This window comes from Somniosus microcephalus, chromosome 3 (assembly GCF_052327205.1).
Source record: "Somniosus microcephalus isolate GS21.2 chromosome 3, FLI_Smic_1.0, whole genome shotgun sequence".
NCBI lineage: Eukaryota > Metazoa > Chordata > Chondrichthyes > Squaliformes > Somniosidae > Somniosus > Somniosus microcephalus.
Genome location: NC_140989.1, coordinates 311,444,092 through 311,732,449, shown reverse-complemented (window position 1 = coordinate 311,732,449; position 288,358 = coordinate 311,444,092). Strand labels below are relative to the sequence as shown.

General features: G+C 43.7%; 3 protein-coding genes across 9 annotated transcripts in view; all 3 read left to right on the top strand.

The window, feature by feature from the left end:
- LOC147122145 (calreticulin-like) overlaps window positions 1–12,487 on the top strand; it is a 22,319-nt gene extending 9,832 nt beyond the window's left edge. The window contains exons 3-9 of one of the 2 annotated variants that reach the window (XM_085982915.1): window positions 1–93; window positions 4,002–4,096; window positions 7,239–7,448; window positions 9,024–9,137; window positions 10,316–10,459; window positions 11,059–11,151; window positions 12,066–12,487. The exon at window positions 1–93 is cut by the window's left edge and continues 111 nt beyond it. In XM_085982915.1, coding sequence (XP_085839041.1) covers window positions 1–93; window positions 4,002–4,096; window positions 7,239–7,448; window positions 9,024–9,137; window positions 10,316–10,459; window positions 11,059–11,151; window positions 12,066–12,206 — 890 coding nt within the window. In that variant the 3' untranslated portion in view covers window positions 12,207–12,487. The remainder of the gene's footprint in view (window positions 94–4,001; window positions 4,097–7,238; window positions 7,449–9,023; window positions 9,138–10,315; window positions 10,460–11,058; window positions 11,152–12,065) is intronic. The other variant, XM_085982916.1, reaches the window with a different exon arrangement.
- Window positions 12,488–76,694: 64,207 nt separating this feature from the next.
- Window positions 76,695–253,436, top strand: eps15 (epidermal growth factor receptor pathway substrate 15). 6 transcript variants are annotated; one of them, XM_085982913.1, is made up of 26 exons: window positions 76,695–76,917; window positions 103,883–103,924; window positions 110,066–110,155; window positions 111,336–111,383; window positions 111,515–111,610; window positions 113,397–113,462; window positions 113,898–114,023; window positions 118,645–118,704; window positions 137,934–138,134; window positions 144,234–144,388; window positions 147,204–147,354; window positions 150,759–150,844; window positions 166,457–166,529; window positions 196,856–197,017; window positions 211,715–211,912; window positions 215,777–215,989; window positions 220,439–220,531; window positions 230,277–230,367; window positions 233,958–234,002; window positions 235,788–235,823; window positions 238,139–238,284; window positions 241,176–241,245; window positions 248,277–248,353; window positions 250,900–251,062; window positions 251,330–251,505; window positions 252,585–253,436. In XM_085982913.1, exons 1-26 carry the CDS (start codon window positions 76,891–76,893, stop codon window positions 252,627–252,629), a joined length of 2,736 nt encoding a protein of 911 aa, XP_085839039.1. In that variant the 5' UTR covers window positions 76,695–76,890; the 3' UTR covers window positions 252,630–253,436. The 6 variants fall into 6 exon arrangements, with proteins under 6 accessions (XP_085839039.1, XP_085839040.1, XP_085839035.1 ...); XM_085982909.1 differs by having other exon boundaries at window positions 76,704–76,917; window positions 252,605–253,436; XM_085982914.1 differs by lacking the exon at window positions 211,715–211,912 and having other exon boundaries at window positions 76,701–76,917; window positions 252,605–253,436.
- Window positions 253,437–283,892: 30,456 nt separating this feature from the next.
- Window positions 283,893–288,358, top strand: part of ttc39a (tetratricopeptide repeat domain 39A) — a 126,384-nt gene continuing 121,918 nt past the window's right edge. Inside the window, exon 1 of the mRNA XM_085982908.1 lies at window positions 283,893–284,182. Coding sequence (XP_085839034.1) covers window positions 284,124–284,182 — 59 coding nt within the window. The 5' untranslated portion in view covers window positions 283,893–284,123. The remainder of the gene's footprint in view (window positions 284,183–288,358) is intronic.

Sequence of the window (288,358 nt, the reverse complement as noted above, 5' to 3'; positions counted from 1 at the left end):
ATATTGACTGTGGTGGAGGATACATTAAGCTCTTTCCTGTTGATCTGAACCAACACGATATGTATGGAGATTCTCCTTATTATATAATGTTCGGTAAGAAGTGACATTAACTTTTTTTTAGTTAATATTGTTGATTTCTTGTGCTTAAAATTAGGGCAGACAGTGCTGGGGAGCCAAGATGCTTCTACTTTTTAGCATCCAGCGTCTGCATCAAGTGCTCCCAGAACAACTTTAGCACATGTGGAAGCAGAGTAAAATTCTCTTCCCTGACCCAACAATGTGGTTGAGCACCTCCTCGTTCTTTATTTTCCATAGCAGTGAACTCCATTTCCTGCCTTCCCACTTCACATGTGGTGCACGTAAAAGTTAAGGTCAATAGACAAAACTCGCCCCAATGTAGCAGGTGTCTTGGAGTCGCTAAGTTTGTATGGTCTGGTCTCAAAAAGACCTTAAGATGTATAAAAAATAACAACAGAAAATGCTGGAAAAACTCAGCAGGCCAGGCAACATCCGTGGAGAGAGACAGAGTCAACGTTTCAGGTCGAAACCCTTCCACAGAACTGAGGAAAAAAAGGCAGGAAATGAATCAGATTAAAAGGCAGTTTGGGGGCTGGGAAATGGGGGAGGGGGTGAAAGAAGAGACATTAAGAGATGTTCAAGGTGAGACGAGATAGTAATAGGACCGGTAAAGAAACAGACAATGGCTCTAGATGAAGTGTGAAATGCGCCGGCAGAGTGAGAGACAGCTGCCATGTGGGAGAGAGAGAGAAACAAGGAAAAGGCACAAACCAAAAGTGTGGATAAAAAATATAAAAATATATGATAGGGGCCGAGGTTATGATCTGAAATTGTTGAACTCGATATTGAGTCCGGAAGGCTGTAAAGTGCCTAATCGGAAGATGAGGTGCTGAGCTTCCGTGGAACAATGCAAGAGGCCGAGGATGGTGAGGTCGGAGTGGGAATGGAATGGTGAATTGAAATGACAGGTGACCGGAAGCTCGGGGTCACCCTTATGGACTAAACAGAGGTGTTCCGCAAAGCGGTCGCCCAATCTGCGTTTGGTCTCCCCAATTTCAGATCATAACCTCGGCCCCTATTATATATTTTTATATTTTTATCCACACTTTTAGTTTGTGCCTTTTCCTTGTTTCTTTCTCTCTCCCACATGACAGCTGTCTTTCACTCTGCCGGCGCATTTCACACTTCATCTAGAGCCATTGTCTGTTTCTTTACCGGTCCTATTACTATCTCGTCTCACCTTGAACATCTCTTAATGTCTCTTCTTTCAACCCCTCCCCCATTTCCCAGCCCCCAAACTGCCTTTTAATCTGTTTCATTTCCTGCCTTTTTTTCTCAGTTCTGTGGAAGGGTTTCGACCCGAAACGTTGACTCTGTTTCTCTCTCCACGGATGTTGCCTGGCCTGCTGAGTTTTTCCAGAGTTTTCTGTTGTTTCGGATTTCCAGCATCCGCAGTATTTTGCTATCCTTAAGATATATACTTAATTTCTCTTCTCGGGATTTCAGACCAGGCAAGATTAGTGGTATTACAAAGTATTTACAGCATAGAAAGAGGCCATTCGGCCCAACAGGTTCAAGCTGGTGTTTATGCTCCACACGAGCCTCCTCCCACCTTTCTTCATCTAACCCCATCAACATATCAAATACATCACTTTATAGCAGCAGCAACTGCCGCCCCACTGTGCGTCACAGACGCAAGACAATGTCTCCCTCAGAATCAATGCACCACCCATGTGAAAAACAATCTGTGATTGGTAACCGGGAAACTCTGCTGCAGGAATACACTGGAGGACGAGGTGGCACAACATGAAGAAAAACTTGCACTTGCAAACAACAAATCAACGAGTGATGTCTTCTGTATCCCTATCTTATGATTTTCCCTGAACATATATACTTTTTAAAAAACTGAAACCCGGATGATTTTTTAAAAATTCATCAGGAATATAAATGTGCTTTATTAAGATGCATCAACTGCACAGGACAGGCACATCCTATGAAGTTTTGAATGGTAATACCTTGGTTACTTATGCAATAATCTGTCAATGTGGAATATGCAAGGTAATAAGCATCTTATATCCTTTTTCATTAGATGCCAAAAGTAAGTTATGAAAAATGTTATGACTGGACTTGGGTTCACTGGAATCTAGGTTGAAGCTGCCCATTCATTCCATTTGGGATCCTTACATTTGGTAGAGAGGAGACTTCGATGAGTGAATTAAATTTGAATCCAACTCCCAGAGTAGAAAGGACAGATTACTAATCCACTGCATCTTTCAGTTTCCCTTCTGTTTTCCTGAATTTAAAACAAATCTTCACTTTCAACAACAGTTCACAACCCACTTTTGAAAGTTCTGTAGCTGTGTATAAACACTTTGTGCATTTAAAATGCTTATCTTTGTTTCCAAAGGAAAGTAAAATTCGAGGGTACAAGTACACTTCTGTAAAGGTTATTATTTTTACAAGTTGGAGAGTTTCAATTTGCTGTCTGCCCAAAAGGCAAGCCCCTGATGGTATGGTTGCTCCCTTGCCTGCGATTAGTTTGTAGTATCATTGGACCATAGAGTTAGAATCATACAGCACAGAAGGAGGTCATTCGGCCCATCGTGCCTGTGCCAGCTCTTTGAAACAGCTATCCAATTAGTCCCACTCCCCCACTCTTTTCCCTGTCTTTAAAATTGTACCATTTAGTATGTCACTTGATCTACCTTAAGTTCACCAAGCATGAGTGAAATTATGGAAATAGATTAGGTACCCTTCATCAGATCATTCCCTTTTAGGGAAGGTGAATGAGAAGAAAGAGGAAGAAAGGATTTTTTTAAGAGCAGGTTGGAAAATAGTACATGAGATTTTTTCACTACATTCAATTTTGTGTTTATCTAACTTAACCAAATCTGAGTCCATTTAGTTTAGAGAAGTTTGGTGGTGAGCGTTTATTGGTATTTTTATGATATTGGCCTTCTCTAAGACTTGGGCCTGGAATTTCCTGTGGCGGCTTAATCCAAAAGTTACGCTAACAATGTATGCAAAATTCACGCCCAATTTGCTGATGGTAATTGGTGCCAACATTTTCTGCCAATCATGAAGATATGCCAGAATGTTAAAAACAACGTAAACAATCAGGGCACAACTCGCATCCTGCATTCCTCCTTTAAGTATGAATTTCAAGTTTGATGCCATACAACCATCATTTATGCACATTAGGCAATTGCAATCATGGAAGCTTTTCAGTTTTTAATGCAACTCATTCTGGTGCATTAAAAACCCATTCCAAGAAGGAGAAAATACAATGCACATCCCTGAGGAGGAAACAAAAACCATAAATTTGATTTTGGGTCTTACTGCGCCTAAAAGTTTGGACTTAAATTTACACCCATTTTGGACCAATGTAATTGCAGGAAATTTGAAGGTACCACTTTCTACCATGGAGGGGTAGCGCCATAATAATGAGTTTTGATGTGCCCATGCGAAGATCTTTGTGAACCGGCATAAAATATTGGGGAAATTCGGGTGTATTATAAGTACGTCGGTCATGTACCTGTGCCTGAATTTCCTCGATCTATTACACTGGAAATTGGTTTTATGCCAAGATTGCACATGCCTTTGGGTGCAAATTCACAGGAAATCCTGGGCCTTGATCTTTGTCAACTCTTAACGTGTTCAGAGTTATTGTATAGAACTGTAATAAGTTAGTGTGCTGAAAAAATTATAATTTATCCTCCCAAACGGAAAGTTCTGTTAATGTTACTTAATGAACTAAACAGAGGGCTACAATGTGGTCCATGTTAAACTATCTTGGGAATTCAGGGTAGATGCCCAGTCTTTGGAAGCTGTTAATGGAGCAGATTTTTCTGTTGATCTTTTCCACAGTTCCAGTAAGGGCAATGGTAATGTTTAAATTAATAAAATTACCAGCCATACTTCTAAAGGTTTATAATTTGCTTAAGAACTCAATAGTAAACTCGTAATGTCATTACATTCCTCAGGTCCAGATATTTGTGGACCAGGAACCAAAAAAGTTCATGTGATCTTCAACTACAAAGGAAAAAATCACTTGATTAAGAAAGATATTAGATGCAAGGTAATTATTTTTCTCAAACTACGTTGAGCTTTGAGTTTTATAACACTTCTGATCTCGTTAGCTAACTGGTAAAATTAAATATGTAGAATGTATTGGGGGTGAAATGCATCTTTGGCATTAACGCAAAATGAATGATAGTGAATTGTCAGCCCGTTTGACACTCTGTCCGATTTGCATTTTCCATTGAATTCAGTGGGAAAGAAAATCGGGTGGCGTGTAAAACAAACAGACTGTCGATTCGCTACCACCAGTACAAATTTGACCCCCGTTGTGTTTTGCACAATTAGTGACTCAAGTGACTTGAGCCTTGTATTAGTGTGTTATTAATCAATTCGGGTTTTTTTTGTTTAACCGTTAACTTAAAATTGTGTGCTGAGATAGCTTCATATTGTAGGGTGAAGGTGTGTCAAAAATTGAATTTTTTTTTTGATTTTTGTTTAATATATAAATTGCAGTTTTAAATATCACAGCTTAAAATGAAGATTAAAAGTAAGCATATTTGTTTGTAGACAAGATATTTTGGCACACTAATATTTTGATTGATAAATTGTTAAGGATCATGTCCAGAAGAACATTTCTGTAATCCCAGTTGGAGGATAGCTGCTTGTTTCTAACTAGGAAAATCAATTATGTTTAAAAATATTGAAATCATCAAACTGTCCAAACCCAGAAGTCCTCTGTCAGACTGTATTTTGAAACAAGTGTTTGTTCTTTACTAATATTAAATTAATATTTTGGTTTCTCTTACCATGGTTGATAAACTTATGCTCATGTATTTCCTACAATGACTCTTCTGTTTTTGTTGAGAAAGAAGAAAGACAGACTTGCATTTATATAGCACCTTTCACGACCACTGGACGTCTCAAAGTGCTTTACAGCCAATTAAGTACTTTTGGAGTGTAGTCACTGTTGAGAAACAAGATTGCTTATTCGGAGAGTACTTCAGCTCCAGTGTCGCCCTGTTTCTAGCCTTCCACCACTGTACTGGACTGTTCAGTAACTTGCATATACTGTTATTGCTCAGTAATTCTTATAAACCTGCTTAATAATTTAGCCTGTTATTAAAAAGTGTCTGCCATGCTGATGTTGAGAGATGCTTCTCCAAAAAAAGATGGGTGAGTCACTTCACATTGCCCTTGTGCAGATCCCAGCAATTAATGCATCAGTGGTATATACTTTGGATCAATTTGCTCACCACCCTTTGACAGGAAATGTAGACCTAAAAGGGAGGGACTAGGATTTATTTTTGTTGACCAGAATAACTTTAGCTTTAAAACTGTTCTCAAGTTTGAGCATTTTTGCTATTTAAATATTTGGTAAATTATTTGCTTCTAAAATAACTTGGTATATGCAGATTTTTCTTGCAGTGCACTTCTACGTTCATGTTTGCAACTGGTATGGTTATAGTTTCTATTATGTAAGTGGGAGCCAGGTGACAGTGTCTTGGCATACTGTCTTCCATATCTGGGTTTGAATTTAGTCCAGACCAATAGGGTGAATTCAACCCTGCTGGCTAAAAGGGGGTTCTGTGTAAAACTAGATTTGGCCAAATTGCTACCCAATTGCAATTCAATAGAAGCCCACTGCTCTAAACTTGTAGTCTCTCTTGGGCAAAACAATAGCTACATTGGGGAAAAGGAAAATCTATTCTGGTAGAGTAGATGGTGCTCTTCTGAGATAGGGGAGAGAAGGAGCTTTGCTTGAAATTGACGATGCTCTATCTGATCAAGGAGTGCTTGGTGCTGATTCCAAATCGCCAGATGTAACAGTATTCCATTCCTGATCCTTCATTTTGAGCATAAAAGTCAATAAAGGAACAGAATTGATTTGCACAGAGAAGCTCTACTTGCCTTTTTAAGATGTCTCCAGAAATCTGGGTACACTAACAGTAGTTGTTTTTGTATCTTCACATTCTTGCCTTGGAGAACTGTGTGAAGCAGTGGAAGGATTTGCAGGCTGATAAACAGTCTGACAGGACGTGATGCGAATGCTGCTTTCATGGGCGTAACCATCTTTATACGAGTCAATGGGGTGGTTAGTCCTATATGGCAGGAGGGTGTTATGGGCTCCCACGACCCATACAATGAGGGGGACTATCCACATCCACCAGAAGCGAGTATCCTTCTGGTTGTCAACCCAGAATTCAGAGCTGGAGCTTCGATCTCCACATACCGGGATTGTCTGGGACAAGGTTCACACCCTGCACCTTCTGACTCGGGGGAAGGAATTGCTACCACTAAGCCAAAGGTTTGCTCTGCTAACAGTGGTAATATCAGTAAATGAAAGGAAACATTGGCCCAGATATTCCGATCCCTACGGGTGTGTACGCGCTGTGTACCCACCCGTAGGGACATCGGAAATGTCGGATTCAGGCATGCGCAGCGCATGTGCTGAAAACCGTCATTTCTGATCTGTTAAGAATGGTCTTCACAGATCCTCCTGGCTGCCCTAGAGAGGGGCCTCTGCGGGCGGAGAGTTCCGCTTTCTGGAGACCCTCCGCCCGCAGAAAACACTTACAATTCTCATACCTGGTAAAACCAGGCGTAAGGCCTGCTTTTACCACAATAAGAGTTGAACAAAGAAAAAGAGAATTTTTTTCCACTGATTTATCATTTAAAAATACTTTAAAAAAGGTAAGTTTATTTTTAGCCCCGTAAAAAACTTTAATTATTTTTTTCAAAAATTTAAATTTTTGTTTAAAATATTTAATTTATTGTAATTTCAAGTCATTTTAAAAATGTGTTTTAAAAAATTTTTATTTAAAGTTTGACTGTTTTTGGGGTGATCTCCATTCATATATTTGACAGGTGTTCCAGTCAAGTGTATGAAGGGAGATTCCCTTCTGTGATTGGCTCCCCATGGCCCACGTGATCCCAGGGACGCTGCAAACTACATGCGCCCCTGGGATACATGGGCCCTGCACACTTGGAGTTTGGAGAGGCCCAGGAGCCCTCAGGTAAATTTGTAGATTTTTCCAGATCGCAGGCCTCCGCACGCGGGAGGCCTGCGATCGGAAAATACGGGCCTATATGTCTGGTTGCCTTTGGATTTGCTTGAGTTGAGCTGATTATTTTGCAGTGGGGAGGTGGGGTTTGTTCATTGAAGAAGTCATGTCTTTTTTGAATTGAAATAACATTCTTAGGACGATGAGTACACGCATCTCTACACCCTAATACTTAATTCTGATAACACTTATGAAGTGAAGATTGATAACAAAAAAGCTGAATCTGGGACTCTGGAGGATGATTGGAACCTGCTGCCTGCTAAAACAACTAAGAACCCAAATGCTAAGAAACCTGAAGACTGGGACGATCGAGAGAAGATTAATGACCCTGATGATGTAAAACCAGAAGTAAGTGGGCATCACTAATTCCGAAAACTTTAAATAATTTAAAATTAGTGGCAAATTTTTAGTAATTGTATAAATTTAACAGCATTCTATTGAGTGGACCATTCAAATTGTGAATGCTACAACTGAGTTGTACTAAGGTTTCTCTAGGGACTGAACTTACAAGTTATGGATGGGCTGTGTGAGCAAGGACAGGACAATTTAATGAACCACTCGAGCCTGTCCACTTCCTGTCATCTCTATAGTAATGTGATTCTTTGTTCCACCTTTCAAAGTGGCTCTTGGTAACTTCCCAGCACCAAATGCAGTTTTAGATGTTACATCTGGCAATGCCTCGATTTTAAAATTTTCATCCTTGTTTTCAAATCCCTCCATGGCAAGGCCTTCCCTATCTTTGTAACCTCCTCCAGCCCTACAACCCCCTGAGATATCTGCGCTCTTCTAATTCTGGCATCCCCGATTTCCTTTGCTCCACCAATGGTGTCCGTGCCTTCAGCCGTCTAGTCCCTAAGCTCTGGGATTCCATCCCTAAACCTCTCTTCCTCTTTACCTCTCTCCTTTTTAAGTCGCTCCTTAAAACCTACCTCTTTGACTAAGCTTTTGGTCACCTATCCTAATGTCTTTTTAAGTGGCTCGGCGTCAAATTTTGTCTGATATGCTCCTGTGAGGCGCTTGGGACGTTAAAGGCGCTATATAAATGTAAGTTGTTGTTGGTTCTTTGTCCACATTTATTGTCTAATTGTGCCAGAGCTGAGGGGATGCATTTTCTTCAGTGTGTGTTAAATGGAGCCAGTCCTGGGGTTTACACTGCTAAATCTGGCTCCTTTAACCATGTGGTAGACTTGTATACCTAGTCATTTTATGGGTGTGTCCAGTTTTGGACCCCTTACATGGTGATATAAAGGCCCTGGAGAAAGTTCAGAAGTGGGCCACTAGATTGACACCTAGCTTAAAAGCCTATAGGTGTGGAGATTTTTACTTTAGAAAAACATAGACTTTTAGGGGATTTGATTTGTAGTATTTAAAAATAATGGAACTAGACTGTATCTGTGGATAGACTATTTGAATTAAATAGGTTGAGGAGAACCAGGGGACATGCATAAATCACATTAGCATAGAGCAAGGTTCGAGATCAGGAAGCTCTGTTTGCAGAGGGTCATTGGTTTCTGGAACAAGATGCTGGCTTGTGCAGTGAGTGCATATTTGCTGCAAGCTTTCAAAGGGGAGCTGAAAGAGTTCCTGGTTGAGGCTGATATTACTGATCACAGATAGTTAACAGTAGCAAGCCATATAATATTTGTTGATGGAGGGGTGCAGCTACAAAACCATTGTGGGCAGTGAGTGGCAAATATCCACTTCTGAAAAATGGTGATAATGAAATGTATTACCGGGAGGGAGCTAATTGAGAAATGCTTTGTAATCGAACAAAGGAAACAGGGATTTTGTTTATGTCTAAAATCCTTGTGCTCTGGAGGGCACTTTCAGAAAGTAGGGATACATTTTATTATTTTTTTTCCTTCTTTCCTATTTGCCCCCACCTCTTCCACCCCCACCCCCCACCGCCAAAAAAAAATTGAGGACTGGGACAAGCCAGAAAACATTCCAGATCCTGATGCCAAGAAACCAGATGACTGGGAAGATGAGATGGATGGTGAATGGGAGCCTCCTATGATTCGGAATCCAGAGTACAAGGTGAACATTGGAAATGTTGCGATTTATTTTTCATGGTGTACGATTCTTTCATGTTATACTATCTCTAAATTACTTCATTTTTGATAACTTGTTTTCCAGTTTAAGATGCATGTGTCACCAACAATTGAAACATTGCACAGAGAGAAATTGGCTGTTAACACAATCCTAGACCATAAAAGTATGGTGGTGTTTTCCAGGGAAATGGATTCATAACTGTATTAGTGAAGCTATGAAACATTTATCCCAGAAAGTCCACAAATGTAGACAGGGATGTATGAACTAAAAGGATAAAAGTGTATTCCTGTGGCAAGTTGAATGTATCTTTACCAACCCCATAACACTTACCAGAGAGTAAAATAGGTAATTTTGAAGGCCTCCAGGTTCACGGAGTTATCCGATCTCAGCTAGGCCGCAGTAGACGTGCTGTAGTTGGCTTGGTGCCCCACCCCTTTTTTTGCCAGATGTATGTATGTATGTATTGATGCTAAACAAGATCAAGATTGTTGTGATGATCTTGTGGTACCTTAATTCACAGTCTGGGCTTGTGCATGAAAAATGACCATTTGAATACGGCACCGGGGGCAACTGTTTGCTATGGAGCCAACAGGAAACAGCATCGTAAGAGAGGGAGGAGGACATCTGAGATGCTGGGAGAGTAGAAAATGCATTTAGAGCATCCTCTAGAGGAAGTCCATCTCTGAGCAAATGCTGCTCTTCTAACTCCATTTGGTGCAATTTGGGAGTCAGGCTTAATTAGCAGATGCTAATTAGCTTCCCAGAAAAATTCCAGCAATCTACTGTTTTCAGTAGAACAGCATGCATTGAGAAATTTGATTACTGTTTTTTTTCTATACATATATTTGTATATGCTGTTCTAACCTTGGAGCCGGCTGACTGGTGGGATTGCTTGATAATTGTTGATCAGTTAGCTGACTGGTTTTGCAACAATATATTGTCCAGCAAAATCTTTTTCCTTCTCAAAGAATCTGTTAAGGCGAGTGCTACCAGGTTTTTCTTTCTCGCTCTGCCTTTTGGATAAATATTCAGTTTGTTTGCAAACGATGCAGCACAATGCATTAATTGGAAATAATTTATTTTGTTGCAATTTGTACCTGCTGCAATTGTCTTAATGACCAAATGAACTTCAGAATAATAAAAATAAAAATTCTTATGCTCAGGGTGAATGGCAATCTCGTCAGATTAACAACCCTAACTTCAAAAGAAATTGGGTCCATCCAGAAATTGATAATCCCGAATACACACCAGATGCCAACTTGTACAAGTATGATAACATTGGTGTTCTTGGTCTTGATCTGTGGCAGGTATGTGCGATAAGAATCAAGGTACAGGTAGACTATCCTTTATCCGAACTTCCGAAAACCGAAACCCTCTAAAAACCGAAGGTTTTTTCGTTCAGCGTAAGTCGTGCGCACGACATGACCAGAGTGGCGCACGACTTACGCTGAGCAGAGCAGAGGGTCACTGAGTTCCCTCCTGGGTAGGAGATTGCAGGCCGAGCCGGGCAGTTGTGAAGGAGGTATACCGGGAGAGTGAACCCAACAATACAGCGGCCTGTCCGATATTCTTTTCTCCCCGCCGCCCCCTCCCACCCGACCGCCGACCCCCACCCTTTCGGATAAGGGATAGTGTATCCTTTATCCGCACTTCCGAAAACCGAAATCCTCTGAAAACCGAAAGTGTTTTCGTTCAGCGTAAGTCGTGCGCACGACCCCGACCCCCACCCCCGACAAATTTCCCAGTCTTATAAAATACCTTCTGAAATCCGAAATTTTCCGAAAACCGAAACACGGCTGGTCCCGAGGTTTTCGGATAAAGGATAGTCTACCTGTACTGTATTTTATTGAAGTGAACCAACTAGAAATTATACGTTGTACTTTTTCTAACCTTTTGTCTGTCATAGGTGAAATCTGGTACAATCTTTGACAACTTCCTCATAACAAATGATTTGAAATATGCAGAGGAATACGGCGATCAAACATGGGGAATAACCAAGGTAGCTGATTTATTGTATTTTTAAAAATCTGTTGCCAGTGCCTGATTGCCATCAAAAACAACAACAGCTTGCATTTACATAGCGCCTTTAACATTGTAAAACATCCCAAGGTACTTCACAGAAGCATAATTGGATAAAAATTGACACCGAGTCAAAGAAGGAGACAGAGGAAGGAGAAGTGGAGAGATTTTAGGCAGGGAATTCGAGAGCTTAGGGCCTAAAGGCATGGCCACCAATGGTGGGGCAAAGGAAGTTGGGGATGCACAAGAAGGCAGAATTGGAGTAATGCCGAATTCTTGGAAGGTTGTAGGGTTGGAGGATGTAGCATAATTATAACCCAGTATGATACTGGTACATAATGCTAATATGCTTCAGGTCAGATGCCATAATAAACATATATGGCCATGGTTCCATGTCACATCACCTCAATCCCTCAGCCTACACTGAGTAAGCCTTGCTGAAAATGTGATGAAAATATATTAACACATCTGAGTTGAAAGCTATAATTCAAGCAGATTAGATGATAAATCGCTGAACCCTTCAGTTTAACGTTAACTCAATTGCAGCATCTCCTGTTGCACTAATTCTTGACATCATTGTTTTAGCTGTTGTGTCTTACATATGTAAGGTGTTCATCACAGGACATAAGTTTGAATTTGTTGTACACTGTCCAGTACCATCCAGTCAACAGCCATTTTTAAACATCAAAGCATCTTTAGATTAATTGTGCAGGCAGACTCCTCCACTGTCCGATTTTTTTTTTCCAGCCTCCTGAACTTTGTGTGTGTGTGTGTGTGTTAAACTTGTAAACAGTGAAGCTGCATTGATTTTCTTTCATTATAACTAACATTTGTTTTAAAATGACATAATGCAAAGTGTTTTACAAGATAACACATTTAGCTGTTTCATAATAGGTTGCTGAGAAGAAAATGAAAGAAAAACAGGAAGAACAGAAGAAACAAAAAGAGGAAAAAACTAAAAAGGAAGAGGAAGAAGAAAAACAGGAAGAACAAGTAAAAGACGTGGAGATGGATACAGATAAAGATGAATTGTAAATCTTTAAATCGTTTTGAATGTTTAGCTAGACAGTTTGTCTACATTTAGAATGCTCATCCTGTTCCAAAAGGGTATCTCCAACAATTGCACTGTTGTACCTTCATAAACAAAATGTGTCTTAAAGATGGAAGGGTAGCGTTAATCTTTTAAAAATATATTTTGTACTATAATATTTGTGGGGATGGTGGAATTTAACCTTTTGCAGCAAATGCAATACCAAAAGATCTGGAACTTGTGATGTACAGTGTTAAATAAACCAGAGTTTTGATTTAAGATGTAATTTGGTATTAACTTGTGGTTATTGGACAGATTTTCAGAAGTTCATTGGAAAAGATAGTCCCTTTGTGGTCAATTGGCCGATGCAATACCTGTCAAAAGTGTTAACTTTGCTATTGCATTGCTGGCCAGTATGAAACTGACCCTAACGGTCCATAAAGTTCTAGGTTTGTCTGCACTGAGTTTGTACTCTCGGTAGAGGTGCTAGTATTGGGCTAGGGGCTAGAGAGTCAAATTAACAAGAACTGCTCATCAGCACTATCGAACCCCTACTAGAAAGTGTATGTTTTCAGGTGAAGACCAAATTTGGCTTTGCTGTGATGCTTCTTGTGGTTGAATAGTGTGATGCTGTACTAGGCTCATACATGAAAAAAACCACTTGGGCAAAGTAGCTGGTGTCTGCAGTACAGTACCCCAGCATGAGTTAGCACCTTCAGATTAGAATTTAACAAAAAAAACTTGCAATAAATTTGTTACCTTAGGCTTCCCCCCTTCCCCTGATGGCTGAGTTTACGCAGTGAATAGGTGAGCCATGTAGGCAAGTTATGTTCATACTCTTGCTGTACGGCAGTACTCTTGCTGTATGGCAATACTTTGCTAGAAGTCCACGTGTAAACATCAGATGAGGACAGGATTGACCTTCGTTGTGATGCCCCTGTGGTGAAATAGCCTAACATTTGCTGTTGAGTATTATACATGAATGTAGGAGAAATGCCCTAAGTATTGCCTTAAATGTGTCCTCAAAATGGAGTCAGTGGTTAGACTGAATGCTATGAAAGGAAAGGGCTAATGCTAACTAAACCTTGGAGGCTCATACAAATAAAACTTTCCTTACCAAGTCAAGCCATCAAGATCACATGCTTGGAGAAGATGTTTTATTTTCATTTACGGGATGTGAGCATCGCTGGCAAGGTCAGCATTTATTGCCCTTGAGAAGGTGGTAGTGAGCTGCCTTCTTGAATGCTGCAGTCCGTGTAGGTACTCCCTACACGTACTCCCACAGTGCTGTTCAGTAGGAGTTTCCAGGAATTTGACCCAGCGATTATATTTCCAAGTCAGGGTGGTGTGCGACTTGGAGGGGAACTTGGAGATGATGGTGTTCCCATGAGCCTGCTGCCCTTGTCCTTCTAGGTGATAGAGGTCGCGGGTTTGGGAGGTGCTGTCGAAGAAGCCTTGGCGAGTTGCTACAGTGCATCTTGTAGATGGTACACACTGCAGACATGGTGTGCTGGTGGTGGAGAGCGTGAATGATTAAGGTGGTGGATAGTGTGCCAATCCAATGGGCTGCTTTGTCCTGGATGGTGTTGAGCTTCTGAGTGTTGTTGGAGCTGCACTCATCCAGGCAAGTGGAGAGTACTCCATCACACTCCTGACTTGTGCCTTGTAGATGATGGGAAGGCTTTGGGGAGTCAGCAGGTGAGTCACTTGCCGCAGAATACCTAGCCTCTGACCTGCACTTGTAGCCAAAGTATTTATGTAGCTGGTCCAGTTATGTTTCTGGTCAGTGGTGACCTGCAGGATGTTGATAGTGGGGGATTCGGTGATGGTAATGCCATTGAATGTCAAGGGGAGGTGGTTAGACGTTCTCTTCTTGGAGATGGTCATTGCATGACGTGAATGTTACTTGCCACTTATCAGCCCAAGCCTGAATGTTGTCAGGTTTTGCTGCATGCAAGCATAGACTGCTTCATTATCTGAGGAGTTGCGAATGGAACTGAATAATGTGCAATCATCAGCGAACATTTGCACTTCTGACCTTATGGATGGAAGGTCATTGATGAAGCAGCTGAAGATGGTTGGGCCTAGGACACTGCCCTGAGGAACTCCTGCAGCGATGTCCTGGGGCTGAGATGATTGACCTCCAACAACCACAACCATCTTCCTTTGTGCTAGATATGACTCATGCCTTATCTGGACCTGTGTGAGACCCCTTGTTAACAAGGACCTGAAGAGCTAGGAAGTATTTGAGCGACTGGCATATCTAGGTACCAATTGTTCATTCATTTCACGTTCATCAGCTATACCAACATGGTTGTGTGAAGAGATTGACACCAAATGGGTTGAAATCTTCTGATGATTGTCAGCGATTTCTTAATAAGAATTAGGAGCAGGAGTAAGCTATATGGCCCCTTGAGCCTGCTCCGTCATTGAATAAGATCATGGCTGATCTTCGATCTCAACTCCACTTTCCTGCCCGATCTCCATATCCCTTGATTCCAAAAATCTATCTAATTTTATGTTTCAATGAGATTGAGCCTATACACTCTGGAGTGTACAATTGTAGCAAGACTTCCTTACTCTTATACTCCAACCCCCTTGCAATAAAGGCCAACATGCCATATGCCTTCCTAACTGCTTACTGTATCTGTATGCTAATACTGTGTTCCTTGTGCGAGTATACCTAAATCTTTCTGAACACCAACATTTAATAGTTTCTCACCATTTAAAAGTATTCTGTTTTTCTATTCTTCCTACCAACGTGAATAACCTCACATTTCTCCACATTATACTTCATCTGCCACCTTATTGCCCACTCAGGTAACCTGTCTATATCCTTTTGCAGGCTCTTTGTGTTCTCCTCACAGCTTACTTTCCCACCTAGCTTTGTATCGTCAGCAAACTTGGATACATTACACTGGGTGCCTTCATCTAAGTCATTAATATAAATTGTAAATAGCTGCGGCCCAAGCACTGATCATTGTGGCACCCCACTAGTTACAGACTGCCAACCTGAAAATGACCTGTTTATCCAGACTCTCTTTTCTGTCCATTAACCAATCCTCTATCCATGCTAATGTATTACCCCAACCCCACAAGCCCTATCTTGCACAACAACCTTTTAAGTGGCACCTTAACGAATGCCTTTTGTAAATCCAAATATACTACATCCACTGGTTCCCCTTTATCTACCCTGTTAGTTACATCCTCAAAAAACTCTAATAAATTTGTTAAACATGATTTCCCTTTCATATAACCATGATGACTCTGCCTGATCATATTATGATTTTCTAAATGCCCTCTTATCTCTTCCTTAATGATGGATTCCAGCATTTTCCCAACAACTGATGTCAGGCTAACTGGCCTGTAGTTCCCTGTTTTCTCTCTCCCTCCTTTCTTGAATAGCAGGCTTACATTTACCAACTTTCTAGAATCTAGGGAATGTTGGAAGATCACAACCAATGCATCCACTATCTCTGCAGCCACCTCTTAGAACTCTCAGATGTAGGCCATCAAGTCCAGGGGATTAAAAAAAAGAAAAAGAAAAGAAAATGCTGGAAATACTCAGCAGGTTAGGCAGCATCTATGCAGAGAGAAACAGAGTTAACGTTTCAGGTGGATGACCCTTCATCAGAACTGGAACTGGAACTTTTTCCAGTTCTGACGAAGGGCCATCGACCTGAAACGTTAACTCTGTTTCTCTCTCCACAGATGCTGCCTGACCTGCTGAGTATTTCCAACATTTTCTTTTTTTATTTCAGATTTCCAGCATCCGCAGTATTTTGCTTTTGTATAAGTCCAGGGGATTGCTTGGCTTTTAGTCCCATCTTTTTCTCGACTGATCTTAATTACTTTAAGTTCCTCACTCTCATTAGCCCCTTGCATTCCCCACTATTTTTGGTATGCTTTTTGTGTCTTCTACTGTGAAGACAGATACAAAATATTTGATTCAAGTCTCTTCCATTTCCTTATTCCCCATTATAATTTCTACTGCCTCAGCCTCTAAGGGACCAACACTTACTTTTGCTACTCTCTTCCTTTTTACATACTTGTAGAAGTGCTCACAATCTGTTTTTATATTTCTTGCTAGTTTACTTTAATTCTTTTTTCTCCCTTTTTTAATAGAATTGAGAAGGTTTCTTTGGAAATTACAGATATATAAGATGGTATTTTTGACACTAAAGTTCATTCTTTTGATCCTTAGTTTAGTTCTGATTCTTGTTCTTTTAGTCCCCCCGCCCCACCCGGCCGGCTTATAGCGGGCGGGTTGTGGGAGTGACCACCGCACAGTCCTTGCGGAGACAAAGTCCCGTCTTCACACTGAGGACCCCCCCCCCCCCATCGTGTTGTGTGGCACTACCACCGTGCTAAATTGGGATAGATTCAGAACAGATCTCGCAGCTCAAAACTGGGCATCCATGAGGCGCTGTGGGCCATCAGCAGCAGTAGAATTGTATTCCACCACAACCTGTAACTTCATGCCTGGCATATCCCTTACTCTATCACTACCATCAAGCCAAAGGACCAACCCTGGTTCAATGAGGAGTGTAGAAGAGCATGCCAGGAGCAGCACCAGGCATACCTAAAAATGAGGTGCCAATCTGGTGAAGCTACAACACAGGATTACATGCATGCTAAAAAGCAGAAAAAGCATGCTATAGACAGAGCTAAGCGATCTCACAACCAACAAATCAGATCAAAGCTCTGCAGTCCTACCACATTCAGTTGTGAATGGTGATGGACAATTAAACAACTACCGGGAGGAGGAGGCTCCATGCACATCCCCATCCTCAATGATGCAGAGCCCAGCACGTGAGTGCAAAAGACAAGGTTGAAGCGTTTGTAACCATCTTCAGCCAGAAGTGCTGAGTGGATGATCCATCTCAGCCTGGCAGCTATGTCCTTCAGGACTCAGCCAGCTCGGTCAGTAGTGGTGCTACTGAGCCACTCTTGGTGATGGACATTGAAGTCGCCTACCCAGAGTACATTCTGTGCCCTTGCTACTCTCGGTGCTTCTTCCAACTGGTGTTTAACATGGAGGAGTACTGATTCATCAGCTGAGGGAGGATGATAGGTGGTAATCAAGGAGGTTTACTTGCCCATGCTTGACATGAAGCCATGAGACTTCATAGGGTCTGGGGTCAGTGTTGAGTACTCCCAGGGCCACTCCTTCCCGACAGTATACCACTGTGCTGCCACCCCTGGTGGGTCTGTCCTGCCGGTGGGACAGGACATACCCAGGGATGGTGATGGAGGAGTTTGGGACATTGGCTGAAAGGTATCATTCTGTGAGTATGACTATGTCAGGCTGTTGCTTGACTAGTCTGTGGGACAGCTCTCCCAATTTTGGCACAAGTCCCCAGATGTTGGTGAGGAGGACTTTGCAGGGTCAACTGTGCTGGGTGTGCCGTTGTCGTGTCCGTAGCCAGTGCCAAGGTCGATGCCAGGTGGTCTGCCCGGTTTTGTTGTTATTATGTTTTGTAGCGGTCTGTTACAACTGAGTGGCTTGCCAGGCCATTTCAGAGGGCAGTTAAGAGTCAACCACATTGCTGTGGGTCTGGAGTCACATATAGGCCAAACCAGGTAAGGATGGCAGATTTTGTTCCCTAAAGGACATTAGTCCTTTATGTCCACCTGAGCGAGCAGACACGGCCTCAGTTTAACGTCTCATCCGAAAGACGGCACCTCCGACAATGCAGCCCTCCCTCAGTACTGCACTGGAGTGTCAGCCTAGATTTTTGTGCTCAAGTCTCCGGAGCAGGACTTGAACCCTCAACCTCCTGACTCAGAGGCGAGGGTGCTACCTACTGAGCCATGGCTGACACTGGTTCCACGCAGCTGGCTCGCCGGCTTTTAAATGGAAAAACCGGGCATGCGTGGTATTTTGAATTGGTCGCGCAGCCTGTTAAAGGAGCCACGTAGCCCCAAAATAAATTACAGAGAACAATGGTCCCCACCATCACAGAAACCAGTCTTCAGCCAATTCAATTCACTCCACGTAATATCAAGAAATGGCTGAGTGCACTGGATATGGGCCCTGACAACATCCCAGCTGTAGTGCTGAAGACATGCTCCAGAACTAGCCGCGCCTCCAGCCAAGCTGTTCCAGTACAGCTACAACACTGACATCTACTCGACAAAGTGAAAAATTGCTCAGGTATATCCTGTCCACAAAAAAGCAGAACAAATCCAGTCCGGCCAATTACCGCCCAATCAGCCCACTCTCAATCATCAGCAAAGTGATGGAAGGTGTTGTCGACAGTGCTATCAAGTGGCACTTACTCACCAATAACCTGCTCACTGATGCTCAGTTTAGGTTCCGCCAGGACCACTCAGCTCCAGACCTCATTACAACCTTGGTCCAAACATGGACAAAAAGCTGAATTCCAGAGGTGAGGTGAGAGTGACTGCCTTGACATCAAGGCAGCATTTGACTGAGTATGGCATCAAGGAGCCCTAGTAAAACTGAGGTCAATGGGAATCAGGGGGAAAACTCTCCACTGGCTGGAGTCATACCTAGCACGAAGGAAGATGGTTGTGGTTGTTGGAGGCCAATCATCTCAGCCCCAAAACATTGCTGCAGGGTCTCCTCAAGGCAAAGGTGTTCGCCGCTGGCCCTAAGAAAGCTGCCTAGAAAAATCTCGCGATCTCTGTGGCGAGAAGTTTGGCTTTTTTGACGTGCAATTGAGGTCAGTGCAGTGTAGTGATGTTAACAAGCTGTCTAAGCAGCCAATCACAATGCTGAATTCTCATAGACCAGGAACCAGGAAGTGAAGAAGCTCCTTTTATTCTGACGTTTTAAAAATGTTATAGAGAGCAAAACAAAGATTGAGGGTCTCACATGGGAAAAAGGTAAACCTGAAATAAATATGTTCCTTAAAAATTGTAATTTTTATTATAATGGAGAAATTTGGCACTCCACAAAATTAACATTTGTTTTTCAGGGCCATTAACAAAGGGGTAATGACAGCGAACGCAGATTCCGGGCCTATATTTCATTGTAGAATATGACCTTTAGCTGATTTTTGGTGCTGCTCCAGTCTCTGATTTGTAGTACAACCACAGTATTAATCCTTTGTCCTTCGGTGCTTCATATCTCCATGGACAGACAGCAAGCCTTTTTGATAATGTCCAATTGTAGTGTAATAGAATGCAAAGGAACCTCAAATCAAGTCAGATTTGTCCATAATAAGTTCCCTTTTTAAAGACATTAATTTACCAAATAAATGAACATTTTTCTCTATTTTAAATTATAATTTCGTCTATGTACTCTATTCACAAATCTATCTTTTGTTAATGCAAAATTAAAGGGGCATATCTTGTTCTTCGACAAACTGTAATTCATACTTCATTAGGTGGAAGGATATGTGATCCCTAGTATTCATGAAACCAACTTCATCCCCTGCAGCCTGAGAAAACAAACTCCAGGATCTGCTAGATAACTAACGACTTAAATTGTTGTTGAAATTAAAAGTGGAATAAAAAACATGTTGAACACTGTTTATAACAAATTGTAAGAGTTTGCTTATAGCAAATGATTTTGGTTTTATTTGTATCTTGTCTTCGTTTTTATTATGTTTGTGGATGTAGGAAAGAAGCAGTTCTCAAGGATAGTAAGATACACTGTAGGAATTGATGGGGGTTTGGGGTTATTGCCTCTGGCCAGTCAGAAGTCTCTGAGCTGCTCCAGAGCCTCGTGCGGTTTCGAATCACTCCCCTTTCCTGGTTCTGACCGCCGGACTTATTCAGCAGCAATGTAGACAAAAACGAGACTCGTGGTTGGGTGCAAAACAGACCAGTATTTATTGAAATAAAAGGAAAAAAATTGAAAATAATCAATACAGCACTCCTATGCTTAATACAACACTTATACTTAACACAGTACACTTTTTACTTACTACAGCACTCTTTGGCTTAGTACAACACTCTTTTACTTAAATACAGCACTTATAGTCTACTACAGCCCTCTTTTGCTTAAATACAGCACTTTTTACCTAGTGCAATACACTTTTGCTTAGTAGGGGAGGAGAAAACGGACACAACAAGGGAAAATTGACTAAAATCACAATTTAACAAAAATTCCCCTTAAATCCCACCCCTAAATACCTATCTAAGTTGCCTTGTAATGGGTCAGAAAATCTATGCTCACCAGAGAACGCCTGCTCCGTGCCCTTGCGGTCTTAGATTCTTCACCACCCTGAAATGGAGATACCCCAGTGTTTAAAAGTAACTGCTGGTATTCCACTCCTTTGGGCGGGCTGTTGAATTGTTCTTCCTTGCAGGCAGAGCACGGAGGCGAGGCGGCAGAGAGGGAGAGAGATGGCTTCCTGAGAAGCTATCTTTATACCCCATTTGGAGCCGAAATCTTCGTGCCCAAATCCGGATGTATCTGGGCTAAACAAAAGGGATCCAAACTGTCCCTATTGACTGTGATGGGGTTTGGATGAATTACCCATTTGTTTAAACTGGGTTGAATAAAGCTGTCTCAGTTTGAAAAAAAATTGTCTGTTTCCTTAATTGCTGGGTAAACAGCCCTTGGATGTTAGTGTAAACAAAGCCATTGTCCTGTGGTCAGTGCAACCGCAATTGATTGACAGCTTTAAGTGGTTAAGCCTTTGTGTCAACATTGTAGACTTCCTGTAAACAAACATCGATTGTCCTGCGGTGAAACTCCCAAAACTGCCTTTGATTGACAGTTTAAATACCTCATTGCTTCAGAGGCTGGGGTTTTTTCTAAATCCTTTGTCAGCCATCTTTGATTTTCCTTTCCATATGCACACAGGCTGTGTTGTGTCTTTTGCCACGAGGCCAGACAGCCATCTTTGATTTTCCTTTTTTTCACAGACACACAGGTTGCCTTTCAAGTCCTTTTTGTCAGCCCCTGCTTTGAAGAGAGACTGTCTTTTGTCTTCTGCCACGAGGTCTGACGGCCATTTTGATGCCCTGGATTTTTAAAAGTATATTCTACCCAGGTTATCTTTAATGAAAAATATAATCTTCGGGGCTGTAGAGATTTTTGAAATTCTTGCAAAATCCTACAGTCCCCCATCGGATACTAAAACTTGCTTGTAGTATCCTGTCCAAAGGTGAGCAATAATTTCTGACCCCCCACAAACAACCTTCCCTTATACTTATCTAAATCTATATTTGATCCCCCGACACCTCCATCTCCCCTACCCAGAGAGAATCGCAGTACACGGTAGGCATCTATTGACAGAAAAACAAGATTAGTTAAATAATCAATACACGGAGGGGACCAATGCCCCTGCACCACTTGTATTCACAATAATTCAAGCATGGAGGGGGTCCAATGCCCCTGCACCACTTGTATTCACAATAATTCAAGCATGGAGGGGGCAATGCCCCTGCACCACTTGTATTCACAATAATTCAAGCATGGAGGGGGTCCAATGCCCCTGCACCACTTGTATTCACAATAATTCAAGCATGGAGGGGGTCCAATGCCCCTGTACCACTTGTATTCACAATAATTCAAGCGTGGAGGGGTCCAATGCCCCTGCACCACTTGTGACATTTTTTTAACATGATACGACATCTTCAATGGGATTACCACCAAGCCAAAACATATCTGTTAAAAATATAAATGGAAGAAAACAAGTTTCCCTTTTTTTTATTAAAATGCAATTGCCTGACACTTTATTAAATGGCACTATTCTTCAGCCATAAATGTATTTTAAATTTTCACAATCTGCAAACACAACAATTCATAGGCATATGCAATTTGTTCCAATTAACTCCAAACAAGTAGTACAATCTTTCAGTTAGGAACTAAATTCACACATTATCTCCTTTGGAGTTGGGACCAGTACCTAATACAAGATATATATAATAATTAACAAGCTTTTGTAAACCATTAATCTTAATCGAATTTCCAAATAGCAGCTTAAATGTTGTGGGCATCTGCCTCCTGCAGACCCCTCCCATCGTGGGCTAGGAGTGCTCCTTCCTTGAGCATCCAAAGACACGCTGGTTCTCTGTACCTTCCGGAACTCTGAAAAAGACTTAAAGAAAAAACGTCTAGCCAGGTCCCCTGGCTCGGGGGAGTGTGATCAGGTCCCGCGACCTTGACTCACAGACACTCTGGAATGGTACTATACTTAAAACTTATACACTAGTTATTACCACTACTGAATTGCAATATAAAATTAAAATGAACACATTCTAACCTTAATCCTCTATACACATTACTTGAACAAGCTATATACAAGTGCTGCCCGTCTTCGGGCGGCCAGCCTAATCCCTGTTTGGGCTGCCACAGGCTGCTCCCTGCGGCGTGGCTGGACTGATTCCAACTTCTTGTCCCTCGCAGCTTATGGCTGCTGGTTGGGGACTTCTGCCTTTTGGCTTCCCCCTGTTGGCTTCTCCCTGACTCGGGAGCCTGCCGTATTCCATTGAAAAGCTGGTGACAATACTTTCTTGGGCTGGGGTACCCGAAGAGATCTCCTAGGGAGTGTCGCTGGTGGGGCTACCCCGGCGAGCAGACCCTTAGCTCGGGTCACACTCCTTGCTGGCTGGGGACCTCCTCCTTCGGGTCCCTCCCTTCCCAAACCTGGGCTGGGGACAGGCAATCCCTTGCCACCGGCTGCCGGCGGCTGAGAGCCCTCCCCTTCAGGTCTAAAACCTGGTTCAGGCTCCTCCCCAGAGTCCCACAAGAGAGGGGGAATCGCTCAGGCCAAGTGCTGGGGAACCTCTCCCCTCACGCACGCGACTGCGCCTGCGTGTGCAATCTGTGTGTGTGTACGCACCGCAGGCTGAGGCTTTCTAATCTCAGGTACAATCCCAGCTACCTGTTTCCCTGCCCCCGGCTCAACCAACCTGCATTGCTTAATATAACTGGCAGCCTGCCAGTAATCCTGTTCAAAATCCTTTTCCCTCACCAGGGCGGCCTTAAATGTGGAATCTTGGGCCTGGACCTGCTTTTGGTCCGGGGCCAAAGCTATCCTCTGTGTGCCTCCCTTGTCCCGGATTGTTGCTACCGGACCTGCTCTACAGGGGTCCCAGAACTTTCCTTCCCTGTCCCCCTGCTTGAACAACTTACACTGGTCATGAATGGCTCCTCCCCTTGCACAAGCCACAGCGCCTGCCTGTGCAGCCTGTGAGCTTGTACCCACTGTGGGCTGGGGATTTCTGACCTCAGGTTCACTCCCAGCTACCTGTTTCCCTGTGGGTCCCATTAAGCTAAATGGGACCTTGTTAGACCAGGGGGAATTGGTCAGGTCTTCCGAGTGGACCACCGTGCTGGAGGCTCCAGTGTCCACCGAATATCTCCCCTGCCCCATGTTCACCCCCATCTTATCATAGGGCCTGCTCCCCTCAGCTTTTTTGCGGGGACACAGGTCGACAGGCTGCGCTGGCTCTAGCCATTGCTGGGAGTGGGATGGGGCAGACGGGGTCAAAGCACCGGTGGTGGCTGCTACTCTCCCCTGGCCAGTCAGAAGAGACCGCACTGCCTCCAATAGTGACTCGACCGAGGCGAAGGAAATCCCTGTCTCTACCACCTCATCCTCCGCCCCCCTTTGCTGCCAGAGCTCCTGAAAGCTCAGAGCCGTGGGTGGCGGTCGTGGGACCTCTGATTCCCTGACCAACCTTTTCCTGGGTGTTGCCTGTGGGACGGTTTTATTTGGGTTGCCGGTAAAATCCGATTGACCTGCCTTCAGGCTGATCAGGCATATCATCCCCTTTGCCCTCTTTAAAGCCATATTCAAGCTTTCTATCTCTGCTCTGCAGGGACCATGATCTGCTTCCTCAAACCCTCGCTCGCAGGCCAGCTTATATGCTGCCTTTACCTCCCTAACCCTTTCCTCCTGCTCTTTTATTTCTTGTATGAGGCGGGCATTCTCCTCCCGCACCCTCATCTCATTGCTCTTGGCCTCTGCAACTAGGCACTTCAGGTACTCTGACTCGTGCCTCGTGTGGCTTTTGCCCTCACTAAACTGGATCACCAGGCACTCCATCTTGGCCTGGTATTCTTCAACCTCCCTTTCCCTATCCCAACTCTCTGCTCTAGATTCCCTAAGCCTGCGGGTAATTTCCCCAAGCCTGCAGGCACCTAACCACAAACAGATCAGTGGGGTGATAAAAAGAAAAACCAAACTGCTGCTCTCTCCAGACCCAAACCACCATCTGCTACATCGCACACCGTTGCCGATGGTCCTGCCGCAGTTGCCATTTTGTAGGAATTGATGGGGGTTTGGGGTTATTGCCTCTGGCCAGTCAGAAGTCTCTGAGCTGCTCCAGAGCCCCGTGCGGTTTCGAATCACTCCCCTTTCCTGGTTCTGACCGCCGGACTTATTCAGCAGCGATGTAGACAAAAACGAGACTCGTGGTTGGGTGCAAAACAGATCAGTATTTATTGAAATAAAAGGAAAAAATTGAAAATAATCAATACAGCACTCCTATGCTTAATACAACACTTATACTTAACACAGTACACATTTTACTTACTACAGCACTCTTTGGCTTAGTACAACACTCTTTTACTTAAATACAGCACTTTTAGTCTACTACAGCACTCTTTGGCTTAGTACAACACTCCTTTACTTAAATACAGCACTTATAGTCTACTACAGCCCTCTTTTGCTTAAATACAGCACTTTTTACCTAGTGCAATACACTTTTGCTTAGTAGGGGAGGAGAAAACAGACACGAGGGAAAATTGACTAAAATCACAATTTAACAAAAATTCCCCTTAATTCCCACCCCTAAATACCTATCTAAGTTGCCTTGTAATGGGTCAGAAAATCTATGCTCACCAGAGAACGCCTGCTCCGTGCCCTTGCGGTCTTAGATTCTTCACCACCCTGAAATGGAGATACCCCAGTGTTTAAAAGTAACTGCTGGTATTCCACTCCTTTGGGCGGGCTGTCGAGTTGTTCTTCCTTGCAGGCAGAGCACGGAAGCGAGGCGGCAGAGAGGGAGAGAGATGGCTTCCTGAGAAGCTATCTTTATACCCCATTTGGAGCCGAAATCTTCGCGCCCAAATCCGGATGTATCTGGGCTAAACAAAAGGGATCCAAACTGTCCCCATTGACTGTGATGGGGTTTGGATGAATTACCCATTTGTTTAAACTGGGTTGAATAAAGCTGTCTCAGTTTGAAAAAAATTGTCTGTTTCCTTAATTGCTGGGTAAACAGCCCTTGGATGTTAGTGTAAACAAAGCCATTGTCCTGTGGTCAGCGCAATCGCAATTGATTGACAGCTTTAAGTGGTTAAGCCTTTGTGTCAACATTGTAGACTTCCTGTAAACAAACATCGATTGTCCTGCGGTGAAGCTCCCTAAACTGCCTTTGATTGACAATTTAAATACCTCATTGCTTCAGAGGCTGGGGTTTTTTCTAAATCCTTTGTCAGCCATCTTTGATTTTCCTTTCCATATGCACACAGGCTGTGTTGTGTCTTTTGCCACGAGGCCGGACAGCCATCTTTGATTTTCCTTTTTTCACAGACACACAGGTTGCCTTTCAAGTCCTTTTTGTCAGCCCGTGCTTTGAAGAGAGATTGTCTTTTGTCTTCTGCCACGAGGTCTGACGGCCATTTTGATGCCCTGGATTTTTAAAGGTATATTCTACCCAGGTTATCTTTAATGAAAAATATAATCTTCGGGGCTGTAGAGATTTTTGAAATTCTTGCAAAATCCTACAACACCACGGTTATGTAAAAATGTGTCTGGTCTAAAAAAGAATAAAAAGTCTCGTGATGAAGCTTCTTTTTAATATCATAAATTCTTGCCACAGTTACGCAATAAACAACTATTTCTTTCACACAAACTGTTTGAAGTTATAATCTAGAAAGTAATCTTGTTTTTTCTTTGGCATAGTGGAATTATATTTATATTTATAAACCTTATTCACTTGCTGAGTTATTTTGCATTTAAATTTGGAAGAATAGGTTGATTTTCAATAGAAAGAAAAGAAAGATTTGCATTTATATAGCACCTTTCACGACCTCAGGACATCCCAAAGCACTTTACAGCCAATGAAGTACTTTTGAAGTGTAGTCACTGTTGTAATGTGGGAAACGCGGCACCCAATTTGCGCACAGCAAGCTCCCACAAACAGCAATGTGAAAATGACCAGATAATCTGTTTTTGTTATGTTGATTGAGGGATAAATATTGCCCAGGACACCAGGGATAACTCCCCTGCTCTTCTTTGAAATAGTGCCATGAGATCTTTTACGTCCACCTGAGAGCACAGATGGGGCCTCGGTTTGACTTCTCCTCCGAAAGACGGCACCTTCCACAGCGCAGCACTCCCTCAGCACTGCACTGGAGTGTCAGCCTAGATTTTTGTGCTCAAGTCTCTCGAGTGGGTTGACTTTCATTATCCAGACACGTCTGCAACTGCTTTCCTACAGAAATTATGTGCCCTTGTCTCCAGGTTTAAAAATTGGTTGCAAAACAAATTACAGCTGAAGTTCCTAATTACAGCAGCTGGACATTTCATAATAAAATGGTTCCGATGTACGTTTTGAAAATAAATATTACTGATTTACAAATAAGTAACTGTAATTTCCTTTTTTGCAAAGCTACACAATGTTCATAGTTTCCTGGAGGTGGGGGACATGGTCAGATTTTAATTCTGGAGCTTTATACTGTAGTTATAATTATAGACCTTATGCTGGTCCTTAACAATTAAATTAATCTATTATGAGACCCTTAATAAGAACTGAACAAAAAATAAGAGGGAGAAGGAAGATAATGGCATTAATAACTTTTATGGTCTTATAAGATCATCATTTTTGTGAGACATTAAACAAACAAAAGGGTGTGAAAATAGGTTATATAACAAACTGGAAATCTGAAGTAAAAACATACAAAGAAGCTGCCTCTGTACTGTTGCTTCTCCAAATTGGAACTGTTCACCAGCATCCATGCTGTCAAATTCATCCCCTGTAGCTATGGAAAACAAATTCCAGGAGTTGGCCCCCAGATCCTAAACCAAAAGTAGAACAACGCAAAAGCAACGAGAAAATACTAGAAACATGTAGCAGCTGGCCAGCACTCAAAAGAAAAAAGACAAGCCAGCACCTGGGTGAAGACCGCCCCAACCCCTGCCTTGAGAACAGTCTTATGACAAAGGACCAATTCCTGTAATGCTGGATGCTGTCTTCCCAGCACACCAATGGAACCTGGCATGAGGGGAGTCTCAGACAAACCTGCAGACAGGAAGGCCTTTAATAGGCCTGCATATATTAAAGATAAATTTTTCAGGTTTTTTAAAAGCCCTTATAATTTTCCCTGGTGGCACAGGCTTTCATAAGCCTTTGTGCCGGTTGTCATTACTTTTTTTTTTTGGTTTCCCCAACTTTCTTCATTGGCACCAATATTTGCTAATAGGGGTCCTATTGACTGACATATGTGGAGGAAGACGAGCTGTGAAGGGGTGCGAGGCAGGTCAGGCTGCCCTGAGAAATACTCCACACCCTCCCGCTGGCACCTCTATCTCTGTATCTGCAAAGAGAGGTATTACAACGTATTTACAGCACAGAAACAGGTCATCCAGTCCAACAGATCCATGCTGGTGTTTATGCTCCACACAAACCTCCTCCCACCCATCTTCATCTAACACCATCAATGTATCCTTCTATTCCTTTCTCCCTCCTGTGCTTATCTAGATTCCCCTTGAATGCATCTTTGCTACTCCCTGTGGTAGTGAGTTCCACATTCTAACCACTCTCTGGGTAAAGAAGTTTCTCCTGAATTGCCTATTGGATTTATTAGTGACTCTCTTATGTTTATGGACCCTAACGTACCTCACCTCAACAGACACAGTGTTAGTGGAGGTCCCTCTTTCCAAAGGAGGCTGTGCCAGCAGACCCCTAGTGGCATTACAATGAGATGTGAATGCCTGAATAAACATTTTGCTGGAAGGTTCTTCTGAAGCACAGTATATCATGCCTTGTATGATACAGCGAGAAATTGCACAAAAGAAGGCATGTCAGGGTGATCAGGACCCAGTGTTGCGTGTTTGGCTGTATCTGCCAAGACCAATTATTTCTCGGGCTCTGGCCAACCCACCTAGAGATTTCGGTGGAGATCTGTCTTTGTCAGGATCTGGGTCAGCTGTGAGGCAGATGCCAAGCTGTGCCAACTGCTGTAAGGACACGTGCTGCTACCTTGCAGCAGAGGGCTTGCAGATGCAAGGACACCAATGCTCAGCATGTGGCTTGAAAGGACACCAATGCTCAGCATGTGGCTTGAAACTTCTTGCAGGTACACTACTGTGCTGTCCTATGCGATGGATTAGCACAAAGGGTAATCCTTCTTGTAAGCAACTGATGCAGCACCACCTCAACTTCATTACCCATCAAACAAGGGGTCAGGTGCTTCTCTGCTCTATTATTTTTCTGCATCTTAGGCTGGTACTTCTTAATGTCCTGTCTTGTCAACAAAAGCTGAGATGCCTTTTAAAATCTTTCAGAAGTTGGCTGAATTTTTTGCTCCGATTGTGACCCTTTAAATTTCACTTCCACACAATTTTCCTTTCTAACTACTGGTGTCATCCCTAGAGATAAATGTGAGGTTATCCACTTTGGTGGCAAAAACAGGAAGGCAGATTATTATCTGAATGGCAATAGATTGGGAGAAGGGGAAGTGCAACGAGACCTGGGCGTCCTTGTGCACCAGTCACTGAAGGTAAGCATGCAGGTGCAGCAGGCGGTTAAGAAGGCAAATGGTATGTTGGCCTTCGTAGCGAGAGGGTTTGAGTACAGGAACAAGGATGTCTTGCTGCAGTTGTACAGGGCCTTGGTGAGACCACGTCTTGAGTATTGTGTGCAGTTTTGGTCGTCTTATCTGAGGAAGGATGTTCTTGCCATGGAAGGAGTTCAGCGAAGATTCACCAGGCTGATACCTGGGATGGCAGGAATGACGTATGAGGAGAGATTGGGTCGATTGGACTTATACTCGCTGGAGTTTAGAAGAATGAGAGGGGATCTCATTGAAACTTATAAAATTCTGACAGGACTGGACAGACTAGATGCAGGAAGGATGTTCCCGATGGTCGGGGAGTCCAGAACCAGGGGTCACAGTCTAAGGATAAGGGGTAGGCCATTTAGGACAGAAATGAGGAGGAATTTCTTCACCCAGAGAGTGGTGAACCTGTGGAATTCTCTACCAGAAAAGGCAGTAGAGGCAAATTCATTAAATATATTCAAGAAGGAGTTGGATATATTTCTTAAGGCTAAAGGGGTATGGGGAGAAGGCAGGGACCGGGTACTGAATTTGGATGATCAGCCATGATCGCATTGAATGGCGGAACAGGCTCGAGGGGCCGAATGGCCTACTCCTGCTCCTATCTTCTATGTTTCTATGTTTCTACCTGTCTTAGTTCAGACCTGGAGTTGCGAATAAGTATGCAAATGTACTTATCCTGAGCACAGACTTTACTCGAGCCTGCTTGAAGCCAGAACAATTGAAGTAGAAACAGGGACACAGAGTAGCACAGTTTTTTGATGTGCCAAAGTAGTGTGCCAGAGACGACTGGGATGTGGGTTCCTGCTTATGATTCTCTGCACATGAACTTCCTGTGTTCATCAAGGCAAGTTACTGGGTAAAAAGAGACAAAAATCAGAGGTACAGCACTTCCTAATGGCAGTTTTTTAGAGTTATGGGAGCAAATTGTTTATTTAATGGTTCAAGTAATTGGATATAACTCAAGGAGAGTTAAGCGGAAAGAAAAAAAAGTTTTAAAATGGGGGGCATGGGTGCAGGGGAGAACTGCAGTTTTTCCTGTAATATAACAAATAGCTTATGCTGTGTGCAGGTCAATACCGTATGCCCAGCTATTTTGGTCAAACACTAGGGGGCAGCCATTTGCTAAATATTAGAAATTTATGCCACTTCGCTTCACTATAGAAAAGTCGTAGAGATATGGATATATTTGGTCTTCCTGATAATATGGGAAGATTTTATGTTTCATTAAATCCTGCTAGGTTATCAGGATTACAGCCTTCATTAAACTGCTAGGGACATGGACACTTCCTTACACGAGCCTAAAACATCAAGGCCTAGAAATTCGGTGGAGCCCCAAACGGGGCGCCAAGCTCGCCTGGGCGCCGGAATTACCACTGCAAACGGAGCAGTTGCGCCCGCCGGAAATTCAGTTTGAGCGCCCCAAGAGGGACGCAGGGCACTGCTCGAGGCGCCCCGCGTCCCTCTTGGGTTGCTCAAACTGAATATCGCAGCGCAACGTGCCGCAGCGTCACATGCTGCGGCACGGTGCGCTGCAGTACTGCAGGCCTTCCTCCCCTTCTTAAGGGGGAGGGGCCTGCACCAGCGCGATGACCGATCGCGAGTGCCGGCAAAAGAGCCCGGCACCGAGGAGAAGTGCCGGGCTCTCGGGACACAGCCGGCACTGCCCGGGGGGGGGGGAATCAGGAGGCCGAGGACAGAGGTGCTGGCAGGCGGCCACCGAAAAAATGGCCACCCCGCACCTTCACCTTAATTTGCGCCACTACCGCCACAGGTAGGCCCCGTGAACCGGGCGCGATTTGCGATCAGCGTTACAGATGCGGGCGCGACTAAATATCGCGATCGGGGCGCTGCGCACACCGATGACGTCATCGGTGGCAGCGCAGCGCTACAGGCTAACGCCGACATTAGCACCCCACTAAATATCGCGGGAGGTGTGGCCAGTGGCGCTAAAGCCACTGAGTGCCCTCTTTAGGCGCTAACTGGTGGCGCAGCCCACCGAATTTCTAGGCCCAAGGGTTGAATGAGTGCGCCAAATCGATATTCCAACTACTAGATGACGAGGGATGAGATAAATATATCATAAGATCATCAGAGAAAATAGATCCAAAAAGCTCCTTTAAACCACTATAAAATTGGAGCAAATTACTTTTTAAAATTCGATTATGGGATGTGGGTGTCGCTGGCAAAGCCAGCATTTATTGCCCATGCCTAATTGCCCTGGAGAAGGTGGTGGTGAGCCGCCTTCTTGAACCGCTGCAGTCCGTGTGGTGAAGGTACTCCCACAGTGCTGTTACGGAGGGAGTTCCAGGATTTTGACCCAGCGACGATGAAGGAACAGCGATATACTTCCAAGTCAGGATGGTGTGTGACTTGGAAGGGAACTTGGAGGTGATGGTGTGTCTATGCGCCTGCTGCCCTTGTCCTTCTAGGTGGAAGAGATCACGGGTTTGGGAGGTGCTGCCGAAGAAGCCTTGACGATTGCTGCAGTTCATCTTGTAGATGGTACACACTGCAACCACGGTACGCCGGTGGTGGAGGGAGTGAATGTTTAAGGCGGTAGATGGGGTGCCAATCAAGCGGGCTGCTTTGTCCTGGATGGTGTCGAGCTTCTTGAGTGTTGGAGCTGCACTCATCCAGGCAAGTGGAGAGTATTCCATCACACTTCTTACTGTGCCTTGTAGATGGTGGAAAGGCTTTGGGGAGTCAGGAGGTGAGACACTTGCCACTGATCTAGCTCTTGTTGCCACAGTATTATGTGGCTGGTCCAGTTAAGTTTCTGGTCAATGGTGACCCCCAGTTTGTTGATGGTGGGGGATTTGGCGATGGTAATGTCGTTGAATGTCAAGGGGCAGTGGTTAGACTCTCGCTTGTTGGAGATCGTCATTGCCTGGCACTTCTGTAGCGCAGACACTTCTGTAGGTAGGACAAAGAAAGAGGTTCAGCTGAGAGAGTATGAGCAGCTAGGGCCTAAATTAAAAAGCAGAACCACAAAGGTAATAATGCCTGGATTACTACCTGAGCCACGAGCAAATTTGCATAGGGTAAATAAGATCAGAGAAATGAACGAGTGGCTCAAAGACTGGTGTGGGAGAAATGGGTTTCGATTTGTGGGGCACTGACACCAGTACTGGGATAAGAGGGAGCTGTTCCGTTTGGACGGGCTTCACATGAACGATGCTGGGGCTAGAGTCATGGCGAATTGAATAACTAGGGCTGTAGAGAGGGCTTTAAGATAGAAACATAGAAGATGGGAGCAGGAGTAGACCATTCGGCCCCTCGAGCCTGCTCCGCCATTTAATGAGATCATGGCTGATCATCCATATTCAGTACCCTGTCCCTGCTTTCTCTCCATATCCCTTGATCCCTTTAGCCTTAAGAAATATATCTAACTCCTTCTTGAATATATTTAATGAATTGGCCTCAACTGCCTTCTGTGGTAGAGAATTCCACAGGTTCACCACTCTCTGGGTGAAGAAACTCCTCCTCATCTCAGTCCTAAATGGCTTACCCCTTATCCTTAGCCTGTGACCCCTGGTTCTGGACTCCCCTGCCATCGGGAACATCCTTCCTGCATCTAGTCTGTCTAGTCCTGTTAGAATTTTATAAGTTTCAATGAGATCCCCTCTCATTCTTCTAAACTCTAGCGAATATAAGCCTAATCGACCCAATCTCTCTTCAAACGTCATTCCTGCCATCCCAGGTAGCAGTCTGGTGAATCTTTGCTACACTCCCTCCATGGCAAGAACATCCTTCCTCAGATAAGGCGACCAAAACTGCACACAATACTCAAGGTGTGGTCTCACCAAGGCCCTGTACAACTGCAGCAAGACATCCTTGCTCCTGTACTCGAATCCTCTCGCTATGAAGGCCAACATACCATTTGCCTTCTTAACCGCCTGCTGCACCTGTATGCTTACCTTCAGCGGCTGGTGCACAAGGACACCCAATCTTGTTACACTTCCCCTTTTCCCAATCTATTGCCATTCAGATAATAATTTGTCTTCCTGTTTTTGCCACCAAAGTGGATAACCTCGCATTTATCCACATTATACTGCATCTGCAATGCATCTGCTAAATCACCCAACCTGTCCAAATCATACTGGAGTTTCTCTGCATCCTCCTCACAGCACACACACCCACCCAGCTTTGTGTCATTTGCAAACTTGGAGATATTACATCTAGTTCCCTCATCTAGATCATTAATATATATTGTGAATAGCTGTGGTCCGAGCACCGCTCCCTGCGGTACCCCACTAGTCTCTGCCTGCCACTCGGAAAAAGACCCGTTTATTCCAACTCTTTGCTTCCTGTCTGCCAACCAGTTCTCTATCCAAGTCAGTACCTTACCCCCAATCCCATGTGCTTTAACTTTGCACGCTAGTCTCTTATGTGGGACCTTATCGAAAGCCTTCTGAAAGTTCAAAAACACCACATCCACTGGTTCTCCCTTATCTATTCTACCAGTTTCATCCTCAAAAAATTCCAGTAGATTAGTCAAGCATGATTTACCTTTTGTAAATCCATGTTGACTTTGTCCGATCCTGTCACTGTTTTCCAAGTGCTCTGCTATTACACCTTTTATAATGGACTCTAGCATTTTCCCCACTACCGATGTCAGGCTTACCGTTTTCTCTCTACCACCTTTTTAAATAGTGGGGTTACATTAGCTACCCTCCAATCCATGGGAACTGTTCCAGAGTTATACAATTTTGGAAGATGACCAGCAATGCATCTACTATTTCTAGAGCCACTTCCTTAAGTACCCTAGGATGTAGATTATCAGGCCCTGGGGATTTATCAGCCTTCAATCCCGTCAATTTCCCTAACACCATTTCCCTACAAATACTGATTTCATTCAGTTCCTCCTTCTCATTAGACCCTATGTTCCCCAACATCTCTGGGAAGTTATTTGTGTCCTCCTTTGTGAAGACAGAACCAAAGTGTGTATTTAATTGGTCTGCCATTTCTTTGTTCCCCATTATAAATTCCCCTGATTCTGACTGCAAGGGACCTACGCTTGACTTCACCAATCTTCTTCTCTTCACATATCTATAGAAGCTTTTACAGTCAGTTTTTATGTTCCCGGCAAGCTTACTCTCATACTCTAGTTTCCCCCTCTTAATTAATCCCTTTGTCCTCCTTTGCTGAATCCTAAACTGCTCCCAATCCTCAGGTTTGCTGCTTTTTCTGGCCAATTTATATGTCCTCTCCTTGGATCTTATGCTATCCCTAATTTCGCTTGTAAGCCACAGTTGAGTCACCTTTTTTGTTTTATTTTTATGCCAGACAGGGATGAACAAATTCTGTACTTCATTCATGCGATCTTTAAATGTTTGCCATTGCCTATCCACTGTCAACCCTTTAAATAAAGTTCCCCAATCCATCCTTACCAACTCGCGCCTCATACCATCGTAGTTTCCTTTATTTATATTCAAGACCCTAGTCTGAGTCAACTACTTCACTCTCCATCTTAATGAAGAATTCTATCATATTATGATCGCTCTTCCCCTATTTAAACTAAATAGTGGGGGGGGAAGGGTTCATAGAGTGCATCCGGGATGGTTTCCTGGAACAGTATGTAATGGAACCAACCAGGGAGCAGGCTATCTTGGATCTGGTATTGTGTAATGAGACAGAATTAATAAATGATCTCATAGTAAAGGATCCTCTAGGAAAGAGTGACCATAGCATGGTTGAATTTCAAATTCAGTTGGAGGGTGAGAAACTTGTATCTCAAACCAGTGTCCTGATCTTAAACAAAGGCAATTACAATGGCATGAGGGCAGAACAGGCTAAAGTGGACTGGAAAAATAAATTAAAGGGTAAGACAGTTGAAATGCAGTGGCGGACATTTAGGGAGATGTTTCATAACACTCAACAAAAATATATTCCAGCGAGAAAGAAAGATTTTAAGAGAAGGGAATACCATCCGTGGCTAACTAAGGAAGCAAAGAATGGTATCAAATTGAAAATGAAGGCATACAATGTTGCCAAGATTAGTGGGAGACCAGAGGAATGGGAAATTTTTAAAAACCAGCAAAGGATGACTAAAAAAGTAATAAAGAGAGAGAAGATCAATTATGAGAGTAAACTGGCAAGAAACATTAAAACAGATAGTAAGAGCTTCTACAGGTATATAAAAAGGAAGAATGTAGCTAAAGTAAATGTTGGTCCCTTAGAGGATGAGACTGAGGAATTAATAATGGGAAACGGGGAAATGGCAGAGACTCTGAACAAATATTTTGGGCAGGCTTTTCATTGGGCTGTGGAGGCGGGATTGGAGGTGTATGGGGGGTTAAAATTGCAAAAACTGGTGTGCGGGCCCAACCCCGCCTCCATCCCGCCTCCAAGCAATTTTCATTAATTCGTGTCTAATGGTCCCGTCTCCGTCCCGCCTCCAAGAGGTGGGATAGGCCGTTAAGGCCCTTAACAAGCACTAAATTGCCTCTATAATGCCATTTTGAAAGGCCTTTGCGATTTTAACCCTTTTCCCACATGAAACACGCCTGTTCCGAAACACGACGGTGAAACCTGGCGGGAGCACAATTGGATTGCTGACTATCAGCTGCAGCTCAACCATTAAAGAGGAGTTTTGATCAGCCATCATTTGCAGGTGGCAGGACTTTGTAGTCTCAGGTCGGGGGAACTTTTAGAAGGCATAACCACAGCTGTGGAAGTTTGGAGCCTGACACCCATCTCCAGTGTGACCTACTGGGAAACCCCTCTCGCCACCTTCACTGAGCGCTTCCTCAACTGAGGCATATACCAAGTAATCCTAAGCCCTCAATGTGGAAGTCCCATTTACGAAATGACACATGCCACAACTACAGCAGTAGCCATCAGATTTTTTATTTACATTATTCATCTGATGGCTTTTTCACAGAAAACATCAAATTTCACCAAAGTGACTACCCTTGTGACTATTTGTGCAGTATCTTTCTCTTATGCATGCTCCGACGTGGTGCTTCCCCTGTGGCTTCAGCAGATGTGGAGACCCCTTGCTCACTTTCCTGCTGCTCCTGTCTCAATACCTTTGGCGGGCGTCCTCTGGGGTTGCGAACCTGTGAGGGCTCGGCAACAGTCTGCTGCTGCTGCGGCTGTGCAGGGGTTGAGACGCCGCTCTCAGATGGGTGTAGACTCTGGTGGGGCTCTGACCGAGGGCTCTGCAGTGGCATGGAAGTGTGAGCACTTGGAGAGGAGCCCCCACTTCCTTGATGTCTGCCACCAACTTCCCTCTCATGGGTCAGGTCCCCCTCAGCGCTTGCAAGTGGCTTGAGAGCACCTTGCTGCACATCAGGGGGGCCATGGGGACCCGTATCTGCACTGGCAGTCCTACTCAGAAGGACTTCCATGAAGGTCTGCTTTCTCTGTTCAATAGATGACCATCGCTCCTCCAAAGATATCATTCTATTCTGAACACTCACCATGTTTTCTGCACTCTGGCGACTTATAACCTCCATGGAGGTTGCCATCCTTTCCAGGGTGATACGTTCATGTGCCAATGACTCCACAAAGGCTCTGCTCATGTTCGCTATGGACTCCTCCATTCGCTTCACACTCGGAGCGACCTTGGAGACAAAACCTGCCAGAGACTCCTGCATCTGTTCCTGGAGTTCCAGCACCACTGATCTTATATATGGACCCGGAGGCAGAGGGTCAACATGCTGCTGAGCCGAGCTGGCAGAGTCCTGCACCCTCTGACTAGGACTCTCCACTGTTGTCCCTGTCTCCACAATCTGCTGATGCTCACTTGTGAGCTGTGATACACCAGGTGACAACACTACTCTATGTCCCGAAGGTCCCACCGAGGTGTGAGTATCTGCGCTGGTGCTGGGTGCGCTGAATTCTGCTGACGCTGCGCCCTCAGAGGTTGCAGCTTCCTTTGAGGCTCATGCTGTTCCTCCTGGCTAGTGGGGACGGGTGCTTGCGATGGTCCTGTGGGGGAGTAAAGGAAAGAGTAAGAGATGTGATGCCAAACAAAGAAACATAGAAGATAGGAGCAGGAGTAGGCCATTCGGCCCCTCGAGCCTGCTCTGCCATTCAATGCGATCATGGCTGATCATCCAAATTCAGTACCCGGTCCCTGCTTTCTCCCCATACCCCTTGATTCCTTTAGCCTTGAGAAATATATCCAACTCCTTCTTGAATATATTTAATGAATTGGGCTCTACTGCCTTCTGTGGTAGAGAATTCCACAGGTTCACCACTCTCTGGGTGAAGAAATTCCTCCTCATTTCTGTCCTAAATGGCCTACCCCTTATCCTTAGACTGTGACCCCTGGTTCTGGACTCTCCGACCATCGGGAACATCCTTCCAGCATCCAGTCTGTCTAGTCCTGTTAGAATTTTATAAGTTTCGATGAGATCCCCTCTCATTCTTCTAAACTCCAGCGAGTACAAGCCCAATCGATCCAATCTCTCCTCATACATCATTCCTGCCATCCCAGGTATCAGCCTGGTGAATCTTCGCTGAATTCCTTCCATGGCAAGAACATCCTTCCTCAGATAAGGCGACCAAAACTGCACACAATACTCAAGATGTGGTCTCACCAAGGCCCTGTAAAACTGCAGCAAGACATCCTTGTTCCTGTACTCAAACCCTCTCGCTACGAAGAGCAGCATACCATTTGCCTTCTTAACCGCCTGCTGCACCTGCATGCTTACCTTCAGCGACTGATGCACAAGGACACCCAGGTCTCGTTGCACTTCCCCTTCTGCCAATCTATTGCCATTCAAATAATAATCTGCCTTCCTGTTTTTGCTACCAAAGTGGATAACCTCACATTTATCCACGTTATATTGCATCTGCCATGCTTCTGCCCAATCACCCAACCTGTCCAAATCATCCTGGAGTTTCTCGACATCCTCCTCACAGCACACACGCCCACCCAGCTTTGTGTCGTCTGCAAATTTGGAGATATTACATCTAGTTCCCTTGTCTAGATCATTAATATATATTGTGAATAGCTGGGGTCCAAGGACCGATCCCTGCGGTACCCCACTAGTCACTGCCTGCCACTCGGAAAAAGACCCGTTTATTCCAACTCTTTGCTTTCTGTCTGCCAACCAGTTCTCTATCCAAGTCAGTACCTTGCCCCCAATCCCATGTGCCTTAACTTTACAAGCTAATCTCTTATGTGGGACCTTATCGAAAGCCTTCTGAAAGTCCAAATACACCACATCTACTGGTTCTCCCTTATCTATTTTACCAGTTACATCCTCAAAAAATTCCAGTAGATTAGTCAAGCACGATTTACCCTTTGTAAATCCATGTTGACTTTGTCCAATCCTGTCACTGTTTTCCAAGTGTTCTGCGATTACATCTTTTATAATGGACTCTAGCATTTTCCCCACTACCGATGTCAGGCTTACCAGTCTATAATTCCCCGTTTTCTCTCTACCACCTTTTTTGAATAGTGGGGTAACATTAGCTACTCTCCAATCCATGGGTACTGTTCCAGATTCCATCGAATGTTGGAAGATGATCAGCAATGCATCTACTATTTCTAGGGCCACTTCCTTAAGTACCCTAGGATGTAGATTATCAGGCCCTGGGGATTTATCGGCCTTTAATCCCATCAATTTCCTTAACACCATTTCCTTACAAATACTGATTTCTTTCAGTTCCTCCCTTTCATCAGACCCTGTGTTCCCCGACATCTCTGGGAGATTATTTGTGTCCTCCTTTGTGAAGACAGAACCAAAATATATATTTAATTGGTCTGCCATTTCTTTGTTCCCCATTATAAATTCCCCTGATTCTGACTGTAAGGGACCTACGCTTGACTTCACCAATCTTTTTCTCTTCACATATCTATAAAAGCTTTTACAGTCAGTTTTTATGTTCCTTGCAAGCTTACTCTCATATTCTATTTTCCCCTTCTTAATTAATACCTTTGTCCTCCTTTGTTGAATACTAAACTGCTCCCAATCCTCAGGTTTACTGCTTTTTCTGGCCAATTTATATGTCCTCTCCTTGGATCTTATGCTATCCCTAATTTCCCTTGTTAGCCACGGTTGAGTCACCTTTTTTGTTTTATTTTTATGCCAAACTGGGATGAACAAATTCTGTAGTTCATCCATGCGGTCTTTGAATGTTTGCCATTGCCTATCCACCATCAATCCTTTGAGTGACATTCCCCAATCAATCCTACCCAACGTGCGCCTCAGACCATCGTAGTTTCCTTTATTTAAATTCAGGACCCTAGTCTCTGAGTCAACAACTTCATTCTCCATCTTAATGAAGAATTCTATCATATTATGATCGCTCCGACCCAAGGGGCCTCCTACAACAAGATTGTTAATTAATCCTTTCTCGTTACATAATACCCAGTCTAAGATGGCCTGATCTCTGGTTGGTTCCTCGACATATTGCTCCAGGAAACCATCCCGTAAACACTCCAAGAATTCCTCCTCCACAATATTGTTACTAATTTGGTTAGCCCAATTTATATGTCGTTTAAAGTCACCCATGATGACTACTGTGCCCTTATTGCACGCTTCTCTAATTTCCCTTTTAATGCCATCCCCAACCTCCGCATTACTGTTTGGAGGTCTATATACCACTCCCACTAACGTTTTCTGCCCCTTGGTATTTCTCAGTTCTGCCCATACAGATTCCACATCATCAGAGCTAATATCCTTCCTTACAATTGTGTTAATCCCTTCTTTAACCAGCAATGCTACCCAACCTCCCTTTCCTTTTTGCCTATCTTTCCTGAATATTGAATACCCCTGGATGTTGAGTTCCCAGCCTTGGCCACCCTGGAGCCATGATTCCGTAATCCCAATCAAATCATAATCGTTTACCTCTATTTGCCAAGGTTACATGCACATTGTATATTGCAGATGATCATTAGTCCATCTGTTAGAGCTTCCGAATCATTATCAGCGACTCATGCAATGTCAATGAGAGAGATGGAAAACTATTCTGTCGCCAGCTTGCTGTGGTGCACCCCTCTGTCCGCCCCCCACTTGCGCATCTTCTTCCACTCCTACGATCTCCAGGACCGCCTCCTCCCAGGGGGTGAGGTGGGCTACTGAGGGTGGCCCTCCTCCTGTCCTCGCTCTTTCTTGCTTATTGTGAGCTCTCTTTTCCTGCAATGAGGGAGACAAGTGGAGGTTGAGTGAGAATGAAGGAGTGAGTGTAGAGATTCCATAGCATAGATACTTAGAAGGAGACAAAGATGGAGTGAGGTGGCAAGACCAAGGGCCCTCCCTGTGTGTTGTCAGTTGTTTTCATAGCATCACAGTGATAGGGAGTGTGAGGGCTGCATAGTCGAATAGTTAGGTGAATGTGACCATAGAGAGAGAGGGAATGGGTAAGGGTGCAGGGATGTCAGTGTCAAGTGGGATGTGGAGGAAGAGATTGCTAAAGCTGAATGCTGGTGAGGAGAGGCAATGGGGATCAGATTGAGGGTGATGGGAAATTCATACTCACTTTTCCAGTGCACAGAGGGTCATGAAATCTCTTCCTGCATTGAATCCAGGTTCTGCGGGATACTGATAATGAGTTGACCTCCTCTGCCACCTGGATCCACACAGCCTTGGTCTGCTGGGGAGGCTTCTTCCTCTCTGAAGAAGGGAAGAGCACCTCTTTATGAGCTCTTGCTCCCTCAACTAAAGCCTGCAAGGCAACGTCATCAAACCTCAGAGCAGACCTAGGTCTCTGGCTGGCCATTCTTCCTCCAGGTCCCTGTAGCATGAAAGGCCAAAAGGTTGGCAGTCTGCAGAAGAAGCAAGGCTTGTTGCAGACCTTAAATGCAGCAGCAATGATGATGTCATCGGAGGCGACTTTCAGACTGGAAAAACTCATTTGCCATGGGTTCCCACACGTTGGAACTCAATTGGCCAATTAAGCTAAAATCGCATCATTCTCCCACATCGATTTAGATTCGGGTGGATAACACGAAATGCGGATTACACGACCCCAGCCCGCACCTGAATTAAAATCCAGCCCTTTGTATCTGTCTTCACGGTAGAAGACACTAACAACATCCCAATAAGGGATAATCAAGGGGCCACAGGGAGGGGGGAACTAAAGACAATCACTATCACTAAGGAAATAGTACTTGGTAAAATAATGGGACTAAAAGACGACAAGTCCCCTGGACCAGATGGCCTGCATCCCAGGGTCTTAAAAGAAGTGGCTGCAGAGATAGTGGATGCATTGGTTGCAATATACAAACATTCCCTGGACTCTGGAGAGGTCCCAGCGGATTGGAAAACAGCAAATGTAACACCCCTATTTAAGAAAGGAGGGAGACAGAAAGCAGGAAACTATAGACCAGTTAGCCTAACATCTGTCGTTGGGAAAATGCTGGAGTCCTTCATTAAGGAAGCAGTAGCAGGGCATTTGGAAAATCATAATGCAGTCAAGCAGAGTCAGCATGGTTTTATGAAAGGGAAATCATGTTTAACAAATTTGCTGAGTTCTTTGAGGAGGTAACGAGCAGGGTGGACAAAGGTGAACCAGTGGATGTGGTGTATTTGGATTTCCAGAAGGCATTCGATAAGGTGCCACATAAAAGGGTACTGCATAAGATAAGAGCTCACGGAATTGGGGGTAATATATTAGCATGGATAGAGAATTGGCTAACTAACAGAAAGCAGAGAGTCGGGATAAATGGGTCATTTTCCGGTTGGCAAAAGGTAACTAGTCGGGTGCCACAAGGATCGGTGCTTGGGCCTCACCTATTTACAATCTACATTAATGACTTGGATGAAGGGACCGAGTGTAATGTAGCCAAGTTTGCGGATGATACAAAGATGCGTGGGAAAGGAAGTTGTGCAGAGGACTCAAAGAACCTTCAAAGGGATATAGACAGGCTAAGTGAGTGGCAAACATTTGGCAGATGGAGTATAATGTGGGAAAGTGCGAGGTTATACACTTTGGCAGGAAAAATAAAAAAGCAAATTATTATTTAAATGGAGAGAGATTACAAAATGCTACAGTTCAGAGGGACCTGGGAGTCCTTGTGCATGAAACACAAAAAGTTAGCTTGAAGGTACAGCAAGTAATCACAAAGGCAAATGGAATGTTGGCCTTTATTTCAAAGGGGTTGGAGTATAAAAGCAGGGAAGTCCTGCTACAACTGTACATGGTATTGGTGAGACCACACCTTGAGTACTGCGTACAGTTTTGGTCTCCTTATTTAAGGAAGGATATACTTGCATTGGAGGCAGTTCAGAGACGATTCACTAGGTTAATTCCAGAGATGAGGGGGTTGACTTATGAGGAAAGGTTGAGCAGGCTGGGCCTATACTCATTGGAATTTAGAAGAATGAGAGGTGATCTTATTGAAACATATAAGATACTGAGGGGGCTCGACAAGGTAGATGCAGAGAGGATGTTTCCCCTCGTGGAGAAATCTAGAATGCGGGGGCACAGTTTTAGAATAAAGGGTCGCCCTTTTAGAACTGAGATGAGGAGGAATTTCTTCTCTCAGAGGGTCGTAAATCTGTCGAACTCTCTGCCCCAGAGAGCTGTGGAGGCTGGGTCATTAAATACATTTAAGGTGGAGATAAACAGATTTTTGCAAGATAAGGGAGTGAAGGGTTATGGGGAGCGGGCGGGGAAGTGGCTTTGAGCCCAAGATCAGCCATGATCTTATTGAATGGCGGAGCAGGCTCGAGGGGCCAAGTGGCGTATTCCTGCTCCTATTTCTTATGTTCTTATTTTCTTATGAATGTTACCTGCCACTTATCAGCCCAAGCCTGAACGATGTCCAGGTCTTGTTGCATGTGGGCATGGACTGCTTCATTATCTGAGGAGTTGTGAATGGCGCCGAACACTATGCAGTCATCAGTGAACATCCCCATTTCTGACCTTATGTTGGAGGGAAGGTCATTGATGAAGCAGCTGAAGATGGTTCGGCCTAGGACACTGCCCTGAGGAACTCCTGCAGCGATGTCCTGGGGCTGTGATGATTGACCTTCAACCACCACAACCATCTTCCTTTATGTTAAGTATGACTCCAGCCAGTGGAAAGTTTTCCCCCTGATTCCCATTGACTTCAGTTTCACTAGGGCTCCTTGATGCCACACCCGGTCAAATGCTGCCTTGATGTCAAGGGCAGTGAATCTCACCTCACCTCTGGAATTCAGCTCCTTTGTCCATGTTTGGACCAAGGCTCTAATGAGGTCGGGAGCCAAGTGGTCTTGGTGGAACCCAAACTGGGCATCTGTGAGCAGGTTATTGGTGATTAAATGCCACTTCATAGCACTGTTGATGACACCTTTCATCATTTTGCTGATGATTGAGAGTAGACTGATGGGGTGGTAGTTGGCCAGATTGGATTTGTCCTGCTTTTTGTGGACAGGACATACCTGGGCAGTTTTCCATTGTCGGATAGATGCCAGTGTTGTAGCTGTACTGGAATAGCTTGGCTAGAGGCGCGGCTAGTTCTGGAGCTCAAGTCTTCAGCGCGACAGCCGGGATGTTGTCGGGGCCCATTGCCTTTTCTGTATCCAGTGCGCTCAGCCATTTCTTGATATCACGTGGAGTGAATCGAGTTGGCTGAAGACCGGCTTCTGTGATGGTGGGGACCTCAGGAGTAGGCCGATATAAATCATCCACTCGGCACTTCTGGCTGAAGATGGTTGCAAATGCTTCAGCCTTGTTTTTTGCACTCGCGTGCTGGGCTCCACCATCATTGAGGATGGGGATATTCATGGAGCCTCCTCCTCCCGTTAGTTGTTTAATGGTCCATCACCATTCATGATTGGATGTGGCAGGACTGCAGAGCTTTGATCTGATCCGTTGATTGTGGGATTGCTTAGCCCTGTTTATAGCATGCTGCTTCCGCTTTTTAGCATGCATGTAGTCCTGTGTTGCAGCTTCCCCAGGTTGGCACCTCATTTTTAGGTATGCCTGGTGCTGCTCCTGGCATGCTCTTCTGCACTCCTCATTGAACCAGGGTTGGTCCCCTGGCTTGATAGTAATGGTAGAGGGAGGTATATGCTGGGCCATGAGGTTACAGATTGTGGTGGAATACTATTCTGCTGCTGCTGATGGCCCACAGCGCCTTATGGATGCCCAGTTTTGAGCTGCTAGATCTGTTCTGAATCTATCCCATTTAGCACGGTGGTACTGCCACCCAACACGATGGAGGGTGTCCTCAGTGTGAAGATGGGACTTCGTCTCCACAAGGACTGTGCGGTGGTCACAACTACCAATGCTGTCATGGACAGATGCATTTGCGACAGGTAGATTGGTGAGGACGAGGTCAAGTAGGTTTTTCCCTCGTGTTGGTTCCCTCACCACCTGTCATAGGCCCAGACTGGCAGCTATGTCCTTCAGGACTCAACCTTGCAAACGCGAGCAAATGAAAGCTCTGAAAATTAAGAATAAAAATCATCCAGCTTTAAAATTCACTTTCTTAGCAGTCAACATTACTCCCAAGTTTTGCACAACTTTTGATCCTGCTTTGCATTTATCTTATCCCGACTGGGAGCAACTGGCCTTGTCAATCTTCTTCTTAGGCAGTCCCTCGGAACCGAGGATGACTTGCTTCCACATTAAAAATGAGTTCTCAGGTGACTGATGAGTCCAATGCGGGACCTGCAGTCTCTGTCACAGGTGGGACAGACGGTGGTTGAAGGGGCAGGTGGGTGGGGTACTTGGGTTGACGTGCGCTCCTTGCGCTGCCTGCGCTTGGCTTCCGCTTGCTCATAGAAACATAGAAGATAGGAGCAGGAGTCGACCATTCGGCCCCTCGAGCCTGATCCGCCATTCAATGCAATCATGGCTGATCATCCAAATTCAGTACCCTGTCCCTGCTTTCTCCCCATATCTCTTGACCCCCTTAGCCTTAAGAAATATATCTAAATCCTTCTTGAATATATTTAATGAATTGGGCTCAACTGTCTTCTGTGGTAGAGAATTCCACAGGTTCACCACTCTCTGGGTGAAGAAATTCCTCCTCATCTCTGTCCTAAATGGCTTCCCCTTATCCTTAGACTGTGACCCCCTGGGTCTGGACTCCCCCGCCATCGAGAACATCCTTCCTGCATCTAGTCTGTCTAGTCCTGTTAGAATTTTATAAGTTTCAATGAGATCCCCTCTCATTCTTCTAAACGCTAGTGAATATAAGCCTAATCTCTCTTCATACGTCATTCCTGCCATCCCAGGTATCAGTCTGGTGAATCCTCGCTGCACTCCCTCCATGGCTACAACATCCTTCCTCAGCTAAGGCGACCAAAGCTGCACACAATACTCCAGGTATGGTCTCACTAAGGCCCTGTACAACTGCAGCAAGACATCCTTGCTCCTGTACTCGAACCCTCTCGCTATGAAGACCAGCATACCATTTGCCTTCTTAACCGCCTGCTGCACCTGCATGTTTACTTTCAGCGACTGGTGCACAAGGACGCCCAGGTCTCGTTGCACTTCCCCTTTTCCCAATCTATTGCCGTTCAGATAATAATCTGTCTTCCTGTCTTTGCCACCAAAGTGGATAACCTCGCATTTATTCACATTATACTACATCTGCCATGCATCTGCCCAATCGCCCAACCTGTCCAAATCGTACTGGAGTTTCTCTGCATCCTCCTCACAGCACACATGCCCACCCAACTTTGTGTCGTCTGCAAACTTGGAGATATTACATCTAGTTCCCTCATCTAGATCAATAATATATATTGTGAATAACTGGGGTCCTAGCAACGATCCCTGCGGTACCCCACTAGTCACTGCCTGCCACTCGGGAAAAGACCCGATTATTCCAACTCTTTGCTTCCAGTCTGCCAACCAGTTTTCTATCCAAGTCAGTACCTTACCCCCAATCCCATGTGCTTTAACTTTGCACGCTAGTCTCTTATGCGGGACCTTATCGAAAGCCTTCTGAAAGTCCAAATACACCACATCCACTAGTTCTCCCTTATCTATTCTACCAGTTACATCCTCAAAAAATTCCAGTAGATTAGTCAAGCATGATTTACCTTTTGTAAATCCATGTTGACTTTGTCCGATCCTGTCACTGTTTTCCAAGTGTTCTGCTATTACACCTTTTATAATGGATTCTAACATTTTCCCCACTACCGATGTCAGGTTTACCGGTCTATAATACCCCGTTTTTTCTCTACCACCTTTTTTAAATAGTGGGGTTACATTAGCTACCCTCCAATCCATGAGAACTGTTCCAGAGTCTATAGAATTTTAGAAGATGACCAGCAATGCATCTACTATTTCTAGGGCCACTTCCTTAAGTACCCTCGGATGTAGATTATCAGGCCCTGGGGATTTATCGGCCTTCAATCCCGTCAATTTTCCTAACACCATTTCCCTACAAATACTGATTTCATTCAGTTCCTCCCTCTCATTAGACCCTATGTTCCCCAACATCTCTGGGAGGTTATTTGTGTCCTCCTTTGTGAAGACAGAACCAAAGTATGTATTTAATTGGTCTGCCATGTCTTTGTTCCCCATTATAAATTCCCCTGATTCTGACTGCAAGGGACCTACGCTTGACTTTACCAATCTTTTTCTCTTCACATATCGGCTCCCGGCGAAGAGACTCGAGGTGTTCGGCGCCTTCCCGGATGCTTCTCCATCACTTTGTGTGGTCTTGGGCCAGGGATTCCCAGGTGTCGGTGGGGAGTGACACTTTTTCAAGGAGGCTTTGAGGGTGTCCTTGAAGCATTTCCTCTGCCCACCTAGGGCTCTCTTGCTGTGCCGGAGCTCCGAGTAGAGCGCTTGTTTTGGGAGTCTCGTATCGGGCATGCGGACAATGTGACTGTTGCGTTTGCAAAGATAATCCAGAGGCCGTATGCAGAGCTCAGTTCATGTTGCTTTTAATGGGTGCTCCAAACACACACTTACAGGCAAAAGCAATCGAATACCTATATCCAATGTCAGACACAATACAACGATAACAGCACTATCAAACTCCATGTGCTCAGGCCAAGGCAATCGAGTACCTGTCACCAATGTCAGACATAACATTTCCTCACCCCTCACAGAATTTCAAACATGGAATGTAGTGACAAAGTCCTGTCGGTGGCCAGGGCGAGAACGTGTACGAACAGGCCGAGGTGCGGACTGGTGGAGAGCAGGCCGAGGTGGAGACTGGTGAGGAGCAGGCTGAGGCACAATATCTGCTTGAGGGTTGGCTGGCTGAGCCACATGTGCATCCCGCCACTCTGTGGGGTAAGGCTTGGGGATTAGATCCGTATAATCCCGCATCAGTGGGTGCTGGCACCTTCCGAAGGCGGCTGGCATGCCACCGAGAGCCGTCAGTGAGGCAGAAAGGGGCTGGTCCAAGTTGGCGGCTGATTTGGAGAGGGGAGGACCAGAATAAGGCCATCTTATTGTTGCGGTGAGGCCTGCGGACTCTGACCCAATCAGAGACTGAGATGTTGGGTGCCTTGGCCCTCTTCGACTGGTCGAAGCGGAGTTTCATCTTCTCCTCCTGTCTAGCGACTGTGGCTTGAGCCCGTGGAGCAGGGCTCTGAGCTAGCGAGTGGCGGAGCCTGCCAAGGGGCAGCATGAGCTCACGGCCTAGCATGAGGGATGCGGGTGAGACCCCTGTAGTGGAATGCTGGGAGGCTCTGTAGTGCAGCAGTGTGTGGAGGAGGGCCTTGTCAAACGCATACCCCTGGGATAGGTGTGCTCTGAGGCCATTTTTCAGTGTCTGGTTAAAACACTCCACCCCCCCATTTGACTCGGGGTGGTAGTACGCTGTGCGTATGTGACGGATGCCCTTGCTCTCAAGGTAAGAGGAGAGTTCCGAAGAGACCATTTGGGGGCCATTGTCTGTGGTGATGGCCTTTGGATGCCCCCAGCGGGAGAAGAGGGACTCAAGGATATCGATGATGACCCGAGAGGTGACGGAGCCCACGGCAGTGACCTCTGGCCATTTTGAGTGCAGGTCATAGATCACCACTAGGAACCGTTGATGGAGGGGGACACCATGGATCTCCCTGCAGACGTCCAGCTGCAGGTGCTCCCAGGGCTGAGAGGGCCAGGCAAGGGGTTGCAGGGGTGGAGGAGCTTGGTGGCCAGTCTTGCCACTTACAAGGCAGGCTGCACAGTCCTTGACCAGGGCCTCGATTTCCCTGTCGATACCCGGCCACCACACTAGGTCTCGGCATCGTTGTTTGAACTTCACTATGCCCAAGTGGCCCTCGTGCGCCATGGATAAAACACGCGCACGAAGGGCACTTGGGACCACAGTGCAGAGCCCACGTGCAACACAGGAGTCATTCCAGCAGGAGAGCTCCTCTTTAACTCTGGAGTAGGCAGACAGTTCCTCAGTCACCTTGCGAGGCCAGCCATCTCTGATGAAGGTGCACAGCTGGGAGAGGGCCGGATCCTGTTCAGAGGCCTCTTTGAGCTCCTGGAGAGAGACTGTGGTTTGGAGAGGCGTGTGCAGCATCTGGACGATATCCTGTTCCACATGTTCAGACCCAACGAGTGGGGCTGGGGCAGAGACAGTGCGGGAGAGCAGATCTGCAAAAACATTGTCACGTCCTGGTGTGAACTGGAGACTGAAATTGTATTGGCGGAGGCGGTCAGACCAGCGGTGTAGATGCAGTGGTCTGTGGCCCGTGCCGGATGTCGACAGCAGGGCAGTGAGAGCCTGGTGATCGGTTCGCAGGGTGAAGGCACGGCCATACGTGTACAGGTGCCACCGCTCACATGCCCAGACGCACGCCAGCGCCTCACGCTCGCCTACTGAGTACTTCTGTTCAGTGGGGCTAAGGGCTCGGGAGGCAAAGGCGATTGGTTTCTCCACTCCATTCTGTATCTGCGATAACCCCGCCCCACAGCTGCAGCGGACGCATCGCAGGTGACGAGGGTGGGGCTGGCAACGTCAAAGTGAGCCAACACCGGAGGCAACGTGAGCTGCGATTTGAGGAGGCGAACAGCTTCCGTACAGGCTTGTGACCACACCCAGGGCTCATCCTTTCGCAGGAGCTGGCGCAGTGGGGCTGTGGTGGCTGAGTACTGGGGCAAAAACTTCAGGTAGTACCCAGTCATGCCAAGGAAGGAGGCAACCTGTGCTGCAGAGCTGGGTTCTGGGATGCTGTGAATGGCATCCACGTTTGACTGGAGTGGGGATATACCGTCAGCCGACAACCGAAACCCCACAAATTCGATCTCTGAAACAGCAAAGACACACTTTTCGCCATTCAGTGTGAGCTTGTGTTTTGCCAGAGCCGTGAAAACTCTGTGAAGGCGTTCGTCGTGAGTGGAGGTCGAGGGCCCGTGCACGACGATGTCATCCAGGTAGATGGCCACCCCAGGAATGCCCGTGAGCACAGAGGGCATCACCTTTTGGAAACAGCTGGGTGCAGAGCTAAGTCCAAATGGCATCCTGGTGTACCGAAAGACGCCAGCATGTGTCACAAAAGCAGTGAGGTCCCTGCTGCTGGGGTGGAGGGGAACCTCTAGATAGCCCTGTCGAAGGTCCAGTTTCGAGAACAGGATGGAACCATAGAACTGTGCTGTGAGTTCCTCTGACGTGGGCAGTGGATATTTTCAGGGATTACGGCCTTATTCACTGCTCGAAGATCGACACAGACGCGTAGACCACCTGACTTTTTCGTTGCGACCACCAGGTTGGAGACCCATGGGGAGGCATCAACTGGTTCGATGATGCCAGCTTCCAATAGCTGCTTTAGTTCAGCTGTGACCCCGTCACGGAGAGCAAGCGGGATGCGGCGCAGTGGCTGAATGACACGGGTAATGGTGGAGTCAACCATGGGCTGGTGGGTGAAGGCAGTCAGGCAGCCCAGACCCTCGAAGAGTGCTGGTCATGTTTGGTGCCACGGTGAGCCGACGTGCAGAATCGCAGACCCACCGGTGTCCAAGAGAGAAAAACCCAGGTCAGTGAAAAGATCCAGTCCCATCAGGTTAGCTCCTTGGCGTGCCACATGAAAACAAAAATCTGGCAAAACTTTTGTTCCATAGCGTACAGTGAGGTTGACTGAGCCCACTAGTCCAATTTTCGAATTACCATACCCGCAAAGGGCAGTGGAGGGTGCTGAGAGTGGCAGGGAGCTGAAAAAGCGTTTGAATGTGTCCACATTCAGCAGTGAGACGCTGGCACCGGTATCCAACAACAGAGGGATGCACACATCATTCAGGTTAATTGTGCATGACTTGAAAGCCACTGTTGTGTCTCCTTGTGTTCTTATTACTATATATATTACAGAAACTTTTAGTTCATTTTAGTTAGTGCTTTTACTAAGCTATATTCTTGCTTTTGTTACAGTGCTGCCGCATGGTGCGGAGTGATACAAGATGTCCGACGCTGCACTGTGCACTGCCCGTGCACAGTGTGCCACATAGCAATATAACTACACCATACCAAAGTAGTTCCATACCAAAGTAGTTCCATTTAACGATATGATACTATAACAATGTAACATCCCTCTTTCTCAAAAAACTAAAACATGAAATTTAACAATTTAAATTAACAAATATTATATCTAAACTATTATTATCAACTACAAAGAATCGTGAGTTTTTTTTATTCGCAATATCGCTCAGGTGGTTGGATGTTGTCCCTCCATCTTGTGGATTTGGTGGTGACCATTCCTCTCTGCGGTGTTTTGGTGTGTTCCGCTCTCGTTGTTGTTGTTGCTGTCGCCTTTGGAGTTGGAGTGTGCATGCTCGTGGTTGTTTGATTTGTAGCGCTTGTTTCTGGTGTTGTACTGCTTGTGGTAGCTGGTGTTGTCAATGTTGCTGATGTTGTCTGCTGCTTATCCAGTTCAGGTGAAGGTCTGATGTGGAGTCTGTTCCGTCTGTATTGGTTCCCTGGTTCAGTCTCTACGAAGTAGGATCTTGGAGTATCAGCTTTTCCAATGACCTTGGCTGGATTCCAGGTTTTCAACACCAGGTCTTGCACATGCACTGATTGTCCATTCAGCAATTCTGGTAGCGTCTTTGCATGTTTATCGTAATGTTTGCTCCCTACGATTTGTGCTTCTGCCAACTTTTGTCTGAAGTCCTCCTGGTCCTGGGGAGGATGTATTTTTGCTGGTAGTCTTAAACTTCCTCCCATTCAGCAATTCCGCAGGTGATTTCATGTCTGCTTTCAGTGGTGTTGATCTGAGTGATAGGAGGGCAAGGTCTTGGTCTTCCCCCATCTCACTACTTTTGATGAGAGTTCTCTTGACAGTCTGGATCTGTCTTTCGATGAACCCATGTCCCCTTGGGAAATGTGGGGATGAGGTTACTATTTTGAACCCATACTTTTCTGCCAGAGCTCTGAATTCACTCGATGTGAACTGGGTTCCATTGTCACAGATGACCTTTTCCGGGATTCCTTGTTCAGCAAACAAGCTCTTTGCAATCCTGGTGGTAGTTGTGGCTCTCAAGTCTTTCATCCTTCTCACAAAAGGAAACTTGGAATAGTAATCTGCCACTATGAGATACCATTCTTGATTGCACATGAAGAGATCTGCCCCAACAGTGTGCCATGGTCTTGACGGTATTTCACTAGGTATCATCTCCTCTTTCTGTTGTGCATTTCTGTATTTCTGGCATATACCACATGCAGAGACCATCTGTTCGATATTTTTGTACATGCCTATCCAGTTTACAGCTGATCTGGCTCTCAGCTTGCATTTCTCCATTCCCATGTGGCCTTCATGTATGAGATGGAGAAGTTGTGTCTGCATCATCTTTGGCACGATGATCCTCGATCCAGCAAGGAGAATACCGTCTTCTACTGCAATATCGTCTTTAATCGTCCAGTATTGATGAATTGTCGCCTGTACCTGCTGGATTCTCTCCGGCCACCCCTGTATTACTTGTTGTGTGAGTAGTTGCAATTCCTCATCTTTGCTAGTCTCATCCCTGATTTGACTGAGCTTTGTAGGGGTAACACTCACTAGGTGGTGGATTTTTACTGTTAGGCCCTCCACCTCGTGTTTCTCATATGGTGACAATTGAGACAATGCATCTGCTAGCACCATTTCCTTTCCTGGCTTATATTTAAGCGTGAAGTCATAGCTTTGGATCCTTAGAAGTAGTCTTTGCAGTCTTGCAGGCGCTTTGCACAGATTCTTCTTGTAGATCTGTTCTAGTGGACGATGGTCACTCTCTATTGTAAATCGCCTGCCATATAGGTATGTATGGAATTTCTCGCATCCGTACACTACTGCTAATAGTTCTCTTTCTATGTTGGCGTATCTCGTCTCGGCTGACGTCAAGGCCTTTGATGCGAAAGCTATCGGCTTTCCTTCCTGCACCAGAGCTGCCCCTAGTCCTCTGGTAGAAGCGTTTACTTGCAGAGTGACTGGTTTTCTTCTGTCATAATATGACAGACTTGTCACAATAGTTCTTGAAGTTGTTTGAAATTCCTTTCGTGTGATTCAGATCATTGGTATTCGGTGTCTTCTTTCAATAGCTCTCTGAGATTTGTTGTATGTTCCGACATGTGTGGGATGAAAGAACTCATGTATTGGACCAAGCCGAGGTAACTCCTCAGTTCTTTCTTATCTTTGGGTGGTTTCATTTCAGCAATCGCCGCAATCTTCTCTGGACTTGGCTTGACTCCCTCTGGTGTATAAATCATACCGAAGAATTGGCATTCCTTGACTTTAACTATGCACTTATCTGCATTTAACTTGATGCCAGCCTTCCTGGTACGCTCCATGGCCTCATGTAGGTGCATGTCATGGTCTCTTTCATCTGCTCCATAGATCTGAATATCATCAGCTATTCCTATAGCTCCTTCACAGCCTCTGTATGTCTCGTCTACTTTCTGTTGAAAGAAATCTTGACTGACCTTTAACCCGAATGGTAGCCTCAGGAATTTGTAACGCCCAAATGGTGTGTTGAATGTTGTCAGTGTTGTTGATTCCTCATCCAACTTCACGTTCCAATATCCATTTCTGGCATCTAGTTTTGAGAAAACCTTGGCTCCTGCCAGTGATGGCGTAATCTCCTCTAGCGTTGGGGTGGGATAGTGGTCCCTCTTTATCGCCTGGTTTAGATCTTTGGGGTCCAAACATATTCTGAGACGCCCATTTGGCTTTTCTCGTACCACAATTGAGTTTACCCAGTCTGTGGGTTCAGTGACCTTTACGATCACTCCCTTTTCTTCCATCTCCTTTAGCTCTCTTTCAAGCTTTGTCTTCAGCTCGATGGGTACTTTTCGTGGAGCATGGATAACGGGCTTTACCTCTGGGTCGATGGTGATGTGGTATTGGAAATCTCCGAAACATCCCACTGTATCATCGAAACATTCCAGATACATGTTTATCAAGTCTTTTTTACTCTAGATTTGTGGGCGGTTCTCCAGTGGGGTGTTGCTGTCTATCTTCAGTGACGTTTCCGTCAGCTCGTGATGCACTGAGATCAATCTCAACTTCTCGCAGCTGTTTAATCCCAGGATCGCTGGCCCCTCAGTGTCGGTGACATAGAACATGCAGTTGATGTTCTTTCTTTTAGGTGTCCCTTTGATAAAGGTTATTCCGAGTTGTTTAATCTCACTCCCCCCGTATGCTGTCAGCGTGACATTACTTACCTTTAAACAACCACTTTTCGGGTAGCCATCTTCTCTCAGGTTTTCGGGAAAGATCTGCTGGTACAGTCTCAATGGGAGAATGTTGCTCTGAGCCCCTGTGTCCAGCTTCAACTTTAAGTTGATGGTTGTGGGCCGACCTTTGACCTTTTTTTTTATTTGGATGATGGTGTGCAATTCTCTCCTCGGAGTATTTTCCGCTCTGGACATCTCGTGAAGCTGTATCTTTATGGTTTCGATGTTTAGTGCATTGTCGTGATCATCATCATCATCCTGCTCATCCATGGCATGGATATTGTGATAAAAATGCTAACTTCCGGGAAGTTATGTCATCACTTCCTGTGAACTATGAACTATGAACTATGAACTGTGTACATACCTCACTTCCTGTAAATGTCACTTCCTGTTGGACTGGTATAAATACTGGTCTGTTCAGTATTGTAAGAGGCTTCTACCAGAGGCATGGTAAAGACCTCTCTTGTATATAGTGTGTTTATAAGTTACTTAAAGCTTACTTTAAAGTTACTTGATGGTAAGTCTCCTTTTTCTTACATCAATTTAAGTAACTTAGTATTTACACTGACAAATACTAGACCTTCAGACAAACTCGGAAGTTAAGGATCCAGGGAACCACCCATCATGGAGAAAATCCTTAGACCTATTCGTCTGGACTTGGACCCGAATACACCAGCAGCTGGCAGGGTATGGAAGCATTGGTATCGTACTTTTGAGAATTTTCTGGATGAATGTAAAGTGGATGCTCCTGCTAAATTGAAGATACTTGTCAATTATGTGACCCCAAAAGTGTTCGAATATGTTGATGACTGGGATAATTACGAAGAGGTGATTCGGGCACTTAAGAAACTGTATGCGAAGACCCCAAATGAGGTCTATGCTAGACATCTACTGGCCACAGCCCGACAAGGGCCAGGGGAATCAATTGACGAATTCCTGCAAGAACTTCGCAGGCTCAGCGTAGATTGTAACTTTCAGGCAGCCTCAGCTGAGCTGTACCGCCAAGAAATGATTCGTGATGCTTTCATCTGCGGGGTTGCCTCTCCATTTATACGCCAGCGTCTACTAGAAAGTAAAACACTTGAGCTACAAAAAGCTTTTGAACTAGCTTGTTCACTGGATTTGGCAAAGAGAAATGCAGACCTCTATCAGCTGCCCAGATCTCGATCTGCTGCTGTAGCTGCAACCAGACAATTCAAGCGGTCTCAGGTGAACCCTATCATGGGGGAATCTAATTCTGATAATTCTGATGAAGAAGAGGAGGACGACCCCACTTTAGCAGCCTCTTGGCAATCTAGGAAGGAATGCTTCTTTTGTGGAGATGCTTTTCACCCTAGGAAAACCTGCCCTGCTCGCAATGCAATCTGCAGTTATTGCGGGAAAAAAGGACACTTTGCTAAAGTTTGCCTATCAAGGGCCTCTACGAGGGCCAATCCAGCTAAGGCCTACCGAACTGCCCCAATTAGGGCCTATCAAGATGCTCCAGCTAGGACCTATCAAGCTTCCTCTCGAGCTCTCTCCCGAAGAAGCACACCGAGAGTTTTAGCCACTCTCTGTGCAACGACACCAATTACAGCTGCTTGCCCACAGAACCTGTCTCAGGCAGCCACAAAAATTTCAATTAAAGGGCATACCTTAGATGCCTTAATTGACTCAGGAAGTACTGATAGTTTCATTAAGGAACAGATTGTTGCGAAATTGAAACTACATGTCTTCCCATCGGACCAGGCAATTGCGATGGCCCAGTCATCACTTAATACCAGAATCTTCGGCTTTTGTGTTGTTGATATGACACTTCATGGTCGTATGTATCCCTCCACCCGACTTTCAGTGCTCAAAGACTTATGTAGTGATCTCCTCTTAGGGCTGGACTTCCAAAAACAGCATAAGAAACTCACCATTGAGTTTGGTGGATCCAAACCCGGACTTACTATTTCTAATATACCATCTAAATTACCATTTTGTGCATTATCAGCAGCTTCACTTGATGAACCCTCATTATTTGCCAGTATTCCGCCTCAATGCCAACCGATAATAACGAAATCGCGGCGCTTTAATCAGGGAGACCAATCTTTTATTGCGGCTGAAATCTCTCGACTTCTAGCAGAGGATATCATTGAACCATGTTCGTCGCCCTGGCGGGCTCAAGTCGTCATTGTCAAGAACCCTCTAAAACCTCACAAACAGCGACTATGCATCGATTATTCGCAAACCATCAATCAATATACCGACTTGGACGCCTACCCATTACCACGCATTGATGATATGGTTAATAAACTGGCCGAATACAAAGTGTTCTCAACTTACGATTTAAAAAGTGCCTATCATCAGTTACCCTTGAAGGTCTCAGATAAGCAGTACACAGCCTTTGAGGCTAATGGACGGCTGTACCAATTTCGTCGCCTCCCATTCGGGGTTACTAATGGAGTGGCTGTCTTTCAACGGGCAATGGATGGCCTGGTTAAGCAGGAAAACCTAAGGGACACTTTTCCCTATCTTGATAACATTACCATTGCAGGTCACGATCAACAGGAACACGACTCCAACCTCCAAAAATTTCGGGATGCCCTCCATCGCCGTAATTTGACCCTGAATGAATCCAAATCTGTTGAGTCGCAACCTTGGCTACTGCGTAGGCAATGGTATCATTAAGCCAGACCCAGAAAGACTTCGCCCGCTCCAAGAGCTCCCGTCACCTAAGAATCCGGCTTCTTTACGTCGGGCTCTCGGTCTGTTTGCATACTACGCTAAATGGATTCCTCATTTTTCGGACAAAATCCAACCCTTGCTGCATGCTAGATCATTTCCACTGGGAACAGCGGCTGTTGCAGCCTTTAACCTTCTCAAAAAACAGTTGGAGAAAGCGGCTCTTCACTCCATCGATGAGAATCTCCCTTTCGTGGTTGAATGTGATGCCTCGGAGGTGGCGATCTCGGCTACTCTGAATCAGGAAGGTCGTCCTGTAGCATTTATGTCCAGGACCTTACAAGGTGCCGAGCTACATTATCCTCCGGTTGAGAAAGAAGCCACAGCCATCATAGAGGCAGTACGGAAGTGGAACCATTTTCTAGCTCGCCAGCACTTTACATTGATCACGGACCAACGATCAGTCGCCTTCATGCTCGATAATCGAAAACGAACCAAAATTAAGAATAATAAAATACAACTTTGGAGGATGGAACTGGCCTCTTTTGGTTATACCATTCTCTATCGGCCTGGCAAGGAGAATGTGGCCCCGGACACCCTCACACGGGCATTCTGCTCCACTATGTCATCCTCCACTCTCATGGATGTCCACAATGGTTTGTGTCATCCTGGCGTTACGCGCATGCTACATTTCGTACGATCACGGAATCTCCCTTTTTCCACTGGAGATGTAAAGAAAATATGCTCAGAATGCCGGCTTTGTGCGGAATTAAAACCTCAGTTCTTCCGCCCCTCAGATGGTATACTCATACATGCAACCCAACCGATGCAACGACTTAGCATCGATTTTAAGGGCCCAGTGCCCTCTTCAACTCGGAACACATATTTGCTCACCATGATCGATGAATATTCACGTTTTCCGTTTGCCTTCCCCTGCTCCAATATGCTGGCGTCCACAGTAATCTGCTGCCTTGAGCAGGTATTTTCTCTCTGTGGCATGCCGGCTTATATTCACTCAGATCGGGGTCCATCCTTTATGTCAAGGGAACTCAAGGACTACCTCTCAGAACGGGGAATTGCTACAAGCAAAACAACACCATACCATCCCATCGGAAATGGGCAGGTAGAGAGGTATAACGGTATCATCTGGAATTCCGTACGTCTCGCTTTAAGATCTCGGGGCCTACCAGACCAGCAATGGGAAACAGTGCTTCCGGATGCATTGCACTCTATACGGTCCCTGCTTTCTACAGCCACAAATACTACACCTCATGAGCGGTTCTTTGGATTCCAGCGTCGCTCATCTCATGGAACATCACTCCCGTCATGGCTAACTACTCCTGGACCTGTATTACTCCGAAGATACGTTCGGACGTCTAAAAATGACCCTCTTGTAGACGAGGTCGAACTAACCGATGCCAACCCCACCTATGCAAACATACGATATTCCGACGGCCGAGAATCTACCGTATCATTACGGGATCTGGCTCCCTGCCCACCAGGACCTAGTGGGACATCGGGTGATGGCATTTCACCAGGAAACTCTTGGGACCTATCGGGTACCCCTCTCCAGGATCCTGATCGGACACCAACTAGCTTGGTGCCGGTAGAACCCCGTGCTCAAGGTTGCGACCCTCCCAGTACCGCGCATGAAAGTACTGATCCGCCACAGACCAGCTCTGCACCTCCCTCTGAACAGAGGCAGTCCGACTTTGAACCTATTGGGGCTCGTACTCGAAGCCATGATCTCCCCAACCCTTCACAGGGCAGTCCAGGCCACACAGACTCTGACCAATGGCCAACCGCATGTAAGCGGACCAGCGACCCTCTACGACGGGAATCCAAACGGGTGCGACTCTTCCTTGTTCGGCGGCTGCGGACCAAAAGGTAGACCACAGCCTCCTAATCCTGCAGGAGGGAAGAATGTGATAAAAATGCTAACTTCCGGGAAGTTATGTCATCACTTCCTGTGAACTATGAACTATGAACTATGAACTGTGTACATACCTCACTTCCTGTAAATGTCACTTCCTGTTGGACTGGTATAAATACTGGTCTGTTCAGTATTGTAAGAGGCTTCTACCAGAGGCATGGTAAAGACCTCTCTTGTATATAGTGTGTTTATAAGTTACTTAAAGCTTACTTTAAAGTTACTTGATGGTAAGTCTCCTTTTTCTTACATCAGATATTGTGTTTCATTCTCTGGTTCTGCTGTCCGCCTTTGTTTTTGATGTATGTTCCTCCTTTCTTCGTTCTACACCTCTTTTCCCAGTGGTTTAGTTTGCCACATGCATTGCCGCTTGTTCCATATGCTGGACATTTCCTCTTGTCTGTGTAATCGTGCGGTCTTTCACAATTTCTGCACGTTTCCCCCGTTGTCATGTGCATGCCTTTGTGTGTTGCACTTTTCTCTCACTGCATCCACTCTGTTGTCCGTCTCAGAAGCCGTCCGCATGTCAGCCATTTGAGAAATCAGCGTTTTCATTTGCTGCTTCATGGCTTCATGAGCTCTCGCAGTATCTTTTGCCTCTGTTATTCCGAGCTTTTCTTTTCCTATCAGGGCTTTTTGTACCTCTACATGCGCTGACCCCCATATTAGCTGGTCCACAAGCCTTTCCTCCATTTCCTAAAATTTACACTTGCTGGCTTCATTTCTCAGCCTTGTCAGGAAATTGTCAGCTGTTTCACCGGGTTCCTGTCTTAGACTCTGGAATTTGTATCTGTGTATACGGTGATTGGATTTAGGCTCTAGATGGTTGCTGAATTTATCAAAAATTGTCGCTGGGTTTTCCTTTTCCTCTTCAGTCAAACTCCAGCTATTATACAAATCTAGGCCTTTTTCTCCTGTCCACAACAGAATGTAACTAACCTTTTCCTCGTTGGTAGTACCCTTCAGGAAGCTTTTGAATGTAAGCTCACATTTCTGTTTGAACTTGCGGAATGCTTCTACTATATCGTCGGCTTCCCAGTTCATGAGGGGTTGCATTTGCACAGTCAGTGCAGCGGCAGCCGTCATTTTAGTTTCCCGTACGATTCACTTTCAATCACTGCAGACACCGGCTCATAAAATCACTTTTCGTCTTATTCGTAGTTCGTATAGCAGAATTTGTACTCACTTATACCGCTGCCACCATGTTGTGTCTCCTTGTGTTCTTATACTATATATATATTACAGACACTTTTAGTTCATTTTAGTTAGTGCTTTTACTAAGCTGTATTCTTGCTTTTGTTACAGTGCCGCCGCATGGTGCGGAGTGATACAAGATGTCCGACGCTGCACTGTGCACTGCCCGTGCACAGTGTGCCACATAGCAATATAACTACACCATACCAAAGTAGTTCCATACCAAAGTAGTTCCATTTAACGATGTGATACTATAACAATGTAACAGCCACTACTGGCCCAGAGCTCACGTTGTGAATTATAGGCCAACTGCTTGAGGACTGAGAGTGTTCATTTGTAGCAACAGGGGCAGAGCGGCAGACATTGGCAAAGTGATTTTGTTTTCCACAATTGCGACAGGCTTGGCCGCGCGCGGGGCAATTCTGCGCTCTGGTAGTATGTGAACGAGATCCGCAGTTTCCACACTGTTGCCGCGGTAGCGCGCGTTGCTGCCGTCGCGCGAGCATTACCATGTCAGAGCTGTCGGGGCCGAGGGCGCTGTCACTGGGTGTGTGTGCTAGTTTCGCTGCACATTCAGCTGCAGAGTCCACTTGAAAGGCAATGTTGACTGCCTGTGACAACGGCAGATCGTCGGACTCGAGTGACAGTCTTTCACACACTCTCACATTGTTGGTGTGCTCGATTAGTTGATCACGCACCATCTCGTCTTGTAGTGCACCGAACTTGTACGAGCTAGCTAACCCCCTCAAATTAGCCACGTATTGATGCACCGACTCGCCGGGGAGTTGGTGACGCTGTCTAAAAATGAATCACTGCAGGAGGGCACTTTGTGGGGCAGAGAAGTGTGTGCTTAACAGAGCCACAGCCACATCATACGTTTGAATTGAGTCTGCTGCGCATAATGTCCCAAGAACATGCTGGCCCTCTGCTCCCAAGCAATGGGATAACAGTGCCTTTTTCCGTGCTGTACTCACATTTTCTAGTCCAAGAGCAATGAGGTAGGTTTCAAAGGACTGTAACCAGCGAACCCATGGGATCGGGGGCTCACCGGGTAGTGCAAGGAAGGGAGGAGGTGGTGGAAGAGAGATTTCAGCCATCCTCGTCGCCAAATGTTGTGTTTGCAAAGATAATCCAGAGGCCGTATGCAGAGCTCAGTTCATGTTGCTTTTAATGGCTGATCCAAACACACACTTACAGGCAAAAGCAATCGAATACCTATATCCAATGTCAGACACAATACAACGACAACAGCACTATCAAACTCCATGTGCTCAGGCCAAGGCAATCGAGTACCTATCACCAATGTCAGACATAACACTGACCCGTCCATTGGAGCTGATCGAGCGTGGTCAAAGCTTTGATGCTGGGGATGTTGGCCTGAGCAAGAACACTGACGTTGGTGCGCCTATCCTGCCAATGGATTTGCAGGATCTTGCGGAGGCAGCATTGGTGGTACCTCTCCAGTGCTTTGAGGTGCCTGCTATACATGGTCCATGTCTCTGAGGCATACAGCAGGGCGGGTATCACTGCTGCTCTGTAGACCATGAGCTTAGTGCTGGGTTTAAGGTCTTGGTCTTCAAACACTCTCTTCCTCAGGCGACTGAAGGCTGCACGGGCACACTGAAGGTGGTGTTGGACTGCGTCATCGACGTCTGCCCTTGTTGACAGTAGGCTCCCGAGGTATGGAAAGTGGTCCACGTTGTCCACGGCCTTATCATGGATTTTGATAATTGGGGGGCAGTACTGTGTGGCGGGGGCAGGTTGGTAGAGGACCTTTGTCTTACGGATGTTTAGTGTAAGGCCCATGCTCTCGTACGCTTCGGTGAAGGTGTTGACGATGGTTTGGAGTTCGACCTCCGAGTGAGCGCAGACGCAAGCGTCGTCTGAATACTGTTAATTCGACGACAGAGGATGGGACGACCTTGGATCTGGACTGGAGGCGACGGAGGTTGAACAGTTTCCCTTTTGTTCTGTAAATTAGCTCCACTCCAGTGGGGAGCTTACTGAGGGTGAGATGGAGCATTGCAGCAAGGAAGATTAAGAAGATCCTTGTCATTACCAATCTGTACTCAACAATTAAGAGAAGTTCACAAAAATACAAGTTTGATTTGCTTTCTGTTTTCTTTCCCTCTGAGACAGCATCTTGCTTGGCTGAGATTATAGAATATTCCATGTGAAAACTTGTAGGCTTACAACCTAGTCAGCCTATTCTTACCCTGTAGCACATTACATTGGCACATCAATGGGCTACGCCACAAAGGCAGATTTTTAAACCTTTATTTTTGTTCTTCCAATTCTTTTGCAGGCACTTATTTGTGCTGGAGTATGGTTCCTGGGCTCCAAATAGTATACCTCTAATTCATCAGGGCATTAACAATCTCCATTAAAATGTGCAGGCTGGTAACATTCAGCTGCATTGTCACTTTGCAAAACATTAGGCAATGGTTAGGTATTGTTAGCAGAGTAGGTTGACACTGTAGTGAATCTAAGCTCACTGGTACAAAACTAGCAATCTTCCTCCATATTCTTCTGCGATATTGCCATTTGGAGCTCTCTCATCTGAATACCTTTTCACAAGGGTTCTGGGCCAGTGCTAGGCCTCAATACCTCTGCTCCATTAAGATACAGCATCCAACGAAGGATCCTTTAATTGTCAGATCCTTCTAAAAGCTTTACACCTACGCTATGAGCAGGACAACGTTTCAGTACACCAGTCCATCTACTGTGGCATTACACACACGGGCCTAGAAATTCGGTATAGCCGCGTTTGGGGCGCTAGTCCTGGCGATGCGCAAAGTTTAGCGCCAGGCGCAATTTAGCGCCACCTAACGCGATATTGGGTTGCAGCGCCCCTAAAGGTGATTGCGGCGCTAAATCAGGCACTGCACGCTACTCTTAAGGCGCTAACCCGGCGGCGCAACCCAATTTCGGGGCGGCGGGGCGCAGCGAAGGTGCTGTCAATAATCACTTTCCCTGAGACACACTGGTGCCGGCCAGCACTTAAAGGGGCAGGTCAATTGGCATCACCAGACACACTCACTGCCTTGTAGGCCTTCAAAGTGGTGGGAGCCTACCTGTGGCGCACCAGCCTGGCAAGACATGGAAAGGGTGAGGCAGAGGGCAGAACGCCTCACTGATGGGGCATTGGATGCTTTGGTTGGCGCAGTGGAATCAAGGCCAAGGAAGATGGTTGGAATGTGATTTATGTTTGGGACAGTCTCCCGGGTGTGAGAGGCAGTTATGTGTCAGTGTATTAGTTTTGCTTTCTGTTGCCATAGCTTTCTCATGTTTGAAGGAACCACATTTTGTGTAATGAAACACTTTCTTCATTTACAATGGCCATGCCTGCTATTTACATGCATCTTGCCCTTCACAGGCTTGGGGGTATCAGACCGGTTCCATTCCTGTTCTTGGAATGGCAGCAAGCATTCCGTGAGAGGGGCCTAGAAGCTACTTCTGATCAGCCTCTGATGCGCAGCCTGAGAAGAGCCGCTCGCGTAGAAGTTCAGGCCAGCAGGCATCTTCTCAGCCACCAACAGAGATGTCCTGCACCTTATCTGAGGCTGCAGATCTGGCTGAAGCAGCTGGCACAGCTCAGTCACCACCTCCTTTCTAAATCGCAGCCTTCTGACACACTGCTCCTCTGGCATGTTCATGTTGGAAAACTGCTGTCGGAAAACCCTGCCAGCGTAAGGTCTGCTGTGGTGACGTCTGTTGGCCCTCCTCCGTCTGGCCATGCCCGCCCCCCTCTCCCAGCGTCTCAGTGACCTTTCCAGATGATTCAGCAGCAGGACGCTCCCCTCCAATGCAGCCCCCATAATAAGTGCCCACAGGAAGGTTCCCCGTTGTCAAGGCTCACCAACAGCAAGGTGATGGTCAGAAGGCTGAAGATCGTCTGCCTGCGCTGGCTCAGTGGTCAAATGGCTCTCAGTGTGCAGCTCAGCAACTCTTTGTAGCTCTCGAGGAAGTTGTGCTCCAAAAATGGCTGCCGCTTTTAAACCACACCAGTCCCCTTTAAATAACGCTCCTCCAGCCCGAGAGCGACTTGGTAAGGTCCAGGTAAGCTGTCACTATTAGCGCCAGGCGCTACGGAGGGGGGCGCCACTGAATTTCCGGTCCGGGGCGCCCAAAAGGCGTTGCACACTCAAATGACATCATAATCAGCCTGCGCCCATGAGCGGGCGTTAAGATTTAGCACCGGCGCTAAATGCATGCTCAATATGGGGTGAGGCGCTAGGCGCCTTGCGCCCGCCCGGAAATTGGCTAGCGCCCCACTTCTCGGTCTCTTTAGGCGTTAATCGGTGGCGCTACCAACCGAATTTCTCCCCCACAGTGTCAAGACCAAGTGCAGTGTTCGGTTCAAGCAGGGTTAGAGGGCGAGGCTTAGAGGGCAGAGAGATAAATGGATCAAGCTGGAGGAGGAGGAAGGGGAATGAGAAGGAAAGATAGGGACAGAAAGGGGAGAAAGAAATGGGAAGCAGGGAGGAGGGAGCTGAAGAAGTGGAAGGGGAGGTGGGAGGGGATCAATGGATACTCAAAAGAGCATGGAAAGAAGTAGGGACGGGGGATAGAGGGGGAAGGATGAGAGGAGAGGAGGATAGAGATTAAGAGAAAGGGAAAGGTTGGGAAGAGGAAGGGAGAGGGTTCTTTTTATTCATTCATGGGATGTGGGTGTCGCTGGCAAGGCCAGCATTTATTGCCCATCCCTATTTGCGCTTGAGGAGGTGGTGGTGAGCCACCTTCTTGAACTGCTGCAGCCTGTGAGGTGAAGCTACTCCCACAGGGCTGTTAGGGAGGCAGTTGCAAGATTTAGACTCAGCGACGATGAAGGAATAGCGATATATTTCCAAGTCAGGATGATGTGTGACTTGGAAGGGAACTTGGAGGTGATGGTGTTCCCATGCGCCTGCTGTCCTTGTCCTTCTAGGTGGTAGAGGTCACGGGTTTGGGAGATGCTGTCGAAGACACCTTGGTGAGTTGCTGCAGTACATCTTGTAGATGGTATACACTGCAGCCACAGTGCACCAGTGGTGGAGGGAGTGAATGTTTAAGGTGGTGCATGGGGTGCCAATCAAGTGGTCTGCTTTGTCCTGGATAGTGTTGAACTTCTTGAGTGTTGTTGGAGCTGCACTCATCCATGCAAGTGGAGAGTATTCCATCACATTCCTGACTTGCGCCTTGTAGATGGTGGAAAGGCTTTGGGAAGTCAGGAGGTGAGACACGCGCCACGGAATACCTAGCCTCTGACTTGCTCTTGTAGCCACAGTATTTATATGGTTGGTCCAGTTAAATTTCTGGTCAATGGTGACCTCCAGGATGTTGATAGTGGGGGATTCGGCGATGCTAATCCCATTGAATGTCAAGGGGCAGTGGTTAGACTCTCTTTTGTTGGAGATAGCTTTTGCCTGGCACGAATGTTACTGCCACTTATCAGCCCAAGCCTGAATATCGTCCAGGTCTTGCTGCATGCGGACATAGGCTGCTTCATTATCTGAGGAATTGCGAATAGCACTGAACACCATGCCATCATCAGCGAACCTTCCCACTTCTGACCCTATGATGGAGGGAAGATGGTTGGGCCTCGGACACTGCCTTGAGAAACTCCTGCAGCGATGACCTGGGTCTGAGGTGATTGACATCGAACAACCACAACCACCTTCCTTTGTGCTAGGTATGACTCCAGCCAGTGGAGAGTTTTCCCCTGATTCCCATTGAATTCAGGTTTATTAGGGCTCCTTGATGGCACACTCAGTCAAATGCTGCCTTGATGTCACTCTCACCTCACCTCTGGAATTCAGCTCTTTTGCCCATGTTTGGATAAAGGCACTAAGGTTGTAATGAGGTCAGGAGCCGAGTAGTCCTGGCGGAACCAAACTACTCTCCCAGTTTTGCAGGGTCGACTGGGCTGGGTTTGCCTTTGTCGTGTCCGACGCTTAGGTCGATGGCAGGTGGTCCATCCGGTTTTATTCTTATTATTGTTTTTTATAGCAGATTGGTACAATTGAGTGGCACATTGTCGTGTGTCTGGCTCACATATAGGCCAGGCAGATTTCCTTCCATAAGGGCATTAGTGAACCAGATGGGTTTTTACAACAATTAGGTAGTTTCATGGTCACCATTACTGATACTAGCTTGTTATTCCAGATTTATTTAATTAACTGAATTGAAATTCCCTAGCTGCCGTGGTGGGATTTGAACTCATGTCTCCAGATCATTAGGCCAAGCATTTGGATTACTAGCCCGGTAACATAACCACTATGCTACTGTAACCAGGTCAGAGCGATAGGAGGGGTGAGAAGGGGAGGAGTTAGAAGAGAGAGGTAGGGGATGTGGAGGAAGATGGGCAAAGATGTAGGGAGAGTAAGAGGGGATGATGAGGGGTCATTCTGCTACACAATGGCCTGTAATTTGCGGTCAGTGGCGAAGTAAGCTTCCCACAAAGATCTTGCGATCTCTGTGGCGAGAAGTTTGGCTTTTCCGATGTTCAATTCAGATCAGTGTAGTTTAGTGTGAATCCAATAGTGTGAGCTGCTGTGATGTCAACAAGCTGTCAGACAGAGAACCAGGAATTGAAGAAGCTTCTTTTATTCTGACTTATTAAAAATGTTACAGAGAGCAAAACAAAGATTGGGGCCCTCACATGGGGAAAAGGTAAACCTGAAATAAAGGTGAACAAAAAATTATAATTTTTATTAAAATGGCTAAATTTGACACTCCACAAAATTAAAATTCGTTTTTCATGGCCATTACGTTTGTTTAGCAGGCAATACGCTGTTACACTGATTGAAATTTTTGAGGAGGTAATGAGGAGGGTCGATGAGGGTAGTGTGTTTGATGTAGTCTACATGGATTTTAGCAAGGTTTTTGACATGGCCCACATAGGAGACTGGTCAGAAAAGTAAGGGAAAGTGACAAGTTGGATCCAAAATTGGCTCAGTGGCAGGAAGCAAATGGTAATGGTTGACGGGTGTTTTTTTAACTGGAAGGCTGTTTCCAGTGTGATTCCGCAGGGCTCAGTACTAGGTTCCTTGCTTTTTGTGGTATATATCAATGATTTAGACTTCAATGTAAAGGACATGATTAAAAAGTTTGTAGATGATACAAAAATTGGCCGTGTGGTTGATAGTGAGGAAGAAAGCTGTAGACTGCAGGAAGATAGCAATGGACTGGTCAGGTGGGCAGAAAAGTGTCAACTGGAATTCAATCCGAAGAAGTGTGAGGTAATGTATTTGGGGAGGGCTAACAAGGCAAGGGAATACACAATAAATGGTAGGATACTGAGAAGCATGGAGGAACAAAGGGACCTTGGAGTGCATATCCACAGATCCCTGAAGGTCGATGGACAGGCAGATAAGGTGATTAAGAAGGCATACGGAATACTTTCCTTTATTAGCCGAGGCATAGAATATAAGAGCAGGGAAGTTATGCTTGGATTGTACAAGACACTAGTTAGGCCACGGCTAGAGAACTGCGTACAGTTCTGGTCACCATATTATTGCACTAGAGAGGGTACAGAGGAGATTTACGAGGATGTTGCCAGGACTGGAGAATTTTAGCTATGAGAAAAGATTGGATAGGCTGGGGTTGTTTCTGTAGTGTATGTGCCTTTAAGAGCCCCATATGTGCTGTAATGCCGGTAATGGCCACTCGGGCTATATAAGCCTGTATATTGTGTTATATCTGTTAGTACCCCTCCAGACTTTGCTTAGTAAACACCTATGAACCAACTCCTGTCTTCAGTGTCTCTATCAACACACGGACACTACAGTGGCGACGAAGTGGAAACGGACTTACCTACAATTCGGCAGCACCTCAAGGACATCGATTCCTCTGGCGTCCAGAAGAATCAAGAAGTGAAAGAAGCTGTTGTTTCACCAGCTGGCCAAGCTGGTGGCAGGTACTGCGGTAATCCTTCCTGGGCGTCAGGCTGGGGCTCCAGCGGCTGGCTCTACAGCTGGGCCAAGCAGCGAAAGCGGAGGCAAGCAGTAACAGACGGGGAGGGAGCACTCGGGAGTCAGCCGCGGCTGCAAGCAGGTCGGCGTTCAGACCTACAGAGAGAGTCCGGCGGGAACGAGTCTCCAACTGTAAATAAATAAATAAATTAAAAAAAGAACGGAAACCGCGGGAAACAGCGTTGTCATCGGCAGCAGCGGCGGGAAAGCGCGGGAAGCGCCATATCTTTTCTGCAGAAAAGAAAGAAAAGTGCGGGAAGCGCCATATCTTTTCTAAGATGCCTAATTCTGGCAATATTGATGCTTTTGATAACGAGATAGAGAATTGGACCACATATGTGGAAAGAGTGGAGGTATATTGCACCGCAAATGGAATAGATGAGAAAAAAGCTTCAGTACTTCTGGATCTAATGGGCGCAAAGACACACAAGCTGTTACGAAACTTAATCACTCCAGCCGAACTGATGGACAAGAATTTTAAGGAGATTATTGATACCCTACAATGCCAATTCGAGGCAGGACTGGCAGATTCTCTGCGAGACAAATTCGTCTGCGGTCTCCTAAGTGTAGGAACACAAAAAAGGCTATTTTCTGAGTAAGATTTAACACTGGACAAGGCTTTCAGTGCAAGAGGAGCTGCAGAGATACAGCAAAGGCCACAGGACTTCGGCACCCATGAAATGACACGGGGTTTCGAGAGATGTTATCGCTGCGGCAGATCCACCCATGACCAGAGGGATTGCTGGTTCAAGGACAAAGCATGCAGGCAATGCGGAAAGATGGGACACATTACACGTGTGTGCCGATCTGGAAACAAAAAATCCACTAACAGGAAAAGAATCAATAAGGAAAAGCACAGAAAGGTACAAATGATGACGGACAGTAGCTCCGAAGATCAGAAGAGTGATAGCGACTCCGGGAACAAGAGACTAAGCTCTCTCAAATTACATAATGTAATTGCCAAAGAATACATGTTGGTACCAACGACGTAGCTAAAAAAAGGGAAGAGGTCCTACAAGTAGAATTTCGGGAGTTAGGAGCCAAGCTAAAAAGTAGGACCTCGAAGGTAGTAATCTCTGGATTACTACCAGTGCCACGTGCTAGTAAGAGTACAGAGAACAGGATAGTTAGGCTAAATACGTGGCTTGAGCAGTGGTGTAAGAGGGAGGGTTTTAAATTTTTGAGGCATTGGAACCAGTTTTGTGGTAGGTGTGACCTATACAAAAGGGACGGTCTACACCTGTGCAGAGATGGAACTGATGTTCTCGGGGTAATTTTTGATAAAGCAGTTCGGGAGCATTTAAACTAGTATGGCAGGGGGCTAGAAACCTATGTAGTGAAATAGAGGAAAGTGAAAGGCAGACAGAAATAAATGATAAAAGGGTGAGGAACAAAAAACAAAGGGCCAAACTAATTCATAAAAAATGTGAGCATAAAAAAAGCCTGAGGGTTTTATACCTTAATGCGAGAAGCATCAGGAACAAGGTAGATGAATTAGCTGTGGAAATAGAGGTTAATAATTATGACCTAATTGGGATTACGGAAACATGGTTGCAGGGTGAGCAGGGCTGGGAGCTTAACATACAGGGGTATTCAGTATTTAGGAAGGATCGACAAAAAAGAAAGGGAGGAGGGGTAGCATTGCTAGTAAAAGAGGGGATAAATGCAATTGAAAGGAAGGATATTAACTCAGTTAATACAGAATCTATATGGGTGGAGCTAAGAAATAGCGAGGGGCGAAAAACATTAATAGGAGTGGTATATAGGCCTCCAAATAGTAAAATAGAGGTTAGGGAGGGCATCACGAGGGAAATTAGAGAAGCGTGCAATAAGAGCACAGCTGTCATCATAGGTGACTTTAACTTACATATAGATTGGACTAGCCTAATCAGTAAAAATAATGAGGAGGAGGAATTCCTTGAGTGTTTGAGGGATGGTTATCTGGATCAATATGTCGAGGAACCAACTCGGGAACAGGCTATATTGGACTGGGTACTGTGCAATGAGAAGGGACTAATCAGTAATCTTGTTGTACGGGGACCCTTGGGTCAGAGCGATCATAACATGATCGATTTCTCACTCGAAATGGAGAGCGAAGAAATTGACTCAGAGACTAAGGTCCTGAATTTAAACAAGGGGAATTATGATGCCATGAGACGGGAACTGAGTAGGTCTGATTGGACAACGTTCCTGGGAGGACTGGAGGTAGATAAACAATGGCAAACATTTAAAGATAGAATGACAAAATTGCAAAAATTGTTTATACCAATCTGGCATAAAAGGAAATCTAAAAAGGTGACTCAACCGTGGATAACAGGGGAAATTAGAGACAGCATAAAATCCAAAGATAGGGCGTATAAAATAGCCAAAAAAAGCGCCAGAGCGGAAGATTGGGAACAGTTTAAGATAGAGCAAAGGAGGGCAAAGGGCATAATCAAGAGGGGCAAAATAGCTTACGAAAACAAGCTGGCGGAAAATATAAAAACTAACTCCAAAAGCTTTTATAAGTATATCAAAAGGAAAAGACTGGTGAAAACCAAAGTTGGTCCATTGCAGTCAGATACGGGGGAATATATAATGGGAAATAAGGAAATGGCAGATCAACTAAATGCATACTTTGGGTCAGTCTTTACGAAGGAAGACACAAAAAACCTCCCTGGGATATCGGGAAAAATAGGGACATTGGCAAAGGAGGAACTGACGCAAATCAATATCTCTAAGGATATGGTGTTAAGGAAGCTAAAGGGATTGAAGGTGGACAAATCCCCAGGGCCTGATAACATGCATCCTAGGGTACTGAAGGAGGTGGCCCTAGAGATAGCGGATGCACTAAGGATGATTTTTCAGAATTCATTAGACTCGGGAACAGTGCCGATGGATTGGAGGGTAGCTAACGTTACCCCACTATTCAAAAAGGGGGGTAGGGAAAAAGCAGGTAATTACAGACCTGTAAGCCTTACATCAGTTGTGGGCAAAATGCTGGAGTCCATCATTAAGGATGAAATAGCGGAGCACTTAGCAAATGGGGACAGGATAGGACAGAGTCAACATGGATTTACAAAGGGTAAATCGTGCTTGACTAATCTATTGGAATTTTTTGAGGGAGTAACTGGTAGAATAGATGGGGGAGAGCCAGTAGATGTGGTGTACCTGGACTTCCAAAAGGCCTTCGATAAGGTCCCACATAAAAGATTAGCATGGAAAATTGAGGCTCATGGGATAAAGGGGAAAGTTTTGGCGTGGATAGGGAACTGGCTGTCAGATAGAAAACAGAGAGTTGGAATAAACGGCTCATTTTCTGAATGGCAGGCAGTAACAAGTGGGGTACCACAGGGATCTGTCCTGGGCCCCCAGCTGTTCACAATTTACATTAATGACCTGGATCAGGGAGTCGGATGCAGCATTTCCAAATTTGCAGACGACACTAAACTAGGAGGGGGGGTGGGCTCAGAGGAAGAGACCAGGAAGCTCCAGAGCGATTTGGACAGACTGGGCGATTGGGCGGATAAATGGCAGATGCACTATAATGTGGACAAGTGCGAAGTTATCCACCTTGGGTGCAGGAACGGGAGGGCAAATTATTATTTAAATGGCAATAGATTGGGAGAGGGGGAAGTACAGAGAGACCTGGGTGTTCTTGTACACCAGTCACTGAAGGCGAGCATGCAGGTGCAACAGGCGGTCAAGAAGGCAAACGGTATGCTGGCCTTCATAGCAAAAGGGTTGGAGTACAGGAACAGGGATACCTTGCTGCAGCTGTACAGGGCACTGGTGAGACCACACCTCGAGTACTGTGTACAGTTTTGGTCGCCTCATCTGAGGAAGGATGTTCTTGCCATGGAGGGGGTGCAGCGGCGATTCACCAGGCTGATACCAGGAATGGCGGGAATGACCTATGAGGAGAGACTATGTAGTTTAGGGATGTACACACTGGAGTTTAGAAGATTGAGAGGGGACCTCATAGAAGTGTATAAAATTCTGACAGGTCTAGACAGACTGGATGCAGAAGGAATGTTTCCCTTGGCGGGTGAGAACAGAACTAGAGGACATAATTTGAGGATAAGGGCTAAACCATTTAGGACAGAGATGAGGGGGAATTTCTTCACTCAGAGAGTGGTGAACCTGTGGAACTCATTGCCACAGAGGGCAGTGTACGCCAGCTCATTAAATATATTTAAGAGGGAATTAGATATATTTCTACGGGCAAAAGGGGTTAAGGGTTACGGAGAGAAGGCGGGGACGGGATACTGAATTAAAAGATCAGCCATGATCTCATCGAATGGCGGAGCAGGCACGAAGGGCCGAATGGCCTACTCCTGCTCCTATCTTCTATGTATCTATGTATGTAAGATTACCAGACCATTTGGGTTACCCTCACAATAGCAGGGTCCCCAGTTAAAATGGAGCTAGATACAGGGTCAGCTCTGACCGTCATAAATCGACAGGATTACGAGCGGCTATTTCCGCATATACCTTTAAAAGACACATCCATTATCTTGAAAACATATACGGGGCAGAAAGTATACCCCAAAGGAAAAATAAGGGTGCCTGTTGCATACAACGGCAAGGAAATACAGAAGTTGTATTTATACGTTCTACAAGATGGTGGTCCACCGCTGTTGGGACGTGAATGGATCAGGAAAATACGTTTAGACTGGCACTCCATTCAGGCACTGACGGTGACCAGTAAGGAAAAAAATGATGATGACGTCATACCTGAACGATTAAAAGACATCTTGGCCAACGCCAAGGAAGTGTTTCAAGAGAAACTAGGAACCTTGAAAGGCATCACCGCCTCAATAAAAGTGGAAGATGCAGCAATTCCCAAGTTTTTTAAGGCAAGACCGGTGCCATACACAATTCGTCCAGCAGTCGAGGCAGAGCTGGAGAATTTGGAAAAGGCAGGCGTATTATCTAAAATAGATTGGAGCGAGTGGGCAACACCCATCGTCCCAGTCATGAAAAAAGCATTGAAGAATGATAAATCTGAAGAACAGAGAAAAATTCGCATCTGTGGAGACTTCAAGGTGACTGTAAACCCGGTCCTTCACACGGTACAGTATCCTCTTCCGAGGATAGAAGATATTTTCGCCTCACTATCCGGAGGGAAACGTTTCACCAAAATTGACTTGGCACAGGCATATCTACAGATGGAGGTTGAAGAGGCCTCTAAAAAATATCTCACGATAAATACACACAAAGGTCTGTACCAGTACAATCGACTGGTTTTCGGAGTAGCATCCGCTCCAGCTATCTGGCAAAGAGCTATGGAGCAAGTCCTCCAAGGGATTTCGGGGACTCAATGCTACCTAGACGACATCCTTGTAACATCCTTTTTCTAGGGGCACACCAATACAACATAGAATACAAAGGATCAAAACAGCATGGGAATGCTGACGGTTTATCGCGCCTACCGTTGCCAATGGTAGAAGAGGCACCTACAGTAGACCCAGTGGAGATGTTCCACTCTACCATAGTGGAATGTCTACCAGTAACAAATTCTGCCATTGAAAGGGAAACGAGAAATGACCCGACTCTCTCACGGGTCTACGATTTAACAGTGAAGGGATGGCCAGCACATGGCGAACCACTGTTGCCAGCATTCTCGCAAAGAAGAGAGCAGCTGTCAGTGTGCCGAGGAACCTTGATGTGTGGATCCAGAGTGGTGATTCCACCCAAACTCCAGGATAAAGTGCTAAAGGAGCTTCACGAGGGGCATCTGGGTGGAGTGAAAATGAAGAACCTAGCCAGGGCGTTTGTATGGTGGCCAGGTATCGATGGAGACAGCGAAGAAATGACCAAGAGCTGCCTAGGATGCCAGAAGGTCCAAAACGCTCCACCACAAGCCCCTCTACATCCATGGGAGTGGCCCTCATCTCCCTGGCAAAGGGTACACATCGACTTTGCTGGTCCATTTATAGACTCAATGTTCTTAATCGCGGTTGATGCACACTCCAAGTGGCCGGAGGTAATAAAGATGTCCTCCACCACCACGGAAAAAACCATCACAGTATTAAGGACCATATTTGCCAGGAATGGGCTGCCGGAACAGATCTGTTCTGATAATGGACCGCAATTTGTGTCCGAAGAATTCAGGAAGTTCTTAAAAAACAATGGGGTTAAGCACTACACGTCCGCCCCATACCATCCCACCACCAATGGATTGGCTGAAAGGTTTGTCCAGACCTTCAAGAAGGCCATAAAGGCCATGGGTAATGAAGACATAAAACTTCAGCACAAGGTGGATAACTTCTTGTTCGCATACAGGAATGCAACACATATGGTTACCAACCAAACTCCCGCCATGATGTTCTTCAATAGAAACCTAAGATGCCGGCTGGATTTGGTCAAGCCCAACATCAGAAGGGATGTGGAGAACCGGCAGTTTCAAGGCATGAATGAAAGGCCAACTAGAACCTTCCAGATAGGTCAACAAGTTTTGGCCCGGGACTACTGTACTGAGAAGTGGCAGCCTGGAACTATCTGCACACGACTAGGACCACTGATGTATACCATGGACATCGGAGAAAGCATAATAAGGCGCCATGCTGACCAAATCATAGAGTCATCCGAAAAGGGACAAACTACACCACCAGAAACTACTACACCACCGAGGCGTTATCCGGACCGAGTCAGGAAGCCTCCAGAGAGACGGACTTATAATTAATTAACTACAGCAATGTGTATATTATTTTTCTTATAACATGTAATTAATAATTACTTAAAATATGATGTACTGGTTAGCTAAAAGGGGAGGAATTGTAGTGTATGTGCCTTTAAGAGCCCCATATGTGCTGTAATGCCGGTAATGGCCACTTGGGCTATATAAGCCTGTATATTGTGTTATATCCGTTAGTACCCCTCCAGACTTTGCTTAGTAAACACCTATGAACCAACTCCTGTCTTCAGTGTCTCTATCAACACACGGACACTACAGTTTCCTTTGGAGCAGAGGAGGCTGAGGGGAGACTGGGGTGTATAAAATTATGAGGGGCCTAGATAGAGTGGATAGGAAGGCCTATTTTCCTTAGCAGAGAGGTCAATAACCAGGGGGCATAGATTTAAAGTAATTGGTAGAAGAATTAGAGGGGAGTTGAGAACTTTTTCACCCACAGGGTGCTGGGGGCCTGGAACTCACTGCCTGAAAGGGTGGTAGATGGAAAAACCCTCAATGCATTTAAAAAGTACTTGGATATGCACTTGAAGTGCTGTAACCAAGAGCTAGAAAGTAGGATTAGACTGGCTAGCTCCTTTTCAGCTGGCACAGACACAACAACTTGTATTTATATAGCACCTTTAACGTAGTAAAGCGTCCCAAGGCTCTTCACAGGAGTATTAAAAGGCAAAAAATTTGACACCGAGCCACATAAGGAGAAATTAGGGCAGGTGACCAAAAGCTTGGTCAAAGAGGTAGGTTTTAAGGAGCGTCTTAAAGGAGGAAAGAGAGGTAGCGAGGCTGAGAGGTTTAGGCAGGGAATTCCAGAACTTAGGGCCTAGGCAACAGAAGGCACGGCCACCAATGGTTGAGCGATTATAATCAGGGATGCTCAACAGCGAAGAATTAGAGGAGCGCAGAAATCTCAGGGGGTTTGTGTTATGTTCATAAATAAATAGACATTTTTATTATGAACAGCTAGCTTGAGCTAGTCACTTTATTCAGCCATGTGGACTTCTGTACAGCATCCATCTTGACTACTGCCTTGTGGGTAGCCTAGTGCATCGTGGGTAGCCCCACTCTTATATACATACAGCTCCACCTAGTGTACCATTCTAGAATGACATGTTACTGATCATTACAGTTTGTGGAGCTGGAGTTGATTACAGAGATAGGGAGGGGCGAGGCCATGGAGGGATTTGAAAACAAGGATGAGAATTTTGAAATCGAGGCGTTGCTTAACCGGGAGCCAATGTAGGTCAGCAAGCACAGGGTGAATGGGACTTGGTGCGAGTTGGGACACAGTGGGCCGAATGGCCTCCTTCTGTGCTGTAATTTTCTATGATTCCATGAAAACCCCAGTTATGCCTAATCCAACAAGGTCTAACTTTTAATGGGGTATTTGACCGTGATATTACCACAGTTTTCATCAGTTTCACTGATTACACTGATTTCTGGGGGGAGGGGGTGGTGGGGGGCCACAGCACAGCCAGTGTCAGAGCAGTGAATGACTGACTGCAACTGCAGGGTTTCTGCGTTAGGATGTGCAAGCGGTCAGTTTTAAAGAGGTAATAACAGCGAACACTGATCGTTTGCTGTTATTACCCACTGCAAATTCCGGGCCAATCATTATATGTTTTTTTTTTAAACACAATCAGGAATGAATTGTGACTCATAACATCTGCTTTTATTTTACTATTTTTTAAATGTATATAAAACCATTCCAAAGTAAATTATTTCTGACTTAAAATGTTGAATCACTGTACAATTCAATATGCACCAAATAGTGTAAAAAAAATCTAAATTTTCTGGAGGGGTGAGGGGTGGGGGGGTTGGAGAAATATGTCCCTTCTCTCCAAGGAGGTAGATTTTGCACTATCACTTTTTTTCTCCAAAATTGTACTTTTGTGTACTTTTTTAGTTTTCCCTTGTAATACAGCTAGCTGGGTATAGCTGTAGTTTAAGTCATTATTGTAATATATGTGGGTAGAACAAATGAAGTGCCTGCTTTACTAGGCCAGAGCGAACTGAGCATGCTCATACTAAACCATGTAACCAACCATGTGATAATAGATTACAATTACTAGTTCATAACTACTTCCTTTCAGATTTCATACATGTAGCCATTGGGATTCAATTTTTACACAATAAAACAAGCTGAGTTGCAGAATGTTATTTCAAAACATGAATAAAAATCCTGATATCCAATGTAATAAAAAAGAATTAAATTTATTTAGTCAGCTTGAAGCAGTTGCCTTGGTCATAGGGCTTTAATCATGATGAATGGTCATCGACCTGAAATGTTAACTCTGTTTCTCTCTCCACAGATGCTGCCCGACCTGCTGTGTATTTCCAGCATTTTCTGTTTTTATTTCAGATTTCCAGCTTATGCAATCATTTTCTTATAGCATTTATTCATGGCTGTTTTTCACTTACAAGTTAGCTTTTTTGGTGCTGCGTTAGCTATTCTGAGTTTGGTAGGTTGGCAGTTATGTTCAGGAGAGGAAAGAAAGAACTAGCATTTATGTAGCACTTTCCACATCCTCAGGACATCTCAGTGTCTCACAGCTTTTGACATTTAATTTCTGTTGTGCAGAGAAATGTGGCAGCAAGGTTGCATAAACAGCAGAGATAAATAACGAATTAATCTCTTTTGGTGATACTGGCTGAGAGATAAATGTCATCAGATGAACTTGCCTGCTCTTCTTCAAATACTGGCATGGGCTTTCTTACATCCACCTGAACAAGCCTTGGTGCAACAACTCATCCAAAAGACAACGCCTCCAACAAAGCAGCACTCTCAGTACTTCACTGAACTGTCAGCCTAGAGGATATGATCAAATTCGGGAGTGGGACTTGAACCCACAACCTTCTGACTCAGAGGTCAGAGTGCTGCCATTGTCAAGCTGGCACAAGAGAGAACTGGAGCGGGGGGTGGGTGAGAAACAGCTTTTCTTTATGCAGTTGTCAGCAAACTGCACTGGGATAAATTCCTGCAGGAAGTTTATTCCATCTGGAAAAATCCAGTGCCAGGTTTTATTTGTGGTCCTAAAGTTCACGAACTTTCTTCAGTGCATGATGGGCTAAAGTGAAGGAAACGGCATGGCGGGGCAGTTCACACTCACTCAGGTAAAAGCAGGGTGTTCTGGTTGCAATGATTAGGACTGTTGTAGCGTTTCGGACGATGTATATCTGAAAAAATAAATGAGCGCTGAAGAAATGTGGCTCCGGCTCTTGAGAGGAATTGAATTTTAGTCTGTAAAGTTGGCGTTGCATTGGGCCTGTGCGGCAGCAACAACCGGAGAAAAGGAAACCAACCTGTGGGCGAAGTTTGGGGGAGTTGTTGCGGTTTTAGCCTGGGTATTGCTGGGCCTACGTATCGCGGCCTCCTGGGCCTCAGCGCTCGGCCCACAGCTTGGCTGGGCCACAGCTGCGGATGGGTTGGGAGAGGAGGTTACTTCATTGCGACTGAGAGGGTGAAGCGAGCAGGATTTAAATTGTGGCAGGAACATGTTACACTGAAGCAACTTCTTGTGGCACTTACACTTGTAAATAAATCTCTCCAGTTTAGGGGAAACGGCATATGTTCGCATATAATTTAATCCCTTTTAAATTTTCTTCTGTCGCGGGTGATTCTAAATAAATCTGATCTCCAATTACAGTGATTTTTTTTTCTCTTCGCTATTTTCTCATTACATATGCACAGAGCTTCCTGCCCACCCTTTTTTCCATACAAGTAGTACATTACATAGTGTAATGCTTCTGTCCTAAAAGAAAGTGTTTTCTGGTGCGCAGTGCTTTGGGAACAGATTGCCTGAAATGTTACTCGCACTAAGTTAAGTGCTATACTTTACATTGTGCATTACATGATATACTGCTCCTATGTACGTTGTTGTGTTGTGTTCCTTTAGGGTCACAAAGTTTAATTGCTGTTAATTGAACATAGGGTGGAGTCAGAATGTAACGTTCAGACTGCTGATCAGAACCGTGTATTTCTTTCTGTTTTAAATGTGTGATTGGTAAAGACATTCAGGAGTTGCAGATATTCTGGTTCTGGTGTCAGTTAAGGTACTTTAAGGCATTTTCTTTTATTAATACATATAAAATGACCACCTTTTTTTTGTTGCACTTGTGACCTATATATTAGTGTATTGACCAAAACGATCCTGAATCCTGCATATGCCACACATGCTTTCTAGGTGTGAGTTTACAAGATTGTAAATTGTGAGAAGAGGACTTTGTGAAAATTGAAGGGGTTTACATAGCCATCAAATAGAGTTCATTTCCAACTGAATTGGTCAAGCAGTTACTGTAACATTTTGTTCTGTACACCTTTTTTGGGCTTTTTACTGTTTAGTTTGAATCTTCTGTTACTGTTGCCAAAATTGCCACCTTTGTCTTTTGAGCCTGCATTATGCTTATTCCAGTGTTTCACTGCATTAGAGCAAGTAGTGGTCCTAATGTAACCTGACAGGAAGAGCATCATTATGTTTTCTAGACTGATCACCTCTTTTAAAACTCAACTGTGATTATTAAATATCAGCATTATTCATCTGAGACCATTACGTCAGATTGTAAGTACCCATCTGCTGTCGGTACTTACAGTTTTAGGTATAAAATTGTGATGCAGTAGGATTGTAATGTGAAAGAGTAGGCAAGCAGTGTTCCATTATATAAGAATGTGCTTTTGCCTTTTTTTGTGATTTCACTCATCTAAACCTCCTATAATGTGCATCTATTAAGCCTGCACTAACAACTCATTCTTGTAGGCAAAAGTTGCTGGCCAGATCCTTGCTGTATAGTATGTTGCTATGTAGCCTTGACTCAGTATTCAGCAAACTGTGCAATCTTCTGCCTTAAATGCAGATTGACTGCTGGTATCTCGGTTAGCAAGGTGGCTGGGACAGTGTCATTACAGGGACAAGTGTTTCCCTATAGTCTTTATTGTCAAATCATCTGTTAACTCATCCCTCAAAATCTTATCCACAGATCTTAAGAAATGAGTTAATCCTAACTGATTTAGTGATTCTCAACAGAAAATAGCCAAATATTCTATTACAGTTGTTATTCATAGATTTCCCCTAGTTGATCTTGTGGTATTATTTGTACATGGGAGAAATATTTCTATCTGTATCTATGCTTTCCCACTCTTATTCACTCAATGATGCACAGAAGTGTCACCATCTGGAGCACACACTGTAATGTCAGAAAACAATGCAGATTTACATGAAAGTAGTATGGTCCCCTTGTCCTCACCAGAGTCTTTCCAGCAGTTTCTGTTTGTTTCTAAATAAATTGGGCCTTGTCCATATATTAAAAATTACCTGTTTAATATAACTTTGTAGCAGCTCCTGAGAATTTTCCTACGCAAAGGTTTGCAATCGGTAATCTTGAAATGTGAATAAACGCCAAATTAAGTAATGAAACAAATTTACCATCAGCTAGGAACTCTTAGCAGGTAATCTGTGCTGTACGTTCTGGAGCTGAAGTACAAAAGTAGGAGATGGTTGTCAGTCTTTGGTTAAATTGTAATAATTACAGATATATTTTGGATAAGGTTACAGAAATAGGGAGCAGCGAGGTCATGGAAGGATTAGAACATGCGGATGAGAATTTTAAAATCGAGGCATTGGTGGCTCAGAAGCCAATGTAGGTCAGTGATCACGGGGGTGATGGATGAATGGGACGGTACGGGTTAGGATGCAGGCAGTAGAGTTTTGGATGAGCTCCATTTATGGACAGTGGAAGATGAGGGGCTGGCCAGGAGTGCATTGGAAGAGTAGATTCTGGAGGTAAAAAAAAGTGGGGATTAGGCGTTCGGTTGCAGATAAGGTGAGACAAGGACGAATAGGCAATGCTACAGAGGTGGAAATTGGCGGCTTTTGTAATGGAGAGGATATAGGGTCAGAAGATCAGCTCAGGGTCAAATAGGACGCTGAGGTTGGAAACAGTCTGGCTCCGCCTGAGAGGGTGGCCAGGGAGGGGATTGGAATCGGTAACTGAGGAACAGCGTTTGTATTGGGGACGAAAGACAATGGCTTCAGTCTTCCCAATGTTTAATTTGAGGAAATTGCTGTTCATCCAGGACTGGATGTAGGACAAACAGTCTGACAACACAAGGCTGTGCAGGAGCCGAAAGAGATGGTGGTATGGTAGAGCTGGGTGTTGTCAGCGTACATGTGGAACCTGATATGTCTTTGGCTGCTGTTGCCAAGTCGCAGCAGGTAGATGAGAAATAGGAGGGGCCAAGGATAGATCCTTGGTAGATAATGGAGTGGAAAGAGAAGCCATTGCAGGAGATTCTCTGGTTAGGACTGGATAGGTAAGAGTGGGACAAGGAGAGAGCAGTTCCACTCAGCTGGACAACGGAGGAGAGGCATTGGAGGAGGATGATGAGATTACAGACAGTTCGAGGAGGGATAGTGTGCCATGGTCACAATCACATAGGATATCATTTTCAGTGCTGTGGCGGGGTGGAAACCTGATTGGAGAGGTTCAAAGTTCAAACGTAGTTAGGAAAGATGGGCATAGATTGGGAGGTGACAACAGGTTTAAGGACTTTGGAGAGGAAAGGGAGGTCGGAGGTGGATGGTAGTTTGCAAGGACAGAGTGGTCAAGGGTGTTTTTTTTTTTTGAGGAGTGGGGTGATGACGACAGATTTGATAGGGAGAGGGACAGTACCAGAGGCGAGGGAACTATTAACAATATTCGCTAACATGGGTGGCAGGAAGGGAAGTTGAGTGGTCAGCAGTTTAGTGGAAATAGGGTTGAGGGAGCAGGAGGTGGGTCTCATGGACAAAATGAGCTCTGAGAGGGCATGAGGGAAGAGAAACTGGAGAAAGATGCACATTCAGGGCTTGGGAAGGGCAATTGCATAAATACAAGTTGATATTGTTGAATAAGGTTGATTGATCCCATGATATTTATTCTTCAAGAAGTAGGCCACTCGGCCCATTGTGTCTGTGTTGTCCGAAAAAGAGCCGCCCAGCCCAATCCCACTTTCCAGCTCTTGGTCCGTAGCTTTGCAGTTTACGGCACTTCAGTTGCATATCCAAGTTCTTTTTAAATGCAATGAGCGTTCTGCCTCTACCACCCTTTTAGGCATGGACCTGATAGGCCAAATGGCCTTCTTTTGTGCCATAAACTTCTATGAATAAATCCAATAGGGAATTCAGGAGAAACTTCTTTTACGCAGAGAGTGGTTAGAATGTGAAACTCACTACTACATGTAGTTGAGGCGACTAGCATAGGTTAAGAGTCAACAAGAAGCAGTTCCAACAGAGCGACGGGCAAGCAGTGGAGAGCAGGGACAGGTCTGGCACGTCTCATCGTGTGAATCAGTATTCTCAGCAATCTGTGTGAAGTCAAAGTATCACTTGCAACTGCTGGACGAAAACCCAGTAACTGCCTAAGATGTGCTGCGTCTGATAAATTCATGCCAAAATTCCAAACATTGGTGAAAGAGAAAGACTGCAAAGTTTCGCACTGAATGATGGCAGTTGTTTCAGTAAATGTGCGCGTGAAGTACATTTACCTGTATTGTATCTAAAGCATTTTCCACTAAAATTAATTTATATGGGTAAAACAGTGTCGCTGCAGCCATGCCTTTGGCTAGTCAGCAATTTTTCTATTGGACAACACTGTTGTAAGTGGTACAGTTAACAGTCATAAACCTTTCAGCTGTACATACCTATTCATTTTACCATTTCATCTGTCACAGTGCCTCGACTGCACCTTTCATTTGTCTTTATAAGAAATAAAGTTGTATAACATAGCAAATGCAGTCTAATCCTTCTCTTAGTTCAAAGTCGCTTAATTCAAAAACCTGATGATTCACTTTGGTTAGTACAAAATTTTTGCTTTCCTGTGCTATTTATGCTGTTTAATTCAAATTGCTGGATAATTTTTTAGCACAAGAAACATCTTTGAATTATCAGGAGTAGACTGTAACTGGTTGTGAACCTTCAGGAGAAATTCATTTCTGGTGATTGCGCTATTATTTAAACTGTTCAAACTATTGAGAAGTGGACTGTCAGCATGTGTTATCCGGTACGGAATTGATCCAGTGTGCTTTCAGTGCATTGAACTTTCAAGCACTGCAGTGTTTCCTGAATAGTGTTCAGGAATTTCCCAACATTAAATATTTAGAGGTCAGAGATTTGCTGGTTTTATTTAAATATTAAAAAAGAATTGACTACAGTTTAGCTATGATTGGGAGACTTTTCTGTTAATATATCTGGTGCTGCGCTGTTTGTGAGCTATTCAAATGAAGTGTCGGATGGAGTTCAGTGAAGCAAATGCACACCTAACACTATCTGAAGGAGGCTAAGATCCTTGAATTAGAAATTGAATTTATCTTGGCTGGATTTGTGCTTGCATTAAAACCATAATTTTCTATGCTGCTATGTTTCTGCTATTGATTGGCCTGCCTCTCTCTTGTGAGACAGAGGAGTGAAGGAGATGAAGTGGGACAGAGAGGGGCACAGACAGGGAGCGAGGGGTGGGGTGGGGAGATGAATATAAAAGCCAAGAGTTAATGATGAGCTTGTGTAAAATCTTAATTGGATCTCCAAAAACTGCAGTTTTGGGCTCCACATTACAGGACGGTTATTGAGGCTGGAGAGGGGGGTACAACAAAGATTTATTAGGATAATGAAATAAAAACAGAAAATACTGGAAATACTCAGCAGTTCAGGCAGCATCTGTGGAGAGAGAGAAACAGAGTTAACGTTTCAGGTTGATGACCTTTCGTTACAATAGTTCTGACGAAGGGTCGTCGACCTGAAATGTTAACTCTGTTTCTCTCTCCACAGATGCTGCCTGACCTGCTGTGTATTTCCAACATTTTCTGTTACTAGTTCAGATTTCCAGTATTTTGCTTTTTTATTAGGATACTGCCTGGTATGAGGAAAATATAAACATGAAGAAGGACGTGAACAATTGAGGCATTTTGTTAAAATGACGCAAATGATGACAAGATAGAAGTGTTTAAAATTATGAAGAGGTGGGACAGAGTAGTGGTTGAGGCAGAAATTGTCAACATTCAAGATTAGATTGAATAGGTGGATGAAGGAAAAGGAGTTGAAGGGATATGGGAATGGGGTAGGTAAATGTAATTCGGGACTATTTGCTCGCATGGAAGGGTAAACTTCTCTCCACTTTAATCCTTTATTGATGATGACGTCCTGGATACAGTTCCATGGGCTACCCCAGCACCTTGTCCCAGCAGCTGTTCTTCTTATGAGCGCTCCGACAACCAAGTGGTGTTAGGCTATTCATAAGAACATAAGAAGTAGGAGCAAGAGTAGGCCATACGGCCCCTCGGGCCTGCTCCGCCATTCAATAGGATCATAGCTGATCCGAACCTAGACTCACGTCCACTTCCCTGCCTGCTCCCCGTAACCCCTAATTCCCTTATCTGCTAGGAAACTGTCTATCTCAGTTTTAAATTTATTTAATGTCGCAGCTTCCACAGCTCTGAGGTAGCAAATTCCATAGATTTACTACCCTCTGAGTGAAGAAGTTTCTCCTCATCTCAGTTTTGAAAGGGCAGCCCCTTATTCTAAGATTATGCCCCCTAGTTCTAGTCTCACCCATCAGTGGAAACATCCTCACCGCATCCACCCGATCAAGCCCCCTCACAATCTTATATGTTTCGATAAGATCGCATCTCATTCTTCTGAATTCCAATGAGTAGAGGCCCAACTTACTCAACCTTTCCTCATAAGTCAACCCCCTCATCTCCGGAATCAACTGAGTGAACCTTCTCTGAACTGCCTCGAGAGCAAGTATATCTTTTCTTAAATATGGAAACCAAAACTGTACGCAGTATTCCAGGTGTGGCCTCACCAGTACTCTGTATAACTGAAGCAAGACTTCCCTGCTTTTATACTCCATCCCCCTTGCAATAAAAGCCAAGATTCCATTGGCCTTCCTGATCACCTGCTGTACCTGCATTCAATCATAATGGGTGTCACAGCTCAGACTGGTGTCACAATATGTTTATCCAGTGAGTGCCTAAGCCATAGAACAAGGTGGCCAGGTTCACGTCCTGTTGTGGGCTCAGTTAGCTGCTCTCAGCCAGGGTGTTGGTAGATGAAATACAATTCGCTTCAATACTTCTGCATTAGGGAAGGGGAAAATTGGCTAGGGGGTCCTGCTGCTGATCAGTAATGATCCCAAGTTGAAACTGTGTGGAGGTTGGGTAAGGATAGGATTGGACTTCACTGATGGTCTCTTGAGTTGTGTTTGCAGGCACTCCCTGTCAAGACTTGCATATGAATAATCACAACTCCTCTGATAATGAAGCAGTCCATGCTCGCATGCAACAAGACCTGAACGACGTTCAGGCTTGGGCTGATGAGGGGCAGGTAACATTCGTGCCACAGAAGTTGCCAGGCAATGACTATCTCCAACAAGCGAGAATCTAACCACCTCCCCATGACACTCAACGGCATTACCACCACTGAAACACCCACCATCAACATCCTGGGGGTCACCATTGGCCAGAAACTTAACTGGACCAGCCACATAAATACTGTGGCAGCAAGAGCAGGTCAGAGGCTAGCTATTCCGCGGCGAGTGTCTCATCTCCTGACTCCCCAAAGCCTTTCCACCATCTACAAGGCTCAAGTAAGGAGTGTGATGGAATACTCTCCACTTGCCTGGATGAGTGCAGCTGCAACAACACAACAAGAAGCTTGACACCATCCAGGACAAAGCAGCCCGTTTGATTGGCACCCCATCCACCACCTTAAATATTCACTTCTTCCACCACCGGCGTACTGTGGCTGCAGTGTGTACCATGTACAAGATGCACTGCAGCAACTTGCCAAGGCTTCTTTGGCAGCACCTCCCAAACCCGTGACCTCTTCCACCTAGAAGGACAAGGACAAGGGCAGTGGGCGCATGGGAACACCACCACCTCCAAGTTCCCCTCCAAGTCACACACCATCCTGACTTAGAAGTATATCGCCGAACCTTCATTGTCGCTGGGTCAAAGTCCTGGAGCTCCCGACCTAACAGCATTGTGGGAGTACCTTCACCACACTGATTGCAGCAGTTCAAGAAGGTGGCTCACCACCACCTTCTCGAGGGCAACTAGGGATGGGCAATAAATGCTGGCCTTGCCAGCGACGCCCAGATCCCATAAGCGAATTAAAAAAAAAACATGTATGGGAGGGTGCCTGATCCCTGCAGAATCTTATCCCAAAAGGGGGAGAAGACTGGCAAGTAAAGGGAGAGTAAAGAAAGTGCTCTCCTGCAATGTGCCTCTTGCTTTTGTCAGCCATTCTTTATTTTATAATGATGTGGCTTGTGAGCAACTCCAAATGACTACCTTGTGTCTTTTGAGCGTGTGCTTGATAATTCCAGTGGATATAAAGCATATTCAAACTCCGCTTTTGCTTCAAAACAAATCAGCCAGAATGTAGTGATAGCGTTTCAGAGCAGTCAATCTAGTACACAGTAAATTTAAGCTAAATACAAGAGGGTATTAAAATGAGTTCTGTAATAACATTTCTTTAAAATTGGTATGTAGAACAATGGCCCTGAAATTACGGTCGCCAGCGTAGCTAAAGAGTACGTCACCAACATCCGCACAAGATCCGCACTTGGCTCATGCGAAGCCCCAAGTGAGAACTTGCTTTCCAAAAGCTGCGGAGTTGTGCGCAGCGTAGTGGCCCACGGATCCCAGGGCCACACCGTTGTGCATAGGCACACCTGGGATCATATGGGGCGGTGCTCCTTTCACTGCCTGACTCTTCGCCAGTCAGGAAACAGAGGAGATTGCTGATTTGCCCACAACTCATTTTAAATAATTTAGCAGCCAGAAATGCTATTTATTAATAAATTACGATTGTAATATTTAATGCACAAGCCAAGATTTCAACGCTAATCTAATTTGATCAAACACTGAAAAGTCTTGAGATACCCTTTGCTGACGGTGTCCTTAAAACCATGAAACTCGATTAGGATGCTTCTTATGAGCTGTAGCATAAACCTAGCTCAAAATTAATACAATTTTTTTCATTTCCCCCCACCTTACGCTGTGCAACAGGCTCCTGCGCCTGTTTGCACCAGCTGTATAAGTTATCATGGTTATTAATGTGCAGTAGGTGGGCAATTAGCCCAACCTTTCGCCAGCACGTTGATTTGAATGGGTAGGTGAAAAGTGTAGCCAAAGCGATGTGAAGTCAGGAAGTACGCTGTCATACCGACCGTGAATTCAGGGCCATTATATTTTAAAGCTTGTAATCTTTAGTATATAATTAGTGGAAGAATTGAGTATGGTAATTATGTACAGAAGCCAGGTATTCCTTTTTCCTATCCCCACCCCTGAGCAGCCTGATTGTCAGGTTCCAACTCCTGAAAGCATTCTTTTGCTAAATTGCCACTTATGCTGCCTGAATTTTGGTGCTAGTTTATTATGGGAATATTTCCAGTTCTGCCCCTCAAATGGCCTGAATGTCTGTCTGGTTCCAGCTCCTGAAATTATTCCCTTTAACTGTCCTGTAAGCAGCTTGGTCAGTTGTTTTAATCATCAACCCGTGACTATATTTATGTGTGTGTGTTTGTGGGTTGGGGTGGGTAGTTAGATCTCTTTGCAGTTGAGTTAGCTCCAAGATGACATGCCTGGCAGTGGAAGATTGATAATTAATCAATCCGCCTTGGTAGTCTGAGTAATCTGATAACTGAATCAGACAAGTCTGCAGGACTCTTGAGGTCCTGTTTATGATTGGACAGCCAGATTCATAGTGCAGGTCACCAACAAGGTTGAAAGAGAAATAGTCTGAAGTTGATTGTAGATTGAAATCATCAAGAAAGAAGTAGATAGGTTGAATAGGTATGAAGGAACTTTTTGTGAGAGACAGCAGAGTTGTTATGTCTTTGGGGCTCAGTGATGCATCATTGCTCTATAAACCATTGTTTCCTGTTTTCTGCCTGTCCTATTTAATGCAACCTTCATATTTCTACAAGAATATTCTTGGAAAAAATGCTTTTCAAATAACTTTACATCTCTCTCAACTCCACCAGAGTTGGTGAGAGGTAACATATCAAGGAAAGGGAACATTGTTTTTGACTGCCATTTGTAGAATGCAGTTGTCATTTGCTCCTTGTTAAGAGTCATGTCAAATGCAGGCCTGGTTAGATCTCTGACTCACCCCTTTTCTGTAGGGACAGTGAGTGAAAACGGGCGATGCTATTAGAGAAGAGGAGAAATTTAAACCGACTAAAATAATGGCCCGTAATTTGCGGTCAGTGGCGAAGCAAAGGTGTTTGCCGCTGGCCCCAAATAAGCTTCCCACAAAGATCTTGTAATCTCTGTGGCAAGAAGTTTGGCTTTTCTGATGCGTGATTGAAATCAACGCAAGTTAATGGGGAATCCCTAACGCGAGCTGCTGTGACATCAACACGCTGTCTGAGCAGCCAATCACAACGCAGAATTGTCACAGACCGAGAACCAGGAAGTGAGTAAGCTTAATAACAACAGAAAACGCTGGCAAAACTCAGCAGGCCGGGGCAGCATTCGTGGAGAGAGAACGTTTCAGGTCGATGACCTTTTGTCAGAACTGGAAAGAAGCAGGAAAAGGAATAGATTTTAAAGCAAGTTAGGGGTGGGGAAAAGGGGGGAGGGGATGAAAGAACAAAAGGGAAGGTCAGTGATAGGATAGAGAGCAGGAGAGATTGAGAGACATTAAGAGATATTCAAGGCAAGAGGAGGTGGTAATGGAACAGGTTAAGGAAGTGTGAATTGCGCTGGCAGAATGAAGGACAGCTGACATGTGGGAGGGGGAAAAAAAGGCCAAACAAAAGCGTGGATAAAAAAATTAAAAATGTGTGAAATTGTTGAACTCTGTTGAGTCCAGAGGGCTGTAGAGTGCCTAATTGAAAGATGAGGTGCTGTTCCTCGAGCTTACGCTGAGCTTCCGTGGAACAATGCAAGAGGCCGAGGACAGTGAGGTCTGAATGGAAATGGAGTGGTGAATTAAAGTGACAGGCCACCGGGAGCTCGGGGTCCCCCTTAAGGACTGAATGGAGGTGTTCCGCAAAGCGGGCACCCAATCTGCGTTTGGCCTCCCCAATGTAGAGGAGACCGCATCGTGAGCAGCAAATACAGTATACTAAATTGGACGAAGTACAAGGAAATCACTGTTTCACCTGGAAGGGGTGTTTGGGGCCCTGGACAGCGAGAAGGCGGGAGGTATAAGGACATGTGTTGCTTCTCCTGCGCTTGCTGCACGGGAAGGTGCCGGGGGAAGGGGTGCTGGGGGTGGTAGAGGAGTGGACTAGGGTGTCTCGGAGGGTGCGGTCCCTACGGAATGCTGAAAGGACACGGTCGAGGGCCGTGTCAACCACAGTAGAGGGGAATCCTCGGTTGAGCAAGAAGGAAGATATGTCGGAAGCACTGGTATGGAAGGTGGTATCGTCAGAGCAGATGCGGTGGAGAGGGAGAATCTGGGAGAATGGAATAGAGTCCTTACAGGAGGCAGGGTGGGAGGACGTGTAGTCCAGGTAGCTGTGGGAGTCAGTGCGCTTGTATTGAATGTTTCAGAGGTGGAGACGGAGAAGTCGAGGAAGGGAAGAGTCGGAGATGGACCATGTGAAGGTGAGGGAAGGGTGGAAATTGGAAGCAAAGTGAATGAAATTTTCTAGTTCAGGGCGAGAGCAGGAGACTGCACTGATACAGTCATCAATGTACCGGAAAAAGAGGTGAGGGAGTGAGTAAGCTTCTTTGATTCTAACTTTTAAAAAATGTTAGAGAGCAAAACAAAAATTGGGGCTCACGTATGGAGCAAAGGCAAACCTGAAATAAAGGTGAACAAACTTCCCCCAAAAAATTAATTTTTATTAAATGGATAAATGGTTTAGCAAACCATATGCTGTTTAAAACCCCAGTTACACCTAATCGAAAAGGGTCTAACTTTTAATGGAGAATTTAACAGCAATATTACCGCGGGGCGAGCCAAAGTTTTTGTTAGTTTCCATGATTTGACAGATTACACTGATTGCCAGCTATGCCGGGGGCGGGGGGGGGGGGGGGAACGTGCACAGCATAGCCAGTGTCAGAGCAGTGAATGACAGACTACAACTTCAGGATTTCCGCGTTAGGATGCGCATGCGCTACATCCTGAAGTTGCGGTCAGTTTCAAAAGGGTAATGACAGCGAACGCTTTTTTTCGATGTTATTACCCACTGTAATTTCCAGGCCAATAAATCTTCCCCATTTAGCCAAATTTGTACAGGGCATGCACTTTTCAGGGTGTTTTGAATTTCTTTGTAGTTATTTCTGCAATCTCTTCTATGTGTGGGGGAGATTTTTGGAAGCTTTGCTCTCAGGTTTTTATTTGTAAAGTTGAGGCTCTATTGATCAGAAAACCTGGCAGACTGGAATGGAATTTGCAACTTAGTGGATCAGGACTAAATGTAGTGAGAATGAAGTGCTTTGAAATTAGAAACTGTATTAACTACTGTAACTTTAAAATATTTGGGAAATTTCTCTTCTGATCTTTTAGGTTCTGTCTTGTTTTCTCCCCCCCCCCCCCCCCCCCCCCCCCCACCCCCCATACCCCACTCCAAGGTTATAGTCTGAAATAAAGAAGACTTGCGTTTTATATAGCACCTTTCACAACTTCAGAATCTCAAAGTGCTTTACAGCCAAAGGGGTACTTTTGAATTGTAGTTACTGTTGTAGGAAATGCAGCAGCCAGTTTGTACACAGCAAGTTCCCACAAACAGTAGTGTGATAAATAACCAGATCATCTGCTTTAGGTAATAACAAAAGAGAATGCTGGAAAAACTCAGCAGGTCAGGCAACATCCGTGGAGAGAAATTTGAGTTGACGTTTTGGGTTGAAACCCTTCTTCAAAAATCTGTTTTATCTGTTTTTAGGTGTTGGTTGAGGGATAAATGTTGGCCAGGACACTGGGAGAACTCCTTTTGCTCTTCTTTGAATGGTGCCATGGGATCTTTTACATCCACCTACCTGAGAGGGCAGATGGGGCCTCGGTGTAACTTCTCATCGAAAGCCAGCATCTCCAACAGTGCAGCACTCCCTCAATACTGCACTGGATTTTGGCTCAAGTCTCTGGAGTGGGGCTTGAACCCAGAACCTTCTGACTTGAAGTGAGAGTGCTACCACTGAGCCACAGCTGACAAGTTGCCCTGGGGCAGGTCGAGCCCATTTCATTCTTATTTATGTTTAATCGTTTCCTACAGAGAAGCTCGTTGTTTTCATTTGACATCTTCTCTTGTCCTTTTGCTCCTAGTTGCTGGTCCCCGTGATAAATTGACGGAGATAAACAACAACTTGTATTTATATAGTGCCTTTTAACATAGTAAACCGTCCCAAGGCGCTGCACAGGAGTATTTTAAGACAACAAATTTGACACCAATCCACATAAGGATAAATTAGGGCAGGTGACCAAAAGCTTGGTCAAAGTGATAGGTTTTAAGGAGTGTCTTTAAAGGAGGAAAGAGAGGTGGAGCGGGTTAGGGAGGGGATTCCAGAGCTTAGGGGCTAGGCAACAGAAGGCACAACCACCAAAGGTTGAGTGATTTATAATCAGGGATGCTCAAGAGGACAGAATTAGAGGAGCGCAGATATCTCTGGGGCAGCTTGATGGAGTCTATATCTGAAATCAATTATACTGGCAAATGATTAATGGAAAAAATTTGGATAATTCACTGCAACAATTCTAACAACTCCCAAGTACAATGCACGTTGTTCAGAACAATTCACATTTTAAAAACGGTGTAAATGGATGTATCCCTTTTTATCCTCGAAGTTGCTGTACTTGTTAAAATGAGCATCTGAATACACTATTGCTAAATTATGTACTGTATTAACAGTACCAGCAGACACTGGTACTAAAATAACAAGAAATCAAAAATGCTGGCAATACTCAGCAAGTCAGGCAGCATCTGGGGAGAGAGAAACAGAGTTAATGTTTTGAGTTGGTGACCTATCGTCAGAACTGAAAAAAGTTACAGGTTTAACAGGTTTTAAGCTAGTGCAGAGGCTGGGAAAGGGGGGCGAGGAGGAAAGAACAAAGGGAATGTCTGAGATAGGGTGGAAGGCAGGAGAGATTAAAAGACAAAAGGGATGATGGTGCGAGCCCAAAGGAGATGGTAATGGGACAAGTAAAGGAACAAAAGATGGGCCTAGAAGAGCTGGGAATGGTAGAATCATCATCAGCTGCCATCTGGAAAAAAAATGGGGGCAGAGGTTATGATCTGAAATTGTTGAACTCGATGTTGAGTCTGGAAGGCTGTCAAGTGCCTAATTGAAGGATGAGGTGCTGTTCCTCGAGCTTGGGTTGAGCTTCGTTGGAACGGTGTCAGAGGCCGAGGACAGATGTCATAGTGGGAGTGGAGCGGAGAATTGAAGTGACAGGCGACCAGAAGCTGGGGGGTCACGCTTGCGGACTGAATGGAGGTGTTCCGCAAAGCGGTCACCTAATCTGTGTTTGGTCTCCCCAATGTACCGGATTACATAGGATATACGGCACAGAAACAGGCCATTCGGCCCAAGCAGTCTGTGCGCCACTCGAGCCTCCTCCCGTCTTTCCTCATCTAACCCTATCAGAATAACCCTCTACAGGAAACTCTCTTTTAACCGGCACCTAAATATCCGGAAACCTCTCTTAACTGGCAAAATTCAGGAGTAGGTTCAGGTAAGTTTTTTACTATATATTAGTGGCCATGTAACCGGGGTTCCTGGATCTGTGGCCGTGTAACCGGGGTTCCTGCACTTGTGGCCGTGCAACAGGGACTCCTGGCTCTGTGGCCGTGTAACTGGGGTTCCTGCACCTGCGGCTGTGCAACGGGGACTCCTGGATCTGTGGCCGTGTAACCGGGGTTCCTGCACCTGTTGCCATGCAACGGGGACTCCTGGCTCTGTGGCCGTGTAACCGGGACTCCTGCACAAGTGCCGTGTAACCAGGGCCCCTGCAGCTGTGGCCGTGTACGGGGCTCTCGTACTGTGGTAAGTATACCTCTCTGTAATCCGGACTTTTTGATCAGCCAGCACCACGTCGGTGCCGGATAAAAAAAAGTTTCCTGTATTTCCTTCTCCCTCATATGCTTATCTAACCGCTCCTTAAATGCATCGATACTATTCGCTTCAACCACTCTCTGTGGTAGTGAGTTCCACATTCTCACAACTCTTCGGGTAAAGAAGTTTCTTCTGAATTCCCTATTGGATTTCTTGGTGACGATCTTATATTGTTGGCCTCTAGTTCTGCTCTTCCCCACAAGTGAAAATATTCTCTCTATCCACTCGATCAAATCCTTTTCATAATTTTATAGACCTCTATTAGGTCACTCCTCAGTCTTTTTTCAAGAGAAAAGAGACTCGGCCTGTTCATCCTTTCCTGATATGTATACCCTCACATTCCTGGTATTTTTTTTTATTCGTTTATGGGATGTGGGCATCACTGGCAAGGCCAGCATTTATTGCCCATCCCTAATTGCCCTCGAAGGTGGTGGTGAGCCACCTTCTTGAACCGCTGCAGTCCGTGTGGTGAAGGTACTCCCACAGTGCTATTGGGTAGGGAGTTCCAGGATTTTGACCCAGTGACTATGAAGGATCGGCGATATACTTCTAAGTTGGAATGGTATTTAACTTGGAGGTGGTGGTGTTCCAATGTGCCTGCTGCCCTTGTCCTTCTAGGTGGAAGAGGTCGCGGGTTTGGGAGGTGCTGCCAAAGAAGCCTTGGCGAGTTGCTGCCATGCATCTTGTAGATGGTACACGCTGCAACCACGGTATGCCAGTGGTGGAGGGAGTGAATGTTTAAGGTGGTAGATGGGGTGCCAATCGAGCGGGCTGCTTTATCCTGGATGGTGTCGAGCTTCTTGAGTGTTGGAGCTGCACTTATCCAGGCAAGGGGAGAGTATTCCATCACACTCCTTACTTGTGCCTTGTAGATGGTAGAAAGGTTTTGGGGACTCCGGAGGTGAGAGACTCACCACAGAATACCTAGCCTCTGACCTCTTGTTGCCACAGTATTTATCATCCTTGTAAATCTTCTCTGCACCTTCTCCAGTGCCTCTACATCCTTTTAATATTATGGCGACCAGAACTGTATGCAGTACTCTTAAGTGTGGCCTAACCAAGGTTCGATACAGGTTTAGCATAACTTCCCTACTTTTCAATTTTGTCCCTCTAGAAATAAACCCTAGTGCTTGGTTTGCATTTATAATGGCCTTGCTAACCTTGGGCGCAACTTTTAGTGTTTTGTGTATTTGTACTCCGAGATCCCTTTGTTCCTCTACCCCACCTAGACTCCCACCCTCCAAGTGATAAGTGACCTCTATTATTCCTTCCAAAATGTAATATCTCACATTTGTCTGTGTTGAGCTTCATTTGCCCATTCTGCAAGTTTATTAATGTTCTCCTGTAATTTTTTGCAGTCCTCCTCAGTATTGACTCCCCACCCCCCCCGCCCCCTCCTCCAATTTGGTATCATCTGCAAATTTAGAAATTGTGTTTTTGATTCCAAATTCTAAATCGTTAATGTAAATTGTGAACAGCAGTGGTTCCAGCACTGATCCTTGTGGCCACTACCCACCTTCTGCCACTGTGAATAGCTAGCCTTTACTCCCACTCTCTGCTTTCTGTCTTGAAGCCAGCCAGCAATCCATTCTGCTACTTGTCCCCTGACTCCGCATTTTCTGACCTTATTCATTGGTTTATTATGGGGTACCTTATTGAAGGCCTTTTGAAAATCTAGATAAATTAAATTACTGCATTACCATTTGCCTTCTCTCTCTGTTACCTCTTCAAAAAATTCAATAAGGTTGGTCAAGCAAGATTTTCTCTTTTGAAATCCCTGCTGACTGTTCATCATTATACTTTTCATTTCTAGATGTTCTATTCTCTCCTTTAGTAGGGATTTCATTAGATTTCCTACCACCGTTGTTAAGCTGACGGGTCTATAATTCCCTGGACATGTTCTATCCCCCTTCTTAAATACAGGAAACTCTCGTTTAAACGGCACCTAAATATCCGGAATTCTCTATTAACCGGCAAATTTCATACTCCGAAAACAACACCTCAATAACCGGAAATGTTGCCGAGTCTGAGTCTCCCACGGTGACCGAGTTAGTCAGTGGGGGTAGTTCTCCAAACTGCCACTACTCGGCTTCTTGGCGTTGTCAGAAGTCATTAAAGAGTTATGGATTACCCTCAACTGGCAGTACTGTACTTAATCAAGCATTTTCCACCATCCATTTAACACATTCTGTAGGTGAGTACCCAATTGCTGTATACTGCACATTTACTGATATTTTTTAATTTTTGTTTGTTAAAAATAGCCTCGGTAGATAACCCTCTCCGTCAACCGGCACCATCCTGGTCCCGTCGGTGCCGGACACCAGAGAGTTTCCTGTATAGGTATTATACATTAGCTATCTGCCAGTCCTCTGGCACTACACCTTTTTTCTAACAAATTATTACTGCATCGTGAGCAGCGAATACAGTATACTAAATTGAAAGAAGTACAAGTGAATCACTGTTTCACTTGGAAGGAATGTTTGGGGCCCTGGACAATGAGAAGGGAGGAAGTAAAAGGGCAGGTGTTGCATCTCCTGCACTTGCATAGGAAGGGGAGGGGTGATTGAGGAGTGGACCACTGTGTCGCGGAGGGAACGGTCCCTTCGGAATGCTGAAATGGGAGGGGTGGGGAAGATGTGTTTGGTGGTGGGATCACGCTGGAGGTGGTGGGAATCACAGAGGATAATCTGTTGAATGTGGAGGCTGGTGGGATGAAACTGAGGACAAGGGGCACCCTATCGTGATTCTGGGAGGGAGGGGAAGGGGTGAGAATAGAAGTGCTGGAAATGGAGCAGACACGGTCGAGGGCCCTGTGAACCACGGTAAAAGGGAATCCTTGGTTGAGGAAAAAGGAAGACATATAGGAAGCACTGGTGTGGAAGGTGGTATTGTCAGAACAGATGAGACGGAGAAACTGGGAGAATGGAATTAAGAGTCCTTGCAGGAAGCAAGATGGGAGGAAGTGTAGTCCAAGTAGCTGTGGGAGTCGGTGGGCTTATCTTAGAATCATAGAAATTTATGGCACAAAAAGATCTAACCAGCCTAACCCCACTGTCCAGCTCTTGGTCCGTAGCCCTGCAGGTTGCGGCACTTCAAGTGCATATCCAAGTACTTTTTAAATGCGATGAGGGTTTCTGCCTCTACCACCCTGTCAGGCAGTGAGTTCCAGACCCCCATCACCCTCTGGCTGAAAAAAGTTTTCCTCAACTCCCCTCATATCCTTCTACCAATTACTTTAAATCGATGCCCCCTGATTATTGACCTCTCTGCTAGGGGAAATAGGTCCTTCCTATCCACTATAGGCCCTTCAAAATTTGATATACCTCAATCAAGTCTCCCCTTGGCCTCCTCTGTTCCAAAGAAAACAACCCCAGGAAATCCAATCTTTCCTCATAGCTAATATTCTCCAGTCCTGGCAACATCCTTGTAAATCTCTGTACCCTCTCCAGTGCAATCACATCTTTCCTGTAATGTCACGGCACTAAGAATAGCTGACGTGTCCCTACGGGGAGTAAGCATTCCATTGTACTTGTACTAGTACTGGTTACATATGGCAAATAAAATTGAATTGAAATGAATGTGGTGACCAGAACTATACACCGTACTCTAGCTGTGACCTAACTAGTGTTTTATACAGTTCAAGCATAACCTTCCTGCTCTTGTATTCTATGCCTCAGCTAATAAAGGAAAGTATCCCGTATGCCTTCTTAACCACCTTATCACAGAATCACAGAAACCCCACAGTGCAGATAGAGGCCATTTCGGCCCATCGAGCCTGCACCGACACATATCCCACCCGATCCCCATAACCCCTACACAACACATATCCCACCCTATCCCTGTAACCCCACGTATTTAATCCCCCTAACACTAAGGGTCAATTTATCATAGCCAATCAACCTAACCTGCACATCTTTAGACTGTGGGAGGAAACCGGAGCACCCGGAGGAAACCCACGCAAACACGGGGAGAATGTGCAAACTCCACACAGACAGTCTACCTGTCCGTCTACCTTCAGGGATCTGTGGACATGGATTCCAAGGTCTCTCTCTTCCTCTACACTTCTCAGTATCCTACCATTTTTTGTTTATTTCCTTGGCTTGTTAGCCCTGCCCAAATGCATTATCTTGCACTTCTCCAGATTGAATGCCATTTGCCACTTTTCTGCCCACCTGACCAGTCCATTGATATCTTCCTGCAGTCTACAGCTTTCTTCCTCACTATCAACCACGCGGCCAATTTTTGTATCATCTGCAAACTTCTTAATCATGCCCCCTACATTGAAGTCTAAATCACAAAAAGCAAGAAACCTAGTATTGAGCCCTGCGGTATCCCACTGGAAGTAACTTTCCAGTCACAAAAACATCTGTCGACCCTTTGCTTCCTGTCACTGAGCCAATTTTGGATCCAACTTGCCACTTTCCCATGGATCCCATGGGCTTTTACTTTTCTGACCAGTCTGCCATGTGGGACCTTGTCAAAAGCCTTGCTAAAATCCTTGTAGACTACATGCAGCACGTCGGCCGGCAGCTCCATGGCGGGTAACTCGCAGTCCGGCTGGGAGGAGGGGAGCCGGTCATGGCGGCCAGAGCGGGAGAAGCAGGCCACCACACGTGGAGCTGGCAACAGTGAGGAGGAGGCCGTGGTGAAGAGGAGGACGGAGCGGCTGAGGGACATCGTGCTCCCACTGCCACGGGAAGCCATTGTATTGACTCTGAACGCGGCGCTGTATGTATAGCTGACACGTCCCTACGGGGAACAAGCATTCCATTGTACTGGTTACATATGGCAAATAAAGCTGAACTGAACTGATCAAATGCACTACCCTCATCAACCCTCCTTGTTACCGCCTCTCAAAATTCAATCAAGTTAGTCAGACACGACCTTCCTTAACTAATCCATGCTGACTGTCCTTGTTTAATTTCTAAATGACGATTAATACTGTCCCTCAGAATTTTTTCCAACAAGTTGCCCACCACCGAGGTTAGGCTGACTGGCCTGTAATTACTTATAGTGGATGTTTGTTGATAGCCTAGCCCCAGAAATGAAGACGGAGAAGTCGAGGAAGGGAAGGAAAGAGTCCGCCATTTCGGATCATAACCTCTGCCCCAATTTTTTCGGGTGGCAGCTGATGATGATTCTGCTATTCCCATTTACACCTCTTCTCGACCTATCTTTTATCCCTTTACTTGTCCCATTACCATCTCCGTTTGTCTCGCTCCATCATCCCTTTTGACTTTGAACCACTCCTGCCTTCCACCCTATCACACACCATGTTCTTTTCTCCCCCTCCCCCTCTCCCTGCCTCTACACTTGCTTAAAACCTGTTATATCTCTAACTTTTTTCATTTCTGACGAAAAGTCACCGACTTGAAACGTTAACTCTGTTTCTCTCTCCACAGATGCTGCCTGACCTATGAGTATTTCCAGCATTTTCTGTTTTTATTTCAGATTTCCAGCATCTGCAGTATTTTGCTTTTGTAACGAGAAATCAAGATGGATAAGGCTCCATGCAATATTTTGAATTAACCCCACTCTTTGTTCAGCTTGGCTTTTTATTTCAACTCGGGATGATCCAAGTTCAACTCCCAAGTTTTTATGAACTCATACATCATTGACAACTTTTGGTCACTTGTGCTATTGTGGCTCGGTGACAAATTTTGTTTGATAATGCTCCTGTGAATTGCCCTGGGATGTTTTACTGTGTTAAAAGCGCTATATAAATGCAAGTTGTTGTTGTAATGACTTCTGTTATTGCATTGTGATTCCCTTCCGCCCTTGTAGATCATGCCTATAGATGTGACTATGAGTATGGGACTGCATATAATAAAGAAAATGCATGTAACTGGACTGAAGTTCTGTTGAGATGTGCTTAATGCTGTAATTATACTGCCTTTGGGTGTAGGTAATTCAGAATGAGACCGATTATCACATACTCAGGACATTGCCTCAGGAGTTCTTCAGGGAACTGTCTTCACCCTAGCCATCTTCACCTATTTCATCGATGGCATTCCCTCTGCCATGTCAGGAGTGGGGCTGTTTGTTGTTGATTCCATAGTGTTAAGCTCTTTTCACCACTCCTCTGATAATGAAGCATCCCATGGCAGCCTATAGCAGGACATGAATAACATCCAAACTTGGGCTGACGAGCTGCAGGTAATATTTGAGCTGCATAAGTTTCACGTAATTAACATTTCATGCAAGAGAAAACCCAGCCATCTTCCCTGACCCTTAACGGCATCATGATGGCCGAATCCCCCACAACCATCGGTTTGCTGGTACCATTGAGAAACTTAACTGGACCAGCCATATCAGCAACATAATTACAAGAATAGGGCAGAGGTTTCGAACTTCCGGAGTGTTGCGACTTCATCACTCATCTGGATGGGTGAAGTCACAGTAGTACTTGAAGCCCAACGCCATCCAGGTCCGAGCAGTTCACTTGATCAGCGCCTCCACTGGATTCCATATCCATGCCCTCCATACTGTGGCTGCACTATGTACATGCTGCTGGAGGCACTGCACTTACTCATGAAGGTAGCTTGAACAACACCATCCTCCCCTGCGACCTATATCAACAAGAGCAGCAATATTCGGATTTCCAACATCTGCAGTATTTTGCTATCGTCAGAGCAGCAATATGGTTCAAGTTCATCTCCAAGTTCTCCTCCAGGTGACACACCATCCTGACTTGGACATATAGCACCGTCTCATCATTGATGTTTGGTCAGTTTCCTGGAATTCACTACCAGTTTTTTCATTCTCGTTATTGTCTGCTTTTCATGCGGACATTTTGGCTTTTCCAGTCACTGTTTGTGCTGGTAAACAGCTGATTTTTGGGCTCTGAAGTCTTTCCTTAAGCCACCATGGCTGACCTCTTCTACGCACATGCTGAAACAGTATGCATGCACAGAAGGGGTAAACCTTCTTAGCTTATATAAGGCAACTTCATGGACTGTTATTGTAGATATGTGATTTGCGAATCATAGAAACATAGAAGATAGGAGCAGGAGTAGGCCATTCAGCCCCTCGAGCCTGCTCCGCCATTCAATGCGATCATGGCTGATCGTCCAAATTCAGTGCCCTGTCCCTGCTTTCTCCCCATATCCCTTGATCCCATTAGCCTTAAGAAATATATCCAACTCCTTCTTGAATATATTTAATGAATTGGCCTCGACTGCCTTCTGTGGTAGAGAATTCCACAGGTTCACCACTCTCTGGGTGAAGAAATTCCTCCTCATCTCTGTCCTAAATGGCTTACCCCTTATCCTTAGACTGTGACCCCTGGTTCTGGACTCCCCGACCATCAGGAACATCCTTCCTGCATCTAGTCTGTCTAGTCCTGTCAGAATTTTATAAGTTTCAATGAGATCCCCTCTCATTCTTCTAAACTCCAGCGAGTACAAGCCCAATCGACCCAATCTCTCCTCATACGTCATTCCTGCCATCCCAGGTATCAGCCTGGTGAATCTTCGCTGCACTCCTTCCGTGGCAAGAACATCCTTCCTCAGATAAGGCGACCAAAACTGCACACAATACTCAAGACTTGGTCTCACCAAGGCCCTGTACAACTGCAGCAAGACATCCTTGTTCCTGTACTCAAACCCTCTCGCTACGAAGGCCAACATACCATTTGCCTTCTTAACCGCCTGCTGCACCTGCATGCTTACCTTCAGCGACTGGTGCACAAGGACGCCCAGGTCTCGTTGCACGTCCCCTTCTCCCAATCTATTGCCATTCAGATAATCTGCCGCCTTGTTTTTGACACCAAAGTGGATAACCTCGCATTTATCCACGTTCTGTTGCCCAATCACCCAACCTGTCCAAATCATACTGGAGTTTCTCGGCATCCTCCTCACAGCACACACGCCCACCCAGCTTTGTGTCGTCTGCAAACTTGGAGATATTACATCTAGTTCCCTCGTCCAGATCATTAATATATATTGTGAATAGCTGGGGTCCAAGGACCGATCCCTGCGGTACCCCACTAGTCCACTGCTTGCCATTCGGGAAAAGAGCCGTTTATTCCAACTCTCTGCTTTCTGTCTGCCAACCAGTTCTCTATCCAAGTCCATACCTTGCCCCCAATCCCATGTGCCTTAACTTTACACGCTAATCTCTTATGTGGGACCTTATCTAAAGCCTTTTGAAAGTCCAAATACACCACATCCACTGGGTCTCTCTTGGTCCGTTTCTCCTACTGATACTATTGAAACCTTTGAAGACAGTCGGCGCATTAGATTGAATGTGAAGGTTACCCTGCCTGGGCCAAGATTGTTTTTATTATCCTTTTACACCCTCATTGCTAGTCAACCTAATTCCACTATTAGCAACAATCCCTCCAAAAAATCCGTACAAAATATTAGTTTTGACTTCATCCACTATAGTCACCATTTTGTCAATCTCTCAATTAAACAATTAATTTTGATGACTTTGTCCACATCTCTTTGCCATCAATCCGCCTTTGAAACTGACCGCAACTTTGGGATTTGGCACATGTGCAGGCGCCTGCAGAAACCCTGAAGTTGCGGTCTGTCAATGACTGCTCTAAAACCGGCTGCGCTGTGCCCCACACCCCCACAGAGCCGGCAATCTGTGTAATCAGCTGACGAAAACATTGGCTCTTCCGCAGTAATTACGCTGGTAAATTCCCCACTAAAAGTTAGACCCAAAGGGATTGGGTGTAACTGGAGTTTTAACAGCGTATTGACTGCTAAACAAATGTTAAGGGCCTGGAAAATGAAGTTTAATTTTGTGCAGTGTGAAGTTTGTCCATTTTAATAAAAATTAAATTTTTAAGCAACTTTTCAAATTAAAAATTTGTTTTTTTTAATGTTTGTCCATTTTTATTTTAGGTTTTCCTTTTCCCCATGTGAGAGCCCCAATCTTTGTTTTTTGCGCTCTCTAACATTTTTTAAAAGTTAGAATTTTAAGAGCTTACTCACTTCCTTGTTCACTGTCTGTGAGAATTCTGCCTTTTTGATTGGTTGCTTAGACAGCCCGTTGCCATCACAGCAGTTCGCACAAGGGGATCCCCACTACAGTTCGTTGATTTGAATTGAAGGTTGGAAAACCCGAAGTTCTCAACACAGGGATTGCGAGACCCTTGTGCAAAGTGTACTTTGTGGCCAGCAGCAAACGCCTTCGCTGCTGACTGCAAATTCCGGGTCATTATCTCAACCACTCCGTAGATGTGGAATTGGGTCATATAATTTAGAATTGAGCTGGCACTTCCCATTTATATACAGGACATGTGATATACAATGCAAGGGAAAACATCCATTGAATTTAGAAGATGAGGTTCTGAAAACAGTTTAAATGAAAGTTTACATTACTGTATAATTGTTACAATAAAACTGCCATGAGTTTCATTTAATATGTAAAGAAAGAGCATGCTGCGAAAGCTAGTTTTTGCAGTATATCATGTGTCCATTGTAATGCAAAACCTTCCCGTACTCTTCTAACTCAGGCCAAAATTCCCATCGCTGTACCCACATACTTGTCTTCCATCAGCGATTAGTGCATGACAAGGTTTTGGGAATCTGGTTAGCATATCTGCATTTGCTAACCCAAATCCGTGCAAGCATGCTCCCTTTGCACTCTTGTCAAGCACCTCATGAGCCCTGTGGTTAATGCACTAGATAGGTTCCACTCAGCAGGCGCCCAACGCGAATGGCCTGGATTGCTGCCTCTGTATATTGGAGTTGTGAACTCTCATGAGAACAGTTGTTAATCAGGGCCATTTGCGCTGGGAATGTCCAAAGATGGGGAGTGGGGACTTTCCTGTGCATTAGCCACTGAACATGAGTGAGAATGGGCAGGGGTGGGAGGGCTGTTTGGGGGTTAACTGGGCGGGAAATAAGGCTGAGGCAAGGAAAGGGAAAGAAGAGAATATGAGGGGATGGGACAAAGTGCATGGTAGTGAGAGGGGAGGGGGCATAATACATGGTGGGTGAGGGAGAGGAGGCCAATACTTGTTTTAGATGTTGGTTGAGGGATAAATGTTGGCCAGGACACCAGGAGAACTCCCCTGCTCCTCTTCGAATAGTGCCATGGATCTTTTATGTCCACCTGAGAGTAAAATGTCTCATCTGAAAGACAGCACTGCCAACAGTGCAGCACTTCCCCAGTACTCCTCTGAAGTGCTAGCCTAGATTATGCGCTAAAATCTCTGGATTGGGGCTTGACCACACTGCCATCTGACTCAAAGATGAGAGTGCTATCTCTGAGCCAAGGCTGACACCTGAAATGGGGAAAAGTGCACGGATGAATTGATGAGGGAAAGGAATGCCAATGTGAACGGGGAGGTTTGGTGAGGTGAGTGTCTCTGTGAAAGAGTTGGGTGGGGCGCATTGTTTCTTGAACTGCGTCTAAAAGGGTTGTAATGCCTTTGTGAACTGGGACAGTGGGGTGGGGGTTGGATATGGGAGAGTGACTATTGAGGTAACTTTTGGTGAGTGACAGTCTGGTTGGCTTGTTGAAAAGCTAAATGTCAGTGTTTTGCATTTTTTGAATTTAAAACCTATTAATTGCAAAGCATATTGGTGTTTAAAATTAACCAGAGCGTATTTTTTTTCCAGGACAGCATGCCATTAGACTTCCTAAAAGTACACCAATTTTGTACCTTCAGCTTTCCCCTTCAGGCTTTCATGCTCTTATGTTTAGTATTCCTCCAGTATAAGCATGGAATATTCTGTGTATCTACCAATTAAGCTACAAAACCTCTAACTACTTGTTTTCACATGTTGGGGCCTTTTTTGATGTCAGCTGTTTGGGTCTCGTGCCAGCTATTTTGAAGCTGTGTCTCCGCTTTTGCTAGTTTTCTAGGTTACCGTGTATGACACATTAAAGTCATTAAATGATGTATAAATTGAACAGTTATATAATCCTCCTGGTGTTTTCCAAAACTGAAAAGGAAAAGAAATCCACCGAGGCAATCAAAGCTGCATCCTGTGTAAGTGACTCCAGTTCCAAAGGGGAGGGCATTCCCATGATAATACCAGTTTCAAAAATGCTTGAAATTCTGTAATTATAGTGGAAGACCGCAAAAATTTCAAATTGAAATGTTTATTGATTGCATGCAGAACTCCTAATCAGGTCCATGGGGAAACAGCGGGGGGAGTGAGACGAATTGGATTGCTCTCTTAAAGAGTTGGCACAGGCGTGATCGACCAAATGACCACCTTTTGTGCTGTATGATTCTATGATTGAGAGTAGTTTTGAGTCAGCAGAGTGTTAATGACAGAGTGGCTAACTAAGGTCAGTGATGCAAAATACTGCAGATGCTGGAAATCTGAAATAGAAGCATAAAATGCTGGGAACCGTCAGCAGGTCAGACAGCAACTGCAGAGAGAGGGAAGTAGGATTAACGCTTCAGTTCTTGCGACCTTTAGTCGGAACCATTTCTGACTGGAGGGTTCCATTTCTGGCCTGCATTGAGTTGGGGAATCTTGGCTGGACAGATGGTTTTGGCATACATTTGGCCTTGGTATCCCTACATCAGAGTTACTGGTTCTGGTGAGTATTCATTGGCCTTTGCTTGAAGTTTGTGCATGCATCCACAGTTGTTCATTTATAAGAGATTTGAGCATAGCTGTGATGGATCTCTGTAGGTTAAAAAGCCTGCCAGCACTAGTGAAAAATGGGCACTTGTGCAAATGGCACTAATCCAGTATAAGTTGTCACTTTCAGGATGGGAGGGACGAGGCAGGGAAAATTGGACTGGAAGTTTGCAAGAAAAGACGAACCTGTTGAATTCTTTGTCTTTTGGTATTAAATTTGTACTATTGTACTGTTGATGTATGTAATGTTTGGAAAGTTCAGTGGTTTCCCCCTACTGAGTAGGCATGTCTCGATTTATGGAAGATCAGATCTTTCAGGAATCAAGAATGCTAACTTTTGGCAGTAACAACTGATTGTATCAGCTCTTTCAGAACCTGCCTCCAGTATTTCTGAAAATGTTAGTGTTGATTATCATATGCTGTGTGTTTATCTTTTGTAACAAGATCAGAATACTTACTGCATTTTTTTCCTTTACAGCTTTCAAGTGGAAATCCTGTATATGAAAAGTATTATCGTCAGGTAAATTGAGCTTTACTTCGTGCTCTGTGCATGTGACAATAACCCTTGCAAATCTTAGAACAAATTCAATTGCGTAGCCTTTTTTAACAAATGATGTTACAATAAACATTTGAAAACTTTAAAAAAAAATCTTTTTACTCTAATGTGTACATTGAACCATAATTTTAGTAATGGGTTTCAAACTTATTGTAGCATTGATTGCTTAAAAACCACATTCTTCATACAGTTAGATTGGTTCAGAGATCTACACAGTCCTTCCCTTTTTATGTTTGTTTTTCTCTCAATTTTCTCTCGTCTGTAGGTGCTAATTCAAGCTGTGGTACATTTTCACAGTTGCTGTTTCTTTTGGTACCTTGCCCAAATGACTATATCATACACGAGTCTAGACTGTGAATAGCAGCAGACTATTCAACCATGGAAAACATCACAGCGGGGTCCAGCCCTGTCCTCGCTACATAGCCACACACATGCACTTTCTAGCAGGGGTCAATGGATAGCAGTAATGAATGGAAAATCTGGCTGACTACTTTTTACCTCCTAAGGAGTGCTAAGGTCAATTGAAGTGTCTCTACTGCACAGCATAGATTCACCAGGTGATGCCAGCGGTTGGAAACTTGTTATGAGGAGAGCTATGAGATACTGGGAACATTTTCGTTGGAGCAGAGAAGGCTAAGAGGAGATTTAAGAATGATTTTTAAAATTATGAAGTATTGTGATCGAGTGAAAAAGGAAAGACTATTTTGTCTGGTTGGGGAGTTGAAAGGAGGGGCCATCAATTTAAAACAGTCACTAGGAGAGTGAGGAGCAAGTTTAGGAGAGATTTACAGAAACATAGAAACATAGAAGATAAGAGCAGGAGTAGGCCATTCGGTCCCTCGAGCCTGCTCCGCCATTCAATGAGATCATGGCTGATTATCCAAATTCAGTACCCTGTCCCTGCTTTCTCCCCATATCCCTTGATCCCTTTAGCCTTAAGAAATATATCCAACTCCTTCTTGAATATATTTAATGAATTGGCCTCTACTGCCTTCTGTGGTAGAGAATTCCACAGGTTCACCACTCTCTGGGTGAAGAAATTCCTCCTCATCCCTGTCCTAAATGGCTTACCCCTTATCCTTAGACTGTGATCTTTCTTTATGGAGACAGTTGTTGGAACATGAAATACTTTGAGAGTAGTTGAGGCAGAGACCAACAGAGTTATGGGGAGAGACCGAGCAGTGGGATTAGTTTTAGATTGCTCTAGTGAAGAGCTGGCACAGACACACTGGGTCAAATGGCCCCCTTCTGGTCTGTAAACTGCTATGGTACGTCTGCCCCAGCTGAGATAGCTAATTCATATATCAGGTGCTCCTTTTATCAAATAGCCCTTGGGATAACTCTGCTATTCGGTTGCAGTTTTGGTCACCTTATCTGAGGAAGGATGTTCTTGCCATGGAAGGAGTTCAGCGAAGATTCACCAGGCTGATAGCTGGGATGGCAGGAATGACGTATGAGGAGAGATTGGGTCGATTGGGCTTGTACTCGCTGGAGTTTAGAAGAATGAGAGGGGATCTCATTGAAACTTATAAAATCCTAACAGGACTAGATGCAGGAAGGATGTTCCCGATGGCAGGGGAGTCCAGAATCAGGGGTCACAGTCTAAAGATAAGGGGTAAGCCATTTAGGACAGAGATGAGGAGGAATTTCTTCACCCAGAGAGTGGTGAACCTGTGGAATTCTCTACCACAAAAGGCAGTCGAGGCCAATTCATTAAATATATTCAAGAAGGAGTTGGATATATTTCTTAAGGCTAAAGGGATCAAGGGATATGGGGAGAAAGCAGGGACAGGGTACTGAATTTGGATGATCAGCCATGATCATTAAATGGCGGAGCAGGCTCGAGGGGCCGAATGGCCTACTCCTGCTCCTATCTTCTATGTTTCTATGCTATCCATTTTTGATGAATGATCTATCTCTCTCAGCTTAAATGCCACAACAACTTTGTCCTATGTGTTCTTCACAATGGAAACTCCCCACAAGAAGGTTATATTGATTTTAGATATGATTAATCTTTCTCTATTAAATGCCTGTAATAATTGAGAGGGTAAACAAGAGACAAAAAGTAATCAGGTAAGCAACTTCAGTGTGAAGCCCTTATTAAAAATCTGGAATTTTTTTATTATATGTTGGTGATGTATTTGAGATCTTTGATACTCATTATTCTGGTGACCTGCCTACTGCTGGCTGTGAATTTGCCATTGTCGTCTTAATCAAATAACCACCTCTGAACTTGTAGTAAGTATTTGATTATCTGCTGCACTTCCTTCTGTATGCATAGATACATTGAAGGAAAACCCAGTCACATTTGTTTGCTTTACCCTTACCTTCTGTTATTTTGACTGTTGATGTCCCTTAATACCCAAGCTTGATGCTCATCACATCTAATTTTAATCATAATGAAATTGTACACTTGAGTTCTCACATGCTTACTCAACCTATTAATTTGCATGTGGCGGTTATCTTCCAGATTTTGAAGGGGGGGGCAGCATGGAGGGAGCAGTTAGATACTGTTCTTTTATGAATTGTTAGAACAGATTTCCCTTGTATAGCACTACACTTTCTGCCATTTCCACTATTATTGTAGAACTAATGGTAATGTCACCATTGATTTTTCTTTCTGCAATTGAATACTTGGATTGTATCTAAAGAAATTGGAGTGTGTAGGGACTTTACACTGTTTTAAATTTAGTTTTATCAATTTACCAGCTCCTCTCTAGAATGTGTTGATTCTTTGCCTGGATATGTTTCCATGGGTACCGGGCATTATCCAGTACAAACCCAATTGCCCATTATTCTTGTGAGCCATGATGCTTGAGTATCAACAGGCTATTTGACTGCAGGATGCTTGATCTTGTTGTCATGCACAGTTGTCATGCACAGCTCCCATGCACAATTCAGCAGCAATCAGCAACCAGAATACTGGACAATTTTCTACTCCTTATCCTAGGGGCACTGAGGCTAATTGTAACAACCTTACTGTTGCCTTGGCTGATGTTAAATACCTGAGCACAGAGCTGAGATATGGCCCAGTTTCTTGGTAGATAAACTCACGGAGTTATAAGTTTTAAATCTAGTTAAAATACGAAAGTATATGGAGTAAAACTCCTCTGTTCTGTTTGTACAGCTTTACCAGTTAGGTTTCACTTCTCATTTGTGCGGTAACGTTTGGGGTTACATCCCATCTCGCCAGGATTCCTATGCATTCTTAGGGCTTTGTTTATATTGGGTACACAAATGATCAGATATTTAGGGTTTGCGTTTTTTTTAGGTTAACCTGATTACACCCGATTTTAAATCATTTGAGAAAAATTGAAATCGGCAACTAAATTTCTGCGTGCAAGGTTTGATTATTATATTCTTATCATAAACTTTTAATTTTGTTGTGAAGGATCAGCAGGAAAAAATTAGAGCACTGAACTCCAATCGAATTTGAGCTCACCCATCCCTAACTCTCGGCTCCTTATTTAAATGCTTGGTCCCCAGGCTGTACGTTTGAAGTTGACACACAGGGTTTGCTGTTTTTGACTGATTTTGCTGAGGTTTTCACTTGGCGGGCAGTGGGGGGGGGGGGGGGGGGGGTGAAGAATGAAAGTCCCAAATTTAGTGCAAATGAAAAATTATTAAAAGTAAAAATCAAAAGCCAGAAACCATCCAGATATTCACTGACCCCATCAGTTCTCTTGCAGAGATCTATTCAACTGTTCTATAGCTAACACACAAAATGTATTTTCCTTAGTATTCATAGCAGGTTAAACCAGGTCAACAGTTTATTTTTTTATTTTACCTGTACTGTAATCCTCCAATTATTACAAAGAAAATAATTCATCTTTTGGAACTACTTGTCACACTAAGCACTAACTTCTTGATTTTAACTAGATCACATGTTTTTCCTTCTCAAATCCATGGTTCCTTTTGGAGAGAAAAAGGCCATGCTTGTAATCACCCAGTAACCATTTGTCAACCTGTAAGGAAAGAATTGTTTCTTGTACATAAATATTTTTGGGATTGCCACCAAATTTAAATGATTTTCTTTGAATTTCATTCTAAAGTTAGCTACTTTGAAATGGATGGTACATTCAACTGTGCGCTTGTAAATCTTCTGTATATGGACAGCAACCTCTTGTCTCTGGTTCATTTATTTGGCTAATAACGGCTCCTCGTTGGCTCACCCAACCTGGTATGGTTACTGAGTCATACAGACCAAGAAAATCCAGGTTTACTTCTTGGTCTTTTCTAAGTTACTGGATGTCAGTCAGAACACCTGGATGCACACCACAATGGGCCTCGATGCCTTAGAATAGCCCGAGTGAGGGGGAGCAAACAAATTCAGTTAAGGTTCCCAATCTTAATCATTGTCAGTGACTTCTCTTGGAAAGTGTGTGTACATGTAGACATTGGGTGAGTACAGAGGATTCGGCTTGGGTGTGAGGCCTCCCCCAGTCAAATATCCTTGGAATATACACTCTCTAGGTTTGCAAATAAAGGATGGCTGCTTGGGTGCAATATTGGAGTGCTGATGCATTGAACTGTACCATTTATCTGGCACAAAAATAATTTAAAATAGTATTTGCAAGCACTAAAAATGATGTAAACTAATTTCTGCACCCCTTTTCCCCAAGAAAAATGCTTAAAGCATATTTATGATGGAGTCATAATTTGAAAATATTTGTTTTTAGTTTACAATGACTTCTGTGTAATTCTTTACACTATTTTGATTGCTTATTGGATGATCTCCGCAATACTTTCTCTATTTTCTGCCCCGTTTCTAGTTACTACAGGTAGACTACCCTTTATCTGAACTTCCGAAAACCGAAACCCTCTAAAAACCGAAGGTTTTTTCGTTCAGCGTAAGTCGTGCGCACGGCTTACGCTGAACGAAAAAACCTTCGGTTTTTAGAGGGTTTCGGTTTCGGAAGTTCGGATAAAGGGTAAGTCGTGCGCACGACCCCCACCGACTTACGCTGCGCGTCAGCGTAAGTCGTGCGCACGACCCCCCGCCGGCCCCGACCCCCGCCGACCCCCCCCCCCCCCCCCGCCGGCCCCGACCCCCCCCCCCCCCGCCGGCCCCGACCCCCCCCCCCGCGGACCCCCGCCGACTTACGCTGAGCGTCAGTGTAAGTCGTGTGCACGACCCCCCGCTGACCTCCCCCCGCGGACCCCCGCCGACCCACCTTCCGAAATCTGAAATTCTCCGAAAACCGAAACACGGCTGGTCCCGAGGTTTTCGGATAAAGGATAGTCTACCTGTACTTCGTATTGAGCTTTTCTTTTGTTTCTGTTCGAATGTCTCATTTGAATTCCATTCATTTTGGTGAGAGATTAGTTGGGGGTCTCCATTATGGATTTGAAACTGCACAGACAGACAAAGATTTTGTCATAAATCCTCACCAATCTTCCTAATAATGGATGACTTCTGGGTAAGAAGTTGACATTTATCTGTACACCGTGTAGTTTGGGTAGTCTCATGTAAGAAACAAGAAAGCCCTTTTTGTTTATGATTTCTAAGTTTTTCCTTTAAATTACTTTTGAATGATGTGTTTCAGTTGGCATTTATTTTACAGGAGCAGCTGGCCAATAGTAGCGTTGGGTATTAGTAAACTGTTGGCTTCCTACGATGGTGCAGTCTCCTTCGCTAACATTTGCAGATAAATGAAACCATGTGTATTTTGTTATGATCAAAAGGACCTTTTTCTTTCCTTTCCCTGCCAGTTTTTGTTTTCTCCTTCCCTTCCTAGCCTCATTATATGATTGAAAGGGTCGATAGGTGACTTACTCCAAGGCTGTAGCTATTCTGCAACTCTACTGGCAGTGGATGAGAGTGGGCTGGGGTGGCTCACCTTTATGAATTTTATTTTTCAGTTTTCTTTCAGTTTATTGACTGGAGACGAGTGCCCAGCCTCATTTTGGTGCTTCTTCCCAAAGCCCTGGCCAAGTTCAGGAGCTCTCCATATGGAGAATCACAAGGTGATTAGTTAGTACACCAATGTGCCCTGCCACCAGATGGTCTCCACAGGAAATTTTGTTTTTAAAATGCTTGTGGAATAGATCAGATCAATTTCATGCTTAAGACTTCCAATAATATCTTGTCTTTCATTTCTACAGATTGATGCAGCCAATGGTGGGAGAGTTGGAGCAGCTGAAGCTGCCTCATTTTTAAAAAGGTCTGGCCTATCTGACCTGGTGCTTGGAAAGGTACTGCTTTCTTTTCGTAATCATGTGTACTTTCTGCTTCCTGTGCTGAACTTAAATCATTGATGCATGAATTTCACAGTCTGTATGTCCTATAGTACTGCAACAAGTAAAGTATTCATTATAGTACATAATTGTATTAATGTAATAACCCTTTAAAAAAATGCTGTTTGCCCTTTTTCCCTCCAAATCTGTAAAACCTGGAGTATATGGCTACTGGCGATCCCCATTAACAAAAAACGAAGTTAAAGAACCACCTCCTGGGTGCTTAGGAAGAGTTCTTCAATCCCAACAGGTTTATAAACAGTTTTATAAACATGGCAGAGGGTTCTTCAGTTCCCTCGGCAACGCCGGGTACTCCAGCCAGTAGTACATAATTGTATTAATGTAATAACCCTTTTTATAAAAAAAAAAAAATGCTGTTTGCCCTTTTTCCCTCCAAATCTCTCTCGTTCCCTGTTTGTCACTGCCCTATTTTTATTCAGACTTATTTAATACTCTTCTACCTGCTCTACCTCCATTCAACCGATTGTAATTGCTTTAAAGTTGACAATCTGCTTTTCTTGTTGTCTTCCACTTGACTTGTTGCTTTTAATATGTTGTGAACCTGAACACCAACCCCCACTGCTCTTTCACATCACTGAGCTTTACCCCATTCAAAGGATAATTATTGCCTCAGATCTTCCTGTATTCTCTCTCCAGTTTTACATTTTGATGCTGTACTTTTCAAAAGAATAAAAATATGGGTTAAGAGGACTGCATAAATATTGTATGGAACCATGGACATTCACGTGAATTTTCCCCTCAAATTGCAATAGCGACCCATTATACTTTTTTAAACTGTCAATGTAACTGTCCTTTCATAATCCTCCTGAAGGTACCCCACCCTTTTGCTGTATTATTCTGGTTGTAGATTTATACAGATGACTAATGTAGATCTTAAAGATAAAGGCAATAAGAATAGCATGGCCCAGAGTTTGTTTAGTTTTAGGACACCTCTGATAACATGTCTTGGTAAAATTCAGTGACTGAACCTTATTTTTCTGAACTTGGCTGTAGTTTTCCAAAGGTTGCCGAATGCTGTTATAGTACTTGTGACTACTAATCAGTAGTATGTAGTAACATTTAAAAGATCCTAGTAAGATGCACAATGTTTTTAATCTGTCAAATGCATTTATTTCAGATATGGGATTTAGCTGATGCGGATGCAAAGGGCTTTTTAAACAAACAGGTAATTTTTTTAAATGTTAAATTCAGAAAAATTGCGACAGCTGCTGAATTTACTTAGTACTGTACAGTATTTTGTATTTTTAGAACTGTTGCAAATTAACTGCTGTTCATTGTTCATTTTACTTCCTTTAGGAATTTTTTGTTGCCTTAAGGCTTGTAGGATGTGCACAAAATGGACTTGAGGTCTCTCTGAACAGTTTAAACCTTGCAGTCCCAGCACCAAAATTTGTAAGTAAATTAATTTATTATTCTTTGTAAGTGAAATGGCAGCAGAATTTTGACCTTTTGGCTGCTGTTTGGGAACTCAGTCTGGAATTTGCATGTTTTCAGTAAACCCTATGAATGGGGGAGTGTAATACAGTAGATTTCTTCTGATATCTGGGTCCTGCATTTAAACTTGGCCCAGACTGATGTAATGAACATTTCATTTTTTTTCTTTGTCTTTTTCTCTCTCTCTCTTCTCTTTCTCCAAACCTCATTCTCCCCCTCGGACGTACTCTCCCCCTTTTTGTCTTCGCCCCGCCATTGTCTCTCTCCCCTCCCCAACCCCTTGTCGTCTCTAATCCTCCTTCCTCATTACTCTCTCTTCCCCTTTGTCTCCCCCCTCGTCACTCTCTCTCCCCTGCCCCCCCGCCATGGCTCTCTTTCTCTCCCCCCCCACGGCTCTCTTTTCCCCCCCCCTCCCCCCAATGGCTCTCCTTTTCCCTCCCCCCAAAAAGTGTGTGTGTGTGTGTGTGTGTGTGTGTGTGTGTGTGTGTGATGTCTTTCGCCCCCACTGTTGTTGGGTTCTCTCTCTCTCCTCCTGCGATATATTTATTTCCATCTTCCTGCACTCCCTCTGTCTCCCTTCTTTTTCTTTGTCTCTCTTTCCTTTCCTACATAAAATTAGGTTTGAAAGTGTCAATCCTGTTCCCAGTGGGGATAAGTTCCACAGCAAAAAAAATTGGCCACTATTGTTACAAATTTTTTCAGAATCAATGAGACCTTCTGGATGACTGGGGTGGAAGTGTCTCTCTGGCACATTTTATATATTAATGTCCAAACACACTTTTGGCAGTGTAGCAAGAACTTAAATCTGCATTTACCCTGTGATTGCTGAATGTTAACATTTGGTTCCAAGAGGGAAGAACTGTTTCATTCTGTAATCCAATTTACCAATAAAAAAAATGTACAAATGAGAATGATATGGAAAATTGTAGGAAATCCCTCAAGGCCATTTACTAGGGAGATTTAATTTTCTCTTCCCCCTCACCCTTTCAAGTATGTGCCAAGTATTGCTTAATTCACAGCAGATAGTTTCAGCAGTGGAGCTGAAACTGCCGTGACCAGTCTCTGCAATGCGACAAAGGAGATCCCAGTCTGTACAGTGGCTGCCTCCATCCCAGCACAGAATCGTCAAAATTAATGTTGAGAGTTCATGGAAGAGGCATGTAAATGATGATGATGAATGCTGTCAAAAAATATTTAGACCTGGGCGGTGCTCTGTGGTTAAGCATTTTCACCATGGGACTTAACCTGTATAACTACTACTTAACCTTTAAGAGGAACACACTATATATGCAATTTAATTTTTTTACAAAGCAAAATCCCAGTTGATTTATTGATGATATACCAAATACTGATGTGCATCTCTGGCTACTGTATTATCAGGTTTCTTTGTAGCACCCCTCTAGACGATTCCAATATATTTATTAGATGGCTTATTCTTTTTAATCTGGTACTAGTCGCTGAGGGTGAATGGCAGGCATGTGAAAAGACTCTTGTTTATTAATTTTGTTTGAATTACAACTTTTTTTGTAGAACATTTGAAATACATGCATTTTTTTTCCAAATCACCATGATTTTTGCTCTCTCTTCAAACTTCTAAACTAATTATGCATTAAGGAACTAAAGCTAGAGAGTCATGTGATTAGTTTATTTTTGAAGAACCAAATTAGGAAATCATTCACTTGACTTTTGTTCTACTAAGATCACTGCAATTCTTATTTATGAATATTGTTGTCACTTTTCTTAGAATGATAGAAACAGTCCATTGCCGGCTAGTGGATCTGCACCTGTTGATGTTCCCTGGGCTGTGAAGGTACAACATTTTAAATGTTGAGTTTTAACTTGGGCTCCTTTTGAGATTTTTAACTATCCAATAAAAGATCTGTGACTGAAAGTGGGATTTGGTTTGACAAATGATCTTTTAAAAAAACAATTTAAAAAAATGTAAATACTGCATGCATTAATGTATATATTACTTAAATGACAACTCATTGATTAGGTTTATAAACTTTTTTTCCTGGGAAGTCCATCAATATTCCATTCTTAATCGCTAGAAACTTGTAAACCAGCCAGTAAACTCTTGAACATTTTCCAATTAAATTGTTTTCTTTTAAAGGACTTCAATCATAAGATTGGAAATAATTTTAGTTGAGAATATGAATGTGTAAATTAACATTTGTAAAGCAATTTGCAAGAATTCCTGGTTTAAGGTCATTAACGTACATCTGTATTAATATATGAATTGCAGTTGGAAGAAAAGGCGAAGTATGATATAATTTTTGACAGCCTTATTCCTGTGAATGGTTTTCTGTCCGGTGATAAAGTGAAACCTGTGCTTCTCAACTCTAAGTTACCTGTGGATGTCCTGGGAAGGGTAAGAATAAAATTATACTTGGAAAAATGTACACTATGTAATACTCAAGGGAATGCAGGATGTATGCTATTTGTTACTGTAGAATCATAGAATAGTACAGCACAGAAGGAGGCCATTCGGCCTATTGAGTCTGCGCTGGCTCTTTCGAAGAGCAATCCAGTTAGTCCCACTCCCTTGCTTTTTCCCCGTATCCCTGTAATTTTTTCTCCAAGTATTTATCCAATTCCTTTTTGAAGGCTACTATTGAATCTGTATCCACCACCCAATCAGGCAGTGTATTCCAAATCCTGAACACTCGTTGGGTAAAAAAGTTTTTACTCATGTCGCCTCTGTTTCCTTTGCCAATCACCTCAAATCTGTGCCCTCTGGTTATCGACCCTTCAGCCATTGGAAACAGTTTCTCTTTATTTACTCTATCTTAAACCCTTTTGAACACCTCTATCAAATCTCCTCTTAGCCTTCTCTGCTCTGAGGAGAACAACCCCAGCCTCTCCAATCTATCCACGTAACTGTAATCCCTCATCCCTGGAACCATTTTAGTAAATCTCTTCTGTGCCCTCTCCAAAGCTTTCACGTCCTTCCTAAAGTGTGGTGCCCAGGGTTGGAAAAAATACTCCAGCTGTGGCCGAAATAGTGTTTTATATAGGTTTAGCATAACTCCCTGGCTTTTGTACTCTATGCCTCTATTTATAAAGCCCAGGATCCTAAATGCTTTGTTAACCTGTCCTGCACCTTCAAAGATTTGTGCACAAACTCCCCCAGGCCTCTCTTGCACCCCCTTTAAAATTGTTGTGTATCTCACAGCACATAGTGATCTGAGTCTAGTAGCTGCAGTATAACTGCAGCCTTAGAAACAGATTGAGAAAACCAACATAATGACCAAGAGGTATGGTTATCTAATTAAAAACGTCTTAAGTCGATTCCTTAAACCATGTTACAATGTGTGTTTTGTATTGGCATTTTACTATATTTATATGCATTTAAAAATAACTTGGACCTTGCTGCTGTGTATTAGTTACACAGTCTGGAATTTGGACTTGGCTTTAATCTTTCTGTGAGTCTGCAATAATGTGTAATGATTTCTTTAAAGGACCTTGGGAATGGTTTTGTCCCAAAATTAAGATGTGTAATGATGCTAGAAACATAGAAACATAGAAGATAGGAGCAGGAGTAGGCCATTCGGCCCCTCGAGCCTGCTCCGCCATTCAATGAGATCATGGCTGATCATCCAATTTCAGTACCCTGTCCCTGCCTTCTCCCCATATCCCTTGATCCCTTTAGCCTTAAGAAATATATCCAACTCTTTCTTGAATATATTTAATGAACTGGCCTCCACCGCCCTCTGTGGCAGAGAATTCCACAGGTTCACCACTCTCTGGGTGAAGAAATTCCTCCTCATCTCTGTCCTAAATGGCTTACTCCTTATCCTTAGACTGCGACCCCTGGTTCTGGACTCTCCCGCCATCGGGAACATCCTTCCTGCATCCAGTCTGTCTAGTCCTGTTAGAATTTTATAAGTTTCAATGAGATCCCCTCTCATCTAAACTCCAGCGAGTATAAGCCCAATCGACCCAATCTCTCCTCATACGTCATTCCTGCCATCCCAGGTATCAGTCTGGTGAATCTTCGCTGCACTCCCTCCATGGCAAGAACATCCTTCCTCAGATAAGGCGATCAAAACTGCACACAATACTCAAGGTGTGGTCTCACCAAGGCCCTGTACAACTGCAGAAAGACATCCTTGTTCTTGTACTCAAACCCTCTCGCTATGAAGGCCAACATACCATTTGCCTTCTTAACTGCCTGCTGCACCTGCATGCTTACCTTCAGCGACTGGTGCACAAGGACACTCAGGTCTCGTTGCACTTCCCCTTCTCCCAATCTATTGCCGTTCAGATAATAATCTGCCTTCCTGTTTTTGCCACCAAAGTGGATAACCTCGCATTTATCCACATTATACTGCACCCAACCTGTCCAAATCATACTGGAGTTTCTCGGCATCCTCCTCACAGCACACACGCCCACCCAGCTTTGTGTCGTCTGCAAACTTGGAGATATTACATCTAGTTCCCTCGTCTAGAGTGAATAGCTGGGTTCCTAGGACCGATCCCTGAGGTACCCCACTAGTCACTGCCTGCCACTCGGAAAAAGAGCCATTTATTCCAACTCTTTGCTTCCTGTCTGCCAACCAGTTCTTTATCCAAGTCAGTACCTTGCCCCCAATCCCATGTGCCTTAACTTTACACGCTAATCTCTTATGTGGGACCTTATCGAAAGCCTTCTGAAAGTCCAAATACACCACAGCCACTGGTTCTCCCTTATCTATTCTGCCAGTTACATCCTCAAAAAATTCCAGTAGATTAGTCCAGCACGATTTACCTTTTGTAAATCCATGTTGACTTTGTCCGATCCTGTCACTGTTTTTCAAGTGCTCTGCTATTCCATCTTTTATAATGGACTCTAGCATTTTCCCCACTACCGATGTCAGGCTTACCGATCTATAATTCCCCTGTTTTCTCTCTACCACCTTTTTTGAATAGTGGGGTAACATTAGCTACCCTCCAATCCATGGGAACTGTTCCAGAGTCTATAGAATTTTGGAAGATGACCAGCAATGCATCTACTATTTCTAGGGCCATTTCCTTAAGTACCCTAGGATGTAGATTATCAGGCCCTGGGGATTTACCGGCCTTCAATCCCGTCAATTTCCCTAACACCATTTCCCTACAAATACTGATTTCTTTCAGTTCCTCCCTCTCATTAGACCCTATGTTCCCCGACATCTCTGGGAGGTTATTTGTGTCCTCCTTTGTGAAGACAGAACCAAAGTATGTATTTAATTGGTCTGCCATTTCTTTGTTCCCCATTATAAATTCCCCTGATTCTGACTGCAAGGGACCTACGCTTGACTTCACCAATCTTTTTCTCTTCACATATCTATAGAAGCTTTTACAGTCAGTTTTTATATTCCCTGCAAGCTTACTCTCATACTCTATTTTCCTCCTCTGAATTAATCCCTTTGTCCTCCTTTGCTGAATCCTAAACTGCTCCCAGTCCTTGGGTTTACTGCTTTTTCTGGCCAATTTATATGTCTTCTCCTTGGATCTTATGCTGTGCCTAATTTCCCTTGTTAGCCACGGTTGAGTCACCTTTTTTGTTTTATTTTTATGCCATACAGGGATGAACAAATTCTGTAGTTCATCCATGCGATCTTTGAATGTTTGCCATTGCCTATCCACCGTCAACCCTTTGAGTAACATTCCCCAATCAATCCTACCCAACTCGCGCCTCATACCATCGTAGTTTCCTTTATTTAAATTCAGGACCCTAGTCTCTGAGTCAACTACTTCACTCTCCATCTTAATGAAGAATTCTATCATATTATGATCGCTCCGACCCAAGGGGCCTCGCACAACAAGATTGCTAATGAATCCTTTCTCATTACATAATACCCAGTCTAAGATGGCCTGATCTCTAGTTGGTTCCTCGACATATTGGTCCAGGAAACCATCTCGTATACACTCCAGTAATTCCTCCTCCACAGTATTGTATAGTTGTATAGAATGTATAGTTTATTCTGAGACTATATTGAGTATTTTTCTTGCTTTACAATATTTAACATTTGAGATCCACGTTCACTAATGCTTGCAAACATTACGGGCCATGTTTTGCTGTACAAGTAAAGGTGAGGCTAAAAGCACTCACCACTATTAAAGAGTAAATTGGACAGCAACTTCCGCCGACTGCACATGCGCAGTAAGTGCGGAAATCGGGAAGTTGTTGTCTGATTTGCCCTGCTCCTCCAGAAGCTGCGCTATAAAAATATCATACCGAGAGATTCGGCATTGAAATACATGGAACGGCTGTACTTGCATGATATATACCCACTAAACGTGCGAGAAATAGTTAGGGCTTGTCCATTCTAGTGAAAGTAAATTTTTAATGGCGAGATACATTTTAATTACTGCCAAACAACTTCTCTGGCACTGAAAATTAACTTTTATAAGTTATAACCCTTCAGATTTTAATTATTGAGAGTTTAAAAAAACATTTTTTTTATATTAAATAACTTTTTTACTTTTTCATTTTTTAAATCCCTCTTAACCCCATCTTTCTTTACCTCTCTATTTTGCTTTTTGTACCTGATTTGACAACAACAACAACTTTTATTTATATAGCACCTTTAACATAGTAAAATGTCACACGGTGCTTCACGGGAGTGTTATAAAACAACATTTAACACCACATAAGGAGATAGCCACATAAGATATTGGGGCAGAATTAGACACTGAATTAACTATTCTAACTGACACTTCCTGGTTCAGACTCTGCACTGCTTAGTAACAATTCTTCAATCTGATTAGTTAAGGAGATACACAGTTGCTTGCCCTGTTCACACAGGTCCCAGATCCCCTGTAGAGGGCACTGTGCCAAAATGGCTTTCTAATTACAGTACGTTCCAGTGTAAAATCCCATAGAAAGTCTGGACAAATGTAATAAACGGCTGGCACCATTTGTTCGCCGCAAACGGCAAATTCCGGCCCTAGATGATTTGAGTTAGAAAGAATGTTCAGTATTGAATGGGTTCAATCCTTAACTTTCTACTTTAATTACCTTTTAGGTCTGGGACCTGAGTGATACTGATCGTGATGGATTATTAGATCGCGATGAATTTGCTGTTGTAAGTTGCAAATGAGTTGTACAGATAACTTTTTATGCTACAGGCTGCCTGATGATTTTATTTACATTTCCTAATATGTATAATATGTAATGATGAGCAAACTGGATTGTACAACAAGGCAGTAGTGAGTTTTAAAATGCCCTCTGATATCTCGTTCAAATAACCAATATCCTAAAGGGGGCGCATGAACAGAGAGACCTGGGGGTATATGTGCACAAATCGTTGGAAGGTGGCAGGGCAGGTTGAGAAGGTTGACTTACGGGATACTGGGCTTCTTAAACAGAGGTATAGAGTACAAAAGCAAGGAAGTTATGATGAACCTTTATAAAACACTGGTTCGGCCTCAACTGGAGTATTGTATCCAATTCTGTGCCCCGCACTTTAGGAAGTATGTGAAGGCCTTGGAGGGGGCGCAGTTACGAGAATGATTTCCAGGGATGAGGGGCTCCAGTTATGCGGGTAGACTAGAGAAGCTGGGGTTGCTCTCCTTACAGCAGAGAAGGTTGAGAGGAGATTTGATAGAGGTGTTCAAAATCATGATGGGTCTAGACAGAGTAGATAGAGTGAAGATGTTCCCATTGGCAGGTGTCGAGAACCAGAGGACACAGGTTTAAGGTGATTGGCAAAAGAACCAAAGGCGACATGAGGAAAAACCTTTTTATGCAGCAAGTGGTTAGGATCTGGAATGTACTGCCTGAAAGGGTGGCGGAGGCAGACTCAATCGTGGCTTTCAAAAGGGAATTGGACAAGTACCTGAGGGAAAAAAATGTGTAGGCCTGTAGGGAAAGGGCGGGGGAGTGAGACTAGCTGAGGTGCTCTTGCAGAGAGCCGGCATGGGCTTGACGGGCCGAATGGCCTCCTTCTGCGCTGTAACCATTCTATGATTCTATGGCTGCGATTTCGCCAGTGGAGGTGGGATTGCGGCGGGCGAGGTGGTTGGCGAGTCCCGCTCCTGGCTCCAGCCCGCGCTCTCCAAGTGATTTTACGTAGATTGGGTTTGTTAAGCCCGTCCTGCGCGTTTCCCGGCTAATTAAACGGAAGCGGGTCTTGTGACGTCATTTGATTACGCGCCATCCGCCGGTTTCCTTAAAGGGACCATGCCCACATTCATTTTGACAGTTGTGCTGTCAGTGTTTGCAGCACCTCAATGCACTGCACTAAGGTAGACAGCTGCACCAAGGCTCTCGCATGATTCCCTACATATGCTTATGGAGGGTGTCGCAGCACGCAGGAAGGTTCTCTTCCCTTCCCATGGGTGGAAGAGACCTCCCCAGGACACCAACGCAGCCTGGTTGCACATTGCACAGGAGGACACAAGCAGGGATGTCGTCAGGAGGACCTGGGTGCAGTGGCACAAACGTTTCAATGATCTCAGTAGATCACGAAACGTTACTGCAAAGCCACACTCGACCTCATCCTGCTGTGCCACTCATCACATCCCCATCACTCTGCCTTCACTACCGAACTCCTGCACATTTTTACTCGCACCAACTTACCTTGCACCTCCACCCAACCATCTCTATCTACATTATCAGTTCCCCATCTCACTAGCCACCCCTCACACTCACCCTCACCCTACTGCAAGCATACCAACTAACAACACACAAGGGTAGGCATTTGGGTGGTTTAGCCAATGTTCATGTGAAGTTTCTGTTAATGTCTTGTCAAACATTGAAATCTATATTTTCAACACTTTACCTTATTGGACAGGCCTGTGCTCACCTTTAGAAGTGTCTTAGTGAGTTCCAGTGAATGTTGAGACATAACTTCGCCCCCCCCACCCCAATTGTGATGAGTGTGAAAGGAATGGCTTGGATGTTATAGGGATGCTTTATGGTGCTGGTGTGGGGTGGTGTCAACCTGGCGCATCATGTGGCAGCTAGGGTGTACAGTGTCAAGTGAAGTAAATCTGGCCATGGTGATGTCATTGCTGGCCTCCCGGGCAGCAATGTTGTCGGGTGCTGATGTCTTGTGCAGCATCAGGTGATTGCGGAGAAGGTTGCTGTTGGTGTTGGGGCTGATCGTGGAGGGATTCAGAGGACCAAGGTGAGATTTTTTTGAAGGGCACCAATGTTGCTGGAATAGATGGCAGCTGAAGTTGAGATGACCGAAGCGATCTGTCAGTGGTGAGAGAGCTTGCTCCAAGGAGGTGACAGTGGATAGAGAGTTTACTCCAAACACTTCCAAACTGCATAAAGCTCAAAAGTGTCTTCCAAGTCCTGAAGGCTCAAGCTTCTGACATTGGAAAGTGAACAGCTGTCAAATGGTAGCTCTCATACCACTTTTCCAGCTGTTACCTATTCACAGCAATGGGGAGAGTTGGAGAACCCGACATACTTAGCTGATGTGATCTCTGAATGATGTGAACCACGTTAAAAATGTGGTAATAGAAATAGGCTGGCAAAATAGTAGTTAACAAGCATTTAACTATCTTAAATGCCACCCCCGCTGCTTGATGTCCGGTCTGTTCTGAAATCACAGATCCGACAGTTTGGAAAGTTACTTGGAGGCGGGTTCCCAACCTGCTGTCAATCATTTTGATTTTGACAGTGGACCCGCCTCCAAACCAGCACTCTGAGTGCCGTCAAAATCGCGGCCTTTGATTCTATATTCTTGGGTCAGCTTTCACATGGAGTGCGGTGAAGGATATTTTACTGCAAGGAGCATCAAAGCCAAGGCCAATCCTGTCCACATGTGTTGCACTTCATTGGATTACATAGGATATACGGAACAGAAACAGGCCATTCGGTCCAACCAGTCCATGCTGGCGTTTATGCTCCACGAGAGCCTCCTCCCGTCTTTCCTCATCTAAATCTATCAGCATAACTCTCTATTCTCATCTCCCTGATATGCTTGTCTAGCCTCCCCTTAAATGCATCTATACTATTCGCTTCAACCACTCCCTGTGGTAGCGAGTTCCACATTCTCGCCACTCTTTGGGTAAAGAAGTTTCTTTTGAATTCCCTGACATGAATCGGTCATTCATGGAAAGAAAGACTTGTGAAGTGATGCTGAGCGGCCTGCGGGTGTTGCTGTCCAGGGAGAGTATAAATACTAGGACATGGGCCCAGCTTGCGCTGGGACATTCTTAACCGGAGCTAGTGAAGGACACAACTAGACCTCCATGTTGTAAAACAGTTGATTAAAGCTTTGTTTAACGCTTAGACCAAGTGCCTAGTAGTTTTCTTACATCATTCCCTATTGGATTTCTTGGTGACTATCTTATATTGATGGCCTCTAGTTATGCTCTTCCCCACAAGTGGAAACATTCTCTCTCTATCCACTCGATCAAAACCTGTCATAATTTTAAAGACCTCTATTAGGTCACCCCTCAGTTTTTTCAAGAGAAAAGAGACCCAGCCTGTTCATCCTTTCCTGATATGTATACCCTCACATTTCTGGTATCATCCTTGTAAATCTTCTCTGCACCCTCTCCAGTGCCTCTATATCCTTTTTATATTATGGCGACCAGAACTGTACACAGTACTCCAAGTGTGGTCTAACCAAGGTTCGATAAAGGTTTAGCATAACTTCCCTATTTTTCAATTCTGTCCCTCTAGAAATAAACCCTAGTGCTCGGTTTGCTTTTTTTTATGGCCTTGCTAGCCTGTGTCGCAACTTTTAGTGATTTGTGTATTTGTACTCCGAGATCCCTTTGTTCCTCTACCCTGCCTAGACCTGTACCCTCCAAGTAATAAGTGACCTCCCTTTTCTTCCTACCAAAATGTAATACCTCACATTTGTCTGTGTTGAACTTCATTTGCCAATTACATGCCCATTCTGCAAGTTTATTAATGTCCTCCTGTAATTTGTTGCAGTCCTCCTCAGTATTGACTATCTCCCCCAATTTGGTGTCGACCGCAAATTTAGAAATTGTATTTTTGATCCCAAAGTCTAAATCATGAATGTAAATTGTGAACAACAGTGGTCCCAGCACTGATGCTTGTGGAACGCCACTACCCACCTTCTGCCACTGTGGATAGCTCCCCTTTACCCCAGCTCTCTGCTTTCTGTCTTGAAGCCAGCTAGCTATCCATTCTGCTACAAAAAGAAAATACTGCAGATGCTGGAAGTCTGAAATAAAAACAGAAAATGCTGGAGATACTCGGCAGGTCAGGCAGCATCTGTGAAGAGAGAAACAGAGTTAACGTTTCCGGTCGATGACCTTTTCGTCAGAACTGGGAAAAAGCAGGAAATGGAACAGATTTTTAAGCAAGTGAAGAGGCTGGGAAAGGGGGGAGGGCATGAAAGAACAAAAGGGAAGGTCTGTGATAGGATAGAAGGCAGGAGAGGTTAAGAGACATTGAGATATTCATGGTAAAAGGAGATGGTAATGGGACAGGTTAAGAAACAAAGGATGGCTCTAGATGAAGTGTAAATTGTGCTGGCAGAATGAAAGACAGCTGCATTGTGGGAGAGAAGAAAAGAAGACACAAACAAAAAGGATGGATAAAAAATATATATATGATAGGGGCCGAGGTTATGATCTGAAATTGTTGAACTCTATGTTGAGTCCAGAGGGCTGTAGAGTGCCTAATCGAAAGATGAGGTGCTGTCCCTCGAGCTTACGCTGAGCTTCCATGGAACAATGCAAGAGGCTGAGGACGGTGAGGTCTGAGTGGGAGTGGAGCGGAGAATTAAAGTGACAGGCGACCGTAAGCTCGGGGTCCCCCTAACGGACTGAACGGAGATGTTCCGCAAAGCGGTCACCCAATCTGCGTTTGGTCTCCCCAGTGCAGAGGAGACCACACCGTAAGCAGCGAATACAGTATACTAAATTGCAGGAAATACAAGTAAATCGCTGTTTTACCTGGAAGGGGTGTTTGGGGCCCTGGACAGTGGGAAGGGGGGGAGATATAAGGGCATGTGTTGCATCTCCTACGTTTGCACAGGAAGGTGCCAGGGGAAGGAGTGATAGAGGAGTGGACCAGGCTGTCGCGGAGGGAGCAGTCCCTTCAGAATGCTGAAAGGGGAGGTGGTGGGATCACGCTGGAGGTGGCGGAAATGGCGGAGGACGATCTGTTGAATGTGGAGGCTGGTGGAGTGAAAGGTGACGACAAGGGGAACTCTATCGTGGTTCCGGGAGGGAGGGGCAGGGGTGAGGGCAGAAGTGCGGGAGATAGAACGGACACGGTCAAGGGCCGTGTCAACCACAGTAGAGGGGAATCCTCGGTTGAGGAAAAAGGCAGACATGTCGGAAGCACTGGTATGGAAGGTGGCATTGTCAGAGCAGATGCGGCGGAGACGGAGAACTGGGAGAATGGAATAGAGTCCTTACAGGAAGCGGGGTAGGAGAAAGTGTAGTCCAGGTAGCTGTGGGAGTCAGTGGGCTTGTAGTGAATGTTTGTCAATAACCTACCCCCAGAAATGGAGATGGAGAAGTCGAGGAAGGGAAGAATCGGAGATGGGCCACATGAAGGTGAGGGAAGGGTGGAAATTGGAAGCAAAGTGAATGTAATTATCTAGTTCAGGGCGAGAGCAGGAAACGGCAGTCATCAATGTACCAGAAAAAGAGGTGAGGGAGGGGACCTGAGTAGGACTGGAACAAAGAGTGTTCCACATATTCCATGAAAAGGCAGGCATAGCTAGGACCCATGCGGGTTCCCATAGCAACACCTTTGATTTGGAGGAAGTGAGTGGTGTCAAAGGAGAAGTTGTTCAATGTGAGAGCAAGTTCTCAACTTGTACCCTGCTCTCAATTTGTATTCTGCTACTTGTCCTCTGACTCCGCATTCTCTGACCTTGTTCATCAGTCGATTACGGGGTACCTTATCAAAGGCCTTTTGAAAATCTAAATAAATTACATCTATTGCATTACCATTGTCTACTCTCTTTGTTACCTCTTCAAAAAATTCAATGAGGTTGGTCAAGCAAGATTTTCCCTTTTTGAAATCCATGCTGACTATTCCTTTATTATATATTTGGTTTCTAGATGTTCTTCTGTTTTCTCCTTTACTAGGGATTCCATTATTTTTCCTACCACTGATGATAAGCTGACTGGTCTATAATTCCCTGGACATGTTCTATACCCCTTCTTGAATATAGGTATTATGTTAGCTATCCGCCAGTCCTCTGGCACTACACCTTTTTCTAACTAATTATTAAATGTGTTGTAATGCCTCTGCTATCTCTTCCCTTGATTCATTTAAAATGCGTGGATGCAATTCATCCGGACCAGGGGTTTTATCCTCCGAGTTTGATTTGTTTATTCAATATACCCCCTTTTTAAAAATTTTAAATGCACTTATCTCATTACTAATCACATCATCCCATGTCATGTCCACCTGTTCTATCTCCTTGGTAAATACTGAAGCGAAATAATGATTTAATATTTCTGCCATTTCTCGATCATTTCCTGTGGTATTATCGTGTCTATCTCTTAATGGCCCTATTCCCATTCCAGCCTTTTTTTAATTGATGTGCCTGTAAAATATTTAACTCTCTTGTTTCATGTTCCTTGATAATTTAATTTCATAGTTCCTCTTTGCCTTCCTAATTTTTTTTGACTTCTCTCCTAATCTCTTCATATTCTCCCTCATCATGCACGCCCCTGCTGTCTGTGTACTTAATGTATGCCTCTTTCCTTACCCTCAATTGTTCCCTTATGGCTTTATTCATCCATGGAGTCTCATTAGTGTTTAGTTTGTTCTTTCCTTTTAGCGGAATATATTGTTCCTGCACTCTGAACACCGTTTTAAATGTTTCCCATTGCTGTTCTACATCGTTGTTTGCCAATATTGTTGCCCATTTTATTTTCCCATGTTCTATTCCCACCCCCTCAAAATCAGCTTTTCTTCAATCTATTAACCTGGATTTAGTCAGCATTTTCTGTTATTTATTTCAGATTTCCAGCATCTGCAGTATTTTCTTTTTGTTTTAGTCATACTTATGTCCTTCTCAGTTATCGTCTTAAAGCATATTATATTATGGTTACTATTGCGTAGATGTTCCCCTACTTTTATTTATCTTATCTGCTCTGGTTTATTCCCCATTACTAGATCTAATGGTGAATCCTCCCTTGTTGGGCTTTTTACATATTGGGTTAGAAAGGAGTCCTGTACACATTGTAGGAACTCCATTCCCTTATCTCCTTTACCTACCTCTTCTGCCCTAATTAATATTGGAGTAGTTGAAATCCCCCATGATAATTATTCTATGATTTTTACTCATTTCCCTAATTTGGCTGTATATTTCTTCCTCCACCTCCCTTTCACTATTCGGTGGTCTGTAGACTATGCCTATTAATGTCATTGATTCTTTTATCTCTATCCATATGGATTCTATTTTTGTCTTGCTCATAGCTGCGTCCCTTTTTTCTACTGCCATTATGTTATCCCGAATAAATATTGCTACTCCACCTCCCCTTTTTCCCCCCTCTGTCTTTTCTAAACATGTTTATACCATGAATATCCCCATCCTCAATGATGGTGGAGCCCAACACATGTGTGCAAAAGACATAGCTGAAGCATTTGCAACCATCTTCAGCCAGAAGTGCCGAGTGGATGATGCATTGCGGCTTCCTCCTGAGGTCTCCATCACCACAGAAACCAGTCTTCAGCCAATTCGATTCACTCCATGTGATATCAAGAAACGGCTGAGTGCACAGGATACAGCAAAGGCTGTGGGCCCCGACAACATCCCGGCTGTCGTGCTGAAGACTTGTGCTCCAGAACTAGCCGCGCCTCTAGCCAAGCTGTTCCAGTACAGCTACAACACTGGCATCTATCCGACAATGTGGAAAACAGCCCAGGTACGCCCTGTCCATAAAAAACAGGACAAATCCAATCCGGCCAATTACTGTCCCATCAGTCTACTCTCAATCATCAGTAAAGTGATGGAAGGTGTCGTCGACAGTGCTATCAAGCAGCACTTAATCACCAATAACCTGCTCATTGATGCCTAGTTTGGGTTCCGCCAGGACCACTCAGCTCCAGAACTTATTACAGCCTTGGTCCAAACATGGACAAAGGAGCTGAATTCCAGAGGTGAGGGGAGAGTGACTGCTCTTGACATCAAGGCAGCATTTGACCGAGTGAGGCATCAAGGAGCCCTAGTAAAACTAAAGTCAATGGGAATCAGGGGGGAAAGTCTCCACTGGCTGGAGTCATACCTAGCACAAAGGAAGATGGTTGTGGTGGTTGAAGGTCAATCATCACAGCCCCCAGGACATCGCTGCAGGTGTTCCTCCGGGCAGTGTCCTAGGCCCAACCATCTTCAGCTGCTTCATCAATGCCCTTCCCTCCAACATAAGGTCAGAAATGGGGATGTTTGCTGATGACTGCACAGTGTTCAGTGCCATTCGCAACTCCTCAGATAATGAAGCAGTCCATGCCCGCATGCAGCAAGACCTGGACGACATTCAGGCTTGGGTTAAGTGGCAGATAACATTCTTGCCACACAAGTGCCAGACAATGACTATCTCCAACAAGCGAGCGTCCAACCACCGCACCTTGACATTCAATGGCATTACCATAACCGAATTCCCCACCATCAATATCCTGCGGGTCACCATTGACCAGAAACTTAACTGGACCAGCCACATAAATACTGTGGCAACAAGAGCAGGTCAGAGGCTGGGTATTCTGAGGTGACTGTCTCACTTCCTGACTCCTAAAGCCTTTCCACCATCTACAAGGCACAAGTCAGGAGTGTGATGGAATGCTCTCCACTTGCCTGGATGAGTGCAGCTCCAACACTCAAGAAGCTCGACACCATCCAGGACATAGCAGCCCGCTTGATTGGCACCCCATCCACCACCTTAAACACTCGCTCCCTCTACCACCGGTATACCATGGCTGCAGTGTGTACCATCTACAAGATGCACTGCAGCAACTTGCCAAGGCTTCTTCGGCAGCACTTCCCAAACACGCGACCTCTACCACCTAGAAGGACAAGAACAGCAGGCACATGGGCACACCACCACCTCCAAGTTCTCCTCCAAGTCACACACCATCCTCACTTGGAAGTATATCGCTGTTCCTAAATCCTGGAACTGCCTCTTAACAGCGCTGTGGAGTACTTTCACCACACGGACTGCAGCGGTTCAAGAAGATGGCTCACCAGCACCTTCTCAAGGGCAACTCGGGATGGGCAATAAATGCTGGCTTCACCAACGACGACCACATCCTATGAACAAATAAAAAAAATCCCTGCAATGTTTAATTCCCTGTCCTGATTTTTCTGTAGCCATGTCTCAGTAATCCCTACTAGGTCTGGCTCCTCGCAATGCATGATTGCCTCCAGCTCCCCTGTTTTATTACGGACACTGTATGCATTGCTGTACAGACAGTTTAACTCATTTTTAATACGATTTCCTCTCACTTTATGTTTAACCATCTTTTTAGACTCCCGTTCTGTAACTATTTATTCCCTTGCCATCAATGTCCTCCCTTTATTTTTTTTTTATGCTCTCTTTTCCTGTTTTGTTTATATTTAGGCAGGTTATATTTCTTGTAGATCTCTCCCCCCGTCTTACTAGTTTAAAGCCTTTTCAGCATGGGTCACTGATTAGCGACGGGAATGGGAACTCTGGCCGATCTGGGGTAGTGCGGCTAATTGTACCGCCCATAACTCTACCTCAACTGAGAGTAGCTAATGCAGCATAAAGCGGAATCGACCCTGGACCCCGGTGGTCCAGTTATATGTTGTTTTGAATCACTAAATCATGTGGGATGTTAGGAATTCTAATATCAAACAGCGAGAGTGACTCTTGCCAATTTATAGCGCCCCTTGATCCTGAGATGTATTATATCCTTGAAGTTTATTCTAGCGTCTGTGTTTTATAGCTAAAATTTATAGTCTGGTTCTGTTGTATTTTAAATGTTCTTTCTGGTGTCAGGTTATTGTGCACAGGAGGTGACAGCTCCTCATGAGTGAACCACATAATTTGAAATGCTGTTTTATCAGGTTTTAGTTTCATGAATGTTACAGGGGAATAGGATAACTTGATTATAGTTTTAGAATGAGGTTTAAAGACACCTACATACATTATATTAATCACATTACTCCTAGGTTGGAATACATTAAATGCAGAAGCATGTCTTAAGGGTTCAGATGCCTGAAATTATGAGATTGAAACTTGAACAGTACATCAGTATCACCTGAGAACCACAAGATGTTTTTTGCCTGAAAACTCAGCTGCCCCGATTTTTGCAGTCAGCGGCGAGTGAATGATGCTCGTAGTTCATTAAACTTAGACTTGCCCAGAGACTTTCTATTAGCTTTTGTACTGGAACTTGATGTTATTAGAAACAAATACAGTTCGGCGTCCTCTACAGGGGATCTGGGACCCGTGTAAACAGGGCAAGCAATGGTGTGTCTCCTTAATCAGTTAGGTTGAAGAATCCTTACTGAGACATGTAGTGTAAACCAGAAAATTAAAATATTTAATGCGGTGTCAAATCATGTACAGAAAGCAGAATAAAGAGAGGGATAGAAAGATGGGATTAAGAGAGAGAGTTAAAAGGGACAGAAAGAAAAAGTAAAAGAAAATCTCCAACAATGATTTAAATCGAAAGGAATGAGACTCCACACTTGTAAAAGTTAATTTCCAGTGCCAGAGAGGTTGTTTGGCAGTAATTAAGACTTATCACGCTGTTAAAAGTTCACTTACACTTGAATGGACAAGCTCTAACTTTTTCTGGCATGTTTAGTTGGTATCTAGTGGGTAAGTACTGCAACGTCACACCCTTCACATATGTGAATGCTGACTATCTTGGCGAGATGGTGTTTTCAGGAACCTTCTAGAGGAGCAGGGCAACTTGTACAGCAACTTCCTGATTTCTGTGTTTAACTGCGCATGTGTGGTTGCCGGATGTTGCTGTCCAATATGCTGCTTAATATTAATGACCGCTGATAGCCTCACCCTTATTTCTACTGTAAAATCAGGGCCAGCATTAATTTGCGCTAAGCATTCTAGAGAAAATAATGCATTCCCATTGCTTACCATTTTAACAAAATGAACATAAGAATTAGGAGCAGGAGTAGGCCATGTGGCCCCTCGAGCCTGCTCCGCCATAAGATCATGGCTGATCTTTGAACTCAACTCCACTTTCCTGCCCGATTGCTATATCCCTTGATTCGCCTAGAGTCCAAAAATCTATCTCTCTCAGTCTTGAATGTACTCAACGACTCAGCATTCACAGCCCTTTGGGGTACAGAATTCCAAAGATTCACAACCCCCCGAGTGAAGAAATTCCACTTCATCTCAGTCTTAAATGGCCGACCCCTTATCCTGAGACTATGCCCTCTAGTTCTAGACTCTCCAGCTAGGGGAAACAATTTCTCAGCATCTACCCTGTCAATCCCCCTCAGAATCGTATATGTTTCAATGAGATCACCTCTCATTCTTCTAAACTACAGAGAGTATATGCCCATTCTACACAATCTCTCATCATAGGACAGCCCTCTCATCCCAGGAATCAATCTAATTGCATTGCCTCTAAGGCAAGTATATCCTTCCTCAGATAAGGAGACCGAAACTGTGCACAGTACTCCAGGTGTGGTCTCACCAAAGCCCTGTACAATTGTAGTAAGACTTCCTTATTCTTGTATTCCCAACTCCCTTGCAACAAAGGCCAACATGGCATATGCCTTCCTAATTGCTTGCTGTACCTGCATGCTAACTGTGTTCCCTGTACGAGGACACCTAAATCTCTCTGACCACCAACATTTCATAGATTCTCAACATTTAAAAAATATTCTGTTTTCCTATTCTTCCTACCAAAGTGAATAACCTCACATTTCCCCACATTATACTCCATCTGCCACCTTATTGCCTACTCACTTAACCAGTCTATATCCCTTTGCAGACTCTGTGTCCTCCTCACAGCTTACTGTCCCACCTAACTTTGTATCATCAGCAAACTTGGATAAATTTCATTTGATCCCTTCATCTAAGTCATTAATATAGATTGTAAATAGCTGAGGCCCCAGCACTGATTCTTGCAGCACCCCACTAGTTACAGCCTGCTAACTTGAAAATGACCCATTTATCCCTACTCTCTGTTTTCTGTCGGTTAAATAATCCTCTATCCATGCTAATATATTCCCCCCCATCCCCTTATTTTGCGTAACAACCTTTTTATGTGGCACCTTATTGAATGCCTTTTGGAAATCCAAATGTACTACATCCACTGATTCCACTTTATCTACCCTGCTAGTTACATCCTCAAAAAACTCTAATAAATTTGTTAAACACGATTTCCCTTTCATAAAACCATGTTGACTCTGCTGAATTTTATTATGATTTTTTAAGTGTCCTGTTACCACTTCCTTAATAATGGATTCCAGCATTTTCCTGAAGACTGATGTCAGGCTAACTGGCCTGTAATTCCCTGTTTTCTCTCTCCCTACTTTCTGGAATAGTGGGGTTACATTTGCTACCTTCCAATCTGCTGGGACTGTTCTAGAATCTAGGGAATTTTGGAAGATCGCAACCAATGCATCCACAAACTTTGCAGCCACCTCTTTTAGAACCATAGGATGTAGGACGTCAGGTCCAGGGGATTTGTTGGCTTTTAGTCGCATTAAGTTTCTCAAGTGCTTTTTGTCTGCTGATCTTGCAGCTGGGATGTTGTCGGGTCCATAGCCTTTACTGTATCCCGTGCGGTCAGCCGTTTCCTGATACCATGTAGAGTGAATTGAATTAGCTGAATACTGGCTTCTGTGATGGTGGGGACCTCGGGAGGAGGCCGAGAGGGATCATCCACTTGGCACTTCTGGCTGAAGATGGTTGCAAATGGTTCAGCCTTTTTTGCACTAGTGTGCTGGGCTTTGCCATCATTAAGGACGGGGATGTTCATGGTCACTCCTACCAATACTGTCATGGACAGATGGCTCTGCGACAGATAGATTGGTGAGGACAAAATCAAGTAGATTTTTCCCTCGTGTTGATTCTCTCACCACCTGCCGCCGGCCCAGTCTTCCAGCTATGTCCTTCAGCACTCGGCCTGCTCGGCCTGTAGTGGTGCTACCGAGGCACTCTTGGTGATGGACATTGAAGACCCCAACCCAGAGTAGGTTCTGTGCCCTTGCTACCCTCAATGCTTCTTCCAAGTGGTGTTCAACGTGCTGAGGATTCATCAGCTGAGATAGGGCGGTAGGTAGTAATCATAGAATGGTTACAGCACAAAAGAGGCCATTTGGCCTGTCGAGCCCGTGCTGGCACTCTGCAAGAGCACTTCAGCTAGTCCCACCCCCCTGCCCTTTCCCCATAGCCCTGCAAATTTCTTTCCTTCAGGTACTTATCCAATTCCCTTTTGAAAACCACGATTGAGTCTGCCTCTGCCACCAGAGGCAGTGCATTCCAGATCCTAACCACTCGCTCTGTAAAAAAGTTTTTCCTCATGTCGCCTTTGGTTCTTTTGCCAATCACCTTAAATCTGTGTCCTCTGGTTCTCGAACCTTCCGCCAATGGGCATTTCTCTCTATCTACACCCATCATGATTTTGAACACATCTATCAAATCTCCTCTCAACCTTCTCTGCTCCAAGGAGTGCAAACTCCACACAGACAGTCGCCCGAGGCCGGATTCGAACCCGGGCCCCTGGTGCTGTGATGCAACAGTGCTAACCACTAGCACTGTTGCCTCACAGCACCAGGGACCCGGGTTCGAATCCGGCCTTGGGCGACTGTCTGTGTGGAGTTTGCACATTCTCCCCGTGTTTGCGTGGGTTTTCTCCGGGTGCTCCGGTTTCCTCCCACAGTCCAAAGATGTGCGGGTTAGGTTGATTGGCTCTGATAAATTGACCCTTCGTGTTAGGGGGATTAAATATGTGGGGTTACGGGGATAGGGTGGGATATGTGTTGGTGTAGGGGTTACGGGGATCGGGTGGGATATGTGTCGGTGCAGGCTCGATGGGCCGAAATGGCCTCTATCTGCACTGTGGGGTTTCTGTGATTCTGTGATAACAACCCCAGCTTCTCCAGTCTATCCACGTAGCTGAAGTCCCTCATCCCTGGAACCATTCTCGTAAATCTTTTCTGCACCCTCTCTAAGGCCTTCACATTCTTCCTAAAGTGCAGTGCCCAGAATTGGACACAATACTCCAGTTGGGGCCGAACTAGTGTTTTATAAAGGTGCATTATAACTTCCTTGCTTTTGTACTCTATGCCTCTATTAATGAAGCCCAGGATCCAGTATGCTTTTTTAACCGTTTTCTCAACCTGCCCTGCCACCTTCAACAATTTGTGCACATATACCCCCAGGTCTCTCTGGTCATGCACCCCCTTTACGATTGTACCCTTTAGTTTATATTGACTCTCCTCGATCTTCCTACCAAAATGCATCACTTTGCACTTTTCTGTGTTAAATTTCATCTGCCCATTCCACCAGCCTGTCTATGGCCTCTTGAAGTCTATCACTATCCTCCTCACTGTTCTTTATACTTCCAAGTTTTGTGTCATCTGCAAATTTTTAAATTGTGCTTTGTACATCCAAGTCCAAGTCATTAATATATATCAAGAAAAGCAGTGGTCCAGTACCGACCCCTGGGGAGCACCACTGTGTACCTTCCTCCGGTCCGATAAACAGCCACTCACCACTACTTTCTGTTTCCTGTCACTTGGCCAATTTCGTATCCATGCTGCCACTCTCCCTTTTATTCCATGGGCTTCAACTTTGCTGGCAAGCCTATTATGTGGCACTTTACATGGACTTCCAAAAGGCGATTGATACACATCAACCGCATTGCCCTCATCAACCCTCTCTGTTACTTCATCAAAAAACTCGATCAAGTTAGTTAAACACGATTTGCCTTTAACAAATCCGTGCTGGCTTTCTTTAATTAATCCACACTTGTCCAAGTGACTGTTAACTTTGTATCTGATTATCTTTTCTAAAAGCTTTCCCACTACCGACTGACTGGCCTGTTGTTGCTAGGTTTATCCTTACATCCTTTTTTGAACAAGGGTGTAACATTTGCAATTCTCCAGTCCTCTGGCACCACCCCCCTATCTAAGGAGGATTGGAAGATTATGGCCAGCACCTCTGAAATGTCCACCGTAACTTCCCTCAGCATCTTAGGATGCATCCCATCTGGTCCTGGTGACTTATCTACTTTAAATACAGCCAACCTTTCTAGTACCTCCTTATCAATTTTTATCCTATCCAGTATCTCCACTAACTCCTCTTTCACCATGACTTTGGCAGCATCTTCTTCCTTGGTGAAGACAGATGCAAAGTACTCATTTAGTACCTCAGCCATGCCCTCTGCCTCCATGCATAAGTCTCCTTTTGGGTCCCTAATCGGCCCCACACCTCCTCTTACTACACGTTTACTATATATGCCCATAGAAGACTTTTGAATTCTCTTTTATGTTAGCTGCCAATCTACTCTCATACTCTCTCTTTGCCCCTCTTATTTTCTTTTTCACTTCCCCTCTGAACTTTCTATATTCAACCTGATTCTCACTTGTATTGTGAACAGTGTGGTTCAGCCTCAGACAGATGTTTGGGAGAGGGATGGTGTCAGTGGCTAGGGAACGGAGTTTGTGGTGGGGACCAAAAACAATGGCTTCGGCCTTGCCAATATTTAATTGGAGAATATTTTTGCTCATCCAGAATTGCATGTTGGACAAGCAGTCTGATAATTTAGAGACCGTGGAGGGGTCGAGAGACCGTGGAGGGGTCGAGAGAAGAGGTAGTGAGATAGAGCTGGGTGTCGTCAACGTACATGTTAAAACTGAGGCTGTGTTTTCGGATGATGTCGCCAAGGGGCAACATGTAGATGAGAAATAGGAGGGGGCCAAGGATGGATCCTTGGGGGACACCAGAGCTAATGATGCGGGAGCAGGAAGAGAAGCCATTGCAGGTGATTCTCTGGCTACGATTAGATAGATAAGAATGGAACCAGGCGAGTGCAGTCCCACCCAGCTGGACAACGGTGGAGAGGCGTTGGAGAAGGATGGAGTGGTCAACCGTGTCAAAGGCTGCAGACAAGTCAAGAAGGACGAGGAGGAATAATGTACCTTTGCTACAGTCACAAAGGATGTCATTTGTGACTTTGAGAGCCGTTTCGGTACTGTGGCAAGGGCGGAAATCTGATTGGAGGAATTCAAACATGGAATTGTGCGAAAGACCTGATTACTGTATTAAAATACTTTAATCATAAAGACAGTTCCTAACATTGTAGCTGAGTATAGATGACTGAAAAAGAAAGACTTGTATTTATATAGCGCCTTTCACAACCTTGGACCATCTCAAAGCACTTTACAACCGATGAAGTACTTGTGAAGTGTAGTCGCTGTTGTAATGTAGGAAACGCGGCAGCCACTGAGCCAAGTCTGATGCCTCTCAATTGATTTATGCTTTGCGACTGTTGAGCTTGAACATTTTATTGTACAGAGAAAATGGCCTACTACCATTGTGATGCGTGTCGAATAGGACAATAAACAATCTGAGCAACACACCTAGAGATAATTCCTGAATTGGCAGGTCCTGCTTTATCACGGAGGCCATGACTGCCGATACTACAACTAAAAATAAATTGAATTGCATGGCAGGTTGAAAATTTGTGTGCGGTTCACTATATGATGAATTCTGGTCCCAAGCTGTGCTATGTGGAAGCTTGGTGCTTCCCCGCAGAGACGGACAAAAAATCAGAGGGTAAGACACCAGGGCGATTTCTGAGATTCCTGTACTCTCAGCGTGGAAGTGTTCCATTTCCCTGCTGGAAGCTCAGAATTAACCTTACCATTTCCAGACTAACACTGCGCACCTAATGCTCTGCTCAAAATCAGCACTGGCAGTGGCCTGGAGGCTGAGGAATAATGTTAAGTACTATGCATTTATTATATGTATTTACACTGTCTAGTAACCGACTCTTCCATTTTATGTAAGCTTATGGTGATTACATCATGAATCTTGTACCATTGTTGTAGATATTTTCTGCATCAAATACATAAAACTCACTGGTCATTGTTGTCCACCATGATGATGGTTGCGAAAACTGCCTCAAGATAGAATGCAGTATAATCAGCTCCTAAAATCTCCACAGTATACATTGATTGATTATAAAAGTTGTTATATGGGATAATTGTAAAGCTCTAAGCTTTGGATTTTTTTCTCTGTTTGATGATATGTAAGGCCCTTTATGTCGTTCTCCCTCAGGTTATTGTATTGTAGCTGCCACTTATTCAATTATCTTTGTGTACCTATATATAAATCTTATAAGAATATATTTCAGGTGTATCGAGACATGTGACGGGAAAAAGCCAAATATATTTCCTTCATTTGATGCAATCAAGTTTACAGTGTTAACAGTAAGAAGGTGCAAGAGAGACTCGAACTCTCATACTATTGCTGTTAAACACATTGAAATCTTTAATTTAATGTTGGGAATAGAATTGGCTTTTCCTAAAATTTTGTTGATCTGGTTAATGCCAGTGTGCAATTCCCATATATATATATTCCCTTGTGCAGATGTGTGAAAGCAGGCAAGATTCACGTTATATAAACCAGGGGTTCTTTGCTTCTGAGGTCCCCCTCCCATGTTCTAAAAATTCATGGACCCCCGTAACACAAAACAAGCATTTTATCTGTATAAAAATTAGTTATACAGTTATATGTATATATTTATTATTTTTGTTTTACTTACTTAATGTGAAACTTGGATGGTTGAATTAAGGTGGGCTGAATGGCCTACCTCATCTGTAATTATCATGATCTCGTGGCAAGTTCCTTGGGCCACATTTTGTTTGCACTAACTCAGTTTAGATAGACTTGTAAGTGGTGGTCCCATGTTATTCAATTGACGGGCTCCAGAGCAATTATGGTGCACTATGACCGGGAAATTTCTGACTTACGGCAGGGCGGGAATATGTCCCGAGGAATTTGTCGCAGCTTTCATCATAAAATTATAAATAACGTATCCCACAAAGCGCTGCATGTTTCTAAACCTACCCAGAACTTGGCATAAGTGGAGATAAAAATATGAATAAATACTCAACATAATTTTTTTAATAATTAGGGAAAAGTATCAAAATTTCCAAAGGGGTTTGTTAAGTTTTAATTGCTGGAAAGTTTGCGACCAACAGTCGAACGGGATCGTGCAGGTGGCCCAGATGCGGTACAAGATGATATCAGGCTGCTTTGCAGCAGCAAAATAAACACAGCTTCTACTGCAGTCACTTTTAAAGAAATATTTCAGTATTTATTCAGTTTGCTTTCCAATAGTTATTAAATTGAAATCCAGTTTCAATAATAGCAAGCTGAAAGTGATACAAGGGCACACAACATGTAGCCCAATATTAAGGTCACCCTGACAGTGCTCCCTCCGGCCCACCCCCATCAGTATTATTAATTTCCAGCAGCTGGATTGATGCCCACACTTTACACGCAGATTAATTCATTTTATTTTTTTATTTTTTTTACCTCTTGTTGCATTCTCCTGGCTCTAACGATTCCTGAGTCAGGGTCGGGGTCAGCACTTTACCCAGCACATCTGTGGCCATATTTGACGTGGCGGGTCTGTGCCGGCTTCTCCTCCACCTCAGTCAAGGTGAGCGGTCCCAACCACTCCTGCAAGTCTACGGGCATGTTGCGGCTGCATTGCGTACAACCTGGGCTCAGGCTGACGCATGAGCTACAATGCAGCAGGTTGAGATACTCCCGACTTCTGATAGGCACTGCGCTCTTCGCCCTCAATCCTCATTGGTTGCACTAAGTTGTTATCGCACAGCTCCGCCCTCCCGCTATAAATAAGGGCGCAAAGGGCATCGCTGCCAGTCAGTGACGAGAGGTGGTGCTGGGCAGAGTGCAGTGTCAGCTAGAATCTTATTTTTGGTGGACCCCTTGAAACCTTCTTGCGGACCCCAGATTGAGAACCCCTGACATAAACCACATTACTTGATGGCCACAATTACACTTTCTACAAAGAACTGTGAGATAAGTGTGGGCCATGATTGTCGAGCAGCCCTGCTGTAATCTGCAAAATGTATGGCGTCTAATTACTATTTTATAATGAATGTGTCTGATGAAAGTGCAACAATTTCTCTGGGGTTGATTTAATAAGGGGTGTAGTTCATGGCTACCATTGCAACATTTTTTGCCATTTCTGTCCCTGATATACTGGTTAGACATCATTGTATAAATATGGGCTGTTGGTACACTTGTCTCCTGATTATACCCATAACAAGGTTGCTTCATTAGTCTGTTTCATTTAGGATTTTTGTGAAATGTAATATAATTATTTTAATATAATGACTCAATATAATTTTTCTCTCATAAGGCCATGTACTTGGTTTACCGTGCTCTTGAGAAGGAGCCTGTGCCATTTTCCTTGCCACCTGCCTTAGTACCACCTTCAAAGAGGAAAAAAGCTCGTGTTCCAGCTTCGGTGCCACTCATTCCATCTCCACCTTCTGCTAAGGAAAGTCGACAGTCCTTACCTCCTGTGGGAATTCTACCGACTAAAACACCAGCAGTCCAGGTAGCACATTTAATAATGGTATTTTCTCTAACACAATCTTTCCTTTTATTGATTTAAACAATTTTCCATCCTGATGATGGCGAACTGGCAGCATTTGCCGTCATTTCGCCTTTGAAACTGACTGCAGCTTCACAATTTAGCACTTCTACAGGTATATAAAAAGGAAGAGGGTAAAGTAAACGTTGGTCCCTTAGAGGATGAGACTGGGGAATTAATAATGGGGAACAGGGAAATGGCAGAGACTCTGAACAAATATTTTGCATCTGTCTTCACAGTAGAAGTCACCAACAACATCCCAATAATAGATAATCAAGGGGCCACAGGGAGGGGGGAACTAAAGACTATCACTAAGGAAATAGTACTTGGTAAAATAATGGGACTAAAAGACGACAAGTCCCCTGGACCAGATGGCCTGCATCCCAGGGTCTTAAAAGAAGTGGCTGCAGAGATAGTGGATGCATTGGTTGCAATATACCAAAATTCTCTGGACTCTGGAGAGGTCCCAGTGGATTGGAAAACCGCAAATGTAACACCCCTATTTAAGAAAGGAGGGAGACAGAAAGCAGGAAACTATAGACCAGTTAGCCTAATATCTGTCGTTGGGAAAATGCTGGAGTCCTTCATTAAGGAAGCAGTAGCAGGGCATTTGGAAAATCATAATGCAGTCAAGCAGAGTCAGTATGGTTTTATGAAAGGGAAATCATGTTTAACAAATTTGCTGAGTTCTTTGAGGAGGTAACGAGCAGGGTGGACAAAGGTGAACCAGTGGATGTGGTGTATTTGGATTTCCAGAAGGCATTCGATAAGGTGCCACATAAAAGGTTACCGCATAAGATAAGAACTCACGGAATTGGGGGTAATATATTAGCATGGATAGAGAATTGGCTAACTAACAGAAAGCAGAGAGTCGGGATAAATGGGTCATTTTCCAGTTGGCAAATGGTAACTAGTGGGGTGCCACAGGGATCGGTGCTGGGGCCTCAACTATTTACAATCTACATTAATGACTTGGATGAAGGGACCGAGTGTAATGTAGCCAAGTTTGCGGATGATACAAAGATACGTGGGAAAGGAAGTCGTGCAGAGGACTCGAAGACTCTGCAAAGGGATATAGACAGGCTAAGTGAGTGGGCAAACATTTGGCAGATGGAGTACAAATGTGGGAAAGTGCGAGGTTATACACTTTGGCAGGAAAAATAAAAAAGCAAATTATTATTTAAATGGAGAGAGATTACAAAATGCTACAGTTCAGAGGGACCTGGGAGTCCTTGTGCATGAAACACAAAAAGTTAGCATGCAGGTACAGCAAGTAATCACAAAGGCAAATGGAATGTTGGCCTTTATTTCAAAGGGGTTGGAGTATAAACGCAGAGAAGTCCTGCTACAACTGTACAGGGTATTGGTGAGACCACACCTTGAGTACTGCGTACAGTTTTGGTCTCCTTATTTAAGGAAGGATATACTTGCATTGGAGGCGGTTCAGAGACGATTCACTAGGTTAATTCCAGAGATGAGGGGGTTGACTTATGAGAAAAGGTTGAGCAGGCTGGGCCTATACTCATTGGAATTTGGAAGAATGAGAGGTGATCTTATTGAAACATATAAGATACTGAGGGGGCACGACAAGGTAGATGCAAAGCGGATGTTTCCCCTCGTGGAAATCTAGAACCGGGTCACAGTTTTAGAATAAAGGGTCACCCTTTTAGAACTGAGATGAGGAGGAATTTGTTCAGAGGGTTGTAAATCTGTGGAATTCTCTGCCCCAGAGAGCTGTGGAGGCTGGGTCATTAAATACATTTAAGGTGGAGATAAACAAATTTTTGCAAGATAAGGGAGTGAAGGGTTATGGGGAGCGGGCGGGGAAGTGGCTTTGAGCCCAAGATCAGCCATGATCTTATTGAATGGCAGAGCAGGCTCGAGGGGCCAAGTGGCCTATTCCTGCTCCTATTTCTTATGTTCTTTATTTCTTATGTTATGTGCAACCTAATGTGGAAATCCTGAAGTTGCGGTCTGTCATTCACTGCTCTTCCACACACACAGCTGGCAATCGGTGTAATCTGTCAAATCATGGAATCTGACAAAACTTCAACTCTTCCGCGGTAATACTGCTGTTAAATACCCCATTAAAAGTTAGACCCTTTTGGTTTGGGTGTAACTGGGGTTTTAGCAGATGATTGACTGGTAAGCAAAGCCCTGAAAAGTAATTTCAATTTTGTGTTGTCAAATGTATCCATTTTAATAAAAAAAATTAAATGTTTTTAAAAGTTTTTTTAAAATGTTATTAATTAAAAAAAAAAAAAAAGTTTGTTCATCTTTATTTCAGGTTTGCCTTTTTCCATGTGAGAGCCCCAAACTTTGTTTTCCTCTCTAACATTTTTTAAAAGTTAGAATTTTAGGCGCTTTCCTACTTCCTAGTTCGCTGTCTGTGAGAATCCTGCGTTTTGATTGGCTGCTTAAACAACTGTTGACATCACAGCAGCTGTTCACTGGGATTCCCCATTAACTTCTGTTGATTTGAATTACGTGTTTAAAAAACCCAGAATTTTCGACGCAGAGATAGCGAGATATTTGTGCAAAGCTTACTTCGTGACCAGCAGTGAACACCTTTGCTTTGCTGCTGACCGCAAATTCCGGGCCAATACATTGTTGATTGTGCAGTTCACCAGAGATTCTGACGCGTCTCGCCTAAACCAGGTTAAAATTGTTGTCGGGCATATTTTGAGGGTGCTCATATATTCACACCATGCTTTAAAGGAGCTGATATAGAGATGTTCCGGGATGCAAATCCATTCTGACAGACTTTGATGTCCAGTGACTGCTAATGCGAGACTTCGAAATTAGCGGCAGTATCACTTCTGTTTTGCTTCATTGACGAACTTCTGGTGGTTTGTTAGTCTAACCCGTGTTAACGCCTTACTTTTATTTGGACTATTGACACCTGATTTACAGGAGACTTTGGTTTATCCGGAGGTTGTATGTCCGGAAACCTCGATCTACCGGCAGAAATCAGGAGCCGTTTTGTTAGGTTTTTCTTCTCGTGGCTTTTTTTTTTCAACAGTCAGGCTCTGGAAAGTCTCTCCTGAAGCTGTTGCTAAGCTACAGAGACGCTTCCAAGGTACGGGCCGACTGTTTAGAAGCTGTTGCTAAGCAACAGTGTTTGTTGTCAGATACGGAGATGAAAACCTCTGTATGCTTCAACATTAACGCTGGTATGTCCGGCAGTTTTGATGGGACGGCAACAGCTCGGTCCCGTCGGTGCCGGATATAACAAAGTTTCCTGTACTATCCTCATCACCCACTGTTTGCTTAAAAAAAACCACAGTTGAGGATGGTGCGAGTTTAAAAAAAACAATTGAGAAATCAGGCTGAACTTTGACAATGTTCGTAAGACACTGGCTATGTGTGATCTTAAATTCTTGGCATTTAAGAGGAATTGGTTTTAGCATATAAGATTAATGAACTTCTCTCGCATTCTCTGCTAAAGTCACAAATTTGTGCTGGAGTGTGGTTCCACAGGTCTCTAGTCCTCTAGTACCTTGCACAAGCATTCATTCTTCCTGAGTGGCCCTCGGCAGTTAGTGTCAACAGGCTATTCAAATGTGAAGCATATCAAATATCCTGTTGAGGCCAAGCATAATGCCCTCATTGCTGCCATGACTGGGATCAGCTAACTCAGCATAGACTGCAAAATCATCCTGAGACCTGGCATGTATGGCTTGGTACTGCATTGGCTGGTGCCTTTGATGACTTAGTGTGAAATGTTAGATGAAATAAACATATTGAGGTATTAAGGGGTTTAGCAGCTTTAAAAGTGGATAAATCCCCAGGCCCGGATAAAATGCATCCCAGGCTGTTAAGCAAAGCAAAAGAGGAAATAGCAGAGGTCCTGACCATCATTTTTCAATCCTCTCTGGCTTCAGGTGTGGTGCCCGAGGACTGGAGGACTGCTAATGTGGTACCCTTGTTAGAAAAGGATAGACCGAGTAATTACAGGCCAGTCAGCCTAACCTCGGTGGTGGGAAAATTATTGGAAAGAATTCTGAAGGACAGGATAAATCTTTATTTAGAAAGACACGGATTAATCAAGGATAGTCAGCACAGATCTTTTAAGGGAAGGTCGTGTCTGACAAACTTGATTGAATTTTTTGAGGAGGTAACAAGGAGGGTAGATGAGGGTAGTGCATTTGATGTAGTGTATATGGACTTTAGCAAGGCTTTTGATAAGGTTCCACGTGGCAGACTGGTCACGAAGTTAAAAGCCCATGCGATCCAGGGCAAAGTGTCAAGTTGGATTCAAAACTGGCTCGGAGACAGGAAGCAGAGGGTAATGGTTGATGGATGTTTTTGTGACTGGAAAGCTGTTTCCAGTGGGGTTCTGCAGGGCTCAGTACTAGGCCCCTTGCTTTTTGTGGTATATATCAATGATCTAGACTTGAATATAGGGGGAATGATTAAGAAGTTTGCAGATGATACTAAAATTGGCTGTGTGGTTGATACTGAAGAAGGAAGCTGTAGACTGCATGAAGATATCAATAAATTGGTCAGGTGGGCAGAACAGTGGTAAATAGAATTCAATCCGGTGAAGTGTGAGGTAATGCATTTGGGGAGGGCTAACAAGGAAAGGGAATACACATTAAATGGTAGGACACTGAGTAGTGTAGAGGAACAAAGGGACCTTGGAGTGCATGTCCACAGATCCCTGAAGGTAGCAGGCCAGGTAGATAAGGTGGTTAAGAAAGCATACGGAATGCTTGCCTTTATTAGCCGTGGCATAGAATACAAGAGCAGGGGGGTTATGCTTCAACTGTATAAAACACTAGTTAGGCCTCAGCTAGAGTACTGCATGCAGTTCTGGTCACCACATTACAGGAAAGATGTGATTGCACTAGAGAGGGTACAGAGGAGATTTACAAGGGTGTTGCCGGGAGTAGAGAATCTTAACTATGAGGAACGACTGGATAGGCTGGGTCTGTTTTCCGTGGAACAGAGGAGGCTAAAGGGAGATCTTATTGAGGTGTGTAAAATTATGAGGGGCATAGATAAAGTGGATAGAAAGGACCTATTCCCCTTAGCAGAGTGGTCAAAAACCAGGAGGCACAGATTTAAAGTAATTGGGGGAAGGTTTAGAGGGGATTTGAGGGGAAATTTCTTCAGCCAGAGGGTTGTGGGGGTCTGGAACTCACTGTCTGAAAGGGTGGTAGAGGCAGGAACTCTAACCACATTTAAAAAGCACTTGGATGTGCACTTGGGATGCTCTAACCTGCAGGGCTACGGACCAAGAGCTGGGAAGTGAGATTAGGCTGGATAGCTCTTTGTTGGCTGGCGCGGACACGATGGGCTGAAATGGCCTCCTTCCGTGCTGCAACTTTCTATGATTCTAGTCTCTGGGGAAGCTGAAATCAGTGAACTTGGTGTTAGTGGTTGATTCACCTTATCTTATTTATCAAGCGATCAGTGCAGTTAAAGAACGATGTGTTGTTTTTGTTTTAAATTCTCATTTTTGTCTCAAATTGTAAAATGCAAGGGTTTCTCCCCTCTGCATATGTTGTGGATTCCTGAGTCAGTTTGACTTGGTCTGGTTTTCTACCCAATTTAATTTGCTATCTTTTTGTAAGAAACGCAATCCCAACCCATGTGTTGCTGGTGGTCCACTGTCGGGGTTAGTGCAATATGTGGAGTGATTTGTCGTCTGAGTCTGGAGGTGAGATTATTTTCATTGTAATCATCTCCACTCAAATGTCATTTTTATCATGTTCCTATCATTTGAGTTTTAATAATTCAAAATAAGATTAATATGTTTGCAGTTGTCATGGCCAATATTGAGAACTAAAATAGCTCATTCAGTTGACCAATCATGGCATCTTGCTAAACAATTGCCTTTTGTGATCACAACCAGATAATAATCATCTGTGATGGATTACTGGAGGACAAATTGTTCCAGTCTACATTATTAAAAAAATATATAATCAACTTCTCTGCAAATGAGTTCTTGTATGGTGGAGACATACCAAACTTGTAAAAAGTATATCTTGTGATTTCTGAACTTCAGAAATGTTTGTGCAGTTGTTAATTTTAGTAATGTTTTCTGTTATTTTCCAGCCTGTTAAATGGGTTGTCACACCAGCTGACAAAACGAAATATGATGAAATCTTCGCGAAAACTGACAAAGACCTGGATGGTTTTGTCTCTGGAGTAGAGGTCAAAGATATCTTTCTCACCACGGGTTTGCCTCCAGCGACACTGGCTCATATCTGGTAACTATTCAGTATTTGTTTAGTAGTAATCATGATACCACTTTCATCCACTAATTAGAACTTGTCCTAAATGTCCATTTGAGTTGCTACAGTTTCAATTTATTTTTAAGTAGGTATTTTAGTCAATTATTTTTAGTGTTGTAATTAGCCTGGTCATTCTTGAGCTAAGGAGGGCAAAAAATCTTCTGTTCCTGATTGCTATTCAGCAAAGTTGCACATCATAAGATATATTCAACTCCAGGTGTTTCTTAAATGAGCTTATTGTCATCAACATTAGGTGAAGACAATATTTGGCCCCTACAGTGGAATAGTTTGCCAGCGCGCTCTATCTGGCTCATACATGAACAGTGAAAACAACTTCAAGATCTATGTGAAGATAAATGGGAGATTCATTGAGTGTATCTCACTCAGCAGGAAAAAAGAGTGCAGCAAGGTTGCCTGTTACTGCCTATATCTTTGATGTCTTTAACAATGAAGTGGTAGATGACATCATAAGGAATGCTCTCGGAAACGTCTGTTCCAGAATTGTGGTGTTCATTTTTGTAGATGATGTTACAGACTTACCTGATTTTAATGGATACCAATTTTAGCTTGGATGCAATTCTTCAGAATTCTGCCGGGAATAGAAAGAACTTGCATTTATATAGTACCTTTCATGTCCATAAGATGTCCCAAAGTGCTTCACAACTTATGGATAAATTTTGTAGTGCAGTCAGTATTGTTATGTAGGCTTGAACAGCAAATGATTTACCAGATAATCAGTTTTGCTGCTGGTGCTAGTAGAGGGAGGAATGTTGGAGAACTCCCTGCTCTTTCTCAAATAATGCCATGGGATCTTTATGTTCACCTGAGGTGGCAGACAGCCTCTGTTTAATCTGTCATCAGACAATACATCCATGGTGGGGGTAAAAGGCACTCTGGTCAAGCCTCCAACGACAGCGAAACGAGCTTTTGGCTTTGTGTTAGCATTTCCATTTCTGAGTAGGAATCCCGCTCCAGAAAGTCCTGGCGAGTAGAGACCGGCTTTGAAGTCTGGGTTGACATCCAGCGGGATACCCGCATTCCGTGGGTGATGGTGGCCCTCCCTTCATCGTATGGGTTTTGGGAGTCCATAAAACCTTCCAGCCATATAGAACTAACCACCCTATTGGCTGGTATAAAGATGGTTCTGGCCATGGAAACAGTGTTTACTTCACAGCCTGTCAGACTGTTAATCAGCCTGCGAATCCTTCCACTGCTTCACACTGTTCTCCAAGAGAAGAGTGTGAAGATATAAGATCATAAGAAACAGGAGTAGGTGTAGGTCTTTGAGCCTGCTCTGCCATTCAATAAGATCATGACTGATCTTCTATCTCATCTCCACTTTCTTGCACTATCCCTATATCCCTTGATTCCCTTAATATTCAAAAATCTATAGATCTCTGTCTTGAATATACTCAATGACTGAGCCTCCACAGCCCTCTGGGGTACAGAATTACAAAGATTCACAACCCTTTGAGTGAAGAAATTTCTCCTCGTCTCAGTCCTAAATGGCCGACCCTTTATTCTGAGACTGTGCCCCCTAGTTCTGGACTCCCCAGCCAGGGGAAACATCCTCCCTGCATCTACCCTGTCAAGCCCTGTATGAATTTTGTATGTTTCAATGAGATCACCTCTCATTCTTCTCAACTCTAGAGAATATAGGCCTAGTCTCCTCAATCTCTCATCATAGGACATTTCCCCCCCCCCCCCCCCCCCCCCAATCCCAGGAATCAGTCTCCTATGAAAACAACAACAGTAAAATCACAATGACGCTGAAATGGATAATAATTCTGTCCGAACAGTTTTTCTTTATGGGCCAGAGTCCTACACTTTCAATGGAAGAACTTCTTTTGGCTCATGTATGAGGTGCAAAACTATGGTGCGAGGGGTTTTTGCAGCAAAAAAGGGAAATGTTTGCAGCAAGTTAGGTAGTTTCTGCTGAAGCTCTACACCAACTTGTGAACCAGTTTTTGATGGGATATGGTGTGTGTCTCTCTTAGAGTCAGGGTGCTTCCTGTCTGCCTAACGAGAGCTCAAAACCAAACTTGTCAGTTTTCTGGTGACTAATTAATGAATACCCTTGCATGGAGAGGGAAGGAGCAAAGATAAAGTAAGTGATGTCCCGTTGGGGTAGAATTGCCTCTAGTATTATACTCCTGACAGGAAATTGCAACAGAATAAGTCATCTCTGGAAGACTTGGCCATCTGATATTTTAGCCATGCAGGTCTGAATGGTGGTGTTGATGAGTCTAGCTCATTGAGAGGACCTGGAGAATAGACCCGTTACTGATGTCTGGCATTCTTCCTACTCAGCCCTGCAAGCCAGTATCTTAACTGATAAGGTGGTCCTAGCTGGATGGGCAGTGGGAAGCTTACCAATGAGGAACTCTAGTTACAAGATTTCTCAGTAGTTTGGTTTGGAGAGTCTCAATCATGGTGAGCCAGTTTGGAAGGACCGAATCAGTAATTGTACTGCTGGGTATTTCTCCACAGTTCAAGTGGATTTAGTCTAAAATTTTCACAGGTCCATGATTAGTGACGGCACTGAATAGTATGTGGCACAGAGGGGGTTAAAAATGGGAAGAAATATATAAAATAATTCATATTTTGAAAACTCTGCAGTTAAACTACAATTTTTTGTTGCTGCAAGCTTAGTTTAAATGTGCACAATAACATGACAAAATATTATTGTAATTTCAATCTTGGGAAACTGACTCAAATCTAAGTTGGGTTAATTCTACCTGCTCTATACTAAGTGTAGCTGTTGAGCTGCCTTAATTTTCTGCCTTTACAGGGCACTCTGTGATACAAATGATTGTGGAAAGCTTTCAAAGGAGCAGTTTGCCGTGGCGCTACATTTAATAAACCAGAAGTTAACTAAAGGCATTGATCCACCTCAGGTTCTCACAGCAGAGATGATGCCTCCTTCTGACAGTGCACAAAAGGTAACAATTTTTTGTTAGCATGGCTTTAGCACTGCAGTGATGTGACCAGCTTTGAACAGTTCTTAGGAGGACGACATGTGGGCTAACCCACCTGTCCCAACAGTGGTCCTTAGCTTCATTTTCAGGAGAAATAAAACTATTTGCGCTGATTTGAGTAATGATTCAGACTTGGGTATGTCTATAACAATTGAAATAAAATTATTACTGAATCCTTATCATTATAATCATTAAAGCTTTTGGTATTTCTGTTGATTTAGGAAAGTGTGCGATAGCATGACGGGTATAAGAGTTAGTGAATGTATTAGTGAACAACATCTGTTACTTTCACTAAAATTGTCCCTTCCTGTCATATGATGGTTTCGCACATTCTTCTTGTAAATCCTCTGCCCTTATCATTTCCTTCCTGCCATCTGCTGCAAGGCTAAAGATGGAAACTCAGCAGCCATAATAGAAAATGGGCATTTCTGTTGAAATGGAAGATACAAGCTTCATTCAAAAATACATCAGTGGGAATATGAAATTGTAGCATGATATGTGCTGTAAAACTGATTTCAGCAATAAAATAAATGGCAAAATTCTCAACGAATAAGAATTTCAAAGCTGTGTTATGAGCTGTTGCATATTTTTTAGATTCTGACTATAAGCAGCTCAAGATGTTTTGTTCCCGTTTCTAATTTTCTGTACGTGTTTTGATTTGGTGGTTATTAAAGAAAGCTAACTGCTCTTGATTCTTTTAGTACTCTTGTGAATCATACAATATAGATTTTTGTTTGGTACAAATGATAGAAAAGATGAGTATTATGACACGAAAAAGAAACAGAAAATGCTGGGGACACACAAGCAAGCCAGCATCTGTAGAGAGAACAAGAGGAGATAGGTGAAGGGAGAAAAACACAAGAAAATGACGCTGCGGACTCGAAAGGAGAAGTTAACAAAAGCAGGAGACACTTTCAGACAAGAAATAGATGTTAACAGATACAATGAAACAAGCTAATGTAGTGAGTGCGCCACTGTTCAAAAAGGCAAGAAATGGTGGATTTAAAAAAAAAAAGGAAAACCCATAAAGACAAGTCTGAAATTATAATGGAAATGCTGGGATTCAGAGGATACAGCTGAGGTCTGAAGTTACTAAAGTCAGTGTTAAGTATCAGAATGCCCAGCAGAAATATCAGATCCTCCTTTTAATTCTACACCGAGATCGATTAGATTTTTGAATATTAAGGGAATCGAGGGATATGGGGATAGTGCAGGAAAGTGGAGATGAAGTAGAAGATCAGCCATGAATGACGGAGCAGGCTCGAAGGGCCAAATGGCCTACTCCTGCTCCTATTTCTTATGTTCTTATCCTGTTCCTGAAGCTTGTGTTAAACTTGGCCAGAAGAGTGTACATTTCCTGTGCTCGACTCTTGCCACTTCCTTTCACAACAAACGGGTTGCTCTTCACTTTGACTTCTCATTCCTGCTCTGACTTTTCTTTGGCCTTGTATGCTGTTCTGGTCATTCACTTTTAATTCCAGACCTGCATTTGAAGGTTGTTTTTTTTCAAGTTTCCATTTCTCGCGTTTTCCAGGGTTGGGTGTCTCATTGCCTTAATTAGTTACTACTTTCTGTTGTGTTTTAACATCTATCTGTTGTGTATTTAGGAGTATCCCTTGTATTATCTAACAATCTCCTGCTTTTATTAACTTCTCCATTTGTGATTGCGGTGTTATTTGTTTGTGTTTTCCTCCCATTGCCTTTCTCCCCTCCTTTTCCTCTGACTATTAAAGTTTTGTACATCTCGCCATCTTCAGAAGAAGGACACTGTCCAAAACATGAACATTAATCTGTCTTTTTCTCCCTTCAGATGTTAACTGCTGTGTTTCCATAATTTTCTGTTTTTGTTTGAGATTTGAGAGTTGCATTAAAAAAAAATGAATTTATTTGGAAATAACTTTGCTATTATGATAGCCTATAAATTAGGAACATTGCAGCATAGTAATTCTGTTATTTTGGCTGGTGATACAGCATTTTTCTCCAATCATTGCACATTGGTGTGGTGAGGTAGAGGTTTAATCCTCTTTCCCCTTGCTATTAGAGTAGAACCCAAGTGAGGGAAGAAAATAGTCAGGGGAGGGGAAGAATAATTTTAATTTTCTACGATTAAATAACAACTTCCACCACAAATTCTTCTAAAGGAGAAAAGTGTGTTGCTGACAGTCTAATGCTTCTTTTGTCTCTTGGATTTTTTTTTTTCCTTCTTGAATTTCAGGTCAGTATGGATATTAATGTATCTTACTGAAACAATATGATTGCGACTGGAAATTATGCATTTTCTGAGTGTGCCATATTAGTTCTTTTGAATAACTGTTTTTTGAGTATTCTGTGTTCTGGAAACACTGATTTTTATTTTGTTCAGATGCTGCTTGACCCATAGCAAATATTCACTAAGAATGTGGTTCTCAGAAGTTTGATTTTCCAAAATTAATCCAATTCTGTTTTGTAGCTTTACTAATTCTTGCTAAACCTTTCTTTCTTGCATTCTACTTGCCTCTGCTTTGCTACAGGCCCTATGCCTTTCTCACTGTGCCAGCCATCCTGGCTGCACTGCTTTGATGTCCATAATATGTGAATAACGTTGGAAGCCTAACGTAACACTTCTTCGTTAAAAACGCAAGGTTAGCATTATTATTTACTGTTTAATCTATCTCCTTCTGTTCACCCTCTTTTGCGCATGATAAGTACACGTTTCTTTTTCAGATTGCCTTTTTTTATTCACTTCGGATTTTTATAAAGCACAATTTTGAAAAAAAGTTATATAGTCTACCAAGAAAAGAATTCAAGTTTCACAATCTTCCATTGGAGTTGAATACTAAACTAAATAATCTGTTCTTTTGAGTTCACAAATGAACTAACAGAAGATTGAAGCAATGTGGAGGGGTGGGGAGGGAGGGGGAAGAACTGGCAGAGGACCGCATTAATCAACTATTGTTCATATGTATATTTTGCCTAGTTTTTCTCTGCTTGCAGTTAGTATTAGGGTCAGTTTGTGGGACATCTAACCTTATTACAATTGTCTCCGTTTACATCCAGTTGTTGTGCTGCACCTTAATCTGGTGCTCAGAATTAAACTTTTATGTGCCATTCGGTCGTTCATGCCTTTGCAGTTGATACCTGTTTGGTGTGGATTAGTCAGTTTTGTTTAGTTGTGTTTCAATAACATGTTGGAGCAGCAGAATGTTTGATGGGCGAGTTCAGGTCCAGAATTATGCTTCAGAAAGTTGAGTTCACATGTGTTCTGTTTAAACTACAAAATGATATTTAAGTCACGAAATAGAGTAAGCCAGTGAACTTTTAAACTGATTTTGAATTCACATGATTGTAACTGTTAGATGCTTAAATAACATAAAACATACTTTCCACAGAATGGAGCAACCCTGAACACTACAGCTGACTTTTCAGCCATCAAAGAACTTGATTCTATACACAATGAAATTGCTGATCTTCACAGGTAAACCAAATGTTTGTCACTGTGCTGTGCTCTGTACAAAAATACCTCCAACTGGGCAGAGCTATGTCAAACCATGTGATAACTTAACATTGTACTTGTTTGCCTTACCATAAAATAACTCTAAAAGAGATGGCAATTATTGTATTGAATAAATTAGGCTTGATATTGCAATTATTGTTAATTACAATTATTGTGTTTTTAGAAATACCTTGTTGTAATTGTGTGACTGAAGCAAAATGTCACTAAGAGGTGACGGGATCAGTGCAGGACATCCTTATAGGCTTACAAAACACCACATTCACTCTTTGCCTTCTTCCTTGCCCCACTCTTTACAAAAAATATAAGACATATTGAGGAGGTCAGAGCATTTTAATGAAGCAGCTGTTGTCTGACAGTTTTTGACACTGGAGCATTTTTAAAATCAGGTTTTATGCACACAATTTCTGAATAAATCTTGTATTGTAAAGCACATTTTTCTTTTAAAGTCTTGTTGAAGTAATTATACATTTTTTATAACTTGTCTCCTTCCCTGTCCCTATTTGTAGTTATTTTCTTTCTTGCTAGGTCCCAACTTGCCACAACTGAGAAAAGGGAAATGAACAATCTGTTCATATGGCTGTGACAGTAAGATTCTTTCATCAGTCACCAGGGGAACATGAGAGCAGTACAAGTTGTTTTAGCTACCAGTATATATTCACACTTTTTGTTGGGAAACATCTCATTTCCACTTGGCACTGATGACGACTTCCTCCCCAATGGCTCAGCTGAGATTAGGAAAAGAGTGCGTGGGATTGTAGACATAGACCAGTGGCCGACTATTGTGTTTCCTGGCCCCTGCAGGTGTTTAGTATCTTCTGCGTTCCTATGGTGCAAATTTAATTTGTTTTATGTTAAAGTACCAGTATACAGAAGAAATCATACAATGCTAAATTCTCCATTTTTGCATAAACATAGAGATATATTATTTTGGACTATTCAGATCTTTCCAGGCAGCTGGAATATAGTTTGTTTGTAAATCCAATCTGGTCAATGATTGTGTTTTGCAGATAGAAAATGAAAATGTATTAAAACCATTTCTGGGGATGTGCTGGATAATCTGTACTTATGGTTTTAAAAGAAGAAAGGAAGAACTTACATTTTTATAGAGCCTTTCATGTCCATGGGATGTCCCAAAGTGCTTCACTTTTGAAGTATAGTCATTGTTTTGTAAAGAAAGAGAAGACTTGCATTTATATAGCGCCTTTCACGACTGCCGGACGTCTCAAAGCCAATGAGGTACTTTTGAAGTGGAGTCACTGTTGTAATGTAGGCAAACATGGCAGCCAATTTGTGCACAGCAAGGTCCTTCAAACCGAAATAAGATAAATATCTAATCAACCTTTTTTGATGCTGTTGGTTAAGGGATAAATGTTGGCTGCAACACTGGGAGAACATCCAGCTCTTCGAAAAAGTTTTATGGGATCTTTTGTATCCATTTGAACATGGCAGATAGGGTCTCAATTTAACATCTCATCTGAAAGTATGCACCTCTGAAAATGCAGCCATTCACACAGGTGCTTAGATTATGTACTGAAGTTCTGGAATGGCGCTTGAACCTAGAACCTTTTAATCCAGAGGTAAATGAGCCAGCCTGACTCAGATTGTCAAACGTGAAACTGTAGGATTTTATCACCACTGCAGTACTTGGGATGGTGTTGCCTAGGTGAACTGTCTTGTAAAAGGCTGGTTGTATCACCTGGTTAATCATGTCTTACACTACAGTCATTTGTAATTTATTATCTTAATCAACTTGAAGATTCATTTTCAAACATAATGAACAGTTTTTGCTGCAGTGGATAGATATCTAACAGCATGAAATTCCATTAGCAGCAACAGTGGTTTTTATAGAGTGCTGTTCTGGCTCAGGTGCTTAGCTTGATCGAGTGCTCTACAATGACACAATAACATCTGGTTGGCACTTGTCAAGCTTTGTCCATCACTGTCTCATTAGTCCTCAAATACCGTAAACTTTTTTTTGTTCTCAGAAATTGGCGTGTTTCTCAGTGTGCTTAGACCCATTTTTTGATAGCTACTTGCTCTGGATGGCTTCAGCTGTGATTGTTTAACATAGTTAGTGTTATGGCATCTTTATGAAATCTATAAAAGCATTTTAAGTCACAGTAGCCCAAACCTTCCCCTGCAGCCCCTTTAGCACGAATGATAAGATTAATGCACTTTTTAGAATTGAGAAACTAAAGTGTAGGACCAAAGCCATAGTGCACGATAGTACAGACCCCACCACTTAAAACGTCCACATTTAAAATAGGCAGTTGCCAAAAAGTGATTACCTTTAGCCAGTTGCATTAACGTCAATTTCAAAATTACCAGCAAAGTGTTTTAATCGCTCCCATTTATTTCGGACAGAAACAGCTGTGCTTATGTACTAGTTCCCAACTCATTACACTGGGCTATTTTTTGTTACATTTCTCTTAGTTTTATTTATGTTTCAGCTACAGGTATCTTTAGCATTTTCTGTAGGGTGAATTTTAACTGCTCTCTCTCTCTGGAGGTACACCATCTCATTTACTGTGCACTTGTATGTGGATCAAGCCAGCATGTGTGCTCTGGTTACATTCCACTCCATGGCTCAACGTATTAATATACAGAAACTACTGTGCCAATGGGAAGTTTCCAGTGCTTGCACAGACCCATCCTTCAGGTGACCTCTGCCCACCTCTGAATGCTGGACACTAGGCCTAGCAGGCGGCCCCTGTGTCCAGCGTTCAAACAATACAAATAGCATGAAACATGATGGAGACACATGCCCATCCACATAAGGGCAGTGTCCCTGACCAGACTGGGCCCTGGAAAGCACAAGGGAGGCAGGAACAAGTGAAACATATCCCTGTGTTATGAATGATGTGGAAGAGGTCACTGATGTGAAGAAGGAACAGAGTGGGAGGTAAAACAGATCCCCAAGGGACCTCCTGAATTAATGGAAAATGAGTCAGAAGTTAACCAATTACAGCCCAGGTAGAGTGAGATGTGAAGAATAACTGAATAACCAGAAATATAGCTTGGGTGAGAGGCTGAATGCTGGTGACTTTTTAGAAATGCACTAGCAAGACCTTTTCAGAGACTGGCGATGTCAAAGGCAATGACTGACACAAAAGAATTTGAAAAACTCTAATTAAAAACAAGTAGATAGAAGACGAGGTTTGTTCAACTGATTATTCATCAGCAGAGGGATTCTTCTGCTTGATTGTGGCCCAAAAAATGTGGTCCGTGGCTTAGCTCTGGAGTATACCACGGACCTGCAAAAAGAATATGCCCTACCCAATGGCGGCCCTCCGCCATAAACTTGCTCTCTGACGCTGCGAGTCGGAGGGCAGAGTAATGGCCCACGGATCCCATGGACGCAGCCTGTGCGGAAGCATACCTGGGATCACGTGGGCATGGTCCTCCAATCAGGAAACAGATTGTCTTTCATTCATTTAAATTATTACATTACTTCATTACTACAGCCTTTAAAATACATACAGATTTAGCTTTTATTGTGGGAATTCCATTCATTATTCATAATTCCTACTTCTAAATAAATACTGTGCACTGTGCAGAAAGGTATGAAATGTAAACGTTAATTTAAAAAAAAAAAAACTGCAGCTTTAACATACACTAGGATTGCTTCTCATTTAAGCTTTTAATGTTCCTGGATGTCATTTGATTTTTTTTTTTTTTAAAAAGCATTTTTTTCATTTCGGGTATCCCCTTACGCCTGTGCCTTTTTTCACCAGGTGGTAAAATTTTCGTATGTAATTGCTGGGCAGTTGGTGGGCAACTCTGCACCAGCAATTAGGTTTTCGGTGGCGGTGTGAATGGTCTGTCAACATGTATGTTGACAGACTGCAAGTTTGGGATTTAGCGCATGCCATCATACCCACTGCAAAATCCGGCCAATGAGTCTCTCTGGACAAGATTTTTGTGCGTGCGCCTGCGAAAAAGATATTAGTCATACTGGCGCTTGTTTGTCTTCATATAGCTGCTACATTGAAATAAAATTAAATCTGGCACCTGCAAAATGCATCTCCTTAGAAAGCATTAAAGATCACCCATGACTTTTTTTCCTCAAGAATTTCCACACATGCCCCTCCAAAGTTGTCCATTCCTTCCATGGGGACCAGATTTCCACAGCCAAGTGCCCATTATCAAGTGTGACCCTGGGTAGTGAGGATCTGCAGGTTGTATGACGCTGGGGAGGTGGGCATTGCAGCCAAACCTGACCCAGTCCTCACTTGCCATTCAATTCACACACACTCTCACACTTCCCGCAGGGGTCACTGGATAACGATCAGGAGTGGGAGTTTTGTCCTGCATCTCCTTTACTCAGGCTATGCCAAGCCAATTTTAAGCACTTATATCACCACCCAGCTGGAATCTGTAGCTCAACACAGACTGGAGATGGAACCTGGTCTGAATGGTTGAGCCACACTTTGGGTAAGCTTGCAAAGCCATTAGGAGAGCCTTGTAACTAACATTTTAACATGTCTACAAGCTACTTATTATGCTTATTATCTTCGCCCAATGTGTGCGAAGATAATAAGCATAATGAGTAGCTTGTACTCGTTAAAATGTTAGTAAATAAATATAACTAATGAAGTACATAATTTATTTGCATTGAAACATAATCCCTGAGCTATTTTGCATATCTTTACCAAATCCAGCTGCATTGGTAATTCATTTAATGAATGGTATTCAAATTTTTCTATGTAAGGCACCCCTGCAAATATTGACACACTTCTCTGGACTCCGTGTTAACTTGAGAAAAACAAGGCTATCATTGTGGAATTTTTTTTTATCCGTATGCAGCAACAGAAATAATGGGCTGGATTTTCATTGAGGAGGCGGGTAGGAGGCGGGACTACAACTTTTGGGGTTGTAGTCTCGCCTCCATCGAGTTCTAGCCGGCCCACGCGATTTAGACTTGATTGACCTTGTTGAGCCCGCCCAGCGGGCTCAGCAGGCCAATTAAGGGCTACCCGGCAACAGGTGACGTCACCGATTGAAATTTCATCTGTCAAGACCTTTTGACAGATGAAATCTCAGTGTTTAACAGCTATTTGAAGCTGTCAAACACTGACGATCTGTACTCTAAGTTAATTCCTTCCTCTCGGGATGATTTAGAGATCTCCCCGGAACAGAAAGCAGAGGCTGCAGATTTTGACAGCCAGCGGCCATTCTGCTTTCTGTGCTGGTGAGATGAGGGACTCCCAAGACCTGAAGGAAGGAAGGCTGTAAAGGTTAGTAGAACGTCTTTAAACACTTTATTCAGACCAAACACACTTACCTCTGCACTCATGCACCCATCACTCACCTGAACACCGGACATCTCGACCCCTCCAAGCCCTTCAGCCTGACGGCCCGCCTCGCTAACTTGGAGTGGTTTGGAGCCGTCAGGAATCCCACATTTCAACAATGAAAATAGGGATTAGGCTAAAAACTGCCTGTTAATTGGCACTAATCCCCTTCCCGCCTCGGGGAGGCAGGTCACAGTGCGGGGCGGGTACCCACCTCCTTTGAAACTGGCATGGAGGCGGGATGGGGTGGGGACCCCCGATTTCGGGATTTTAAACCCCCACATGCCTCCAATCCCGATTCCACGGCCCAATGAAAATCCTGCCCAATGTGTGCATAAATGAACAAATCGAATGGGTGTAAAAAATTATGATTTAGTGGTAATGAAGTAATAAAAACTGGTCTATGTCTACACAGTTTATTAATGAGTTTCTTCAAGAATGATTTGTGTGTTTTTTATGAAAATAAGTATGAGTATGAAAATGTCTGTTTTGCCCAGTGAGTGATTGATTAATTATTTTGGTCACCTAGGTGTCTGACACAAGCAGAAAAGAATCACCATGCTTGAGTCTCCAAACCAAGCTACTGAACAATTTATACAAGTAGAGTTTCTGTTTGAATGATATGGAGTCTGCAAGGAGATCAAGTTCAGAGAGCTTAGGTACAGGTTGGCAAAGCCAAGACTTGGGAACCCTCAAATGTAGGCAAGAATACTGTTGGAGTTTAACCAGCTTAAAGCTTGCTGCTTGTCCAGCTATGACCTTTTGGATGTAAACTTGCAGGTTCATGTGGAACCAAGTGAAAAGAATCTTTTCCCCCAGTGACATTTAACCCTTTAGATCCTATTATTAAGCCAGGCTAGCTGGTTAGACATTACTAGTTTGAGCCCTCGCTAAGTGTACTGCAGCCAGCAGAAGTAACATGATATGTAGCGCAAGTGATCACTTAAATGTGACTGTTGCCGCCATCCTCCTGACCACTGCCTAAACACACAAACACAACAACCCCATATAGCTAATGAGTGGACTGAATCTTGACACAACAGTTATTGGAAAGCAATCCCTGAAGACTGGACAAGAGACCGTATATCCCAGGGTTCGATGCCGACAATTATTGGGTAACAGAGGTCACCAAAGTTTGACTATAATGTTTGTAAATGGGACTAGTTGGAAAGTAGCCTATAATACTGTTTTAATGATCTGTAAATAGAAGACTAGGGGTTCAAATCTCCATCGGCACTATTTGGGAGAATTTCTATCTATTTCACAGTTTAGACCATAAAAGAAAGAGACTTTGTGGTAATAGATGCTCCATCTCGGGCCGCCTGGAATAGGCGCAACCTCCACAGCTGAACTCTTGTCCATTGATTACAGAACAGTGATTGTGACAGAGATGATCCAGTGGTCTCGCACTCCTGGCAGAAAAGGTGCACGTGCAGATTAGTGGCAGTAGTTCGTATCTGTTAGGTGTTGTCATGTTTTCTGGTTTTTACACTGCGTATTTTCTTAGGTTCAGCATCACCTACCATTCCTATATGTGGACCTACATTCCCTACAAACCAGAACATGTCTTAACGTGCCTAATATACCTTACTCTGCACACTGGCTACTGGAAAGTTCCACATATTAAAATTCAACACCGACAGAAATGTGTTTTATTTTGTCACTGGTGTCAGAAGGCTTCTTGAGTGTCATGAGTTTGACCCACAAGTGAAATATTTGTAATTATTTATCGCAATTTCTTATATCCACATTTATGATGGGTTTTGCAAACCCTCAAAGCACCCTCTAATTAAGGTTCTGGATGGCTTTTCCCCAATTATCATTAGAATTGCTTTCTGAAAATTGTTCATCTGAAAATTTTTGATTTGCCACTTTTTTTCTCAGTAACTGAAATTTCCATTGTCCAAAATAAGGTTTTAAACAAAATTTGAATTTTGTTTTGCATATTTCACTATTTTATTAATTGAATTGTCTTTTAATGGCTTCATTAAACTTTTTACTTGAAGGCAGCAGCTTATCCAAAATGCATGGGCTTGGACTTTATATTTCTGCCCAGAGCTGTGGGGTGGGAGATGACTTTGGATTGCGCAGTCTGAGGTGTACAGTGTGCCTAATTTCCCAGGATGCTTCAGTATCCTTCCGTCAGCTGTACTTTTCTTTAGCTTCCAACAATTTTGGCTCGGTTGTTTTTCAAACTTACTGGAAGAAAAACTAGATGGCAAATTGCAGAAGCTTTATTTGGCTAACATTTATAGCAATGTACAATCGTGTGTATGCGAGAGAAACTGAGGGGGAAAAAATGACAGTTTACTGGTCATGTGTTGTAGCTTTTGTTTATTGTTCTATAAACTTCAGAAAGTGTATTATGCTGTTTCAATGACTAAAGTCAGCAAGAGAGGGGGAGAGAGAGTCTTCATTAACAGTAATAGTTCAACTAATTTTGAAACAAACAAATTATCTCACCTGTGTTTGGTTGATAATTAGAAAAGGTAAATGCTAATTGCTTATGACTAAGACATATTCTAATTACTGACACATATGTGTGTGGGAGAGACTGTCTTTGCTCATTCTTAGTTGATTGCAAAAATCAAGCAAGTCAAATTTTGAAATTAAATGAAGCCTCTTTGGAGGAAATAGGAAGGAAGTGGAGGAGGAAAATGTGTTGAACTGAAGGGGCATCTGAACTCTTGCCACCTGCTCTTGGAAGAAGCAGTGGAAATGGGAGGAAGCGGATAGAGGTTATGGGTGTGGTAAGTGACGGCAAAGCAAGGGAGAGGGGAGGAAACTGATTAGATGGGTAGTATGAAGGGGAAAGTAAAAGGTTGAATGGGTAGTGGGAAGGGATAATGGGAAGGTGAAGGGGCACAGTAGCAAGCAGGTGGGGAAGGATGAATGACTCTGGAGGAATCGGAAGGGAGACTCTGAGGGCCATATTTTCCCCATCCCAAATTTAGCCTGTACCAGTTGGTGGCCTCTTTCCCTGTCACACTATGTATGTCACCCACCTGAAAGAAAAGAAGACAAAGGAAGAGTTGGGGAAATAGAAGAGAAAGAGAGACAGCAGCAGAAAAGACAAAGAAACAGCTACACAAAGACATCAGACACCATTAAGAGAGAGATCATATTCTCTGGCTTACCATATAAAACTCCACAGTAGATCGACTTGTACCTTAATTAAAAATCTTGGCTAAGAGTTTCCACTTTGGGTGCAGTTGACGGTCCGGGTGCAAATTGCGCTCAAAATTGCGCTAGTTCCAAGAAGTTTTTTTTGCTGCAGTTTCCGCTCAAACTAATTTGCATATCAGCAAACATAAAATCTTCCATGAACTACCGCAATCGGACAGCGTTTTGGAACGTAATTTTAAAAATCTACATTAAAAATATTCTTGGATATATTGAAGTGTGGTAAACTGGTGCAGTTTTATTAATACAGCTGAAATGGATTTATCACAAATTAAGCATTTTTATCAGATTGTCTAGTCCACCACCTGTGAGTAACCCATTTTTAAATAACTGAAAATGACATACAAACAGAGAAAAATAGGAGCAGGAATAGGCCATTCGGCCCTTCGAACCTGCTCCGCCATTCAATATGATCATGGCTGAACCTCTATCTCAATACCATATTCCCGCTCTCTTCCCATACCCCTTGACGCCTTTTGCGTCTAGAAATCTATCGATCTCCTTCTTAAATATATTCAGTGACTTGGCCTCCACAGCCTTCTGTGGTATAGAATTCCACAGGTTCACCACCCTCCTGAGTGAAGAAATTTCTCCTCATCTCAGTCCTAAATGTCCTACCCCGTATCCTGAGACTGTGACCCCTCATTCTAGAACCTCCAGCCAGGGGAAACATCCTCCCTGCATCCAGTCTGTCTAGCCCTGTCAGAATTTTATACATTTCAATGAGATCCCCTCTCACTCTTCTAAACTCTAGTGAATACAGGCCTAGTCGACCCAATCTCTCCTCATACGACAGTCCTGCCATCCCAGGAATCAGCCTGGTGAACCTTCGCTGCACTCCCTCTATGGCAAGTATATCCTTTCTTAGGTAAGGAGACCAAAACTGCGCACACTACTCCAGGTGTGGTCTCACCAAGGCCCTGTATAACTGTAGTAAGACATCCTTGCTCCTGTACTCAAACCCTCTTGCAATGAAGGCCAACGTACCATTTGCCTTCCTAACTGCTTGCTGCACCTGCATGTTTGCTTTCAGTGACTGGTGTACAAGGACACCCAGGTCCTTTTGTACATCAACATTTCCCAATCTATCACCATTTAAATAATACTCTGCCTTTCTGTTTTTCCTACCGAAGTAGATAACTTCACATTTATCCACGTTATACTGCATCTGCCAGGTATTTGCCCACTCACTCAACTTGTCTAAATCGCCTTGAAGCCTCTTTGCATCCTCCTCACAGCCCCACCTAGTTTCGTGTCATCAGCAAACTTGGAAATATTACATTTGGTTCCCTCATCCAAATCATTGATATATATTGTGAATAGCTGGGGTCCAAGCACTGATCCCTGCAGTACTCAACTAGTCACCGCCTGCCACCCTGAAAAAGACCCATTTATTCCTACTCTCTGTTTCCTGTCTGTTAACCAATTTTCAATCCATGCCAGTATATTACCCCCAATCCCATGTGCTTTAATTTTGCACACTAACCTCTTATGTGGGATTTTATCAAAGGCTTTCTGAAAATCCAAATACCCCACATCCACTGGTTCTCCCTTATCTATTCTACCAGTTACATCCTCAAAAACTGCAGTCGGTTTGTCAAACACGAATTCCCTTTCATAAATCCATGTTGACTGTGTCTAATACCGTTGATATTTTCTAAGTGTCCTGTTATCACATCCTTTATAATAGACTCTAGCATTTTCCCTACTACTGATGTTAGGCTAACCGATCTGTAGTCCCTGTTTTCTCTCCTTTTTTAAATAGTGGGGTTACATTTGCCACCCTCCAATCTGCAGGAACTGTTCCATAATCTATAGAATTTTGGAAGATGACAACCACTATGGATCCACTATTTCCATGGCTACCTCTTTTAATACTCTGGGATGCAGATTATCTGGCCCTGGGGATTTATCGGCTTTCAGTCCCATTAATTTCTCCAGCAATATTTTTTTACTAATACTAATTTCCTTTAATTCCTCCTTCTCACTAGACCCTTGGTTCCCTAGCATTTCTGGGAAGTTATTTGTGTCCTCTTCCGTGAAGACAGACTTTAAAGAAAACTATACAGAAACATTTACTAGTTACATTGGTGTACAGTAGTCAGTTTCTTAGTAAATTAAAAAATATTTAAAAGCTTTAAAAATGTGCCTATTGGTGTCCTTGTGCCTGAAAAAAAAGCGCAAAATTTTAAGAGCCTCCTCGAAGGCCTGCTAACGGGCACAATTAGTGGAAACTTGCGTGATGATTAATGCGATCTGGGGGCGTGGCCAGTTTTGTGGTTGGGTGCGTGATGTTTTTTAAACTAGCGCAAAAAATCACAGAAACTCCTATTTGCACTGACATAATTTGGGCTTGAAATTCAAATTCCTCGATCTTTTGCATTGGCTTGCCGATTTCAGGTGAATTGCGCCAAAGAAACCAGCACAACCTAGCGGAAACTCCGGACCCTTGTGTTCACACACCTTGTCTACAAAATCTGACCCCTCATTTGTATCTGTTTTGTTTCTTTATAAATTCTTATGTCCTTATTTACAGTGGAAACTATCTATGTAACTTGTCATTCAGTAATGATTAAATGTATACATTAATTTGTCTTTTGTGTCTTTTTTTAATATCTATTCAAATTTTACTTGCAGGCCTCTGCCTTTCCTAAAAGCTTGGGCTTGTTGCCTTGTTAAGCTATGAGGCTTTGAGCTGAGTTTAGATTGTGAGTCTGAGCATCTGCAGTGCACTACCGATCAGTCAGCTATACTGATGGAATATTTTTCTTAAGTTTCTAGTGGTTTCTGGTCAGTTTTTTTCACTTCAATACTTAGCCAACTCGCACACAAATTCCAATTTGTCAAACTCTGCTGCACACATCCTATGACCTGCTCACCTATGACCTTCACTGGCTCTCCGTCCTCCAATGCTTTCATTTCAGAATCTTAACCTTATTTACAAATCCTTCTGTGGCCTTGCTGCACCCTACCTCTGTAATTCACTCCAGCCTTCAGTCCCATTTCTGCTCCTCTGACTCTAGTCTATTGTCAGTTCACATTCCTCCTGCACCACCATCAGTGGCAGAGCCTTCAGTTTTCACGTATCAGCACTCTGGAAATCTTCCCCCAAACCCCTCCAGCTTGCTACATGTCACCTAACTTTAAAAAGGTGTCTCGACTACATTTTCAGCTCCCTCTCCTAACTCTTGCTTTGTTCTGTTCCTGTTATAAATTGTGTTTGGGATGTTTTGCTATGTTAAAGGCTGTATATAAGGTACTAGCTGGGGGGGGCCCAGCGTTGCCAGGGCAGTTCAGAGGGCCGCGCAGTTGATGGCCGGCCGCTGCCACTCCCCCGCTCTGTGTCTCGGGCCGAGCGGTTGTCAGGCCCGGCCCGAGTGACCCCAACTCACCTCCTGCTCCGGCGGGCCGCCGCAGCTGGTAAAAGCAGGGGGAAAAATGGCGGCAACGTTTCGGGAGGCTGCAGGATTAGGTCCCGCCCATGACGCACCGATTGGTCAACCATTAGGTCACTGAACTGTAGGATTGGTCAACCATCACGTCACTCAACGCTAATGAGCAGTAGGATTGGTCAACCGCTAATGAGCGGATTTTTGAACGTTTTTTGTATACTGTCCGAACAACTTTTGTCTGACCAAAAAGTAAATATGCCTATGACACTCCCCTGATCATCAGCTTTCTTTTGATATAACATATGTGTAGGTACGCTCTATAACTTTTGAGTGTATAGCGGACAGACAGACGGACAGACACCACTATCCTTTTTTATACATATAATTTTTTTTATATATATGTTATTGTTGCTTTCTCAATATGTAACTGTTTGACTTCCACAAGCAAGGAGAATTTCCTTTGAGGTATTTTGATATGTCTTAGGCAGTAGCTCAGTGCATCATTACCAGAGACCAAACAGCTGATCACCTGCCTGCTCTCTTGACTGCAGGTTGTGTGGGGCTAAAGGAGCGAATAGAGGGAGGGAATTAGACTTGCCCCTAAAAAGAATTGTGTAAAGTAACTAAGTAAACCTTTGTGAGCCCTCCCTAAAGCATTTGTTTAACAGAATAAAATTAAATGCTGCAACAGTGAATAGTTGAGCTTTACCCACAGGGTAGGCACCAGGTTCAATCCGCAGTCTCTGCTGAAGTAGCTTATCTGTAAGGGTGATGCAATTTGTTTTCAGCTCTCATCAATTAGGGAGTGAAAAATCAACTGTGTTTCCTGTTTTTGATCATCGTCCATTCCGCCCTTGTTGAAGTGTGTGCATGGATGCTAGGTGACGACACGATTGGGCTTAACTATGATGCCTTCTGTGGTCAAATAGCCTGGTAATGCTCACTGTCGAGGCTCACACAATAAAAATGTCTTCTGGGACTGTGTGCCAGAGCGCACTCTACCCCAGCAAGAAGTTGGAGAACCTTCAGAAATGAAGTGGGAAAAAGATTTTTTTTTAATCAGAATGAAAAATTGCATTTTCTATGCTATGCTTCAGCTTCACTAATATTTCTAAATGTAGCTTCTTCATTTTCTCCATGCAAACAGAGAGTGCAGCTGTAGTCTGATTTTGCTTGAGCGTTTTTTCTAAACTTGATCTGATTTGCTCCAAAAATGCCTATCTAAATTTTCTGTGGTAAAGTTATGAACTTGCCAGGATAGTCACTGATACTTATTACAGAACTGACTAGAAATTATAAGAAAATTGTAATCTTGCCCCTTCTTCAAAATGTTAACCGTTAATGATTTACTCATTGTAAAATATTGAAGTTAGGCTGCAGTGCCCCTTTAAGAAAGGCATACATGATGACATGCTGTCAATGTAATGGTGTAAATTCCTTGTGGACTTGAAGAGGGAATTGTAAATAAAGGCCTCTGGAGCTGCAGCTGAAGCAAGAGTATATTGCTCTCCAGCTGACACATAGCCCTAGCAGCATTTATCTGTTTTGCTGAATTGATTCCTGTAAATTCGAGGAAAATTTTCCTGTTGTATATTGTGACTTATGATCTACCTAAAATACTTAAGTTGGTGATATTCTTTTATTACATTATTTTTTTTAATAAATTAAAATGTACTGTTCTTAACATATGACAGAAGGTTCATTTAAAGTCAACTCTGTAGGTCTTGGTTGTTTTATTGAATCACTAATAAATTGCATTTAAATTGTGAGGCACCTACATAATAAATATCCTCATCAGTTTGATTTGACAACTGATGGGTGAATTGTCCATTAAAGCTTCGATTACAATAGTCAATAATGCTAGGAACATCAATTGAAGCTTAACCCATCAGATCATGTTTACAACTTGGAGAAATTCTAAAGAGCTTTATCGAGTGCGCATCAGAGGCTGGAAACTAAAGATCAGTGGCTGTCTGAAGCCTTGTGGCAGCTTGTAAACCAGAGGCTTTAAGAGAGTCATAACTATAATTTGCATGTGGTACTCAACAAAGTTGTGAGTGAATGCTAATGCCTTGATTTAATGGTGCCTAAAAATGAGCCTGAGACCTTAATTTAATACCTGTACTTTCATTTCACTTCCTGTTCTTAACGGCCTTTAATTTATTCTTATTGACCCATAGCCTCCTTCAGTTGACCTGTTTGTTTCATCACTCTTCTGCTGCTGCCTTGGCCAGTGTAAGTCGCCCTCATACACTGTCACACAGCTTGGTAGCCTCCTGCTATTTATATATTCAGTTTCCTCAGCAAGCAGCAGTTGTAGTGTAATTAAACAGAGATTCACACCAGAGAATTGTCGATTTAAATTTAAATGCCCAATCAGGCATCTCGTGGGAAGATCAAGGAAACCATCCCCCAACATCTCCTCCTGCTTCCCCCCTCCCCATCAATAGTAAATGAAATGAAAGATTAAATCCAGTGTGGAGAGTCTCTCGGGCTGTGGTGTTTTCCACGTGACTGCTATTTCCTGGTGTCTGAACTGATTCTGTAGAATCTGAAGCCCTTGTCTGCGTATACGGTGCGAGAGGGCAGGCTTGCAGATGTTGGAGAACGTCAGCCTTTGCTGACTATATCATGCAGGTCTGCAGTCATAGGATTCACTCTCGACATTCAGTTGAACTGCATTTGATTTTGAATCCCACACTTGTAATGCTAAGCTCAGTGCCAAGTTAGAATGAAGCAGAATGTGCTGCAAAAATGATGCGAGTGGTAAGAGATTGTTTAAAATCTCCACGGCACCGCTCTCCACCCAACGAACGGTGAGTCTCAAAATTATCGGGCGGGGGGGGCTGCTGTGAGGAGAGGGAAAATGTGTTGCGGGGTAGAAAAGATAACTGACAGGTCAAAAAATAATTCTTCAGCAATGTCTGCACTGCCAGATGCTTTTTAATGGGGACTTATTTCGAGATGAAATCATGCAAGCATATTCCTGTTTGCTATTGATGCGATATTATGTGAAATTCTCACATAATGCACATAGGTGGAGGAATTAATATGTAGTGTAAGAAAGCCACATTGCCAATAATTCATGTATATGTTGTATAGTTTAATAGTATACCAACATTAAAGTGCTGATTTTATGCAGTCAAAATCCATTATTAAAAAGAAAACATACTGGAATTATATTATTGTCAGATTCTGAAGGCCATTGTTTTTTTTAAAACATAGGTTTATTGTAAAAAAGCAAGTTATTGTAAAACTTACCAGTTTACTGGCATCAGCAAAAGAGTGTGTGTAATGGTAGTTTAAAATTTAGTGTTTTAACACTGAATAATGTTGTTTAATGGTGGGATGATCTTTTTAGCTCCTCCTCTTCCTCTAGCCTCTAGTTTTGATTAGCTGACGGCTCCATAGCAACAGTGACATTTGTGGTGAGAAAACGTCTCATTGATTTTCGCTTCTCTATTTCACGAAACCCACTTCTGAGATCAGACATTTTCATTCCTCACTGAAATTGGTCTTTTCATTCGTAGTTTAAAAACATATCCGTACGAGGTATACGGAGAACCAACCCAGGCCCCATCTCAAGCACTAGATCACTGCCTGAAGATGCATTTGAAGGGCGAGTCAGGGTTTGGGAGTTGGTTGGCTGTTCCTGTTGTCGCCGATGTCCTTAAATATACCTGCCTTGTCTGCTGGTCTTCCAGGGAGAAAAGCAGTGTAGAAGTGGAAATCAAAGAAAAAGAGGAGGCTATCGAGCAGCGAACAAGTGAGGTCCAGGTAAGCGTTAACTGCACCAGTTTTATTTCTAAATTAAACGATCAGCATCTGCAAAGTCATGTTGCCCTTGCTGTATTTTTCTGGCTATTTTTCAGGAGCTGAGATTTTGCCAATTTTAATAACGGTGAATGATTTTAGTTACGGTATCGGTCGGTTACATGATGAAGAATTTTACTGAAGGCACGCAGTAGCTATTTTCATGGAGAAAATTGTACTACTGTTGGATAAAATATACTTGTCATGATTTTCTGTGACATTTATTGATAGACACATTAAAAATATATTAAGCAGTGTTTGAAAAATTGTGGATGAAAATAGGAAACTATTTTTAGCACATCCAAATTTTCTAATTGTTCGAGCACAGTGACGTTTTAGCTCGCACAAGATTAGTCTGAAGTAAAAAGCTTTTTCAGTTCAACATTATGTTGTGCATATTTTTACCTGAGACATTGATGTACAGATTTGATAATTAGTTTATTGTCAAACACTGCTAATCGGATTCCCTGTGATTTAGTTGCTTAGATTTCTCTAGTTCCACGGTGCTCGCAGCAGTGACTATAAATTGATCAGTAAACAATTTACACGGCAGTTTCTTCAGATTGCAAGTTTTATCTGCTCCAGTTGCTATGGCGGCTTTGATGGAGGAATTAGCTTGGCTGGATAGGGGATGGTAGAAGGTAAACTGTCCACTTTCTTTTTTGCTAGTTATTAATATAACCGTAGCAGACATTCATAACCATTATGAATAGCTCCAATATTTTGCTGTGAAATTCACTCCCTAAGTAATATAGACAGAATATTAAAATATCAGCATCATACCAGATTATAATTGCATGACACAGCACCATGGGTTGCTCAAAAAATGGTATCGGTATTCCTATTGTGCTGTGGGATTTAGTTCAAAATAAATTGGTACCTTCTACCTGTAATAGCATTTTAGGAGGTCAGTAAGCAAACATTCATTTTCTTTTTGCAACATACTAATCTTTTGAGGTTTGCAGCTTAGCATTTTTGGCTGCAGAAATTAGTACAGATTTTAATTAGCCATCCCCCTCTTCTGTGTTTCACTTTATCTTGTGTTATGATTTTTTTTGGCTGTTTTACCACACCAGCTTTGATATGCCTGCTCTTTACTTTTTTTAATATTGTGAATTAATTGTAATCCAGATATGTAGAAAAATATTTGATTGTAATTTTGATATTTTATTTTATTTTTTTAAAAAGAACAGAAGTGCTGGACAGGGTAAGCTGTAGAAAATAACACCACTTGCTAGTGCTACAAAGGCAACATTTTTCTTCAGCGGCTACTGTAGGTAATAGATACCAGGTGACACAGGGATAATTATTACATTTGATCGATGTTGGAATAATGTTCGGTCACTTAAGGAGCTTCCGTCTGTTCTGCTAAGTCAGTTGCCAAGGTGGTTTGAATGTATGTAACACTTCTGTTTTGGTCATACTATAATGGAAAGTTGTGAAACCGAGACCAGATATTTTCTCAAATTGGGAAAGAAAATTTACCCCCAGGTTACTCATGTGCCTGGTTTCAAAATGCATTTGGAAGAGGTCTGGAAATAGATTGATTACCCATCCTCTTAGTGGGGGACATGCATAGAGCAGGGAGATATGAGGAAGGGGAGAAATATATCCTTGTATGTGGATAGTCCACAGTGTTTCTCATGAATCGTTTAGAGTCCAGAGCATGGTTGTGATGTTCAGCTGCTAACGTAATTTGTTACCTTTTAAGGTAACTGCTTAAATATTCCTTGTGGGAATCCAGTTACTTGCAGCTGTCTGTAATTGTAGCTGAGATCAATTACAGGTTAGGAAATTGCTCGTACGTTTTAAGCTCCAGGTCAATGGCTTTTTTTTTTTCAAAAGGTTGTTTTGCATCTGAACTTTGTAGTGTGGTCTTGAGTGTAATGGATGTCAACTAGAGTTTCATTTATATAAATATCCAAGCGGGAAATGCTGTGCATAGTTGACAACTGTCTACTTCTGGTGCAGACATCATTGTTCCCATTCATGTGGTGACGTAGAAAACAACATTTTGCATAAACAGGAGCTGCAAATGATTGGCATATTTGCTAATAGATAGAAAAGAAAGATAGAGCTTGCATTTATTAGTGTTTTTCACTACCTCAAGACATACCAATGCACTTCGCAGCCAATGAAGTACTGTCACTGCTGTAACATCGGGAAACGCAATTTTCACAGTGCAAGGTCCCATGAACAGCAGCGACAGAAATGACAAGATTATTTGTTTTAAAGATGTTGGTTGAGGGATATATGTTGGCCAGGGTACTGGAAGAACTCTACTGCTCCTCTTCAGATAGTGCTATGAGATCTTTTACATTCACCAGAGAGGACAGATAAGATCTTGGATTAACATCTCAGTTGAAAGACAACACTTCCAATATTGCAGCATTTCCTCTGTATGGCACTGAAGTGTCAGCTTAGATTATGTGCTCAAGTCTTTGGCATGGGGCTTGCACCCAATACATTCTGAAACCAAGGTGATAGTACTACCACTGAGCCAAGGCTAACACCCATTACAAATTCTCATCCCAAAAGGCAACAAGGAGCCTGCAAGTCCCATTTCTTTGTGCAATTGCGCTTGGGCCAACAGCAACAAGATAGTAATGCTATAGAGTCATGGACTCAAAACAACCAATGCCAGTAAGAATGACAAAAGCTAAACTGATCCTCCAAACACTGAAAAGGGCACAAGTTAAAACCCAGCATAACTCATCACACACGCAAGTACCAGGGCAACTTAGTTTTCAAATTAATCCTTGTTCCATTACCAATATACATAGCGCACCAGCCCCATGCTTGTTACGTGGACAGTCAACTTTTGGAGCCCCCTATTTACACTGTCTGTGCCTGTGACCCAAAACTAGTGGATAGTGTGAACTTCTAGCACCCTCTTCCTGCTTTGCAGCACCATAGTTCCTTAGCCCTGCTACCCTTCAATGCACCTCTGCCAGCCCTTGCAGGCACCCCTGACCTAGAAAAGATCAGCCTCTCCAACCAGACATATGGCCAGAAGTGTTCTGTGTTAAAGATGTTGCATCTCTGACCCCCAGCATGGGATTCTCTTAGCTAGAGCACCATTTGACGTGTTTCCTCAGGTTCTTTTCAGCTTTCATCTACCTGAGCAAATTGTACATTGCTTACCAGAAATATTGTCTGCTGCCACTCATGGCTACCAACCAGGCAGCTTATCTTTGGTTCCCCTTGGCTGATTGCCACCCGTGGGGCATCGTCCAACATGCCTCTTTCAGGCCAGAAGAAATTGGATGCTTTTTCTTGGAGATATGGCCCCCTTGCCATTTCTATTACAGGGGTACCTTCACTTACCTGCAGAGGAGTGCCAAGTCTTGGACTCTTAGCTCTTCCCTTACCGTCCATTTCTGGAGCTGAACAGCTTGGTACTGGATCTCAGAAACTACTCTCTCCCAGGCTGCCTGACCAGGTTGTCCCGTTCCCTGTGTCGTCCTCAAAGCTATACAACTTCCAATAATCCAAAGCAGACATATTTCAAGAAGACCCTCCTGGTCACTGCACTCCAGTATACAATGCCGGTAATCTTTGCCATCAGTGCTAGAAGCATGTGAAGAGGAGTGTATTAGCCACTGGTCTGTGGTAGGAGCAGACAGGTGGGTAATAGATGGCAATGGGAGGGGGGAGAATTCTTGGAAGAGCAGTGGGCAGAATGCATGGCAAGGGGGCAGGAAGCAGAATGCATGAGAAGGGGGAGGTAATGAAGGGGAAAAAGAAAAACATAGTAGCTTGAAGAGCACTATAGAAATACAAGTTATGTTCTTTGCACCAATGCTTTTCACTCTGAAATTTTCAATAATTTTGTGATTTATTTAAGCCTATAGACTATAATTGTTTACATTATTATCTCATTCAGTTTTGGTAACTATACTGTACATGTAGGCTTGTTGTGATAGTGGGTATTACTTTCTGATGGTGTAAAAATCAAGAGTCAATTGTGCAGTAGCCAATGTTCCCTCTTCTTTCGTGTGCGGTCCTTTTAAATTTGCTGCGCAGTATTTCTTCCAGCGGCTGGTGAGTGGCCTGCGAGGGACCTCGCGATTGATGTGCAGCCGCACCTTAGGGGGAACATTGCTTGTAACTACTTTTAACCATTCCAGAATAAATTATATTTGACTTCAAATACAGAATCGCCATACAATTCAAAATGCTGGGAAATACACAGTGTCAAAAATCAAAATTTTATTGGAACCTGCCCAGACCCCCAAAAAACTAAACATTTCATCATCTGGAAAAAAATATTCAAATTCATTTCAAAAATTGCACTTGTGTACTTCATTTTTCCTAAAATACTGTTGATGAAATATTGGACATAGTTTAAGTCATAACAAGTTTATGTCCTATGAACTAACATTATATCTCCTTTTTGTATGTCTTATATGAAGCCTTTATGTTCCATTTTTCACAAAAAAAAACTGAATTGCTTACAGAATGTGATCCCAAAACATGAATAAAAATGCTAAAATCCAGTGTACTAAAAAGGAATTAAACTTATTTAATCCCCTTCATTACCTCTCCCTTCTTGGCCATGAGCCTTTATTCAGGACTGTGTTTCAGTTGCAATTTTTTTTTGAGTAGTTAGCTTTTTGGGATTGTACGCTCCCTATCTCAAGGGGTGTTGATTCCATTTGCCACAATATAATTACAGATGTAGATGGTAATTTGCTCCATTTTAGTTCATCATTCTGTTTTCAACTTATAATTTAATGTAAATGAAAAGAAAGTATTCAGCAACATAACATTGCAGCCATTGTTTAAAAATACTATCCCCTTACCCTCACTCTAGTTTTCTCATATCATGTGTTTTCCCTAGCCAAGAAGACAGGCAGATGATTTGTTCCCGGATTAGTAAGTGGTGCATGTAAACAGCCCAGGCTGACTCACTTTCGAATTTTCCCTTGCACGCTGAAGAAGCACTCAACAGCTCACCATCTTCATGCATGATGGATGGCACACCCGAGTTTGATATCTTTTGTCATGTAGGAAATCACAGGTGTGAATCCATATCTTGCATTCCAAGGTGCAGCACATTTTGAGCGTTAGGAAGTTGTGCCACCATGTGTTTAAATATACATTTTCTGGACTATTTATCACCATTGGAAAAAAAATTGCTTTATTCCTGTGTCAACTGGAGGAACGTAACATTTTTGGCTTTCACAATGAAAACATTGGAAATCTCTGAGGGCGTACAGTTGAGAAATCTGTGATGCTTTTAAATTCCAATAAATATTGCAGCAGTTTTTTTTTTGGATGTGCATGCACCTGGACGCTTGAAAAATTAATGGGAGCTTTATCAGGAGTTCAAGCTGTTAAGCATTTTATGGAAAATAGGTTCTGATGTCCAACAAGACTTTTGGGGAGAAAAATTCGGTACCTTAGCGCCTCCCATAGCACTAGCAGATGGCGCTAACGCGGCGCTGGAGCATTATTGCCGGGCGAGGTGAATCCAACACCGCACACCAAATCCCACCCCCCTCCCCGCAGTGCCGGCGCTAATAGTTATCGCTGGGAGCCTCAATGCCAGGTGGATCGTGGCGTCAGTGAGTGTGTAACGCTCACTGACCGTCCGATTGGCAAAATTGATTGTCGCCGCCTACTTCAGCACCTGGAGGAAACAGCGACAGGGAGAGCTGGTGTGAAGCAACAGGAAGCCGGCTCCAGGGACATTATTTAAAGGGATCATCAGTAATGAGTCGCAGCTGTAGGTTAGTGGAGTTTCAGTGCTTTCTTGTCAGTTTCTCATCGTGCAACAGTCTCATTCCGTAATTTCAATGTTATTTAGTATCAGGAGTGTTGTGGCAACTAAAAAGTAGCTACATTTATTCTTTAAAAAAATCAAACTGCTACACTTGGTTGCATTAATGGGCGCTGTACTGGCAGTTGACCTTGCCCTCCAGAATTTACACCAGAACGATTTAGCATTAGTGCAAAGTGCAACAGCTTTGCACTGGCACTACAGTTGTAATATAAGTCCTAATGTTCAATTGGACTTTTTTTCCCTTTTGCATATGAAAATGTGTTATAGATTAAGAGATTGTGGCAATTGAAAGGAGTGGAATTGATGCCATTTGTCTGGTAATGAGATTGTCGAGCCACAAACTGTGTATGAGAGTGGATGAATAGAAGTGCTGGAATCCAGTTTCTTGTACTGCAACACAAATACATTTTTTACTGAGGATCGTGGGAGGAAGCTGCAGGGTTTGTTGATATTCACACTAGTCATGCTGTCATGACAATTTGGGGCGGTGGCTGATTAGGAAGGTGACTGCATTTTCTGAACTTAATTTTAGGTAGTGCGCTTTTGTAATAATATGCTCTTTAAATAATTTCTGATTCACTGGTTACTGTATCTGTGGAAACTGTCATGAATTCAGAGGCTTTGAGCTTATTCCCATTAAAATGTAACCAGCTTAGGATCACAGTTAATGAAGAAGCTGATCTTGTTGCAAGCAAAATGTCAGACATATTGAATGTATTTAAATTATTTTTCTTATTTGCCCGTAGCACTGGCTTTGCTGCTGTAGCCTTTTGCTCATGCAAGGTGAGATGTTCAAGGTTGGGATTTTCTGCAGTTTCTCTAAGTGTGTAGTTGAACTGGTAACACTGCTGCATTTTTTTTGCTCTTGGGAAGATAGTTTTCTTTAATTCGCTCCCTTTTCTTATGTTAACTGGTCAGACTTGCCAAGTGATGGCCTGCTGGTGAAAGTGAGTCAGTGCAGGATGGGACTTGCACTTCCTGTTAAGGGAGCAGTAGCATAGTGGTTGTGTTACTGGGCTAGTAATCCAGCGGCCTAGACTAATGATCCAGAGATGTGAGTTCAAATTAAATTAATTCAATAAATCTGTAATAAAAAGCTAGTATCAGTAACTGTGATCATGAAACTACCGGATTGTCGTAAAAACCCATCTGGTTCACTAATGTCCTTACCTGGCTGGCCTATATGTGACTCCAGACCCACAGCAATGTGGTTGACTCTTAACTGCCCTCTGAAAAGGCACTCTGTTGTAACAAACCGCTACAGAAAGCAATGATGAGAATGAAACCGGACGGACCACCCGGCATTGACCTTGGAACCGGCTTCGGACACGACAATGGCACACCCAGCCCAGTCGACCCTGCAGAGCCCTCATTACTAACGTCTAGGGACTTGTGCCAAAATTGGGAGAGCTGTCCCACAGGCTAGTCAAGCACAGCCTGACATAGTCATACTAACAGAATCATACCTTTCAGCCAATGTCCCAGACGTCTCCATCCCATCCCTGGGTATGTCCTGTCCCACGGGCAGGACAGACCCACCAGAGGAGGTGGCACAGTGGTATACAGTCGGGAGGGAGTGGCCCTGGGAGTCCTCAATATTGACTCCGGACCCCATGAAGTCTCATGGCATCAGGTCAAGCATGGGCAAGGAAACCTCCTGCTGATCACCACCTACCACCCTCCCTCAGCTGATGAATCAGTACTCCTCCATGTTGAACATCACTTGGAAGAAGCACCGAGAGTAGCAAGGGCACAAAATGTATTCTGGGTGGGCGACTTCAGTGTCCATCACGAAGAGTGGCTCGGTAGCACCACTACTGGCCAAGTCTTGAAGGACACAGCTGCCAGACTGGGCTTGCAGCAGGTGACGAGAGAACCAACATGAGGGAAAAGCTTACTTGACCTCGTCCTCACCAATCTACTTGTCACAGATGCATCTGTCCATGACAGTATTGGTAGAAGTGACCACCGCACAGTCCTGGCTTCACACTGAGGACACCCTCCATCGTGTTGTGTGGCACTACCACCGTGCGAAAAGGGATAGATTCAGAACAGATCTATCGGCTCAAAACGGGGCATCCATGAGGCGCTGCGGGCCATCAGCAACAGCAGAATTGTATTCCACCAGCACCAGGCGTAGCTTTTTAAAAAAAAAAAAAAAAAAAAATTAAAAGAGGTGCCAACCTGGGGAAGCTGCAGTACAGGACTATATGCATGCTAAACAACAGAAGCAGCATGCTATAGACAGAGCTAAGCGATCCCACAACCAACATATCTGATCAAAGCTCTGCAGTCCTGCCACATCCAGTCATGAATGGTGGTGGACCATTAAACAACTGACGGGGAGGAGGAGGCTCCATGAACATCCTCATCTTCAATGATGGCGGAGTCCAGCACGTGAGTGCAAAAGACAAGGCTGAAGCGTTTGTAACCATATTCAGCCAGAAGTGCCAAGTGGATGATCCATCTTGGCCTCCTCCTGAGGTCCCCACCATCACAGAAGCCAGTCTTCAGCCAATTCGATTCACTCCACATGACATCAAGAAACGGCTGAGCGCACCAGATATGGACCCTGACAATATCCTGGCTGTCGTGCTGAAGACGTGTGCTCCAGAACTAGCCGCACATCTAGCCAAGCTGCTCCAGTACAACTACAACACTGGCATCTACCCGACAATGTGGAAAACTGCCCAGGTATGTCCTGTCCACAAAAAGCAGGACAAAGCCAATCCGGCCAATTACCGCCCCATCAGTTTACTCTCAATTATCAACAAAGTGATGGAAGATGTTGTCAACAGTACTATCAAGCAGCACTCACTCACCAATAACCTGCTCACCAATGCTCAGTTTGGGTTCCGCCAGGACCACACGACTCCAGACCTCATTACAGCCTTGGTCCAAACATGGACAAAAGAACTGAATTCCAAAGGTGAGATGAGAGTGACTGTCAAGGCAGCATTTGATCAAATTTGGCATCAAGGAGCCCTGGTAAAATTGAAGTCAGTGGGAATCAGGGGAAAGACACTCCACTGGCTGGAGTCATACCTAGAACAAATGAAGATGGTTGTGGTTGTTGGAGGCCAATCATCTCAGCCCCAGGACATCGCTGCAGGAGTTCCTCAGGGCAGTGTCCTAGGCCCAACCATCTTCAACTGCTTCATCAATGACCCTCCCTCCATCATAAGGTCAGAAGTGAGGATGTTCGCTGATGATTGCAGTGTTCAGTTTCATTCGCAACTCCTCAAATAATGAAGCCGTGTATACCCGCATGCAGCAAGACCTGGACAACATTCAGGCTTGGGCTGATAAGTGGCAAGTAACATACACGCCACACAAGTGCCAGGCAATGACTATCTCCAACAAGAGAGCGTCTAACCATTGCCCCTTGACATTCAATGACATTACCATCACCGAATCCCCCAACATCAACATCCTTGGGTTACCAGAAACTTAACTGGCCCAGCCATATAAATACTGTGGCAACAAGAGCTGGTTGTGGCTGGGTATTCTGCAGCATGTGTCTCTCCTCCTGACTCCCCAAAGCCTTTGCACCATCTACAAGGCACAAGTAAGGAGTGTAATGGAATACTCTCCACTTGCCTGGAATGAGTGCAGCTCCAACAACACTCAAGAAGCTCGACTCCATCCAGGACAAAGCAGCCCGTTTGAATGGCGCCCCATCCACCACCTTAAACATTCACTCCCTCCACCACCGGCGTACTGTGGCTACAGTGTGTACCATCTATAAGATGCATTGCAGCAACTCATCAAGGCTTCTTCGGCAGCACCTCCCAAACCCACGACCTCTACCACCGAGAAGGACAAGGGCAGCAGGCGCATGGGAACACCCCCTCCAAGTCACACACCATCCTGACTTGGAAATATATCGTCGTTCCCCCATAGTCGCTGCGTAAAAATCCTGGAACTCGCTCCCTAACAACATTATGGGAGTAGCTTCACCATGCGGACTGCAGCAGTTCATGAAGGTGGCTCACCACCCCCTTCTCAAGGGCAACTAGAGGTGGGCAATAAATGCTGGCCTTGCCAGCGACACCCACATCACAAGAACAAATAATTTAAAAAAAACACTCTGCTGTCATTATTTCCAGTCTTGCTTCTTAATGTTAGATTTATTGGGGGAGAAATTGGGTATGTAGCGCCACCTATTAGTGCCTAAAGAGGGCAGTCGGTGGCTGTAGCGCCACTGGCCACGCCTCCCGCGATATTCAGCGGGGGCGCTAATGGTGGCGTTAGCTTGTTGCGCTGCGCCGCCACCGATGACGTCATCGGTGTGCGCAGCACCCCATTAGCGCCCCGATCGCGATATTTGGTAGCGAACGCCGCTGTAGTGCCGTTCGCTACCCGCGCCCGGTTCACGGGGCCTTGCTGTGCCGGCAGTGGCGCAAGTTAAGGTGGAGGTGCGGGGCGGCCGCCTGCCAGCACCTCCGTCCCTGGCCTCCTGACCCCCCCCCTGCGGCATTGCCGGCTGTTTCCCGAGAGCCCAGCACTTCTCCTCGGTGCCGGGCTCTTTTGCCGGCACTCGCGATCAGGGATCGCGCTGTTGCAGGCCCCTCCCCCTTAACAATGGGAGGAAGGCCTGCAGTACCAGTGCCCTAAGAGGGACGCGGAGCGCCTCGAGCCTCGCCCCGTCTCCCTTCCTGCGCTAAAATCAGCACCCAGGCAAACTTGGCGCCACTTTGGCGCCTCAACCCAATTTCTCCCCCATTATGTTTACACTCAAATTCATTCTAATGTAGGCAAATATATTTTTATCTGATTGGCTGAGTGTCATATACAACCCTCATCCTCCCAGCTTCTGACTCTGGTCTTCCCTGTCCTGTCTCCCATTACTGGTCACCTTGACCTTTACCATTGTGCCTTTCACCTGTGGTGTTACTGAATCCCCTGTGTCCAGGCCTCTGCTCATTCTCCCACTCCTTTTCGTCCATTTTCCCCATCAGGTCTCACACCCGAAATGGTAGCTGCCTCCTAATTGAATCGTTCACCCGCCATAACATCATCTTTTCCACTGACTTTCTAGTGCTTTTAATGCATGTTTACTGCATTTGCCAACACACAGTACTGTGCATTAATCAACTAACAGCTAGTTTACAGCTCATTGCTGGGGAAAAAAGCTTTTAATATTTTTATCTTTATCACAGGAGGAATGAAAACTCCAGCCTCCATTCAACTATGCCTCCCTCCCCCTAAATCCTACCGGTGCTCTCTTTTCCCCCCCCCCCCCCTTTATGTTATCAGGTTCCAGGCAATCCCAATAATGCCAGACCCACGCATTCACTCTCTTCCCCCACCCCGTGACGCATAGTCTAACAACCCTCATAATTCTCCTACAGCCTAGAAACTCTCTTGCAGTATCCCCACATCCATGGGCTGCTTGTCACAATCCTTCCACACCAAAATCACTCCATGACTGCCAAGCCTCATGATGCTATCACAACTCCCATTACCGCAACATGCCTCCTGTCTACGTGGAATCGCATCTCTACCATCTTGCTGTATATCTTCGGCTTCAAAAAGAAGACATAGGTTTAGATAGCATAAACGGTATCATCGAATTTGCCATGAGCAACATTACAGAAGATATACTAGTAATCTATTAAAAACCTTACATCACACTGCAGATGCCACACATTGTCTCACGTGAATTTCTGTATCACATATAATATCAGCCAGTAAGCGTTCATTTCAAGAACGCAAAGAAATTGGTATGTGGACTTGCAGGAGCACACACCCAGACTTTAGCAGCAAGATAGCACATTGTGTTAATTTACATTGTGTAATGTTATTGTTCTAAGCGAGTACAGCCTCTGACTTGTTCCTATATGATGCATACTATTTGATCTTGTGTAGCAGGGATGGGCAATAAATGCTGGCCTTGCCAGCAACGCCCAAATCCCAGCAGGGAGTCACGATTAAATGCAGAATTTAGATCAAGCGCCGTTAGAGGATGGGGGAATAACTGGATCGTGGGGGGGGTGGGGAAGAGATGGGGAAAAACTAAAGGGAGGATGGGGGTAGGGGAGGGGTGAGAAGGGATTGAGGAGGAGCGTGGATAGCAGATGAATGAGAAGAGGGAAAGAGGAGAATGCGTGAAAGAAGGAGGATTGGTGAAAAGGAGAGGGGCGGAGCGCAAGAGTAGAGGCGGCAGGAGATGAAGCGGAGAGGCAAAGGTGAGAGTGTATGGGGGAGGGGAAAACACAGAAACGTATTTTGGTGGGGAGAAGTGGTCGGAAGTCCGGAGGGGGTGTGAAAAGTTCTTTGCGAGAGCCAAGCCAGAACTTATATGATCAGGTAGATCATGTGCAGGGGGGCCATGCCGCTGAGGGTACTTTCCAGCCAACAGCTGTGAGAGCTAGTGTGAATTTGAGGTTAGGACAGGGCATGTAGATAAGCAGATGAATGGGCGGGGGAGGGTGTAATCGTGACATAGTGAGCTGCCATTTCTGCCAGCATGACATGCCACAGTGAAATGGCCACTGCCAGTCCTTTCAGAACACTTACAAAGCTGCTAACAATTGGTTTAACTGTTAACTGCAGATTCACGTTGACACTTTAAAAGAAAAAAATCCCCATAGACTAAGTCTGACGTGGGAATTGTCGATGAATTTTGAAATGGAATGCTGCACATATACACAGTGAGCATTCAGTATCAAAATTCTGGTGCTTTTTGTTTCTTTATTAGCTCTGTATATATTGGTAAGACTCTGTGTAGTAGTTGCTGTCTTCATCAGAAATGCATGGCTCGTATCTGCATTTCTGCTGTGTCTACTGAAAGACTACAGTGAAGGAAGCAAGGTTAGTATTTCAAATCTGAATATTTTCAATTAATTTTTCAGAAACAGTACCTTGCATCACTGCAGGCTTTTTGTTATTTGCTGCAAATTTGGAAATAAAGACTAATACCCTAGTAACTGATATCAAGCTTGTGCTACCTATAGCTCCACATGCAAATTGACTCAAATAATGAGTCAACTGTCAGTGTCTGATTCATTCATTATAAACTTCATTAGCCGTTATATATTATTTGATTATCCATGAGCTGTAACTCAGTTCCTTGTAAATGTACACAGTGAGTAAAAGTAAATCACTAAATATTTAAAATCTTTCTCCTATAGTGGGTGAATTAAAGGACATTGCATTTATTGTACGAAAACATATAAATAATGTAAATATTTTGATAACTAAATTGCAGTGTCACAGTCCTGCTTGCTCTGTGTGGCATGAAAAGCATTAGAACCTCCATTTTAAAATAAATTATTTGCATAGATCAACAGCCTCATTAAATCATGAATTACATGTAACGTGGGCAGATGTTTTTACATAATTTGGAGTATATGGAATGATTTATTAAATGATTTTTTTTTTGTTTTCAGAAAAAATTGATTTAATTTCATTTTTTTGAATAGCTGCACCAGAAAAACTCTCTTCAGCCTGAAGTTCAGGTGCATTAATGATTTCATTCTAACTGGATTAGAACTGCTGATTTGAAAACAGCGGGATTTAGAGCTGAAATGTAAACTACATTGACAATTGATCAAACTCTGCTTGCAGCTGAATTTTTCATCCTGTTTTCTCATGTCGATAAAACAATCAGCTATATTGAGCTGCATTTGGAAAGACTATTTAAAGTCTGATTTCTAACAATTTGGGCAATATTACATACTAAATTTTGATTTTTTTTTAAAAAATTACACCGTCTTTCATACACTGCTTGAAACTGCAGTTTATCTTAAAATATCCATCTTATTTGAGCACTCACTTACCAACCTCTGTAATTGAAAAATATTTTATAAGATGGAGTTGGCAGGTCATTGGCCCAATGCCGTAGGGCTCTAATGAGTTCTGCAATTGACTGGTAATTCTACGAGTTTGTATCATGATTCTTTGCACAATGAGTTCCTGATCTCGGATTTTACAGTGTGGAAATGTACTGTACAGAGGCTTGAGCTACTCTCTCATACCCTCTTATAGCCATTTACAATGCAATATTGGTAGCGGCGTGGGAAATAGATTGCCTGGGTTTCAGATTCAAAGCGAGTACAGTCTGAATTTGCTGCATTTCTTTAAATAAGTTAAGAATTCATGTTTCTATCAACATTTGAAAGTTATATTTTTCATTAACTTTCCTTTTCTGTACCTTGGATGATGGAACTTGAAACATTTTGTAATAGTGCCATCTGCAGTGAAGTTTTCTTGAAATCGCCGAACCTGCTTGTAGTTCGCACCTAGGTGTGCTGGAAAGCATGGCTGAGAAATTTGATGGCGGCGCACCCATTTTTCAGGTGCAAAATGGGCGTCTAAACATCCAATATGGCGGGTGTTGCGCACTGGAAGTGTGGCATCCGCCATATTGAATCGGGCTTCTCCAATGGCGTCCAGGGTGCACGCTGGAGCTATTAAAATTGCAAATTTAAATATTTGAGGAAGGGCCCTATGCTTGTTGTAGGACATCTTTCTTATATTGGGCTGCCCCAATGCCTAACTCGCCATATGATAAACTCGCCCAGCAACTTGTGGCACTAACGGGTGAGAAGGACCCTACAGCAGCATTATTTAAAGGGATCATCCACTACTTGCAGGTTAGTTACTGGTTTGTCGTATCAAGCTGCTGATTAACTTCAGAGTGTTTTGGGGCCTGTTTTCAAATTCTGTACTTAATTTTGCTGCTGTTGCACTGTTTTTGACGGCCTTATCATAGAATCTTTCTTTAAAAACAGTTTGACTGCAGTGCCTCTGGTAGGGCTGCCTTTGGGGCTGGGTGAGGAGGAGGATAAAAGTGTCCTCATCTTTTATGCAATAGGCTCGTTTCAGACTGCAGCACTGTTTGCAGTTGGCTCTCTACACCAGGAGGAACTGCTACATTACTTCCCCCATGGACAAACTGAAGCAGAATGTAAGAGCACTAGGCTTCGCCTGCATTGTTGTGTCGGTACCTTTCTACCTAGACACAATTTAGGACTCAGAACTCAGAGATTCAAACATGAAGTGCTTTATTGGAAGGGAAGTAAGTTCTGGAAAGTTCCGAACAAAGAGAGCTAAAACTTAACAGAGAACACCCAACCATTTATCTCCTGTGACAGTGCCACCACAGGTGGGAGGAGAACACACAATACATAACATTTCCTCCCCTCTTAAATGGAAGGTCCACATTATTCCTCAACAGGTAAGTTACTTTCAATGCACTCAACGAACCTAGGGTAGAGGTAGACTGCCTCAAACCCTGACTTTACCCTGGGGCTTATTCTGCCCCAGTCTTGTGGGTAAGTCACTAAGCCGACAGATCCAAGCGTCTTGGAGGCCGCCGCTCTCTGACAGGATACCGGCGGTCATCGCTGGCTTCCACAGCAGTAGGCATTGACACAGGCCTGGATGGAGAAGGTGCCTGTGTCAGTTGAAAGCCAGGAGTTTGCACAGGTGGAACCGTCTCTTTGACTTCCTGTGTTGGAGAAGAGCACTGTGGCAAAGGATGCTGGTTTGCGGTATCATCCGGAAACAGTTCAGGCCAACCAGCCGTTGGAGCCTCTGTGGCTGTCTTTGCTCCTAGCAACAGTTGATCTGTATGTCTTCTCCAGTCAACTGTGTAAGACACAGGGCCCGTCTGCGCGATCACCGTAGCAGGAACCCATTTCGGTCCAGTGTTGTGGTTTCGAGCTAGGACGTGCTCTCCCGGATGAAACCGTCTCTCCTTGGCTCTTTTCTCTCTCTTTTCAACTTGAGCTTGTTGTTGACAATGGACAACCTGTTCTGCCCTTGGAGATTTGAGTAAGTCAAAACTTGTCCGCAACTGCCTCTTCATCATGAGCGAAGCGGGGGAAGTTTTGGTTGTGGCATGCGGCTCGTTCCTGTAGGACAACAGGAAGCTGTTCAGACGTTGGTGGATTGAACCCTGACCTTGCGATGCCTTCAAGGTGTGCTTCAAAGTTTGCACAAACCTTTCTGCCTGGCCGTTAGTAGAGGGATGATGGGGCGCAGACCTGATGTGTTGGACACCATTCACGTGCAGGAAGGTTGCAAACTCCTGTGATACAAATTGTGGACCGTTGTCACTTATGAGTTGTTCTGGTGAGCCATAACGGCTGAACATCTCACCAAGTTTCTCAATTGTTTTCTCTGCCGTGGTAGACCTCATCACAGCGACCTCCGGCCACTTGCTACGAGTGTCCACAACCACCATAAACATCTTCCCTTCGAAAGGACCGGCGAAGTCCACATGTACTCGCTGCCACACTTCTGCAGGCCAATCCCAGGGGTGTAGGGTTGCCAGCTGTGGAACATTCCGGACCCTTTGACATGGGGAACATGTTTTGGCTTTCTCCTCAATATTCCCATCGAGACCTGGCCACCAGAAGTAGCTTCTTGCCATTTCCTTCATCCGAACCATCCCACTGTGGCCTGTATGAAGTTGTTGCAGTATAGGTTCCCTCAGAGGTGGCGGAATGATGACACGGCGTCCCCATGAAGACAACCTGCCTGGACGGAGAGCTCATTTCTTTTTGAAATGTAAGGTTTCAAACTAGGAGAATCTCCTATCGCTCTCCCTCGAATGACATCGTCCATTACCTCAGACAGGACTGGATCGTTGCGGGTGTACCTTCGCACCTGAACTGCAGTGACAGGTGCTCCCGCCACTTGTCTAAAGTAGAAGATGTCTATCTGACGAGGCTCTGGGGGAGTAACCGGCAAGGGTAGCCTCGAGAGACCGTCTGCGTTGCCGTGCAAGTCTGATTTGCGATATTTGATGTCGTATGTGTGTCCTGACAACAGTAAAGCCCACCTTTGCATCCTGCTTGCAGCGAGAGACGGAATTCCGGTGTGGGGCCCGAAGATTGAAGTCAATGGACGGTGGTCTGTCAGGAGTGTGAACCTTCTCCCAAACAGGTACTGATGAAATTTTCAAATTCCAAAAACGATTCCCAAGGCCTCGCGCTCGATCTGCACATAGTTACTCTCGGCCTTGTTCGAGGTGCGTGATGCGAAGGCGATAGGTTTCTCTTCACCCGAAGGCATGATGTGGGATATGACTGCTCCCACACCATATGGTGATGCATCACATGCTAGCTGCACGGGTAGCTTTGGGTCGAAGTGTGTCAGGACCTCCGATTTCAGCAATGCTTTCTTTGCTTGGGCGAAAGCTTCGTTGCACAGTTCAGTCGATTTCCATGTTTTGCCTTGACATAGCAACTGATGTAACGGCTTCAGCAATGTTGCTAAGTCTGGAATAAACTTCCCATAGTAGTTAAGTAGCCCCAAAAATGAACGTAACTGGCTCACTTTCTGGGGTGCTGGGGCCTCCACGATCGCCTTGACCTTTGGCGGTGCCTTATGCAGGCCAGTAGCGTCAATCACATGCCCCACTTGTTGTGTCGGTACCTTTCTACCTAGACACAATTTAGGACTCCGAACTCAGAGATTCAAACATGAAGTGCTTTATTGGAAGGGAAGGAAGTTCTGGAAAGTTCCGAACAAAGAGAGCTAAAACTTAACAGAGAACACCCAACCATTTATCTCCTGTGACAGCGCCACCACAGGTGGGAGGAGAACACACAATAGAACACACAATACATAACATGCATGACAGGCTTCTCCAGGGTGTAAGGTGCCATAGACTGCACTCGCATTGCCTTGCATATTCCGCATAACCAGCCTGGCATCTTTATCAATCAAAAGTGATTCCACTCCCTCAACGTCCAGCTGGTTTGTAACCACAAGACAACATATCATGCAAGTTTCCTGGCAGCAGTCATGACCTATTCATCTTGCACCAGTCCTCCGTGCCACCTTTATTCCAACCAAGCCACAGGCTGGTTATTGAGCAACAAGGGCTATCCCCTCCAGACATGGCTCATGACTCCTGTCAGGAACCTGGGCACAGCTTCAACACTGGCGTACAAGAGCCATTCCACCACCATTATGCATGGTGCCAGTCTCTGAGCTGGTGCATGTGAGGGTCAGAACAGCTGATGGTGCATCATCACTAAGCTGGCCGCCTCTTCCTCAAGTGGCACTTGAAATGAAAGAGACATAAGAATATAAAAATTAGGAGCAGGAGTCCTTTTGACCCTGCTCCTCCATTCAGTAAGATCCTGTCTGATCTTCGACCTGAACTCCACTTTCCTGCCCAATCCCCATATCCCTCGATTCCTCAGGAGTCCGAAGATCTATCTATCTCAGTCTTGAACTTACTCAATGACTCACCATATTTGGGGTAAAAAATGCCAAAGATTCACAACCCTCTGAGTGAAGAAATTCATCTTCATCTCAGTCTTAAATGGCTGACCGCTTATCCTGAGATTTTTGCCCACTAGTTCTAGACACTCCAACCAGGGGAAACAACCTCTCGGCATCAACCCTGTCAATCCCCCTCAGTATCTTATATGTTTCAATGATGATCCCCTCTCATTCTTCTAAACTCCTTCTCATCCCAGGGATCAATCTAGTGAACCTTCATTGCACCGCCTCTAAGGCAAGTATATCCTTCCTCAGATAAGGAGACCGAAACTGTGCACAGTACTCCAGGTGTGGTCTCACCAAGGCCCTGTACAATTGTAGTAAGATTTCCTTATTCTTGTATTCCCAACCCCCTTGCAACAAAGGCCAACATGTCATTTGCCTTCCTAATTGCTTGCTGTACCTGCATGCTAACTCTGTCTTTCCTGTACGAGGACACCTAAATTTCTCTCAACACCAACATTTAATAGTTTCTCAACCTTTTAAAAAAAATATTCTGTTTTTCTATTCTTCCTATAAAATTTGAAAAAAACACATTTCTCCACATTATACTCCACCTGCAACCTTATTGCCCACTCACATAACCTGTCTATATCCCTTTGCAGGCTATTTGTGCCCTCCTCACAGCTAAATTTGCCACCTAGCTTTGCATCATCAGCAAACTTGGATACATTGCACTTGGTCCCTTTGTCTAAGTCATTAATACAGATTGTAAATGGCTGAGGCCCAAACACTGATCCTTGCGGCACCCCACTAGTTACAGCCTGCCAAGCGGAAAATGACCCATTTATCCCTAAAAATAAAATAAAACAAAAATAAAAATAATAAAATAAAACAAAAAAGGTGACTCAACCGTGGCTAACAAGGGAAATTAGGGATAGCATAAGATCCAAGGAGACGACATATAAATTGGCCAGAAAAAGCAATAATCCTGAGGATTGGGAGCAGTTAGGATTCAACAAAGGAGGACAAAGGGATTAATTAAGAAAGGGAAAATAGAATATGAGAGTAAGCTAACAGGGAACATAAAAACTGACTAAAAGCTTTTATAGATATGTGAAGAGAAAAAGATTGGTGAAGTCAAGCGTAGGTCCCTTACAGTCAGAATCGGGGGAATTTATAATGGGAAACAAAGAAATGTCAGACCAACTAAATTCATACTTTGGTTCTGTCTTCACAAAGGAGGACACAAATAACCTCCCAGAGATGCCGGGGAACATAGGGCCTGATGAAAGGGTGGAACTGAAAGAAATCAGTATTTGTAGGGAAATGGTGTTAGGAAAATTGATGGGACTAAAGGCCGATAAATCCCCAGGGCCTGATAATCTACATCCCAGGGTACTTAAGGAAGTGGCCCTAGAAATAGTAGATGCATTGCTGGTCATCTTCCAGAACCTGATAGACTCTGGAACAGTACCCATGGATTGGAGGGTAGCTAATGTTACCCCACTATTCAAAAAAGGTGGTCGAGAAAAAGCGGGGAATTATAGACCGGTAAGCCTGACATCTGTAGTGGGGAAAATGTTAAAATCTATATATATAAATTGGTCGATCTGTCATTCTGCCTGTCTCATTCTGCCTGTCTCATTCTGCCTGTCTCATTCTGCCTGTCTCATTCTGCCTGTCTCATTCTGCCTGTGTCATCGCGTGTGCATCTGTCGGGCTATGCGCTCGAAAGTTACAGGGCGTACCTACGCGCGCGTTACCTCCAAAGAAAGCTTACGCTTCCGAGACGGTTTTAAGCGTATTTACGTTTCGGCCGGGCTAAAATCGCGCCCGCGGTATCCCAAAAACCTTCAACATTCCGCTCATTAGCATCTCATTATCCGCTCATTAGCGACAGAGTGACCTCGAGCTCGACCAATCGTACGCCGGGTTGCTGGCGTGTGCCGCCGGGCCAATCGGTGCGTGTGTGGCCGGGCCTTATCGTTCTGAACCGAGGTGAGTCGCCGCCATCTTGCTTCCATTCTTTTTCCTGCTTTCTGCGTCTATCTTTTCAAATATACATTTCCACCAAAATAAAATTGAATTTATTAAATTGTTTTTAAAAAAATCACTCATTTGTAAACCTAACCTGAACATTCTTTTTCCTACCTTTGCCCGTTTTTTCCTTAGGCCTCAAAGCCTGCGCCTTTCTTGCCCAGCCAGGCCCGAGCTAGGTGACTGCGCTTCTGCTAAGCTCCTCACCCCCCCCCCACCCCCCCCCCCCCCGCCGTGTCACGTTACCTAGGGCAACGGCGTCAGCCACGAGGGTCAGGGTGCGCGCGCAGCAGGAGCAGGTGAGACGCGGCGTCTCTGTTCCGTGCTCGGCGGGGGGGGGGCGGGGCTCGGCCGGCGGCCGTCTCTCAGAGCCGCAATCGGGCTCGGCCGGGGGGGGGGGGCTCGGAGAGCGGGGCTCTCGGCCTGGGTCCCCCCCGCCCCTTCTGCCCCCGCCTTCCCCCCCGCCCCCCTTCCCCTTTTTCCCCCCCCCTGCCCCTTCCTTCCCGCCCCCCCCTTTCCCCCCTTCCCCCCCCTTCCCCCCCCTTCCCCCCCTTTCCCTTCCCCCCCCCCCCTTTCCCTTCCTTCCCCCCCTTTCCCTTCCCCCCCCCCCCGCTCTCTCTTTCCCCCAGTCGCTCTCTTTCCCCCAGTCGCGCGCTCTCTTTCCCCCCCCCCCCCCCCCCCCCCCCACAGTCGCGCTCTCTCTCTCTCTCTTCCAACAACAACATGCCCTCGAAAAAGCCTCGGCACCACCGGGCACTTCAGCTAGTCTATTATAAAAGATGTAATAGCAGAGCACTTGGTAAGCAGTGACAGGATCGGACAAAGTCAACATGGATTTACAAAAGGTAAATCATGCTTGACTGGTAAAATAGATAAGGGAGAACCAGTAGATGTGGTGTATTTGGACTTTCAGAAGGCTTTCGATAAGGTCCCACATAAGAGATTAGCGTGCAAAATTAAGGCACATGGGATTGGGGGCAAGGTATTGACTTGGATAGAGAACTGGTTGGCGGACAGAAAGCAAAGAGTTGGAATAAACGGGTCATTTTCCGAGTGGCAGGCAGTGACTAGTGGGGTACCGTAAGGATCGGTCCTAGGACCCCAGCTGTTCACAATATATATTAATGATCTGGACGAGGGAATTGGATGTAATATCTCCAAATTTGCAGACGACACAAAGCTGGGTGGGAGGGTAAGCTGTGAGGAGAATGTTGTGAAACTCCAGTACGATTTGGACAGATTGGGTGATTGGGCAGAAACATGGCAAATGCACTATAATGTGGATAAATGTGAGGTTATCCACTTTGGTGGCAAAAACAGGAAGGCAGATTATTATTTGAATGGCAATAGATTGGGAGAAGGGGAAGTGTAAAGAGACCTGGGTGTTCTTGTGCACCAGTCGCTGAAGGTAAGTATGCAGGTGCAGCAGGCGGTTGGTTAAGAAGGCAAATGGTATGTTGGCCTTTGTAGCAAGAGGGTTCGAGTACAGGAACAAGGATGTCTTGCTACAGTTGTGCAGAGCCTTGGTGAGACCGCACCTTGAGTATTGTGTGCAGTTTTGGTCGCCTTACCTGAGGAAGGACGTTCTTGCCATGGAAGGAGTGCAGCGAAGATTCACCAGGCTGATACCTGGGATGGCAGGAATGACGTATGAGGAGAGATTGTGTCGATTGGGCTTATACTCACTGGAGTTTAGAAGATTGAGAGGGGATCTCATCGAAACTTATAAAATTCTGTCAGGCCTGGACAGACTAGATGCAGGAAGGATGTTTATGATGGCCGGGGAGTCCAGAACCAGGGGTCATAGTCTAAGGATAAGGGGTAAGCCATTTAGGACTGAAATGAGGAGGAATTTCTTCACCCAGAGAGTGGTGAACCTGTGGAATTCTCTGCCACAGAGGGCGGTGGAGGCCAGTTCATTAAATATATTAAAATAAGAGTTGGATATATTTCTTAAGGCTAAAGGGATATGGGGAGAAGGCAGGGACAGGGTACTGAATTTGGATGATCAGCCATGATCTCATTGAATGGCAGAGCAGGCTCGAAGGGCCGAATGGCCTACTCCTGCTCCTATCTTCTATGTTTCTATGTTACACTCTTTTCTGTCTATTAACCAATCCTCTATCCATGTTAATATATTACCCCCAACCCCATGAGCTCTTAACTTGCGAAGCAACCTTTCATGTGGCACCTTTATCAGATGCCTTTTGGAAATCCAAATATACTACATCCACTGGGTCCCCTTTATATACCCTGCAATTTACATCCTCAAAAAACTCTTAATAGATTTGTTAAACACGATTTCCCTTTCATAAAACCATATTGACTCTGCCTAATCATATTATGATTTTCTAAATGCCCTGTTACCACTTCCTTGATAATGGATTCCAGCATTTTCCTGACGACTGATGTCATGCTAACTGGCCTGTAGTTCCCTGTTTTCTCTCTCCCTCCTTTCTTGAATAGCGGGGTTATATTTGCTACCTTCCAATCTGTTGGGACCGTTCTAGAATCTAGGCAATTTTGGAAGATCACAACCAATGCATCCAATATCTTTGCAGCCACCTCTTTTAGAACCCTAGGATGTAGGCCATCAGGTCCAGATGATTTGTCGGCTTTTAGTCCCATTAGTTTCTCAAGTACTTTTTCTCTACTGATAGTAATTACTTTAAGTTCTTCACTCTTATTAGCTCCTTGGTTCCCCACTATTTTTGGTATACTTTTTGTATCTTCTACTGTGACGACCGATACAAAATATTTGTTTAAAGTCTCTATCATTTCCTTATTCCCCATTATAATTTCACCCGTCTCAGCCTCTAAGGGATCAACACTTTTACTGCTCTCTTCCATTTTACATACTTGTAGAAGCTCTTATAATCTGTTTTTATATTTCTTGCTAGTTTACTCTCATTCTATTTTCTCCCTTATCAATGTTTGGTTATCCTTTGCTGGTTTCTAAATCTCTCCCAATCCTCAGGCTTACTATTATTCTTCACAACATTATAAGCCTCTTTTTATCTAATACTATCCTTAACATCTTTAGTTAGATGGATCACTTTTCCCGTGGAGTTTTTATTTCTCAATGGAATGTATACTCATTGAGAATTTTGCAATATTTCTTTAAATGCTAGCCATTGCATATCTACTATCGTACCTTTTAATCTAATTTTCCAATCTACCTTGGCCAACTCGCCCCCTCATACCTATGTAATTGGCTTTATTTAAGTTTAAGACTCTCGTTTCGGATTTAAGTATGACACTCTCAAACTCAATGTGAAATTCCATCATATTATGATGGACAAGTGCTAGCTTTTAGTGTGAAAGGAGAGCAAAGAGAGGTGAATGGCTGATGAAAGCAGCTGTAGTTGCCCATGCAGAGTGTATAGGGTGAGATGTAATAAGGGAAGAAAAAGATACGGTGTGAAGAAACCCTGTGCGACATCTACTTCAACGTTGTCAATTACCACGGCCATGATTCTCCAGCTTCCCGTGATTTCCAGCACGTTTTCTTCAAACAGATGCAAAGCCTGACTCACGACATCCATATTTCTTCAGATGCAGTTAGATTTTAACCAAATGTAGATGGTTTTGTCAGACATGGGAAAGAAAAAGATCAGTATTAGGGCAGAATATTTGAAAAATCTATTTACTGTGACTTTCTCCTTATTTCTCCTGACACTTGGATGATTTCTTGACCACCTGTAACAATTTTGTATGGTTTTGGGGAGGGTTTGTCGAGGGTTGTCTGTTGTAAAAGTACTGACTTTTAAGCAGTAACTTTTTAATAGACTAATAATTCACTGTGTGTAGTACGCTCTTAAAGTAGGTACTGTCCCCCAAGTTGTGCTGCAGAAGTTTTTTTTTAAAAAGCTGTTTTAGTCAGGCATCCATGTACATGGATGGTCAGGTAAGAGAAGAAGGAGGGAGAAAGGTGGGGTGGAAGGGAGAGTGGGGAAGAGGAAGAGACCGCTGACTTGAATGGGGGAAAGAATAGCACGGGGTGAGTGGGAGAGATGGGGAAGAGAGATGAAGAGGTTGAGGACAGGTGGTCAGTTGGACAGACACAAGCAGGTGTTAGTTGAAGGCTTCTGGTAGTCTAGCTGCTTCGTACAGTAGTTCTGCTTAAATCTACTTAAATCAAGAATTTAATTCACAGTAGTCTGGCTGCTCCAGAGCTACATGAAGGATGCGCAGGTTAGTAACATCCAGGCCTTCATTGAGGACTGAAGCAATGTTACTCCACCCTCTCATGACGGACCCTGTCGATCCATTTTGTTGTTCTTCCACCTTGATTTCCCTGTTGGTCGTGTACTAGGGACTCTTAATTCTTGTATTTTGTCTCGGGTGGTGCACAGTGGGATCAGGATCAGGGCTCATTGGCTGTATATCAGTGGCTACACTTAACTGCGTGGATCCTCTCCAGGGTGACGTAGCAGCAGGATTTCGACTTGCTGTTGACTGCATATCAGCAGCTCTTGTTCTTGGGAGACTTGAAGCATTTGCATGCCCTGTCCTTGTCCTGAGAGTTTTGACAGGGAATAATACTTTTTTTGGGCTCTCTTTTGGAGTCTTCTCTAACCAAATGTACTACAGTACTTTGATTCTCAAATTGCTGTAAATTTTGCTGAAATATAAAAACAAGGATAGAATGTATGTCATGTAAATGGGGACTGAATTATACCTGTTTCCTTGGTCCAGTTATTCCATGCCTATTAACCTCATTTCACTTGGTTTTCACTCTGCATCGCCTGTGAGATTGACTACTAATATACTAAAAACCTTGCATATGTCCACACTAACCATCAACTTTTTATAATGAAAACTGCCTAAGTAAACTTGTCACACTGTAAATAAACTCATGAAGACACTAGTGCCTGCAGAGGCAAGAGTGCCATCATTGTACCAAGGCTAATACTAGGCCACTTTCCATTATAAATTTAATTTCTGGCTTTTCCTGTGTGACGATGTAGTTGCTTATAACACGAGCTGAAAATAGTTTAATAAAATTGCAGTTTGTGAGAAGAATGAATGAGGAGGGCAGCCTGGAGTCGGTGTGGTTGGCATATTAATATGCTGTGCCATATGTTGGAGCAGCAATTTCACACACAATGAGTTCTAAGTCTCCGCCACATCATTGGGGAAGATTTAAACAGAAACCAGAACTACTGTACAAGATGGGGGAAAAAGAATGAAAAATTACTGTTCACCTACCTCTCTCTCTCTTAGGCAGCCCCTCAGAACCGAGGATGACTTGCTTCTACACTAAAAATGAGTTCTCAGGTGACTGATGAGTCCAATGCGGGACCTAAAGTCTCTGTCACAGGTGGGGCAGACGGTGGTTGAAGGGACGGGTGGGTGGGGTGCTTGGGTTGACGTGCGCTCTTTCTGCTGTTTGCGCTTGGCTTCCGCTTGCTTCCGGCGAAGAGACTCGAGGTGTTTGGCGCCTTCCCAGATGCTTCTCCTCCACTTTGACTGGTCTTGGGCCAGGGATTCCCAGGTGTTCACCTACCAGTCTAAGTTTGGGAGCAGATTGTCTGCCTTCTTAGTCAGGGATTGGTATGTGATGGAATAGACGAAGCCCACTTGGCCTGCCCAGTTGAAGTCTTTTTATTTTCTGCAATGGTGGCTTACGTAAGATTTCTGTCCAAGCCAAGTCTCCATTCCCTTCCTAATTAGGAGCCTCTATGTCAGTAGTTTGTTCCAAATACTTTATAATATTTTAACAAGGAATTAATAGAGATCAGTTTTCTTATCATTAAGGAGATTTTGCAAGTAACATGTTTTAGCATCGCATTAAATATTGTAGACTTTTTTTTGTAATGCTACTGAAACTTTTCATTCATTTGGATGCTATATTGTACCATTATATGGATTATGAATCATTAATACTAGGCTGAAGTGTATTGGTTTATCAAATTCTGAAACACCACTTCAAAATTATACTGTAGCTTTTGTGTAAATGTATTATTCATAAACCAAAATGCATTTCTCTGTCTATATAATATAGAAGATTGGATGATAGAGGCAGCTCCCATTTTAGAAAATATTTACTGTGGAAAAATATTTACCAAACTGCAAGAATGCCATTCTTTGAGTATCTGTAACATATAAGACTTATTTATTTTTGTGTTCTATTGTAGAAATTTGAAGCTATTGAGGATTATTCATGACAGGCAAGCTTCAAGTAATATCCAAACACTATTGCCTTTCATGTAAATAATGTTGTTCCTAGGCTTAAAGAAGTAGTGTGAAGGACTATTTTAATGTGTATGTATGAAAAAAATTATACTGGTCAGTAATAGCAATCTGTTTTTATCTAAAAGCTTTATTCATAAAAAGACTTTTTGAATGAGCTTTAATTGGCAGAGGTAAAAGATAATTAACTGAACTAATAGATTATATAGGGACAAATGTGGAATATTCTTGTATCCTTCTTTATGAATAATTGGATTATTGACCCTGAAATGAGCTTCTGACCACATATCCGCGCCATAACCAAGACCGCCTGTTTCCACCTCCATAACATCACCTGACTCCGCCCCTGCCTCGGCTCATTTGCTGTTGAAACCCTCATCCATGCCTTTGTTACGTCTAGACTTGACTATTCCAACGCATTCCTGGCTGGCCTCCCACGTTCTATCCTGCGTAAACTTGAGGTCATCCAAAACTCTGCTGCCCGTGTCCTAACTCACACTAAGTCCCGTTCACCCATCAACCCTGTGCTCACTGACCTACATTGGCTCCTGGTTAAGCAACGCCTCGATTTTAAAATTCTCATCCTTGTTTTCAAATCCCTCCATGGCCTCGCCCCATCCTATCTCTGTAATCACCTCCATCCCTAAAACCCTCCAAGATATCTGTGCTCCTCTAATTCTGGCCTTTTGAGCATCCCTGATTTTAATTACTCAACCATTGGTGGCCGTGCCTTCAGCTGCGAAGGCCCTAAGCTCTGAAATTCGCTCCCTAAACCTCTCCACCTCTCTTTCCTCCTTTTAAGATGCTCCTTAAAACCTACCTCTTTAACCAAGCATTTGGTCATCTGCCCTAATTTCTCCTTGAGAGACTCTGTGTCATAGCTGTAGTATCAATCATTGGTCAAAAACAGACCTTGTCATGATTTCAGTGCCATAGCGACCAACTTTATACATTATTGACTAGTTTGATAATGCTCCTATGAAGCACCTTGGGATGTTTTACTACGTTAAAGGCGCTATAAAAGTGGTGGTGGTTGTTGTCTAACCCATTGATCTGGTGTGCTGTCCACCTAACACCTATGCGGAAATTTAGAGATGAGACTGGTTTTAAGCAAGTACAGATGCAGGGAAAGGGGGGAGGGGAGGAGAGGAAAGAACAAAAGGGAAGGTCTGTGATATGGTGGAGAGCAGGAGTGATTAAATGACAAAAGGAATGATGGTGCAAGGCAAAAGCGAGTAGTAATGGAACAAGTAAAGAAACGAAAGATGGGTCCAGAGGAGCTGTAAATAGCAACAGCAGAATCATTACCAGCACCTGCTGTCTGGAAAAAATGGGAGCAGTGGTTAAGATCTGAAATGTTGAACTCTGTTGAGTCTGGAAAGCTGTAAAGTGCCTAATTGAGCTTCAGTAGAGCAGTGCAGGAGGCTGAGGTCAGAGTGGGACGGAGAATTAAAGTGACAGGCGACTGGAAGCTTGGGGTCACACTTGTAGACTGAACAGAGGTGTTCACCCAACCTGCGTTTGGTCTCCCCAATGTAGAAGAGACCGCATTGTGAGCAACGAATACAGTATACAAGCTGGCCTCCAAACTCTTGGCCTGAACACTTCCCTCTGCAACTGGACCCTGGACTTCCTAACAAACAGGCCCCAGTCTGTCAAATTAGGTAACCACATCTCCCCCCCCCGCCCCCCCCCCCCCGACCCTGAACACGAGGGCCCCACAAGGATGTGTGCTGAGCCCCCTCCTCTACTCCCTCTTCACCCACGACTGTATGGCTGTTAATGGTTCCAACACCATCATCAAGTTTGCGGATGACACCACGGTAGTAGGCCAGATCACCAACAACGATGAGTCTGCCTACAGGGAGGAGGTCCAGCATCTCGTGAAGTGGTGCGCCGATAACAACCTGGCCCTTAACATCAAGAAAACCAAAGAAATCATTGTGGACTTCAGGAAGTCCAAAGGCGGAAGTCACACCCCCATCCACATCAATGGGGCTGTGGTGGAAAGGGTGGACAGCTTTAAGTTCCTCGGAGTCCACATCACGGAAGACCTCTCCTGGTCCCTCAATACCTCCTCTCTGGTGAAGAAGGCCCAGCAGCGCCTATATTTCCTAAGGAGGCTGAAGGGATGTAATCTGTCACCCCTGATCCTCTCTAACTTTTACCGCTGCACTATAGAGAGCATCCTGACAAACACTATCACAGTATGGTATGGCAGCTGTAGCTACTATGACCGGAAAGCCCTGCAGCGGGTAGTCAAAACTGCCCAACGCATTACCGGCACCCGGCTACCAACCATGGAGCACATATACCAGAAACGCTGTCTACGGAGGTCACGGTCCATCATCAAAGACCCTACCCACCCCAGCCGCAGTCTGTTCGCCCTCCTGCCATCTGGGAGACGCTACAGATGCATTCGCACCCGTACGACCAGATTTAGGAACCGCTTCTTTCCCAGGGCTGTCATCCTACTGAACTCCACAAATAAACTCTAAAGTCTGCACATCTGCCAATGCATTTTATTATGTTTATGTTTATGTTAATATACTACAAGCCAAATGTATGTTGAATGTTTAAATGTCTTAATCCAAATGTACACTCTCGGGAGCCGCAAGCCTACATTTCATTGTACTGCACTTGTGCACTAACAATGACAATAAAAGTTGATTTGATTTGATTTTGATTTATACAGGAAACTTTCATTTAAACGGAGGTTAAATCTCCGGAATGCTATATCCACCGGCAAAATTCAGGAGTCGGTTCAGATAACTTTTTTTTACTATTCGTTGCTTTTTTTCTCCATTCCTGGCTCTGCAAGCGTCTAGCTGAAGCTGTTGCTTAGCTACAGAGATGCTTGCAAGCTGCGCCGACTGTTTTGAAGCTGTTGCTAAGCAACGGGGCTTGTTGCTAGATATGGAGCTCAGAAGCTCCGTATGTTTGAACATTAGCGCTGGTTTCTCCAGCACCAGCTCGGTCCCGTCAGTGCCGGATACCAGAAAGTTTCCTGTACTAAATTGAAAGAAGTACAAGTAAATCGCTGTTTCTCATGGAAGGAATGTTTGGGGCCATGCATGGTGGAAGGGAGGAGGTGAAAAGGCAAGTGTTGCATCTCCTGCGCTTGCACAGAAAGGTGCCGTGGGAAGGGGAGTGGGTGTTGCGGGTGATTGAAGAGTGGACCAGAGTATCATGGAGGGAATGGTACCTTCAGAATGCTGAAAGGGGAGGGGAAGATATGTTTGGTGGTGGCATTGTGCTGGAGGTGGCAGTTCCAGCGTCAATATTCAGTAGAATTTGATACTGCATCATATTTATAATATGACAGACCTGTGAGCAGAATAACAGACTGTTCAATTAACTCAGATTAATAGGCAGTAAATGAAAATGAAATAGCATGTACTTTATTCAATTAAATAGGACTGTAGATTTATTTATGTATATAATATAAATATGCTGGCAGCAGTTCACAGAATTCAATCGGATGTTGAAACCTGCTGGAAAAATGTTATTTCTGAAGTTGTATCATCGAATCGTACAGCACAAAAGGAGGCCATTCAGCCCAAAGTTGTATCATACCTTAGGTTTTCACAAAACTGTTCTAGGTACAAGTAGACTATCCTTTATCCGAAAACCTCGGGACCAGCCGTGTTTCGGTTTTCGGAGAATTTCGGATTTCGGAAGGTGGGTCGGCAGGGGTCCGCGGGGGGGTCGTGCGCACGACCCCCCGCCGACCCCCACGTGGACCCCCGCCGGCCCCGACCCCCACCGACTTACGGTCGGGGTCTGCGGGGGGTCGTGCGCACGACTTACGCTGACGCTCAGCGTAAGTCGGCGGGGGTCGGGGCCGGCGGGGGGTCGTGCGCACGACTTACGCTGGACTTACGCTGACCGAAAAAACCTTCGGTTTTTAGAGGGTTTCGGTTTTCGGAAGTCCGGATAAAGGGTAGTCTACCTGTAGTGAAATTCAATTTCTGTTGTGGAGATTACAATAGTCATTTACATTAAACATGTATATTTTTAAAACTTTTTTGTTGTTGATAAAATGTGTGTTTATACTATGCGAATGTTTTGTCCTCAGGATCTCCAGGATGAAGTTGATAAAGAGAACACAAACCTCCAGAAGTTGCAAGAGCAGAGACAAGGGGTACAGGAAGTGCTCAGTGGCTTGGATCAACAGAAGAATAAACTGGAGGAGCAGCTTAATGACATCAGGCATAAATGTACTGAAGAGACACAGTTGGTAGGTCCTAGTTGCTGTGAGCATAATTATGTGAATGATTGATCAGTACGCTGATGTGTTGCCATTGCTTGTTATGGAGTTCATTCAACTTCAGATTTTAGGGCTACTTAAAGCCACATCACTACATAATTGTCACAATTATTTTCTAGCTGCTAAGCAAAAGCTGAGAAATCTTGACATTTACAATTTGCATCCAGGCAGTGCAGCCTAATTTTCACTCCTACACATTGTCACAAGGAGGTGCTGACTGGAAGTGAAGTCTCTTCAATCAAAGAGAGGTGAATTGTAATGGCAAGTGACTGCAATAAAAACCTCAAATCAAGAGTGCAGTTGACAGATGCTTGGACGAGTGGGTTGCTTGGCCAGTGTTGTGTGGCTCACAAGGGAACCTAAAGAGGAAAAAAAAACTTTTTTGAAAGGGGACAATTGAAATTTAAACTATCTTCATGTCATCCACAAAAAGCATACTCAAATTGTGATAGGCATATGAATTTTAGAAAGGCACAGATCTTGTGCTCTTGTTGTCAATCTCTGCTTTTTGACCCCCATGGATACAGATTGTTTTTCGGAACTCAGAGGCAAAGAACGGAGGTCAGCTATTTTCCTCATCTTCCGATTAGGCACTCTGCAGCCTTCCGGACTCAATATCGAGTTCAACAATTTCAGATCATAACCTCAGCCCCTATTATATATTTTTATATTTTTTATCCACACTTTTGGTTTGTGCCTTTTCCTTGTTTCTCTCTCTCCCCCACACGGCAGCTGTCTCTCACTCTGCCGGCGCATTTCACACTTCATCTAGAGCCATTGTCTGTTTCTTTACCGGTCCTATTACTATCTCGTCTCACCTTGAATATCTCTTAATGTCTCTTCTTTCACCCCCTCCCTCATTTCCCAGCCCCCAAACTGCCTTTTAATCTTTTCATTTCCTGCCTTTTTTTCTCAGTTCTGTAGAAGGGTTTCGACCCGAAACCTTGACTCTGTTTCTCTCTCCACGGATGTTGCCTGGCCTGCTGAGTTTTTCCAGTGTTTTCTGTTGTTATTTCAGCTATTTGAATACTTACACTATATCAGGCTGAAATAGTTTTGTTAGTTTGCTGTGTGTATGTGAAAAAAGATAATTCTGCAAAGTGTTTAGGGTTCTGCAACTTTAACCGTACTTTAAGTGCTAATGATGTAGCTGAAAGACTCTTAGCAGTAACAATGAACATTGTGCAAAACAATTCAAGACAACTTCTTCACACACACGGTAATGGGAATCCAGAACTCTTTCCCCCTTTAAAGCTGTTGAGGCTAGGTCAATTGAAAATTTCAAAACTGAGTGATAGATTTTTGTTAGGCAAGGGTATTAAGGGTTATGGAACCAAGGTGGGTAGATGGAGTTAAGATACAGATCAGCAATGATCTAATTGAATGGCAGAACAGGCTTGAGGGGTTGAATGGCCTACTCCTGTTCCTATGCTCTTACGGATTTCAAATTAAATCCCAGAAATGAAGAGTGGATTTAACTAACATCACTACGCTACAAATCCATGTGCCTTTAATGCTGTATTTGAAAGCCGTAACAATGTGCTGCCATAACAACTTCCTGCAAAGTTCTCTATTCATGAATGGACCATTATGTCTGAAATATACTACTTTTTGCTAAATATTTGCGCTCATTAATGTAAGAGTTGGTGCTCTGGTGCAGAACGCTTCTCCATTTTGGGCATCCAGTGTCTCATTGAGCACTCCCAAGTTAGCAATAGCACAACCAGCTGCTGGGTAAAGCTCCCTCCACTGTGTCTCAATAATGTGCCTCTGCTCAGAAGAACAACTAGTGCACCATTTTTTGACACCTTCATTTCCTACACGAGCTTTCCTTACTTCCTTTCTGGACAACATTGGCAATTTAATACTAAATTATCGAACAGTTTTATGCTGTGGATTCTACCCAATAGAACATGAATTGACATTGTCCAAAATCATTTTATACAGGATACTAACTGCCATCAGAGAGAGGGGACTTTCATCCTATCAGAACTCTGATCCCAAAGGGTAAGAGTGCTGCACCCAGTACCCAGAAATACATTTTACATGGATGCTCAAACCCAGGTTGAAGCAAACTGTTTGCACCCTCGGCATCCTATTGAACCCTGAGATGAGCTATCCTCTCCATCACAAAAACTGGCTATTTCCACCTCTAACTTCATCCGTCTCTGCCTTATTAGCTTATATGCTGCTGAAACTCTCATTTATGCCTTTTAACCACCATACTTGACCATTCCAATGCCTCTCCTGGTAAGCCTTCATGCTGTGTAAAATTCAGCTCGTCCAAAACTCATCCCACACCAAGTCATGCTCACCTATCATTCCTATTCTTGCTGACCTACATTGGCTCCTAGTCCTTCAGTGTCTCCAATTTCAAATTCTTATCCTCGTGTTTAAATCCCATCACGGGTTTTCCCCTCTAACTGTAACCTCCCCCAGCCCCACAACCCTCTCCAGAATGCTCCATTCTTCTGACTTTGGCCTCTTGAATGCCCCCACCCTTCACCCTACCATTGGTGGCCATGCTTTTGGGCACCTAGGCACCATACTTGGGAATTCCCTCCCTAAACCTCTCCCCTCTCATCTTTTTAAGACCCTCCTTAAACTCACCTCTTTGACATCTTCCAATTCTGCATTGTGGCACCCATTTTTGTCTAATTACACCTCTGTGAAGCGCCTTGGGATAACTTTCTGCGTTGAAGGTGCTAGTATATAAATCCTGCTATTGCTGATTACATAAACTTTGGATACAGTCATAGAGATGTTAATAGGGAGAGATTCATGTAGATTATTCTTTTAAATATTGTACAGGAAACTTTGTTATATCCGGCACCGACGGGACCGAGCTGTTGCCGATCTATCAAAACTGCCGGACATACCAGCGTTAATGTTGAAGCATACGGAGGTTTTCATCTCCATATCTGACAACAAACGCTGTTGCTTAGCAACAGCTTCTAAACAGTCGGCCCGTACCTTGGAAGCGTCTCTGTAGCTTAGCAACAGCTTCAGAGAGACTTTCCAGAGCCTGACTGTTGGAAAAAAAAAAGCCACGAGAAGAAAAACCTAACAAAACGGCTCCTGATTTCTGCCGGTAGATCGAGGTTTCCGGACATACAACCTCCGGATAAACCAAAGTTTCCTGTATGTCTAAGTGCATTCTTTTGTGCTGTCTGTATGAACACTGATGAATCATCAAATTGAATACTTTTCTAATCAGACTCTTGTTAATATATAGAAGTAATTTCTTTAGATATTTTAATTTTAAAATGTAAGTTTCCGACACTAGCTTTGTTGGCATGGTAATCTTTAAATTAGAAATTTTAACAGTGAAAATTAGACAAATGCAGTTGAATGCTTTGCATGGTGCAGTTGAAAGGCCAAGATTGTCTGATTGGATTTACTGGATTGAGACTGGTTTCATGACAGTCGGAATCAGTGATCTACTAAACTGCTTCTTTCGCAAATTCCATTCTAATTTAAGGCGACCGCTACATTTGCAAGATTTCGCAAATTTAACAATTACAGGATTCTGATATTATTTTCCATTTGTCGTTCATTTACCCAAAACTGGTATGCTTTTATTTAATCATAAGATAAGACGGGACAGATTTCCTAAATTAATTCTGTTCTGTACCAAGTAGTGATTTAAGAATGAGCACAGTCAAGTGACTTAGTGACTCAGTGGATAAGTGTACAAATCGGCTGTGCCACAGAAAACGCTATTGCTTATTGTGGTTTTCAAATTTGGGGAATAATGCCAAGCAGCAGACAGACACTTCCTCACAGGAAGAGGAGGAGTCATAGGAACAGGGGTAGGCCATTTAGCCCCTCGAGCCTGTTCCGCCATTCAGTGAGATCATGGCCGATCTGCAACCTAACTCCATATACCTGCCTTTGGCCTATATCCCTTAATAGCTTTGGTTAGCAAAAAGCTATCAAAATTAAAAATTGTTCTAACATCAATTGCCACTTGCAGAAGAGAATTTCAAACTTCTACCACCCTTTGTGTGCAGAAGTGTTTCCTAATTTCACTCCTGAAAAGTCTGGCTCTAATTTTTAGACTATGACCCCAGTCCTAGAATCCCCAACCAGCGGAAATAATTTCTCTATATACCCTATCTGTTCCCCTTAATATCTTGAAAACTTCGATCAGATCACCCCTTAACCTTCTAAATTCCAGAGAATACAACCCTAATTTGTGTAATCTCTCCTTTTAACTTAACCCTTGAAGTCCGGGTATCATTCTGGTAAACCTAGCTGCACTCCCTCCAAGGCCAATATATCCTTCCTACGGTGTGGTGCCCAGAACTGCTCACAGTACTCCAGGTGTGGACTAACCATAAACCCTGCAACATAACTTCTACCCCCTTGTATTCTAGTCCTCTAGGTATAAAGGCCAGCATTCCATTAGCCTTTTTGATTATTTTCTGCACCTGTTCATGACATTTTAATGATGTATGTACCTGGAACCCCAAGTCTCTTTGGATCTCCACTGTTTTTAGCTTTTCACTATTTAGAAAGTACCTTGTTCTATCCTTTTTAGGTCCAAAGTGAGGATAACCTCACATTTGCTTACATTGAAATCCATTTGCCACAGTTTTTCTCATTCACTTAATCTGTCGCTATCCTTTTGTAATTTTATGCTTTCATCTACAGTGCCTACAATGCCACCTATCTTTGTGTCATCGGCAAATTTGGATATATGGCTTTCTATGCCATCATCTAAGTCGTTAATAAATACTGTGAATAGTTGAGGCCCCAACACAAATTCCTGTGGGACACTACTAGTCACATCCTGCCAATTTGAGTACCAACCCATTATCCATACTGTCTGTCTCCTGCCGCTCAGCCAATTTCCTAACCAGGTCAATAATTTGCCCTTAATTCTGTGGGCTTCTACCTTAATTAACAGTCTCTTATGTGGAACTTTATCAGATGCCTTCTGGAAGTTCATATAAATAAGATCCATAGACGTTCCCCTGTCCACTACTTTAGTCACCTCCTCAAAAACTTCAGTCAGGTTTGTCAGGTATGACCTACCTTTCACAAATCCATGCTGGCTCTCTCTGATCAACTGAAAATTTTCACGGTGTTCAGTCACCCCATCCTTAATTATAGACTCCAGCAATTTCCCAACAACAGATGTTAGGCTAACTGGTCTATAATTCCCTGGTTTCCCTCTCTTGCCATTCTTAAATAGCGCAGTGACATGTGCAATTTTCCAATCGAAAGGAACGGTTCCTGAATCGAGAGAACTTTAGAAGATTATAGTTAGGGCATCTGCAATATGCTCACCTACTTCCTTTAAAACCCTGGGATGGAAACCATCAGGTCCTGGGGATTTGTCTCTCCTTAGTGCCATTATATTCTTCATTACTGTTATTTTACTTGCATTAATTTTATTGAGTCCCTGTCCCTGATTCAATATTGGTTTCCTTGGGATTTCTGGCATGCTCTTCCTCTACTGTAAATATTGATGCAAAGTAATTATTTAACATGTCTGCCATTTCTTTATTATGATTGACAATATCACTGCTTTCAGTTTTTAAAGGGCCAGCATTGCTCCTGACTACCTCTTTTTTCCTAATATTGTAACAATTCTTTGTGTTGATTTTGATATCCCTTGCAAGTTTCTTTTCATACTCCCTTTTTGTAGCTCTTACTGCTTTGCTGTTCTTTGTATCATTCCCATTCGCCAGGATCTGTGCTATTTGTTGCATTTTTGTATACTTTTTCTTCAGTTTTGTGCTGCCTCTTACCTCTAGTCGTCCATGGCTGGGTTTCTTTGGTAAGTAGAGTTCTTGCCCCTCTGGTATAAGCTGGTTCTGTATCACCTTGAATTGTTTTTTGAACATCTCCCACTGATCTTTTGTCATTTTACCCATTAACTGATTTGTCCAGTTTACTGTAGACAGCCTCTGTCTCATCCCATTGAAGTCAGCCTTACCTAAATCTAGAATCTTAGTAGCTGTTAGCGTTTCTCACTTTCAAATGCTACATTGAACTCGATCATGTTATGATCGCTATTGGATAAATGTTCACGCACAGTTAGGCTGTTGACTAAATCTGTCTCAGTACTCGTTACTAAATCTAATATGGCATGCCCCCTTGTTGCCTCTGGGACATATTGTTGTAGAAAACTAGCCCGGACACACTCAAGAAATTTACTATCTTTCTGACAGGTGCAAGTCTGCTTATCCTAATCTATATGAAAGTAAAAATCCCACATTAAAACCACTTTGCCTTTGCAACATGCTTGCCTAATCTCTGCATTTATACAATCTAGCACTTCACAGCTGCTACTGTGGTGGGGGGGAGGCTATGAGACTACAGATTCTTGTTGCAAAAATGTAAATGATAGTAGTGGTTATCTGTTTTGATCAGTGATTGTGCGGCACAGTCCGGAAACGAAAATAGAATGACAATTGAAGGTAATCTTCAGGGAGCACCCTTATTGTTCAATAGTAGGAAAACACGAGGAGAGCTGTCATGGAATTGTACGCAGGTTACCGGGGCTGCGGGGGAGGAGGCGAAATACTACCAGGCAAATTTTGGATTTCATGTACTTTCATAGTGAATAGAATATGCCAGTAGCTGCAAGAAAATTAGTTCTTCCTGTTGAGTATTGTAGCAGTTTTTTTTTTAGAATGTAACGTATCCACCAAAGTTAATTGAGGACATGTCCCTTTCTTCACCCCCCCCCCCCCCGTCCAAAAAAAGGCAACAGTATCATGAGAAGAAAACAATATTGCTAAGATAATAAAATATGATGGATTTAATTCAAAGTAAACCGGGAAATCTTCAGTGTTTCTGTATTGCATTATAAATAGCTAATTTTAATATATGCCCATTTAAAGGTTTTTGCATGGCTTTTTTTAACAACAACTTTATCATCCTGTCCTCCCACTTTTTAAGATTTGAGTATCTGAACCCTGTGTGTCTGCTCTTCTACTCATCATTTTAATAAAGGTGTTAGCAGAATGATCGTTTTACTCCGGTGAAGTAATATGATGTGTGTCAAAAAGGCAGGCTGCACAGAAAATGCAGCAAGTTTTACAGAGAGTAAGAAGTATGTATATCATTCAGAACATAAAAAATTATAGTGGGCAAGCTGTTCCATGTGAACGGAAGTATTCAGGTCCAGCAGGGGACACGAGGATGATGAGACAATTGAGGTGTTTTTAATGATGCCAGACCGAGAGGGAATAATGCCGTACCGTATCAGGGTGTATGAAGCTCTCCGTGCTCCCGGAATCAAAAAGGCAAGTTGTGGCGCGGCCATTTACCTGGATGTCCATCGTGGACCTGGCTAGCTGATGGGGTCTGGATTGATCCAGCGTAATGGAGGCCGCTGTGGAGTCTGGAGCGTCGCTGCAGAACCCCGGTGAGGCGGCGGTGGGTGAGTCGGGGGCCCGTTGGCAAAATGGCGGCGTCGGAGAAGGACAAAATGGCGGCGCCCATGACGATCCCGATCCCCACGAGGCTGGAGGAAGGCAAGATGGCCGCTCCCATGAATCGCACGCGGCGCTGCTGGAGGTAGGGGTCTTCTGACTTCTGCAGACGCCAGCGTAGTGTCCCTTCTTACCGCAGGCAGAGCAGACCGCGTTTTTCGCCGGGCAGCGCGCCCTGGGGTGTTTGGTTTGGCCACAGAAATAACATTTCTGGCTCGGGCGGGACATCGCTGCAGCAGTTGAGGCCGGGGCCCGTGGCGGCGCCGCGTCCCAAGATGGCGGCGGCTGCGGCATCCATGAGGCGGCCGCGCGGTCCGGGGAGTAGGCCTCCATGTTCCGGTGGGCTACGTCCAACGAAAGGGTGAGTGAAATCGCCGCCTTCAGGTCGAGCTTGCTACTTTCCAGCAGTCGCTGCCGTGTGTGAGTGGACCTGAGGCCCGCAACGAGGGCGTCACGGATGAGCTCCTCCGTATGTTCCGTGGCTGATACTTGCTTGCATTCGCAGGCTCGGCCGAGTTCCTTCAGCGCCCGTATGTATGCTTCTGTGGGTTCCTCGGGCTGTTGTTTGCGGGATCCCAGGAGATGTCTTGCGTAAACATAGTTGACCGGGCGTGCGTATTGCTCCTTCAAAATGTCGATAGCCCCCTGGTAGCTCGTAGCATCCCGGATAAGGGCAAAAGCTCGGTGGTTTACTTCAGAATTCAGCACCCTGAGCTTGTCGGCATCGGCGGCGACGGTCTCGCCGGATGCAGCCAGAAAGGACTCAAAACAGTTCAGCCAGTGTGAGAACTTAGCAGTCGAGTCCGGTTCTTGCGGGTCGAGTTCCAGGCACTTGATCTTAAGTATCTGCAGCATCGTTATTATTATTATTATTATTATTTTTTTTTTTTTCAGTAGTTAATAAAATTGATGCGCTATCAATTCTAATGAGAGGCTGAGCACAGTTCAGAACGACAGGCTTTTATTAACTACTGAATTGCACTTCAGACAGATCAGGACTATGCCTCTAGTGGATGACCGAATGCCTGGGGCTGCCATGCGGCCGTCCTTATACTCGGTAGCCGAGGGCGGAGTCAGCTGAGGCATAGTCAGACATAACAGTTAAACAAGAGTGAACAACAACAACAACAAGTGAACACAGTGAACTACAGTGGTTTACCACACCTCTCAAATGCTTTGTCAAGATTAGCTCACGTTCTTTAATTGGCTATTCCCTGTTCATTCAAGGAAAGACTGATCATTTCTCCTAGGCCCAAAATATAGTTTTTGTAGCTATGAATAATACGTTTTGGTTGGATAGAGCAATCTGGTGAGATATACTAGGTTCTAATAGTAAATTTTTTTTTTGGTACCGGTTAGTATATTTAACAAATGATCAACTCATAAATCATCAAAAGCTGACCAGGAAGCCAATTTTGAACTGAAAGAAAAATTATCATGGGAGTTATGACTTGATACACTCTCAATTGTTGCATCTGCTAAATGACTGTTAATGATCAGTGTGGAAGAACAGCTACTGTAATTGAACAAAAAGATCTTACCTGTTTTTAAAATTTGCTTCAAGTACAGTATTGAGAATTTAATGCTAGTTTTAAAGTATTTGCTGCATTAACAAGTTTGTGTATGATCATGCTGTTCTGTGCAGACTGGTTACAATATTTTATTTCAGCACGATGACCTTGTTGAGAAAGTAATGTTATTATACAATAATTTGTCAACTTTTTGTTTGGTTTAGTTAAAATATATATTTCCCTCTTCCCCCAAAAGGCTGGATGCTGAGGCAATTGAAAATTTCAAGACTGAGATCGATAGATTTTTGTTAGTTAAGGGTATCAAGTAATATGGAGAAACAGCGGGTAAATGGAGTTGAGGTACAGATTAGTCTAATTCAGCATTCTCAAGGGGATGAATGGGCTGCTCCTGTTCCTTATGTTCCTGATGTGCCTCAATAATTCCGAGACTCGATGTTAGCGAAACAAAACAAGGCTTTTATTAACTTAGAAAGCAACACGTAAGAGAGAGAGGTATCTTCCTTCTGGAGACTGAGGCCAGACTGAGCTAGCTTACAAAAGGGGCCAGGTATGGGCGGAGCCCTACACACACAGCACATTCCAATAAACAATACAATGAGGACTGGGGGAAAGGGAAATTACACTGAAACCGACCACAGTCACAGGCAGTGATGAATGGAATATTTCATCACATTCACCCCTTCTATAGATTTAGTCTGTTCGGGGGTTTGATAGTCCTCTGCGACCGACGTGGCTGTTGTGGTGCCGCGGGTGTCGGCTGGATGTCCCCGGTAGTCTCCTGGGTCTCTGCCGGGGGTGCCGCCAGGGTTGTTGAAGGGGTAGTTGGTGGGGGTGCCGTTGGTCGATGTTCTTCCGGGGGTGATGAAAGAGTAGTGGGTGGGTAAGAGTTGCTGTGATCGTTGTTGCTGCTATTGCCGTGGTTGTTGTCAATGCCGGCTGGGGCGACGTCTTTTATGGACACGGTGTCCTCCCTTCCGTCGGCGTGCCGGACATATGCGTATTGGGGGTTGGCGTGGAGTAGGTGTACTGGCTCCACGAGAGGGTCCGTCTTGTGGCCCCTCACATGCCTTCGCACGAGTACCGGACCTGGGGTGGAGAGCCATGACGGCATGGATACGCCTGAGGTGGATTTCCGGGGAAAGACAAACATTCGTTCATGAGGCGTGGCATTAGTGGCCGTACACAATAGTGACCGTATAGAATGGAGCACATCCGAGAGGACTTCCTGCCAGCGGGAGATAGGGAGGCCCTTGGTCCTTAGAGCTAGAGTGACTGCTTTCCATACTGTCCCGTTCTCTCGCTCCACTTGGCCGTTACCCCGGGGGTTGTAGCTGGTGGTACGGCTCGTGGCGATCCCCTTGGACAGCATGTACTGGCGTAGCTCTTCACTCATGAAGGACGCCCCCCCTATCCGTATGGATGTAGCTCGGCATACCGAACAGGCAGAACAGGCTGTTGAGGCATTTAATGACCGTGGCGCTGGTCATGTCTGGGCAGGGTAAGGCGAATGGGAACCGGGAGTATTCGCCCACAATGTTCAGGAAGTAAACATTGCAGTCGACGGACGGGAGGGGGCCCTTGAAATCTAAGCCGAGCCGCTCAAAGGGCCGTGTAGCTTTGATTAAGTGGGCTCTATCTGGGCGGTAGAACCGAGGCTTGCACTCAGCGCAAGTGTGGCAGTTCCTGGTCAGAGACCGAACTTCCTCAATCGAGTAGGGTAAGTTACGGGACTTTATGAAGTGGAACAGCCGCGTGACCCCTGGGTGGCAGAGGTCGTTGTGGAGGGTCTGTAGCCGATCCCCGGTGGCGCTGGCACACATCCCTCGTGAGAGGGCGTCAGGGGATTCGTTAAGGGCCCCTGGCCGGTAAATGATGTCGTACTCGAAGGTGGAGAGCTCGATCCGCCACCTAAGAATCTTATCATTTTTAATCTTCCCCCTCTGTTTATTATTGAACATAAACGCTACCGACCGCTGGTCGGTAAGTAGGGTGAAGCGTTTGCCGGCTAGGTAGTGGCGCCAGTGGCGCACTGCCTCCACGATGGCTTGGGCCTCCTTTTCCACGGAGGAGTGTCTGATCTCGGGCCCTTGGAGGGTCCTCGAGAAGAAAGCTACGGGCCGCCCCGCCTGGTTGAGGGTGGCCGCCAAGGCGAAGTCAGACGCATCACTTTCCACTTGAAATGGAGTGTTCTCGTCCACTGCCTGTAGCGTGGCCCGCTCAATATCCTGCTTAATGCTTTTGAAGGCGGCGTGGGCCTCAGCAGAGAGCGGAAAAGAGGATGCTTTCAAGAAGGGGCGGGCTTTGTCGGAGTAGTTGGGGACCCATTGGGAATAATAAGAAAATAACCCCAGGCACCTTTTCAGGGCTTTGGGAGTGTTGGGCAGGGGCAGCTCCCGTAGGGGGCGCAATCGGTCGGGGTCTGGTCCGATTTCCCCATTCTCCACCACGCTGCCTAGTATGCAGAGGCGCGTGGTGTTGAAAACGCACTTGTCCTCGTTGTAGGTGAGGTTGAGTTTTTGTGCGGTTTCCAGGAACCTCTCGAGGTTCGAGTTGTGATCCTGCTGATTGTGGCCGCAGATGGTGACGTTGTCGAGGTAGGGGAAGGTTGCCTGCAAGTGGTGGTCATCGACCGTGCGGTCCATCTCCCTCTGAAAAACCGAGACCCCATTCGTCACCCCAAAGGGGACTCTGAGGAATTGGTAGAGGCGTCCGTTCGCCTCGAAGGCGGTGTACGGGCGGTCCTCTGGTCTGATAGGGAGCTGGTGGTACGCTGACTTGAGGTCGATGGTGGAGAACACCCGGTATTGGCCGATTTGGTTCACCATTTCTGATATGCGGGGTAGTGGGTAGGCGTCTAGTTGGGTGTACCTGTTGATCGTTTGACTATAGTCGATCACCATCCGTTTCTTCTCGCTACCCCTTACCACTACCACTTGGGCGTGCCACGGGCTGTTGCTGCGTTCAATAATGCGCTCTTTCAGGAGCCTGTCTACCTCGGTCGCGATAAACCGCCTGTCCTCCCAGCTGTACCTCCTGCTTTTGGTCACTATTGGCCGGCAGTTAGGGGTAAGGTTCGCGAATAGCGAAGGCGGCTTTACCTTCAGGGTAGCCAGACCGCACACTGTGAGGGGCGGCTGGGACCCACCGTACTTGAGCGTGATGCTTTGGTGGTTGCACTGGAAATCCAGGCCCAAGATCACGCTCGCACATAGGTTCTTCATGATTAATACTTTAAAATTATCGTATACAGTTCCGTTAACGCCCAATTGTACCGTGCAGTAACCCAGAATGGTCGATGTCTGGGTTTTATCAGCCATAGAGATGGTACCCTGAGCAGGGACCACCTTTAGGGAGAGTTGCTGTGCCAGTTCAGGGTGGATAAAACTCTCCGTGCTTCCACTGTCAATTAAACATTTAACCCGGCACCCGTTTACCTCGATGTCCACCATTGATTTGGATAGCGGGTGCGGCCTGGTCTGGTCCACTGTGACCGATGCCACTGTAGGGCCCTGATCGATACAAGATGGCGTCCACGCTGTCTGCTCATAAGATGGCGGACCCCACGAGGTCGGGCAAGATGGCGTCCAAGATGGCCGCTCCCACGGCACACACGCGGCAGTGGCGGGTTTTCCGGCGGTTGGTTTTCCGGCGGGGTTCCCTCTGCACACCTTCCCGAAGTGCCCCTTCTTACCGCACTTAAAGCAGGTGGTGCCTTTCGCCGGGCACAGGTTTCTGGTGTGTTTTGGCTGCCCGCAGAAGTAGCAGTTGGGTCCCTGACGCGTCGCGGCTGTCGTAGGGCTTCTGGGGGGAGAGCGGGGCCCCGCCGGTGTCAGGCTGCCGGGCGGGCAAGATGGCGGCGCCCTCGGTGCACACGTGGCGGCGTGGACGGTGCGGGCTGAAGAGTAGGCGTCCGAGTTTCTCTGGGCCACATCCAGGGATCGCGCGGTGTCCGCAGCCTGTTTCAGGTCCAACCCCGTTTTTTCCAGCAGTCTTTGCCGGATGTAAGTGGAGCTGAGGCCTGTGATAAAGGCATCGCGAACAAGCTCGTCAGTGTACACTGCGGCTTTTACATCTCGGCACTTGCAGTCTTTGCCAAGCATTTTCAGGGTGCTTAGGAACTCCTCCACCGATTCCCCACGTCGCTGTGCGCGAGTAGCGAGCAGATGCCTAGCATACACCTCATTCGTAGGCTGCTGGTAATGCGCCTTTAAGATGTCGCAGGCGGCCAGGTACGTATCGGCGTCTTGGATGAGGGGGTAAACCCGGTGGCTTACCCAATTCCGCAGAATTCCGAGTCTCATCCTCGCAGCGTCCGTAGCGTCTTTGACGGCTGCGGAATTGTCCAGGAAGAATTCCATACACTCAAACCAGTGTCCGAAGCGTGCTGATGCGTCCGGAGCATGTTGATCCAAATCCAAACGTTCGGGTTTCAGGAGTTGATCCATAGTGTTGAAAAATAAGTTAATAAAATTGATGTGCCTCAATAATTCCGAGACTCGATGTTAGCGAAACAAAACAAGGCTTTTATTAACTTAGAAAGTAACATGTAAGAGAGAGAGGTATCTTCCTTCTGGAGACTGAGGCCAGACTGAGCTAGCTTACAAAAGGGGCCAGGTATGGGCGGAGCCCTACACACACAGCACATTCCAATAAACAATACAATGAGGACTGGGGGAAGGGAAATGACACTGAAACGGACCACCGTCACAGGCAGTGATGAATGGAATATTTCATCACAGTTCCATCTGTTCTTCCGATGAAGAACTGCTGCTCCTTTCTGCACTCCCTCTCAGCACATCTAGTTGAGCTCGTTGTGCTAAGAATTACATATGCTACTCTATCTGTCACATACAACACTCAAAACTCGACATCATACAGGACAAAGCAGCCCGCTTGATCGGCACCCCATCCACCACCTTAAACATTCACTCCCTCCACCACTGGCGTATTGTGGCTGCAGTGTGTACCATCTACAAGATGCACTGCAGCAACTTGTCAAGGCTTTTTCAACAGCACCTCCCAAACCCGCAACCTCTTCCACCTAGAAGGACAAGGGCAGCAGGCGCATGGGAACACCATCACCTCCAAGTTCCCCTTCAAGTCGCACACCATCCTGACTTGGAAATATATCGGCGTTCCTTCAACATCACTGGGTCAAAATCCTGGAACTACCTTCACCTCACAGACTGCAGCGGTTCAAGAAGGTGGCTCACCACCACCTTCTCAAGGGCAATTGGGGATGGACAATAAATTCTAGCCTTGGCAGCAACACCACATCCCAGGAATGAACAAACAAATAAAATAAAAAAAATTCATAGTGCACCTTTTATGTTTAAATTACTTTTTAAAATAATGTACTCCATGCTGGGCTCAGTTGAGGTGGCAGCAGGTCACTACAATTGATACCAATTCAACATGTGTGGACAGGATCAGGCCTCTGATACCCCACAAAAGCTGGCTGTTGGAGCAGACATGTAAATAGTGGCCACTTGAGTGAGGTGCAGGAGGACGCCTGGCAAGCAAGCAGTCAACCCCTTCAGACGAAGAGGGTTAGAAAATTGGTGAGAATACAAAACACAATTATTTTTAAGTCTATGCTAGTGAACATATAATGAACAAACCAGCTTTGTCTCTGTAGTATTTGTTAGACTGTATGTTCTTATTTATTGTTTACTTGGTTTCAGATCTCATCACTAAAGACTGAGATATCAAATCAGGAAACTCAGATATTGTCTTGTGAGGAGGAGCTCATCAAAGCACAAGAGGAACTGAGTCGACTGCACCAGGAGACAGCAGAGCTGGAAGAGCGTATGGAGGCCAGCCAAGGCCAGTTGGAGCCTATGCAGCAATCTCTTCAGGAATCCCACCAGGAAATTAGTCAGGTAAATGGGCTACTACTTGCACACATCATATCAGATCATTTTATTGGATCAGCGAGGTAGGAGATTTTCAATTATATTGAAGTTCTTTTCATTTTGCTACAATATTAGCCATGCTGGTGTAAAGAATATACAGTCATAATACACACCATAATTTTATACAATAAGTTTACCCTTTATTGCTGTATTTATAAGTAGCCTTTGGAACTGACATTAAGTGATCTTTGAAGATGGATAGTCCCCTTATCATAATTCACATCTAAATCATTGATTATTATTAGATAGTCATTACAAGTAGGGTTTCTTTATTGCTCTTTTTCCCCCATTATAACTTTTAATCTATTATGTTCTTGCATCAAATTGGGTGTCAGATTTTTGGGTTTTTGTGCTAGATATTTTCATTGGTTCAGTATCATTGACCACTCCTGTAAGGAGACCTTGTATCTCCTACAATCTGGAGTGTACCATTTTTGCCCAATTTCTAGGTAAACAATGGCAAGATGCAGGAGCCTTTTTTTTTAAAGATCATGCTCTAGATATGGGCGTTGCTGGCAAGGGCAGCATTTATTGCCCACACCTAGTTGCCCATAAAAGGAGGTGGTGGGCCACCTTTTTGAACCGCTACAAATTCTTGCAGCAGACTGACACAACTGAGTCAGAATTCAAATTGTGAAGCTGCCAAAGTGGGATTTGAACTCCCATTCTCAGGATTATTAGTCCAGGCCTCTGGAGTACTAGTTCAGTAACATAATCACTCTACTATCGTACCCTTTACTCTGTACACCAGCTACTGGAATATATCACATGCCATCATGTAATTCTCCTCTCGTGGGAAAGTAGACTTAATGTACATTCTATCGGACTGAAACTCGGGCTCTAAATCAACAGTTGATTTAAGCAAAACATGTAACTGAACAGTGTACTATACAAAACAGTAAATCATCCACTTCGCTACTCTTCTTGATGTAATAAAGATGCCACTCACATTCTCTTTACATAATCTTTAAAACAGGTGTTTATTTATTACGGTATGAAACACGATGCAGTTTCAAAATTGACCTAGTTTCTCTGCTGTTTGGTAAAATCCTAAACATAGAACTTTTCTACTGGCTGGAAAGATTAACAGATTTTACTGGCATAAAGCCAGCTTAGGTAAATCATTCAATATCCTTTGAAGATATAGTGAAATAAAAGGCAATAGATAACCGTGTTATACCCTAATTAAATTAGATCAACAGACATTCAAGGGTTACTAATTACTTGGAATGTTTCTCAATCCAAATATAATTGTCACCTTCAGTGTAACACGGAGACATCTCTGAGCCTCACGGTCTATAACCAAAGGGTCAGGCTGGGTAAATTGAATAGAGTGGCACCCAAGCAACAGGGTTGTCATGGAATGCTGATTAGGAACAATGCATCTTGCTGAAAATAGCTAGCCATATTCTGAAACTATTTTAGTTAAAAGCAAAAGCTATTCTAGGATTACATACATGCCTATGAGCCATCCTTGTTCATCATTTCTTTGTATACTTGTGAAAAATATGGAATCGGCACATTAGCATCAGTTTGGCAGCACACTCCTCTTGAGTCAGAAGATTCAACGCTCAGTCAGAACTTGAGCACATAATTTAGACTGATAATTCAGTCCAATATTAAGGGGTGCATTGTCAGAGGGTGTTGTCTTTCAGATTAGACACTAAGCCAAGGCCCACCTACCTGTTTTGGTGGACAGAAAATATCCCATGGCTTTTTTTTGGAAGAGCGAGGACTTCTGTTGGTGTCCTGGCCAACATCCAATTCTCAACCAAAGCTATGGAAACAGGTTAATTGATCATTCATCTCATTGCTGTTTGTGGGACCTTGCTGTGCATAATTTGAATGTTGCATTTCCTACAAAACAACAGCCTCAACACTTCAAAAAGTAATACATTGGCTGTAAAGTGCTTTGGTACATCATAAGGATATGAACAATGCTATAGAAATGCAAGTTCTTTTGTTATTTAGATAAAAAGGTTGGCCAACAGCATTTTGATATCACGTGAGTTGGTGACTCTAAACCTTTGCATAGATCATTGATTAGTGTTATACCCTGTTTACATATATTAAAGATTGTTCTTTTCTGTTTCTATTGCTGTATACTAATATAAAGACAGTTTTGTATTGTGATGTGTGAATCATTGGAAATTAATAATATATTGAGCAAAAGTTGCAGTGTTGCTTTCTAGTTAAGCTGTTGTTTTAAACATGCTAGCTGTTGTCCAAAACCTTTCCATATTCTAGTAATGATCACAGCAGTTTTATTGTTATTTCAGTTATTTAGATGGCAGCTGCATGTTGAATAGTATCCGTTCTGAATGTTGTATATAATTTTTTTTTAATAGATTTAAACTTGTACTAAAGCTGTCAGATCAGGCAATTGAAAGCCCCAATCTTAGTCTCTCAAAAATGCACACTTTGTAGTAGGGTTTGGACTAAAGAACGTTTGGAAGGCTCTACTTTTGTCACATGGACACAGCTTTGAAGTGTTTCTAGTCAGAAAGTAATCTCTTTCTGAGCACTAATAAAATTCAAAGTGAATTGAGGTCAGTCAGTTTCAAATCGGTGTGATTGACTAGCATTAATGGAATTTGTATACTGTCTTAAAAGGTTTTTGTGTAGGTTGGATGATTGATTCACTCGATTTGGGGGCTGTTCAAGTTATCTTGTTTTCAAGACATCGAGTGATTATTATTACTCAATTCTGCTTAGGTTGCAGTCCGATTTATTTTCTAGATGGTGGTGTTAAGAGCATTGTATACAAGTAGCCATGCCATACCTGACCCAAGACCTGATCTGTCACTAGATGGAAAAGTCGTGGACAGAACAGTCATCTGTGATGTTGACAAACCCCTATGATAAATAGTACTATACAGATGCATGCAGTTCTAACCTGGGTCATCATCTCTTTCTTTGGATAAGTTCAACACTGACACCTTGAGTACTATTGTGTGTCCCTTCATAAAGGCCAATTCATTGTGGGTGAGTTACATAGTTTATTTTTGTGCTGCTGCTGATGCTAAAATTACAAAAGCAGGCCCAGTTTATATGGAAGAGATGAATACTATATTTAATTCCTGCATTTCATATTCAGTAAATGATAACCCATTCTTCAAAATCCTCAGTCTGGTGTGTGCACTTTCCAGTAACACTGCTACAGAAGCAGCTGACATGAATTTGCATTACCTTTTATTACCATTGAAATTCAAATTTCAATTTAGTTGCTATTTAAAACCATGTTGTTTCTGGCTTTGCAGTTTTGAAAACTATCTGTTTGTATGAAAACCCGTTTCCTTTTTCTGGCGACTCGACTGTACAACAATCTCTGCAGCTAAATGGAAAAGTTTATATTTAAAGCTCCCCACAGAAGGATTCCTTTACAGCGTAAATTATCTAATGGACTTGTGTGTACTTATCTGCTTTATTATTTGTAAAGGCTGCTTGCTGGTCAGAGAATGGACATTTTTATTTTATAACACCCCATTTAATTTTTTTGGTGACTCTTGTTCAAAAACAGCTGGGAATGGTCTCTAGACTTTTCTGTAAATTGTAAAGATCTAGATAACTTGCTTGAAGAGCTGTACACAATTTCCATTGTGATTAAATAATATTGGTATTTCCTAACAAAATATGTGTCTATCCTGTACACTAAAAGATGCTTAACTCATGCCCTTGTCTCCGTTTTGTCCATGCTGCATTTTAGATACTTCTCAAGTTCAAATTGGTTTGTCTTGGGCACTTTTTGACCCTTTTTTTGAGTGCCTCTGATTGTCTGGCATCTAGGTGTCTTAAGCATGTCACGTAATTACTTGAGTTTTCTATTCAAAGGTGAAATCCAAGCTGTCTGAGCTGCAGGAATCTGAGGAAAGCCTCAACAATCAACTGAGTTGGCAGAGTCACCTGCAACCTGCCCTTGTCAATGGTAGTGCTGAGCACTGTGAGCTCAACAACAGTGTCAGTGTCAGTGAGTCTACTGACCATAAGGAAAGTACGGAGAGGCAAAGCCCGTTGGAGAAGGAGGAGATTATCACTGAGGCTGTGGTAAGACATTGCAAGTACTACTGATTTCAAATATTTAAAATCATTTTTGATCATGGATGTAAAATTTGTGCTCGTCATTTTTGCATCTTGGAAATATCACAACAATAGGGTTGGTGAACCTGAGGTGCAGATGTACAACTAATTGCACTATGAGTTGAAGGATGTGGGTTTCTGCCCTCAATTACCAAATATTGAATTCAGGTTTTTAAGCCAAGTCATCAGAGAAATATTACTTGGAGGCTGGATGCTTCACAACAAAGAGGAATGGGAGGGAGATGGGCCTGTTATGTGTTTGCAGGATCTGTGTTGAAGGCTGTGTGGGTGTTTTACTGAAACTAATAGGATATGTCCACGTATTTGACAAAATCTTCAATGGTAGCAAACTGGATCCAAATGCTTACATTTATTCAGAAAACAAGATGGTAGTTATAATACTGGAATTCTGAATCTGATATAATCCTGATCGAGACATTGAAACCAGCCCCATTTCCTACTATGAATGAAGATATGCAACCAAAATTTGAGTGAACATCTGAGCTAACATAGTGGAGTCCGATTGTTGAAACCCAGCCACTGAGAGCCCCAATTATGAAATCATCAGTCCTAACAATCATTGGATTGTCTATTTAAAAGCATATTTATATCTACATCAAGTCCCTCCTTTTCCATAACATACAATTTTTGTTAATATCCCTCTCTTTTCCCACTTTTGAAACCTTTGTAATTGTTCAGTGTCATTAACTCTTGTATTTTCTATCGCTTATCATTTTGTCAACTATTTTTATATTCTCTATTGCGACATGCCTTCTCATGATCATACGTGTGCGAAAATTGACACCAGATTGTAGGAGGTATTTAATATCATTGTCTGGTAGGGGCCCCAAACCGAACACCTGCACAGGACCTGCGCAAGACAAATGCTGGTCTGGCTTTTGAACCACTTTGGAGCCCTAATTCTTCCTTCATTTGTTATTTGCTATGTAGCAGGACAAACTATCAATTTTTGGGACAGAGTGGTTGGGGGTGTGTGGGAAGGAAGAAAATCAAGATATTCCTGTAAGATGTTTTCATGTTATCAATGTTCTCTTCAACATTTCCAAGTTTGCTGTGAATACGTCGCCATCGTTAGGATGCTACCTTGGTTTGTCTTGCTGTCATGTGCAAGAAGATTTCTTTGGGCAGCCATGCTTAAAAGTATCTAAGCAAAGCATGTATACGTGATATGAAGCACGCAAGCTTTCCAAGTAGGGAACAGCCATTTTTCCAAGTACAAAGAGCTCAGCAGCACGTTGGCAAGAACCAAGGCTCAGGAACCTCCAAGCGTATATATAGGTACTGTTGGAGTTGATCAGCACAGAGCACTTCTTGGTGCTTTTCCAACCAGAATCAACCTACCCGTTAGGGTATTGGCTTGCGGGATTATATATAATCAATCAGGAAGAATCCCAGCTCCAAATAACTGGCATAACCCTCCAGGTCCCATTAATGAACCAGGCTGGCTGGTTAATCGCCAGCAATGCCCTGGAGTACTGTAGACATGCCTAGCTCCGGCATCAATTTACCAAGTATGGTATAGCGCATTAACTGCGTTTCAATTTTCCATCATCGAATGTGACATCTTGGAGTTAAGTCAATCTCCAAGAGTTTCTTCTTCAGCTATATGTTGTACATTCCCCTTCTGCATGACGCAAGGCAGATTGGCACCTGCCAGCCATCTTGATCTAGACCTGCATACCAGGTTTAATTGTCACCAGGTTGCCTGGCTTTTGAAAAGTGTTTGCACCCACTGAGAGGATGACCTCCCCTATTAGGGCACTCGTCTTTTAGCCACACATCTGCTTCACAGATTGGTTTTGGATTTCACACATGGAGCAATAAAGCCATTCCGTTGCATTCTTACAAGCTCTTAACCATGAAAGAGACTGTTTGGCTGCATCTTGAACAAACTTAACCTGCATTGAGACTTTGCTGTCATTGAAGAAAAATGAAGACGAGCAGCATGCCCTTTGCTGCCCTCAATGCAGTCCTGAAGCACTGTGTCCAGACTGACATTGACATCACCAGGTATTAAAATGAATCAACAATTGCATCTGATTCCCCTTGTATTTGAGATCCTCTCTTGAACTGTGCAAAGCAAAATACTGCAGATAGGGGCACTTGGCATCATATGTCATTGGTAAGCCATTATTTAAGATGATGAGTAGAGCGCACTAGATTCCCAGGTGAGTCTGCCAACAGGAAAAGTATCTTTTCTAAAGTGAGTGCTGCAATTCTTCTACGCTGCTTAGAATAGACAGTCTATTATGATATATCTAAAATGTTGATGAAAACATGAATGGATGACAGAGGATAACCTTGACTTGCTCCTCTTTCAAGAGCTATCCATGCCATTGGTTCCAACTATTCATCTATCCCTTCTTTCTCACAAGGGAGGGAGACAACATACCATTCACAACTGCAAAATGGCGCTCTATCTCCCTGCCAATAAAATCTTTCACTACTACTACTCTTCTGTTATTATAGTCTATTTGCCTCTCGCCCCCCCCCCCCCACCGGCCCGAGTAGTTCCTTTCACCATGGTGCCACACTATTGTTCAGAAACACTTTCCTGTAAGTCACTCATACTTATTCAACAGTGCTTATCTATTGGGCAGTTCCAGTAACTCAGAGGAGAGGGTGGTTCTCTGCATCTCTGAGTTCTGTCTCCCTCTTCTGCCTCTAAAATTGATCACCCGCTTCCCTCTTCCCTCGAAGTGTCAGCCATGTTTCCATGCAATATCATCCAGTTGTGGTACCACAATGCATTGGCACATCAGTGCGTGGCACAAAAAGTGTTTGGACATTTGCTGGATGTTCCCTAGGTCATTGAGTGGTAATAAACGGAAGATGGGCACTTCCTGAGGAAAATGGGTGAAACAGTTGCACCCAGGGTGGTCTTGTGTACTTCTAAATAGCTATCTAGGAATGCTATTGTCAGAAGCTTGAAAGCAAACTTTAGTAGGTGCATGGCATAGAACGACCATGGAATGAGGACAAAAATAAGTTTCTTCCCTTTGTTCTCTTTTTCTAACTAGCACTGCTGCACAGATTAATTACTGTAGTGCTATTAGTTGTTTTCCAATGAAACAATGCCACACACCTGGCCATAAATAGCCCATTTCAGCACCTTGTCAGCAAGTCTCACTATTGATTTCCACTGTTTGCACTATACTGTTTGTCAGCAAATTAGTACAACAATCACCTTTCTAGGTGTTCAAATATCCCATTTTAAGTAAATTTCAGATTAAGCAAATTATAGGTCATGAGGAACGATGCTTAAAATGTATGAAATCCAAATCTGGTTTTAAAATAATAGCAAATAACATCACAAAATACATTTCTCATTCTGAAACTGGGTTTTTGAAATAAAATAAGTGAAGATTTGTAAACTACAGCAATAAGTAAATTATTTACTTTAAATCATTTGTTTTGCAATTTTCAATGTAAAACCAAATTTGAAAAACACTTTGTTACGCAGAATTTACAGCACAGAAAGAGGCCATTCAGTCCAACTGGTCTATTCCGGTGTTTATGCTCCACACAAGCCTCTTCACACCCTACTTCATCTCACCTATCAGCGTATCTTTCTATTCCTTTCTTCCTCATGTACTTGTATAGCTTCCCCTTAAATGCATCTATGCTATTTGCCTCAACTACTCCGTGTGGTAGCAAGTTCCACATTCTAACCACTCTGGGTAAAGACGTTTATCCTGAAGTCTTTCCTGATAATTATAACTTCTCAGTTATGCTATTGTACTTGTAAATTTTGCATCTTTTCCAGTGTCTCTAACTTTTTTGTAATATAGAGACCAGAACTCTGCACAGTACTCTCTAAGTGTGGTCTAAGTTCTATATAAATTTAACCTAACTTCTCTGCTTTTCAATTCTGTTCTTCTAGAAATTAATCCCAGTGCTTTGTTTGCATTTTCCACAGCCTTATTAACCTGCGTTGCTACTTTTAATGATTTAAAATTTAAAATTAATTTAGAATATGAAATGTGTTACTGCCAGAAAGTACAGAAGATGGTGCTACTAAATAGTGGTAAGCACCTTCAACTACACTTCAAAGCAATTGATTGTATGTGAAGCACTTTGCAGCGTTTCTGAGTGACGTCATAAGACACCATGTAAATACAAGTTTGTTGTTTCTTTTTTCCTGTTAAATCTATGCTTCAGGAAACCAGGGCTGTGATACGTTTTCATTTTGATTTTTACAATGAGTTGTTTGTGTTTTGGCCGTTTTATATATTTTTATTATTCCTATTTTCTCTCTCTTCTGGGTAGTAGGCTAGAAATCACTGTTGGTGATGAGCGCTTAACACATTCTCTATTTTGAAATGAACCCATTTATTTTCATTGATGAACTATTTCAGTTTTCAACAATATATTTGTGTAAAATATTGTTCTTAGATCAACAATACCATTGATGAACCCATCCCAAACACTGTATTGACGATGAAGACAGAACAGACTGAAATTCAGCAACCAAGTCTTGCAGAAAAGGTTGGTTTGATTATTTGCATTTTCCTTGGTAGAGCTGTACTGTTGTTTAAATTTGTCTTTCAGCTGCTTGGGTTGGGGTGGAGCTGGACCTCCAGGCTCACTTCCTGCATTGAAAAGAAAGTGAACTTTTGAACAGCAGTATTGGTACTACCCGTATTTTGCCCCTTCCTTTCTTCCTCCACAGGCCCACATGTTCATTGCGAATATTCTGTTGCTGCAAAGTGCTCCATCTGTGGCTGTACTAAAATTAACACAGCTTGTTGAATGAGACTAGTTCAATTTGAAAGTAATTGAGAGTTGAGATTCAAACTGACATCTTAATTGTCAGTCTTATGCTGCAATGCACTGCATAGGTTTTTAATTAAACAGCAAATGTATTGAAAAGTTATTATCTTTTATATACTTGTATGTAAAAATTACAAACTGGTGGAGGCATGTTATTTAGCTGAAATTGTGCTGGGAATTTTTGCTGGTGTTGATTCACGGAATGTGGGCGTGGCTGGCAAGGCCAGCATTTATTGCCCATCCCTAATTGCCCTTGAGAAAATGGTGGTGAGCCGCCGCCTTAAATTGCTGCAGTCCGTGTGGTGAAGGTACTTCCACGGTGCTGTTAGATAGACAGTGTCAGGATTTTGACCCAGCGGCGATATATTTCCATGTCAGGATGGTGTGTGACTTGGAGGGGAACTTGCAGGAGCTGGTGTTCCCATGCACCTGCTTCTAGGTGGTAGAGGTTGCAGGTTTGGGAGGTGCTGTTGATGCAGCCTTAGTGTGTTGCTGCGATGACTTTCCCTGTGGCGGACAGCAGGGCAACTCCTCTGTAATGACCGCAATCGGACTTGTCACCTTTCTTGAAGATGGTCACAATTACGGCGTCCGAGATCCCCTGGCATGCTCTCCTCCTTCCAGATAAGAGAAATGAGTTCATGAATTCGCGCCAGTAGTGCTTCTTCGCCATGCTTTAGTGCCTCGGCAGGGATTCCATCTGCTCCTGAGGCCTTGTTGTTCTTCAGTTGTCGGATGGCCTTTTCAACCTCACGCTGGGCTGGGGTTGTGCTGAGATGGTGGTGGGTAGCATGCTGTGGGATGGAGTTGAGGACACTCGTGTCGAAGACAGAGTCATGGTTAAGGCGATCTTCGAAGTGCTCCTTCCAGCGGGCACTGACTGCCTCACTGTCCTTGATGAGTACCTCTCCGTTCTTGGCCCGCAGTGGGGAAGGGCCTTGGGTGCTTGGGCCGTAGATGGTCTTGACTGCGCTAAAGAATCCACGCACGTCGTGGTTGTCGGCTAGCTGTTGGATCTCCTGCGCTTTCTCCACCCACCATCTGTTCTTTAGGTCGCGAGTTTTTTGCTGAACCTCGGCCTTCAGGCTTCTGTAGAGCTGCTTTCTTGCTCTCAAGTTCTGTTGCTGTTTCCAGATCAGGATGCCTTGCGATTGCAGCTTATGAGCTCCTGGATCTCCTGGTCATTCTCGTCGAACCAGTCTTGGTGTTTCCTGGTTGAGTGACCGAGCGTCTCTTCACAGGTGCTGATTATGGAGGCCTTGAGTGCAGACGGGAAGGCGCCGAACACCTCGAGTCTCTTCGCCGGGAGCAAGCGGAAGCCAAGCGCAAGGAGCGCACATCAACCCAAGCACCCCACCCACCTGCCTCTTCAACTACCGTCTGCCCCACCTGTGACAGAGACTGTAGGTCCCGCATTGGACTCATCGGTCACCTGCGAACTCATTTTTAATGTGGAAACAAGTCATCCTCGGTTCCGAGGGACTGCCTAAGAAGAAGTAGTTGTTGCTGCAGTGCATCTTACAGATGGTACACACTGCAGCCATGGTACGCCAGTGGTCGAGGGAGTGAATGTTTAAGGTGGTGGATGGGGTGCCAGTGAAACTTTGTCCTGGATGGTGTCGAGCTTCGTGAGCGTTATTGGTGCTGCATTCATCCAGGCAAGTGGAGAGTATTCCGTCACACTCCTTACTTGTGCCTTGCAGATGCTTTGGGGAGTCAGGACGTGAGTCACTTGCCGCAAAATACCCAGCCTCTGACCTCTTGTAGCCACAGTATTTATGTGCCTGATCCTGTTACGTTTCTGGTCAATGGTGACCCCCCTCCCCCAGGATATTGATGGTGGGGGATTCGATGTTGGTAATGCCATTGAATGTCAAGAGGAGGTGGTTAGACTTTCTCTTGTTGGAGATGGTCATTGCCTGGCACTTGTGTGGTGCGAATGTTACTTGCCACTTATCAGCCCAAGCCTGAATGTTGTCCAGGTCTTGCTGCATGTGGGCGTGGACTGCTTCATTATCTGAGGAGTTGCGCATGGAACTGAACACTGCAATCATCAACAAACATCCCCAGTTCTGACCATATGATGGAGGGAAGGTCGTTGATGAAGCAGCTGAAGATGGTTGGGCCTAGGACACTTTCCTGAGTAACTCCTGCAGCAATGTCCTGGGGCTGAGGTGATTGGCCTCCAACAACCATTTTCCTTTGTGCTAGGTATGACAACAGCCAGTGGAGAGTTTTCCTCCTGATTCCCTTTGACTTCAATTTTACTAGGGCTCCTTGATGCTATACTCGGTCAAATGCTGCCTTGATGTCATGGGCAGTCACTCTCACCTCACCTAGAATTCAGCTCCTTTGTCCATGTTTGGGTCAAGGCTGTAATGAGGTCTGGAGCCGAGTGGTCCTGGCGGAATCCAATCTGAGCATTGGTAAGTGCCATTTGATAGCACTGTCGATGACAACTTCCATCACTTTGATGATTGAGAGTGGACTGATGGGGCAGTAATTGGCCAGATTGGATTTGTCCTGCTTTTTGTGGAGAGGACATACCTGGGCAATTTTCTACTTTGTCGGTTAGATGCCAGTGTTGCAGATGTACTGGAACAGCTTGGCTAGAGACCCGGCTAGTTCTGGAGCACAAATCTTCAGCACTACAGCCGAGATAACGTCTGAGCCCATAGTGTGGAGTGAATCGAATTGGCTGAAGACTGGCTCCAGACCTCATTACAGCCTTGGTGGGACCTCAAGAGGAAGCTGAGATGGATCATCCACTTGGCACTTCTGGCTAAAGATGGTTGCAAACGCTTCAGCCTTGACTTTGGCACTCGTGCTGGGCTCCGCCATCATGGAGGATGGGGATGTTTATCGAGCTTCCTTCTCCCTTTAGTTGTGTAATTGTCCACCACCATTCAGGACTCTGTGGCAGGACTGCAGAGCTTTGATCTGATCCATTGGTTGTGGGATCGCTTAGCTCTATCTATAGCATGCTGCTTCTGTTTGCCATGCATGTAGTCCTGTGTTGTAGCTTCACCAGGTTGGCACCTCATTTTTAGGTACGCCTAGTGCTGCTCCTGGCATACTCTTCTACACCTCAATGAACCAGGGTTGGTCCCCTCGCTTGATGGTAATGGTAGAGTGAGGGATATGCCCGGTCGTGAGGTTACAGATTGTGGTGGAATACAGTTCTGCTGCTGCTGATCGCCTACAGCGCCTCATGGATGCCCAGGTTTGAGCTGCTAGATCTATTCAGAATCTATCTCATTTAGCATGGTGGTGGTGCCACACAACACGATGGAGCGTGTCCTCGGTGTGAAGACGGGACTTCGTCTGCGACAGGTAGATTGGTGAGGATGAGTTCAAGTAGGTTTATCCCTCCTGTTGGTTCTCTCTCCATCTGCCGCAGGCCCAATCTGACAGCTATGTCCTTCAGGACTCGGTCAGTATTGGTGCTACTGAGCCACTCTTGGTGAGGGACATTGTATTCCCCCCAACCAGAGTACATTCTGTGCCCTAGCTACCCTCAGTGCTTCTTCCAAGTAGTGGTCATGGAGGAGTACTGATTCATCAGCTGAGGGAGGGTGGTAGGTGGTAATCAGCAAGAGGTTTCCTTACCCATGCTTGACCTGATGCCATGTGACTTCATGGGATCCGGAGTCAATGTTGAGGACTCCCCAGGGCCACTTCCTCCCAACTGTATAACACTGTACCGCCATTTCTGGTGGGTCTGCCCTGCCGGTGGGACAGGACATACCCAGGGATGGTGATGGAGGAGTCTGGGACGTTAACTGAAAGGTATGATTCTGTTAGTATGACTATCTCAGGCTGTTGATTGACTAGTCTGTGGGGCAACTCTCCCAATTTTGGCACAAGTCCCCAGATGTTAGTGAGGAGGTCTTTGCAGAGTCGACTGGGCTGGGTGTGCCTTTGATGTGTCCATATCTGGTCCCTAGGTCGATGCTGGATGGTCTATCCGGTTTTCTTATTGTTACTGTTTTTTGTAGCAATTTGATGCATTTGAGTGGCTTGCTAGGCCATTTCAGAAGGCAGTTTAAGAGTCAAAATTCTTACAGGACTTGACAGGGTAGATGCAGGGAGGATGTTTCTGCTGGCTGGGGAGCCTAGAACCAGGGGTCACAGACTCAGAATAAGGGGTCGGCCATTTAGGTCTGAGATGAGGAGAAATTTCTTCACACAGAGAGTGGTGAATCTTTGGAATTCTCTACCCCAGATGGCTGTGGAGGCTCAGTCGTTGAGTATATTCAAGACAGAGATCAATAGATTTTTGAATATTAAGGGAATCCAGGGATATGGGGATAGTGCAGGAAAGTGGAGTTGAGGTAGAAGATCAGCCATGATCTTATTGAATGGCAGAGCAGGCTCGAAGGGCCAAATGTCCTACTCCTGCTCCTATTTATGTTCTTATGTAACCACATTGCTGTGAGTCTGGAGTCACATAGGCCAGACCAGGTAAGGGTGCCATACTATGGTTATTTTTCTACTAAATTGAGTATTTACATAAGAACATAAGAAATAGGAGCAGGAGTAGGCCAATCGGCCCCTCGAGCCTGCTCCGCCATTCAATAAGATCATGGCTGATCTGATCCTAACCGCCAATCTACTATCACTGAACCATCTCCTGAATCTAACAGAATTAGACACACGAAATAGGAGCAGGATCAGGCTACACGGCCCCTGGGCCCGCTCCGCTACCCACAGGGCCATGTCCGATCCGAACCTAGACTCATGTCCAAATTCCTGCCCGCTCCCCGTAACCCTTAATTCCCTTTACTTCTAGGAAACTGTCTATTTCTGTTTTAAATTTATGTAATGATGTAGCTTCTACAGCTTTTTGGGGCAGCATATTCCATGGACCTACCACCCTCTGAGTGAAGTAGTTCCTCCTCATCTCAGTTTTGAAAGAGCAGCCCCTTATTCTAAGACTATGCCCCCTAGTTCTAGTTTCACCCATCATCGGGAACATCCTCCCCGCATCCACCCGATCCAACCCCTTCACAATCTTATATGTTTCAATAAGATCGCCTCTCATTCTTCTGAACTCCAATGAGTAGAGTCCCAATCTACTCAACCTCTCCTCATATGTCCATCCCCTCATCCCCGGGATTAACCGAGTGAACCTTCTTTGGACTGACTCGAGAGCAAGTATGTCTTTTCTTAAGTATGGACACCAAAACTGTATGCAGTATTCTAGGTGCGGTCTCACCAATACCTTGTACAACTGAAGCAATACCTCCCTATTTTTATATTCTATCCCCCTAGCAATGAAAGCCAACATTCCATTGGCCTTCTTAATCACTTGCTGCACCTGTATACTAACCTTTTGAGTTTCGTGCACCAGGACCCCCAGATCCCTTTGTACTTCAGTGCTTTCCAGTTTCTTGCCATTAAGATAATAACTTGCTCTACGATTTTTCCTGCCAAAGTGCATAACCTCACACTTTCCAGTATTGTATTCCATCTGCCAAATCTCTGCCCACTTACTTAGCCTGTCTATGTCCCCTTGCAGGTTTTTTATGTCCTCCTCACTCACTACTTTCCCTCCCATCTTAGTATCATCTGCAAACTTTGATATGTTACACTCGGTCCCCTCCTCCAAATCGTTAATATAGATTGTAAAGAGTTGGGGACCCAGCACCGACCCCTGCAGAACACCGCTAGTTACTGATTGCCAGACTGAGAATGAACCATTTATCCCAACTCTCTGCCTTTTGTTAGATAGCCAATCCTCTATCCATGCCAGAATATTACCCCCAATCCCGTGATTTTTTTATCTTAAGCAATAATCTTTTGTGTGGCACCTTGTCAAATGCCTTTTGGAAGTCTAAATACACTACGTCCACTGGTTCCCCTTTATCCACCCTGTACGTTACTTCCTCAAAGAACTCCAGCAAATTTGTCAAACATGACTTCCCCTTCATAAAGCCATGTTGACTTTGTCTTATTAAATTATGATTATCCAAATGTCCTGTTACTGTCTCCTTAATAATGGACTCCAAAATTTTACCTACCACAGATGTTGGGCTAACCGGTCTATAGTTTCCAGCCTTCTGTCTACTGCCCTTTTTAAATAAGGGTGTTACATTAGCAGTTTTCCAGTCTGCCGGGACCTTTGCTGAGTCCAGGGAGTTTTGGAAAATTATTACCAATGCATCCACAATCCCTTCCGCCACTTCCCTCAAGACCCTAGGATGTAAGCCATCAGGTCCAGGTGATTTATCCGCCTGGAGTCCCATTATTTTGCCGAGTACCACTTCCTTAGTGATTTTGATCGTGTTTAGCTCCTCCCCCCCCTATAGCCCCCTGTTTGTCCAGTGTTGGGATATTCTTAGTGTCCTCTACTGTAAAGACTGATACAAAATATTCATTGTGTTTTTGCCATCTCCATATTTCCCACCATTAATTTCCCGGTCTCATCCTCTAAGGGACCAGCATTTACTTTAGCCACCCTTTTTTCTTTTTATATAACTATAAAAACTCTTACTATCTGTTTTTATATTTTTTGCTAATTTACTTTCATAATCTATCTTCCCTTTCTTAATCCATCTTTTTGTTATTTTTTGCTGTCTTTTAAAGTTTTCCCAATCCTCTATCCTCCCACTAGATTTGGCTACCTTATATGCCCTTGTTTTTAGTCGAATACTATCCTTAATTTCTTTACTTAGCCACGGATGGCTGTCTTTTCTTTTACACCCTTTTCTTCTCAGTGGAATATATATTTTTTGGAAGTTGTAAAATAACTCCTTAAATGTACACCACTGATCATGTATCGTCTTACCCTTAAATCTATTTTCCCAATCCACTCTACTCAATTCCACTCTCACACCTTCATAGTCTCCTTTATTCAAGCTTAGCACGCTTGTTTGAGATCCAACCTTCTCATCCTCTAATTGAATATGGAATTCAACCATGTTATGGTCACTCATTCCAAGGGGATCCTTTACTGGGACATTTTTAATTAATCCTGTCTCGTTACACAGGACCAGATCTAAGGTTGCTTGCCCCCTGGTCAGTTCAGTTACATACTGCTCAAGAAACCCATCCCTAATACACTCAATGAACTCATCCTCAAGGCAGCCCTGCCCAATTTGATTTGTCCAATTAATATGATAGTTAAAATCCCCCATAATTATAGATGTTCCCTTATTACAAGCCTCAACTATTTCCTGATTGATACTCCGTCCAACAGAGTTGAAACTGTTCGGAGGCCTATAGACTACGCCCACTAGTGTTTTTTTCCCCTTATTATTCCTTACCTCCACCCAAACTGTTTCATTATCCTGATCTTTTGACCCAATATCATTTCTCTGTATTACAGTGATTCCTTCCTTTATTAACATAGCCACCCCACCTCCCCTTCCTTCCTGCCTGTCCTTCCTGATCGTTAAATAACCTGGTATGTTTAATTCCCAGGTATTGTCACCCTGCAGCCATGTTTCTGTAATGGCCACAAGATCATACCCATATGTAGTTATTTGTGCCATTAACTCGTCTATTTTGTTACGAATGCTACGTGCATTCAGATAGAGAACTTTCAAATTTGTTTTGTGACACTTAGTTCCTGCTTTTGCCCTTTTTATTACTTTACCTTTTACTCCATACCTTCTGCCCCTTCCTGACACGCTCTGGTTTTTAATTTCCCCACTGCTACCTAAGTCTATGACCTTCTCTGTTGTCATTTTTATTATTTGCTCTCTAGGAACCTCCCCCCCACTAGTTAGTTTAAAGCCCTCTCTACAGCCCTAGTTATATGATCCGCCAGGACTCTAGTCCCAGCACTGGCCAAGTGAAGCCCGTCCCAACGGAACAGCTCCCTCCTGCCCCAGTACTGGTGCCAGTGTCCCAGGAAGCAAAACCCATTTCTCCCACACCAGTCTTTGAGCCACGCATTTAACTCTCTAATTTTATTTGTCCTAGCCAAATTCGCTTGTGGCTCAGGTAATAATCCAGAGATTATTACCCTTGAGGTTCTGTTTCTTAATTTGACCCCTAGCTGCTCATACTCCTTTAACAGAACCGGCTTCCTAGTCCTATCTACGTTGTTTGTACCAACATGGACCACGACAACTGGATCCACCCCCTCACCCCCTTCCACTGCAAGTTTCTTTCCAGCCCAGAGGAGATGTCCTTAACCCTGGCACCGGGTAGGCAACACAGCCTTCGGGACTCTCGCTCTCGGCTGCAGAGAACTCTATCTATCCCCCTAATAATACTATCCCCTACCACTACAACATTTCTATTTACTCCCCCCTCTTGAATGGCCCCCCGTTCCACGGTGCTGTGGCCAGGTTGCTCATCCTCCCTGCAGTCCCTGCTCCTGTCCCCACAGGGAGTAAGAACCTCGAACCTGTTGGACAAGAACAAGGGCTGCGGCTCCTCCAGCTCTACCTCCTGGATCCCCGTACCTGCCTCACTCGTAGTCACACCGCCCTGTCCCTGACCATGGGCTACATCTGAATTACTTAACTTCATAGGTGTGACCACCTCCTGATACACAAAGTCCAGGTACTTCTCCCCCTCCCTGATGTGTCGCAGTGTCTGAAGCTCAGACTCCAGCTCATCAACACGGAGCTGGAGTTCCTGTAGCAGCAGACACTTGTCACAGACGTAATCACCGTGAGCCTCAATGGGGTCCACCGGCTCCCACATCTCGCAACAGTAACACATCACCTGCTCCATTCTATGTAATTAATTAAATTTTTTATTGTTAGTTATGGACACCCTCTGCCCGATTTTAGATGCAAGTATCCCCTTTAATTAATTGGATTTAAATTAAATCAATCCCTCTAGTTACACCAGTTAAATGGTTTACCAACAGTCACTCTGCACCAGAAAGGCCTTATTAACTACAACCCACAGAGTTAAAGTTTGAAAAGAGCACCTAACACCCCACTTACCCTAACTCACACTTACCCAAACTCAGAGCACTCGTTGATGACTCGCACTCAGTGCTTGCTCGCACTAGGACTGGTCTTTTCATACTGTGTTTGTTTACAGCCAAATGAGTCACCCCTGCTAATTGGTTTGAAAACTGGTTTCCACTGCCTGCTATGCCAATTTACTCCTACTGCAGTGTAACCTTGTTTTACTCTTCTTAAACCAACAGAATCCCAAATATTTAACTTTTCCCCTTTACTTAAACTGCTTAAGTAATCTTATCAAGAATGATTTAAAGAGAAATAACAATTAAAGAACTCTCACACTTACCCAAACTCAGAGCACTCTTTGATGACTCGCACTCAGCTGTAATATATTTAATACATTTTAGGTTTGAAATAAGTTTGAAGAATTTTCATTGATCAAAAAAGACTTTTTGCTTCTTAGAATACAATTGGATATAGAACATAGCAGGACTTCTGATGATTGTAATGCATGTTGATCGGAAGCAAGTTTTCTAATATTAATTAGTATGTGTATTTATGCATAAATATCTTTTTAATTCTTGCAGGAAGATCCTTTTGATATAAAAGCTGCTGAATATTCTAACACTATTCCAGACCCAAACCTGGACTTCTTTCAGACAGATCCCTTCACTGGAAGTAAGTTCAAGTTTTTATTTTGTTCTCCTTTTGAGTTTTGAAACTTATAGACCTCTTCACACGGTTTAAAAAAAGTTACATGAAGATATAGAGATTCAATAATTTTAGATTAGATTTACCAAAGTAACAATCCTGGTGTTTAGCTTTCATAAGCATAGGCCAAATGTGACCTTGTATGGAAAGAGAAGGGAAAGTAAAATTTCACCTGCTGTAACACTGAGTTTTTATTAAACAGACTGACTTTAAAATGCTCACATTCCAAAAATAATTGAGGTTTAAGATGGGTAATATCCTTGGGGTTTTTATTGGTTTGGGTTACAGTTATACTACAGTATCTCATAGGATGTCCCAAAGCGCATTACAGCCAAATGTCCTGAAAGGTGCTATATAAATCCAAGTTCGTTCTTTGTTATTGGTCTGAGACCAGTAGCTCTAATGTGTGAAGTGCAGGATCCAAGATATATTTTGAGCTGCGCCTTGCACTCTGCCAGGAGAGAGGTTACAGACATGTGCAGAACGCTGCTTCTCCAGTAGCTATTTTTTAATGTTATCAGAGGCTGTTCACTTTATCATAACATGAGAAGACTCGATACTCAGTTTAGAAATTAGCCAGTTATACTCTGTTCACTGGGATGCTCAAACAGAAATGATAAGACCTCCTAGATGAATCTTGCACCACTTGACTTTAATACATTCAAGAATTGGCTCTCAACATATATTGCTGCTGTCATGTTGATGCATGGCCAGAAAGTGGAATTAGAACTGCAGCTTTTATATTGTCACATACTAGTTATTTAGCATTCATTATCGAATGTTTGAGCTAATATCCAAGGACAATTTCCTTATAATTAAAAGTCTTGTATACATCACATCCATTACAATTTAAATGATTTTCATATTACAGGAAACTTTGTGATATCCGGCACCAACAGGACCGAGCTGTTGCCGATCTATCAAAACTGCTGGACAAACCAGCGTTAATGTTGAAGCATACGGAGATTTGCAGCTCTGTATCTGGCAACAAACACTGTTGCTTAGCAACAGCTTCTAAACAGTCGGCTGTACCTTGGAAGCATCTCTGTAGCTTAGCAACAGCTTCAGAGAGACTTTCCAGAGCCCGACTGTTGAAAACAAAGCCACGAGAAGAAAGAAAACAAAGCCACGAGAAGAAAAAAAACCTAACAAAACGGCTCCTGATTTCTGCCGGTAGATCGAGGTTTCCGGACATACAACCTCCAGATAAACCAAAGTTTCCTGTATTTTGATGCTATGAAAAAAACCGCTTAAAAAAACTTGTGTAATCAATCATGATGATTTGCTCAAGTTTCAGATAGAACGAGCTACCACCATCCAATTAAACAAATACCGTAAAAAATTGTCTCTATGCACTTTGAGCAGTCATCCTGATTCCCAGCACAGACGCGATGGGTCGGATGGCTGCCTTCTGTGCCGTAAATTTCTAGGATTCTAAAAATTTCTATAATTTTACTCGTAAAATTTATAACACAAATAATTTGAAAAAAAACTTTTATTTTACCCATAAAGTTATCTATTGTATGCTGGAAATCTCCCAAGAAGTTCCCCTGCTCCTCTCGGTGACCGGGGACCTGAGTTTTTTTTCACATATTCAAACTTATGCTCTATACCAAATAGCAGAGTATATCTCCTTGGAAAGCATCGGTGTCAATGTGCAGCTCACTCTGGTGGACTCCACTTTCAACAATGCATTGTTACAATGTGGGCTTTCTCTTGTGATCCTGAACCTGCCCTTAAGTGCCATTTCTGAGATAGCCATGAGACACACAACTTAAAAAACAATGAAGATAGAGTAGGTTAACAAAGGGTTAAAATATCCTTTATAGAATGTATTTCTTAGAGTGTGATAAGTAGCAACATTTTTGAAAGAAGTAGTTTTTCATGGATGTTCATGATTCACTGTCCTAACTCGCACCAAGTCCCGCTCGCCCATCACCCCGTGCTCGCTGATCTACATTGGCTCCCGGTTAAGCAGCGCCTCGATTTCAAAATTTACATCCTTGTTTTCAAATCCCTCTATGGCCTCGCCCTTTCCTATCTCTGTAATCTCCTTCAGCCCCAACAGCCCCCCCCCCCCCCCCCCCCACCCCCGAGATATCTGCGCTCCTCTAATTCTGCCCTCTTGAGCATCCCTGATTATAATATAGTGGTTAGCACTGTTGCCTCACAGCGCCAGGGACCCGGGTTCGAATCCGGCCTCGGGTGACTGTCTGTGTGGAGTTTGCACATTCTCCCCGTGTTTGCGTGGGTTTCCTCCGGGTGCTCCGGTTTCCTCCCACAGTCCAAAGATGTGCAGGTTAGGTTGATTGGCTATGATAAAATTGACCCTTAGTGTTAGGGGGATTAAATGCGTGGGGTGACGGGGATAGGGTGGGATATGTGTTGGGGTTACGGGGATCGGGTGGGATATGTGTCGGTGCAGGCTCGATGGGCCGAAATGGCCTCTATCTGCACTGTGGGGTTTCTGAGATTCTGAGATAATCGCTCAACCATTGGTGGCCGTGCCTTCTGTTGCCTGGGCCCTAAGCTCTGGAATTCCCTGCCTAAACCTGTCTGCCTCGCTACCTCTCTTTCCTCCTTTATGCTCCTTAAAACCTACCTCTTTGACCAAGCTTTTGGTCACCTGCCCTAATTTATCCTTATGTGGATCGGCGTCAAATTTTTTGTCTTAAAATACTGCTGTGCAGCGCCTTGGGACGTTTTACTACATTAAAGGCTCTATATAAATACAAGCTGTTGTTGTTGTAGATAACATGACTTTGCAATACACCCACAGTTCAGATCTCCAGCCAGAACTAAAGTCTAAGGGTATGCTCCCAAGATGTAAAGAGTCATACTTGTCAATCACCCCAATTAATGACACATGATAATAAAGGATATATACTAACAACCAGGTCTCTCAGCACATATAGCAAAGCTCCTATAACCTTACTAGTTTCCAGATCAATCATCTTGGTCCCATTAACCAGGGATGAACAGCATTTTGGAACTGGGGCTAAATGCACGTGTTGCCCAAGAAAAGTACACGACTTTGGATGCACAAAATTTCAGTCTTCCAGATACAAAATTCAAACCATGACCTCCCTTGCTATTCCCCCATGCTTCCACTTCTTTCCCCCACCCTTGCACTCCCTCCCCATTCCCCCCCCAATAATTTCTCTTCCCCATCCCTCTCCCTCCGCTCCCTTCCCAAATCCTCCATTCATCCATTTCCCCCTTCTCCCCAACCATTCCCACCTTCCACTATACTTTTACTTTCCCCATCCTTCTCCCCTTTCCTATCCACCGTCATGTTCTACCTTCGCCTGCATTTCAGTCAACAATGTGTCAGAGTCAGGTCCATTTAACTTTCCCTGCTAATTTAAAAAATAATAAATACAGTTGAATACTCAAGATGAGATTATTGTAGGCCCTAGCCTAGAGTATTACTTTTTGGCTGAGGAAATGTTTTGCACAACAAAACCCACTTTAACGCCGCATAATTTCTGTTAGTCCCTTACTGATGAATGAGAATATTAGTTTTTTAATATACTTTTATTCAATTATTTTTGAAGGTGATCCCTTTAAAGATGATCCATTTGGAAAAGTTGATATTACAGGTAAGAAAAGCCCTCAGTGGTACACTTCAGCCTGAAGTAGTTTCGGCAAGCTCTGCCTGCATTAATACAAATCTGATTCTACCTCTCAACCTTTACTGGTAGCCGAAAGCAGACATATGGAAATGGCAGTTCTTGAAAAATATAGCAGGAAGTAGAACCTGAGTAATGTTACCTATAGCAGGGCAGCCTTGGTAATGCTTAATGTACTTAGTGACATTGGGCTTTCTATCCACCCTGCAGTTGGCAGCAGTTCAGATATATATAATATTTAGATTCTCTTTGCATGAAATCATGTTTGACATGCCAGCAGTGCAAATTCTAATTTCAAGTTGCTCTATTCCTTTCTGCTTCCCCCAGCCCCAATCAACAACAACAACAACTTGCATTTATATAGCACCTTTAATGTAGCAAAGCGTCCTAATGCGCGTTAAGCACCTTATCAATAAAAATGTTGATACCGAGTCACTGAAGGAGAAATCAGGACAGATGATCAAAAGCTTGGTCAAAGAGGTAGATTTTAAGGAGCATCTTAAAAGAGAAAACCGAGACGGAGAGGTTTAGGGCGGGAATGCCAGAGCTTAGGGCCAAGACAGCTGAAAGCACGACCGCAAATGGTGGAGCAATTAAAATCAGGGATGCGCAAGATGCCAAAATTGAAGGCTTGTAGGGCTGGAGGGGTTATAGAGATAGGGAGGGATTTGAAAACACGGATGAGGATTTTAAAATTGAGGTGTTGTCGGGCTGGGAGTCAGTGTAGGTCAGAAAGCAGGGGTGATGGGTGAATGGGACTTGGTGCGAGTTAGAATACGGGCAGCGGAGTTTTGGATGAGCACAGGTTTCTGTAGGGTAGAAGATGGGAGGCCAGCCACGAGAGTATTGTATATAGGAATAATGTAAATACTGTCCAATATCACACACCATTCCCCAATCATGGGATTAAACTTACTCCTCACCCTTAAATCATTCTATTTTTAATGTAGCAGGTCAGATATCTGCCGTATCTTTCTATGCATTCCTTATTGGGAAGTACCTGACATTCGCTAGGCACCTCCATCTGACTGAACAACCGAGACCAGGAGCTCAGTGCGTGCAGAATCATCGAATCAACCTTCATCCTTTCACATCATGGCATAGGGGAAGATTGTAGTAAACATTTTGCTATAAATAGAAAACAGTGGAAATTCCCTGCTCTGCCTCCATTGTTTTCAGTTTCCATTTTGTAGTTAGCATTGGAAACTTGTTTCTGAAGTATCAATAGCTACAAGAAGTCGTATACACATTTCTATCCAGATGGTGTACATGGATCCAGTGTATTCTCTGTATGTCTCATTTGCACTCCTGTTAGTGCACCACATCTGCTGCAGGGAGTCTGTGTTCTAGAATTGTATATGTCCTGAGCCGAGAAGTGACAATTATTATTGCAGCTCTTATTGATTTTGATCTCAGCTGAGGAGAGAGACAGATTGGGGGAGGAAATCATGACAGCTGTTATACAGCATGCCAGCTTAAAAGGGGCGAGATTATCTGTCATGGTATATTTCCGGATAAAATTGGCTCTGCCTGGGAAAATTTTGTGCAGAGGAATTTCAGGCAGTCCTCTGGAAATTATCCGCTGGATCAGATTCTCAAAGCTGTTCAGAATTAACCTTTTAATAACTAACTATTTATTACATTTTTACTGTCCTTCACTAATTGTGTTATGTTCATAGATGAAACTTTATTCATTCTGCATTGGATTCTTTGCTGTCATGAACAGTCTGTGAATCATCAGCTTATTCTTCACAGATATTCCTGCCAGGATTCTATTCGGAACTCAGCCAAGTAAAGTGATAATTACTTCTATCTAATGTTTCTATCTAGTGTCAATTGCTACTGCTTAATCAGAACACAGCAGTCTGAGAATTCAATTTTGCACTATCTAGTTTTTTGCTGATTTTAAAAAATATGTTTTTACTGTAATATTTTCAAATTTCTCCATTCGAAATCAAGACGTGAAAGCCACTCTGTTACTCTATAACTGGGGGGGGGTGATTCAAACATTAACTGTTCCTTCCCTCCCTGTAGGAAAGCATCTGGCTTCTGTTCAGCAACCATTCAAAACTGGCTGATAACACAAACTTATGGGGAATTGGAGCAGACGTTGTACAGTTGGGAGATCTTTAGCTTGTTACAAATTTTAATAATTGGAAATGTTGATGGTTTTTCCATCTCCCTTTTAAAAAAATATATATATTTTTCTCTTTTTCTAAACAAGAGGGGCAACAAAGCTATAAATAGCATGTTTTCAAAATTTAGAATATAGATCTTTATTGCAAATCATTTTGCCTCTCCTGAAGATGCTAGTGCCAATAGCCTACTTAAACCCTATTAAAGTGACCATCTTCATGTGTGTGACCATCTTCATGTGTGTGACTGTCAGGCTATTTCTCTTTTTGGAAGTGGGATGGGGGTGGGGGGGTGGTGTGAGTGTCAGGGGAGCAGTTGCAGCCAAGTCACATCATATGTGTCTGATGTCCTCAAGCAAATATTTTCCAAAAAGCGGGTAGGGTGTCACTGGATCATGGCCAGGAACCAAGGCTGATTTTTCTTTTCTCACTTCTTAGCCTGAGAACGCTGAGGTTTTTTATTTATTCGTTCATGGGATGTAGGCGTCGCTGCTAAGGCCAGCATTTATTGCCCATCCCTAATTGCCTTTCGGAAGGTGGTGGTGAGCCGCTTTCTTGAACCGCTGCAGTCCGTGTGGTGAAGGTACTCCCACAGTGCTGTTAGGGAGGGAGTTCCAGGATTTTCACCCAGTGATGATGAAGGATCAGCGACATACTTCCAAGTCAGGATGGTGTGTGACTTGGAGGGGAACTTGGAGGTGGTGGTGTTCCCATGCGCCTGCTGCTCTTGTCCTTCTAAGTGGCAGAGGTTGCGGGTTTGGGAGGTGCTGCCGAAGAAGCCTTGGCGATTTGCTGCAGTGCATCTTATAGATGGTACACATTGCAGCCACAGTACGCCTTGGTGGAGGGAGTGAATGTTTAGGGGGTTGGATGGGCTGCCAGTCAAGGGGGCTGCTTTGTCCTGGATGGTGTCGAGCTTCTTAAGTGTTGTTGGAGCTGCACTCGTCAGGCAAGTAGAGAGTATTCCATCACACTCCTGACTTGTAGATGGTGGATAGGCTTTGGGGAGTCAGGAGGTGAGACACTCGCCGCAGAATACCTAGCCTCTGACCTGCTCTTGTTGCCACAGTATATATGTGGCTGGTCCAGTTAAGTTTCTGGTCAATCGTGACCCCCCCCCACAGGATGTTGATGGTGGGGGATTCGGCGATGGTAATGCCGTTGAATGTCAAGGGGAGGTGGTTAGACTCTTGCTTGTTAGAGATAGTCATTGCCTGCCGCTTGTGTAGCACGAATGTTACCTGCCACTTATCAGCCCAAGCCTGAACGTCGTCCAGGTCTTGTTGCATGCGAGCATGGACTGCTTCATTATCTGGTGAATGGCACTGAACACAGTCATCTGCGAACATCCCCATTTCTGACCTTATGTTGGAGGGAAGGTCATTGATGAAGCAGCTGAAGATGGTTGGGCCTAGGACACTGCCCTGAGGTACTCCTGCTAGGGCTCCTTGATGCCACACTCGGTCAACAGCTGCCTTGATGTCAATGGCAGTCACTCTCACCTCACCTCTGTAATTCAGCTCCTTTGTCAATGTTAGTTGTCGTGTTCCTCTTGCTACTCAGCTCAGATCAACACAGATCTCTAACTTTCCTCATTTGTATAGCTCAGTACATCATCACATTTATACTTGAGACATCAGAAATATTGTAGACTTGTTTGAAGTGCATAAAGTTCACATTTTAAATCTGTTACCAGTTTACTGCTTACTTTAATCCTGTGGATACAATCTGATGATCAGGTACTATTGACACCCGTTTTCGGTGGGCTTTCTCAGTTATGTTATGAAGCAGGTAGTCTCAATTACGTTCAGCTTATATTCAGATTAATTTTGTCCTTTATTTCTGATCTTTGTAAATATTTCTAGTCAAAGGAACAACTTAACTGAGGTTTATTGAAGTCATCTGCTCTGCGGTAACCAGTTTTTGATTTTAGAATATTTTCTATAAATCCTTTGTACGATATATTTGCAGATCCTTTTGGAGGCGATCCTTTTAAAGGCACAGATCCTTTTGCAGATGCTTCTGATAACTTCTTTCAACATTCTTCAAATGACCCATTTACATCCACTGAATCTGATCCTTTCAGTGCTACGATAACCAACAATAATGTGGAATCAGTAAGTACGGAAAGAAGTTATGTACACAATAGAGGCATGTGTTAATTTACTAAATATAAAGTATTCAATCTACAAATGATTCTGTAGGTAGCCCAGTGATTTATCGGAGAACTATGCACAGAGTGAAAGGACACCGATTAATCCCGATAACCTTCTTGCACAGCAAGCTCCTGACCTTGGCTATGTCATTGAGAAAGTCATAGGGCAGGAGCTCCCCCATGGAGAAGGAACTAAATCTGAGAAACGGTTACCCCATGTCACTCACATGCCTGCTAGTGGTTGGTTAAAATAGCATGGGCAAAGGCCTAGGGATTATTTTCAAATGATTGAAAAAATATTTCTTAAATCCCTCCCTTTCAGTATGAAGCACTGTCCCTCTATGAAGAAGATGGGTACAGTAGTAAAGCTTACTGGACTTTTTTACTTTGTGCATTGAATTAATTTTTACAATACCAGAAATATTTTGCTGAGGGACAGTAATATTCATCAGTGCAAACAGTAATAAAATATGAGGAAGAGGACAGTTTGAATGAGTTCATGCAGCATCACAATGTCTGCTAATAAAAAACGTAGTAAGGGCTAATATGAGTCAAAATTCATATCAGCCCTTAAGCAGCCAAAATTATGAGGTTACTGAACGTATGTCAAAACCTTGTTGGATACCTGGCTTTCCATGGTAAGGTAATTAATGGAACTATCTCCTCTTTTATGCTTGATTAAATATTTAGTCCTCTGCAATTTTTATCTTCAATATTAAGAGTACAAATTGACTGTTACTGGGGGGAAAAATTGTAAAGAAAGAACTTGGATTTATACACCGCCTTTCATATTCTCAGGACATCCCAAAGCTCTTCACAGCCAATGAAGTACTTTTGAAGTGTAGCCGCAGTTATATTGTAATCTGCGCACAGCAAGGTCCCACAAACAGCAATGAGATAAATGACCAGATAATCTATTTTCTTAGTGATGTTGTTTGAGGGATATATATTGACCAGGATACCAGGAGAACTCCTCAGGTCTTCCTTGAATAGTGCCATGGGATCTTTTGTGTCCACTTGAGAAGTCGGACAGCCCTCGGTTTAATGTCTGAGCTGAAAGATGCTACGATTCAAATGTAGTTACAGCAGGTTAAAGTTTGTAAACATAGCTACTCATTATCTTTATATCTTGGCTTATAAGGTTGTCTGTCAGTCATAGACTACATACTGTAATGAATTCATCACACAGTACAGTGTATACACATATGGATGAAGTGCTTGTCACCCTAACGTGTGCTCAGTGATGTCTTAAGTCGGGGAAGCCATATTCAGCTGATCTATAAACAAAAGTGAAGTTGCATTTTTATTACAATGGAAAATTGTTTGTGGGGGGAGATTGGGAAAATGGTGTGGTTGTAACATCCTGTGATAACTCCCACAAATTTCTACACTTAGCAGATGCAACCTAAATACTGCAAACATCCTTGAGGCATTGAAAATGCAAGTAACTGATTTAGAAAATCACTTGCCCTAGTCATCAGATGTTGTTAACGCATATATTGGAATTCTAATGCTAAGTAGGAAATTATTAAATGACTGTGTAAGCCCAGTGATTTTAATGTAGGTCCAATAAGGTGGTGAGGTTGTATTGAGGCAGTGTGTTGACATGTCCTTAAAGAATTTCCACACACAAACATAATTCATTATGCTTAACCATTGTTCCAAAACGGATCATTTGATGTATACAGTGTCTAGATTCAGTCATTAGTCTGTGCTGAATTGCATCCTGGGTGTTGGAAGAAGTGTTGTGATTGGTCTTAAAGCCCCAGTATCAAAATTAGCCATAGTTCCTGCCCCTGATAATTATCCAGTGAGTCGTGCTAGTGTGGACATCAGGTGAGGACAGGAACAGAATTAGTTGTAATACCTCCCATGGTGAAATAAACTACCAACAAATCACTGAAGAATGATAATCCATGTGAGGTTTTAAGAGGGTTCCTGTTAACCTGAGGGACTATCCAACATGCCAGTGCCTTCAAAATGTTTTTCAAAATGCAAAAAGAAACTTTCACTCAACGTATATAAATATATTTCCCTTTTATCCATGCATATTTTCAATTATTTTTCTTATTTGTCTTCACATCCTCTACATGGTGCATTTACTCCAACTGAAAGGGTGGGAAGATAACCTGATGTTAGTAACCACCCATTGGAGGTGCACAGATGGATATGCACTTGAATTGCCATAACCTCCAAGGCTACGGACCAAGTGCTGGAAAGTGGGATTAGGGTGGATAGCTCTTTGTCGGCCGGCACGGACAAGATGGCCTCTTTCTGTGCTGTAAATTTCTATGATTCTCACCACTTCCCTATGTAGGGAGGTTTCCGGTCTTCACTAGATGCCTCTTCAGATGCTTTAAATGATAATAGGAACTTGCCTTCCAGGGAGTTTTGGGCTTGAACCCATTTCTATCTACTTTGGGGTACATCTATGCCACCTAGCCACAAATGCAAGATTTCTGAGTAAAGTCAATTCTTTTCAGGAATTAATTATTTAAGAGAATACTTCTAATATAAACAACACAGATTGGTGCATTATGTAGTGTTATACTATTTGCATATTTGAACTTCACATTAAAACTGACAAAAGCAGTTCTGCTTTTATGTTAATTATTTTTGGAAATTAAATTCTGATCTCATGAAATTCTGGTATGTATGAAAAATCAGGGTAGACCAAAAATATTGTTTTGAACCAGATTCTACTGTCTGTGTCCCAAACAAATTGGAATTAACTATTACTTATATCTGGTAAAGGTGCACACGTATATGAGATAGCAATTTGTTTCTGAATTTGCAGACGTGTGTATGAAAACCAAATTCAGAATGATCATATTTATATATGTTTGATTTCAGACTGAAGCATTGAAAACCAATGATCCATTTGCACCTGGTGGTGGTACAGTCTCATCCACTGCTGAAACAGGTGAGAAATGTAATGCTGGTAATGCACATAGTAGTATCTAACCTATATTATTAACACAGTTATAAATATACATACACACTCATGCATATATACACACTAATAGATCTCTATACTGTTGTTTACAGGGAGTCTCTGCTAATCTGCTGTTTGTGCCATTTTCATGGTGTCACTATGAGCCTGCTCATGAGACCTTGCTCTTGCTCTCACTCTTGCTCTCTCTGTCCCTTCAATGTCTCTCAGATTTTGTCTTCCCAATGTGGGACTCTCTGGCTCTCTAATCTCTCTCTACCTGTCTTTTCCCCAAACACACACACACCTGCTAATTTCTCTCTTTCTCTTTTATTCCTAGTACAGTGCTGTCCAATATGTTTGGCACTAGCCGCGTGTGGCTAATTGGCAATCCAGATGTGGCTAATTGCATTTTTGATAAGTAAATAAAAAATTGTGTTGGGCATGTGATCTCAATACTCATTCACACAGCGCATGCATGTGTACCTTAACCTTTACATACATTTATTGGCAAAATGGTAAGATGAAAAGCAGGATGTGCAAGCATTGTTTGATTGTTGTGTGTGCTTTAGTTCCTTGGTTTCTGCTTATTGGTTATCTGCTAAAATGTTGTTCAACACGGGTGAAAACTCTGGACTTCAGCACCATGGAAACACCAACAGCATTGTATGGAGAGGGGAGCAGTCATTGTGGCCAATTGGAATAACTGCTCCAGCCCAGCAGAAGAAGGCAACCTCAACCAAAAACGAACAGCTCCAAAGCGTTTATGACCAGTGCCTTGAGGCCAGAGCCAAAGCAAACAGAGTTCTAGATTGTATTCACGGGACAATCCACTACAAAATAAAGCATACTATTTTGTCTTTGTACAAGACCTTGGTTAGGCCTCAGTTAGAATACTATGTCTTGTTTTAGTCTCCTCATGTGGTGGGGGATGCTGAGGCTTTGGAAAGGGTGCAGAGGAGGGTCACAAGATTACTTCTCAGACTAAAACAGCTTAGCTGCCCAGATCGGCTCAGAGTTCGATCTGTATACTTTAGAACAGCGTAGACTTGAGAGATTTGATTGAGGTTTCTAAAATAATGAAGGCACTAGATTGTGTACATGTGGACCAATTATTTAAACTGGATAGGTTGGGGAAAACCAGGGGCATGCTTACAAGTTACACAACGGCAGAACAAGGTTAGATATTAGGCAGCTCTTTACCCAGAGAATTGTGGACCTGTGGAACAGGTTGCCGGCTCGTGCGGTAAATGCTGATTCACTGAATTACTTCAAGTGAGAGCTGGACTGGTTTCTGGCTGGGGTGGAGATCACCTCATACAAGAGGTAGGTAAGTCAGGGTCAATGCGATATCCTGGACTAGTTTTGGTCGCCTGATGGGGTCGGAGATGAATTTTCCAGATTTTCCCCCCTAATGGGCCTGGTTTTTTATCCTTTTTTTTGCCTCGCTCAGGAAATTACAAAGCTCCAGTGGGGAGGGAGTGTCTGTATCGTGATGCACAAGGCATCACAACTGTATAGGACAGGCTAGATGGACCAGTGAGTCTTTTACTGTCTTGCATTTTCATATGTTCCAGACTTTAGTGAAAGAGAGAGAGAGAGAGAGTGCAAAGTTTTGCACCATGGTGGTAGATCTTTAAGTAAACATACACATTAAGTACATTTACCGATATTGTGTGTGAGGTGTATTCTACTAAAGTGAGAGCATGTGGCTAAACAGTGTTAACGACACTCATACAAAACAAACTGTCCACCCGCCCACCCTGGCGCAGCAACCCACCCACTGGCAGCAACTCCAATTGACATGGCCTCTAGTATGCAGGGCCTCCCTCTTCCCCATCCCAATTCCCAGGTCTAACTAACCCCAGAGTTTGAAATCAAACAAGCTGCCTCAACCCCCTGAACTGCATTGCTTCCAGTGCAAGCACAGGCATGCCATAATACAGGAAACTTTGGTTTATCCGGAGGTTAACTGTCCGGAATGCTCAAGCCACCGGCAAAAATCAGGAGCCGTTTTGTTATGTTTTTTTTCTTTTCGTTGCTTTTTTTTCACCAGTCAGGCTCTGCAAGGCCTCACTGAAGCTGTTGCTAAGCTACAGAGACGCTTGCAAGGTACGGCTGACTGTTTAGAAGCAACAGGGTTTGTTGCCAGATACGGAGCTCAAAATCTCCGTATGTTTCAACATTAGCGCTGGTTTGTCTGGCAGTTTTGATGGGACGGCAACAGCTCGGTCCTGTCGGTGCTGGATAGCACAAAGTTTCCTGTACCTGGATGTACAAATGCATACCTCACGCAAACAAAAAATGGAATCAAAATTTACAGTGGTTTCATAAAATACTCATTTAACTGTATATTTAAATGTATAATTAAGTGCACAATGGCTTTATAAAATTTGAATATAAAAGAAAGAACTTGTATTTGTATAGTGCCTTTCACAACCTCAGGACGTCTCAAAACACTTTACACTTCAGAAGTATTTCATTGACTATAGTCGCTGTTGTAATGTATGAAACGTGGCAGCCAACTTGCGCTCAGCAAGGTCCCACGAACAGCAATGTGATAATGACCAGATAATCTGTTTTAGTGATGTTGGTTGAGGGATAAATAGTACACCTAAATGTACAATGGCCTCATAAATTATCTATGTAATATACACTTTCAGAAAATAAATGTGAATGTACACCTAAATGTATAATGGTGTCATAAAATATGCATTTAAATGTACAATGGCTTAAAAAATGTGTGAATATACTTTCCCATGTATCAAATATAAAAAAACATCAGGTTTGTAAACTTTAATTCTACCTTTTTCAATGAAGTTAGTATTTAATAGTGAACACCAATATTTTGCAATCTTCACCAATTTGTTTTTAGCAAATCTGAAGCTGCAATCATAATCCATTTGGAGAAAGCTCTCCACAGCCTTTTAGACCTTATGTGCCCGACATCCAATACTGGATGAGCAGAAATTTCCTCCAATTAAATATTATAAGAAATAGGAGCAGGAGTAGGCCATTTGGCCCTCCAAGCCTGCTCCACCATTCAACAAGATCATGGCTGATCTTCTACCTCAACTCCACCTTCCTTCGTTATCCCCATATCCCTTAATTCCCTTCGTTCCCAAAAATTTATCGACTTCTGTCTTGAATATACTCAATGACTCATCCACAGCCCTCTGGGGTAGAGAATTCCAAAGATTCACGACCCTTTGAGTGAAGACATTTCTCCTCATCTCAGTCCTAAATGGCCGACCTCTTATTCTGAGACTGTGACCCTGTGTTCTAGATTCCCCAGCCAGGGGAAACATTTTCCCAGCATTAACCCTGTCAAGCCCCTTAAGAATTTTATATGTTTCAATCAGATCACCTCTCATTCTTCTAAACTCTAGGGAATATAGGCCTAGTTTACTCACTCACTCCTCATAGGGCAATCCCCTCATCCCAGGAACCAGTCTAGTGAACCTTCGCTGCACTCCCTCTAAGGCAAGTATGTCTTTTCTTCGGTAAGGAGACCAGAACTGTACACAGTACCCTTGGTGTGGCCTCGCCAATGCCCTGTATAATTGTAATAAGACTTCTTTACTCTTCATTTGTAACAAAACATTTGCTTTCCTAATTGCTTGCTGTACCTGCATGTTAACTTTCTGTGATTCATGTACAAGGACACCCAGGTCCCTCTGAGTGCAAACATTTCCCAGTCTCTCACCATTCAAAAAATATTCTGCTTTTTTGTTTTTCCTACCAAAGTGGATAACTTCACACTTCCCCACATTGTATTCCATTTGCCATGTTCTTGCCCACTCGGTCAACCTGTCTATATCTCTCTGCAGCCTCTTTGCATCTTCCTCACAGCTTACTTTCCCACCTAACTTTGTATCATCAGCAAACTTGGATACGTTACACTCAGTCCCTTCATCTAAATCATTAATATAGATTGTAAATAGCTGAGACCCAAGCACTGATCCTTGCGGTACCCCGTTAGTTACAGCCTGCCAACCTGAAAAAGTCCTGTTTATTCCTACTCTGTTTTCTGTCCATTAACCAATCCTCAATCCATGCTAATATATATTATTGGGAAGACCGAAGCCATTGTCTTCGATCCCTGCCACAAACTGTTCCCTAGCCACCGACTCCATCCCTCTCCCCGGCAACTGTCTGAGGCTGAACCAGACTGTTCACAACCTTGATGTCATATTTGACCCAGAAATGAGCTTCCGACCACATATCCGTGCCATTGCTAAGACTGCCTATTTACACCTCCAGGACATTGCCCAACTCTGACCCTGCCTCAGCTTATCTGCTGCTGAAACCCTCATCCATGCCTTTGTTACCTCTAGACTTGGCTATTCCAATGCAGTCCTGGTCGACCTCCCACGTCCCATTTACCCATCACTCCTCTGCTCGCTGACCTACATTGGCTCCCAGTTAAGCAATGCCTGAAGAACATAAGAAGCAGGAGTAGGCCGTATGATCCTTCGAGCTTGCTCCGCCATTCAATAAGATCATGGCTGATCTTTGACCTCAACTCCACTTTCACGCCCGATCCCCATATCCCTTGATTCCCCTAGAGCCCAAAAATCTATCTCAGCCTTGAATATACTCAACGACTTAGCATCCACAGCCCTCTGGGCCAGAGAATTTCAAAGATTCACAACCCTCTGAGTAAAGAAATTCCTCCTCATCTCAGTCTTAAATGGCCGACCCTTTATCCTGAGACTATGCCCCCTAGTTCTAGACTCTCTAGCCAGGGGAAACAACCTCTCAGCATCTACCTAATCAATCCCACTCAGAATCTTATGTTTCAGTGAGATCACCTCTCCTCTAAACTCCAGAGAGTATAGGCCCAATCTCTCCTCATAGGACAGCCCTCTCATCCCAGGGATCAATCTAGTGAACCTTCGTTGCACCGCCTCTAAAGCAAGTATATCCTTTCTCAGATAATGAGACCAAAACTCTGCACAGTACTCCAGGTGTAGTCTCACCAAAGCCCTGTGCAATTGTAGTAAGACTTCCTTACTCTTATACTCCAACCCCCTTGCAATAAAGGCCAACATGCCATTTGCCTTCCTAATTGTTTGCTATACCTGCATGCTAACTTTTCTGTGTTTCCTGTATGAGGACACCTACATTTCTCTGAAAACCAACATTTAATACTTTCTCACCATTTAAAAAATATTCTGTTTTTCTATTCTTCCTACCAAAGTGAATAACCTCACTTTTCCTCACATTATACTCCATCTGCCACCTTATTGCTCACTCACTTAACCTGTCTATATCCCTTTGCAGGCTATTTGTTTTCCTTCTCACAGCTAACTTTCCCACCTAGCTTTGTATCATCAGCAAACTTGGATACATTGCACTCGGTCCCTTCATCTAAGTCATTAATACAGATTGTAAATAGCTGAGACCCGAACACTGATCCTTGCGGCACTCCACTAGTTACAGCCTGCCCACCAGAAAATGACCTGTTTATCCCTACTCTGTTTTTTGTCCATTAACCAATATTATCCATGCTAATATATTACCCCCAACCCCATGAGCCCTTATCTTGCATAGCAACCTTTTATGTGGCACCTTATCGAATGCCTTTTGGAAATCCAAATATACTACATCCACTGGTTCCCATTTATCTACCCTGCTAGTTACATCCTCAAAAAAAACTCTTAATAGATTTGTTAAACACGAGTTCCCTTTCATAAAACCATGTTGACTCTGCCTAATCATATTGTGATTTTCTAAGTGCCCCATTACCACTTCCTTAACAATGGATTCCAGCATTTTCCCAACGACTGATGTCATGCTAACTGGCCTGTAGTTCCCTGTTTTCTCTCTTCCCTCCTTTCTTGAATAGCGGGGTTACATTTGGGGTAACGGTAGCATAGTGGTTATGTCACTGGACCAGTAATCCAGAGACGTTGTAAAAACCCAACTGGTTCACTAATGTGCTTTAGGGAAGGAAACCTGCCTTCCTTACCCGGTCTGGCCTATATGTGACTGCAGACCCACAGCAATATGGTTGACTCTTAACTGCCCTCTGAAATGGCCTAGGAAGCCACTCAGTTGTACCAAACCACTAGTACAAAGTCAGCACTGTGGGAGTACCTTCACCACACGGACTGCAGCGGTTCAAGAAGGAGGCTCCCCACCACCTTCTCTAGGGCAATTAGGGAAGGGAATAAATGCCAGCCTTGCCAGCGGTGCCCACATCCCATGAACGAATAAATAAAAATAAAACTCCCAATCCACTGGGACTGTTCTGGAATCTAGTGAATTTTGTAAGATAACAACCAATGCATCCACTATCTCTGCAGCCACCTCTTTTAGAACCCTAGGATGTAGGCCATCTGGTCCAGGGGATTTGTTGGCTTTTAGTCCTATTAGTTTCTCAAGGACTCTTTCTCTACTGATATTAGCTACTTTAAGTTCCTCACTCTTATTAGCCCCTTGGTACCCCACTATTTTTGTATGCTTTTTGTGTCTTCTACTGTGAAGACAGATACAAAATATTTAAAGTCTCTGACATTTCCTTATTCCCCATTATAATTTCACCTGTCTCAGCCTCTAAGGGACCAATGCTTACTTTTGCTACTCGCTTCCTTTTTACATACTTGTAGAAGCTCTTGCAATCTGTTTTTATATTTCTTGCTAGTTTACTCATACTATTTTCTCCCTTTTTATCAATTTTTTGATCATCCTTTGCTAGTTTCTAAAGCTCTCCCAATCCTCAGGCTTACTACTATTCTTCAACATTATAAGCCTCTTCTTTTAATCTAATATTATCCTTAATTCTTTAGTTAGCCACAGATGGATCACTTTTCCCGTGGAGTTTTTATTTCTCAATGGAATGTTTTACTACGTTAAAGGCACTATATAAATACAAGTTGTTGTTTCTATGTGTTGCATTTCAGTGTTGCTGATGTGACTGACACTTTTTAAATGAAGCAGACATGGGGGGGAAAATTGATTTGTTTGTAATGTAACTTTACATTTTCGACAGACGTCACTATCTTTCTGTGTTTCAGTTACTGACCCTTTTGTCTCAATGTTTGGAAATGATTCATTTGGAAGTGGATTTGCTGATTTTAACACATTAACGCAGGTAAGTATAAATGTATACAGAATGTATACTTAGAACATTTTCTTGTTATTTTTAATCCTTTCTTTTACAAATTCCCATGTCCCACAGTTGTTGCTGTCCCTTTTGTTATTAAGCTTTAGAAAATGGGCTTGAGGGAATGTTAGGCTGGTTTCACTGTTGGGAATAGTGAAGCCTCAAACATCAGTTGTCCCCTATTTTTCATGTTTAAATTTAGAATTTTTTCTTTACTAAGAAATAGACTGCTGGGGGCATATCTGATTTAAGAATAATTGCATTGACAACAATGAAGTGATGAATTATATTTAGAAGAAAGCCTTGAAGAAAAGTGGTGTTCAAAGCTAAAAGCACTGAAAGCCTCTTTCTAAAACGGCATTCTGAAGAAGCTCTGGCAGTATTTTGCACTGTGCTTTGTCAGGGTCTTGTACAGTAAGTATTGGCACTGAGGATGGCACAGCTGATTAGGACAAAACAAATCAGTGGAACCTAAATTTAAGATTTACTTCTTTCTCTTGATCGCTCTCATTTACCTTTCTGTAAGCTACTTTCTCCTGCTTCTTAAGTACATCTCACACACACCCTGCAACTTTCTCTGACTGAAGAGTGTGAGCAGGAAATCCATTGCCAAGCCTTTGGCTATGCCACTCTTAAACAAGTTATCAGGAGGTATACGAGTGCAATACAGGTTCAGATTTTCTTTTTCAGAGAGTGAGATTGTAAACTCCCAATGGAGAGAGCTATGTCCTAGCATTCACTCGGTGACATAGAACATCAGTATATTAGCACATACTGCTGCTGGAAGAAATACTTGCATTACTATAGCACCTTATCATGTGTCTCAGAAATGCCTCAAAGAGCCTTGTATAAATATATTACTTGATTGTTTGTATCTATTTTGGACGCTGCTAGATCCCGTCAAGGCAGCATTCGACTGAGTGTGGCATCAAGGAGCTCCAGTAAAACTGAAGTCAATGGGGATCAGGGAGAAAACTCTCCAGTGGCTGGAGTTAGACCTAGCACAAAGGAAGTTGGTTGTGGTTGTTGGAGCCAAATCATCTCAGCTACAGGACATCGCTGCAAGAGTTCCTCCTAATCCCAACACTCTTCAGTTGCTCCACCAATGACATTCCCTCCATCATAATATCAGAAGTGGGGATGTTTGCTGATAATTGCGCAGTGTCCATCCACAACTCCTCAGATAATGAAGCAAATCATGCCCACATGCAGCAAGACCTGGACAACTTCCAGGCTTGGGCTGATGAATGTCAAGTAACGTTCGCACCACACAAGTATCGGGCAGTGACCATCTCCAACAGGAGAGTCCAACCACCTCCCCTTGACATTCATTGACATCACCATCGCCGAATCCTCCATTATCAACATCCTGGGGCTTGCCATTGACTAGGAACTCAACTGGACCAGCCACATAAATGCCATGGCTACTAGAGCAGATCAGAAGCTGGGTATTCTGCAGTGAGTGGTTCACCTCCTGACTCCCCAAAGCCTCTCCACCACCTACAAGGCACAAGTCAGGAGTGTGATGGAATACTGTCCACTTGCCTGGATGGGTGCAGCTGCAACAACACTTAAGTAGCTCGACACCATCCAGGACAAAGCAATCCGCTTGATCGGAAGCCCATCCACCACTTTAAACGTGCTTCCACCACCGGCACATTGTGGCTGCAGTATGCACTTTCCATAGGATGCACTACAGCAAAATGACAGCATCTCCCAAACCCACAACCTCCACCACCTAGAAGGTCAAGGACAGCAGGCACATGGGAACACCATTGCCTCCAAGTCACGCACCATCCCGACTTGGACATATATGGCCATTCCTTTATCGTCGCTGGGTCAAAAGCTTGGAACTCCCTACCAGCACTGTGGGAGTACCTTCACCACACGGACTGCAGCGGTTGAAGCAGGCGGCTCACCTCCACCTTCTCAAAGGCAACTAGGGATGGGCAACAATGCCCATATCCAGAGTTTTTTTTTTTTTTTTTTAAAAGGCCCATCATAAGAAGTAATGTGAAAAAGGAAGTGCAAATGTGCAGTCTCAGTAGCTAGGCTTTGAAGTTTCTCCGAAGAATATAAAGAAGATGCAATTAATTTTCTTCCTCTGTAATCAATAAATTGCTCTCACTCACTATATTGGGAGTTCTCTGGTTCGGGCACTCAGCAGGGTTTGTCTGGCATAGGCTTCCCTCAGGCTGTGAACTCGGAGATTAAAAAAACAGAGACACGCAGTCAATCAGGTTTTTGAAAACAGAAAGCTGCCATGGCTGTGAGACCATTAGAATGCAGGAGAGTAGTTGGAAGTTATTTTGTTTAAGTCCGGCAAGTTGGCCCACTGATGGTGGAGGAAGCGCAGCGTGTTCAATCTTTCGTATTATTGCATGAAAACAAGTTATACTTATTGAATTCTTTGGACATTTATGAGTTCTCTGTTGCTGTATTACGCCCACAGAGTGTACGCCTTTCACAGCCATAGGCTTTTCATCCCTGGTAATGTTCTTCATTCTGTTTTCTCTCTCAATATATACATTCAGTCCAACCATGCAGACCCCTTCAGTTCTGCTGCAGGAGCAGACCCTGGTAATGATGCCTTTGGAAAAAATGGATTCACAGATGACCCTGTAAAAACTGAAGAGGTGCCTCCGGCATTACCACCGAAAGTTGGCACTCCAACAAGACCCCCTCCTCCACCGCCTGGTAAGTGAATAGGAGGACTTCAAAAGTGGTATAGTTTTGTTTCAAATGCTAATTCTATTTCTTTTGATTATTCAGACAATGTTAATCAAGCTTCCTTTACTCACTGTGAGGAATTTCCTTTTTTCCCCAATTTACAGTGAAATTCACTTTCCCCCTCATCAAGTTTTAACTAATTTGAAATTTAACCATTTCAACTCTTTCACCTCAAGGGATGCTGTTTTAATGACAATGATGTTTAATATTTTTGTGTTTTTCTTTTAAATGTAGGTAAAAGACCTTCCCTTGTAAAGTCAGAATCATCCGACTCCTTCAAGTTAAATGATCCTTTCCATCCGTTTAATTCAGGGGATTCATTCCATAAAGAAAATCAGCTCGATCCATTTGCTCCTACTTCTCCAAGTAAAGGTGTTGGAGACAACACAAATTTTGCAAACTTCAATGCTGTAAGTGTGTTTATTTGTTTGTTTGTGTGTGTTGAAAATTTGCTCTAAAGTACAAAAATCGTGTGTAGTTAACAGCTTTTGTTTATTATGTATATACAGCAGAATGGAGTTCCTGCCAGATTGGGAATTTGCGTGCTATGTCAAGGAGTGGCAGAATATGCATTCTTACCCACAGTTGGTCAGGGTGCATATTGCTCATCTTGTCGGTGCTGTCAGAGAAGAGGTTTTAATTGAAAGCTCTCTGTCTTTTAGATAGAAAAGGGGAGAAATTGGAGGGCCGATCAGCTCAGGCCACTCTTGAAAATGTTCCTTTAGACCAGCCTGCCAACAGCATTTTCAGAGGCCTGGGAGCAAGGTTTCTGCCTATCCCTGGGGCTGGGGATGCCTCTTGGCCTGAGGAAACTTTGGGGGAGGCTGACAGTGAATTAGAAAAATGGGGAAAGTGAACAGATTGTGGATTTCAATTTACAACTGCGTAACATAACTTGTTATAAATCTGGCAGCAGAAAAAAAAATAGTTTGACCTAAGAGGGCAACTCAAGTCTAAAAAGAGTACTTTTTGTTCTAAGTATTTTCCCATTTATAGAGAAAAATACTAATGAAAATATTGATGCTTTGGAAAAGATGGCCAATTTTCTAAGCTGCATGAAGACTCTAGTTAAGTCTCTTTTCCTGTTACGTTGCTGCATGTATCCCTGTGCACCTCAAAGTGACTCCATCAGAAACAATTGAGTCTATAACTTTAGAGTGGCATAAACTCGATCTGGAGCCATTCAACCCTGAGAAACTGTTGGTTAGCAATGCAGAATTGCCAGCTTGTAGCCAGTGGCCTTCAGATCAGGTGTTAGGCTAGGTTATGAACTGGTGCCAGCAGAGGCAGCTCTTGTATTTGTTGCCAATTCACTGAAATCTATATAGGTGTAAAGGTATTTACACTTTGATTTGCAACACTTTTGGAGATAGCAGCATTACCTTATTAATATATCAGTACTGCCACTGTTATTAGTGTAAAATACATTGACAATTCGTCGTATTCTACCTGCTGTCTATAAGAAATAATCTGTAGTTTTCCTGTTCAGTCCTGTTTTGAATGTTTCAGTACCCCAGTGAGGAAGACCAGATAGAGTGGGCCAAAAGGGAAAGCGAACGAGCAGAGAAAGAGCGACTAGCGAGACTAAACCAGCAAGAACAAGAGGATTTGGAACTGGCTATAGCACTCAGTAAATCTGAAATATCTGAAGCATGAATAACTGATGTGGTCCTCAGTGCTACTGGTCGCCATGACTTGCCTAACCAACCATCTTACTAATGACATTTTACGTAGAAGCTACCTAAAGTAACTTTGACAATACTGGAAACTCTTACATGAAATTATTAGTTTGTTACTGAAGAGTCTTGTACTGGACTTGGATCAATGTGGTGAAACCTATTAATTCAGAACCATTAAATAACCTTTATCCTGTATATGTAAAAAGAAAGCGATGTACAAGCTAAGTACTGATGCAAATCTGTATTAAATGCCATCAATTCAGTTCTAATTATACTACTTTTCATTGTTGGGTAATGGAGCATACCATCTCAGCAGCTTCCTGTTCAAATAATAATGTCCAATAGGATACACAAGCCATTGAACAGCTGTATATATTTACACCTACTTAGTTACAAAGTAGATTTAAAAAAATCATAAACTTTTCAAGTGTAGCACATTAACTGTTTCTGTAACCACCAGTTGCTGACAATATATAACTGTATAGAGCATCCGTTTCAGGATACTTGCTGAAACTGCTGCTGTAAGTTAAACGTGTGCACTGCTAAACTTTTTACTGGCTTTATTTTTTTAACCTGTCAGTTTATAAATTTTAAGTGACATTCCTTTTATGTTCATGTGAAATTGCTGACTGTCTGGATAAATAAACATAAATAAAATGTAAGCTTATGTAAAGATATTTTGTTGAATCCACTGGAATGCAGTATCCTGGATCCAGCCAACTGCATCTGCCCTGTTCAGTAAAGGTCTACGAATTCACAGTTGGTCAAGAAATCTACAGCTTGGTTTTCCCAGTTTATATTTGTTTGTCTGAAGTCTCCCATTAAAATAGCTTTCAGGATCTAGCATACCTTTGCTATCTCATCATAAGAGCAAACTGTCCTCCTAATGCTGACCTGGTGATCTGCAGCACACCCCTGGTGCTAACTTGCATTTTTTTTTTTGCATTGGAGACGTCTAACTAGAGTAGTTAATTTTGTAGCTTTCTACTTCCCACAGAATCGACGACTTTTACCTCCCATGCTACACCACCTCCTTTTTCTGTCCACTTTGTCTTTACTTTTCTATTGCTACCTCAATGTTCCTCGCAAGTTTCTTTGTCCTTATTTGGTTTATGTGTAGCCTAGCTCCCATGTACCAGTCTTTTTTATTGTGAAGGGGTTCCCAGTTTTTGAAGGTAGCATTTTCTCTCACCATGCTGCCAGTCACTTGTTTACCTCTACACTTTTTTGGTGAACTCCCAAATATAATTTCCCAAATACTGTAAGTATACCAGAGAACATTATTTACATCCTCTATCTTTGAGACTTCAGCCAATTATATGTGGCTTTTACAGCATATATTATTTTACCCTTATGCTATTACCCCTATGTGGACCTGCAGCACTGGAACCCTGCTGGTTCCTTTTAGTATCCTTTCTAACCTTTCCTCATTATTGCTCTAGCTCCAGTAGACCGCTCACTATCGTGTAGGTGTTGTCCTTATGACATGTGACTATCCACTTTCCTGAGCGAAGAATCACCTACGATTACAGTCTTACTCTGCCCTGCAAGTTGCATCTTTGCCCAAGCTGTCCTCTCTAGTTTTCTAACTACCTTTCCTTCTAGGATCTTAATAGCTTCAGCAATGATGGACAATGCTTGGTATCTGTTTGCTAATTTAGCTTCACAGGCTTTTCTAACTTGCTTCATTTACACATCTTAATTCACCTATTTCTTTAGCTTCCTTCATCACTTATAGCTCTGTCGTGACGACGCTGTTCCTGACTGCGCTGGTCCCTAACTCCAATCCTTGAAAGTTCACTGTCAAGGTCTGATGCTAGCCTGGATATATGACAATCTAATACAATCCATTCACAATCCCCTTTTCTCTCTGTGCTTGTAAGTTCCTGGAACTTGCTGTCTAAACATAACTTTTTTAACTTTACTGATTAACACAGTTTCCACATCTCTTCTCTGTCTATTGTATCTGGGTTTGTGAACATCCCACAGCAAACACACAAGATGCTTTCCATCTTGGCTAACATTTTTCTCAGCTATTTCCCTTTTGTGTTGTATTTCTCCCATTGTGCCGTTTTAGTTTTTTATTTCAGGTGTTTCCTTTTGATTTTTGTGTCCGGTACCCCCTTTTTTAAATTACTTCCCTTGGGTATTGTCTTTTACTTTTAACTCTGCCCTTCTGAACTCACTTTGGGGCTCTCTTTTTAATGAATTGAATACAGGAAACTTTGGTTTATCCGGAGGTTAACTGTCCGGAATGCTCGAGCCACCGGCAAAATTCAGGAGTCGGTTCAGTAAGTTTTTTTTCTTTTTGTTGTTTTTTTTCACTAGTCAGGCTCTGCAAGGTCTAGCTAAAGCTGTTGCTTAGCTACAGAGACGCTTGCAAGCTACGGCCAACTGTTTAGAAACTGTTGCTAAACAACAGGGTTTGTTGCTAGATACGGAGCTCAAAAGCTTCCGTATGTTTTAACATTAGCGCTGGTTTGTCCGGCAGTTTTGATGGGACGGCAACAGCTCGGTCCCATCGGTGCCGGATATCTCAAAAGTTTCCTGTACTGCCTTTTTTAAAGATTTTTTTTACTGTAGTGGTCCCGTTTTAGTTCTTTCACTCCCTTTATTTTAATTGCTTTCCCAGAAGCTCCAAACTGGGCTGTGCTGTTCCTGAGGCCGATGCTGGTAGCTTCCAAGTGTACTTTCCACCTTAATCTTTAGCATAAACTTTAACCATCTTTGATGTCCCTCCGCCTCGATGTATTAGGGTTTGTGATTTTAAATCATGGGAGCTTTCCAAGGTTGTAGTCATGCCAGTGACCAGGAGCAGTCACCAGCAGCAGCAGCGACGACGACCCGTTACAGCACGTCGGCCGGCAGCTCCTCGGGAAGCTCGCAGTCCGATTGGGAGAAGGGGGAGCCGGGCATGGCGGCCAGAGGCTGGACTGTGAGCGGGAGAAGCAGGCCACCACATCGTGGAGCCGGCGACAGTGAGGAGGAGGCCGCAGTGACTGGGTGGACGGAGCGGCTGAAGGACATCGCGTTCCCACTGCCATTAGATGCCATTAAATTGACTTTTTCAGAACACGGCGCTGGAGAATAGCTGACGTGTCTCTGTGAGCTCCCACAGCTTTATTGTGGGAGTGAGTGGGGAGTAAGCATTCCATTGTACTAGTTACATATGGCAAATAAAATATCTTGTATCTTGAATCTTGAACCTTAATCTTCACAATGGTGAATGGCTGACAGTTTCAAACTTGCCATGTGCTGATAATCACATCTGGTGTGTTTGATTGATCATCAGTAGAGTGGGTTACAGAAATGGATGAGTATACTTGGTGCAGATTAATAGAATTGCTTTACCTCTGATAACTCATTGATTTCATATTTAAAATTGATCATTTGAAATTTACTTCGAGGGTGGAAGGCTCTACAAGTAGCTCCTGATAGGAAAGCCTAATTAGCTTAAACAGAGCTGTAGGCATCCCTTGAGATAACTGTTAGAACAAAAAAATCATAGTGAAAATTAATGCCCAAAGATTATCTAAATGTACTCATTCAGGTAATGTACTGTATTATGTCAATGGTTTTGTAAATTTGATTGTAATTTCAGAAAAATCAGGTATCTGTGATTAAACCAATATCTGCTATTAACATCTATTGCAAAGTAGCTGACTTGCGTGATATTAGTACTTCAGCTGTTTATACATTGGGTGTGATGGCTTTTGTCAACAGACTACCTAAGGCTCATTCTGCTTGTTTGGTAGGAAAATTGGGAATAAACAGTGGAATATTCACTCCTATTCCAGTAGTAAGAAAGATTTGATAACACACTCGGTGACTAATTTGTAAGTTATGATCTTTTTAACGAATAGAATGTGGTTCAACTCCTGGTCTCTGTTGAGTTGGCTGACCTCTGGGTGACAGGGTGCAATAATTGGCCCCAGTGCTCCGTATTCCTGATCACTGTTCAGGGACCCTGCCAGAATGTGCACGTGTGGCATCTGAGGGAGAGGATTGGCTTGGTTGTGATGCTTCCCACCAATGAATTGACTGCCAGCAGTACCTGTTTCGGCCATTTGAAGGGTGCTGTGAAACTGTACCCCAACATAAGCCAGTACCTTTGAGAAGAAAGGAGAAAAATTAATATTTTTAAATTTTTTACTTTACTGAGGTAAATTAGAAATGTGATCAGTCCTCGTCTTCCCAACTTTGTGTTAGCTAAAGGTCATTACATCATGTCCTACATTCTGTGAACTTTACCCCCAGTTTACATTAACTTGTATCCACTCAGCGTTCCTTGCTGTCCCGGTAGAATCAGCGGGTGGGAGATCCGCAGCCTTCACTCATCTACGTTTTATGGTGGCCTTAATACAGATAAGCTGTACACAAGGATGTTGAAACTACACAAAGAACAGACAGCTATCTTTGCAACTCCGGCATGTTTATTGTCTGGATATGTTCCAAAAAACTGTTGCCAGCAGATTCTGGAAAAGGATTTGAGTGTCTATGTACAATAATCAGTAAAACCTAGTGCACAGGAACAAAAAGTAATCAAAAAGGCTAATGGAATGTTGGCCTTAATCTCAAGGGAGTTGGAATTTAAAAGTGAGGAAGTGATGCTTCAGTTGTACAGAGCCTTGGTCAGACTCCTGGCGCACTGCGTTCCGTTTTGGGCATCAAATCTCAGGAAATATATTGGCCTTGGAGGGGGTGTAGTGCAGATTCACCAGAATAATACCAGGGCTTAAAGGGTTAAATTATGAGGACAGGTTGAATAAACGTGGCTTGTATTCCCTTGGGTTTAGAAGGTTGAGGGATGATCTAATCGAGGTGTATAAAATTATAAAGGGATTCGATACTGTAGATACAGGGAAACTATTTCCTCTAGTGGGGGGAATGAAAACAAGGGCATCATCTTAATATTAGAGCTAGGCCATTTAGGAGTGAAATCAGGAAGAACTTCACACCAAAAGGGTAAAGGAAATCTGGACTTGGTTCCCCCAAAAAGGCTGTGGATGCTGGGTCAATTGAAATTTTCTAAACTGTGATCAATAGATGTTTGTTAGGTAAGGATATCAAAGGGTAAATGGAGTTGAGGTACAGATCAACTATGATCTAATAGAATGGTGGAACAAGGCTTGAGGGGTTGAATGGCCTACTCCTATTATGTTCCTAAAAGCTATCTTGGAGTTTTTAACATAAAATGGAGTCTTTAATACAACCTAGTGTCTCAGTTTATGGGAACATGAGAACTACAAACAATGCTTAATTCACAGAGCTACTATTATTTTGTGCATGTGTGATTAAATTATATATACAAGCAAAAGTACAAGATATTATTGAATTATCACTACCCTGGAGGAAAAGATGTTCCTATCATTTCAATTCTGCAGAGCAGTAAATGATACTACTGCTATACAGCACTTGAATATGACAGGTGGACTTCCAATTGGAACCACATTCAAACTTTGTTTTTGATGGAGATTTCTACTCTGGCTCCTCTGGAAGGTGAGGTTTGCTGCCCACATAGTTTATCTGGGATGAAGGAGAGGAAACTGACTTGGGAACAATCCCATTTCTGTTTGTCTATCACTGCCAAAGAGTGACAGTTCCATAGTAATTGTTTGATCAAGATACACTATGGCCCGTATTTTCCGATGCCTACGGGTGTGTACGAGCTGTGTACACACCCATAGGGACATCGGAATCCTCTTGACAGATCGGACGCCTGCCCTGGAGAAGGGCGTCTGCAGGTGGCGAGTTCTACTATCTGCAGAACCTCCGCCCGCTGAAAACACTTTTTTTTAAAAAAAAAAAAAAAAAAAAAAATTTTAAATTAAAGTTTTAAAAAAAAAATCTTATACCCTGTAAAAGCAGACGTGAGACTTGCTTTTACCAGCATAAGAGTTTTACAAAGTTTTTTTTTTTAATTTCACTCATTTATAATTTTAAAATACTTCTAATAAAGGTAAGTTTATTTTTAGCCCTGTAAAAAAACTTAAATTAAATTTTTTGAAATAAATTATTATTGTTTAAAATATTTAATTTAATGTAATTTTAACTCATTTTAAAAGTGTGATGGTTTTTAAAAAATTTATTTAATGTTTTGATGTGTTTTTGGGGTGATCTCCATTCATACTTTTGACAGGTCTATCTGTCAAAAGTATGAAGTGGGATTCCCTTCTTTCATTGGCTCACCTGGCCCACGTGACCCCAGGGTCGCTTGCGAACTGCATGCATCCCTGGGATACGTGGGCCCTGCGCATTTCAACACTGGAGAGGCCCAGCACCTCAGGAGCCCTCTGGTAAGAGCGTAGATTTTTTTCCGATGGGAGGCATCTGTACGCAGGAAGCCTCCTATCAGAAATTACGGGCCTATATTTTCTGAGCTGAAAAATTTGATAAGATACAGAGGTTCAAAATTGCTATGTAATTTCTGCGAGCGAGTGTTGCATTGAACTTATTTTAGCTATGGCTCAGTGCCCTTTGTGTACAATTAAATATTAGTACATTTCCAACATAGTTCAAAAGCATCCAACAAATTAGAATTTTGTCTTGGCCTATATGCAGTATTGATTTGGAAAGAAGTGATAGTGAGACCACTTTGGGGTTGCCTTGAAACCTTGTGGAGGGAAATTAATGCCCTTTTATATTCTTCAATAGCATATGTTATCAGGTCACATTGACATCTTGTGATCTTGATGTCGCATGACCCCTATTTATAACTTTGAGAAAAAGATGACTCCATCACTCTTATGGTTAACATCTTAGTTTGTTTACTTTTTTTTAATGTTGCATCTTTCTTACTGATGCAATTTTTCTAAAGGTCAGAAATTGGTTTTTTTTCAACAAATGTTTCAGAATGATTTAAGATAATAGTACAGCACTTAAGGTGTCTTTATTTTAAAAATAAATGTCCCTCTCTATAGTATTCTTGCTTCCATGCAGGAAACTTTTTAGACCAGGTCAATGTTGCAATTTGATAACACAAGATCACAAGATAAATATAGATGAAGGAGCCCATTCAGCCCATCTTAATTGATCTTATCCTAAAGATCCAACAATCTCCCCATTTGTGGCATCCACTTAGTTAATAAGTCAAGATATTCATCCTTAAGTCCATTCCAATTTTGATCATTCTTTGTGAAGAATTTTCTGACCTTGGTTCCAAATTTTCCATTTACCAGTTTAAACTTGTCTCATTGTCCTAACCTTGTAATTTAGTTTGAAGTAATTTTCCAGATCGACCTTTTCCATATCGTTTACTATATTAAACCTATATACGGTCACCTCTGAGTTATCTTCTATGAATGCTGAAAAGCCCAAGTTTCGACAGTATTTTGTCATTGTCACTGACACTAGTTCTTCTCTGCATTGCCTACAGAGTTGAATGTTGCCCTTGTCTTGGTGACCAGAACTAGACATAGTACTCAAGTTGTGATCTGACCAGAGCATGATACAGTTTAAGCGTGATTTCTTCTGACTTATTTAGTATTCTACTGTTGATTGCTGCTCTGCAGTGGTTGGACATGTTGAGCGTTGAGTCTATCAGGCCCTTTGGAACCCTTTCAACTTCAATATCGTTGATGGAGTAAAGGAACGCCCATTTTTTCTTCCTATGTGCAGTACTTTATACTTGTCAACATTAAATCTCATCTGCCATTGCTCCCTCTGCTTACATATTTTGTTAGACTTATTTTGTATTTTTCGTTGTCACATCAGAATCAAATGTCCTTCCTAAATTAGTATTATTTGCAGCTTTGACCAGTTTGCTTTGAGCTTCTGAATCCATTGCATTGATGCAAATTAAAACAGTAATTATTCCAACATCAACCCCTGGGGTACCCCACTCATAACTCCACCCCCACCTAATGCCTGACTTGTGTCTGCTGTTTTCTACACTTTAGTCAATTTTTTAATCTATTCCAAATGTTTTTGCTGAATCCCCACCAATGAGCTTGCCTAATATTCTTTTGTATAAGATTTTTTGATAGTCTAGGTATGCCAAGTTGTTGGGCTTCCCATAGTCCATTTGAGAATGTTACCTCCTTGAAAAAGTCAATTAAGTTGATTGGGCAGAACCTTTCTCTTCTTGAACAAAAGCAAAAAGTAGATAAATCACCAGGCCTGGATGAAATGTATCCCAGGCTGTTAAGAGAAGCAAGGCAGGAAATAGCGAAGGATCTGACCATCATTTTCCAATTTTCTCTAGCTACAGGGCTGGAGCACTGCTAATGTTGTATCGTTGTTTAAAAAGGGAGAAAGGGATAGACTGAGTAATTACAGGCCAGTCAGCCTAACCTCGGTGATGGGCAAATTATTGGAAAAAATTCTGAGGGACTGTATTAATCATCATTTAGAAAGGCACGGATTAATGAAGGACAGTCAGCATAGATTTGTTAAGGGAAGGTCGTGTCTGACTAACTTGATTGAATATTTTGAGAAGGTAACATAGAGGGTTGATGAGGGTAGCGAGTTTGATGTAGTCTATATGGATTTTAGCAAGGCTTTTGACAAGGTCCCACATGGCAGACTGGTCAGCAAAGTAAAAGCCCATGGGATCCAAAGGAAAGTGGCAAGTTGAATCCAAAATTGGCTCAGTGGCAGGAGGCAAAGGGTAATGGTTGACGGGTGTTTTTGTGACTGGAAGGCTGTTTCCAGTGAGTTTCTGCAGGGCTCAGTACTAGGTCCCTTGCTTTTTGTAGTATATATCAATGATTTAGACTTTAATGTAGGGGACATGATTAAGAAGTCTGCAGATGATACAAAAATTGGCCGTGTGGTTGATGGTGAGGAAGAAAGCAGTAGATAGCCGGAGGATATCAATGGACTGGTCAGGTGGGCAGAAAAGTGGCAAATGGAATTCAATCCAGAGAAGTGTGAGGTAATGCATTTGGGGAGGACTAACCAGGCAAGGGAATACGTGCAGAGCCGCGAACCTGGTCGGGAACAGAGAGGAGAGCCGGGTATAAGGAGCGGCAGAGAGAAGCCCCAGACTCACAGAGCAGCGAACCTGGTCGGGAACAGAGAGGAGAGAGGGAAAAAAAATCCTGGAGTGACATGACATCGCTGGTTACTGGTTAGTAAAGGTCACTTTTTTTGGTCTTCAAGTTAGGGGCTGGGGTTAAATAGCTGTCTAGGAATTAAGCAGAAACTTGGCAATTAGCAACAGTTAATTCTATATTAAATTAGTAACTTATTAATAACTTGAATCAGATACATCTTAGTCTTAAGTTTCTGTAAGTTAGTTAATAGCCTATTAAATAGAGGCCTGGCAGGGCGGCTCAGTCCCACAGAATGCACATCCTATTCCAGTGCACTCCTGGCTGGCCTCCCACATTCCATCCTACGTAAACTTGAGGTCATCCAAAACTCTGCTGCCCGTGTCCTAACTCGCACCAAGTCCCGTTCGCCCATCACCCCTGCTGACCTACATTGGCTCCTGGTTAAGCAGCGCCTCGATTTCAAAATTCTCATCCTTGTTTTCAAATCTCTCCATGGCTTTGCCCCTTCCTATCTCTGTAATCTCCTCCAGCCTCACAACCCCCTGAGATATCTGCACTCCTCTAATTCTGCCCTCTTGAGCATCCCTGATTATAATCATTCAACCATTGGTGGCCGTGCCTTCTGTTGTGTAGGCCCTAAGCTCTGGAATTCCCTGCCTAAACCTGTCCGCCTCGCTATCTCTCCTCCTTTAAGACGCTCTTTAAAACCTACCTCTTTCACCAAGCTTTTGGTCATCTGCCCTAATTTATCCTTATGTGGATAGGTGTCACATTTTTTGTCTTAAAATACTCCTGTGCAGCACCTTGGGACGTTTTGCTATGTTAAAGGCGCTATATAAATACAAGTTGTTGTTGTGCCATGTGGGAACTCCAGGACGCTTCCCGTGTCCTGGACAACCGCGTGTGCAGAGGGTGTCATCAGCTGGAGGAGCTCGAGCTCAGGGTTTCGGAGCTTGAGCAGCAGCTGGCATCACTACATTTCCTCCACGAGGCTGAGAGCTTTGTGGATTGCACGTTTCAGGAAGTGGTCACCCCACAGATAAGGAGTACGCAGGCAGACAGGGAATGGGTGACTGCCAGACAGAAAAGGAGGACCAGGCAGGTAGTGCTGGCGTCCCCTGAGTGCATCTTGCTCTCCAACCAGGTTCCGAGTACTGGTGAGGGCGATGGTTCCTCTGGGGGATACAACCAGAGCCAAGTCCGTGGCACCACGGGTGGCTCAACTGTACAAGGGAGGGAGGAAGAAGAGTGGGAGTGCAATAGTGGTAGGGGATTCGATAGCTAGGGGAGCAGACAGGTGTTTCTGCAGCCGCAGTCACGACTCCAGGTTGGTATGTTGGTGCCAAGCTCAAGGATGTAGCTGAGCGGCTGCAGAACATTCTGAGGGGGGAGGGTGAACAGCCAGAGGTCGTGGTCCATAGTGGTATCAACCACATAGGTAGAAAGAGGGATGAGGTCCTGCAGGCAGATTTTAGGGAGCTAGGAAAGAGATTAAAAAGCAGGACTTCAAAGGTAGTAATCTCTGGATTGCTCCTGGTGCCACGTGCAAGTGAGTATAGAAATAGGAGGATAAAGCAGATGAATGCCTGGCTGGAGAGGTGGTGCAGGAGGGAGGGCTTCAGATTCCTGGGGCATTGGGACCGGTTCTGGGGGAGGCGAGACCTCTACAGGCTGGACGGGTTGCACCTCAACAGAGCCAGAACCAATATCCTCGCGGGAGGTTTGCTAGTGCTGTTTGGGAGGGTTTAAACTAATTTGGCAGGGGGCTGGGCACCAGGATGCAACATTAGAAAGGGGAAATGAAGTGCTCAAAGGATTGGGAGAGGCAGAGAGCACTAAAGTAAGAAATAGTAAGGAATTGGGTGGGGTCCAACAAAGAGAGAATACAGGATGATCTAAGATGCGTTTACAGTGTATGTATATGAACGCACAAAGTGTAGTAAGTGAGCTGCAGGCACAAATAGCCACGTGGGAATATGATGTGGCAATAACTGAGACCTGGCTCAAAAAGGGCAGGATTGGGTATGAAATATTCCTGGTTATAAGGTGTTCAGGAAAGATAGGAGGGGGTGTGGCAGCATTGGTCAAGGAGAATGTTACCGTGCTGGAGAGGGAGGATGTCCTGGAGGGGTCAAGGACAGAATCTATATGGCTAGTGTTAAGAAATAATAGAGGTGCCATTGCACTACTAGATATATTCTATCGACCACCAAATAGTGGGAAAGATATGGAGGAGCAAATTTGCAGAGAAATTACACAGATGTGCAAGAACTATAGAGTAGTAATAATGGGGGACTTCAACTATCTGGGTATAGACTGGGATTGTAATAGTGTAAAGGGCAGAGAAGGGGAAGAATTTCTGAAGTGTGTGTTCAAGAGAACTTTCTTAATCAGTATGTTTCTGGCCCGACGAGGGAGGAGGCATTGCTGGATCTGGTTCTGGGGAATGAGGTAGGTCAAGTGGAGCAAGTGTCAGTAGGTGAACATTTAGGGAACAGTGATCATAGTATCATAAGGTTTCGATTAGCTATGGAAAAGGACAGGTTGCAATCTAGAGTAAGAATATTTAACTGGGGGAAGACCAATTTCAGTGGGATAAGAACGGATCTGGCCCAGGTAAACTGGAATTAAAGATTGGCAGGTAAAACTGTAGTGGAACAATGGGCTTCCTTTAAAGAGGAAATAGTTCAGGTACAGTCGAGGTACATTCCCACGAAGGGGAAAGGTAGGGCAACTAAAGTCAGAGCTCCGTGGAGGACTAAACAGCCAATATGATGAAGCGGAAAAAGAGCCCGTATGACATATCAGGTTGCAAATACATCTGAGAATCAGGCTACATATAGAAAGGTCAGAGGAGAAGTGAAAAAGATAAAAAGAGGAGCAAAGAGAGGGTATGAGAATGGAATGGCGGCCAACATAAAAGGTAATCCTAAAGTCTTCTATAGGCATATAAATAGTAAGAGGAGGGGTGGGGCCGATTAGGGACTAAAAAGCAGACCTATGCATGGAGGCAGAGGGTATGGCTGAGGTACTAAATGAGTACTTTGCATCTGTCTTCATCAAGGAAGAGGATGCTGCCATAGACATAGTGGAGGAGGAGGTAGTGGAGACACCTGATAGTATAAAAATTGAAAAGGCTGGCTGTACTTAAAGTAGATAAATCACCAGGAGCGGATGGGATGCATCCTAGGATGCTGAGGGAATTGAGGGTAGAAATCGCAGAGGTATTGGCCATAATATTCCAATCCTCCTCAGATACGGGGGGTGGTGCCAGAGTACTGGAGAATTGCAAATGTTACACCATTGTTCAAAAAAGGGTGTAAATTAAAACCCAGCAACTACAGGTCAGTTAGTTTAACCTCGGTAGTGGGGAAGCTTTTAGAAACAGTAATCAAGGACAAAATTAACAGTTACTTGGATAGGTGTGGATTAATTAAGGAAAGCCAGCACAGATTTGTAAAAGGCAAATCGTATTTAACCAACTTGATCGAGTTTTTTGATGAGGTAAAAGAGAGGGTTGATGAGGGTAATGCAGTTGACGTAGTGTACATGGATTTCCAAAAGGCGTTCGACAAAGTGCCACATAATAGGCTCGCCAGCAAAGTTGAAGCCCATGGAATAAAAGGGACAATGGCAGCATAGATACAAAATTGGCTAAGTGACAGGAAACAGAGTAGTGGTGAACAGTTGTTTTTCAGACTGCAGGAACGTATACAGTGGTGTTCCTCAGGGGTTGGTTCTAGGACCACTGCTTTTCTTGATGTATCTTAATGACTTGGACGTGGGTGTACAGGGCACAATTTCAAAATTTGCAGATGACACAAATCTTGGAAGTATAGTGAACAGTGAGGAGGATAGTGATAGACTTCAGGAAGACATAAACACGCTGGTGAAATGGGTGGACGTGGCAGATTAAATTTAACACAGAAAAGTGTGAAGTGATACATTTTGGTAGAAAGAATGAGGGGAGGACATATAAACTAAATGGTACAATCCTGAAGGGCGTGCATGAACAGAGAGACCTCTGGGTATATTTGCACAAATCGTTGAAGGTGGCAGGGCAGGTTGAGAAAGCAGTGAAAAAGGCTTCTGGGATCCTGGGCTTCATAAATAGAAATATAGAGTACAAAAGTGTGGAAATTATGATGAACCTTTATAAAACACTGGTTTGGCCCCAACTGGAGTACTGTGTCCAATTCTGGGCACCACAGTTTAGGAAAGATATGAAGGCCTTAGAGAAGGTGCAGAAAAGATTTATGAGAATGATTCCAGGAATGAGGGACTTCAGTTACGTTGATAGACTGGAGAAGCTGGGGTTGTTCTCCTTGAAGCAGAGAAGATTGAGAGGAGATTTGATAGAGGTGTTCAAAATCAAGAGTAGATAAGAACATAAACATAAGAAATAGGAGCAGGAGTAGGCCAATCGGCCCCTCGAGCCTGCTCCGCCATTAAATAAGATCATGGCTGATCTGATCCTAACCGCCAATCTACTATCACTGAACCATCTCCTGAATCTAACAGAATTAGACACACGAAATAGGAGCAGGATCAGGCTACATGGCCCCTGGGCCCGCTCCGCTACCCACAGGGCCATGACCAATCCGAACCTAGACTCATGTCCAAATTCCTGCCCATTCCCCATAACCCTTTATTCCCTTCTATGAAACTGTCTATTTCTGTTTTAAATTTATGTAATGATGTAGCTTCCACAGCTTTTTGGGGCAGCATATTCCATGGACCTACCACCCTCTGAGTGAAGTAGTTCCTCCTCATCTCAGTTTTGAAAGAGCAGCCCCTTATTCTAAGACTATGCCCCCTAGTTCTAGTTTCACCCATCATCGGGAACATCTTCCCCGCATCCACCCGATCCAACCCCTTCACAATCTTATATGTTTCAATAAGATCGCCTCTCATTCTTCTGAACTCCAATGAGTAGAGTCCCAATCCACTCAACCTCTCCTCATATGTCCATCCCCTCATCCCCGGGATTAACCGAGTGAACCTTCTTTGGACTGACTCGAGAGCAAGTATGTCTTTTCTTAAGTATGGACACAAACTGTATGCAGTATTCCAGGTGCGGTCTCACCAATACCTTGTACAACTGAAACAATACCTCCCTATTTTTATATTCTATCCCCCTAGCAATGAAAGCCAACATTCCATTGGCCTTCTTAATCACTTGCTGCACCTGCATACTAACCTTTTGAGTTTCGTGCACCAGGACTCCCAGATCCCTTTGTACTTCAGTACTTTCCAGTTTCTTGCCATTAAGATAACTTGCTCTACGATTTTTCCTGCCAAAGTGCATAACCTCACACTTTCCAGTATTGTATTCCATCTGCCAAATCTCTGCCCACTTACTTAGCCTGTCTATGTCCCCTTGCAGGTTTTTTATATCCTCCTCACTCACTACTTTCCCTCCCATCTTAGTATCATCTGCAAACTTTGATATGTTACACTCGGTCCCCTCCTCCAAATCGTTAATATAGATTGTAAAGAGTTGGCGACCCAGCACCGACCCCTGTGGAACACTACTAGTTACTGATTGCCAGTCTGAGAATGAACCATTTATCCCAACTCTCTGCTTTCTGTTAGATAGCCACCCTATATGTTACTTCCTCAAAGAACTCCAGCAAATTTGTCAAACATGACTTCCCCTTCATAAAACCATGCTGACTTTGTCCTATTAAATTATGATTATCCAAATGTCCTGTTACTGTCTCCTTAATAATGGACTCCAATATTTTACCTACCACAGATGTTAGGCTAACCGGTCTATAGTTTCCAGCCTTCTGTCTACTGCCCTTTTTAAATAAGGGTGTTACATTAGCAGTTTTCCAGTCTGCCGGGACCTTTGCTGATTCCAGGGAGTTTTGAAAACTTATTACCAATGCATCCACAATCCCTACCGCCACTTCCCTCAAGACCCTAGGATGTAAGCCATCAGGTCCAGGTGATTTATCCGCCTGGAGTCCCATTATTTTGCCGAGTACCACTTCCTTAGTGATTTTGATCGTGTTTAGCTCCTCCCCCCCCCCCCCCCCCATAGCCCCCTGTTTGTCCAGTGTTGGGATATTCTTAGTGTCCTCTACTGTAAAGACTGATACAAAATATTCATTCAGTGTTTTTGCCATCTCCATATTTCCCACCATTAATTTCCTGGTCTCATCCTCTAAGGGACCAACATTTACTTTAGCCACCCTTTTTCTTTTTATATAACTATAAAAACTCTTACTATCTGTTTTTATATTTTTTGCTAATTTACTTTCATAATCTATCTTCCCTTTCTTAATCAATCTTTTTGTTATTTTTTGCTGTCTTTTAAAGTTTTCCCAATCCTCTCTCCTCCCACTAGATTTGGCTACCTTATATGCCATTGTTTTTAGTCGAATACTATCCTTAATTTCTTAGCCACGGATGGCTGTCTTTTCTTTTACACCCTTTTCTTCTCAGTGGAATTTATTTTTTCTGGAAGTTGTAAAATAACTCCTTAAATGTACACCACTGATCATGTATCATCTTACCCTTTAATCTATTTTCCCAATCCACTCTACTCAATTCCGCTCTCATACCTTCATAGTCTCCTTTATTCAAGCTTAGCACGCTTGTTTGAGATCCAACCTTCTCATCCTCTAATTGAATATGGAATTCAACCATGTTATGGTCACTCATTCCAAGGGGATCCTTTACTAGGACATTTTTAATTAATCCTGTCTCGTTACACAGGACCAGATCTAAGGTTGCTTGCCCCCTGGTCGGTTCAGTTACATACTGCTCAAGAAACCCATCCCTAATACACTCAATGAACTCATCCTCAAGGCAGCCCTGCCCAATTTGATTTGTCCAATTAATATGATAGTTAAAATCCCCCATAATTATAGATGTTCCCTTATTACAAGCCTCAACTATTTCCTGATTGATACTCCGTCCAACAGAGTTGCAACTGTTCGGAGGCCTATAGACTACGCCCACTAGTGTTTTTTTCCCCTTATTATTCCTTACCTCCACCCAAACTGTTTCATTATCCTGATCTTTTGACCCAATATCATTTCTCTGTATTACAGTGATTCCTTCCTTTATTAACATAGCCACCCCACCTCCCCTTCCTTCCTGCCTGTCCTTCCTGATCGTTAAATAACCTGGTATGTTTAATTCCCAGGCATTGTCACCCTGCAGCCATGTTTCTCTAATGGCCACAAGATCATACCCATATGTAGTTATTTGTGCCATTAACTCATCTATTTTGTTACGAATGCTACATGCATTCAGATAGAGAACTTTCAAATATGTTTTGTGACACTTAGTTCCTGCTTTTGCCCTTTTTATTACTTTACCTTTTACTCCATACCTTCTGCCCCTTCCTGACACGCTCTGGTTTTTAATTTCCCCACTGCTACCTAAGTCTATGACCTTCTCTGTTGTCATTTTTATTATTTGCTCTCTAGGAACCTCCCCCCCCCCACTAGTTAGTTTAAAGCCCTCTCTACAGCCCTAGTTATATGATCCGCCAGGACTCTAGTCCCAGCACTGGCCAAGTGAAGCCCATCCCAACGGAACCGCTCCCTCCTGCCCCAGTACTGGTGCCAGTGTCCCAGGAAGCAAAACCAATTTCTCCCACACCAGTCTTTGAGCCATGCATTTAACTCTCTAATTTTATTTGTCCTAGCCAAATTCGCTTGTGGCTCAGGTAATAATCCAGAGATTATTACCCTTGAGGTTCTGTTTTTTAATTTGACCCCTAGCTGTTCATACTCCTTTAACAGAACCGGCTTCCTAGTCCTATCTATGTCGTTTGTACCAACATGGACCACGACAACTGGATCCACCCCCTCCCACTGCAAGTTTCTTTCCAGCCCAGAGGAGATGTCCTTAACCCTGGCACCGGGTAGGCAACACAGCCTTCGGGACTCTCGCTCTCGGCTGCAGAGAACTCTATCTATCCCCCTAATAATACTATCCCCTACCACTACAACATTTCTATTTACTCCCCCCTCTTGAATGGCCCCCCGTTCCACGGTGCTGTGGCCAGGTTGCTCATCCTCCCTGCAGTCCCTGCTCCTGTCCCCACAGGGAGTAAGAACCTCGAACCTGTTGGTCAAGAGCAAGGGCTGCGGCTCCTCCAGCTCTACCTCCTGGATCCCCATACCTGCCTCACTCGTAGTCACACCGTCCTGTCCCTGACCATGGGCTACATCTGAATTACTTAACTTCATAGGTGTGACCACCTCCTGATACAGAGTCCAGGTACTTCTCCCCCTCCCTGATGTGTCGCAGTGTCTGAAGCTCAGACTCCAGCTCATCAACACGGAGCTGGAGTTCCTGTAGCAGCAGACATTTGTCACAGACATAATCACCGTGAGCCTCAATGGGGTTCACCGGCTCCCACATCTCGCAACAGTAACACATCACCTGCTCCATTCTATTTAATTAATTAAATTTTTTATTGTTAGTTATGGACACCCTCTGCCCGATTTTAGATGCAAGTATCCCCTTTAATTAATTGGATTTAAATTAAATCAATCCCTCTGGTTACACCAGTTAAATGGTTTACCAACAGTCACTCTGCACCAGAAACGTCTTGGTACACCACAGCAGCCTTAAAAACTATAAACCACAGACTTAAAGTTTTAAAACGAGAGAAATACTCCAACCAATCACCTACCTGTTTTGTGGTGACGTCACACCTTGAATACTTTTTACACCTCTCCTTGCCTTAGATTGGTGAGGCCTACCTGAGCCTCTGGGGCCTCTTGTAGTCGCTCTGCCGCGCTGCTCCGCCTCCAGCCGCTGCCGATGCCGCACTGAGGCCTACCTGAGCCTCGTGTAGTTGCTCTGCCGCGCTGCTCCGCCTCCACCCGATGCCGCACTGAGGCCTACCTGAGCCTCTGGGGCCTCTTGTGGTCGCGCTGCTCCGCCTCCACCCGCTGCCGATGCCGCACAGAGGCCTACCTGAGCCTCTGGGGCCTCTTGTAGTCGCTCTGCCGCGCTGCTCCGCCTCCACCCGCTGCCGATGCCGCACTGAGGCCTACATGAGTCTCTGGGGCCTCTTGTAGTCGCTCTGCCGTGCTGCTCCGCCTCCACCCGCTGCCGATGCCGCAGATAGAGAGAAACTGTTCCCATTGGCAGAAGGGTCGAGAACCAGAGGACACAGATTTAAGGTGATTGGTAAAAGAACCAAAGGCAAAGTAAGAAAAACCTTTTTTATGCAGCGAGTGGTTAAGATCTGGAATGCACTGCCTGAAAGGGTGGTTGAGGCAGACTCAATCTTATCTTTCAAAAGGAAGTTGGATAAGTATCTGAAGGAAAACAATTTGCAGGGCTAAAGGGAAAGGGCAGGGGAGTGGGACTAGCTGAGATTCGGCATAGGCTCGATGGGCCAAATGGCCGTCTTATGTACTGCAACGATTCCATGACTCTATGATAATGGTTGGATACTGAAGTGTAGAGGATCAGAGGGACCTTGGAGTGCATGTCCACAGATCCCTGAAGGTTTCAGGACAGGTAGATAAGATGGTTAATAAGGCATACGGGATACTTTCCTTTATTAGCCGAGGCATAGAATATAAGAGCAGGGAGGTTATGCTTGAACTGTATAAAATACTAGTTAGGCTACAGCTAGAGTACTGTGTACAGTTGTGGTCATCACATTACAGGAAAGATGTGTTTGCACTAGAGAGGGTACAGAGGAGATTTACGGGGATGTTGCCAGGACTGGAGAATTTTTAGCTCTGAGGGAAAGATTGGATAGGCTGGGGTTGTATTCTTTGGAACAGAAGAGACTGAGGGGAGACTTAATTGAGGTGTATATAATTATGAGGGGCCTAGATAGAGTGGATAGCAGAGAGGTCAATAACCAGGGGGCATAGATTTAAAGTAATTGGTAGAAGGATTAGAGGGGAGTTGAGGAAAGCCAGATGTTTACTGCTCACAGGTAAAGAGCTACACTTTTATCACAGTGCTGCTAATTGTTCTTCTGTGTATTTTGGTGTGCTTTGCAATTGGCAAAACAAAGCTTAAGGAGCTGACACATGTGTACACAGTTCAGCAATTACTATAGTTCAGTGTAACTCCACAATAAATATTTTTTAAACCTTGAATTAACATTCAAGAAATATTATTTGAAACTCATTACTAATTGAGTGAAAAATCAGCTATACTAAAATCATGTTTGAATTGAACCTTTTAGTAACTATGGTAACTCCAGATGGGAGACCTGGGTTCAATTCCCAGCCTCGGTTGGTATTTAAACTTGGCCACTATCTGTAATTAAGTTTTAACCAATTTTTGTCTAGGTTGCTGGAGAGAACACTACAGCAGACTAGCAGAGGAGGAGGGTAGCATGAAAAATCTAGCAAAGAGAAGGCTCCTGTGTCCCAGGAATGTGGTGGACGAACAGCAGGAAGACCCCAGGGATGAGGACCACCCTGCCATCTGTGTACTGATAGAGGATACCCCAAGTACCAGCTCACACCTCCACCACCCCAGTGGCTCTGGTGTAGTCATAGGCTGATCATGGCTCATCTGTGACCTAACTCCATATACCTGCCTTTGGCCCATATCCCTTAAAACCTTTAGTTAACAAAAATCTATCAATCTCAGATTTAAAATTAACAATTGATCTAGAGTTTGCAGAAGAGAGTTCCAAACTTCTACCACCCTTTATGTGTAGAAGTGTTTTCTAATTTCACCCCTGAAAGGTCTGGCTCTAATTTTTAGACTATGCCCCCAGTCTTAGATCCCCAATCAGCGGAAATAGTTTCTCTCTGTCTACCCTATCTGTTCCCCTTAATATCTTGAAAACTTTGATCAAATCACCCCTTAACCTTCTAAATTCCAGGGAATACAACCCTAATTTGTGTAATCGCTCCTTGTAACTTAACCCTTGAAGTCCAGGTATCATTCTGGTAAACCTACGCTGCACTCCCTCCAAGGCCAATATATCCTTCCTAAGGTGTGGTGTCCAGAACTGCTCACAGTACTCCAGGTGTGGTCTAACCAGGGCTTTGTATAGCTGCAGCATAACTTCAACCCCTTGTATTCTAGTCCTCTAGATATAAAGGCCAGCTTCCCATTAGCCTTTTTAATTATTTTCTGTATCTGTTAAAGACATTTTAACGATCGCTGTACCTGGACCCCCAAGTCTCTTTGGATATCCACTGTTTTTAGCTTTCCACTATTTATAAAGTACCCTGTTCTATCCTTTTTAGGTCCAAAGTGGATGACCTCACATTTGCCTACATTGAAATCCATTTGCCATAGTTTTGCCCATTCACTTAATCTGTCGATATCCCTTTGTAATGTTATGCCTTCATTTACAATGCCGTCTTTGTGTCATCGGCAAATTTGGATATATGACTTTCTATGCCATCATCTAAGTTGTTAATAAATACTGTGAATAGTTGAGGCCCCAACACATCCCTGCGGGACACCACTAGTCACATCCTGCCAATTTGAGTACCTACCCATTATCCCTACTGCCTGTCATCCTACATTACCTGCTGTCAGAGAAAATGGGAGCAGTGGTTAAGGTCTAAAGTTGTTAAACTCAATATTAAGGCTGGAAGGCTGTAACGTGCCTAGTAGAAGGATGAGGTGTTGTTCCTCGAGCTTAAGTTGAGCTTCATTGGAACAATGTAGGAGGCAAAAATCACTGAAGGTTTACGGGCAGGTACTGCAAGCAATTAGGAAAGCAAATGGTATGTTGGCCTTTATTACAAGAGGATTTGAGTATAAGAGTACAGATGTCTTACTGCAATTATATAAGGCCCTGGTGAGATCACTCCTGGAGTACTGTGTACAGTTTTGGTCTCCTTACCTAAGGAAGGATATACTTGCTATAGAGGGAGTGCAACAAAGGTTCACCAGACTGGTTCCTGGAATGGGGGGAAATTGTCCTATGAGGACAGATTGAGGAGACTAGACCTATAGTCGCTAGAATTTAGAATAATGAGAGGTGATCTCATTGAAACATACAAAATTCTTACAGGGCTTGACAGGGTAGATGCAGGGAGGATATTTCTCCTGGCTGGGGAGTCTAGGACCAGGGGTCATAGTCTCAGAATAAGGGGTCGGCCATTTAGGACTGAGATGAGGCGAAATTTCTTCACTCAGAGGGTGGTGAATCTTTGGAATTTTCTACCCCAGAGGGCTGTGGAGGCTCAGTCATTGAGTATATTCAAGACAGAGATAGATAGATTTTTGAACATTAAGGGAATCCAGAGATATGGAGATGGTGCAGGAAAGTGGAGATGAGGTAGAAGATCAGCCATGATCTTATTGAATGGCGGAGCAGGCTTGAAGGGCCAAATGGTTCCTATTTCTTATGCCTCTTCTGACTGTCATCTTACTGTTGAAAAACTGGAAAACAATTCTTCGTTATGTTAAGGGGTTGGATCGGGTGGATGCAGGGAAGATGTTCCCGATGATGGGTGAAACTAGAACTAGGGGCTGCTCTTTCAAAACTGAGATGAGGAGGAACTACTTCACTCGGAGGGTGGTAGGTCCATGGAATATGCTGCCCCAAAAAGCTGTAGAAGCTACATCATTACATAAATTTAAAACAGAAATAGACAGTTTCCTAGAAGTAAAGGGAATTAAGGGTTACGGGGAGCGGGCAGGAATTTGGACATGAGTCTAGGTTCGGAATGGTCATGGCCCTGTGGGTAGCGGAGTGGGCCCAGGGGCCGTGTAGCCTGATCCTGCTCCTATTGCGTGTGTCTAATTCTGTTAGATTTAGGAGATGGTTCTGTGATAGTGGATTGGCGGTTAGGATCAGATCAGCCATGATCTTATTGAATGGCGGAGCAGGCTCGAGGGGGCGATTGGCCTACTCCTGCTCCTATTTCTTATGTTCTTATGTGTCATAATCTATGCTTTCTCCAGGTCTCCCTTTGACCAGCTTTTTATTGTTTCTGCATGTTGCTCTATTCATTCCAGTGAATGCTTTCACATTTCTCCTTACAGGATTTGTACAGGTCATTTTACCTCTGTATTTCACTTATATTTAATTTGTTAATTCATTTAGAGTCATGATTGTTTAGTTTATACTTGCTGATGCTAGCATGTGTTTATCCTCCATGCACACCATGATACGTAAATGCATAAAGTGTGGTGAATAAGGCTAGTGAGCTACAAGCACAATTAGCTGTGTGGCAATATGATGTTGTGGCAGTAACGGAAACGTGGCTTAAAAATGGTGAGGACTGGGCACTTAATATTCAAGGGTACAAGGTGTTCAGAAAAGATAGGGAAGGAAAAAAGGGAGGTGGGGTGGCAGTGCTGATTAAGGAAGACATTGTAGTGTTAGAAAGGGAGAATATTCTTGAGGGGACAAGGACAGAATCCATTTGGTTAGAGTTGAGGAGCAAAAAGGGTATGATCATGCTATTGCGGGTATTCTATAGGCCTCCAAATAGTGAGAGGGAGGTAGAGGAGCAACTCTGCAGGGAAATCGCAGAGATATGCAAGAGCTATAGAGTGGTGATATTGGGCGACTTCAATTACCCAAATATCGATTGGGATAATGCTAGGGTAAAGGGAAAGGAGGGGAAGGAATTTCTGAAATGTGTTCAGGAGAATTTCCTTGGCCCAAATAGAAAGGAGGCATTGCTGGATCTGGTGCTGGAGAATGAGGTGAGCCAGGTCGACCAAGTGTCTGGGAGAACACTTGGGTACGAGTGATCATCGTATCATAAGATTTAGATTAGCGATGGAGAGGAGCAAGGAACAATCTAGAGTGGAACTTCTAAACTGGAATAGGGCTAATTTCAGTGAGATGCGAAAGGATCTAGCCAGGGTAAAATGGAACCAAAGACTGACAGGAAAAACTGTAACGGAACAATGGGTGATCTTCAAGGAGGAGATGTTCCAAGTACAGGCTAGGTACACTCCAACAAGAGGGAAGGGTAAGGGAACCAAAGCAAGGGCTCCTTGGATGACAAGGGAGATAGAGAAGATGATGAAACAAAAAAAGAGGGTGTATGATGCATGTCAGGTGAATTCTTCAAGGGAGAACCGGACCAAATACAATAAGTTGAGAGGGGAAGTGAAGACGAAAATAAGATTGGCAAAGAGAGAATATGAGAGTAGAGTGGCAGTTAACATAAAAGGGAACCCAAAAATCTTCTACCGTAAGCGGGTAGTAAGAGGCGGGGTGGGGCCTATTAGGGACAAAGGTGGTGAGAAATGCTTAGAAGCGCAGGGCAAGGCTGGAATACTCTGAGTACTTTGTATCGGTGTTTACTAAGGAGGTGGATGCTGACAAAATATCGGTAGAAGTGGAAAAGGTAGAAGCAATGGAAGGGGCAAAAATTGATAGACAGGATGTACTAGAAAGGCTGGGTATGCTTAGAGTGGACAAGTCGCCTGGTCCAGATGGCTTGCATCCCAGGTTGTTAAGGGAATTGGGGGAGGAGATAGTGGAAGGGCTTGACATAATTTTCCAATCTTGCCTAGATTCGGGGGAGGTGCCTGAGGATTGGAAAATGGCAAAAGTGACACCATTGTTCAAGAAAGGGTGTAAGGACAATCCTACTAACTACAGGCCCGTCAGTTTAACGTCAGTGGTGGGTAAAGTTTTAGAAACAATAATCAACGAAAAAATTAACGGGCACTTGGAGAGGTTTAAGCTAGTTAAGGAGAGCCAATACGGATTTGTAAAAGGCAGATCGTGTTTGACTAATCGAATTAAATTTTTTGATGAAGTAACAGGGAGGAGTGATCAAGGGAAAGCAATGGATGTTGTCTACATGGATTTTAGGAAGGCGTTTGACAAAGTACCACATAGAAGGCTGGTTAACAAAATTGAGGCTCATGGAATAGGTGGGTCAGTGGCAGCTTGGATAAGGAATTGGCTTAAGGACAGAAAACAGTGAGTTGTGGTAAATGGCTGTTTTTCAGATGGTAGACAGTAGTGTTCCCCAAGGGTCAGTGCTGGGGCCACTGCTTTTTTTGATATATATATAAATAACCTGGATATTGGAATACAGAGTAGAATTTCTAAATTTGCCGATGAAACCAAACTTGGGGGCGTGGCAAACAGTGAGGATGATACCAATTGACTGCAACTGGACATAGAAAGGCTAGCAGAATGGGCAGACAAGTGGCAGATGGAATTTAATATAGAGAAGTGTGAGCTGATGCATTTTGGCAGAAGGAACAGAGAGAGGCAATATACACTTAATGGCACAGTTTTAAAGAGTGTGCAGGGACAGAGGGACCTGGGAATTAATGTGCATAGGTCCCTGAAGGTGGCAGGACATATTGAGAGTGTAGTTAGCAAAGCATATGGAATCTTGGGCTTCATAAATAGAAGTATTGAGTACAAAAGTAGAGAAGTTATGCTGAACCTTTATAAAGTGCTGGTTAGGCTACAGCTGGAGTATTGCGTCTAGTTCTGGTCACCACACTTTAGGAAGGAAGTGAAGGCCCTTGAGAGGGTGCAGAGGAGATTTACCAGAATGGTTCCGGGGATGGGGGATCTTAGTTACAAGGACAAGTTGGAGAAGCTGGATTTGTTTGCATTAGAGCAAAGGAGGTTGAGGGGTGACTTGATAGAGGTGTTCAAGATTATGACGGGGTTGGATAGGCTAGACGGGGAAAGGCTGTTCCCACTAGTTGATGGTACAGGACTAGGGGACACTGATTTAAGGTTTTGGGCAAAAGATACAGGGGGGACGTGAGGAAAAACTTTTTTACGCAGCAAGCGGTGATGACCTGGAATTCGCTGCCGATGGAAGTGGTTGAAGCGGAGACGCTCAATGTTTTCAAGGTGAGACTGGATAGGCACTTGAGTGAAATAAACTTGCAGGGCTACGGGGGTAGAGCGGGGGAATGGGACTGACTGGATTACTCTACAGAGAGCTGGCACGGACTCGATGGGCCGAATGGCCTCCTTCTGTGCCGTTATGACTCTCTGACTCTATGCCTTTAAAGGTGTTCATTCCGCTTGCTGGAATGAAAACAAGTGTCCACTTTTGTTGTCCTCCCCAAAAGGCTGATGAAGATACTATCAAGGGCGTGGGGAGCTTGGATTCACCTATGAGAGTGACCTGAAATTCAGAAACTAAAAAATCTAAAATAAGAGTAGAAAAGACCCCAAAACAAAACAGTATTATTAAACTCAACAGAATTGCCTGAAGCCCAGAGCCAGAATCACAAGATTAATTAATTACAGTATTTTAGGAATTTGCTTGGTCACCAATGTTGCCATGTGATTACAAGAAGGCAGATTCTTGTTCCTATCCTTACAGTGGATTCCCATTTATCTGGATGATGATTGCTTAAATTGGATACACGGAAAGCAGTATGTCGACTGGCAAGGTGGACTCTGCTCAGATTCTGAATCCCAGTGTGTTGCATCAAGTTCATTAGGGATTAAAAATCATCAATAAAGCTCAAGCACTTCAATCCAGTTACATCAGCTCTGAGCTGCATGATGAATCCGACAAATTGTCTGAATTCTAGAGGTTAGTGACGATTCATTGGTTAAGTGTTCCTGGAGGTTGTGAGGTAAAAATGTCATCTGGACATTAAATAAATTGAAGAAGAAATAAAAGGTGTTTTGATGGATGGTGAGTGTATGGATACTCCAGAACCTTGTGTGTGTTTTTGTCATTATGCCTTAAACTTTACCGAATGCTAACATGTTGCGACAGAATGCTGTAGATTGCCGAATAATTTAGTTTCGTTTAGATATTGCTCCCTATTGGGGAATAGTTGCCTGAGGTTAGTTACTGTATGAATAGTCAGCATCTTTTCCTGCTAGCATAGTACATTAGATTAATCCTACTTCTATGCAATAGAAATGTTTCCTTGGAGAGATAAAACTTTTATCTATTTCAAGGTCTGTTTTATTCTGTATTATATTTGCTGTAATGTGCTTAGTTCCCCAGCATATTTATTTTGCTGATACACAATTCTAAATTAATTAAAAGCTACTTGTGATGTAATCTCTTCTGTGCTTGGCAGAGTCTTAATTTAAAGCGTTTACTTTAAAAGATCAATCATTAATGAAGTGATTTGCTAAAATAAATATGGTTTATTGCAAATGTACAGCAAAGTGAAATGATTTCCTGCTTGATGGTTACTGTTACCAGAATATAATAACCTTTTGAAATCAGCTTTGTTTCTGGTGGTAAGGTGAAAGAGTCCATGCAATGAGATGAGAGAAATGATGATCATTTATGCATGGCCATGTCATCTAGCTAGCTGTACACATTCACTAAAACTTATCGCACATACGGCACCATAAAGTGGAAGAACATTGATTTGTATCTCCACTGCAATCTCCCCCTCACCAATTAATAACTTTTTATTCATTCCTGGGATGTGGGCATCACTGCCAAGGCCAAAATTTGTTGCCCATTCTAATTGTACTTGAGAAGATGAAGGTGAGCCGCCTTCTTGAACCACTACAGTCCGTGTGATGAAGATGCTCCCACAGTACTGTTAGGGAGGGAGTTCCAGGATTTTGACCCACAAGTCAGGATGATGTGTGACTTGGAGGGTAATTTGGAGGTGGTGGTGTTCCCATGCGCCTGCTCCCCTTGTCCTTCTAGGTGGTAGAGCTCGTGGGTTTGGGAGGTGCTGCCTTGGTAAGTTGCTGCAGCTGCGATGTCCGGTGGTGAATGGGGTGCCGATCAAGCAGGCTGCTTTGTCCTGGATGGTGTCGAGCTTCTTGAGTGTTGTTGGAGCTGCACTCATCCAGGCAAGTATTCTATCACATTCCTGACTTGTGCCTTGCAGGTGGTGGAAAGTCTTTGGGGAGTCAGGAGGTGAGTTGCTCACAGCAGAATATGTTGTTCTTGTAGCCACAGTATTTATGTGGCTGGTCCAGTTACGTTTCTGGTCAATGGTGACCTCCCCAGGATGTTGATGGTGGTGGATTCAACGATGGTAATCCCATTGGGAGGTGGTTAGACTCTCTCTTGTTGGTGATGGTCATTGCCTGGCACTTCTGTTGGACGAATGTTACTTGCCACTTATCAGTCCAATGATATTGTCCCAGGTACTAATTCATGAGCTGAGGCAGGGCGGTAGGTGCTAAGCAGCAGGAGGATGTTTGACCTGATGCCATGAGACTTCATGGGGTCTGGAGTAATGTTGAGGACCCCAGGGCCACTTTCTCCCAACTGTATACCACAGTGCCGCCACCTCTGGTGGGTCTGTCCTGCCAGTGGAGGAGTCTGGGACATTGGTATGATTCTGTGAGTATGACTATGTCAGGCTGTTGCTCCCAATTTTTGCACAAGTCCCCAGATGTTAGTAAGGGTCGAACCAGGCAATCCGGTAGTTGCATAGTCAGTATTTTTATTCCAGATTTATTTAATTAAGTGAATTTAAATTCCTCAACTGCCGTGGTGGGATTTAAACTTAAGTCTCCGGATCATTAGTCTGACCTCTGGATTACTAGTCCAGTAACATAACCAATATGCCACCGTACCCCTTGCTGTACCATCATGGGGTTGAGGGGAACAGAAAATGAACAGGTGGGTCACATTTACATACCACTTAATGGTTAGTTAAAAAGCAACACTGGCCAAAACTTGGGAGGAGATTAGCTAGTGAAATGTGTGATGCAAACAAGAAAATGTTAAAGTATCATTGTATGGCTTACTTTTAAAGGGTGACAATTTGTTGATAAAGAGGATCCTCAGGGCCACACGTGCAGGCCTGGGCATGGGCTGAGAGGGTCAGTGTCAGCAGCATTACCCTCAGGACCTGGCTTCAGTGTAGGAAAAGGTTCAATGACCTCATAAGAGCAGCATGGGTGAGTACAGGTCGTCATCTCTCTAGTTCTATCAAAGAAGTTTTGTTTTATTTTTTTAAATACAAAACTGGTTAGACTACTTTACTAGGCAGGAGGAAACCTAACTTGCTGAGATGCACTCCGGAACAGTGGCATGTGCCTGCAAGGCAATAGCTGTTTCATCAAACACCACTTACCAGTGGTTGCAGTGCAAGTGGCATATTAATGAAATAAATGCAGCTTTAACAAGTCATCCGGAAATATTGTTTGTTTATGTAGAAGAGATTAAAGATATGACCTAGCCAACAGTGAGTCAAGATCAGTATCTCCATAGGTTGGGTTAATTCATCACCAGCTAAGTCATAAATGAATGAACTTGCATTTATATAGTGCCTTTCATGACCTCAGGACGACCCAAAGCGCTTTACAGACTAAAAACAAGGGCATATAAGGTAGCCAAATCTAGTGGGAGGATAGAGGATTGGGAAAACTTTAAAAGACAGCAAAAAATAACAAAAAGATTGATTAAGAAAGGGAAGATAGATTATGAAAGTAAATTAGCAAAAAATATAAAAACAGATAGTAAGAGTTTTTATAGTTATATAAAAAGAAAAAGGGTGGCTAAAGTAAATGTTGGTCCCTTAGAGGATGAGACCGGGAAATTAATGGTGGGAAATATGGAGATGGCAAAAACACTGAATGAATATTTTACATCAGTCTTTACAGTAGAAGACACTAAGAATATCCCAACACTGGACAAACAGGGGGCTAAAGGGGGGGGAGGAGCTAAACACGATCAAAATCATTAAGGAAGTGGTACTCGGTAAAATAATGGGACTCGAGGCGGATAAATCACCTGGACCTGATGGCTTACATCCTAGGGTCTTGAGGGAAGTGGCGGTAGGGATTGTGGATGCATTGGTAATAATTTTCCAAAACTCCCTGGACTCGGCAATGGTCCCGGCAGACTGGAAAACTGCTAATGTAACACCCTTATTTAAAAAGGGCAGTAGACAGAAGGCTGGAAACTATAGACCGGTTAGCCTAACATCTGTGGTAGGTAAAATTTTGGAGTCCATTATTAAGGAGACAGTAACAGGACATTTGGATAATCATAATTTAATAAGACAAAGTCAGCATGGTTTTATGAAGGGGAAGTCATGTTTGACAAATTTGCTGGAGTTCTTTGAGGAAGTAACGTATAGGGTGGATAAAGGGGAACCAGTGGACGTAGTGTATTTAGACTTCCAAAAGGCATTTGACAAGGTGCCACACAAAAGATTATTGCTTAAGATAAAAAATCACGGGATTGGGGGTAATATTCTGGCATGGATAGAGGATTGGCTATCTAACAGAAGGCAGAGAGTTGGGATAAATGGTTCATTCTCAGACTGGCAATCAGTAACTAGTGGTGTTCCGCAGGGGTCAGTGCTGGGTCCCCAACTCTTTACACTCTATATTAACGATTTGGAGGAGGGGACCGAGTGTAACATATCAAAGTTTGTAGATGATACTAAGATGGGGGGGAAAAGTAGTGAGTGAGGAGGACATAAAAAACCTTCAAGGGGACATAGACAGGCTAAGTAAGTGGGCAGAGATTTGGCAGATGGAATACAATACTGGAAAGTGTGAGGTTATGCACTTTGGCAGGAAAAATCGTAGAGCAAGTTATTATCTTAATGGCAAGAAACTGGAAAGTACTGAAGTACAAAGGGATCTGGGAGTCCTGGTGCACGAAACTCAAAAGGTTAGTATGCAGGTGCAGCAAGTGATTAAGAAGGCCAATGGAATGTTGGCTTTCATTGCTAGGGGGATAGAATATAAAAACAGGGAGGTATTGCTTCAGTTGTATAAGGTATTGGTGAGACCGCACCTGGAATACTGCATACAGTTTTGGTGTCCATACTTAAGAAAGGACATACTTGCTCTCGAGTCAGTACAAAGAAGGTTCACTCGGTTAATCCCGGGGATGAGGGGGTGGACATATGAGGAGAGGTTGAGTAGATTGGGACTCTACTCATTGGAGTTCAGAAGAATGAGAGGCGATCTTATTGAAACATATAAGATTGTGAAGGGGTTGGATCGGGTGGATGCGGGGAGGATGTTCCCGATGATGGGTGAAACTAGAACTAGGGGGCATAGTCTTAGAATAAGGGGCTGCTCTTTCAAAACTGAGATGAGGAGGAACTACTTCACTCAGAGGGTGGTAGGTCCATGGAATATGCTGCCCCAAAAAGCTGTAGAAGCTACATCATTACATAAATTTAAAACAGAAATAGACAGTTTCCTAGAAGTAAAGGGAATTAAGGGTTACGGGGAGCGGGCAGGAATTTGGACATGAGTCTAGGTTCGGATCGGTCATGGCCCTGTGGGTAGCGGAGCGGGTCCAGGGGCCGTGTAGCCTGATCCTGCTCCTATTTCGTGTGTCTAATTCTGTTAGATTCAGGAGATGGTTCTGTGATAGTGGATTGGCGGTTAGGATCAGATCAGCCATGATCTTATTGAATGGCGGAGCAGGCTCGATGGGCCGATTGGCCTACTCCTGCTCCTATTTCTTATGTTCTTATGTTCTTATGAAACGAGTTCTGTTCAGCCCGATGGAGATATTTGTCATTTATCTCAGGTTGATAATATTTAGCATGTAACAATTCAAATAAATACAGACCATCTTTCTTGATGATAATTAACACTGTCTGGCCCTATGATGGTTCAGTGCAATGATTTTCAACATTTTGCAAAACTTTTGAGCGTCTACATTCCTGGATATCCTGTCCTAGCCTCTGAAAGGTGGTGCATTTATCTTAAGTATTGATCTTGTAGTTTGCTTTTATTAGTGTACAGCAACAGAGTTAATGTACTAGTGAGTCCACAACACAGCAAAAAAAAACTGTGGAACCGTGCTTTTAGCGCTTAATAGGACTGGTCATTGATGGACAGATATTAAATAGAATTTACAGCACAGAAACAGGCCATTCAGCCCAACTGGTGTAAGCCGGTGTTTATGCTCCACACTAGCTTCCTCCCACCCTATTTCATCAAACCCTATGAGCATTGCCTAATATTCCTTTCTCCCTCGTGTACTTATTTAACTTCCCCTAAAATGCATCTATGCTATTTACCTCAATTACTCCCTGTGGTAGCAGGTTCCACATTCTAACCACCCTCTAGGTAAAGAAGTTTCTGCTAAATTCCTTATCTGACCAGGACCTGAGGTTAACCAGGACTTTAAACAAAAAGCAATAGTTGGTCTCATACCTCTGCAGATCACAACGTGGGTGATTTTTCTGCTGCACAGCAGGCTCGGAAAATACACTTATGAATTGTGATTTTTATTCATTTAAACATGTATCCAGAGACTTTGAAAGGTTTATGTCTCGAAAGTTTTCAGCAGCTCAGGAATAAACCAGTCTGTACCGTCGATCTGATTAGTGAGGGTGGGATCTAATTCGAAGGCGTCTTCTGGGAGTGGTGCATCGCCTGCGGAATGAAGACGGGCGTTTCTCGCGTCATTCACTCCAGGCAAAGAAAGCACAGGGAAAGAAATCATTCAACTCGAGTTAACTTTCGTGATCCGGTCGCAGAAATTGGATTCGTCTTCAAACTCGATGTCCGCATTCATGAACTTCACATCGGTTTGGAAGCAGAAGAGCAACGCTGACCTGAGGTAAGCGCTGAGCGGGAATCTCGGCGTGTCCCAGCACATCAGCAACATTGTGCGCCACTCATGCTCTACCGCTCAGTGTAAAGGTGCATTTGTTTTAAACAAAAGCCCTTGCGTTAAATCATTTATATTTATCTGCACATGGAAGAAAAAATAACGTAAATTATAGAACCGAGTTTTTAATTTTTCTGTTTCCACTCCAACTTCCATCGACATTCTGGAAGGCAAACCATCAGGACATGGTGCCTGTTCCACTTCGAGTTTCAATGATACCTCCTTATCCTCCTGTAGTCCTTCATTGCCAGCATCACACCCTTCTGTAAAAATTGAGGCTGAGTACTGATTGTTAGTATTTCTCATCCCTTTATCCTCCATGAGAGTTTATCTTCCATCTCTAAGTGGCCCTACTCTTTCTTTAACTATTCTTTTATCTTTATGTGCTTTATAAATTCCCTTACTATTTCCCTTTATATTACCTGTCATACATACTTCCCTTAGCCCTTCTAATCTTTTTTCCCTTGTATATATTTTCTTTAATTGATTTTCGATTAGATGTAGATTTGTTATATGTCTCTTAAGTTTTATTTTAATTTTTCTACTCATCCAAGAAATTTCAGCTTTTGCTGCACCCGTTCTTTTGGGAATATATCTAGTTTATAACCTAAACATCTCCTATTTAGAAATTTCCCATTGTTTGTCCACTGTCTTAGCTGCCAGTTTTACTTCCCAATTTAACTGTGCTAGTTCCCTTATCATGTTACTAAAATTTACTTTTTTTTTCTACTCAAGTGCCTTTATCTTTGACTGCTTTTCAATTTTTATATTGAACCTAACTGTTATTGTTGCTGTTTCAGAGATGTTCCCCTACCCTTGCATTACAGGTATGGTAGCATAGTGGTTATGTTACTGGACTAGTAATGCATAGGCCTGGACTAATAATCCAGAGATATGTAGTTCAAATCTGACCCCAGCAGCTGGAGAATTTAAATTTAGTTAATTAAATAAATCTGGAATAAAAAGCTAGTAAAAACCCATCTGGTTCACTAATGTCCTTTAGAGAAGGGAATCTGCCATCCTTACCTAGCCTGGCCTATATGTGACTCCAGACCCACAGCAATGGGTCAAAGCTGACTCTTAACTACCCTCTGAAATGGCATAGCAAGCCACTGAATTGTACCAAACCACTACAAAGAAGCACACTAAGAACTGCAGCGGTTCAAGAAGGCAGCTCACCATCATTTTCTCAAGGGCAATTAGGGATGGGCAATAAATGCTGGCTGACATCCCATGAACGAATAAATAAAAAACATTCATACACCATTTCTTTTCCTAGAACTAGATCCAGTGCTCAATCTAAAAACATTTTATCTCTTAGTTTTAGCTAAGAATCACATATTTAGAATCAGCCAAACATCAATCTTCACATACTTGGGTTAATTTAGACACGTGGATCGTCATTATGCAATAGATTATTAAGATTGCAGACTTAAAGCATATGCAAACGTGCTGCTGCTTTGGGAGATTAATGTGATGTGTTCTCTAACCTAGAACAGTATTTGGGTTCCTTAACGTTTGTCATTGTTAATGTGTTGAACTTTGTGACTCTACCAACAAAATCAGATGGATATGCTATAAAATAATGATACTACAGCTGCACTTAGTCATGCTATTTATTGTTTTGTCACTTGAGTAAAGTGGGGAGGTGTAGCCTTTATATAAGATGTGTATTGGAAACTATCTTTAACTTAACACGTTTGAAATTGCTACTGAAGGTAAAACTATGTGTTCCTGTTCAAGTATGTTTTAATATTGTACATCTCGCAAGAATTACTGCCAGGATATACGGAATGCCAAAAAAGGGTGCGGGGAGGGTGTGTATTCAAGAATCTGCAGGATTATGGTATTTTAAGATTTGCTGAAGGACCTGAAATTGTTTACAAGCCAGGCCCATATTTGAACAAAGGCTGCAGATTCACACGTTAGGAACATAGGAATTGCTGGACGAAAAAAGACCAAGATCCATCTAGTTTGCCTTCTACTATCCTGGTACTCTCATGACTAATCATAGCAATCAATCTCTATCATTTAGTCTACAACAGACCCATCATTTAGTCTACAACAGACCCAGACATAAGGTGAGGAAAACCTCCAGTGGTGGAAAGCTTTGGGAACCATAAGTCCAAAGTTAACCATGTTCTCACCAAGCTTAATTAGTGCGATAGCAAAATACTGCGGATGCTGGAAATCCAAAATAACAACAGAAAACGCTGGAAAAACTCAGCAGGCCAGGCAACATCCGTGGAGAGAGAAACAGAGTTAACGTTTCAGGTTGAAACCCTTCTTCAGAACTGAGAAAAAAGCAGGAAATGAAACATTAAAAAGCAAGTTTGGGGGCTGGGAAATGGGGGAGGGGATGAAAGAACAAAAGGGAAGGTCTGGGAGAGGTGAAGAGACATTAAGAGATATTCAAGGCGAGACGAGATGGTAATAGGACAGGTAAAGAAACAAAGGATGGCTCTAGGTGAAGTGTGAAATGCGCTGGCAGAATGAAAGACAGCTGCCATGTGGGAGAGAAAAAAAAAGGAAAAGGCACAAACCAAAAGTGTGGATAAAAAATATATAAAAATATGATAGGGGCCGAGGTTATGATCTGAAATTGTTGAACTCGCTATTGAGTCCGGAAGGCTGTAAAGTGCCTAATCGGAAGATGAGGTGCTGTTCCTCGAGCTTACGCTGAGCTTCCATGGAACAATGCAAGAGGCCGAGGACGGTGAGGTCCGAGTGGGAATGGAGCGGTGAATTGAAATGACAGGCGACCGGAAGCTCGAGGTCACCCTTATGGACTGAACGGAGGTGTTCTGCAAAGCGGTCACCCAATCTGCATTTGGTCTCCCCAATGTAGAGGAGACCGCATCGTGAGCAGCGAATACAGTATACTAGATTGCGAGAAGTACAAGTAAATCGCTGTTTCACCTGGAAGGGGTGTTTGGGGCCCTGGACGGTGGGAAGGGGGGAGGTATAAGGGCAGGTGTTGCATTTCCTGCGCTTGCACGGGAAGGTGCCGGGCGAAGAGGAAGGGGGGGTGCTGGGGGTGATAGAGGAGTGGACTAGGGTGTCTCGGAGGGAGCGGTCCCTACGGAATGCTGAAAGGGGAGGGGAAGATGCGTTTGGTGGTGGGATCACGTTGGAGGTGGCAGAAAGGCGGAGGATGATCCGTGGGGTGAAAGGCGAGGACAAGGGGAACCCTATCGTGGTTCCGGGAGGGAGGGGCAGGGGTGAGGGCAGAAGTGCGGGAGATAGAACAGACACGGTCGAGGGCCGTGTCAACCACGGTAGAGGGGAATCCTCGGTTGAGGAAAAAGAAGACATGTCGGAAGCACTGGTGTGGAAGGTGGTATCGTCGGAGCAGATGCGGCGGAGATGGAGAAACTGGGAGAATGGAATAGAGTCCTTACAGGAGGCGGGGTGGGAGGAAGTGTAGTCCAGGTAGCTGTGGGAGTCAGTGGGCTTGTAGTGAATGTTGGTCAATAACCTATCCCCAAAGGTGGAGACGGAGAAGTTGAGGAAGGGAAGGGAAGAGTTGGAGATGGACCATGTGAAGGTGAGAGAAGGGTGGAAATTGGAGGCAAAGTGAATGAAATTGCCTAGTTCAGGGCGAGAGCAGGAAACGGCACCGCTACAGTCATCAATGTACCGGAAAAAGAGGTGAGGGAGGGGACCCGAGTAGGACTGGAACAAAGAGTGTTCCACATATCCCACGAAAAGGCAGGCATAGCTAGGGCCCATGCGGGTACCCATGGCAACACCTTTAATTTGGAGGAAGTGAGTGGAGTCAAAGGAGAAGTTGTTCAATGTGAGAACAAGTTCAGCCAGGCGGAGGAGGGTGGTGGTGGATGGGGACTGGTTGGGCCTCTGTTCAAGGAAGAAGCGGAGCGCCCTCAGGCCATCCTGGTGGGGGATGGAGGTGTAGAGAGATTGTACATCCATGGTGAAAAGGAGGCGGTTGGGGCCAGGAAACTGGAAATTGTTAAAGTGGCGGAGGGCGTCAGAAGAGTTGCGGATGTAGGTGGGAAGAGACTGGACAAGGGGAGAAAAGATAGAGTCGAGATAGGAAGAGATAAGTTCCGTGGGGCAAGAACAGGCTGAAACGATGGGTCTACCAGGGGAGTCCTGTTTGTG

Coding starts and splice junctions, on each gene's coding strand:
- eps15 (XM_085982909.1), top strand. CDS start 76,891: ATGGCGGGGCAGTTCACACTCACTCAG. Junction 110,156..111,335: donor CTGACCTGGTGCTTGGAAAG/GTACTGCTTTCT, acceptor CATTTATTTCAG/ATATGGGATTTAGCTGATGC. Junction 166,530..196,855: donor AGCGAACAAGTGAGGTCCAG/GTAAGCGTTAAC, acceptor TTTTGTCCTCAG/GATCTCCAGGATGAAGTTGA.